The 288,358-nt window shown below is 41.6% G+C and overlaps 5 protein-coding genes across 9 annotated transcripts; 2 read left to right on the forward strand and 3 right to left on the reverse strand.

The window, feature by feature from the left end:
• The first annotated feature begins 487 nt into the window (after positions 1 to 487).
• On the forward strand, positions 488 to 31,750 carry LOC119659573 (transient receptor potential cation channel subfamily A member 1-like). Of its 3 annotated transcripts, none has more exons than XM_038067728.1 (12): positions 488 to 699; positions 776 to 977; positions 9,971 to 10,129; positions 10,283 to 10,465; positions 17,621 to 17,970; positions 24,467 to 24,733; positions 25,081 to 25,245; positions 25,413 to 25,494; positions 30,670 to 30,806; positions 30,860 to 30,950; positions 31,016 to 31,116; positions 31,186 to 31,750. In XM_038067728.1, the coding sequence occupies exons 1-11, from the start codon at positions 571 to 573 to the stop codon at positions 31,093 to 31,095; spliced, it is 1,845 nt and encodes a 614-aa protein (XP_037923656.1). In that variant the 5' UTR covers positions 488 to 570; the 3' UTR covers positions 31,096 to 31,116; positions 31,186 to 31,750. The 3 variants fall into 3 exon arrangements, with proteins under 3 accessions (XP_037923656.1, XP_037923657.1, XP_037923655.1); XM_038067729.1 differs by having other exon boundaries at positions 31,183 to 31,201; XM_038067727.1 differs by having other exon boundaries at positions 31,016 to 31,187.
• A 17,266-nt stretch (positions 31,751 to 49,016) lies between these two features.
• On the reverse strand, positions 49,017 to 60,238 carry LOC119659278 (ATP-binding cassette sub-family G member 5). The gene is made up of 12 exons (XM_038067287.1): positions 60,008 to 60,238; positions 56,256 to 56,364; positions 55,973 to 56,163; positions 55,766 to 55,910; positions 55,353 to 55,650; positions 55,070 to 55,237; positions 54,888 to 55,005; positions 50,077 to 50,170; positions 49,844 to 49,982; positions 49,568 to 49,759; positions 49,314 to 49,497; positions 49,017 to 49,253 (listed from the first exon to the last, which is right to left on the reverse strand). Exons 1-12 carry the CDS (start codon positions 60,059 to 60,061, stop codon positions 49,140 to 49,142), a joined length of 1,806 nt encoding a protein of 601 aa, XP_037923215.1. The 5' UTR covers positions 60,062 to 60,238; the 3' UTR covers positions 49,017 to 49,139.
• A 5,984-nt stretch (positions 60,239 to 66,222) lies between these two features.
• LOC119659740 (ABC transporter G family member 4) lies at positions 66,223 to 166,087 on the forward strand. Of its 2 annotated transcripts, none has more exons than XM_038068001.1 (11): positions 66,223 to 66,732; positions 158,164 to 158,293; positions 158,754 to 158,900; positions 159,017 to 159,244; positions 163,285 to 163,415; positions 163,473 to 163,990; positions 164,053 to 164,440; positions 164,500 to 164,969; positions 165,027 to 165,147; positions 165,205 to 165,485; positions 165,574 to 166,087. In XM_038068001.1, the coding sequence occupies exons 2-11, from the start codon at positions 158,166 to 158,168 to the stop codon at positions 165,799 to 165,801; spliced, it is 2,640 nt and encodes an 879-aa protein (XP_037923929.1). In that variant the 5' UTR covers positions 66,223 to 66,732; positions 158,164 to 158,165; the 3' UTR covers positions 165,802 to 166,087. The 2 variants fall into 2 exon arrangements, with proteins under 2 accessions (XP_037923929.1, XP_037923930.1); XM_038068002.1 differs by having other exon boundaries at positions 66,225 to 66,732; positions 158,769 to 158,900.
• Positions 166,088 to 197,739: 31,652 nt separating this feature from the next.
• LOC119660246 (glutamate receptor ionotropic, kainate 2-like) lies at positions 197,740 to 225,362 on the reverse strand. Of its 2 annotated transcripts, none has more exons than XM_038068699.1 (15): positions 225,161 to 225,362; positions 217,713 to 217,882; positions 217,418 to 217,640; positions 217,042 to 217,232; positions 216,646 to 216,934; positions 216,420 to 216,589; positions 216,140 to 216,361; positions 200,075 to 200,281; positions 199,935 to 200,019; positions 199,596 to 199,872; positions 199,319 to 199,520; positions 199,042 to 199,264; positions 198,848 to 198,963; positions 198,061 to 198,210; positions 197,740 to 198,000 (listed from the first exon to the last, which is right to left on the reverse strand). In XM_038068699.1, exons 1-15 carry the CDS (start codon positions 225,237 to 225,239, stop codon positions 197,806 to 197,808), a joined length of 2,799 nt encoding a protein of 932 aa, XP_037924627.1. In that variant the 5' UTR covers positions 225,240 to 225,362; the 3' UTR covers positions 197,740 to 197,805. The 2 variants fall into 2 exon arrangements, with proteins under 2 accessions (XP_037924627.1, XP_037924628.1); XM_038068700.1 differs by lacking the exon at positions 198,061 to 198,210 and adding an exon at positions 198,610 to 198,759.
• Positions 225,363 to 232,646: 7,284 nt separating this feature from the next.
• LOC119660334 (glutamate receptor ionotropic, kainate 2-like) lies at positions 232,647 to 284,722 on the reverse strand. Its single transcript, XM_038068817.1, has 16 exons — positions 284,496 to 284,722; positions 276,495 to 276,664; positions 258,779 to 259,001; positions 258,487 to 258,677; positions 258,201 to 258,423; positions 257,967 to 258,136; positions 257,676 to 257,909; positions 250,711 to 250,917; positions 241,767 to 241,851; positions 241,396 to 241,672; positions 241,131 to 241,332; positions 234,058 to 234,280; positions 233,782 to 233,897; positions 233,124 to 233,273; positions 232,850 to 233,017; positions 232,647 to 232,765 (listed from the first exon to the last, which is right to left on the reverse strand). The coding sequence occupies exons 1-16, from the start codon at positions 284,581 to 284,583 to the stop codon at positions 232,751 to 232,753; spliced, it is 2,742 nt and encodes a 913-aa protein (XP_037924745.1). The 5' UTR covers positions 284,584 to 284,722; the 3' UTR covers positions 232,647 to 232,750.
• Between the last annotated feature and the right edge of the window lie 3,636 nt (positions 284,723 to 288,358).

Raw genomic sequence — 288,358 nt, forward strand, 5'->3', positions numbered from 1 at the left:
GGCCAGGGCATTCAGATCTTTTTGTATAAAGTGAACTTGTCGTTGGAATGAAGGCGTCATGTATCTTCAACCTTGATTATATAAATTCAGCAAGTGCACCTAAATATCTTAATAGATAGATGCTATGCCCGCTCCGGATCAGGATGCTACCAGGGAGAAAGTAAAAAGAAAGGTCATTTCACTGTAAGTAGCCATAAATAGTCAAAAATGTGTGTTTCTGTAATTTTTCATATTTAATCAATATCAATGTCTTGCGCACACCGTATTTATATATTTGCCAGCTTATCGATAAGTTGTAACGCTTGCGGTTTTACGCCAAAATTTTGGTGTTTTATCGCTCAAAGTACGATTAGTCCGGCCCTAACCACCAAATACTAGTGTGTGTAGAAGGCGATACTAATCGGCATGTAAACATTACAATATCAACCGCAAATTTCATTCCCTTATAAGTTTTAATTAAAATTAAATCAGGCGAGTTTCCACCTAATCGTGAGCGCGTAAACTCCAATTAGCGTTCTCTTCTTTTAATTTTCCTTCCTCTAAAAATTACCTTCCTTTACTCCCAAAAAAATGTCTCATACTAAATTCTACGTGATCGACATAAACGATGAAAAGTGGGAAATTAGTGAACTTAATGAAGATGAAAGTATCTTTTATACAAGCATGTACACAGCCGTTACAAATCGTGATATTAAATTGGTAGGTGGCTGGGTTTTCTCGATAATCTATTTAGTGGGTAACAAGTTTGATTTTGCTTTGAAAATAAAATGTTTAGTTTATGAGCCTGAAAGATTCATTCGATGGATGGGAGAAATTTCTTAACAAAGGCGTTTTAATGAAAGTTGTCGGTCAACATCAAAGTGGAAGTGGACAAAATGTTGCAATGAACCTTTGTCATTTGGCCGCTATCAGTCAGGCACGAGAAATTCTTCGGATTTTAATAAAAGCTGGAGGAGATTTGAGCAAAAGATGCGTTGGTAAGTTTATCTTTACAATTGAAGTTTAGTTGAAAGTTTGTGGTTGAAGCACGTAACATACTCGAGTTTTGAAAATCAAGTGATACCTCAAAGGAATCAATATTGCTTGCCGCTATTATTACTGCTGAAACTGGAAGTGGAGGCATATCGGGGCCTTGTCAGTCACCTTACCTTGTGTTTATTGCTTCAACTCCTATTAGGCATCATGCAGCTCAGCTCATCAGGCTATATCTCGTAAGGAGGATATAGGGGATATGTTTCTATTCTTCCTGGACGAAGTCCCAAAAATCGTCCTTATTTGAAAAATTTGTATACGAAAACTTGCGTTTGGAGACATCCAACAAGTTTTCAATTGGATTCAGGGCTAATGATTGACTGGGTCGTGTGTGTCTGTGGTGGGGGAGAAGCTGAGCTGAGCACCTAGGCCATGCTGGTCTATTGTACTCGCCACCCCCATCTAACGGAATATTCTAGATTGCGTATTGCAGGATTTCCGTTAATGGATGTGATGCTACCCGTCGCCACTGGAGAACATCGATACCAAAGATCTGATGCTTGATGTGTCCATAGGCGGGGCATTCACATAGGAAATGCTCCGTGGATTTCGCTTCCTTATTACAAGAGAGACATTTACCATCTTGAATAATTCCTATTCTGAACATATGCCCAGTTAGTGAATTATGGCCTGTCAGAATGACCACAATACTCCTGTAAGTCCTCCTGCTTTTCGACAGAATAAACTTAGCAGTGCACATGTACGGTACTGGCGGGATAAGTTTGGTGTGTCCAGCAGCATTTAGGCTCTGCCACCTGTCATTGTGGGATGCTTGTTTCCAGTTTTTGAAGACAGCTTTAGCGAATGCTATTGGTACTCCTATTGCCGGTTGCGGTCCTGGCGTGGGGGAGATTGAACCTTCTTTCGCTAAAGCATTCAAGATTTCATTTCCCTCTACGCCACAGTTACCAGGTACCCAGAGTAGTTCGACCGTATTGAATCTAGAGACAGAGTTCAAACGGTTTTTGCATTCCTGAGCGATTTTCGAGATGAGCAAAGGACTACTCAACGCCTTCAATGCAGCTTGGCTATTACTGAAGATTGCGATGCGCCTGCCCTTCAACCACTCGTCAATCACCCAGTTTGCCGGCTTTAGGATCGCATAAATTTCGGCTTGAAAAACAGTTGCATACTGTCCCAAAGGAGAAGCCCACTTCTCGTTTTTAGTCGAGAGGTAGACTCCGGCTCCAGAACCCTTTCCTGGTTCTGAGCCATCGATGTAGAAGACTTCCGTATATACTGCCAGCTTTTTATCTAGAATGACTCCCAAATATTTCGGGGAGTTAAAGCGTAGTACTCCCCACTTCAGGGAGGCAAAGTCCATCCAGTTTTCTCCTTTTTGTGAATAATACCATTGTGGTTATATTTGCATTAACTGAAGGACCATGCCTGAGGCACCAACAGATCAACGGCACGTTGTATATTTCTAGACACCGTTCCAAGATCAACAACGTTCCACGGGCTTATGCTGATTTTCGGAGAGTTTTCCTGTGTTCTTCTCTCTGAGCACTGGACACTCCTCAATACAGAGAATCAGAATGTGTGTCCAAAAGACTGTTCTGCAAGTCATCCATCCCACTTGCCGCTTTTCGGTATTCTGTGTCATTTTCAGGTAGATTCATACTCCTTTTCTCGTGAAGGCAGCGTTTGCAGAATATCTCTCGGGACCATTTTCGCTTGAGCTTATTCTGCAGGCGCTGCACACTTTTAGTGCCATTAACTGTTATGTTTATTCTCTTCCGATTGCTCTCACACTCTAGTGCTGCCGCCCGAACTAGTGCCGCGAATAGTAGTGTAAAGGGAACCACTCCGGCCACACGTAATACATCTACCCTCCACTGTTAGGTATCATCTGCACAGAAGATACGTTGGCATTTTCTGCTTTCTCACAGGCATAGTCCAAGTGTCCCCTGAAATCCATCTTCCCATTAATTATTACCCCCAGATATTTGATAATCGGCTTTAAAGTGAGGATGTGGCCCTCAATACGAATACTAATTGTATTCCTTTTCCTGCGGTTGGTAACGAGGAGCGCCACCGTCTTTTGTTCTGCAAGGTCAAGTTAAAATATCTCCAGGCACGCTTTTATGACAGTAATGATTTCGTTTGCATACACCTCAATGTCTGCGGGTTTGTCGCGACGACTTTACTTGCGAAACTGATTATCGTCGCCGCTTTTGGCACGAGAAAGACAAAAATTCCATTGTACATCACGTTCCATAAGAGAGAACCAAACGTTGAGCCTTGTCGTACTCCTGCTGTGACCGTGTTCTGCTTGGGTCCCTCATCCGTATTGCTTCCGAGAGGTAACTTTCGAGGAGCTCAGTCAGATAATTAGGGATCTTAGATCTCAATAAAAGTACGGAAGTTGCAGGAGTCAGCGGGACGTCTTTTGAGGTAGAAGGTTTCGATTCGGTCTCCGCTGAGTCGCTTTTTCTGTGGTTGCGGTGGTTTTACTGCGTCGACAGGACGTGAGCACACTTTGTTCTTTTATTTTACCCCCTAGGTCACATGTCTCGGAAAGCAAAAACCAGTGGGAGGCGCGATCCCTCCTTCGACAGAGGCTTCAATCAGGGTGCACTCTTTTTGGCGGCGAAATCCGGCGGTGTAATTCCGCTAATTGTAGGTGCAATTTGTGCTCGCGTTTTAATCACGCTCTTATAGGTCTCGATGAGGAGACCATTGGATTAGTGACGTACGTGTTGGAGGACTGCTCTCACATCAGACTGAAAGAAAAGTTCATACACCGGTTTTCTGTAAGTGAGGAAGCGAAGCTGAATCACGAGGTGCACGCACGCCCTGTGGTCGCGGGAGTTTTAGAAACATATGTTCGGAAGTGGAAGACCTGGAGGCGAAACTTACGGCAACGGTAGCTATTTTGGGTTCGGGAGGAAGATCTCTATCGCAGGGACTGCGCTGAACGTTTTCGTTTCGGCGGACATTAGCACCCCAATTTTTGGCGCAGACTTCCTATGTTACTATGGGCTGTTTGTGGCCTTGCAGAACAAGACCTTAATAGACCCCGCAACCCCGTAGCCGGCAAAAATTTCCACTTACGCAAACGTAAACTCTTTCCATTGTCTTTCGGGGACGCGATCATAGTCGAATATATCGTAACATTACTATTGAAAGTAGTTTCTCCCAGCCGATTAAGTAACTGCGTCCCCTATCACCTCAATAGTTAGCTGTTGCAAAGAAGTTTTATGATCTCATGAAATAGGGTATTTGCTGGCCTTCCAATAACTGGTACTGGCCGGGCGGAGTAAGGCCCAATTGCAGCGATAGTTCAGGAGAACATTTTTCAGAAAACCCTATATTTTTTGTTAGCTTCGAGGACCTGGTATTTCGGGAGTTTTCGCTTTTGCAAGCTCCTAAAATCAAGGAAGTGTTGATGGGTATAATGAGGACGAATTCTGGTCATTTCCTAGGCAAAGCCTCACAGCTCTAACTACTCCAACTAGCATCTTTAAGGCATTTTTTTTGGTTTGTTAGGCCACTACTATCCACTACTCCTTTCGTTCAAATTGGTGTCCCACTGGTAGCGTGAAGTGTAAGGATGAAAAATAACGGTTAGAAATTTGAAAAACGCAAGAAGTCTTGTAATTTCGGGAAATAAATCTTATTTTGAAAATCTGCGTGAACTTATTCGTATCTTAAAATTTCTCAACATTTTGCTAGTCATCAATTCATTGAAAATGTTCGCGTGAGAAGATCCATTGGATTTCTTTGACATACATATTTAATTTGAAATGTTCAATCAAAAGTACCAAAGGATGTTGAAATCCATAAATCTATAACATCCACTTATTAATTGAATTGTGAAGACAATTGAAATGTGTGGTTAGTAGATGGATATATTTTTGCCTTAGTGCAAACTTTAGCGCGCGATGTTACAAGTGAGGACGCCATTCAAGTGGTTCAAGTTTTATCTTAATACAGGTCAATGTTTCTTTGCGAAATTGCACTTTACATTTAAAAATCGAGGCTCATACATCACGATAAAAATTGATGTTAAAATGTTCATCTTCTTTGCGAAAGGTTAGATGCCATTAAATTTTATATGATGGGATCTAGGAATAACAAAACGTGGAAAATGAAAATGATGTGAATTTAAATAAGGGTAAATGCATCTGCGGGGCACAGGTGAAATGTTAGTAATGATGGACGTTGATGTGATGGATTAAAAGGTTGGAGGTATGAAGTAAATGCAAACGCACTATGTGAAATTTATGTCATCAACGTTATCTGTTGTATTTGGTATTTTGTAGCCGAAGAAATGTTGAGCATCTAATTTATTCAGAGCAGCTCCAGCAGAAAATTTCAATTGAGTTAAATGTGTCAGCGCTGACTGAATTATATTTCATTCAGGATATTATCCATATTTAAGGTATCACAAACAGCATTTCTATTATTCAATTTAACAAATTGAATAATTCAATTGCTTATATAAGCACCTGCACTTTATGCTACCAATAAGCCGTTTCGTATTTGCTTACCCATACTAAAGGCATTTACCTTTGCGCATAGCCAATATGATTTACCAGCTATCCGTGAAAATGCGTTATTACCTTACGTTACCACTAACGCCCATCATCTGCTCTCGAGTTCGATGTTGAGATATCCCGACTCCACTCTCCGGTCGCTCGCAAGCTTACCAAGGTCAACTTTCGTAAGGCGAGCTTCGAAGGTCTGAACTCAGCCCTGGCGTCAATCAACTGGGTCCCCCTCCCCTCTCCATTTACGTGTGAACAAGCACTCAACACTTTCTATACCATTTTATCTGATCTTCTTCCTTGTTACGTTCCCTCCTCTCCTAAGTGCTTACGCTCTTACCCCGTCTGGCTCACCACTGAAATTCACAAAAAACTACGTCAAAAACAGACTGCGAGAAAGAAGTTCGTGTCTTCTAGAAACGTTGCTGACTTAGTTTTCTTCAAATCTCTTCGTTCCTCGGTCAATACGTAAGTCCAGAAACGAATATTTGTCCAGCGTGGAAGACTCGCTAAAGCGCGGAAACCTGAAAGCTTTCTGGTCCCACATTCGCAACTTACCCTGCCCTATCCAGTTATCTCCTCCATCTATTAAATTCTCTTGCTTCTCAGCTAACTCCCCCCAACAATCTTGTGATTTATTCTGCCGCTACTTTTCGTCAGTCTATGTTCCCTCTCCTTTTTCCGAATCCCTCTCAATAGCGGATGTAGCCTGCCCCGCATCGCCTACCATTCCCCTTCTTACCCCTAACCTTGTCGTTCGTGTTTATTGGCAAACTTGATGGCAATGTCGGACCTGGCTAAGATGGTCTTCAAAAACTCTTTTTGCTCAAAACTGGTAAGTCCATCTGCCTTCCCCTATCTCTTATTTTCAACAAAAGCCTCGGTATTTCCTGTTAGGGGGCCAACATTTAGCGTGCAGACACGTAGTTGTTTTGTTCGGACTAATTTACTTACGTCCTGACGCTGTCCATGCGTCAGTTTTTGTTAACAGCATCGGTCAATGCAACTGACACCCCAATTGCTGGTTCCGGTCCGGGCATGGAGGAAGTTGAACCTTCTTTCGCTAGGGCATACGAGATTTCATTTCCCTTTATACCATAATGACCAGGTACCTAGAGTAATTCCACCCTATTGAATCTAGAAACGGAGTTCAATCGATTTCTATATTTCTGAACGATTCTTGAAGTGATCAAAGTACTACTCAACGCCCTCAATGTAACTTGACTATCGCTACAGATTGCGGTGCATCTGCTTTTCTACCGCTCGTCAATCATCCAGGTTACCGCCTTTAGGATCGCATACACTTCAGCCTTATTGGCCGTTGTGTATTGTCCCCACTACGGATGCGTAAGCGAACTTCGGCCTAATGATACCAACATATATCCCCATTACTACCTGAGGCCTAAGTCCCCATGTTGAGGCAACGGTCCACCTATAGAGCCCATAAGCTGTGAGAGCTCGTTTCATCTCATTTTCATATTTCTACATGTTTGTTCCAAAAAAGCTTCTTGTCTAGAATAACTTCCAGATATTTCACTTCTTCGGAGAGTTGAAGGGTTGTACCCCTCTTCTCTGGAAGGCAAAGACCATTCAGTTTCTCCCTTTGTGCAAATAATACCATTGTGCATTTATTTGGATTTCCTGAAAGTCCATGCCTGAAACACCAACTGTCAATCAAATCAACGGCGCGTTGTGTATTTCTATTCCCCATTCCGAGACCTTGACCTACAGCAAGCATAGCCACGTCATCCGCATAAGGTTGAACGTGTATTGGAAGATTTTGCAGTTCGCATAGTAGTGAGTTGATCAGCATACTCCACAGAAGCGGCGATAGCACACCTCCTTGAGGGCAGCCTTTCGTCGCTTCCGTTGCCAAATAGCGATCAACACCCACTTCAGCACACAACAATCTCTGCGTTAGCATAGCGTAGATTCACTTTATTAGAGTTTCGTCAACACCATGCTCTCTGGCGGCATGACAGAGCTTTTGGAAGGGCGCACCATACCTATACTTACCCTGACCCTATCCAATTGCCATTCTAACCTGTAGGACACAGATTTTAAGGTGGGAGGAGTTAATACATTTAATAATTCATATTAGAGCGATGGGTAGAGTACTTTGATGAGCTACTGAACAACCAGAACATTGGCGAGTTGGAGGTCCCGCCAACTGAAGACGACGGACAAATACTGCTATAAGAGTTCTCAGTCAAATTTAGGAGCTTGTATTTAACCTTTTATTCTTCTATTATTCGAAATAGGTTTTTGACATATTTTTCTTATGTTACAAAGTTCAATACACAATTTCAAGAAATTACTCTTATTATAAATTACTCTTATTATAACTCCGAGATATTAGAAATAATACTGATTTCCCAATGTAACTGTTTTCTTTCTGCACGAAAATCTGATAACTCCGAGATATTAGAAATAATACTGATTTCTGTATGTAACTGCTTTCTTTCTGCACGAAAATCTTTCCTTTCACCGTGACTGCCAACCAACTATTATTTTTCCTATCTCTGACGTTTTTCGTCACCCACTCTGTTCTTCACTCCTGTGGCGAGTTCTGAACTGAGTAGAGCGCCGGTGACGTCATCTGTCCGCTGGTATTCGCGACATTCGAAATAAATTTCAAATGCCGCGAATCCTGCCGCGCCACACTGCCACCACCAAGTTTTGGAGAAACAGTCCGTGCAATTCATCGGCTAAAAAATCATAAGTCGCCAGGAGCCGATGGAATTACAGCCGAATTGGTTAAATATGGAGGTGACCAGTTACACCAAGTGGTTCATCAATTTGTGCTCAAGGTGTGGGACAGCGAATCATGCGAGGCCAGATAAAAGCAGCAGGATCACTCTCAAGACCATTCGACATCAACAACGGTCTACGACAAAGGGATGCCCTATCATGCGTCCTCTTTAACCTGGTCCTCGAGAAAGTGATCCGTGATGCTGAGGTAAATGCAAGAGGTACAATCCTCTTCAAGTCCACCCAACTACTGGCCTATGCTGACGATATCGACATCATGGGAAGAACGACCCGAGATGTACGAGCTGCCTTCATTCAGATCGAGCAGGCGGTAATCGGCGCGAGATCTTGGGCTGCACACCAATGAAGGCAAGACAAAATATATGGTGGCAACGTCAGCACCGAAGACGAATCAACCAACAACATCAAACCGCACTGGTCAAACACGAAGAAGAATAAGGATATTGGAATACAACTTTGAGACCGTTGACAATTTCTCCTATCTAGGGTCGAAAATCACAACCGATAACAACTACGATGATGAAATCCGCGCACGGTTGTTGTCAGCCAACAGAGCCTATTTCAGCTTATAAAGACTGTCCCGCTCGAAACGTCTCACCATACGGTCAAATCTCTTACTGTACAAGACTATGATCTTGCCAGTCCTCATGTATTCCTCGGAAACTTGGGTTCTTAGCAAGAAAAATTGCACACTCTTGGCCGCGTTCGAGAGAAGAATCCTCTGAAGAATTTTTGGCCCCCTACATGAGGATGGACGATTCCGTAGCATACACAATGACGAAATCTATGAGCGATACCATGACCGTCCGGTTGTGGATAAAATCCGGCTAAATAGGTTACGGTGGGCGGGTCATCCCGGATGATCACACCCGGAAAGTCTATAAGGGCAATATCTATGGTAGAAAAAGAAGACGAGGCAGACCCTGCTTAAGATGGAGCGATGACGTAGGTCAGGACGCCAGACAGCTTTTAGGGATTTCGAATTGGTGGACCTCGGCCCAAAACCGGGATGTCTGGAGTTCCTTATTAAGGCAGGCCTAGACCGGATACCGGTTGTTGCGCCGTTGATGATGATGATGAATAATTCAATTGCTTATATAACTAGTTGCACTTTATGTTACCATTTCGATTTTGCTTACCTATACTGAAGGCATTTACCTTTGTTGATTGATGATTGTTGGTTTCATTTATTTTTTTACAATCGAGAACGAAATCTCGATAACTTTCATATAGAACCCTTCAAATGAATAGCTCAGCTGGAAAGAAAGTGCGCTAGGGTCCAAGTTTATCTGAATAAAGTCGAGAGTCGTCAAATTGAAAAGTGAAATCAAATTGCATAACCAAGTGGCTTTCATGTGTAAGCCAGTGAGTGATGTCAATAACCACATGTTGTTATATCTCAACTAATATCTATTAGGCATTATACTAAATCGTACCATATATTATTGAGTTATCGGTGATCACATCACATGAAAAAGGTCTTCAATTGTTGCTTTGATCTTATCCAATCCATCCGCTCCATTCCACACCCATCTTCGATATTGGAGTCCATAATGAAGTTTATTAAAGCATGATTTTGATTAATTGAATTTCTAATGCATACGTAAAAAGGCTGTACTGCAAGTACATGAAAAAAGATTACAATGCGCATTCAAGTGCTTATCTCTTACTAGGTATCAACGACACCAGCAATCGAAAGAAGTTCGTGTTCAAAGAGACTCTTGTCGATTTGATTGTAACGCACTTCCGGGAGCCTGTGCTTTTCATTCGCCATCTAATGGATGACTCTATTAAGTGCCATGACATGGGTAGCAGCTATGAGTACGTGTTAGGTATGTATCCAAGCCCACTCCTACCTCATCATAACCATATATGCATGCAAATAAACTCTGCTTCCAGTCAGTCTGAACATTAAAATAATTAATTAAATAATTTGGAAGTTACGCCATCGAAATCGTCATAAAATCCTTATTTCCTCTTTTTAGATTTCTCCATTCTGCATCCGCAAATGCACAGACAGTTCAAAGACATTATCAACGGCAATGGGAGTCGTAATGTGGCAAACGGAAATTCGTCGAGTCATCAGATGACCGTTCTTAATGCAATTTTGAATTCGACGGATGATATTTATAGCGAACAATACGAATTGCTTAAGCATCCTCTAATAGGTAAGATACGTATGTGTTTAGTCAACTTTAAGAGTGCATAAGTTCCTTGCATGATTCAATCTTTCTGTGACTGAAAAGATAAAAGTCATTAGAGAAGGGTCTGTGTTGGTCTCTGGCAGAATGAAAGTTTCGTCTTCACATTGGTTGTCACGATGCCACTGTAAGTGGTGACTATCACGAATGCCGAGTGATCACGTTAAAGGGAACGATGCTTCCACTCTTGCTTGAATATCTGCAATTAAAAGCTATCATCTTGTAACAAAACTGAAAAAGAGTTTTTAATTGACTGGAGTTTTTGCTTGTTCTTTCTTACGTTATATCACATAAATACAAATGGATTGCATATTAGTAAATTGCTCTCACTAAGCTAAATTTTCACTATCCTGGGTTACTATTCATTGGGATTTTCTTTAGAGAATTCGAAAATGCAATACTGTTTGAATAAAAAAAAAGCGATTATTATAATATAATACTGTGCTGAATACGCTAAGAAAAGATTGAAAGCGTGAAACTTCCGTAGCTTGTACTGTGAAGTTCCAAATCGATTCTAGCCTTTTCCTCAAACTTTTTCTGAAACTCAAGGGGGATTCTAACTCCCCCATTCTACACGATCAATTAACCAATCCTTTCTACGTAGCTTGGAAAAAATCCTTTTTAAGGTTGAAGTCTTAATAGAATCGATTCAGTGTCTGTTTGTCTGTCTGTCTGTCCTTTTTTTGGAGGTGGAAATCTTAAAACAAAACACTGGCCTGGAGATTTGGGATACCCACTAAGACTACTCAGACTCGACCCATGTCCTGCGACACCACCTAAAGGTACTACATCATGGGATGGAGTCAACTCACTGTAGCTTTGTCGCCTTTCTTACGCGTATGTAACCGGCAAAAAGTAAAGCACAGGAAAATGCGTTAAATGCGACGGGTTTACGGTAGAAGGAGTAATCTGGCCAAGACTCATAGACAACAGAGCCCTGATCCGGAGGAATTACCTTTCAAGCAGCTTGGATCAATAATAGTGGAGCGGAGTTCATCAAAGACATAGACAAGCACAACGTTATTAAAAACATGATGAGAGCCATTAGGGTCCTCTATAATAGATCGCAGGAGGAAAAAAGAGTTCCCAAGGAAAAGCCGAAACCTGCTATTCCTATAGTGTTACAGGCGACCCAAGTGACACCGAACCGTAATGTTGGTGACCTGCCAGCAAAGCAAAGAGTTCGGGAGAAAGACGGTGATCTTCTAGGGAATCAACAGATGCCTAAGAGGAAAAAAAAGTACATTAGTACTACACTAAGGGAAATTCGCTGACCTAAAAGATCTGGATGCAAATGTCAGCAAGATCCGAAAGACCCAGAAAGGCGATCTCAGTTTTGAGCTGAAAAAATCCAACTTCGGCAAACCCGAAGGCTTTCGCATCCAAGTGAAGAAGGTGCTTGGGGAGAATGTTAAAGTTCGATACCAAAATCGGGAGATCTACATACAGTGAAAGGATCTTGACGAAGTCACATCCAGAAAAGAAATATGCACTGCGTTGAAAGAACAATTTAATTAAAAGGAATTGAAGGAAAAATCCATCGTGAGCTTGCGAAAAGTTTATGGTCAAACCGCCGCAATGTGGATGCAGCGCAGAAGTTATTGTCGGCCGAAAAGGTTCGAATTGGATGGGTTGTCTGCAGATTTCATTAATGACCTGCTTCAAGTGTCTCATGTTTGAATACTTCGCGAAGTCATGCACCAGCGGCATTGATCGATCCGATCGATGCAGAAGGTTTGCGGAGAAAGGACATATTGACAAGGAGTGCAATAGGGACCCCCAATGCCTATTGTGTGAAGGAAAGGAAGGAAGGTATAACCGGCATATTGCTAAAAGTGGTAAATGCCCGGAATTCAGGAACGCATTGACTGCAATGAAAAAATGAGGTTTATTGATATAAACCAATCATTGCAGGATCGCTTAGGACTTACTTGTGCAAACCACTTAGATGGAAATCGCCATCATAAGAGAGCCCTAAAGAAACCATGACGGTAGTCTATGGGTCACTGCTTCAACTGGTGGTTCGGCGATCGAGGCGTACGGTCGCCAAGGTCTACAATGCTCCATGAGTCAGTCGGCCAGTGGTTTCGTGTGGACGAAAATCAGTAGTGTATACGTATACAGTTCCTGCACCCCACACAGCTTCACATTGTCTGAATTTGAAGACATGTTAGACAACCTTGTTCTCGATGCAAAGCGCGACTACCTCAATCCTAGACTTGATCTTTGTTAGCCCCGCACTGGACCCTGGTATGTCCTGGCACATTAGCGGGGACTATACCAACAGCGGTCACCAGGCAATCATCTTTGAACTGAGGAGGAAGCCACATGCCAGGGAAACAGGATACTAGGCTGATCTGCAAAAGCACTACATGAAGGAAGCTTCTTGGAACTGTGGCTAGACCAACCTACTACAGCTGGCGATCACACGGAGAGAGCTGTCACATAATGCCTCGCCAAGGAATGTGACGTGTTAATGTCTAGGCGGTGTTCATTTTCCTGTAAAATACCCAACTACTGGTGACCTGGGCCGCCTGCGATCAGCCTGCCAACGAGCCAGGCGAATGGGTCAGAGGTGACAGGCCGATCGAAGATTGGCCAATTCAGATGCATGCTTTGCGATGCATTGCGCCAGATGGAAAGCTCCTTCTGTAGAGTCGCCTGCTTTATAAGATTGTTCTAACTTTACTTCTATGAAGGTCTCCTCATCTAAATCTTTTGCAGATCAGCCTGATATTTTTCTCGGTTTCGGGCATGATGGTTTTCTGCCCTGTGACTCTCCCTAGTAGTTCAGAGAGGATTGCCTGGCGATCGCTGTGGTGGTATTCATTGCTAACACATCAGGATATCTTACGTGCCAGTTCAAGGCTAATGAAGATCAACTCTACGATCGAGGCAGACCCTCTTTTCCAAAAGGTTTTTACATCACCCTCGTTGGCTAAGACTATATCCAACTACACAAAAGCCTCTAATAGACTGCGACTCCAGGCATTTGTTTCTTTATTAGCCCACTCAAGTACCTAAGTATTGAAGTCACCGGCAATCACCTTTGGATTACATCCTCTTGCGTCGAGAATAAGATTGTCAAGCATTTCCTCGAATTCAGACAATGTCAGGTTTGGTGGGGCGTAGCAGCTGTGAACATATAAAGCGCCTATTTCCGCCCACACAAAGGCCCTGGTTGCCTGGTTCACTGTACATTGTATGGCTTGTCGGCTGCCGCCTCTGTAACCCAGAGAGACGCTGTATCACATTGCTTTGTTGGCCGTCTGCAGTAGGCGAATGCTCCAAAGCTTCATCAGGGCGGTCAGACCCGAGTCTGCACGGGGACTCATCTGAAGTGACAATAGGTCACGAAACCTTACCAGGGGTATATTGGTACCATGGGAACCGGGATAGCCCCTGAACTCACATGTTTCAGGAGAATTCCTGGTTCATATTCGTTCAGCTCGGTTGTTGCGGTTGGTTCCCTAGTAGGAGCTTCATGGGGGTTGTGGTTACGTTCAAGTGAACAGAGACCTCCGCGCCTCAAGGTGGTATTGTGTTTCAACACGGGTCCCACATTCCATAGTTTGGTAGAGATTGTGAGAGAGGTCTTAGATGGTATGGTTACGTAATTCGCGCTAACAAGAATTCGTTTGAAAAGATTGGTATGAACATCAAAGTCTAAAACTAAAAGGCAACAACGGCAACTTGACAACGAAGATTCTCGAGGGTGGCTCCACGAGAATAAAAGTAGGTGGAATATCCATCTGCAGTTGCTATGCGGCATCAACCCTTCGCGAGGAGTTCCAATCGATGGTGAAGACAAATTACCATAGCCCTAAGATAATAGTTGGCGATTTTAACACATGGGCTGAAGAATGGAGCAGCCGAGGAACGAACGCAAGAGGATATGAAGCTCTTTCTCGTCTGAATCATGTATTTGCGAAGATCGAACACATCAACACTTTCCGAATAGGGCTCGGTGATAGAAGCCACATTTTAGATCTTGAGTGGTACGTTAGTGAAGACTTTACATATTGTGACCAACAACATAAAATTTTTGAAATCATACGGGGTACAAAAATGTGTTGGTTCCACAAGACAGCTGAAAGATGGACAGCCAACACGTTTGACGACCTGACGTGTAATGTAGCTGACACGGACTCCTGGGGTGGCGCTCACAAAACAATAATGTTGAAACTCAAAGGTACATGCTTACCACAAATTTCTTACCCTAACCTATTTCTGCAAAATGTGTGTACCGCTAACTTCCCCACTATCGAGATAGACATCGTCGAAGTTACATGATAAGTGAGAAGGAGGTCCTCGAAGCTCCAAAGAAAATAGTCGCGAAAATTGGATGGGTAGTCGACCGCCTTAGAGAAGAAGAAGAGGCGTTCTAAGTGTTTGCGGTTGATCGGTCCAGCCGTTCCAAATGGTGTGCGGAAAAGTGTCATGTTTCCCGGGAATATGATAAGGAACCCCAAATGCAAGCCGTGCGATGGAAACGAGGGCCTGAAAAGCAAGCATAGTGCCTGAAGCAAAAATGAGGTAGATCCATTTTCAATTACAGTGGGATCGTACAAAACTGGCTGTCGCAGACCATCTAAGAATCGGAGGTGCAAGTGGCTATAATAAGCACACTGAACCTGCAGGAAGGGTGATTTTGTGGCCATGCGGTATCCAAGCCATTCAGGAATGTATGACGCAGTCTACAAAAGAGTTCATACGAGCAAAAGTAGATGGTATTTATGTCTATAATTGCTATTCTTCCTCAAACTTAGCAGTAGCCGAATTCGAGGATATGCTGGATAGATTGTTCGTGGACATAAAAGGACGGCGATTAAAAGTCATTACTAGTGACTTTAATGCATGGGCCATAGAATCGGGAAGTTCATTAGTGAATGGAAGAGGGCCTGTATCTTGGAGGCCTTCGCGCAATATTGGCTAACGATGGTTAGGCAAATACATACCGGAAAGGAGACGCTCAGTTCGGTTGTGGATCTGACTTTCGTTGGTCCTTCACTAACTCGCGATGTTTTCTGGAACGCCAGCGAATATTACACCCACCATGATAGGAAGGCAATTGTTTTTGACCTGAAAAAGAATTCAAACAGTTGAGGAACTATACCTCCAAGAATGACGAAAACATCAAGTTGGTCTGCGAAACCAATTGGCGAGCAAACATTTATAGACGTGTGGTTAGACCAGGCTATTATACTAGGTCCACTTTTGAAGAAATCGTTCCATAACACATAGTGTATCACGAGGGCATTTGACTCATTGATACCGAGACCCTATATTTTCCCCAGTAGAAGGCCTACCTGCTTTTATAACAGTGAACTGCTTGATCTTTGGTCGGCATGCCATCAGCTCAGACGAGCGGCTCAGAGAGTAGCGAGTAGAATTAACCAGGAGATGGAGAAACGTGTCTACAAGGAAGAAAACTCAAGTTAGCTGTACATCGAAGCTTCAGACAATTATTTGCAGAGGCAGATATAAACCCATAGAAAGAGCCTACACGGTTGTAATGAGAACATTCAAAGTTCAGGCAGCCCCATGCCCCGATTTTCTACTTCAGATTATTTCTGGTTTGTTTCCAGATATGGCAGTATTACTCCTAGTAACTGCAAAGGGAGTACTGGAGATTTGTAGCAGGCCGGGAGACAACAGAGCATCATGCCTCGACGGTATATCAAGTTGGCTATTAAGTCGAGTCAGGTCATATTTGTGGAGTTGTTGGAAGAACGCTTGGTGGATGCGATCTTTTCTGAGATATGAAAACGGTAAAGATTAGTGCTGTTGCCTGAAGTTGGTAAACCTTCTGTCGAACGATCTTGCTACATACCTTTATGTCTTTTGGACATTATGGGCAAAGTATTGGAGTGGCTAATGCATAACTTACTACTTCCGGCTATAGCGAGTCTGAGAGGTCAGATCGACAATTCAGCTTCCGTAAGGCCAGATCAGCCATGGATGCCTAAAGCTAGTTACTGGCTTGTCTGAAACTAAGAGGCTTGGAAAGGGTATTACTAGCAAATATTGTGCAGTAATTGATGTGCAAAATGCATTCAACTCGGCCAGTTGGAACCTTATGAGGAAATCTTTGGTGTGCCCACCTAATTAACCGCGCTTATAACACAAACAATGGAACCAAGAAATAAACTGTCTCCACGACTGTTCCGTAGGGCTCTGTGCAGGGAACACTGTTGGGGGACCATATATATCCATATCCGCAACCCTTCCAGTTGCTTGCAAGGCGACAATCGTGGTTTCCGTCCATAATTGCTGTTGCAAAAGATTTCGTGGATGTGGAGTTTTATCCATCGGAAGCATCACTTCAAAACTAGCTATCATACTCCTTGGAGTGATGATAGATGCGAGGTTTAAACGGTATTTACCGTATGCTTGCATTAAGCCGTCCAATGCTAGCATGGTCATGGTAAGGATTAGTAAGTAGTAACAATGGTGCCAACGGGTGGAAAAGGATCGATGAATGTGGAGAAAGAGTGTCGAGGGGGCAGTTGTAGGAGCAGTAGCATCGAAAAGTCTAATTGGGCAAATCTTTACGGGCGAGAGGAACTCCAGTGCAGGTAGAGAGACAGGGGAGGCGGAAATGGTGCCGTTTCGAATGCAATCGATGAGCGAAGGGAGAGGCTAGAGCCTTGCCTAGCCTGCGACATAATACTAAGGTGGCTTAGCGGGAAAGAGGACAGGAGTTAGGGTGTGTTTTTAGTAGGTAAAAATGCCGCGTCCTGTAAGATATGTTCCAGTATCTTTTGAAGATTTTCAATTCCGAAAAAAAAAGAAGCACGAGTCATTATCGACTTGGGAAATGTTATAATACCTCGTTTTGAAAAGTGTGTTTTTCCGAAGGTTACAGGCAAACCTTATTATTTGTACTCATTTCCCATGTAAAGTTTCATGATAACGCGTTGGACGCTAGTGCGGATGCTGAGTCAGCTCTCAACATGGACACTACTCTGAATAATCTCACCAGATAGTAGAATTAGTAGTAAATGCAACTAGCAATTGCTCACATTCTTGGTTTTGTAAATAGAATGCTCTCCACATGCTATGTTAAACCAATAGTTATGCAAAAGATACTATTCAAGACTATTTAAAATTTATTTCCAGAGGCCTTTCTGACTTGCAAATGGAAATACTACCGAAGTTTTTTCTTTCTACTAGTCCTAATTCACTTCACGTTCGTTTTGAGCCTCTCAGCGGCCGCCATCCTTGTGTTAAGATGCCTCCAGAAGTTTGCTAATGAATCTTTTTCCGAGTTTCTTAGTCATCATCTTAAAGATACTTCTGCCAACAGTACAGCCAATGGGACAACAACTAATGGTGGTATCTACAACACCACAAGTGCAGAAATGTTGGAATTGCTCGAGATGTACTACATGTCGATGAAATCCGTTCACGTACTAAATATATTCGCACTTATTGCTGGACTTTTGCTATTCATGCACGCCATCATACAGGTGAGACTTCTTTTTTCGTTGACTTTAACCATTTCAAATTAACCACAAAAGAGCTACTGTGGAAATATCTATTGGGTATCTTTAAGCGTGGCGAATCCGTAATATAGGGGATTTGTAAAAAAATCATTAACTACCTGGCGGCTAGGTGCCTGTGTTTAGGAAAAAAGTAAATCGCGTGGTAAAACACTGCAGGGAGATTGAAAATTTGTAGGATTTCTTAAAAAGATCTTCATCATTTGAAAGAGAGTAGATATTTTTGCAGAAGAGACAATTATATTCAATGAAGATAAACATGAAGAATGCAGCAATTTTTTTAGCTGCGGATACTGTTTTACTCTTAATATGAATTATTTCCGTGCAATTTTTCCAACTTTATCTGAATAAGCGAAATATTTCCGAAGCAGACTGTGAAAAAACCCTTTAGGCAGCAGAACGTAAGCACGCACTCGTACTTAATTCAATCAACTGAATTAATCTGCTTATAGCGGAAGATTGTCATAAATTAAGGTAAGTCTCCGGGGGATAAGCGCTTAGCACAGAGTGCGTGGTGTATGCTTGCCATGTTACTTCCAATTATTTGCAATAACTGCAGGGTAAATGGTGGCTTTACCAAGCTTTACAAAACAGAGTAAACTATGGGTTTTTGCAATTTCGGGGTCATCACTTCTTAAATGGGTATTTGAAGTGATTACAATTTTGAATAAACATTGCAATTAACAATTTGAGGAAATTTTTCTTAGCGTTCCATCCAATCCATTTGATTGCGCGTGGTTACCAATAGTGATTTCGTACAAACTTCGAAGGTATTCCTTCTTTTTCAAAATATTGATTGATTGCAATGACGCTTCTTACGATTTGGAATTTGGCATTCGATTCGATTGAAACTTCAGAAATTAAGATAGTATTTTATGAAATTCAATCGTTAATCTACTCTCTAATAAATATTTCGGGTTTTGGCTACTCACGTGCAAAGTTTTTGGATGTTAAAACATCGTTGCTTTTTTGACTAGTGTTGATGCCCCTCTCCACTCTTCTTATACTGGAGTCTGTCTTTACATAGCCGTACCTTCTTAGGTATTCCTGTGCCGTTTATCTCTATTATGTGCTACGGTTAGAACACTTTCGACTTTTAAATCTTTATTATGGTAGATGTTTCCAGTACGGAGTTTTTAGCGTTCTTCCATATTAGTAGAAGGTTTTTTGCGTACCTTTAACACTATGTCCTTCTGAGTGTGCATTTGAACCTTCTATCATAATAATAGTGATTTAGATATTAATTGATAGCCGCTTAGTTGGTCTGAGGCTTTTTAGTTTAATATGTAGTGGATACAACTCTTATTCCATCACATTCTACCTACTTGTGTGGTTTGAGTGGTTGTTTTTATTAGGACCATTTAATAATAATACTGTCAAGGGAGTTTGCACTTAGTTGGACCTGAGTATCTTGATGGTCGTTTGGCTATCGGACAGCACAACAATATCTTGCCCTCCAAAGTTTTGTGGGGGCGGTGTAATGCGGAGTCACTTAGGGGAAATTCGTTCGAACTCCACACCAAAGTAGCACCGCGACTGGAAACTCACCCACCTGAGTAGCTCGCCTACCTGTTGACCCCAGGTTGACAGATACGAAGCTGGGGAGCAACCTGGTATAAAAGCAGTCTACCTTCAACGAAAAATATAGAGGGTCGTCAATAGGAATAATAGTTTCATGTTTTGGAACTTTTCTGTTTTCTCTGGAAATGTCTCAACGATGTACATTTTAGGAGTATTAAACGAATCAAAATCACGACTATTGGTGACATTGGAAGTTAGTAACAAAGTCTCGTAAATTTATATGAATCGTTTAAATTAGGAGTGACTAAACGTGATTTTGAAATTTTGATAAATTCCCTTCAGTTCGTGTGCATTCTCGACAAAAAGTGGTGAAGTTGCCATTTCGCCCGAATCGAAACCAACCACTCCCAAAGCTGCAGGACATTCAGGGTGTGCGCCAATTGGACGCGGTTCGCCTTGCAGTGACAGTCTTGTTCCCCGGAGGGCTAAACAGTGCTGCAACGATCATAACTAGCGATTCCATGTCAGAAAATCTTCTGAATTACCTGCCTGCCTGCGCCCATATCGTCGAACCCTGCAATCGAGCCGCAGATTTCATATTTATTTTTATTATTCAATTAATTTGAGCGATACCATGGCAGTCAGGTTGTGGATAAAATCCGGCTCAATAGGTTACGGTGGACGGATCACTTAATCCATATGGATGAGGATCATCCAGCCCGGAAGTCTAAAAGGGCAATATCTATGGTAGAAAAGGAAGACGAGGCAGAACCTGCCTGAGATGGAGCGATGGGGTAGATCAGGACACCGGACAGCTTTTAGGGATATCGAATTGTTGGACCTCGGTGCAAAACCGAGATGTCTGCAGTTCCTTAGGCCGGCAGGCCTAGACCGGATACCGGTTGTTGCGCCGTCGATGACGATATATAGTACAACCGAAACCCGTGGTTACATTGTAATACAGAATGGCCTCAGGAACAACTACCACTAGAGCAAGTAGAACCGGTACGTTGCACTGGGAAGATGGGATTGCAAGAATCCGAATCCATCACCCAGGGGCGGGCCTCAAGGGAGCGCGATTACCAGCCCACAGCAGTTAGAGACCGGAACTAGAGGCCCAAACGTCGAGGCAATGCTCCTACTGTCCAGTCTCCAGCTGGCCAGCGGATTCCTCGCAAGAAATTTATGATATGCCTACCGTAGAGCAGTGGTAAGTTTTATTAAAAAGTTGCATAGGGCGGCAGTTGGGGCAGTGAGGTAAGGCGCGAAATGACAACGAACAAGTATAGAGCGAAAAGAGAACATAATAGAATGGGGATAAAATCAAAAGAGCCAGTGAGAGTACCCATGCAGTAGTCTCTCTATCTGCTCAGATTACCGTCTCCCCTGTATATCCAGTGCAGTATTTCCGGTTGCGTCACCATTTTTTTACTACTATTCTAGTACCTCTTGTCTGGTGCTGGTGGTGGCGTGTTTCATACATTATATATTTCTAGTCTAGGGCTAAGGATAAATTCAAGAAGGTACTCATCTCTTTGATTGGTGTCGCTGATTCCTCTGTAGCCCTTCATAAATCTGACGACTAATTCCGATGGGATGCGGGTGTCATCTTCAGTTAGGAACCCTGAAAAACGTATATATTTTAAATTAATAAGGATGTAAGTGCATGGTTCTAGGCAGGAGGAATCTCATATTATCTGCATACTTCCTCCTCGTAGACCACGAATCTGCCCACGAAATACCCAGGGTTCTTGAGCTTGCACTATTCCAATGTTTTCCTTGGAAATTGCCCTTGTAATTAATTAACTTAATTAACTCCTTTTTCATGAAAAAGGACCTTTGATTAAACAGTCATAGCACTTCCCCCAGCGCAGGAAATAGAATACTATTAATTTCTCTGAGTGGTACAATTCGTAGAATCCAAAAGCGTAACAAATTTCGCGTTCCTCTGCCATACGCAGTTCCTTTGAAAACATTGCTACTGCACATAAGTAATCAAGAAATTAAGTAGGAAATAGCATACCTGCAGAGCATGTTATGATTTTGCGGTGGCCTGAACAGGGATTTGGGCACCTGCTTAAAATCTTCATGTCATCATGAGAGATATTGGAGTGGGCATTTGGTTAGCACTTTTTAAATGGGGCTTACAATTGACGTGGGTTAGAGGTGACGGAAAGAGTGGCTTAAAAAGTATAGACCCCAGAGTGCATCAGTCGTGGAGAAGACACGGTGAACCCCGCCTCCACCGCTTCTTCTCGGCTTGATCCAGTTACCACATCTTCTTCCGTATCGCATCTATTTTGACGTATGCCATGCCCCAATTTGTCTCTGACCTTTGCTTCTCATTCAGGAAATTATGGGGTTTAATAAATGAAGGAATCATTAATTCTTTCAACCATGAACCGCAGACAATGGAACATAATGTGCTTCGAATATTCGGGACAGTCGGAAGACTTATCCAATTCTAATTGATGCAAATATTATGTTTTCTATAATCATCATGTCTCGTGAGAAACTGTGGTGATGATATTTTCCTTAATTTTGTCCGATCCATTTCCCAATACATGGGATCAGTGCCTTTTGAGTTGCGTCGTGGAAACTTCTAGTCCGTTCAAATGGATTTACCCTTCTTCTTTGGTAAGGAGGGTAGGTCTCATTCAGTAAAAGATTTAAGGGGATCATTTAGACGACGACAAAGGCTGCCTCAAACGATGCGCGCTGCATACCCTCCATTTCCCAGCGTTGTCCACCATTTCTACCGACACTGAAGCCACGTACAGCAGGATGGATTTCATTCCATTTGCTTCCCTAATATTAGGCATCATCTGTTAAGGAAGCCAACTGTTGGAAGTAGGATAACCTATTTTAAGCGACCACGTAATTGTGTGTGTGTCTCATCTATATCGTTGCTATTGGGCTTTCCCCTAACTCTCTTATAAAGCCTCCTTGTCCGGCAACATGCAGCTCGCAAAGTTGCGGTTTTGTTGTTTGTCTAGTACCTACTGGGAACCAGTCACCTTTTGGGCATGGCAGTATTGGTTAATTTGGATTTCTCTGGCAGTATTATCCAAGCATTTGTCGGCCTTGAGAACCCCAGAAAAAGCCTCCAAAAGTTTTTGTCGTCTACCCAGGCAACCCAACTGATATTTTGCAAGAGCTCTTTTTCGAGTTCAGGTGATCATTGTATGTATGCCAGGTCCAGTATAGTCCTTAGGTTCCTTTCTTTAGAAGTATATGAGTTCCGGGTACTCGCGAATACCACTAGCTTGGGTTTTCCCTGTAGGGTTGTCAGCCATACACAATCTGGAGGACCAGTTGGTACAATTTGTCCCGTTTTTAGGCAGGTGAGACTCGCCTTAAACCTTCTCCGTCTGCAGTTTTTTATTAAGAAAGAACTCCTGGTGATCACCACATGGAGTGGAGATAGGGTTTGGTAATAGAGCTGTTGGTGTTGCTTCAGGAGGCGTTTCCCAGGTTTTATGTTCCATTGTGGGTACCAATCCACGTTTCTCCCTGGGACCTATATTACCCTTTGACCACCGGATGCATGTGTGTGTATACTTATATACATTCACTGAGCGTATATCTGATAGGAACTGATTGCACTTCAACACATTCAACCCATCTAACGTTACCAATTCACCGCACTTATCAAGGGCGTTGGTAAAATACTACCAAGGGTTACCAATTCCTGAACCAGATCCACAACCGTGGCTTGGCGAAAGACTACCTGCTAGCCTGATAAATTGACGTAGTCAGTTGTGTATCTTTTTCTCCGATATTTTCACTGTAGTGTTTAAAAGATAGATAGACGATGTGAAGAGGACATGCCAGGTGATTTTCGAGACTTCGGTAGTAGAATTATTTTCTGCCATATCACTGGCATGCACGACTTCAATTTTCGGGCAAGATCTTATCAGATAACTTGAAAACTTCCCGGAAGATCTCATTTAAGGGCCGACGATAGAGTCTTACCGTCGTATAATTTCATCCATGGCGTTTATGATTTGGCTCCCTCTCCAAGACCCAAGCAATAAAATGTGGTCTCCACCGTCCAACACCAAACTATGGATATGGATATGGATAAAGAGGAGAAATAATCAAGAGGAAATTTCCAAGGTCGTTGAAAGTCTGAGTAAATATAGGCTGCTACTCGATTTGATTCTTAAGCCTATTGTTGCGCTAAGCTTGAGAGGAGATTAGCACCTAAATGATATCTGATGAATGAACGAATCCCACATGACTCAAAGTCAAATTACTTTACGAGTAGGAACATGCGAGTACCACGATGTTATAAATCCAATTATAAACTCGAAGGTTGCATCTCAACCCCCGTAAATATCAATGAATCCGCCTCAGCAATATTGGAGATATCTCATCCGTTATTACAAATAATTACGTTCTTTACATATTTTTTTGATTGAACAACACGAAGTGTATTCAGGTATCATGTACAACCGCTAATTCTACCTCATAACAGAAAGTGCACGGGTCATCGTAACCTTGCTTAGTTATTTTAATTTCACAGCGAACAAAGTCGCCCTTGAAATAAATTAAGTGCAATAATGAGTTCATCTTCGATTAACATGATATGCCAGAATCGAAATCGAATTACTTCGCACTTGTAGACACTTTTGTAGTACATCTTCAGATAGCTATGTGGAAATTTGTAATATTGGAAAAGTAGACCAGGGGCTCGGTGATGAGTTTCCATTTTGCGGATTCGCTGGGGAAATACTAGAAATAGATAGCCACAATCACACGCACATATGAATGTAACATATTTGATTTTGTTGGAGTCATCTAACATCATTTTCTCTGCATTATAATCTCACAAGTTTGCAATGCCATGTTTAAGTCAATTTTGTTGATTTTGTTGTTTTCTTGCTGCAATACTACACAAATTCTGTACATGGATCCGGTGGTTGATTGTTGGCCGCAGGCTCATTTCATTCCGCTGAAGAAGCTGGTCTACGAGTTTGAGATAATCTCGAATCTGCTAACAGCACCGTGTGCAATGCTCAAATGCATAGTCGTGCTCATATCGCCGTACGGATGGTATTTCGACAGTCACCACAAATGGATTTACCACCTGAGCAGTTTCATCATTCTTCCAGCATGGATTAATTTAATGCTAATAATTGGTAGATTTCCTCGTCTGGGATGCTACAGTTTGATGTTCACCACAGTCATGCGAAATTTCCTCAAGGTAAGAAAGTGTATGCACTCGGAATCATTTATCTAATCTGGCGCTGATGGACGGGGCTTGCGAAATTCGTATGAATCAAAATTATTTGCCAATGCAATTAAAAATCAGGTCCCCGAAATATCGACCAAAGTAGTTCACTGATGCCTCTATGAAGTGGAGTAAATGAATTTGTTTTTCACCAAGAACATTCACGATACTAAAAAATGAGTACAAATTTCGCACGCCATCGCGGCCCCAACAGGTGCCTCCATAGTTGAGGGCTCATCACCCACTAATTGCAAAATTGCTATTTCTGCCTGCAGCCGTTAAAACTACTATCATTATCTTTTTATCTTTTGTCGTTGAAGGTCATGATTTCGTTTGTTTTCCTCATAATTGGATTTGCATTGAGCTTCTCACTTATGTTCCCAAATTCTGAACACTTCAACGATTCACCACTGGCCCTGGTTCGCACCGTCGTAATGATGGTCGGTGAATTCGACTATCTTTCCACGTTCACTAACGAGAAAGACGTGAGTATTCAATTTAACTTTGATTTTTCAAGCCTCCAAAATGCTACCCTATTATTTCTTTTCATTTTTTTTGGGTTATTAGATTAAAAGATTAGATTAATATGCATTTTTTATCTACGGATTTTTGGCTTCGTTTATTCCATTTTCTACTTGTTTCTGTTTTTCAGCCGTTCCTGAATGGAACATCACGACTTATTTTTGTACTTTTCATCATTTCTTGCAGCATAATTTTGATGAATTTGACTCAAGGTAAATCAGATATATTAAATTTTCAATGGATTTCAGTTATAGATGGATCATGCTCTCGCGACGGGATCCATGTGAGAATAGAAGTTATCCCATTATCTGAGTTTCTGCTCATTTCGGTCTGTGGAAACTTAGATATCGATTGCATTAATTGAATGAAACTGAAAATTTAAGGTACATGAAAACCGAAACAATCTCTAGGGCTTTCATTTAGGTACTCATGTTGTGTAATAAATTACATACATAAAATCAGTATTATGCACATCTGCGCTTTCCAAAACAGATTCGATCAGTAAAGGTTAGATGTACTTCCATGCACGGAAGCTGGCTCAAATAGAAAGGAAAAACAATGGATGTGTATCTTTGATTCAAGAGAGTTATTCACTTTAATGGTTGGATTTCATTAATGCAATTTGAAATGTGGTCATTTTAGGATAAAATGCTCATGTAAATATTTTTTAATTCAAATCCAATCAATTAAATTTAATTTTATATCTATCACTAAAGTATGTAATGAAATTCTATCAACGGTAATACATACCAAGCATTAAGGTTCCTTAACTCCAATCTGCTAACTATACCCCACAATTCCAACGTATTGAAAAATAGGAAAGTCTGATGGTTTCATGTATGGTTTTGCCTCACATTTTGCTAGAAAGTAGGAGGCAGCCAATGGCTGGCTCGGGGTCTTTACCTCCCAGGATTTGTCATTATTTTTTTAATACACGGAGGTGTAAGAAAATCTTAGAAAGTCGCATCCATTCCAGCTCTCCGATGTGAATGTCAAAGCTGGCGTGGATATAGTATGGGATTCTCCTGAGTTTGCCCTACGGGACCACAATTTAGGCATTACTTCGCGGAGCGGGCTTGCCTTCCGTAAGCCTTCATGTTCCCAAGTCTGCAGTCTTCCACTTCTTTGTTTTCTTCAGCAGCTCCATTTTGATTTTAGGGTACAGCCTCTTCATTTCTTTGTGCTCTTCTCTCGCGGGCTTCTCTCAGGAGTTGGGTTTGTATCCGCACAATTGTGTGGATGACCCGGATTAAGTTTTGGGGGCTCACGTCGACTCGCAGCGCCTTGCTCAGGCTTCTTCTTTCCTCCCGGAATCTCGGGCACTCAAACAGCACATGTTCTGGATTTTCTGGGATCCCACGATAACTGTAACAGTTTGGGGAATCATCCACACCGATAATGCAGATACTTTCGGTGACAACCTTGTCCAGTGAGAAACTGCGTGAGATGATAGTTCGCCTCCCCGTGCCGTTTATCAAGACATTCCCTAATATCAGGAATAAGCTTGTATGCCCACCCTCCCATCGATAACTCGTCCCACCGTCGTTGCTCCTCTCTTACCGTTCACCGGTGATTTGCTTCCGTTCCCGATGGACGCTTGCCTCCGTCCATACAGGCATCGCATCACTATCGCAAATAGGTCAATAGGGACCATCCCTGCGATTATGAATACCGCATCATCCAAACTAGTTCGAAATGCGCTGCAATTAGACGATAAGTAGAATTTATCTTCCTCCAGTTCTGTCTCGGTGGCGTAACCCTCCACATCTTCCGAGAGTTCTGCAACGATCCCTATTTCCAGGTCATCTGCAAAACCGACCAAAGTGGCCTCCTCTGCTACGGAAAGCAAGAGCAGCTCGTTATACATCACGTTCCAGAGCAGAGGGCTCAATACCGAGCCTTGTGGTACCGCTGCGGTGATGATGTAGTCATTGGGTCCGTCGTCCATCCCGCACCAGAGAGCTCTATCCGACAGATAACTAACGATCGGCTTAGCCAAGTCACCAGTTGCATTAATTCTGGCAAATGGCTCCTTAACGCGGTCCTGTTGGCGGAGTTTAATGCATTTCTTACATCCACCGGCACCACAGCACAGCACTTGCCAGAAAGCATTGCCTCACGAGCCAAGTCCACCACTCTTCCGACCGCGGCAAAAGCATAGCGACCTTTCAGGAACCCATATTGTTCATCCGCAAGACCATTGCAATCCTTCCACGATTGGGAGCAGTTTATTGTAGATGATGCGCTCGAACATAGTGTCCGACAAACAGATAGGCTGATAGGATGCTGGGTCCCCCGGTGGCTTGCCGGGTTTAGACAACAAGACCAGTTTTTGCCTTTTCCATTGTGGAGGAGATACCCCTTCCGCCATGCACGCCTCGAAGATATTTATGAACCAATCAGGTTTGGTCCCTACTGTCAACTTCAGCGTTTTATTAGTAATGGTATCCAAACCCGGAGCCTTGCCATCGCCGATCCTTCCACAGATCTCTCGAAGTTCCTCCTCGGTAACACGAAGTAATACATCCACCTCGAATTGGGCCTCTGTTTGATACCTGCTCCCCCTATGGTGAGGAAAGAGCGTGGTTACAATTTTTCGTAGAAGCCGTGGACTGGTTGCCTGGGCCGACCTTTACCCCTGCAATTTCTTCATAAACAGCCTGTAGGCCATGCCCCAGGGGTTTATGTTGGCATTCCCACACAGTCGTCTAAAGCAATCTCTTTTGCTGCTACAAATGGCCTCCTTTGTTCTGCTATGTAACATCCTATAATCCTGTTCGCACTAATCGTGAACGGGTCTTCCCCTGGATCGCTGGAACTGCCTTAGCCTTTACTCCTCGATTTCGCTATTCCGCCAGTAGTTTGGCTGTTTGCCTGCAAACTCTCACCTCCGGGGCATAGCTGCGTCGCATGCCTCGGTTAACCATAGAGTGATTCTCGATACCATTTCGGTCGTCGTGACCCACCAGAGCTCCAGAGAACGTGTCTTGCTCCCTATTCGCTTTCTATTCGCCACGTGGCCCACCAGCGACTTTAATAAAGATCACCTAGTGGTCGCAGTGTGTGTAATGCTCACTGACATACCAAGTGAGTCCCCTCGCCAATACGGCGCTCACGTACGTGAGGTCGACGATAGACATCCAACTTGGCAAATGCCTCGTGGAGGATACGTCCTCTCTCATTTGCCCTTCGATTGCCCCACTCACAGGCCCAGGCATTAAAGTTACCCGGTATCATCTTCGGGGTATGACTCCTTGCGTCTAGCACCAAATGTTGCATCTGCGCACGTTTTGCGTTAGGAGAAGCGTAACAGCTGTAGACATCCCTACCATTTTTGCTTTTACGAAACCAGCTTCCAGAAGTTGCATAAATTCCTGAATGGCCTGCCCGCCGCACGCTCATATCGCTGCTTTACCAGTCTAGCCCCTGGCCCAGACACCACCACCGTAGTTGTGATAGGGTTCACAAATAATGACAACGTCTAATTCCTTTCCCTCGGATGGTCTGTGAGAGGAAGTCTCTTAGCCAATAGTTGACCCAGCCTAGCTTCACTCTGCCCGCCGCTGGTACTTTGAACACTGTCTCTGGTGCCAGGCTGATAACTGCAGTCTGCGTCCCCTCATAAACCTTTTACATCGATCTGACTGCCGACTCCTGTAGTTCCGCAAGTTCGAACAGCTTTTCCAGTTCTGCGCGGACATCCTCCTTCGTGGTAACCTCATCGATATCCTTGCCTTCGATAGTTATCTCTTGCCATCGTTTCTGAAGTCTGGTATAATAATTTCAGATATAATTTTGCTGATCGCTACTTTTTGAGCACGAACCTTCGTTGGTTGCGTTTTTGCAGTAGTCAAATGTTAACCTTCGCTCCACTGCTCAACTTCCTATTTTCCTCTTTTTTGGGTGTAGTCACTTCGTTCTCGGCATTGCGGAGATGTGCCTCCGCTCGGTGCGCCTGTTTATATGCCGTAAGAGGTTCCGTTTTTTTAAGCCCCCCGTAGCTCACTGAGGCGATTAGGTATCAGTGAGGCTTCGTTCGAACACAGTCACTTATCCCCAACTGCAAACTAACCAATGGGCATGGTTCACATAACACCTTGGATTGGGGGAGGTGGTTTTCGACTCCTTACTCTAGATTTGAAGCGTTTTGTTGACAATAGGGTCATTTTGTACACGGTTATCATCATCCATTAACGCTCTTGGTAGATGAGAGGCACGGATCCTCGAGGATCGCATTTCACTCCCAAAGAGAAATAGGTTAGTTCCCACGTAGTTACATTCCGAATTAGTCTATCCTGCAGTCTACTGTTTGACACCTTTATATATATCCCTTTTTCCTATTCCAAAAGTGTTAGAAGGCACAGAAGAAATTGCTTTTCTTCTCGTTTGGGCCTCACTTCATTGTAAAAGAGTCAATCTACTGTGAGCAATTTATTGAAATTCATTAACCTCGCTGAAAATCCATACGAATAAAAGAGCGATGTCTACACAATCTTCACTAACTTCTCCAAATATTTCCAAATTTTTCCCTCAACCGGTCCATGATTTTTTTTTGAAAATAAAACCTTATTAAAATCGATTCACTGTTTGTTTGTCACATCCACTTTTCTCAGAAACGACTGTACCGATTGATAGTAAATTCGCTGAGGATATTCACACATCTGGTGAATTACATTGCTGCACGTTGGACTTAAGGGGTGTCTCCACATACTTAAAAGATGAGTGCAACATTCTTTTTCATCGAATATGGCCATCCGGGGTATCAAATGAAAGATCGCGGTTAGTCAAAGCAAATATTAGTTTTAACAATAGTTACAGAGGCGAGGGTTACGGAGAAATTACCCAACCGAAAAATCTGAAAAAAAATAATGGTAGTCCATGCACTTGGTATCTTGGCGGAAATCCTACTATTATTAGCATATGTCATAGTAGGTCAAATATTTTCTTTATGTCGATGTGTTCCGCCGCGCATCCAGAATGTCCCTTCCCTTCCCTTACCCTTCGTTTATGCTATCAATTCAGAAATATCCATTCCTTATTCATCCTTTATAATTCCTTCGTCCGAAATATTCTTGAGTACAGTTCGATGGTGTCACCCCCTACTATACCTTTCCTATTCTACTTATCCTGACCGTCTGTTTTTCTTAATCTGACACCTTTGCAATCTCGAAGATACTTGACTGACACACATGTCCTTATTAAACTTAGTAAGGGCTTGATGGACAGATTCGTAGCCTCCGAAATTCAATGTCGTGACTAATCGCACAATATTCTTGGAGCTCCATTTGCGGAGCTCCTGTTCTACTTCTATTCCCTCTTGCATAGAAAGTTACGGTTGCATATAACATTGTTGATTTTGAAAATCGGAAATATTTCGTATCTTTAAGGCATTGCTGTGAATGACATAAAGCAACTCCATGAAATAAGCCAAGTCATCCGTTTGGAAAAAGAGTCTCGATTCCTTTATGAATTAGAAAGCGTCTTCACTCACCCTATCATCGTTAATCAACCATTTTTGAGGAAGGTAACGTAAATTTTAAAAGTAAAACTTTACCAACCTTAAGTTCCCAATATTAGGTAAAACATAAACTCTTTGACCGAGGAGTATCCACAGATACGATTAGAGTCACCCGTGATGATCGACAGGGGCTTAATAACACTGTCTACGGTAGGTGAATGCTGAAATGTGATATTTGAAACAATATTAATCGTTTTCTATCGAATTCTCTCTAGAAAAACTGGTGAAGGATTTCAAACCTGAATATAATATCAATCGAAGGCCATCTTGCATTCCATTTTATTCTGGACAATAGAAGTATTTAGTGAAATGCAATGTAATTTATCATTTTGTCTTATTAATTTTGAAATTTAAAATAAATTATGGTAATTCTTCCTTCAAGTAGACAGTAAAGACGTGGATCAATTCATGGAGGACAGGCAGTGAAAAACATAATTAAAGAAGGAGCGTAACCCGAGATGAATTGATCCAATCAAAATCTATTTTACATAAAATTTTCTATTGCAATGACTAAAGGCAGAAGTTAATGGTGAGGATAATTTTGCCACCGGTAAAATTCAAGACAACAAAGATGTAATGTGGATGATTATCAAGTTACCTTGAAGCTCATTACAACCAACAATAACTGACAAACATCATCAGCAGTTCCGTTCCACAATGTCGAAGATGTAAAAATAATGGCTCAGACGACACGGTGTGATGTTACCTGAGAAACTCGACATATCTTTCAAATGGCAGACGAAACATCGTCATCTACTGCATTCCAAATGTGATCAACAAAAGCATGTGATGTACTTAATTAGCATTTAATTACATTCGCGACATTTATTGTGCGATTTCCTTCAATAATATGATCGTAGGGACAAAAAAGTCGTTACAGATTTTTCGGCTCTTGATGGAGTGTTAATTAGAAAATGTAGGTTGTTGTTGCGTTTAGGGCAATTACTCACAATGATTATCTCTTTTGCATTATCCATTCATCCTTCATGTGTTGCTCGTTTTATATCCAACCTTAATTTCTTCGCCCTAATCGCTAAAACATGCAATGAGACTTTTTTGACCATGAATCGGATTATCTTCAAACATTGCAACGACTTTCCGAGCAAAAAGCGTATTGGATTAACAAGACGCATGGAAGCAAGAGATTGCACTCTCAGATACAAAAAAATCTTTTAAATAATTACAGCGACAGATCAAACAGATTGCTCTCGTAGCGCATGTACGTAGCAGATATGTGTACTTTTCTTATGATCGGCTCCTGCAAAAAAAACGACATTGAATTTCATCAACACCAGTATTTCAGTGGAAATGAAAGGTAGATGCACAGAAAAGATTGAGGTTTTAAACTTACCAGTAATGCTATTTGCGGTTTCCTACAATTGTTTAAACAAATGGGAGTGTCATATTCTGCTACCTAAATTTCAAAGTAAAGCTTATATTGGGTAATGAGATGCCGTGTTTAGTTTAAACTGCTGGTAAGATACTTCGTGAAAATTATAACATTGAAATTCAGATGTAAAATATGAGATATAACCGCAACGTTTGCTAAAAGTAAGTGTTGAGTATATTTGATGATATAATAGAAATAATTTCAGCCCCATAGAAATGACTTAATTGTGGCCAAATATTGATAGAATGTGTGTATCATTTGCAATAACAAAAAAACATTATGATTTTCCTTCGATATCAGTTATGAAAATATGTTTAGGGTTCAGTTATCTCTATCCGACAATTTAATATACTATCCTTTCTGTTGGTAGTGCTACATCAATTCACTGATTGATGATTGATTACGTATATATTAAAGCCAACCTCAGTCCCCTCAGGGGTCGTCAGCGACCTTTAACTTACGGTGCGGGTGACATCCCCGAGGTGCCCGAGTAAGTAGTTCTGACCTCCTACCTGGCAGTATACTTGCGTCCTAGGAAGTAGCCTTGAGAAAACGTCTCGATCAAGAGCGAACCGCGAATGATCGATACACGTCAGGACGCACTGGGAGTTCTCGGAGCCGTCGACAGCTCTTTGTCGACGTCAATAGGGTGATATGAGCCTAGCTCTGCCAAGGAGGAGGCTTCATGGCATCTCGACTTATCGAGTACCGTTACTACCTGCGTTCTCGACGATGATCAACTCTTTTTAATCAAGGCCGCGGGAATGAGTTAGTCGGGATTCGATGTTAAGGGATAAGGTTTTTTAGCGTTTACTTCATGTCAAATGAGACGATGTCGGACTTTCGCCGCCGGCTTGATGCTCTGGAGGACACCGTTTCGGGCACGGAGGGCAAATCCTGGCAGGCGGTGATTTTAATGCTAGCGCCCTTGAGGGAAATGGATTCTGGAAATGGCGGCGAGAACCAAGCTGGTAGTTTTAAACACCGGATTCACGCCAACGTTTCGGCGCCAGGCGTCGCAGCTTACACCGTCATAAATTCCGTGATGAACCTGATAACGACAGCGTGTGAGGCCTCCATGCCCCTGAGGGGCCCCAGCCATAACAAGGGTGTCATAAGCTCTGTCGTTTGGCACGAAATTTACACCCCAATGAGGAAGCATGGGCCATAAAGGCAAATATAGATTAACAAAAAGGAGACTCGATCGCACGATAAATAAAAAAATAAAAGCAAAGCTCACGGCTGGCAGAACGTGGTCAACGAGATGAATGAGGACTCTTGAGGACTTGGCTATAAGTTTCTCACCCGGGAAATCGAGGTTCCGCCAACGGGAAGACTTGCTTGTTCAACGCTTGCTTGTAGGAGGACATTTTTCCCAGACATTTTTGGCCAGATTCGCGCTGATCAGCAAGGGAAAAGGGCACTCGTATTTTGAACGTCCAGCGTCCCCACGGCATACCATCTATTTGACAACATTGCGTCTCAAGTCAGCATCAAAACCACGTTTAATGCATCGATCGTTGATTGGGCCTGTCAAAATTTAAATTATCGCTCCGGTAGAACACCTTTATATTCTATGAAAGAGAGTGCATCTTTCGTACCATGACAATAAGGCAAATCGAGCGGTATGATGACGGACGGAGTTTTTGCCACTTCCACCGATCGTGGAATACTCTTTCTACCAATCATGTCTCAAATACGCTGATAAATCAGTCGGGTCTGGTCTTAACAGTGAGTTTAAGGGCTCTATTGGGAATGGAATCAAATCCAGGTGCAGCAAATTTGGACAAGTTCCTCCTCAGTTACCGCAGGTACGGTGTAGACGTCCAACGCTTGCGCTTTTTGCGCTCCCCTGTATCCGTGGGGAAGATCGCCATTACGATATCGAGCAGAATATCCGTGCAGGTCACTTGCGGTGTTCATGCTCTCATCTTCTTCATAATCACCTTATACGTTGTTCCCCTCTAGTCTGCCTCTGCGCAAAGTTCTTTGAAGCATTCTTGCTTGCTGGTCCGTTTAGTCTACTTAAGCCTACCTCGAAGGTTTACATATACTTGTCGTTTTTCATCGAAATCTGGTCTTCCTCTAGATCATTGGAAGATTCTTCTAGCTCGAAAATATGTAGCCCACATCTCTGCGATATCTTCATTCCATCAATAGTTTGACTACCTTTTTGCGAGGACTCGCCACCTCGGAATAGCAGCGTTGCATACTCTCATTATGCGTCCCGTCATTTGCTCTGTCTTTTCTAAAGCCGCACCACTGGGATCGTGCCCTCACCGTAGCATCTCTATGAATGCATCCTTTTCAAACTTTTCACGGATCAGCCTTGGTTTCCAGCTTCGCTGGAATGCACATCGCCGCATGGTCCATATTCGATCTGGAGGAAAATTGCCTGGTTTTTGCTATCAGTATAGTGTTCAATGACAAACCGGGCCTTTTTGGATGGGTTCCACACTCCCATATTGCCGCGTTGTCAGTTACATTTGTATCCCAGGCCTTGTTGTGCTGCTTATGGTAGCTTCGATTATCTTCTCATAGATTGTCTGTAAGAGTAGGCTTTGCGGTGCCTTGCAGTGGTTGAGGTTGATTTGAATCAACTTCGTATCTTTGCTACATCTAAGGCTCTCCTAAACGCTCGGCATTTGTAGCTGCCTGCAACGTGCCGACAGTCGACGCTCCTTTTTCCCTTCCAAAGCACATATTTAGTGTGAGTTTTACATTCCCTTAACATATGACCTTTTCCTCCATATTTTCTGCACCTTTTTAGCCTGCCACAGTCACCGATCCATTTGGCTATTATTTGGCTAAATTCAAGGCATCTAGCAGCAGCGCATGGGGGACACCTGCTGTCTGAGTAGTTTCAACACTGGTTCAGCTGATAAGCTTATAGTTGCCCTTTGTGTGCCTTCCTCAGTTCTCTGATTGCGGAAGCTTGCAAACCGAGGTGCTCGAACTGGGCCTCGCGAATATTCTCCTTGGTCTTGATTTCTTCAATGCCTTTACATTGTATCACAATCTTTTGCTTTTTAGCCCGTACTTGGGCTTTTTCCCCTAAGGACTTCTCCACCTTGCCTAGGAAATTTCCAGCGATTTTGCCAGATTTCTCTAGTTCCAGCATCAAATTTTCTTTTCGGGAGTGTCTGATTCGGTTCACGCTTTCTCCAAGGTCCTTCAGCTCTGGAACGGATTTAACCTTCCTGAGGATATCGGCGTATGTCGTATTACTTTTCTTCGAAATGATAATCCATTCGGGTCGTGATCTTCTTTTATGAGTCACACTTTTCTTTCCCCTGACCTTGGTGCATGATTCTTCGGTTCCTTTTTGGAGCTTTACCTCTCTTGACCACTTTGTTGTCCTTTCCTTTCTCCGGTGAGAGGCATTTTTGCTTTTTTGCGGCCTCCGAGGATCCAAAAGAATAGTTTACTCTCTCTGCTGTCCTTAGATTTTAAGAGGGCGTCACTCGTGTTGCTTGAGTGACGCTTGCTTTCTTCGAGGCACTTTTTTTGTTCTTGGCACAAATAGCTCTGACTACGGTTTTGATAGCCTGGTGAACATTGTCTTTATCCTTTATGAATTCGGACTACTCTATTATTTTCCCTCCGAGTTGGGCGAACAATAATTCGTCCGTATTCTGACACTGTTGTTCTGTATGGCTTCTCTTCTGTGCACTTCAGTATTTATTAGCTTTCCGGGACCTTCCCTGATTTACTTCTTTCAGCAACATTGATTTCGGGGAGATAGCAGAATCGTCGAGTTTCTCCTAAATGGATTAACTACTAGTTCCGCTGACATCTCCAAGGTAATGAACTAATGAATGACTAGTCGGCGGGAGAGATGAATTCCTTTTAAGTGTTTTTTCTCTAGGCTGCCAGTAGTATTCAATAGATCGGTGGCCAAGTAATCCACCACCGAGGCACGCATTCTAGGGATATCAACGGCCTGCTTGCCCACTTTCAAAGTCGCCGGTACTGAAGTTCCGAGCCCTTGCACCTCACATTTTTCTCTCCTTTTTTCCTCCAAATTAGTTTCTTGTTCTCAGTGTCTTCCCATAGCCATTTTGGACCACGGATGGGTGTTTTTCTCCCTCTTTCCCGACTTGCACATGCCTATGCTCTGCTCACCTCCAAAGTTCATGTTCATATGCATCCGAATGCCTTTATCCGTACGAAGGGACTTTCCTGATGGGAGGCAACTCCACGAAGTACCTTTAATGCCAATGAAGCCAAAGAAAGATCCCCGTTAGACAACGCTTCTTATCGTAAAACACCTCAGAACCATCTATTCGGTTTTTTTTCGGGGCTGCTGTACTCTTTCTTGCTAAATCTAGATTCTTGGTAAAACGAGTGTTTAAAAAAAACCAAAATTAGGCTTTTCCTTCATTAAAAAAAACGTTCAAATGAAGACATAAATAAAACATTTGTAAGAAAAGATTGCTTAGATAAATTGGCGTAACTTGTATGTTGGACTTCGTTAAGGGGGGTCGTTTGGAGAAGGTTACGAAGTTTATCTATAGTCCAGGCAGAACAATGAAGCTTAATCACCCATCTCTGTAGATTAGTTTGATTCAAAGCATTAGGACCACGGCTCCAAATTGATAAGCGTGTAATCCAATCACAAGATAATTGTCGAATAATTTATGATTGTATTTTATGGGATTAATCGTATTTACCCACAAATTGACTTAGACATTGTTTTTATTCGGTTTATGTCCGTCCCATCAAGCTTTAATCAAATACATTTGTATTTATTTAAAAGTGCCTTGGGCTAATTTGAACATAAGATACTTTCCAAAAAGATTTTTTCTCGATATCGGAATTCTTTCCCATATTTCGAACATCTTATCCGGACAGAGTGGTAAAGTTCAGGGACTGAATCTTCACATATCATTTACTTAAGCAACTCAAATCAAATTATCAATTTATCTACAATTATCAGAATGGCATTCTACAAACAGTAAATCTTCCGTATTTGGATTATCATTAAAGATTTTTTTTCTTCGTTTCGCTTCTCCTACCAGACTGGTATGCAATAGCAAACATAATGACGGGAGCATTAGTCGAATAATAATTACATATTTCATTGAAGATACACGGCATTAGCAAGGATGGTATGCTTGTACCTGAAACACGGAATTGTCAGTTGTTAGATAATAATTGTTTAATAAAAAGAAGATGCATGGCTTTTTCTGGATCTCACGGTGGCGTTGTCAAATAATTTATGGCAAATAATATCTTGGGTTGTTCGTGTTGCATACAAGAAGCCATGTCGCGGATTGAATCTTCTTCAATGTATCTTGAGTTTGAAATACAAAGTGGCGGCTGTTCATTCGCTTGCCTTTGTTGGATAATCCATAAAGTTGCGAACTGCCGTGGAAGCGTTAAGAAAACGCGACACAATGCTGTAAAGAGAGATGAAGATGATGACGAGGATGACGATTGAAAATTTACTATTGTTTTATTTAACCACTTATTGGTGTTTGGTCATGGGTGCAGAAGATTTGTATATAGAGATGGTGGAGAAAAGGGAAGCAGGTGGTTAGGAAATGGCTTTTGAGGGAAGTGCACGTTGTACAATCCATAAATCATTCTTCTACTAATCCCCAATTCAACCAATCATCAATTATAAAAGTGACTACAAAGTGATCAAATGAGAAATGATGATCAGTCAAAATGAACGTCGTACGTGGTTTTCTCCCACGATTACATGGTGCACGCGGTACCGCCTTTGGATAAGGACGAATTGATTCAAGAGCCCTTTCAAAGTCAGTTCTTCAAAGCTTGAATCGATTGAACCTGTCAAAATCCTTGTTGGACTCGGTGTCTCTTCCACCTCGTTGTTCAATCCCTCTTCTTCAGACGGTTCTTGCTGGTTTCTCGAAGCCGTAGATCAGGTTTCTTCTAATGAATGCACAGCAGGATGGACCGGAGCTGGCTGGTCAGTTACTTCAGAAGGTATGCAGTCAGTGTCGTCAAATATATACTCATTCATGGGCCAAATCCCTGTTGATCTGAAGCCGGACATGATGTTGCTGCATGTCACTCCAGCATTGATAGTTGCAAAAGCAACTCCAGGAATGTCGTATACATGGATCGTCCGAGATTGGCACTAATCCACCCAGCAACAAAATAATTGATAGCCTTCGTGAATGGACCGAAAACTGTTCGATCGAGTGGTTGGTACCAATGGTTGCAGTGAGGCGGTTGCCAATGTAAAATATCAAATTGTCAATGGAAAGTTGTGACCTTGAGGAAATCAGTGTGTTGGTCTAGGATATCTATAGCCAATCAGCCCTGTATTATATGCGCAACTTTCCAGTTTTTCAGATTTAGATGGTAGTAATTACTACATCTTCCAAGAAGAATTTCTTTAGCTTCTCTCCCGCTCAGTAGCGGGGTTCCTTCGTTTCTTTTGTGGGTTTTTTCGGCCACAAATTTGACGCGGGTCGAGACGACAAGTTTTTAAGTACCCTTTTGACCTTTCTTGACAAAGGCTTGGTTCAGGGCAATATGATGTTTGGAATGCGGTTGTCAAGAATGCACTCAAAAATCTTCTTAGTCATTTGAACCTTCGGTCGGACTGTATTTTCTCCGTTTTAGAATGGGAAGGTATGGCGGGAAAAATTATCATCATCATCAACGGCGCAACAACCGGTATCCGGTCTAGTCCTGCCTTAATAAGGAACTCCAGACATCCCGATTTTGCACCGAGGTCCACCAATTCGATATCCCTAAAAGCTGTCTGGCGTCCTGACCTACGCCATCGTTCCATCTTAGGCCTCGTCTTCTTTTTCTACTGTAGATATTGCCCTTATAGACTTTCCGGGCTGGATCATCCTCATACATACGGATTAAGTGACCCGCCCACCGTAACCTATTGAGCCGGATTTTATCCACATCCATCTATGGTACCGCTCATAGATTTCGTCGTTATGTAGGTTACGGAATCGTCCATCCTCATGTAGGGGGCCAAAAATTCTTCGGCGGAAGGCGGGAAAAATAGGTTTACAAATTCACCGTCAGACTTGCTGGGCTTAAATTTGACAGAAAACTCGACAAAAAAAGCACTTTGGAGTGGTAATATAGATCCTAGAATTTAAGTTTCCTTCTGCTTGTTTTTTCTCAGCTCTGTTATCTGCGATCAAGGCTTTTTAAATGAGGCCTTGTACATTTCTTTATAGATTTATGGGAGTTTCTGACTGATAAGTACCGCCTCACCGATTTGGCGCGATTTTCCTAGCATGTCAAGTTTTAACAGACTGTCAGATTCTTGCGCTACACCCAATATGATCTCCATCCTCCTCTGATCCTTTAGCATCTCGTAGAGCAGGGAGCGGTATCCCAGATGATCCTTTAACATTCGTAAGAAATAGCACGGCAGGTGAAATGCATTGTCTAGTGTACCTGGAATGTTTTTGCATGTTACGGAATTAAAGGTTTTTGACAGCCAAACTGCTGTAGGGATAAGTCTCCGGCAACACGTGTTGCGTCAGTGAGTCTACTCCCATTGTGTGTTTTTGTCGCCTTTGCTGATGGCTTCCATCAGGCAGGCATTAAACGCACTAAATAGTAAGTCCGGCCGATGTTGGAACATCAGTTTGTACACCTCTGCTGGGATCCCCTCATTTTTGTTTTTCATAGAGAGAACTGCCTCTTTCAACTATTTTGCAAGGAAGAGTTGGAAATTCTCGGCGCGCTCCCCGTTACAGTCCTCAAGCCTTACGGGTTGTGCAGGGAATAGTGCCCGTACAATTTGATCTATTAACTCGGCTTTAGGTTAACAGGGTTTCCGCAGAGCCCTGATTTTTTTGGGTTATCAATTCATAACCGAGTCCGAGTATCTCGCCGATTAGGTCCTCCCAGGAACGAGTTGTGCTCGTGTTTACTATGCTGCGTAGCTTCCTTTGGATGACCATCTCTTCTCGGTCGTTGAGGCATTGTATTAAGTGGCAGTTTCTGATGCTTCTTCCAGAATTTACAACAGTTTCAGCTACAGCGCAATTAGCTCTAGGATTGCCATCCGGCGTAGCTCCTCCACCTGCTCCAAGAGCTTCGACAAATCTTCCAAGGTTTATTTCCCTCCGGAGTCTGGTTGAGACATGACCCATTCAAGTGACCCCCATCGTGCCTAAGATAGCATCCGCTAGAGTATCAAGCTTGTGTCGCAACTTCTCTCGGCCTTGGGCAATCCTAAGGTAGGTGCCGTCTCGGATCCAGATGGCAGCGTTACCTGCTAAGAAGAGGTGCCATGAAGATGGATCTGTGTTCCTGTACTGTTCTTCCACTTCAGCCTTTTCTGCGAGGCAGTCCAGATCCCCAGAGAGCATTCTCTTGGTGCTCCCCCATTCCGCCCCTTTAACTTTAGGTGGCCAACTTCTTCTAGTTTTGAGCCCTGGAGACTACTTGAGTGAAGTCTCCTTCCGTGCTTTCTTCTTTTGCATTTGCCTCAATTCGCTCCTCAATGGGCTATCTTGGATCTGTAAGGCACTTACGGTGCTCTCAGCGTCCTTTTCGAGCATCTTCTGTTACTATTCGTGTCCGCCTGTAGAAGGAAATGCGATCCAGACATTCTTCCAAACAAATAAGCTCATTTTCCATACCTTTATTGGTGTTTTTTTTTTATAGGAACGTTGCAGACCACATGCACTTCTGTTCAGTTTGGCAGGGTGATGCTCCATTGCTGTTAAGATCTTTTATAATAATTTTAATAATTCGTAACGTACCAAACTGGTGTGGTAGCTTTCGATTGCCCTAGACTAATAACTAGGGATACTCGCTTTAGCCAATTGTAGTGGCCGCGGCTTAGCGATAGGAGCGGTATTTCATTCATATTTCCAGGGGCCAATTCGACCAAATAATGCATTCAATATTTGTAATTTTGTGAAAGTAAATCTGTGAGTCAAAAGAAGGGAAATGTAAATGTTCATATGTAAGCCGGTTAATGCAGAAACCATACTAGAGCCAAATTTTGGGAAATCATCTCAGATGAACATGAAGTAGAATATCAGATGTGATCCGCGGGAGGCCCATTGAAGGAGATTGTGTGCGCTGCGATTTGATGTGTCAGTATTGACTTCTGTTTTCTGATTTTTTGTAACGGAAAGAGCTCCGTGCGCGGAATTTAGCGGAAAGTAACAGCCCCGATCCACAGCGGGAAAAGTTGTGCGTCACCTGCTTGTGTTTGTTGTTCCGTGCCCAGGACACTCCGTCCTCGGCTCCATCCAGGATCAGGACAGTCACAAGTAGTGCAACCTAGATGCCTGCGGATTGGTCGCACTTGGGATTATACCCTTCGTCCGAACAGACACTGAAAATTAGGGTTTTCAACATGTTTCGTGTTAAATTGACATTCTAAAGGAATTACAAAAACTGTATTTAGTGTAATCAACAGAAAAGGATAAAAGTAATCACCATGAAATTCTGAATGCAGTGTTGGTTCCAGTTACCAAAAGGGTGTAATTGCATGACTGCCGTTTGCTTGTCTCCATCCTCTTAAAAACCGATTGGCCCAAATTGGTTTTCCTACGGTTTTTTGAATGTCTTTCTTTGACTCAATATCATCCAAGAATTAATTATTTTTGATATCTCGCCTTTTGGCTCGTACTTGTACTGCTTCCGCTAAAAAAATTCTCTACCTTGTGGACGAAACTTTGGGCCAACCTGCCGGCATACTTCTTAAGCTCCAGCATTAAACCTCCTTTTTGGAAACGTCTAATTCGGTTGAAGTTTTCTCAAAATTTTATCAGTTCCGAGTTGGTTGTTGGCAGTCAGCAAAGGCTATTTCAGATTAAAAGAACTGTTCCGCTCGAATCGTCTCACCACAGGGTCAAAACTCTTACTGTACAAGGCAATGATATTACTAGTCCTTATGCACTCCTCGGAGATCTGGATTCTTAGCAAAAAAATTGCAGACTCTTGGCCTAGGCTTGTTCGTGGATAAAATTCGGTTTAATAGGTTGGGGTGGGCGAGTCACTTAATCCGTATAGGTGATAGTCTATAAGGACAATATCTATGGTAGAAGCAGAAGATTGCCCGACCCTGCTTAAGATAGGGCGACGGCTTACACCAGGACATTAGCCAGCTTTTAGCGATATCGAATTTGTGGACCTCTGCGTAAAACCGAGATGTCTGGAGTATCTTACTAAAGCAGGGCTAGAGCAGACACCGGTTGTTCCCCCGTTGATGATGAAGGTGCAGTTCTGCAACCGTGATCAACCGCAGTCAATCGGAGATGGCCATTTGATCATCGCTAAGTCTTTTGTTCATTACAACATCTGCTTCCTAAAATAGGACAATTTCTAGCTAAAAAGGCAAGAATTTATATATATATTTTGGTATTTAGCTCAGGTTGCAGTGTCAACTTCCTCACCGTCCAAAATGTTAGAATTGCTCCTGTCTGTCGTTATTTATACATCGACCCTGTACTGATGCTACATAGTATCTCCAAATAGCTAAATATTGAGAAAAACCTTCGAAATTTGAAGGAAAATCCGCCGCTACCAACTTGAGCTTAACGCTTCAGAGTTACAACCAGGCTTGTCCGTGCTTCTTGTAAACTCCACAGGTAGTAAATTGTATTGCACGATCCCGAGAGTCTCACAAATGGCATATTATGAATTGAAGACAGCATTTCTGTGGCACGGCACAGCGACAACCATGGCGCGGCTTTAGCCTATTACTTACATAGTTCCCGCTCTTGCCGCAACTAAGTACATATTCCATTACATTAGTCGAAGCTAGAGTCGAATTGTATGATTCGAATGCAAGATATTCGGAGATGGTCTTCTTTCCTCATCTCATGCTTATCGTGATCATTCTCTCATTTCCATTTCGTGTCCATTGTGGGAGAACTTCTTCACTTTTTAAATACTCGTTCAGGTTGCAGCCAGCTGCCTCGTTCGTTGGGCAATTTTCAAACATGTTATATAAAAAAATATAATTTTTATTGGATTGCACAATAACTTTCATTCCTTATGGTATTTTACTTTGATATCTATCAAGCGTCGCGTGCTTATCAACAAGACAAATCTCGCGGAGTAAAAATCACACACAGCGTGAGGTAATCGGTTGGACAGTTTGGGGCTGGGACTCGAACAAGACGCCTTAAATTAAAAGTTGTCTTAACACAGAAATCGTTTTGACCTTTAATTTGAAGTATCTATTATCCATAGCGAGACCGTAGATAAATGCCTGGTCCATGTTTTCATCCAATCCGTCATTTCGATCACCCAATTATGTACCGCTCCGAAGAGCGACCTCAGATCACGCGTGTAAATCATCTTCGATGACCTACAAAGGATGACTTTTGAGACGGTTTCAGTAATGAGATCATGATTTTACCTATTCAGGGCTGCATTCGCAGGTGCACGCATTATGGTATGCTCGGGGCTATTAGAAGTACATCGACCTGTAATTTGGCGAAAAGAAATAGCCAAAATTAAGTGAAGACCATTTAGGATCGTGATATTCTTGCTCTTGGAAATTGGTTTTGTTAACATTGAAAACGAAGTCGTTTGAAAGATGTGGGAACCTTCCCTGAAGGCCATTTGAATTACATCTATCGTTACGACGGGAAGTGATTTTTGAATCTAATTACAATAGTTGTCGATAGATTTCGAGTTCATAGAAGATATCATCGACAGAGTAGGGCTTGTGTTTGACTGAAAAGGGTAATGCCCTCAATAGTCAGTCAGGTCTCAGTAGTCAATCAGGTGAATATCCCGAAATGTGGAGGATGAAGAGGAACACCAGATGAAAAGGCAGCCTTTCCTAGTTCGTACAAATGCAGAGAATTCGGAGGCGCAAGAAAAGACGAATTGCAGAGTGCGACTCGGAGTCAGAACCATAAAGGTTAAAGTGTTTCGCTCCTGGAAACTAGATGACGATTCGAACTCAGTCGTTGCTACCAACGAGCTACTGGAGGATATCAAAATTGATGATCTGATGGGGACTGTCTGGCCTCTTCTTAAGCAGAAGTTGGGAAGCTAACATGTTGATAACCGGCGATGTCACTGGCAAATACACTTTTTGGGGTAGTTCAGATATTTACGAAAAAATCTGTCCCTAATATTGTTAACGCCAACCTATTGGTCTGCAACAAGGCCAGTAGAACAACCTTCCATTTCCCCAACTCGGGAAAATTTCGATAGGTGGGGGGGGGGGGGGGTCTTTGATAGTATCCTATTAACTGGGCTTTCAGGGTAGAGAAATGGAAAATGTTTAATTGTAGATTCTTCTCGGATTACCGCAGGAGGATACTTTCCGATCTGAATCTTGCTTTAGAGATTTTCTAATCTTTTAGTGATCTCAGTAGGATCCACTGGAAGTTAGGTGTGGTTATCAGAAACTGCCAGATGTGCCACATCTGCAACATAGGCCAAGAGTAGGGGGGGGGGGGGGGTGGTCGCAATACTTTGCAAAGATTTTAATGGACGAATTTTCGTAGTTTCCATTTGCTGATAGTTGGAACATTTCCTCCTGTCGGCGCCACAGGTGCTTTGAGGTTGCGGGGAGGAAGACGGGGACCTTGTCCGCTGAACCAAAACCAAGTGGCCGAGGAGACCCTCCACGTGGTGGCACCGGGAAACGCTGTATCGCATTGGCTTGCCGGCCGTGATGCGGTAGGCGAATGCTCCAAGGCCTAATTAGGGCGATCAGACCCGAGTCTGGACGGGGACTCATCTGAAGTGGCTTCGGTCACGAAACCTTACTAGGGATATACTGGTACCATGGGAACCGGGGTAGCCCCTGGACTCTAATACGGGAGAATTCCTGCCGTATATGAATACAGCTCGGTTGTTTGCGGTTGGCCCCCTAGTGGGAGCTTCATGGGGGCTGTTGGTGATGCTCAAGCGAGAAGGGACCTTCGGGCCTCGGCGTGGTGTTGCGTTTCAACACGGGTCTTGCATCTTAAGCCTTGTACTTGCATAGACTGGTACCATTGTTGCTTGTCACAGCGGGGCTCTGATTGTGGTCCCAAAATCAATCCGTGTCTTAAGAAGACCGTAGGATTAAGTCTCCACGACAGGTACCTACGTTAAAACCCGAAGGACTTAACTGTCGGCGCCACGGAAATGGTATAGGTAATCAAACAACGGAACATGGCGACATGGCAACTTAGCTTTTGAAAGCGAAGAATTTGAATCCAGCGGGCTGGCTCAGTGAATTCTGCAATGTGTTATTGAGAAGATTAAAACACCACCAAATTGGCAAATAGGCCAATGTGAAGATCTTTTTTGTTATAAATATGCGAATGCCAAGACCGCTTTTGTTACAAACATGCAGGAGATAGCTCCTAAGTCTGCTGTTGATCACGATATGGTCGACTTGTGGGTGTAGTGGGCGTCGGTCTACAAAAGTGTATCGTTAAAGACGAGACCGTGAAAGTTACAGAAGTCTATAAACCTTTCATTGTTGTCATTATGACCGCAAAAAGCCATGTCTTCCCATTATATGCCTAACCAAGGTGCCGTCAGAGTGGACCTTCACAATGGATGGTGCGCACTTTAACAGGGATATCCCAAGAACCTAAAAATATGGCGAAAGTAATGCTGAAAATCCGGTCACGATATTGAAACTTTACTGAATTGTCTGATTGACATGCGCTTGTATGCCTCTGTGCTTGCCAAGCTCTTGAATGTTGGGAAGGAGGGATTTTTTTGGGCATTGCGGTCTTTCACGTGGCATTCCACAAAATTTCACCTGGCATTTAACTGATTCGTGTGACCGCAATGGAACCTGAAACGCAAAAGGGGGGAGCGCTAATTCAAAAAACACGAAACTAAACAAAAACCAAAAATTTTCAGATTGGCGGCACGCATGGAGACAAAAACTCAAGATCCATGTAACGCGATCGAAAGGGTTAATTCTCGACGAATCACATTCTCAATCGATGATTCCAGTGCCTCATATCTTCAATATGTGCGCCAATTTCGTGCAATTTGGATGGTCTTTCGGCTATCGCCAATCAATTAAGTCATTACGAATGGCACCCAATGTGGGGCTCTGCATACGTTCGGCTCACCAATTTGGGAGACAACGTTAGTCGCTTTAGATGGTCCCAGAAAGGGCGCCTCATTTTGGGGCTCAAAGAATCCAAGGATGCAATCGGGCACAAATTGGACAGGTCGGAGATATATCACCACGACGGTGGTGACAAAGCACTTCTACCTTATCGGATTACATGTATCAAGGGTGAAAAGGCTGAGAAAAGCTTATGGTGGAACACAAATCGCCTCCGTCCTATTAGTGAACGCAAGGGGTTGTAAGAAAAGGCAGGGTTATATGTCGGTTTAGGGTGCAGGTAGCATCGAAGTGGTGCTTTAGATGCTTCTATTTCTGTCAGCTCGACGTAATCCAGGAATGTGGAACGGAAGGCCATATTAGCAAGGGCTTTGCTTACCCAAAGTGGTTACTATGCAAAGAGAAGGAGGGTGTAACCATCGGCACATTACAAGCAGCAGAAGGTGTTCCGATTTCAGGAGAGTTCTCACGTGAAGTTAGTCCAAACCAATCTCAACTACTGTTAGATAACTCAGGATTTACTCTTGCAAATCATCCACGAGAAAGATATCGAAATGATCTTTGTTATTGAGCCATTTCGAAATTAACGTGGTGGTGTTTGGGTCAAAGACCAAACGAGCCAAGCAGGGCTTTGAGTTTCCGAAAAACAAGCCTTGCAGGAAATAGTGGAGGACCTGGAGGATGGATTTATCGGAGGAAAAGTGAAAGGAATTCAAATATGTGGCTGTTATGTTCCATCTAGCGGTACATTCACCGAGTTTGGGCAGGTGTTGAATAGTTTGTTTCAAGGGATGTAGTTTGCAGGGGATTTAGTTTCGGCCAGAGAAAAGGCAATCAAGCATGCGATGTTACTATACCCAGAAGGTGACTGCTTACCAGTAGGAAACCTACTTGCGGGAGGAACAACGAAATTGTAATTTTGCGGGCTACATTGAGGCTTTATCAAATACTAAGGGGAAACTCGGTAGGGACGATCGAGAAGAAGAGTAAAGAAAAATGTTTCAAATGGTTGAGCGATCATGCCGATAAACGGAAGCCCTTGGCGTAGGCCTACATTATAGTAATGAAAAGGCTGCAAAGATCACCTCAGGTGTCCAGCCCGTGCTTTCTGTAAGTGATTATGCCACTTTATTTCTTCACCACCAAAACAGCGGAAGGCAAACGGTGCTGTAGCTCAAAGCGTTCGTGATATCTCTACTAACTGAGAAGGAATTGCGAGAAACATGGCGGGATTGACAATAAGGTCCCCTTTTTGAATGGCATTTCTAACGGATTTTTGGCAGTGAAAATTAGTCTCGACCTTTCCGCAAACACCTTCGTGATGTCCCTAAAAGAAGAAACATTCCCTTCTCTGTGGAAAACGCAAAAGTGGGTGTTGCTTCCCAAGTCTAATAAACCAATTTAATTTCCAGCATCACATCGCTTGATTTGACTTTTGGATACAATAGGCAAGATGATGGGCACCTTTCATCGACAATCGACTTTTACACGGTAGTATGGATTTAGGCACGTCCATTCTATGGTGGATTGATTTGTATGGTGTTTATTTCTGTAAAAGACGCACTGAGTTCTGGAGGCTGCTGTTCAGTGTTGGTGTTGGATGTGGATTTTTTAACTCCTCCATCCGGAACTTGACATAGGTGTTCTTCGATATTTGGCGCATGTTGTCAAGAATTACCTATTACCTACCTCTGGTACGGGATGAATGAGGGCCCCAAAGAGTACATTGCCACAGTCGGAGTAACGCAAAGCTCGGTGGTAGGTACTTGCTGTGGAATGTTCTTGTTCTTTCCGTCCTAGATCAGGGTTGTCATGGTTGTAGTTGGTATAGCAAAGATGTGGAGGTCTATCCGAGGGAGACACTCAGATCGATAAAGCCCTTATTATTAAGAGCCGGGCTAACATTGGCAGATGAGAAAAGAGAAGCGGCCTTAATACCAAACTGTGGAAAGAAGAACACAGCGGAAAAGGAAATCGATTGACAGACAGTAGTTTTGGAGCTGGCTATTAAATAATTGGGGGTGACGATTTATGTACAACTGAGCTCTGGGAAACACTCGGACTATGAATGTCAAAAGGCAGCTAGTGTCGATGCGGCAATCGCAAAAATATTGTTGAATATTGACGCGGAGTTGGAACTGGCTGCTGAGCTGGGGCGGACCTGCCTTTCTAGATTACAAATTATATCTCGCCTCAAATTTCCATCCCACCTTATAGAGGAGAGTTTCCTATCCTTTCCGGATTCCTAGTATATCATGAAAGAAGAGTCAGTTTGTTTGAGGTTAAAGTGTGGTCTTCACAAGGGTCTTCAGGTGTCGTTGGAGACACGTCCAGGTGCTGAAAAGGGTCCTGGGGATTCCCTTTTTGCATTTTTGCTCACGGTGCCGGTTTAGGCATCGGTTAAAGGACACGTGAAATTTTTTGAAATGACACTTACGCGACTGAAGTATTCCCCTCCCCGACAACACCGAGCCTGGTTTACAAAGAAACTTGCAAGCGCATCTCGAAGAGATAGAGCACCAACATTTGTGGACGTATTTTCATTATCATCAACTTTTAAGATTTTTTTGGATAGCTCTGCTCTTTTGGTAGACTCTTTTATTACTGAAATCTCCAGTGTTGCGTAGGACTACCTAGTTGTGATGATTGTTAGCCGGAACCAACATTTTGCAGTTAAGGTCTTGTCAGAAGGGCTATAGGAACAGCAACCCAGGAGCGAATTCGTGTCTACTATCACTTGGCTTTGGAGAGTACGAAAGAACAACTGAATATTGTTTCTTTCAATCATAATTTAATCAATCTATTTTGTTCTCCGTATAGAATGAAACTTTTTATTTTGGTGAAAATGTTAAATTGTTTGATATATCATAAATTAAATTTAAGCGCTTAAAATAAATAAATGTTAACTTAAAGTTACTTTCAGTTATCAGTCAATATATTTTCTACGGATAAATCGAGGCATCGGGAACAGATACAGTAACATGTTGAAGGCGACAAATCCGATAGCGAATGCGCAAGAGGCAGCGACATCAATTGTTTCCTGAAAATTATCAAGGCTTCATAACCATAGTCCACAAGATTACATATTGTCAAATCTTACATCAGGATCCGCTCGACCAAGTCGTTCATGCAGGAAATCCGTTGCTTTTGGACAAATAACAGAAGCAGTTGGTGTGCAATTCGTCTTTTGGGAGAATGCAACGCTGTGCAGCAGGGACGAAACATAGCGAGTATGAGTTCCTTTGGTGTTATCCTGGAGCCAAGGTAGTAGTCCCTTGTATGATCTAAAACAATGTGTCAGTGTATCATTGAAATTTTTGTTTGGTATTGAGGTAGAATGGAAGGTTGGATTACCTAACAGTGCCGCTTGCCAAGGATATGCAAATGACGAGGATGTAAGTTACCGCAATTGCAGCGTTGAATGGTGACTTGACGACCAACAAGAACAAAACGCAAAGTTGTTCTGCAAATGTGAAACTCGACCACAGTGATACCAGGAGATATGTGAATGAAATTCCATCTGGAGTTTGAGGATCTAGCACCAAACTGGAAGGTATAAAGAATATTTACCAAAATTCATAAACTGACCAGAAGATGTTGATGATATCTTCAAGAATACTTTATACTTACGGATAAATCACACAGGCAGCAATAGCTGCCGATATGAATGCGAACGGAATGGAAAGAGCATTGTAAGCGATCAGCATTGTAGCCCCTGAATAGAGTCCTTCGGGGTAATCTTCGAAAAATCGTTTTCTCCAACAAGGATCTGACAACAAAAACGTAAGTAATTATTTATTGCAAGTTTTCTTATGTCTATTTAGATATATTATTTTTACAACAAAAACTATATGTTCACTTACATAATGAAATTGTTGTGAGAATTCCGCATCCATAAGATAAACCGATTATATTCAAAATCATCCCATTTTTACTGAAGAATCCATGAGAATCGTTCTGTAAATGATAAATTAACTTAAAACGATAATATTCTCTTGGTTGATTAGAAGTGCAAATTTATTAGTGGAAACGGAGGCAAGTAAATTAAAATAAAGGTGGATTATAAATTTACGGCATACTTTTCACTTTAAAAATATTTCTTGTATCCAAAGTCATTTATACTGAAGATATTATCATCATCATCAACGGTGCAACAACCGGTATCCGGTCTAGGCCTGCCTTAATAAGGAACTCCAGACATCCCGGTTTTGCGCCGAGGTCCACCAATTCGATATCCCTAAAAATCTGTCTGGCGTCCTGACCTACGCCATCGCTCCATCTTAGGCAGGGTCTGCCTCGTCTTTTTTTTCTACCATAGATGTTGCCCTTATAGACTTTCCGGGTGGGATTATCTTCATCCATACGGATTAAGTGACCCGTCCACCGTAATCTATTGAGCCGGATTTTATCCAGAACCGAACGGTCATGGTATCGTTCATAGATTTCGTCGTTATGTAGGCTACGGAATCGTCCATCCTCATGTGGGGGCCAAAAATTCTTCGGAGGATTCTTCTCTCAAACGCGGCCAAGAGTTCACAATTTTTCTTGTTAAGAACCCAAGTCTCCGAGGAATACATGAGGACTGGCAAGATCATTGTCTTGTACAGTAAGAGCTTTGACCCTATGGTGAGACGTTTCGAGCGGAACAGTCTTTGTAAGCTGAAATAGGCTCTGTTGGTTGGCAACAACCGTGCGCGGATTTCATCGTCGTAGCTGTTATCGGTTGTGATTTTCGACCCTAGATAGGAGAAATTGTCAACGGTCTCAAAGTTGTATTCTCCTATCCTTATTCTTCTTCGTGTTTGACCAGTGCGTTGGTTGGTTGTTGGTTGATTCGTCTTCGGTGCTGACGTTGCCACCATGTATTTTGTTTTGCCTTCATTGATGTGCAGCCCAAGATCTCGTGCCACTAGTCGCCTGCTCGATCTGGATGAAGGCAGTTCGTACATTTCGGGTCGTTCTTCCCATGATGTCGATATCGTCAGCATAGGCCAGTAGTTGGGTGGACTTGAGGAGGATCGTACCTCTTGCATTTACCTCAGCATCACGGATCACTTTCTCGAGGGCCAGGTTAAAGAGGACGCATGATAGGGCATCCCCTTGTTGTAGACCGTTGTTGATGTCGAATGGTCTTGAGAGTGATCCTGCTGCTTTTATCTGGCCTCGCACATTGGTCAGGGTCAGCCTAGTCAGTCTTATTAATTTCGTCGGGATACCGAATGCTCTCATGGCCGTGTACAGTTTTACCCTGGCTATGCTATCATAGGCGGCTTTAAAGTCGATGAACAGACGGTGCAACTGTTGTCCATATTCCAATAGTTTTTCCATCGCTTGCCGCACAGAGAAAATCTGATCTGTTGCTGATTTGCCTGGAATGAAGCCTCTTTGGTATGGGCCAATGATGTACTGGGCGTATGGGGCTATCCAGCCTAGCAAGATAGTGGAGAATATCTTATAGATGGTACTCAGCAACGTGATACCTCTATAATTGCTGCACTGTGTGATATTTCCCTTTTTATGTATGAGACAGTCTTTGCCAATCGTCAGGCATTGATTCGCTGTTCCATACCTTGAGCACAAGTTGATGAACCACTTGGTGTAACGGGTCGCCTCCATATTTAACTAATTCGGCTGTAATTCCATCGGCTCCTGGCCACTTATGATTTTTTAGCCGATGGATTGCACGGACTGTTTCTCCTAAACTTGGTGGTGGCAGTATTTGTCCGTCGTCTTCAGTTGGCGGGACCTCTAACTCGCCAATGTTCTGGTTGTTCTTTGTCTCAGCAGGATGAGCATCGAGGTGTATAAGGCTCCATCCTGCTGACTTGTTGGTAAAACTTGCGCGTCTGGTGCGGTTGCTCCCTGTACTTTTCTAGTTCACAGACTTGTTGGTTCTCCCAGGCTTCCTTTTTCCGTCTGTGAAGTCGCTTCTCCGCTCGCCGGAGTTCGTGATAAGTCTCTGCGCGTGCCCGCGTTCTTTGAGAATGCAACATTACTCGGTATGCGGCATTCTTCCGTTCCGCTGCTAGCTTACATTCATCGTCAAACCAGCCGTTCCGACTCCTTTTGCGGCTGGGGCCAAGTGTGTTTGTGGCCGTATCCATGATAACGTTCTTCAGGTGATTGTGAAGATCATTTGTTGATGCTTCATCTCCAGGTCCTCTGTTGACTTTCCCTCTTATAGGTGTTGCGAAGGGCTGTGTTGTGGATGGCTTCAGTGTTAATTTTTACCTGATTGGTCGGATTCTGGGGGATGTTGTTATTCGAGCTCGAAGCACTATGCCAACGAGATAGTGATCCGAGTCTATATTGACTCCCGTATATGTTCTGACATTCATCAAGGCTGACAGATGACAGCGTTCGATCAACATGTGGTCAATTTGGTTGAACGTAGTCCCGTCTGGAGAGGCCCACGTATGTTTGTGGACCGCTTTCCGCGCAAACCAGGTACTTCCAACAACAATTTCGTGCGATACTGCTAGCTGAATAATGCGCAGTCCGTTGTCATTGCTATCCCTATGTAAGCTATGGGAGCCGACGTATCCCCTGAATACGGGCTTCGTCCCTACTTGGCTGTTGAAATCCCCAAGTATGATTTCGATATCATATCTGGGAGAGGCTTCGAGCGTCCGCTCAACTGCCTCGTTGGAGGTATCCTTCTCCGACTCTGCAGTCTCCTTTGTAGAGGGGTGTGAACGTTTATGAGGCTTATATTCCTAAACTTGCCTCGCAAGCGCAGAGTGCATAGCCGTTCGCTTATGTTTTCAAAGCCAATAGCAGCAGGCTTCAGTTTTTGACTGACTAAGAAACCTACTCCGAGCACATGGTTTACTGGATGGTCACTATAACATATGGTGTAGCGACTCTTCTCCAGGAAACCGGTCCCTGTCCAACGCATTTCCTGTAACGCTGTTACATCAGCCTTATATTGGGACAGGGTGTCGGCCAGCTGCTCAGCAGCTTCATCTCTGTACAGGGAGCGCACGTTCCATGAGAAAATGCGCAAATCGTTATTCCGTTCTCGTTGCCGGGTTAGTCGTTGTATAGTCCGGTCCGAGGCTCCTGTTGTGGCTTCGTAACAAGTTGTTTTCCATGTAGGGTTGTCAGCCCTACCCAACCCCAAAGCTGGAGGACCAGTTGGTACAATTTGTCCCGTTTTTAGGCGCGGAAAACTCGCCTTCATCCTTCTCCGTCTGCAGTTTTTCGTTAAGAAAGAGCTCCCAGCGGTCACAACGTGGAGGTGGAGATAGGGTTTGGTAGTAGAGCTGATGGTATTGTGGGATTGTGGGATTTTATAAATTGCTCGAAGATTTTGGCGGAGGAACATTGGATCAAAATAAGCTATCATGATTGAGAGGGTTGGATGTGGGTCTGGGGAATCGGGGTAATACAAGCAGTCGGCGGGAAGGGGGGCGTTGTAGGGACAGTGGTTGATGATTGAGGATACAATGACAGAAATTATTAAGGCTCATTTTTTTGAAGGAAGGTGAGAATCCACTCTCCCAATATGGCCAAGGCGTGGTTCGCCCCAAGGCCACTTGGCGCAGAACAATAGAGAACGAATGCGATCGTCTCGGGAAGTCAGTGAAGGACAACCATATAATAGAAGCTGAAACCAAATCAAATCTACGCCAACCAATTATGGCTCCGAAGTTTACCTAGGCACGTATGAAGGCTGCTGCTTCTAGATATATTGATGTAGATATAGATAAGAATAAATACCCTCTTTGGAACTTATAGCTTTCTTAAAATATGCGAAACAAGCGAAAGGCAGTCAAATTGAGAATAATTATTAGTATGCATTCAAAAGCTCATAAACTGTAACAGAAATAGGTGTAGAATGGAGGAGTTAATCCAAACAACCCAGAATGTTTGTGGCAAACGGCGTGCCCTCTAATTTATGAGCGTTCGTCGAAAAGAAATACAAAATATCTTTAGATAATCAGAATCGACTATTACAAAAATATTTGTTCTTGGACTCATAATAAATCTGACATACATATTTAGGGATTAAACTTTCTATAGTAATGTCGGGATAGCTGAGTGGTTAGAGCACAAGGCTGTCCTACGGAAGGTCGCGGTTCAAATCTCACTGGTGGCAGTGGGATTTGTATCGTGATTTGACGTTGGATACCAGTCGACTCAGCTGTGTACCTGAGTCAAATCTGGGTAATAATCACGGGCGAGCGAAATGCTAACTATCATACATTGCTTCCTACAGGGTACTGTAATCCTGTAGTGTACCATTGCGGTCTTGAATGCAGTGCTCGAACACACTTCAAGGCCCTGCTCCAATATGGATTGTTGCGCCAACGATTATTATATAGTAATCTTCATATTCTACTCTCATGAATCCAGGGTTATATATATTATCATTTGTCGTAATAAATGTGCACTACTCCTTAGGTATCAACAGCCCACTTTGGCTAAATTGTGTAGAAATCATGCTCATATCGACGACAATTTGCTTCACTATATTCTGCGAAGGAAGATATTATTACAACTGTGGTCTAGGAAAAGGATATACTTAAAACCAACTAAACTAGCTTACAATGGAAAGTGCCAAGTGCATTAAACAATGCAGACCACATCTAGGTAGCAGTGACTACACGAATTTCAGTATTGTTTCCGCTACTTATAATAATAACGTGCAGCTGGTGTATCTACTACTTACCCCTACGTTGCTGTAGAATAACCACATCAAACTCATAGCCAATGGGAGCAAAAATAAACGCAATATTAACGATTTCAAACCAACTACTCCGCAGGAAAATGTTGAAGCTAACAATTTTCTGAAAAAAAAGGAAATATCGCATTAACAGTTGAACACCCATTTGGGAGCCGAAAATTTCTTACAGATAAAGAAGGGCCCAAACTTTAAGCTCACCAGGCTTCCCGTACGCTAAAGGAACCTTACCGGTTCCTAGTGAATTAACAGGAGCTTCTGGCAGTGGTGTTTCCCGTGAGAATCTTTCTACTAGTGCTTCGATTTGTTGGCTTGATTCGAGGAATCTATCGCGGCTCCTAAAAAGAGTAAAAGACATTGAGTATTCTATTTAAAAATCTTTGAGATGTTCTTCTTCAGAGAAAGCATCTACATTTTCATATCCTTAATGAATAGAAAAGCTAATTTGCATACCTTCGATCAACTGTCGATAAACACAAATAATACATCAGTGGATTCTCAAGTTGTGGACATGGAAAACCAATTCCATGGAAATACTCCAACATTGCTCGGGTACTTCCTGAGTAAACAACTCCACCGAGGCAAAGAAACAGGGCACGATCGAGGAAGGGAAATACATCAGATCTGGGCTTCTCTAGAGAAAGCAATATTCCGCACCCCGTCTTTTTGGCGGAATTCGATAAAATCGATATGAGCAGGTATGCGCTGAGGGGATCTAGTCCTTGAGTCGGTTCATCCAGTAAAAGCATAACTGAAATCGGGGAAGAAAATTATTACAGGTGCACTTTTTGTAGGAGTCTTTGACGTAGACTAGTACGGAAGCTAAAGACTAATCAAGCTTTCCAAAAATATTACTGGAGTTTTACCTGGGTCCCGAACCAACTGGATACCAATTGATAATCTTCGTTTTTCACTTAAATTTAAATGTTCAACACGTTTGTGAGCGACTTGAGATAAAGCGAGGTCAGCCAAAACTTGACGTACTTTTGAGCTCTTCAAATATCCTGAAAGCTGAAATTATTCATTCATTAGCAATGCATGAGCTCCTTGAATCGTTATGAATAAGAAGTTACAATTGTGGGAGTGTAATGCAATGTTTGCGAGATGGTCAGTCCAGGGATGAAACTGTTGTTTTGTGTAACATAAGCGCATCTTTGCTGGAATAGTCCTTTGGATAGGGGTGCACCGTTTAACAATACTTGGCCTCGAGTAGAACCTTCCGCTCGTCTCGATATTACATCGAGTAACGCTCTTTTACCGCTTCCTGTAAGGAATTAGTTTTAAGAATGATTAGTAGGATATGCAAATACGTACTTTGGTCTTTTACTATTCGAGATTTTCAGTTTAAACTTTTACCTTTTGATCCCAATATTGCCATTACTTCACCACTGTGAACAATTAGGTTCACTCCTTTCAAGACCAGGGCTGAGTTCCCGGATCCATTGAAGCAGCCTTTTCCGTCGACCTAGAAAGAGGTTTATGATGAAGATTTGAATTAATTGGCTCCAGAGAATTTCAATTAGTTACACGCATGTACCGAAATTTGGGGAACCACTTCTTGCCTTTTTCAGTACTACACGTCTGCCTGAGACGATGTGTATTGAACCAAATAATACTTGTAAATAAGGAAAAACCGTCTAATCAATAATTCAATAGCTAGAAACACCACAGCAACACACTTAAATAACGTCTTTATTTATTGAACTTTTCAAAAAAAGGCTCACAGTTTCATCCAGAGCTAAGGCAACACCTTAGATGTTATTTTACCTTTTCTCTGGCAGTAACTAAAATTGGTTAAGTTTGTGCTGCTCTCAGGACAGATGTGAGGTAGCGTGTGATAAGTTGCCTCTGTCCACGATAAATGCGTCGGTCAATTTTTTTTAAGACGGTATATTGCTCTCAATGCATGGTAAGTGGTCCAAAAAAAAAGAAAAATGGTTGCTCTCCAATTGGTCCAATTCGGGTGGACTCAGAATCTCCCCAATCTGTAAACAAAACTTTTGAAATATTCCTTCATTTTTTCGAAGATTACTTGAGTTGTTATCTTGGTGTTTGGTCATCTGGAATCAAAGTTCCTTCATTAGAAAATCACTTTCCCAAGGTGGGATCTGACAACACCTTGTACGTACACGTGATGCGGAAACATGGTCTTGGCGACCGCAACAGTAATGGTGGGAGGTTCGTGGATTTCTGCCATTTCCACCATCTAGTCAATGGTGGCACATTGTTCGAGTGCAGAGCCTACCATAAGGTCAACAGGGTCTCAACTGATTGACGCCGGACGAGTAATCAGATTCATCACTGCACGATACGCAGTAGATTTAGGAACTATCTCCTGGATGTGAGTAACAAGAGAGGCGCTGACATCGGCCTCGAAAGGGATCACCATCTGATGGTCGCTTATGTTCGCTTGCGTGTTCCGTCTGCGACTTGTCGCAGGGTTGGAGAGCTGCGATCCCGTAAGTTCAACATCGACCGCTTGTTTGACCCAGTTCTTGCTGGACAGTGAGAGAGCTATTTTGCTGATCGGACGGCAGATAAATTGAGTAACACGCCTGAGAATATCGATGAGTATCGAGCTGCCATAAAAAATGCTCTCTTCTCGGATGTTACATAGGTCGTCGGTTATGTCCCGAAGGGTTTTCATAAGATCTAGCTGACTGCGGAGTCGTGAAGGCGGATCGATGAACGGAAGGGGTTGAAGGCTCTACTGACCGCTGCGAGCGATAGATGCAATTTGCTATTGCCTTGGTCAAGGAAGCGGAAGATGCCGTAGATCGCAATGATTTCAGAAGGATATACCGCATCACGAAAGAGCTTGCGGGCTAGTTTCCGCTCTGGATCCTCCTGCGTTGACCTCATCAACACCCAACGGATTATTTTGAAATAGTGTGCGAGATTTAGATCTTCGCTGCACCCTCTCTTCATCGATTTCTAGAAAGCTATCTATAGCGTGAACAGGTAGTGTATCCGGTGTGCCCTATGCAGGAGGGGTATTGCGGGGAAACTGATAGCTATTATGAAGACCAAGTTGAGACTGTTCTGTGCTAGTGTATACCTCTTTTGCAACCTAAATTGCAAGTTTTTTCTTTTTTCATTTTCTTCGAATTACGCCTAATAATAAAGGAAGGAGTTCATCGTCGATGTTTACTAGATATTATTTGGTTTCACAAAAGTAACCATGCTTCACCGATGCGGACTTAGAACGGTCTGACTGATCCATTTTTAATACGGAGCAGTCCGGCGACGCCCCTCTTCCTCCCCGGCGTTACCCTTCAAATCGGCATCCCTCCTTGGTGCTATAGAAACCGTTTGTTCATTGACTAGTAACCAGCAAGTCAAAGAAAAAGAAACAGAGAATATGATCGAAACTATAAAACAGATGCATGCTAGACAATACATCACAGTATTCAGGAAGTTAACGATGGACGCTTAAGAAGTGGATGGAATAAAAATGAAAATCTAGCTCGCAAATGATATTATTCACCCTCCCCATCATAAAGTCGAAATGCTTACACCGGAAGACAACGCTCCATGATCATAAAACATTTACCAGCCCTGAGTTTCCGAAAAAAATGATAAATATCTCTGAAACATTTGCAGTAGATGATGGATGACAATGCAAGAGAGAGTAACACGGTGTGTATGAGATATATGATGAGTAAATCCAAACGGTTCCTTATATCCTTCGATGTTCATTAAGGAAGCACTTTATTCTCTCTTCTTCTTTTCTTTTCAATCCGCACGGTCTGGTCGAAGTATGTTTTCCAGCTCTTTATGAGAAAGCTAAGCCTGTCCAAATTTGGAATTATTACCTCATGCAAAACGGTGGACTGCTTACCTTTGAAAAAAGCAGGGCATTGTATTAAAAGAGGGACGAAGACGGTTATAGTTTCGTTTTAGGGTAGAGGCCTACGCTACCTAGACGTTACTTCACCTCTGTCTGGGAGCAGCGTGACCAAAGCGGCTCGTAGGTGTTATACGCTCCTTTTTATAATTCGCAAAACGCAACAAGGATGCGAATTGCATCCAACGTAAATCCGTCCACAGTTCGAATTGTAAAAAGGGGCGTATAACAGCTGCGAGCCGCTTTGGTCATGCTGCCCCCAGGGCGGAGGTGAGGCAGTATCTGATGAATTGCCTCTGCCCTGGTACGAAACTGTAGCCATCTTCGTCCCTCTTTTAATCTTTTAACTTTGGGTGTTAAACTCAAAAAGAGGAGTTCGTGGACCATAAAGATAGGGAATAACCTGCTATTAATTTGGTCTGGTCCGATGTCCAGTGGATGCAGACTTAGAATGTCTCAACCCTTAAGTAAAAAAAGTACGGGGTGTTCATCATTCTGTTTTGTCAACAACAATGCCGAAAACAGCGTGTAAAACTCGTTCTACTAAAAATTCAATAGTTGTTCTGGAACTTCGACTCCATTCAAATTGCCCTGGTAAAACCTGGAACGGCGAACGGCTGCAACTAAGGATTTTCAATTATATTTGATAAACCTAAAGCATTTCTTCTCTTCGGTATTTTGAATATCCAGGCACATTCCAAACACCCAAACAAAAAGTAAACGACTCTCGTGTAACTATCAGAAATGATGGCAGAGTTGAATCAGAACTGAAAATTAAGAAAAGTGTGGAAACCACATATCCCCCTTAACTTCCTCTTTCAAAATTATAGAACAAAAAGCTAACACTCAAACATCTATTTTATTATTCTAGAATAATAAAAAGTTTCAGAAGAATTAATTAATCAAAACCATAAGCAAACGTAATCGACAAATGACTGAAACGATACCATATTGGAACTAGAGTACACAATTTTTTGTCTATTGAGAGACCGCACTCTTCTTTGCCGAACTATTTATGGTTTAGTCATCATAAATGGAGTCACCTATTAAATTGTCATTCACTGTTAAGCTATTTCGATCATGTGTTAAAAAAATCTCTTCATACAAAAACAAAAGATTTAAGCGACGAACTCTTTTTCTTTCACAAATTTACCCATCGGATACAATACGTGCCAAAGAAAGCACCAAACCGCGCAACCTCTTAGCCATGCTAGAAACTCAAAATGTGGACACAACAAACAGCAAATTATAGTTGGCTTACCTCCGCCGTGTGGTAGATGTTGTGTGCCTCGAGTACATAGTCACTGCCAATCATAGTTGCTTCTCATCAACGCGATTGCGACAGAGCAACTACAGCGAATACAGTAAACAATATTACGGTTTAAGATGTCCGACAAAAAATTATTTAGAATTCTCCCGTACTGTACTGCTGGTTTCGCACAATTCACTTCACCCAACCGCGGTCGCACCGTACTGAACTGACATGCGAACTTGCACTCTAAACATACTGAAAAGTCCAGATGATGCCGAGAAGACTCCAATGGCTTCCAATATTTACTCAGTTGGAACTGGAAAGTGTGACACCGTTCAGAGGTGAATGTAAAGAGAATACTATAGATGCACTCTCTCGGCTTAATAGATATAAGATATTTTTTCAGAGATAATGCGTGGATGTAAAGCATTTTCGTTTACTCCTGGAGAACATCTTTTGTGGGGGTGTCTGACAGAAGCGATGAAAGTGGGTTCATTGTTGTAAACCTTATGATTTATGTCGTAAAGGTAAAATTAAGTTATTTATATTGATTATGTATCTATCAACCGTATACTTTGAATAGAGGTAAAGAGCAAACTCGAAGTATCTTCAAGATATAAATTTGTGAAATAAATTTTTGTTGAAAGTTCAACTTCATGAATTAAAATTTGTAGTGAAGTCTGACGAAAGCCAATCTTCGAATTCTTCCTGCATTTATTTGGTACAATTGAAGCGGAAAACTAAATTGGAAGTAAGGAAGAAAGTTGTGACAATTTGCGTCCTATCTTGCCTTGTGCAAATATAAAGAATCTCGCAGAGCAGGTTAGTTACATCCCTTATTATATCTGGTATCAACTTTATTTCTCTTTGCTAGAGTGCTATCCACTTGGCTCTCAAAAGATGGTCAGATTTCATAATCCGAAATGCCATCTCAGTGGGTTTTTATTATCGATTTGATGTTTAAAGATTGTGTCAGGTTGGAAAGGATAAACCACTAGCAATTAGGGATAAAGAGGCGTTTTCCCATTTTTGGGAAAATCACATATTTCACCATCAAATTAACGAAAATTCGTATTTTGTGTTGCAGCTACCAGCAGCGAGGGAGCTAAGAAGCTAAAATTTCCCGTGAACTGGGTTATCGATCTGGAATCGTCTAGGCATTTTGATGTTTGTAATCGCATTTGGATGTCTCCATTCCCCATTGGATTGGACAAACAGTTGTCTGAAGATCTGCAAATATATTCCTGCAGAAGTTCTTCGAACTCTTTTCACGTAATTACGAGTTTTTGCATTTGTAATGAATCCATCTTAGAAAAGATAGGGGAGCCAGTAGTATTGATGTTTTGCTGAAAATCATGCTTAACTGGCTCAGGAAGACTAGGAATGGTAACTATGTGCGTCTATAATGTCTTTAAAAACGATGGAAAGATAATCAGTTTCTGCCTGATGACCTTAAGGAATTTGTTGGATTGATGACAGATCTGTTGTGTAGATCCACCAGCAATCCATAGTGGCACAGGAAGACGGCGCCTACGGTGGCGGTACTAACATCTGCTATAACGAAGCAAGAAAACGTTCTTCGAAGGTCTAGCCTAATATCTACTTACCTGTAACCATAAGTGCGGTTCGGTGTGGATTTTTTTTGCCAAGAATTTTAACCATTGTGAAGTTAGTTAATGATTTCAGGATGCGGGGAGAACTAATTTTTCAACGAATGTGTCAATTAAGCAGTGGCGTCGCTTCAACGGGTCATCAATTATTAAGCGACGTGGTGCATTGTTTCACGGAGCAGCCGTCTAATTTCCGGCAAACTGAGTTCTTTGGGGAAAAAGTGCAGGGGCTGGTATATTTCGTGGTTTTTTCGGCAAACTTTCGGCGATTCCACCATGCTCCGGTATTGACTTTGTGCTCATTCAACTGATTCATCTTGCCCAGTAGTTTCCTTGACGTAGGGTCACCAAGTGTTAGCTTTGTCAGTAGGTGATTCATCTTAGCCGTTTCAGAGAGGACGGGGCCTATGAGCAGCAAATATTCAGTGAAGATCTTCATAATGATTATCCAATACTCTAGATGTACATACAAAGACTCACTGATGACAAATTATCAAAGATACATAAATATTAGGCGATGACGACTTTACGGTTTCTTACCAGGGTAGAGGCAAATCATCAGACGCTGCCTCACCTCTGCCCTGGCAGCAGCGTCACCGAAGCGGCTCGCAGATATTAAGTGCTCCTTTATATAATTAGCAGAACACAACATGCAACGCAACATATTCAGCGTAAATTCACCAATATTTGACCAAAGCATGGCCAGAGCAAAACGCATTTTTTTGAGATAAACCGCATAATACAGGAGGATAAACCGCTTAATATAGCCCCTCCCCAACACAGGTAGATCTCTAGTACTTTCTGCGAGACAGACCAGAGCATTGTAGATGCAAATGCAGTAGTTTGCCGCCTAGATCCCATGCGCACCCTCGAAATGAGAGATCTCGATTGCCTTGCGAACACGAACACAACAGCCCAGATGTGAGAAGCATCTGCCAACCTCAGAGGATAAAAATTGGCCTTTGTCACTGTCCCTGAGAAGAGAGTGATAGCCAGTATATTTCCTTCAAAATAAAAAAAAACGGCCCCTCACAATGACCTGAGGAAAGTCAAAGTTCAAAAATTTGCCAAAGCTCTTTCGAGAGAGGTAAATGGGCTACAAGATCCGGATAACGTCAGAAGAAGTGCGACTGAATCATTAGTGAATTCACTATAATTTGTAATTCATTGGCACCCAAAGGGAGTCTTCGTCAGGGGATTCACAAGTGCACTGGTGGACGGCTGAAACTGCAAGGGGTACAAGAAGCTTAGGCGATGTATAATCTTTAGATATGCAGAATACAAGAGTGCGAAAAAGGAACTCCACCACGAAATCAAAAGGCAAAAATCACGCTGCTCGTAAGAGCTAATTTGCGATCTTAACATGTATCCATAAGTTAGTTACCAACAAGCTGGGTGACCTTGGATTACCCTGCTCCATGCAAACAGGGTGGGTGGAAGTCCAGTCCTATCATTTCCCGCCCGTTCTTCGAAGTAGTATGATATTCACAAGGCGCTGGAAAATTCTTTCCATATTCCATGTTCTGCTCTTTAAGACCCGGTAATGACTGCGCGAAATGATGGTCACATCGGGGATGATCCTAGGTCCGGATATTTGAAAAACCTCATATGATAGTTCGGTACAACTAGAGAGTCGGATGCGCAGATGATGTTACGGCACTAGTTGCCACAAGCATGGTTGACTAAGCTCAGTGCACATTGTAAATGGTGGTGCGGCCAGTCAATAGATGGCTGACTGAACATAGGTTCACCTCGGCTCTGGAGAAAGTCAAAGTGGTATTTCTGACACGGAGGGGGGGAGTCCTTCTTATTCAGGTTAGTTAGGATCTTGTCGAAAACAGCGGTGGAATGCCTTGCAATCACGATAGAAATGAAGATGATTATCTTCGAGCAGATTTGTATCATCACAGATAAAGCTGATGCTAGAATGTTGCCGATTTGCAGGATGATATCCAAAGTTGGAGGTCTCTTGTCTAGTAGGCGTTGTTTGCTGATGAGTGCCATTTAGTCCATATTTCTTTACGGTTGACTCCCTCATTAAGGAAATATACCACAAGCGTCTAGCGTCGTCCCCATTGAAACCAGCGGGAATGGTGCATCTAGTTCTTCGCCTGGTCTAATTCTTTAGATATTTAGAGACTTTTCGCGCTATTGAGATAAAGTAACAGCATCGTCCTTCGTTTCTAATTAGCTTTGGAAGAGTTAATAATGGAACTGTTTTCGTTTCGAGTGTCCATCAGTTAGCTTCGTAATCAGCTGCAGAAAGAAGAGCAAGTAAAATAGGGTTCCTATTAACCTTAGAAATCTTCGTTGACTTTTTGGAATTTATGGATTATCTCAATCTTGATCTTTTTTCATTTTGGTTTCTTTTGCCTCCTTCTCAAGGCAACTTGGTGCAACTAAGGCGATTGCCATATAATCGACCGAGGCGGCAACTGTGAACTCTGAGATTCAAGACAAAGCGTCAGCAACAACGTTGTCTTTTCCCGGCACGTGTTGTATATCAGAAGTGAACTGGCTGATATAACTCAAGTCTCTAAGTTGGCGAGGGGACGCTTTATCGGGCTTCTGCGTGAAAGTAAGGGGCTTATGGTCTGTGAACACAGTGAACGGCCTGCCCTGAAGGGAGAAACGAAAGTATTTTATAGCGAGGAACGCAGCGTGTAGCTCACGATCGTAGGCGCTGTATTTGCGTTGGTTTGAGCTGTTTTGAATAGGAGCCCAACGGTTGCCAGAATCGATTTACCCGTTGGTGAAGAGCGGCGCCTACTGATGTATCTGAGTTATCGATGATAACAGCTAGGGGCACATCTGGTTGAGGAAATGCCAGTTGTGTTGCATTAAAAAGTTGTTGTTTGACTGTCTCAAACGCATGGACGGCCGCAGCAGACCACTCAACCTTCTCTTTAGTTTTGGGCCCAGACTAGGAGGCGTTCAGGATCGCTTGGTAATGAGCGGTTTTGGGCGAGAAACGACGATAGAAGTTCAACATGTCCAAGAACCTTCGCAGATCCTTTATCGAAGTAGGTAGTGGGAAACTCTTAATCGCCTCAACCTTATCTGGGTCAAGTTGGATACCGTCAAGGGTAACTAAGTGGCCGAGAAATTTTACCTGCTTCTGTAGAAATCCGTATTTTTCAACATTTAAGACAAGTCCGGCCTGAAGGAGACGTTGAAAAATGCAGTCGAGATGCTCTAAGTGCTCAGATTAGGAAGCGGAAGCGACCAAAACATTATCCATGTATACGAAACAAAAGTGTAAGTTTCGTAAAACAGAGTGGAGGAACCTCTGGAAAGTCTGCACAGCGTTGCATAAACCGAAAATCATCCTAGTTAACTCGAAGAGTCCGAAAGATGTGCCAATAGTCGTCTTAGGAATGTCTTCGGGAGCTACAGGGATTTGGTGGTACGCCTTGATCCAAGGACGTAAAAACACAGCAGTTCGTTAGTCTCCGCATAGCCGCCATTCGCCATTTGGCTTAGGGACCAAATGTAGTAGAGAGGACCAACAACTGTTTGACGGTCTGCAGATATCCTGTTTCATCAAATTTTCGAATTCTCTCTTCCCAACAGCAAGCTTCTTGAGTGAAAGGGGACGCACCTTTGAGAAGATTGGAGAGCCGGTGGTATATGGTGATATGGTGCAGCGTCCTCGTCGACCAGAAAGCAACGCCTGCTTAGGGGGTTGAACACTGAAAGGCGATGTGGTACTGCGAATCGCATAGCCGTGGCCGAAGCACCCAGCAAATCTAGTTTTTTGCTAAACCAAATGTACATCTTGTGGTACATTTAGTCGTATTAGCTCCGTATTTCCGATGGTACCAACAAACCGTGCAGACCGATGAGGGTCCCGGCGTGTGACTACCAGCACAAATTGCGCCTCCAATTGACGGAACCATGCTGCCGGATTGCGCCGCCAAAATGGAGGCACCCTGACAGCGACTGCCGTCACTGATGCGAATTTCTCCTTGCGAGACATGTTTCTCCAACTGACTCGTTGGAGGAGAAAGTTGAAATAAAGAAAGACGGGGCGGCAAAACACCACGGCAGAGCCCGGAGAGAGCAAACATCAAATGGCGGCAATCGGCACGGAATTTAAAAGAATATATATATAGAAAAAACGTAATATAAAACAGGCAATAATAAGTAAATAATTCTACTGGATTAAAACGCATCGTGGTGTAGAATTCGCTAGTCAGCTCTCCAGATCAGTGCTGTCTGCTAACTCGATGATTTAAATCTCTGCAACCAGGAAATCATTAATCTTAAAACTATAATAATTTCATAATGATTGCAAGGTACTAGCGAAAGGTAATAGGAAAAGTTTCACCAAGTAACATTTATTAGAGATACAAAAATCAAGTTTCTCGCTTAAATCTTTTGTTTCCTAAGGGCATTTGATTTGATTGGGCAAAAAAGAAAAAAATTGTGAGTTCAGATAGAAATGAATTTTTAAAAAACGTTCCTCAAAACCCCCCCTTATATTTAGGCCAAATATTCTCTTCCACCAGCTCGTCATATTCCATTTATCAAATTGGAAGAGACACTCCACGAGCAACAGGTTCTCAAGTGTTCCGATACAGTTTCACGCATTCACGTATTGCCGACAGGTAAACATACCGCTTGCCATAGATACAAAATGTAATTTTCAATTCACTTCCAGTTTCCAGTTAGACTTTAGATATTTTCAAGTGTTTTGAGTTGAATACATACATGAACGTGCAGTAGAGAGGTGAAAAAATGTAAGATGGCGACGCGGCGTCAGCTCGGTGTCTACAATTTATTTTCAGTTAGTTCTCTTCGAGCGTTTGCGCAGCCACACTGCGCTCCGTGAAACGTCTAGTTTTCTTTGTAGCGAGTATGTCGTGAAGTGCAATAACTTTTATCGAAGACAAAAAGCTGATTTGATGACATTATCGCGTTGAGAAAAAATGTGGTGTTGTGATAAAGATGGTAATTACGGTAACTGACGGTTGAGTTACAGATACAGTGCCCTTCGGAACGGTTAGTTTTCTGTGAAATACTGGTTCATGCTGATATATATGTAACTATATATGGAATACTAGATGCATATGATTATGTGAATAAGCGAGGATACATTGTAGTTGCGTGCAGTAGTTAAAGGTAATACACTCATTCCTGTTTGTTTAGAAACTGTAAGGCACACCATATTTGCAGACCAGCTCGTCGTTAGTTTTATGAAAGCAATTGGAGTACTCTCTGCACTGAAAGTGACTAACATATTTTCCCGATACGGGGTGAATCAACAGATACGATTCTTTCCAATATTTCTTAAAAAAGACCAGTGTGGTATATACCACAACCTTGCATCAAAAGTTGCATGTGTGTGAAGGTATCCAGAGTATCTAGTCTATTTCTACAGTCGGCGATTGGAAAAAGGCCGTGCGAATGCATGGAGCAATTGGATAAATGGCTAGCTTGCTAGCTGCGACTAGATGGATGACTGGGTAAATATGCGAATATAGGACCAAAGGCAACTTGGACGTAGGATGGAGAAAATCTCCGTCTATTCAATCACGAACAATTCAACCTCAACTAACCGATGTCCATTGTGTTTCATGTCGGAAACTTGCCTAACTTGGGTCTTGAGATACTGTTAAGTTTACACGAATGAAGACGAGAGAGGTCAAAGATCTCTTATTAGTCGGTTTAATACCTCAATCTTTTCTCCATTGCTTCACCTCCTTCGGATACGTTTGGTTCTTTAATCCGTTCTTTTCACAGAAGCACTAAGAATACATGCATGCCGTATTGGATATGTTTCAACATCCACATTTATGGCTCGTGTTATATGGAGAAGCTGGTGTTTGAATGTATCTTGTATCGGGCCCACATATGTATGCACGTATCTTTGAATTAATACTATTTGAATTTTTAAAATCTAGTTCATTCGGATTAATGGCATTTCCGACTATTTTTCATTCATCTTCGAAAATTTAGTTCTGTTAGACATATCATTATTAATCTTTTTAATTTTTGATGGATATTTTAATATAACGTATAATTTTACATCTCCATGAGTGCGATTTTTACTGAAAATACAATTTTTATTAACATTACCGATTTCTTTTAATGGTCAGCGTAGAAATTAATAAATAACGTGATCTTCTTGTGGGGGTTTTGGTTTGCGCACGTTGAAAGTATGTCTGGTTTTAGACAAATTAATTATTACTTCTCGAATTTCATGGACTAATAACTGGTTTTCGGGGATTATTTTCACGGCTGCATTGCTCGCGGTTTACTTTTCTCGCTGTCGATTCTTCAAGAGAAAAAAACTGAAGCAAATATCATTCCGCATAAACAATGGTCTACAATGTCCAATTATAATTTTGTACAATTTAAAATTCCACAACTTAAAAATCTGCATATTTTTCTCGTTACTTTCCGGTCAATCGAAAAGTGAAATTTTTTTCGGCGGCACGGTCTTTACGTCGGATTTGATGCGCAGCTTAAATAGACTATGATATTTAATTCTTACACATGTGCGTGGATCGAGCCAGGGGAATGTGATAAAACATGGATGGGCTATTTATATGGTGATGCCGAAATTTTCGGATGCTATTGGCATTATTTATTACCTCGCGCTCATCTTTCGATCCGCTAAATGAGCAGGTGGATGCGTAAACGATTTCGACCAACCAATGTAATTGAAATCATATCTTTTTCGTGGATATATACTCAGCCATTCAGCAAAATCAAGGCTACGGAAAGATAATGATGGCTTTAAAGGTTGAAGTGAAAGGGCATCTGACCAACCTTATTCCCTTGAGCATTTTTTGTCGGCATTCTTGCATAATTGAATTAATTTGACTGACCGTTGTATCTTACGGGCTTCACTGTACGATCTTAATAAGCATAACATTGTTCCAATGATCGATATTACTGAAAAAAACCAGTATGGGAGAGGCAAGTCTAACATACAATCAACTGTACTTATTGAAACAGAAATAAGACCAGTTTCGAGTTCTGAAAATCAGACACAAGAAGCAAAGCTGTATGATCTCGCGAAGTGTGTGGTAGACAACATATTTCCGTTTTCTACTGAAATTGAGCCAAAGATATTGCAATGCGTGAGATTTGAGCATTAAGTCAGAAGTATGTACGCACCCTAATGAATCTCTGAGAACGAAGTGAATGTATTAAGGCCAGGGTCCAGGAAATGTTGGGCGTTTTTTTCGAAGTTACAATGATAAAAAGTCTTGGCAATACGGAGGGTAATACAAGGTACAACCATCACATGGATCAGTGTAATTATCGACAATATTGCAGAAGTGACCTCTTTGGAGGTAGGGTACTTTCGACCTTGGCATCTCTACAACTTAGTTCAGATTCCATTACATATTTTGGGCAATGAAACATCGGATTTTCTGGACCTTCCGGTATGCTGCAACATCCAGAATCATTTGGTGTACATCCAACCCAAAACGGTGCAGATACTGCCAGTAGCAACCACCGTGTCCCGTGAGGAACTGGACAATGCGGTAGTTGGTCCCTCCATGTTTCCGCTCAAGCCACACCATAGTGTTGGAAAGGAACTTGTACATCCACCGACCCTTCATAGACTTGTCCTATCTGCATTGTCAGAAATCATTCAACTCTAATCTTGCCGCATTCTTACGTTCTGTGTGCCCCTCTACGTCTTGCATGGTGCGGAATACTCATTTCTTTCGCTGGAATGCTAATAGGAGTCATGTTTGCGACTACTCGTACTGCCTCATCTGATGTGAATCTGAAAACATTGCAAATCCTCAAAGCAATTAGCTGGTAAACTGAATTTACCAGCTTCTTTCTCTGGGACTTTGTAACCGCCTCTATGCACACAAACTACAAGCAACCTGTGACAATGTTTCAGCCCGCCAGTATTCGGCACCTTTTTTGTCTTTTGACATATATACTTTACGCGCTCTCCAAACTTAAGTTTGACGTCAATTATCACTCCCGGGTATTTGATAGCCGTCTTTGTCCTTACCGTATATCCATCGATTTACACTTTCACAGTGCTTTTCATTCTAGGGTTTCTTATTAAGACCGCTTCCCTTTACCGTTTTCACTATTTCCGTCGCATAGACCTCTACATCCTCTGGGTGCTTTGTTGTAACAATCATAGCTAGATCATTCATAAAACCTATAAGCGTAGTCCGTTTGGAAAAAGCGAGCACCCCATTATAGATGACATTCCACAATGGGGGACCAGTATCAAGCTCTGTGGTTCCCCTATCTATAACAATATACTTTTCGGGACCTCATCTGGCCTGTACCAGACAGTCCTCTCTGAGAGAAAATTTTTGACCCTACTCGGGAACACCTATGCCAGCTAATGCTTCTTCAATACTGTTTGACTTGGCCGAGATGAGTACGTTTTTGATATCCAATGCAACTCGGCACAACAGCCACCAGAAACTAGTAAGCCTTTTGCCAAACTCACGATCATGTGTATTACATCCACCGTAGACTGGGCGTGCCAAAAACCATACTAGCGCTCTGACAAGCTATTGCTGCTTTGGATGATAGTTAGGAGTCTTTTGTAGATGACTGCCTCCATCATCTTTCTTATTGTATCTAACAGGCAAATCGAGCGATATGATACTGGGTGCTCAGGTGGCTTGTTGGGTTTGGAAAGTAACCTCAATTTTTGCCTTTTCCACTGAACGGGTAATATTCTTTCTTTTAGGTGCGTCTCGTAGGTATTAGTGGAACGATTTGGCCTAGTGTTGTCTACCAGCTTCGGAGCTCTGTTAGGAATGCCATTCAATCCTTGGCTTTGTAAGGTGCAACTTATACCTCAGAGAGTTGCGATAAAATTGTTATCCAATTTTTGAAATTACCCAAATTAATTATAATCACATTCACAATCAATCGCAGACAATCTGTATTTTCAGTCCCAAAGATCATCGATAACAGATCGGCTCACTTTTACTCTTGCTTTTCACTCATTTTGTTTCAAGTTCCTCTGGTTTGCTAACATGCCTGTGTGTCTGCCATGCTGTTCTGATCTAGCTTTCCCAGACATGTTTGGCGTCTTCTCATGTTTAGGGGCTCGCAGGTCTCCAGTTTCTTGGTTTGTATCTCAGACCGAATATGATTTCCAGATAATCGTTGTGGGTTTTCGCCGAAGTTCCCAGACATATCTCAAAATATCATGAAACTTGCGAAAGCTAGATCTTGAATTGGACCGGTTCCTACTTTCCAGTCAGTATTCACCTCATCTTTGTTAGTCAATATAATGCCCAACCGGGCCGCAAAAGAACCCCCTCCCCCTTGCACTCGTGAAAAAACTTCCTTATTCTGGTCTCCGCGACATCCGCCTATCCAGCATGTCCACTATTTCGTTAACGTGAGGCTTAGAGAAGCCTAGCTGGAATGGATATTTATACCACCCATTTCGGTGTACAGAATGTTAAATAGGATTTGGATAACTTCCCGTCTCAATCATTGTTCTGAACCAAAATCTCATGAAATCATCTCCAAGCAAATTTTTTGCTTGGCTGAAGATGCTCTTTGTCCAAATGCTATCTCTCCGAGCTTGCGATCCCTTAATTTTTAATGATTTAATGATTTTAAATACCACTCTTGAAGGGTCCCATTTTTAAGGTTTTGTGTAAACACAAAACCTTATTAAAATCGGTTTACCGTCTGTCTGTCTGTCTGTCTGTCCGTCTGTCTGTCTGTCTGTCTGGCTGTCTGTCTGTCTGTCCGTCACACGCATTTTTCTCGGAGACGGTTGCAGCGATTGACACCAAATTTGGTGGAAAGCTGGGAACTGTGAACGCTCACGCATACAGTGAATTACATCCTTTTACAACGAATTTAAGGGGGGTCCCCATACATGCAAAAGGGGGGTGTAAATTTTTTTTCATCAAATATAGTCATGTGGGGTATCAAATTAAAGGTCTCAGTCAGTACTTTTTGAAGCTGGTCTTAGTTTTTACATTTATTGGAAGGGTGGGGAGTGCGGGTGGTTGAAAGTGACCATTCCTTTACGGGGGCCATTCTCAGAAACTACCCAACCGAAAAATCTGAAAAAAATCAGGAGGCTGCCACTATATGGTGCCTGGGCTCCGAAATACCTTCCACACTGATATCTGCATAAATAAAGTTAATAATAGTATATTACTATAATTTTTAGTAATTCGCTGTAGAACCCCCCTTAAATTCATGCTAGGACCACGAAATTTCGCAACAATATAGGGTATAACATAGAGCATGATCTTACCAAGTTTGGTGGAAATCGCACTATTACTAACAAAGTTATAATACGTCAAAGTTGTCGCTTCTTCGCAAATTCAAGACTATAAATGTCAATATCATCCGAAAGTGGATATTCCCACATAATATATGCATATATTACGTGCTACGTACTAAGAAATACACAAAACCTTTCGTACCTGAAGCGTCCAGCTTCCGGTTTCCCGACTTGTTTATATTCAATTAGGAACACTTAAACTCTTATATTGATGCTGGGAGTGCCAGAAGGTTAACCAGTCTTCATTCTTATTGCTTTTACCAGTACGGCTCAAAAGTCGTCTGATTAATTTCCTGAGTTTTTGCATTTCTCGGTTCCAGGAAGGAACCGTTTTACCGGGTTTGTCTCAGGATATAAGACTAGCTTCTTCAAAGTACTCTAGATTTTACAATTGAGTTTTTATCGCCAAAGGAGTCATTAGTTGCTAAGGAAGCTGTACTTTATTGACAAGAAAGCCATCGCATTTTGTCCAGTCCGTTTTCCTAGGATTCCGTATTTGTATTACACACTGTTCGCTTGTAACAGCCAGATTGAATTCTAGGTATCGTTGATTTGATAGTGAGACTTCGTCTAGCACTAGCTAGTCTCCAATCAAATCTAATAGCTTTGGAGTGCAGATTGTTAGGCTAATTACTTCACTTTTTTTAAATTACACGAACGTAGGTATGCACTCTACGTTTGGAGCTGATCTCACGAGCTAAAGTGATGAAATCAAATAGCTTGTCTCCCCTGGGATTACATTTGCTGTTGCCCAACAAAGATGTTGAGCGTTCGCATTGTACCTTATTAAGAGTTTGAGACCACTTGCATGCACTTCTGCATATATTACTAGATCTCTTAGTTCTTGGATCCGCGGAAGACACATTATAAGGCAAACTAGTTATGAGTTTTTCCTTTCGCCATTAATCTGTTATTGTAATCTGATCGTTACTAGCTTTTGGGAACGGAAATGTGTCAGCTATGTATGTCACGGCCGGTGTGTAATCAGGTTTCTCTCACACCCTACCGTCAGAGACTCGATCCTGTCATTTTTGGCTTCTCTGAGAATTGTCGCATTTGGAGGTGCAGCAGTGCTAAATGGTCTCATCTCTTTACGTAATTATTTTAGTGTTTTCTGTTCAATGCCTTCTTTGGTTTGGGAAGTCCAGTTTTGGCCAATGCGATTTCATAAACTGGCATCACGCCACTTCTGTTCACGTGACTAGCTGTAGGAGAAGCTAATAATGGGTGGAATTTCCTATTACTGCATAGTATAACCATAAGTTCTGTCAGTCAATGCGTATAGCGAGAAATGTTAGACTGCCGAAACTTTTAACACTGCGCAAGGAAAGTACCTAACCATACCCCATTTCCGTCAAACTTTCAGGTTCCGAAGGTCAGTAGTCCGTGGACGACAACACGATGAAGTTCGGTAACTATGAAAAATGAATCGCGATTATTGCGAAAAAGATTCACAGCTTGCTAAAAAAGCTGCCGGTAAACAAACGATTCATTTTTAGGACATAAGCTCGATACCGCGAAACAGCTGATGTGGTTGACAGGTCGTAGGAGGGGCGCCCGCGCTCCGTATGTCGCCCGAATATCGTGCATGCTGTGCGTAAGCATGTTTGTCGTAATGGGCGGAAATGGGTGTTTCAACTCGATGATATGAGTCGTATTTCACGAGAAGGTCTCGGTCTCGGTGCGTACCGGCGGTGTGTTGGCCATATGTTAACGCCAAACCGGAAGAAAATATGCCGAACTCGGTGTGCTGCTCTTTTGCAACGATTTCCCGTTAAAAAATATTGTAAAATTCTATTTTCTGATGAAAATTATCATCCGACTTCATGGTATGGTGTGGTATATGGGGGGCGCCTCATATCACGCAGTAACTGATATTCATTTCTGCGAGACTGGCGTCAAAGCCAATGCGAGCGTGTACGAAAAGATGGAAAGCTGGAAAGCCAAGCCAAGCCAAGATAATTCAGGAGTTGTTAGTGGCGCAGGTTCCTGACTTCATAACCGTGGATGAATGGGCTTCAGGCTTCAGATTTGAATCCTCTGCATTACAGCCTTTGAGCTAAATTAGAACAGAATGCCTACGATTGAACTTAAACCGATTTGGTGAGTTTGAAGATCAGTTTCGTGCCTGCAGCTCGAGAAATGCCACTTCATACCGTGCGGGAAGCGATCGATCACAGACTTCGGGCCTGTGTAGCTGCCAGTGATGGCCATTTTGAATATTTTTTTTCGTTTGAAATCTCTATGTTTGCCTTTTCTAATGGTGCACTTTTCGATTGATTTGGTTGAGAAATAAAGATTTGTTTGACTGACAGAATTTTTGGCTATACTATGCACCCATAGAAGTGGAGAAGTACTTCGAAGGTGCTACAATTTGATCTACTTTGTATGAGTCGAAGATCATTGATATTCTTTGCACACAAAATGAAGATGATGCTTTACAGTCTCCTGATATAATAGAATTTCAATCTATTCAGGAAAAAAAGGAGCACCATATTATCCTAGTTCAGTTCGAACATCAAGCTGAAACCCTCGACGATTTGTCCGATATATTCTGCCCTGCACAGCTCGGTATTCACAATGGTGAACTTGGGCCGACCGCCAAATTACCCGCTGAAACCACTTTAAGGTAATTTCAACTGCGCACTCTCCCTAAATGGACGAGCCTGTCGCAAAACCTTTGGCTATTAAATCTTGGTTCCGTTTTAGGCTCCAGCAGTTTGTACTTACGAAATTTTGCCATTCTTGGTGGATACTTACACTTGAGAATTCGTTCCATTCTTTCCCGTGTTCCTGTGAAAGGGACCAGCTTCATTGAGGTCTCTCTCGCTGATTTGATCACATCCCGACAGACCGATTCTAGTACCCGCGGGAAGTGTGGATGTGAGCTCTAGAGCCAAGCACAATAAAGCGTCGCCCATCACACATGTGTTGGCCTTACGCTTCTTGCGCATTACTGCGGATAAATAAGCCTATTGCGCCCAGCGTGGGTTTCATCAGGGTTGCCAGTTTCGTCTCTCCTTCTTGCGTCCTATTTCTTTGTACATTACAGCACCTGGTGGTACAGTTACGCCTATCTCCTTATCCCTAAAGAGCTTCACTTACTTCTGCAGTTCCTCTGCCGTCGGCTGTGGCGGGGGTCTTCCCAGGTTCATGATGCTTGGTTCTATTTTTACATAGCAGCGTTAGACTAGTAGCGCCCACGTCACCGTTGGTGATAAAGGAGAAAGTTCGGGCAGGCAGGATTCCGCTGGTAGTCCCTCTTCCTTTGTGGCTGAAGTTTCTTTCCGCGGAGCCTTCCCCTAGTACTTGCGGGTAAATTTAGGCAATAGTCCCGTGGACGAGCCGTAGTCAGATTTCAACTTTCCCCCAAGTTGACAGTTACCGTAGTCTTTTTTCAAGTTGGCTGCGCCGTAGGCACTAAATACAAGCTTTCCATTGATTTGCAAAGCACGTCTTTCATAGATTTCTTAGTAAGAGGGTATGAATTTGGTGAGGCCTCCAAAATCCGCGACCCGATTGCTCATAATTATGAGTGGATTCGAAGTTTGTGATTTCTTACCCCTCAAATTCAAAGCTTTTATATCTATTCTGTTAAAATCTTTAGTGTGGTGGTAAACTAACATAGGCTCCTCTAACACGACAAGATGGTGTCCTAGGGGGAGCAATTTCATATCGGATCTAAAAGCAAATTTGAATGGAAATCAGCCAAAAAGGATGCCTAAAATTGTTGTAAACGTCAATGAAGTGATATTTCTGTGTCTTCTGCTAATTTTTCAGTAACAACGGCAATATTGTTCGTACTGCAGACACACCTTATTATATATGAAAATTTATGTTTCCAGTATATTTCTATGTGTTTCCTAGAGGCTGGCTATAGTTGGCCCATACATTTCAATACACAGTTCTCATCGAATAGTAATTTTTGCAGAATATCTTAAAACATTGGAATTTTATAAAACGACCTATTCCATGCATGCATTATAAAAAATTAACATTTGTTACTTTATATGGACATGTTTCTCGATAACTGCCTGACTTACAAAGTTGGTAGCTCAAAATAGCGAACTATGCCCTATTGAAAAAGTTCAGAGATCCAACACGAATTTCCTAAAATATTTAAAAATATAACGTGCTACCAATTCATCTTCGATATTTACATACAAACATGAAAGATATTCAAATTTTCAACGGAATTCAAAATGATTTGGTTGCACCGAGCAATGGCCTATCAATTTCGTATGTTCTGAATCCAGTTCATAAATTTCACCATACAAGTGTTTACCGCTTTCCGTAACATTTTCGATCCATAGTAAATATCACTATGCAAACATATACACAGATGTGTACGCGAAACGCCATTCTCCAAATTATATATATCCACTTACCTGTTCATAATGTACATACGAATGTACACATTCGACTTTCGCCATTCGTTAATTATCGTATGACATTGTCAATTCAGGTGTAAATATGTTGGATATAATAACGACAATGATACCGACTCGATAATGAAAATTTGTTAACATCATTTGCTGAGCAGCAACAACTCATCTCGTACGATATCGAGTGAAATTATCCGTAATCACTTCTGAATGGCAGATGAACTCAATTCGTCCATTTATAAGAATTCGCAATATACGTGCATGAAATTCGGGCTAATGGGAGCGTTTGTGATATACTGAGTAGAAAAGATAATTCAAGCTGTATTGCTATCAGTGAAATATTTTCCAATTAAAAAGAAAGAAGGACACAATTACGCCTTTCTATTCGAAGACACTCAACTGTTCAGTACGATCTGAAGACCATCGCACAACTTCCATCTAAACATCACCATAGAAAAAAGATTAAAAAGTTTTTCGAGCTTCGGTCTAAGCATTTTGTATTGCAAGTCACGTAATTCGTTTCATTATTGAATTAACATTGCGCCGATATCTCTGATTTGACCTTAACCATTTTTCTTGCGATCTGAATTTCAATTTGGTAGTCGTAGAACCTTAGACGGAATATCCTAGCTGCAATTGACTTAATTAACCGGTGAAGATTAAAGGCTTAAATTCTTAAGGAAGATTGACAAGTAAATCATTTGAAATCAATTGCCCTATTTACCTGGAGTATTTCAAGTCATCCGTTTTAATTGAGTGACGATTATTTAACAACACAAAATTGGACCAGAAAGAAAAAAATCTTTCGCTACACAATGTCTGCATTTTAACCATTTCCTCTAAGCTGTTAATATCCAAAAAAAGTTAAATTGCCAAGAACAATCACTCAGACCTTGACAACATGGTCTTACGCCTATCCAAAACCATTAAAATTCCGTAAAAATAAGGCTGTTTCCATTTGAACTTTAAATTTGCATCTATTATGCAACAAACGCAATTGGCAAGCCCACACACCAACACTTACAAACGGAAGGTTGTAGGAATTGTAATGATGATTCAACTAATCTTTATGTCTCCAAACGCAGATGCATTTAAATTAATTAAACAATCACTAATGGATGACTTGAAACGCGAAATTGATGACTCCTCTCATAAGAATAGAACTTGCAGTGAAATATCTAAGAATCTAAAGATATTGGGATTCATATGTAAATTATGTCGGAACTATCTGTATGCTTCACTGTCGACTTAGCATACATACATAATGATGTTATCTTGCTTAAATTTATTGCTTAGTAAAACTAGATTTTTTTAAGTCGGTTAAGATTTTCACCTTCAAAAGTTAAATTGTTTGGGACTAAAATGATTGAATTTGAACTCAATTCATCCTTCAAGACACATAATCTTTTTAGTGAAATATTTTGGACATTAACAAATATCTTAGATAGCGCAGAATTACGCTACTCTAGCGGTTTTAGAAAATCAAACAATTTTTTTTGTCTATAAAGTAGGTTTCCAATAATGAAATTGATCAGGTCCTTGCACGGTTCATGCCTGGTTTCAAAATCTATTACTTCGTCCTATCAACATTAAAAATCAGAAGTCTGGATAGCAAAAAGCCAAAGCCAAAAGAAACTGATTCTGTCAATTCGGCACTATGGAAACGAGACCAAGGGGAGCGGTGGGCCCTCAGATGAATTTTAAGTCCAGTGAAAGAGGATGGTTCATGATTAACCAGACGAAACGAAACCCGCCACCTACGTTATCTGTCAGGAGTTTCGGAAGGATTAGAGGAGAATCCAAAGGTACGACAGGAGGAAAATTATCTTCTAGGGAGCTTCGAAATAGCTGGATGGACTGCGTTGGCGGTATAAGTTACACGCCTTCTGAATTGGAGGACATGGTAATTCGACCGAGAAGAGTGGATGTGGGGATTTCAGGAGGCCAAAAACCGATATTAGACTGAAGCACCATAGAAGAAGAAGATCTTTGTACTTAATTAGTTCTGATTAGTGGTGAGAGTTGCACTCAAGCTTTTGTTAGGCCCATTCTACTATCCCCGAAAATCACATGTTCAATGGCCTCCGGCGGCGCAGGCTTTTACGAATCAAAGAACAAAAAAGAAATCATTACTAAGGTATCCTAGTCGGAAATCTAAGGAGAGCCGAACAATTGAATACGAGGTCCATAGTTGTCTCCTCCTTCTTCTTACATTGTCTACATATAGCCGAGACTGCCAACACATTTTTTCCCATGTGATACTATAAGGAGCAGTCGTTCGTTAAAGGCCCTACTAGGCCTTTCATGACCCACATCTTAAGGGGCAACGAAAGTACTGCTCTTTTACAAACATTCTCGCCTATCGGCGGGAATTTATATTTCAAATTTGGGATTGGACGGCCGGATGCCAAATGCTGACTCTGGTCCCACCGTTAAGGATCGAAACTCTTAGTTGTCTGCAAGTTTCCTCATTATCAGAGACGCTCGAGTAGCCTAGCATTCACGTTTCAACAGCTACTGATGGCAACTCCACACTCCAACTAGCTTGATATGTTATTGCTATTTAGTACTAATAACGTTCATCGACTCTCGGAATAATTTCGAATGGTGTCACACTGCAATCTGCAGGATCTCTGATATTGCTTCTGGATATGATGCTTCGACGTTAGTTTGGAGTCGAGATGTACTCCTACTAGCTGTTTAGCCTGTAACTAGACCAGTCTTCCTAGTGATCACCGTGAATCCATTAAGAAGGCATCAGCTGTGGCTGCGTTTCAATGATCAAATACTGTGCTCACAAATTTGTCGGTAATTATTATAGCTAGATCATCAGCGAATGCTTGAACAAAGGCATTTGTATCCTCCGGCGGCCTTATCATGGTGTTTATTAGTGGGAGCCACATCAAGGGATTGAGGACCCCTCTTTGGGGGTAGCCCCTAAATATCCGTCCTCGATATATGTATACCTTCCTCCGTTTGAATATGTGAAGGATCCAACTAATTAACAGTGGGTCGATTTCATGTTGACTCACCGAGTCCCAAGTAGTAATGAATGAAACATAATCAATAGCACCTTCCATGTCCCCCGTATTTTTTTCGGACATCGGTTTCTTAATCTTTTTCCAGGGCCTATGGAGTGCTACCTCCGTGGATTTACCTTGCTAGAAATCGTGTTCGTCTGTATTTGATACAACTTTCATTTGTATTCCCAAATATAAAAATTTGCAGCATAAGCCCAATGAGTTAGTACTAGCCCTGTGAATCGGGGCTTAAGAATACATTTAAAGCCTTTCCTGTTTGTCGTAACAGGCGACTAAAAGGAAGAGTAATTTGTGGGCTAGCAAACTGAAAATTTTGAAACTTTATTGCTACCGAAACGTTAACAACGCCTCAGATAGGGCCCTACTCAGAATGCTCGCTTTCTCCATTTTGAGCGGGAATTCCAGCGATATAAACTGGACATTTTGGGCCTAAACAAAATAAGATGATGGGACTCTGAAGAGTATTCCTCTCCAAAAAGTTGTCTTCTGGATGTGTGTAACATGAAGGTGGTGACGTCCATCTCGAAAGGGATCACCATTTGATAAACGCTTATGTTTGCTTGGATTGGGGAGGTGCGACCTCTAAGTTTAACGTCGACCGCTTGTACGACCCAACTGCCGCTCGACAGTGGAAGAGCTATCTTGCTGCTCGAACGGCAGATATACTGAGAAACCCACCTGAGAATACCGATGAGCAGTCGCCGGCCATCAAAAATGTTTTTTTCTCGTTTGCTACACAAGTGGTCTGTATCTCTGGTTGACTACTGAATCGTGGAACCGGATGGATAAACGAAAATGGTTGAAGACTCTACTGGCTGCTGTAAGTGATGTTGGGCGTAACACCCTCGAACTCCGATGCCGAACGAAATCATGAGAAATTCAGCGTACTGCGCGCGTTTATAAGAGAAAATTTTCTATTACGCTGGTCAGGGAAGCCGAAGATGCCGCAGATCACAATAATTTCACAACTGTATTCCGCATCATAAAAGAACTTGCATGTGGTTTTAAATTTTTCGATGGTCCTGTGAAGGACACAAATGATCTACTTCTCATCCACAATGATAAACAACTGAATAGGTGGAAAGAACACTTCACCATGGTTTTTAACCGTATTACGTCCGCTGAAGTTCAGTTATGGATGAAATGGGTAGTCACTATAACATACGGATACGAACTGTTCCTCCAAGTGGAAGTGAAATTATTTTGGCCTTCAATACACTCTAACGGAGTAAAGCCGCTGAGTTTGATGGTCTCCCCCTAGAGTTATCTATCGCTGCACTTGCAGTTGCTGCAAATCTGATGCTTTCGTTCGTACGGAAATCTTGGGAATGCGAGACCTTTTCCACAGAGTGAAAGAAGGGGATGATTTTGAAGATACCAAAGAAGGGCACCTGTCTTGAGTGTGACTATTGGAGGGCTATCTACGTGCTCCTTGGCGTATCAAAGATAATAGTTAAAATAATCCTGGAGCGCATCAAAGAACATCTCGAAAGCTACATAGACAGAGAACAGACTGGTTTCCGCTCGGGATCCTTTTGCATTGAGCACATCAACATCCTACGGATTATTTTGGAACAGTCCGTGGAATTTAGATGCTCGATACATTTGCTACTCATCGATTTCGAGAAAGCTCTCTATAGCATGAACAGCGAGTGTATCTGGAGTGCTCTATGCAGGAGGGGCATTCCGGAGAAACTAATAGCTACCATAGGGCGACATATGATGACACAAAATGTCACGAGGATTTTGCATCCTGTCACTGATATTATTTCTTCTTGTTATTGGTCACATTCATCATGTCTGCCTTGTTCGGAGGATGTAAAGAAATTCTATTGACGATGACATATTTCTTTAAACACCTCGAATATGCTGATGACAACAGTTTGCCCTCTCACCGGGTCATGGAGCTTGCCCAGTGGAGTGAAGATTGTCTTACCCTCAAAAATGGTCCCGAACTGGATTTAAAACATGCATGTCAGTTAAATGATAAAGATATATTTAGCTGTCTCAGGAAACAGATTCGGGAAGCACTCATGTCATCCATTCTAAAGACTTAAAAATTCAAAATGGTTTAACGGTGGCTACCTTCCTATGATATTCTGGTTACAATGAGGAATAACAGTGCCAATGTGGGTTCAGACAACATTATGCTCGAATATATTATGGAAAACCTAACAATATAGATTTTTGTAGCAGCTATCGCCCAGTGGCCTAAATCAAGTTGCCGATTTTTCACTGATGAAGTCGAGCGTGATGCACTGGAATTCCGAAACGACGTTTCTGCTGGTACTAGTGGTTATCTTCTATTTGAAAGTCAATGCTTACTCCAACCTCTCTTGGGTTCACGCCCCTTTTAACCTATGAACGGGATTGCGTGCTAAAGGAGGCAGCGTTTCAAATCGTTGTCCCGGCTGTTTGGAAGCAGTCTGTTTCCTTTATCTAATTCGTGTTTTTGCCATTAGTTCGTACTTTCCTGAGATAGCCACTGTTTTTCTCTCCAGAACGTTTCCATTATTCATTTTGAATATATAATTTCTTCAAGGTTATTGCATGAGGTCACCAAATGAACTGGCAAGATCATTGTTAAAAATGTTGAAAATATTCATTTTATAAAAATTGCATTCATGTGAGATGAATCACAAACATTAATATGCAGTTGACTTTGGCTTGTTAGCCATAAACATTGTGCGTTCATCAAGTTAACAAACGATTTAAAAAAAAAGATCTCAGAGAACTTGCACTACCACTCAGTGGTAGGCACGGAACTGGCATGCGCTGCTCATAATCTGGGAATTATTATTAACGAAAGTTAAAGAGGTAATTATTCAAATCAGACTATCAGGTCAATCAGCATTAACGGGGATTTGCCTAATCGACACATCGATTATCACCAGGTAGTGGATGCATAATTGTGTTAGCTCATCAATGAACTACTCGTGGAGAGTCGATCCAAAGTTGAAGAATGGAGAAAAATTTAGAGTTGATCTTCAGTTTACGATGTAATAAGCATTCATTAATGAGGCAATAAATTTTTCACTTTCGGAGGGATCAGTTGTGCCTGAGAAGCGCTGCATTGATAGATTAGAGAAATAGTACTAAATCCACTAGTTATAGGACGTGTATGCGTGTATTATAAGACGGGCTCTCGCCAAAGACATACTCTGGCTTGTGTCCCCTAATTCAAGTCATTGAAAATTCTTTGGTACCCGGCTCATGCGGGACACTCATTAAATGAACTTGCCTATGTTGAGGCCGATAAGCCTCTGGGTTCGTATCCCATGAGATTGGTCTTTCCTTCCCCTGCTGATATCCTGAAGGCCGTTCAGGAAAACTCATACAACGAGTGGGAGGAGGACTTTTTGGCAACGTCGCGGGTGACAGGACATTTTTTCGCCAACATTCATCCGGTTTTACCCATAATGAAACCGGAGTGTGTTCCTAGCAACATAGGCTAAGTGCCTGACATCAGTCCTGTCGGTGTTCTTCGTGGGTAGTATCAGGTCTTGTTTGAACTGTTAGCTTGCCGGGTCCCAGGGGACAAACAAAATCGAACAAAAACAACGAAGTTGAATGAATGAAATCCTTCATAGTTGGCTAATACGGTCTCTGGAAAACTGTCCATAAAATTTTGGAAGCAGGGCGTCCCCTCCATGTCCCCAAGTAAGCTTAACTTCTGTCGGTATGCACAGAAGAGAGCAAGAACTCATAATAGTGAAAATTTTCAATAAGTTCATTCATTGTGACACTATTTCCTAGATACAGTTTTCCCATCATTTACATCTCCCTATCTGTAACATATTCAAACTCTATTTTATTTATTTTATCTACTAGATACAAAATAAAATAAAAATTTATTCGATTAACATTTCATCTTAATAACATTCTCTTCATCTCATCCCAACTAGACTCTCGACTAGTCTACTTGTGACATGCAAAGAATACTTAACAGATAAGTCGATAAAAATTCAAATTAATAGAAGAGATATCCGAAGGTTGTACCTAGAATCGATAAATTTTCAAATCACGTAAAGAATTCGAAGACTATCCTCATTTCCATGAATTTATTTTTCGGTAGACACTCAGACGTATACAATGGGTGCAACGGAAATTAATTTCTTCCGATTGTAATCCGATCTATACATATAAAACTGATTTGAATATACAATGAGGAGACAGAAATAAGATAATTTTGAAAATCTAGCGGATTATGGTTTGTCAAAATAATGCAGAAGGAATGCATATGCATTAGTTGCATTAGATGAAGAATATTTAGTTTGCATAGAAAGTTTTTCATTCAATCTTTCCAGAATATGGGAGAATCTTATTGGAAAATAGAATCCTTTTGCACAAAACGTTTGGAAAACAGATTTTCTACTCCCCTCTAGACTATTTTGAATCTTATGGCTTTAGACTTGGATCTTAAAGATCAATGTTTTGCGGTTCAGTAAGTGTCCCATCAAAGCCCTGTTCAGCTCTAAGTATGGGGGGATATAGTGCGTCAACCGCTCTCCTCCTCTTCCCTTTTGTGCCAAGTGTTCTCGAGCCGACTAGTTTGTCGCCCATCTTAGGAGAGTGGATTCTACTGGATGGCGTAGTGTGTGACCTATCCACTGCCACTTCCGCCTTCCGATCACATTATGAAAGGATGCGAAGCCTATGTGTGACTTCTTCTTCTTATCTTTTATCGTTATCTTTTTGGAAAATGTGTTAGATATTCAATAGGTATCTGCGGCGCATAGCGTTCGTCGTCTATGAGAATACCATATTATCTGCAGATATCAGACAGGATTACGTAAAATATTTCTCCTCAATCAATCACTCATCTTGTTTCCAAGCTCCAATAACACCACATTCCAAAATATTTTGCTGGAAAGTTTCCTTAGTAGGCCCACGCCGTAGAGAGATTACACAGGACAACGTACATACTCAAATTGTGTCTTATGATTAATATAAAATAAGCACAAGAATTGTTTGTCTAAAGGATCTTAATTATTGCTAACAATTCCTTTGTCTCTTATCATTCATTATCTAGTTTCCTCCTTTCTTTTGCGGAAGAAATTCAGCAACAATATATGCATGCTCATGAACCGGATAACTGGTCCTAGATATTTTTCACTCCTCAAGCGCATAACTGGTTCAATAAAGCATATTGCAGCTAACTCGGCCTCAATTTGCTCTTTCCTTTCATCACTCCATCCTTTAACGTGTGGGATCATAAGTAGTTGAGTATACTAGCTGACTAGCAACTGAACACCTCCCCGTCATCAGAGAACTAGCCAGGAACCATTTGACATATTACTTCCGGCTAGCCCTTCCGCCTTAGGGAGCCTCTAAGTCAGGGAATTCCTTTCACCCACGGGAATGGAGAGCAGGAGGGTAGCTGTTAGTTCAAGGAATCCATTGCAATCGGATCCCTCTTCCCGTCGAGATCAACCTTCTTCGCAGCACGAAGAACCGGAATGCATCGTTGTCTGGAGGGGGTTCCTCTGTGTATGCGTTAAGTTGCTGACGAAACCCATAACATCTTCCATATGAGAAAAAGGTGTGTTCGGCGTCACCCGCCACTTTATTGTAGAACACAAAATTAGGAGATCATGCCTCCCCAAGCTTGTGTAAATAGTCACTCTCACCATGCACAAATCGTTGTGTCCTCCAGGCTTCACTGTGAATGGGGTTCTTCCACGAGCCCACTGCACTACTCATTATCATAAACAAACGAATGTCGTCGTACAAGATCTAGCTATCGTTTTCAATAGCCCCGGCTTGAAATGAGGCCTCTGTCGTTGGAAGCGGAGCCTTCTTTACTACTACCAATTGGATCCTCGTGGCGACTTTGCTGGCAGGAGGATCCAGCTTTCATTTAGCCGTTGAGAGCTGAGTTCCAATATAAGTATGATTGATTCCCAACACGATCTGTGAAAAATTTAAATCTAAACTTATATTTTCCATTGATGATCATACTTCGAGTTGTGGTCGTATTCTTTGATTCAACAAAAGAAACAAATCGAGGGGTCGTCCGGTAGCCGAAATTTTCCACCTACGACCGGACTTCACTTTCTTTAGATTTCATTATCATTCGATTTCAGGTTTGCCTTAAGCCACCAAGAATCATTCTCACTAGAGCTCCACCACGGTGGAAACGTCGTCATCATCACCTTTAAACATCTAATTAAAATTTGACCCATTATTTGCACCTGGTTTTCCATCGAATGATACATGTTCTTTCTTTGAATGACAATTTTTGTCGATTGTATATTTTGGGAAATTCAATAACTTTAGTTGAGTAAGCGATTGTTTTGGGCTTATCATTGTGTTGAGAGTTTGCCAGTTTGACTTTAAATGGTACGTGGTGATTGCCTCTAATTTTTCATTTGAATATCAGGACTGAACCTTAAGAGGGATGGTCCATCGAAATTTGGAAAGTTTCTTTCAATGGCAATGGTGAGGTAACAACTTTTAACAGATGTAGCCTTGCAAAAAGCTCGACCGCATTACAAACCATAATACTGCCGTTGATTGTTTAAGGCGCTCTGTCAGTTCGGGCTTCAGAATACACTCAAAATCGCTCCGGCTTGTCGTTAAAGGCGAACAAAAAGGAGAGACATTTGTGGGCTAGTAACCATGCGGTAATGTGCTTTTGTACTCTGGAAAGTCAATTGTCCGCGTGAATCTGGTGTCGGGTTGTTTCTGAGGTGTACCGCGAGGCGCGGTTGCTTGATCTGTGAGTTGGTTTCTGAAAGACTTCTGACTGAAATATTCCAGGTTAGTGAGCATCACAATTGTACTGTGCTATGCACCAACGGAGATTCCGATATGGTGGAGAAAGATGCTTTCTACGAGTGTCCACTACTTCTCTCAGGGTTTGTTAATTAGGACCCTTTCAAGTTCAATATGGACCGCCTGTATGATCCACCTGTCGCTCGACAGTGGAAGAGCTATTTATCTGATCGGGCGCCAGATACACTGAATAACCAGGTTGTCGACCACGTACCGGGGAGGTGTCATAAGATCTGACTGACTACTGAATTCTGCACGCGGATCGATAAACGGAAGAGATTGAAAGCTCTATTGACCGCTGCGAGTCTTGGCAGGTGTGACACTCTCGAATTCCGAGACTGTGCGAACTCCTGTGAAATTAAGCGCAAGGTGAGGTGTGACAAAAGAGAATTTGTTATTTTGGTGGGCATACTGCATCATACAAAAACTTGCATGTGGTCGCAAATCTTTCGATGGTCCTGCGAAGGACGTTAACAGTCCCCTTTCTATCCACAATGGCGAGCAATTGAAGAGGGCGGGAAAACACTTCACCACTGTTCTTAACCGTATCACATTCAGTGAACTTTTTTCTATTTTGGATGAAATAGTTAGCCAATGTAACATGCGGGTACGGGCTATTCCACCAAGTAGAAGAGAAATCATTTCCGCCATCAAATGACTCAAACAGAGTAAACAGTAAAGCCGCTGGACTTGACGGTCTCCCTGCAGAGTTATACACTGCTGTACCTGCAGATCTGCTACTTTCACTCGTAGGGAAATCTAGGGAATCTGTGACCATTCCTAGATAGTGGAGGTAGATGATAGTCGTTAAGATTCCAAAGAAGGACACTCGTTATGATTGTTACAATTGGAGGGGTATCGGAGAGCTTCGTGCTGTGGCAAAAATAACAGCTAAAATATTTCTGGAAGGTATCAAAGAACGTTTCGAAAGCTTGATCAAGCGAGAGCAGGTTGGTTTCCGCGCCGGATCCTCCTGCATCAACCACTTCAACACCCTTCGGAGCATTTTGAAACAATGTGCGTTTAGATCTTCACCTCACCTGCTCTTCATCTATTTTAGAAAGGCGCTCAATAACGTGAACAGAGAGAATATAACTGGCGTACTTTACGTAGAAACTAACTGTTTTTATTAGAGCTGGAACAAGATAAAATCTCAGTGGATTTTGTGGTCTAATACGAAGTCTGCCAGGGTTGCATCCTGTCATCGATATTATTTTTTTTGTTATCGATCACGTTTTTCATGTTATCCTATCTGAAAGACGTGGAGGAGTTCAATTTGATAATGATATCTTCCTCCAAACACCAACAACAAATTACGCTAATGCAATCTGTTTACTCTCTCACCGGGTGATGGACATCTGCTAAATTGCCCTGGATTTGGAAAGAGAGGCAAATAGGCTTGGGCTGAAGATAAACACCAACGAATTTGAGGTTGTTAGTCTCTCGGTCATCGTACCCTCTCCATGTTTATTAACGGGCAAAACATCGAAGGCATTGATCAATTTATATGTATATCTAGGAAGCGTGATCTTAGCCGCAGTGACACCGACCTGGATCCTGCGCCACGCATAATTAACGCTAGATCTGCTTTCGCTGCTTTGTCTAAAATCTAGAAACGCAGTTATCTCAACACTAAGTGCAAGCCGAGGCTATTCTGTTCTAGTGTTCTTTCTGTGGTGTCACTCAAAGGCACCAATACTTCGTAAACACCTGCTGCGATATGTGATTGCCTGTCACCTGAACGCGATGTGGTCCAAAAGCGGAACTGGCGGTGGAATTCACTCTAAGTGGGTCGCTCTAAAATCATGGCGCATTGTGCAGAACAGTAGAGGAGGCGCGCGGTCATCTCGGGAAGTCTTGGGGGAGCTGAATAGCTTTACAGCGAATTGGTAGCGATGGCGCATAGGAGTAGTTGAGGCGTTATACATCATCAAGGGGTAACTGGTAACCATACATAGTCAAGAGTCAAATTCGAATCCTACGCCCTCTATGACCTTAGCAAATTCCATAGTGAATTTAAAGGCCTAAAAATCGTTGTCGCTTCTTCTGACCAGCAGAGTCATTTTGGTATTTCATGAGCTGTTCGAAACTATTATATCCCAAATATATGGGGACGCAGTTACAGGTTTTTCAAAGTAGATTTTCCGCTCTCTCTTGATTGTGTGGATTGTGGTAATATCAAACGGTATAGAAAAACCTCTGTAAGGTTTGTGTACTCTAAATATTAAGACAACCTAACACTTGGGGATAACCAAAACGCTGTACTTCCCTTTATTTGTGCTTAACCGCAAAAATGTTAATTCTCTTCCACGACCGATAAAGAGCTGTAGTACGTGACTCGTTGCCATTACTCATTGGTTGTGTTAAGCATTGTTCGAGGGTAACCAAGATACATTAGACATAAAGTTTCATAGTGGAATTCGAGATGTTTTTAAGGTTCCTTTTTTGGTCTGTATGATTTACGGTCCTGCAAAGAATAGGTATACGTGCCACGTACCACTACCCAACGGGCTGAAATTTGCAGTACCTGGGAGGTCTTTCTTATAAATTTGTTAAATTTCCCAGAAATTTAACAAATTAAATCAAACTTAGTAAATCAAAACTGAACCCCCATTTTATTTCAGAATCATTTAGAATGATTGAATTGGATGGAAAATTGTATTTTAATAGCGGACTCCATTACCAACGATTTAACCATCATCTTTAATTGAAATAATCGCCTCACCAGCTCTCGGCCATGGTGATATGCGTGCCCAGACTCAGCCGGCTATTAATACCCACTGAAATAATAATATTGACATTACTTCTGAATTAGAAAACTACATTCCGTGCACATTCCCCACTATCAAATCATCCATGAAAAATCATTTAATATACATTTCATTGGCCGTGCAAGATCTGCAGGCATTTTTATCTGCATCCATCGATACCCTCGTAGGTACAACCGGATCAACATTGAATGATTCATTCGAATCGGATCCAGTTAGTGTTTGCAGAAGGTAAAAAAAAAATCAACAATAACTGTAATGGGCTGACTGACGAAGCTGACTTAGCAATGGCGATGATTTCACACATTCCAGATTTCAGTTGTCCATCGAAATGCTCCAAGTCGAGTCTATTTCCAGATCTTAAATCTTGGCGGTGGCTAACTCTCGAAAGATTAAAGACTTCTGGAAAACCAGTTTTGGAGCTGGATTTCGAGTTCATGTACCAAACGCGTACTTAAGCCTTTTATACTTGACTTGAGTAAAGATATTCAAATAGCTGCAGATACTTTAGAACGGTGTGTACAGTCTGTGCGCTGAACATCAGATAAATGTGAATTACTGCTCTTTGAGTGGAGGAGTGGTCGCAAGAAAATGACGACCTTGAAATTTAATGGTAGTGCTGAGGCAGCCCAAGTGACAAGGCTTTGTTCTGAGACAGAGATTGAAGTAGGAGTCGGCTGTCTTTGAACCGTACAAGAGTAAGATTAATGGATGATAAAATTGCATCAATTGTTCTTCCAGATTGGATAGCCCAACATGGTATGATACGAGTATGTCTGGAGTCTTTGTATGTTCAACGTTTATTTCCTATAAATTCTATCTTGATTGTGTGGCTCAAACTCTTTCGTTTTTGTTTACCAGGTTACGATATGATAACTGTTTGAATAATGGTATGTTCCCAGAATAGCAACGAATCATCTCCGCAAAAATTCACTGCAAGTATCAGTTAAATATCTTAAAACTTCAGCCTATTAACTGAACATACTTTTTGCAACAGCTGAGATATTTTCACGGCACAAAATGTATACGAATCAAACAAACATAACTTCTGACTGTCGACTACAACATAGCAAACAACATTTCACAGAGGCGGATCTATGAAGAATGAAATACGAAAGATACTTCCATGGAATTCCTCATTCATACTGGGCGAATGAAACGCTATAGGCGCTAATCATGACTTTTGAATTTCTTTCACAATCTCAAAGATTTGTTCCCTAAAAAACACAAAGGAACATACCTAGAAAAATATAGAAATCGTAAATACCGTTCCATTGAAATTCGGTTTTAACCCAGTCAAAATGATCTGAATCCACGCTAAAATACGATTAGCTTCAATCTTAATCTGAAATTTTTGGAAGCATCTGAAAACAAGAGCTGTATTTGCTTAATCACAAGTTCCAATTTCTACTGCGGAAAGTTCGTATTAGTCTTGGTCATCTTCGAGCATTTGAGATGCAATAACTGTGCCAATATTTATGTATATCGGCACGTCTGCACGAATGTACGCTGGTTAACGTAATGACTTACGCCCTGCTATCAAAACAACTTTAAGATGTTTTTGTTTTTCTCCGTCGAGGAGTTCAGTGCATTTTCACTTTCCTACATATGCAACATTCATTTTCACCTGGAATGGCGTTTAATGGACCATTTCAAATTATTCAAAAGTAAGATAAGTTGTTTCTGTTATGGTGCAGTAATTTATAACAAACAGTTTGGCTGAGGGACTGAATAAGTGATTAATGGAGTTGTTTGGTATCCAGAATGGGTGGAAAAAAAAACTCTTTAATTGACCACCGTTTCGTTCAGGAAGGATTTTGAAACGTGGTGACGTGAGTCAAGTGACTGGCAGTTATGCAAGGAGAGTTGATAGCGTTTTTCATGCTAGGTGGAATGATAGGCAACAGTTTACGGTGCTAATTTAAAATGTTGAACTGAAGAAAGACAAATAAGAAATGTTAATATCGTTTCAACTATTGCCAATATTTCGTCGAAACTGGATTTTCCTTGAGGACGTAACATTTAAGGAACTGAGTTTAGTTTTATCTCTCCCAACTCTCTGAATATCCACTGCTTTTCCTGTGACATACGTAACCCGTTGTGAATACAGACAAATAACACTTTTATCTTCAATTATGGAGGTTGTGAACCATGGTGTGTCTACCCCTTTCCTGGCTACCGCGTCCGCTGCCTTATTGCCTTTTAATCCAATATGGCTTCGAACCTAGAGTGTCCATAATTTATTGCGCCAGCAAAGCGGCATCCCCATACCATTTTAGAGTTCACCTGGACGGGCCTAACGACTTTGATAGCCACCTGGCTGTCGGTCAGAATCGCACTGTAATTTCTTTGAAAGTTAAAGTAGGCTCATATATCTATGACCCTATATTTTGGGCTGAAATATAATGGTATTCTTACCCATTGGCACGTAGTATGTTGGAAACCGTTGGAAAAGTTCTCATTGCTTCAGTGATCAATCTTTGCCGTTTGTGTTACTCCCTGACCGCTGTGCTTAGCTTGGCTCTTTCTGTTCAGATTACAGTCCCATAGGTTATCACTGACTATTGCAACATATATCCAGCGTAGTGTTTTTAGGTGCACCTCCATTTTTTCCTTACTAAGGATCTGAAAATCAAACATGCCCTTGTAGTTTTCCTACATAAGACATGTGTCTTCCTGAGTCGTGAGTAATTCCTAAATCTTGACTGTAATCTAATGGTTCCCATTTGGTAAAGCTTGTGCTTCCTAGACAATTGCACTGGCTGGCTTGATGCTGCTAAGCCTCGCTCAACTGCACAAGTTAGTCAGTTCTCTACAAATTAATACAACACCTCCGCATAACCCTCGACCTTTATTTCAGTAGCTTTCCCAAGGGATCGCCTACTATTTCGCCCCACAAAAGGAACCCAAAACAATATTACATGTTCCTAGAATGTCGATCAAAGATTGGTTGTTTTTCATAAACCGATATTTTGAGGGACAGTTCTATTCTTGCTAATTGAGTCTTAGACTGACCTGCTTATAACACCGCTTATCTTTAAGGCTAGTACCTCTACTTGCGGGTTTTCTGGCATTTTGCCAATTTATCAGGGTATACCTTCCTTCCTTTGTGGATTAGGATATTTTGTATATTCAAAAACTTACTCAGAAGCTACCGGGTAATTCCGATTAATAGTCGGTGAGAATCTCGGCATGGATTTAACAGATTTTTTTTGGAACCTAAGTTTTAAAATAGTTACCTAAGACCTTTCCCATTGTTTTCAGTATGAAGGATATCAGGCAACTTGGTCTACTATATTTAGAATCAAAATGATCCTTTTTAACCGTTTTCCGAATAAATACTAGTTTTACTTGCCCATACTAGGGGCTATACTGTCCCTTACCAGGAAGCCTAAAATGATTTCTCTGGAATAGATAGCAAATGTACAGATGAAGGGAAAGACGCTCCTGAAATACGGCTTCTACGTAATAATAAGCTGACTGTAGTAGAAGAGCTATTCGTTTTTTCAATAAAAACAGAAAAACAGGACTACAAGAAATGGAGAAACCGAAATCATCATAGTGCTTGGGAGATGTCGTCCACTCCGTCCGATTTCAGTGGTGTCTCAACTCATTCCAGTTTTCCTCTGTAAAATGGAGTTAAAGAAGTATGTCTCTCCGTCGACCTTATTTTCGGTAAATTTTTAAAACAGAAAGGGGACTATGGACTTTGGCTATCAATTTCATTTTTTTTATGAATCATTTCACAGAACTTGTTTAGCTATTTCTCCTTGTCGCTCTGTTTGCATTGCAGTATGACAACAGTGCGTTTCTGCACCTCACCACCCCCTTCTTGATGAACCATGTTATCGATCAGGGGCCTTAAGTGCCTGAAAGTGTCATTCTTTCCTCTATTCTCCACGTCGAATTTAATTAATTCTGTGACCCGACATAGAGGGTTCCTCCGAAACTCTCCACTTCCTGGCTAGATCGTTCACAAAGGTATTCTCTAGATTTCTTGTGTGATTCGTACATTATATGCCCCTTACTTATCGCAAAGAATGGTAGGTAGGTAGGTATTAGTTGCTGCTCCGATGAGTACAATTAGTGCTGTGGATCGTAGGTTGGGGTAAGAACAAGGGGCAGAGTTTAGCTGGCTTAAAACCTCAGAACCAGCAGGCCAAATCTTTCTTGGCTTAGCGCAGTTGGTGAATCATGTCCATATAAGATCCGGGACTGCTAGGTATTATGACTAGCTTCCACCCTCAACAGTCGTCAGCAATATGCAGACTGTACCTCCCGAGGGACTACCAAGAGAAGAGTTCCGCCTGGTTATTGGTCAGGTTATATTACACTTGGGACTTGGTTCCTATCGCAGCCATCGACAAGCTTCTCGTATCGAGAGTACCTTCGCCTGGAGAATCTTGGACGATCGTATCCCCGCACCGACTCCACAGGCAACCTTTGATCCGTCTGTGAAAAATATTATGTTATAGCCTTGCAAACGTAACGGGCCGTCCACTCTACCCTGATTGAAAAGTCAACAGAAAATTCCTCGTGAAGTTCCGTTTACGTGTGGCGTTGCCGATAAGGAATGCCCAGATTTTCTGAGATACTTCGTCTAGGATGTTACTATGGCCTTAGGGATTCGGTGTAAAATATCTGAATTCATGTTGTTTGAAAGCACTGCGAGCTACAGCGTGTTTAATGTGGTGGTGTGCGGGAGGAGGTGTAGGAGTATATTAAGAGAATTTTTCGGGCAAGATTGCACACGTGGTCTTTTGAATCCTATTTAGCTCGGTTTTATTGTGCTTTCTGCTTAGCGTCCGCCACCACACAATAGAATTGAACCCAAGAATGGGACGAAGCACGGCTGTGTACATCGAGAGGACTATCCTTGGTCGGAGACAGCATTTCCTTGCAAAGGTCCTTTTGATGGAGTAGGGGGATATACTGGCTTTCTTAAGTTGTTAAGCTCTTCAGTTCTACATTCAATACCCAGTTGAACCTCAGATCCAGAATTGCACCCAGATACTTTATATTGGAGGAGAAAGCCAATATTTGCTCATTTAGCCGCAGGAGGGCATATGCCACCACCTTCACCCCGCTTTTGTCTAATAGGCCTAGAATTTCGTCCATCACTATCATTTAGAGCACCTGATGGCGTTACCCTGGGGTGTACCTCTGTTTATAGCTTTGATCAAGTGGCTATTTCCCAGATCAGACGAGATTAACCTAGCTCTTAGCATGGATATTATCCAAAGCGCTCCATGTATATAAAGGAAGCTAGGTAAAGTATAATGCTTGCACTGTAGCGCCTCTCAACTGTGCACGGACTTGGAGAAGAGCGTTGTCTCTATAACTGTCCTCAAGTGGATTTCCATGGATGCATTTCTTGGTCTTTAACACGAAAGAGGTAGAGCTAATTGGTCGCTTTCGACACAAAAACTTCGCGTGCGAGTCTCTAAGAGTGTGGTACGTTCCCCAAACAGATACAGCTCTGGTAAATCTCGTTAAGCCACGGACAACCTTTTCTTTCCATATCTATAGCACGACTGCAATTATGCCTTCTGCGGTCGAAGAATTAAATGCCGTGAAGCTATTTATAGTTTAGTCGATTTTATTCTCGTTAATTACCGATTTGATATTCTGACATGGCTAGGGCTGTATACTCTCTAAGCAAGGTTCTGACTCGCGCTGGCAGGGAAGTGCGTCTGAATCACCAGATTCTGGGTTTCATTAGAAGAACCTATGCAAGAGTTTTTCGCGTTTTTAAGAAAGGATTAGTTCCAATGTTTCTTGTTCGTTATTTATTGACTAGTACTTCTTCAGGCACTTCTTCTATGGTGGCTGATGTTTGTACTTGTAGCAGATGTTGAAATCCTCCTTGGTCAGCTTCCTGAGGCTGGACAGATCTTCATTCCACTATGGTGTTTTCTTGTTGCCTCCTTTCTCTGGGTATACGGCTTTTTTCCTCGATTCATTTTTCAGTGTGTTCCATAAACACCTTGTAAATGAAACGTTTCTGAAAGACCCTCCTAAACTTGAAAAGTTTCCAATCATACAATATTTTCCTGACTTTATATGCTGCCTTGCTCCTTTTCTACATTCCCATGAAAATCGATTGACATTCGTAAGACGATCCTCTTGGTAGGATCAAGGATTCTTTACTGGAACACCGGGGAAGAGGTCTTTATATCTAAGGAGATAGTTTCCGAGAAGGCCACTAGTTCACTAATGTTTTCTATGTTTTTTTTTCAGTATTTGCTTTTGTTGGGAATTTAGTGGTTATAGTTTTTCCGAGTTAGTTTCAATGTTTGCGAACGTTTGTTAAGCAGTGGATCCTTGGCAACACCGGGTTTGGTAATCTCATTCCAAATGATTTCTTTTTCATCCTCCGTTCGGTATCTGATCGCGGCCTCCATTGTGATGTCCTCGTTTGGTAGTTGTAATTTGGCTATTGAATATGTTTAAAAATGGACAACAAAAATGACTCTATTCATTAGATGATTAGTGGAAGTATTCTGGGAACAAATGAAGTTATAAAAATAAGGCAAAGTCGTGCTTTACTTTAATTACGTTACTTAATTGCTGAAACTGCAAGAGGACTTAGGAAGATTGAGATAGGGACACCAAGGAGACCAAGATAAGAATTGGTATGTTATTCTATCGAATGTTGAATAACCTGACCTTAAAGTCCGAGGCTTTTTTAGTGATCCTACCGCGATTTGTTACAAGTGAGAACCATTGTTTAAAATAAATTATGACTTTCTTAAGGTATTTTTTTCACTTAATCGTGTTATCTATAGGTGGTAAGGAATTAGCTAGCTCCTTTGACTCGGTTCTGGAGTAGACAGAAAGTTAATACCAGTGTTGTCCTTCATACCGCTTTCCTTGCTCCCAAACGGTCTGCCGCCATTTGAAATAGTTCCACTTCTCAACACCGCAGAAGTTTACGAGGGAATCAAACGAATGAAATTAGGGAAAGCGAAGCTGACAACATTGTAGCTGAGTTCAGGAACGCTCTGGCCCAGTCAGTTTTGAATCGGATTATTGAGGAGGGTAAAACAATGCACGACCGTTCTAATATGGGAAAAGAAAGGCTCTCCAGCAGAGATTTCTGATTACCGTCTGAGCTGGGTATTATCTCATAATAATAATAATAATCGTTGGTGCAACAATCCATATGGGATTAGGGCCTTGAAGTGTGTTAGAGCACTTCATTCAAGACCCTCACGGTACATTATAGTAGACTGTAGGAGGCAATGTAGTCAGCATTGCGCTCGTCCGAGATTATTACCCTGACTTGACTCAGGTACTCATTCACAGCTGATTCGACTGGCATCCGCCTTCAAATCACGATACAAATCCTACTGTCACCAGTGAGATTTGAACTGCAACCTTCTGTACGATAGCCTTGTGCTCTAACCACTCAGCTGTCCGGACACGTGGGTGTTATCTCATACCGAACGAATTTTGGTCACCCGATCCGATCTTAATAACCGTGAACTCAGCGGGGTTAGGCAGGAAGTGCGGAGGTAGTAACCTAATGTACTGCTGCGTGGTTGCTCAATATGAGAAGCATCGCTCTTTCTAGATTTCATTCTTAGATTTAAAGAAATCCTTTGACCACTGTGCCTTAAAAGTCATCTGGTATACATTGCGGTACCTTGCCTTCGACATACATGACGTCGATTGAATTGAATTGCATCCACGCCAGTGATTTTTCTCCTTTCGGGATTCCCCCCCCCCCTCCCTTCGCTTCTCATGTATCTCAACTTGGCTCCAAGGAAAATTTTGTGAAATTTAAATGCTAAATCACGTTTTGATTTTTGCTTAACCCGAAACCGAAAAATTGTTAAGTCTGATGAGTAACTCTGGAGTGCTATGCACGATTCAAGACCGAACCGAACCAAACTCACCTAATTATGATTTATGCCCTTCATTCGCTTCCAGCCCTTAGTCTGTTGGCCGGCAATGGAGGAACCACCATGACTGTAGACCTCCAAAGAAAACCCCGACTTTGGAGGGATACCACTGTCTTTTCTTCCTATTATTTTTTTCTATTTAATTTTAAGTTAGATTATCTTCGAGTCTTATTATAGCCGCACTGAAAGTTGAATAAGTGATAAGCCTATAATCAGCTTTAACTAAATCTTCTTTGGTTTGCCTCGAGACTAAGTGGCAAGAAGCTGCTTCTAACGTACTCTCCAGTATTATTCGTTGAATGTATGGGCAAACAAAGAAAAGTTCGTCCCATTTTAACTATTGATCGTAAAAAACACAATAGCGAATCATCTACGCTACAATCAATGAATGACCACTAGAAAAAGATACAAGTAGCAAATTCAATTATTAACACCAATACGTGAAAATCCAGATAATGCATTCCAGCTGCAAAAAAGTACAATCATCCATCGAAAGGAGATAAAAAAATTAGAACTTAACACTCGAAATCAAGTTGAAAGATGAAATCGTAAACTTTTACTCATGCTCGTACGTATATCAAAATTAAACAAATTGAAAACAATCACAGAAAAAATATGAAATGGAAACTTGCCTAACAAGATACAAAAAAAAACATCGAATGACCTCGATTGTTACTGTGCCGCTGAATTTACCTGAAAATTTAATTAAAATTGAGCAAACAATGGCAGTAATAAAATTGTTAATGGGTTGCGGTAGTTAAGAGAGTCTATAATGTGGGTGAACTCGGTGATATCTAGTTTGCTACTTGGATATCTGCACTAAAAAATGTATATTAGATTACACGTAGGATTTTATGACGCCCTCGATCTTCGTCAAGGCCAAAAGTGGTAGTGGAAGCACTTTCATTCAGGAAAAAAGATGAAAATGAAATTTTTCGGGAGGTAAATGAGGTTAATTTGTTTAGTTTGATAATAAACCTAAAACAATGGTTCATTTTAGTAAAACAGGAGAAAAGATAGTTTAGCTAAAGATTGTACTATTGTTAGTATTACTGTAAAATTTGTAATTGATGACACTCACGTCTCAGACGGACGCCAAAGGAAAAATTCATAAAACGAAGTGAAAAATTCCGAAGAAGTTGGTGAAACCTGTTATTAAGTATGTATATTGACCACTTTGATGACTATTAGACTGTATCTACATACCTAGCTTTTTAACAACTGTCTGCTACCTAGAATTGCTTCCTCGATTATGATGAGATCAACTACTTGCGAATTCTTGGCGGCGTTCGAGAGAAGAAATCTCCGAAGAATTTTTGGCTCATGCATGAAGAGGGACGATTCCGTAGCCTACACTACCGTCTGATTGTTGATAAAATCCGGGTTGCGGTGCGGTTGTGGTGGGCGGGTCACTTAATTCGTATGGATGAGGATGATCCAGCCAGGAGAGTCTATAAGGGCAATATCAATGATAGAAAAAGAAGAGGAGGCAGACCCTGTCTGAGGTGGAACGATGGCGTAGGCCAGGACGCCAGACAGCTTTTAGGGATATCGAATTGGTGGATCTCGGCGCAAAACCGAGATGTCTGGAGTTCCTTCCTAAGGCAGGCCTACACCAGATACCGGTTGTTGTGGCGTTGATGACCATGAGTTACGGGATATGGATCAACTGCTAGATATGGAACAGAATCTGCCTGCGATTTCTATCCTTTTCACATCGGGAATCAGTACCGTTATCCTACAAGTTGCGGTGGAGCAGAAGACAGTGTTTGGTTATGTTGACATTGGGTAGTACAGTAAAGTTCACGTTGTTGGCCAATCTGCATCTTCCTTCGCACAATAGCTTTGTTTCGAACTCTCTGCTTTTGAATTTTTGTAGTCCCATATTCTGGGAGAGAGATTCTGAAGAGTGCTCTGAGAAAGAGTGAGAAAGGGAAAAGCCTTTCTATACCCAGAAAATTTTCCTTTTTCATGGTGTGATCAGCTAGCTTAAGATACTGCTACTTTCTAGATTTCCTAAATATATGGCCATATCGCATTCTGTTGAATACGAACCGTATTTTTTACGTCTTAAGAATACCTTCAGTGTCATCTGGTTCCATTTATCTCCAGTTGTGGTGTCCGTGAATATTTGACTCCCCAGTAAAACAGCATTGGTAAGTATTGTCTATCAACCAGTTTCAGTAAATTCAATCTTGATAGGTGATCTTTCTCACTTTTTCTGAGTTATGTACTATTTGTGCAGCTTCTGTGGTCACTGCCAATCACTTCATATAAAGCTTCAGGCGTTGAACCTGCACTAAGCATTGGCGGCACATCTGCTTACTAACTAGATAAATCGATACTACAGAATAAGGACGTACTACACCCTCCAGTGTACGTCATCTATCGCATAGAGGTCCTCCGAGATTGACTATCAGCGGAGCAATTGCGGCCAGTCATGTTTCGATAAGCTTCTTAGGTAGCTTTTCTGCATGCCCAACATATTGAGGTAGCCGCCAGGACATTGAGACATTGCCAGCTGCTGTGATAAGGCTGCTCGATGAATTCATTAGTGACAGTTCTTTTATTTCGTAAGAGTCCTCCAGCTCCTTTTGGCTTTGCTTCGAAAAAATTGTCTACGCCAACTTCACTGACGTATCTCCTGACAAATATTCGTCATTAATGAGGACATTGAGAGGAACCATTCACTACATCGAATGATCTATGCTAGTCTACCCGTTTAATTTTCCAGTCTTCTCTTCTATATTTCAAACCTCATCCTCCAAGGCGCCTCCTAAAAAAGGTATATGCTCGCTTTGCGTGAAGAAAGTACTGAAAATACGGCAATCTATGTCGTCCTTCAGTGCATAGAAGGCTTGATTACCAGGGTCGGGGCTCCTCCGACAAGAAAGCTCTACAGACTGTCTACTATTGGTCCCAGAGATTTACGTTACGTCAAGGATGCTTCATTCCGCTCTGGAGTCTGGGCGAGACACATTCTATTCAAGGTCCCTGGCGCCTCCTACCAGAATTCGTCCCTCTGTTTGCAAAATGGCGTTCTCCAGAGCATCGAGCTTGTGTCGCAAATCCGGTATCGTCCCACTCAGCGTTAGGTAAACGCTAAAAAGCGTTGACTCTAAACATCGAATGTAGACAATCCTCCGTCTTGGGGAAGAGCCCGAAGTCGAATACAGTTCCAAACGCAAATGGCTGCGGGACTCGATAAGTCGAGATGCGATGAAGCCGGGTCTTTGTTCCGGTATTGCCCACTGATTAGCACTAGATTAACTTTTGCTTTCGAAGCGAATCGCGCTAGCAGTGAGCGGATGACTTCCGGTGCTTGTTAATTTGTAGGATGCGGATCATTCTCGTCGCGTCCTAACCCTTTCTAGAATGGACACTATCTTCAGCCCACAGTGTGTACAACGCTTTCACTGCATGTGCCACGTTTTTGGCAGAGAAAGCAATTCTCAATTTCGTTGCAAGTCTTTACTTGGTGGCCAATTAACTGTTTTTGGGGCATGCTTTCCTCCTGTAGAGTCTCTGGAAAGTTGCCAACATGCACTCATAGTCCGGACACCCATACCACCTCTCGCGTGTTAGCCGGCGACTTCCAGCACAGCGAGTCTTTAACCTCGAGCATTCTCAAAAGTGGTGCCTACCCGGACATTGGTTTCGTCTGGAAATTCATGATTTATGGCCTCCTCTATTTCGATCTTTTCTATGAAGCAGTCAAAATCTCAGATTTTTAGGCAGCATATGGGCTCTAGAATAGAAACGATGGTCTGCTCCCCTAGTAGCCACTTCACTGCTTCGCAGGAAGTATTCATCCTATTTGTCTTCCGATTCAACGAGAACTCTGTCATCCTGCGCTTTCCGTATGGAAGACACTTCTTGTCTTCGGGCTTCATCTTGTAGCGGATTTCACCAAGGACTTCCACAAATATCTTGTCTTCCGTTGGCTTAATGTGGAAAGCAGATGGTCTGGACCTTCTACGTTTCCCTGTTCTTTTCTTAATTTCGTAGTCTCTCTGTCTTTGGGAAGCCAGCGTAGCGTGTTGTTTCGTTTGGCCCTTCTTTGCCTATTTTTTTAGGAAACTGCTTCTGTAAAGTCTAATTCAGGCGAGTTTTCTTCTTTCTGGTTTTTCCCCAGTTCGTTTTACAGTGGGCTGCCTGCGATCCGTTTGGCGCTTAGAATGTATTCAGCGGTTGGAGCATTCGTATACTGCATTACGACCAGCAAGCCATTTTGAATGCTGCTTTTCCCGGTTTCACTACTTGAAGGTTCCCTTTGGCCACTTGGTGGTGATTCAACCGACCTGGTCGGTTCCCCATTTGCCTCCTCGCCGCCTCTGAACATCTGATCTACCTTAAAGATCAGTTTGTATCTGCTGTGCGAAAATGTAGGCCTTTTTTGCAATAGTGACACTACGGAATTGGACTGGAAGCATCATCAGTTTGCTGGGTAGGTGGTAGGACCAAATTAAGGGTAGCTGTCTAAAATCAGTTTTGTATTTGATTTGAACTTATGGGAATATGTTGGTATATTTTGGGACATTCGGGAGACAATACAATATAACTTGTCTATAACATTTCCTATGAAAACTGGACTTTGTGGAAAGCCTTCAAGAAATAGCAGTCTTGCAGATTTGGAAACAGAGCTTAGTGCAGATTCAGCAGAGAATTATATCGATTGTAATCAGTCCCATCATGATTACGAGTACAAGGAACATGTGTCAGAGTATAACAAATTCTGATGTGGGTGCCTCTAACATTTCTAAGTCACAATATTCCAGACAAGAGAAGGTTGAGAATCTTTTCCTAAAAAGGGAAGTGAATCCTGTATGCCTCTATAATGGTTTACATCTATATTTAGTAAGCAACAAGCTAACTTGAAAAACTAAATAAATATTGTGTGGGTCGAAATGTCCTAGGCATTCTTTGATACACAAAGGCAAGGCTTGCTTTGGTGAATGTAAGATTTGCATTTTTCTTTCGTGAAAAACTTGACAACTTTCCTTCTTTGACATAAGTTACTTAATTTCAAAATCAATGCTCGGCTTGGAACACTTTAATTGCTTAGATACTTATTAAAAATTCCCATTTTTTGCTCGTACAACACCTGATTGTTGCTATGTGTATCTGTCTACTTCAAATATCAAGAAATAACATTCTTGAATCTTTTAATATATCTTTGTTATACATTTCTGTTTATACGCACTTACAACTGAAATGTGTTGTAACCATAGGTAGTATCTCAAGTGTTTCGCTGTGTGACCCAATAATGTCTACAACTCGGACATGAGAAAATCAAAAAGACTTGTACAAATTAACAGCGAAAACAAAAGATTCGATGAAAATCATAAAAGATATAAACCTGCAGTTAAATCAAGAATAAATATTTCTAAAGAAAAATATTGCTATGAATTCCTCTTAGATAGCGGCAAGCGCATGCCAACGAAATCGCGTGTCTGCCCAACGAAAACAAAAGACTTAAGCGAACAACCTTAATATTTTTAGATTTTTCAATTAATGGATTTTAAATTAGGTTTTTGTCATGCACCTTAGCATCTTGATTTGAGGTATATGTTAGCGGAAATATACTGTTATATAATGTTCTCGTGAATAGTGAAAGAAAAGGTATTTGAACGTGTTTTGGGCTTTGTGTTATATAAAAAAGTCTGCGGTTTTAGGTAATCTTATTTTGCTGTTTTTTGTTGCGAACAAGATTGGTTTTCTACTTAATCAAAACAAATATTTATGTCTATTTTTATTCTTCTTTTAGCATAATTTGAAAATCTAATGAGAACTCGATAAAATACAAATAACATTATCCTAAAAACTCAATTTCCGGCTTTAGTAAAAGAACGAATCCACGGATAAACATAAACTTTGATTATGCGATTATACGAAATTCCTCGTTTATCATTAGATTTAAATTCAGGTTAAACTAAGCTCTGACACGGATTCATTATCTCATAGTTTCTATGAAATTTTGTAAGTTTCGCTAACCTCATAAGCAATCTCGAAGGAATTACTCTAACCATAACATTTGTTACTCAACAACGAAACCAATCGCAAAATTTTTCAAAAAGTCGATCTAATTTGAAATTTCAAGGTCGCTAGGTAACGAAATTCGTCTTTCCATACTTTACGTACTTTTTTTTCTGACTTTATTATTCCTAACGAAATGTAAATTTCTCAAGAAAGAAAAAAACTCGGTCAACATTTCGAGAGAAAGAAGAATATTGGTGAAGAAGAGAAGGGACCATGGAGATATGAAATTTGTCATGCAGAAAATTTGCATAGTGAACTAAGTTTTGCCGAATTTCAGTGTATCTTTTGCGAAATGTGATAGATTGTGACTAACTGGAGACCGAAAGATAGTGTGTAATTTGCGAGGCTATTAAGAAATGTGGTTGTAAATAATTTATGAAGCGATTTATAGATGCTACAATATAAAAGAGGGAAGGAACGTTAGGCATTTATCATGATCATGTTTGGGGTATTCATATTGAGATGCCAAAGTTCTGATGAAATTCTCATGCATTTTGTGAGAAAATTAAAATTCATTAATTGGAAAAAAATGAAGAATGAAATGTAAAAACGGATCATTAACTCACTAGCACAAAAAGTCTATCACCCTTCTAAAAATTAGACTAAAATTAACCGTAATGGAGGAATATAAGTTAACAGATTACTGCTCATGCCCACGTTTGTTCTAAGTTTCCATCCAAGGTGCTGCACAAGAAGCAATTACCATACAGAACTTCGGCAAGTGTGTAACTGTTTGTTTTTTGATTTCAATGAAAAGTTTAGAATATTCTCATTAGAATATGGTTTGATCTACCAAAATTAAATTTTATATCCACAAAAAAAAGCGAATGACTTGTAGCTATCAACTTTTTCTTTCTCACCGTCTATAAGATTTGGATTAACTGAACCTCTCCATCCATAGAACTTTAAGAAGTTATGTACATATATACTCCTCATTAAATCAAAACTGGATGTAATTCGCCAGATTGTAACTTATCTTTTATCGCCGACATTCACCAGAAATTAGATTGGTCATCTTTGGCAATATCAAGTTCATCGACTCTAACATGTTATTTAATTTATTTATGGTCACGAATTGAATATGCACAGATTTTTTGTTGTAACGGAGAGGAACGCTGCATATGATTTATTTATTTATGTTAATTATCTAATGCAGCCACATTAGCGACTTGTGCTAATATTAAATGCATGAGATACATAGAAAAGGTTTAGTAAAAAATGCAAACCGGCATGATATCAACTTATTTTTTTTTCATAAATGCAAATTTTAATGAATGCAAAGTTTTATTTCCATCATGAAAGCAAGGACAAAATTGTATCATGAAATTACACAAATTTAGTTAGCTTGAAAAAACATGATACTGCTCTTAAAATCTAATTAAAAAAAGTTAAATAAATGTAATTTCAACTTTGGACTTTACTATTTATTTCCTTCAGAGAGTTACGAACTTGGTTTTATCCTTATAGGCATTCACGTTGAATAAATTTGACCATGTCGTTCTTAACTTGATTTAATATTCATCTTTAACTTTCAGAATTTTAGCCGATCTTAACTTTTTGTTTCCACTTGCCTCAAGATTTTTTTCGGCAATAATTCGTCTCTTAGTTTTTAGTTTATCTTTTTATCAAGATATTTATTTATTCATTAATTGGACAATAAACAGAAAAAAAATTACATATTGCCCTCAGAAACAGGAAAAAGCAAGGATCGTAGTTTACACCTAAAACTGAAGTGTAAAAAGGAGTCCACGGGACCAAGCACTATAACTCCGACATAGTCTCGAGGTCGGGAAATACAAAAAGGCTACGAGCTCCGCGAAGGCCACACTGAAAAAGTCAGCGTGTTCTAGGTCGCATTACGAAGAACAGGAGCGGAACAGTCCATTAGGACGGTAGAGAGTTTGAAGAGGGAGCAAAAATCGAGGAAGATTCTACGTTGTTGAAGGTAAGGAAGACGAAAGGTACGGAGGCGAACGGGATAGTCAACATAGGGAGGTTCATCTTGAAGAAGCCCGAAGGAGGACCAAATCACGGAACAATACTCACGGATATTTTTCCCGAGGGAATTAAAAAGCATGATGGAGTGTTGGACCGAGGTGAAATCAGTACAGGGGCGCAGCATGAAACCTAACACTTTGTAGAAGTGCAACCATCAAACGCAACGCTACAGCATCGGAAGGAGAGGTATAAGGCAAGTTATGTAATAAGTGATGGGGGAATGTTGAGAGAGGCGAGTTTGTACGATAGTATATCGGGTTATCGAAATCAAAGGCGTCTAAATGACGTGGACTTCAAGCCGAGAGTTGAGCTATTTGGTCACAAAGTTGGTGAGGTCCAGAAGATTGGTAGCAGTGTATCCACGTTTTGTAAAGCCATGCTACTCCTTAGCTATAAGGTGGTCGAAGTGGGTGGTTAACCAGCCATTGACGTATCTCTTAAGGATCTTGGTGCAGGATGATAGGAGCGAAATAGGGGGGCAATTCTCAGCAAGAGTATGGTCACCGCGTTTGCGTACGAAAAAAACAAGAGCTTCTTTCGACAGGTTGGGAAAATAACACTCTTCGAGGCTTTTATTAAAAATAATGCAGGGAGTAAGGAGGGGATTAGCAGGAGGTTCGGAGGAAGCTCAGAAGGCGGAGAGAGAAGGAAGAAGGAGAGGAGTTATGCCCCGAGAAGAAGTAACTGTAAAGTAAATCACAAGATAGCTGAGGAGAGGCAACAGTGGAACCAGAGAATTGGATGAAAGTGGGAGGGGACTGAAGGGCATTGCGAGCGTTACGGATGTGAGACCAGAAATCCTTCAAGTTACCACGTGTCAATTCAATTTCAACACTCTCCAGATAATCCTTCATAGACTTAACTGAAAATCGTGGAGCGCCGAAATTGTCAAAATCTCTTTGCAGCTTGCTTGCAGATTTGTGGAAGAAAGGAACGTAACTAGGAAGGAGGTCAGACAGAAAAGAATAAAATGAGAAGTGGGCTTAGTCGCGAGTTAATGGTGAGAGAATGGCAATCCAGTTAATTGACACCAGAGCTAAGTTTAAAGTCTCAAAGTTGCCCTTACGAAAGTTGAGCTTAGAAGGCTTGCGCATAGTATGGGAGTTTAGGTGTGGCAGTAGTACCTCGAACTCAAAAGTAGGATGATGGGCACCAGGAGCAATATAGGGAATAGCAAGGGAAGATTGAGAAAGGAGCCGTTCAGGCATGTTGGAGAGGACTAGATTGAGAGTGCGATTTAGGTGATTTGTGGTACGGTTGAACTGAATAACTGAACAGCAGCATAGGTGTTCATGATAGTGAATAAAGGGAGAGACGGATGGGAGGAACAGATTGGAAGTTGTGGCGGGCCGGGAGAGCAAAGCAAGACTAAAGTCATCACAGACAATGAAGGGAAGAGAGGGGAAAGTTACAATAAAGACTTCTGAAATATTGTCGAAGAATTCATCGTACGGATATGACCGGCTGAGGTAAGGGAAGTATACACAACACATAATAAAAGGACCGGCGTTGGGAGGGATAACATTATACAATTATAGGGAATAGAAGATGAAGAAAAGATGGATTCTGCTGGCAGGCGGAATTTAACCGCGATTAAGGTAGCTCCATCAGCTGACTTACCTGAAGCTACGCAATCTCTGTCGTAGCGAAAGACAGAGAACAGAGGCAGAGGAAAACATACGCTTGGAGTGACTTTAATCGTGGATAGGGCATACACCGTGGGGCACACTCTCTATGAGATACCAAAATGATAACGGCCAACACCTCATTAACTTTGCAAGTAGCAAAAATTTAATTAATTTGCAAGTAGCAAAAATTTACAAGTTTCCCGCACATTGGCATTTCCGATACGATATGGACGTCCCCCAGATGACAGTACCTTCAGCCAGACAGGTAAAAAGGGTCTACAGGTATCGAATTTTAAAGATCCACAGAGTAAAAACGAATACGTTTCAAAAGTTTGACATGGGAAAGCTACAAAATGATTTAATAGCGGAAGAGTACAAGGCGAAACTGAATGAACGGTTAGGACCTAATCTCCAGAATCTCAGGGAAGCCTATAGATGACACCCGGAATATCGTGAAACGCACTATCAAAAATGAGGAAATTGATAGGTATGACGATGAATGCCAGCAAGTGCTTGACAAGAAAAACGCGGACAGCATATAGGACATGGTCGAAGGACGAAGAATGAAAATTACGAAAATCTCCTGCGAGTACCTAATAAAATATTAAGGCAAAAGTAACGAAAATAGTTTGACGAGGTATTAAAGAAAATTGATCATTGCGAGAAACAACATTAGATAAGCCTAAAAAATAGTGAAGAACTTGAGACGTAGGTATAAATCCTAAATCACCTTTTGTAAAAGTAAAAATGGGCCAATGCTTAGTAGTGAAAATAAAGCACTTAAGAAATGGGTTGTGAGGACTTAACTCTTCGCATATAACTCAATAACCAGAACCTACAGTTAGCTTTCTGTGGATTTACTTGAGTATCTGTCCCGTGGACTTAATCCCATGGTCTTCTTAACACACGCATTGATTTTTTTATCGCAATCAGAGCTCTCAACGGTACCAGTCTATGCTTTGAATACAAATACTGGTGGATGCGAGACTTACCTAAATCTCTACGATATTCGTGTTGAAGCACAACACAATGTTGAGGCCCGAGGGCCTCCGTTTACTTGAACGTAACCACAACCCCCATGAAACTTCAAACGCAACAACCGAGCTGAACGCATATGAACCAGGAATCCTTCCTATGGTACCAGTATACCCCAGGTAAGGTTTTGTAATCTACTGCCATTACAGATGAGTCCCCATACAGGCTCGCGTCTAATCGCCCTAATTAGGCCTTCGGAGCATTCGCGTACAGCATCGCGGCCAGGAAACTGAACGGCCTGAAAGGGTGTACGAAAGGAGAGTGGACGGTAGAACCGGTAGAAAAACTCCGCAGGCACTGGGCAGATTCCGTTGACGAAGATAGCGCATCAATGTTGGGAATTCGAAATTGGTGCACGCGATCGAGATGGGTGGAGGAAGAACATCCTGAACGCCAAACTCCGAATTGGGCTGTAGAACCTCGATGACGACAATACCATAATTTCTTTTATCACATTTTCAATTCTAATCAATTTATTCACGGGTGACAAGTCAAGGTAGTTGGTGGGACTATTTTGGGGTTCTGGGCACAACACGTCGGCCTGAGGATATTAAGTTATACGGTGAATACTATTCATCGTGCATTCATTACCACTAAACAAACAAAGAGTGAAAATTAGCCCGAAACATTTTAATGTTCGTTATTCGGCCAAAGTCTACAACTCGGTGAGAGGAGTCTTCGGTTCAGTGGAGGTTTTGGAGGAAATATTTAGTCGTTCACTGAACAGTTTTAAGTCCTTCAGCCGAAGCAGCTATATCACCTATGACGAGAAGGGGTACTATCGTAGCTATAATGCAAACCGTGATTTTCTCTCAATGTAGCATATGTCCTAGACAACTCCCTTCCTTCGCAGCGGTTATCGCAGTTCTCACCTTCATACGTTGGTTCATCTGCCAGAATATCTTCCTAGTTAGCCAGGTTTTATGATTTCCTTTTTGTTCGATGATGGTAACTGGATTTACAACAGAGATAAAAGTAGTAGTAATGGCATCCCTGTTCCCATAAACTTCTTTGCCAAACAAGAAAGGAATTCCCAGTGCTGAAGGATAGCCAGATTGTACTACTAATCTATTTCTGAAAGCAGAGCGGAGTGTGACCCTTAAATGAAGTTATGGGACATCACATTATATAGATCCGAAGACAATCCCGAAACTACTGCTGACCATGGGATGGTGTACCTTATTAGATACTTCTTTCCGGTCGGTGGAAATCTATCTGCTCTTGCGCTTGTATAATGTGCCGTCCATGTCGAGGTGATGAAACTTGCGGAAGTCTATTACCATTACCATTATTGATATTGTCACTCGCCTACCATTGATTAAGTGCAAGGAAACTACAATGGCTCAGCTGGCCGTGCCGTGATAGCAGCTGTGGATTTGTGGTGTTGTTACAGATGAATTGTTGGTGGGTTACAAAATGATGGGACTCCTATCCGGCAACAATTAGCAAATCTAACCTGTCCGCTTATTTTTGTAGCTCTGTTAATTTGATTTGCGGAACGGGACAATGATAAATTGTGATTGTTTTTCATGACCCATGAAAGTGCTCTTTCGAGAATTTTCTCGTTTTCTGCTCTTCACTGGCATACAATCTTTACTACTTTACTACTTATTTAGATCTTCACGTAAGCAGTTGTATGTGCTAAGAAGGAAATGGTTAATACTAACCACCGAATAGAAGAAAGTAGGGGGAATCCGTACTTCCTAATGTTAGGCGTGTGTATGAGTTGTTATTATATAACAACTCATACACACGCGTAACACTTCATCAGACACTGTCTTACCTCCATCCTGAGAGCAACATGACTGAAGCTATTCGGAGATGCTAAACGCTCCCTCAAATACAATCGGAAACAAAATGTAAGTGCGAATTATAATGAACGTAAAATCGCCATAGTTCTGTCCTATGACTAGCTGGATGGGGCGGAGGGGGGGAGTCTACGTCCTAATTTACTCAATGTCTAGCCTAACCAATTGGAGAGCAGCTTCGTGGTAATCCGTCCGTAGATCAAAAGTATTTGAAAGTAGCAATTTCCCAGATATTGATCCCATCATCCCTTAAGGAATAGAAAAGAGTTGTTATTTTTCACGGAATATAATCATTATTTTTGTCAGAAAATTAATAAGCAATGACATCTGAGAAAGTGCCTTTTCGGGAATGAGAATCTAAAAATTAATGGTTCCTAAAAATGTTTTGGCTTGAATTCTTACATAGCACACTTGGTGCAAGTACAGACTTTGAAGACGGAAACAAAAGACTTAAGCGGGTAACTTTCTGTAGTAGAACAGAAAGTCTGCACGTGTACGAGGCTCTGTCGGAAGCATTCAACACGGTTTGCAGAAGAAGGGAAGCATAACTAAATATATTTATTACCAACAACGAACCATGGGTCTATTTGAGTTCTAAACGGATGGTTTGGTGTATGCGGCAGGTTACGAAAAAATCAAAACTTGACTGTCAGCTTGCATTGATAGGGGCATACCTATTGATGTGTAAATATTTGTTCATGCACTTTTCTTTTCTGACTGTGCATGGACTAGTGCTTACTCATCTTTGGTGCGTGGACCAAAATGGCTATGGGAAGGACCCCCAGAAAATAAAACCAACATGGACAAATTCAGAAGGAGTAAAATTACGGTGCAGGGGCTCGGAACCCCACTACCGGCGGCTTTTAGGAGTGAGCAAGCGGGCTCCCGCCCGTCGATATCCCTCGGCCGCAGTGCCTCGGTACAACTTGGCTACCGTTGCATCTAATACTACTACTACTAAGTGTTTTAGATTTGGAGAAGGAGGTATTCAAACGAAACACAACTCTGCCAAAAACACCAATTACAAAGGCAAAAAATGATGGGCTAAAAGGAGATGGCTAGTCAAAAAAGGCGATTTCGACATCCAACGGATTTTATCAAGAAGTAGTCCAGCAGCAGCAAATAGATCCATTCAGGAGAAGCTCATCAATTTTACGATTTCCTCCAATACCAAAGCCGGCAAAAGAGAAAGCTCATTTGAGAAAATGGAGAATGTCTCTAGCAGGGTGGGAAGCCTAACCACCGGGTCTCATAAACGTCTAAGACTGCAGAAGTATTGGTTGAGGAAGTGATCTGTTGGGGACTCGCTCAAGCCTCGAGTTTTACGCCACTATGATCGCAGTCGAGCTCACTTTATTTTCATTCTCATTTTCCAGCGCGTGTTTTCGTCCGCTAATTTTGCACCATACCCGGTTTGTTCAGTCTTGCAGGTTCCGATGTGGACCCACGCATCGGTTCAAGGACGCGTAAAGTTTTGTACAATTACACGTGAAGGAATCAAGTGCTGAAAAGGACCTTCTCACATAGTTGAGTCTGGATGGCATATAGAAATGCACACTTGTGTGGACAGAACACTTCAGTGGTGCTTTCGTATTTATAAGTGGACCTTCAAGGTCATTTCCCCATTTTTTTGGGTTTCTGGGATAGCATTCTTCTCGTAGGATGGTATTTTGATCATCGCTATTTAGAAAAGGGACAGAGAATTAAATTCAAGATCAAACAGATAAGAAATAAAAGGAATTCGTAATACTGATCAAAGGATAGAAATCAAATGAAGCTCGAGGGCTCCTCTCGTTTCCTAATTTTCAACTCGGAAATTTCCGCAAAACTTATTGATAGCAAAAATGTGATTCCAACTAGAAAATTTATTCACATTATGCGCGCAGGACGCGCAGAGAACATTGTTGAACGGAAAATCACCGAGTTCCTCCCCATCGCAGTGTATTCGATAACCAAATCAAATCAAAACGGGAACCGTGAGAATTAAATCATCTTTGTTGGAAGCAGAAGGGACGAAAATATTATGCTTTTGGTGACTGCCTCCGTATACTAGCAAAGCAAAGTTGGGAGAATAGGGAATAGGTTATCTTCCACCTTACCAACGTTGGTCCTCGACTTGGGGCCATTTGTAATGACTCAACTGAAGGTTTCAGGGATAGCTTTCCTCTCTAGGTCGATTCTAACGTCAACGGTTTTAGATCAAACCCATTTTGTTACTAAAAAAATTTCAAAACAGATGCGGCAGAAAGTCAAAAAGTCTTCTTACGTAAATGCTATTTTGGTGGCCGGACCAGAGGAAATAAAATACATTTAAGTTAGAACTATAAGGTGAAAGTGCTGCTGTTGCGTTATCAAACTTATCCAAGAACTGGAGCATCAATTTTGTCGTGTTCGATTTGGCGTCATAGTGTATGTTTGGCGTCATAGTGTATTTGGGCCCCTTTTCTCCGAAGATTTCAATCATTTTCAGGTGTTGCTCCACATAAATATTAACGTTGGTAACGCGCTTGTCACCAAAAATTCTAAAATACGAGGTCTTTCGGTTGACTTGGCGGTTTTTCCACAGGAGGAATTAAGCTTATTATCTGCAGTTCCAAACGGGCAATCCCTAGCGGATGCAGGTGCAAATATTCATAGATGTTGACACCAATTACATAGTGGACGGGCGTAAGAGCAAGTGTTAAGAATTACCCATGGAGTGTTCGGTGCGTTAGTTATTGAATTTCGGATAAAGCTAAAGCTCACGATGCAGTGGTGAACTGCACTGTAGGTGGGCAATATCTTAATGTGTGAGTGTTGTATTATACTTGAAGTATCAACAAAATTTAATTTTAGTCCCGGATTACTTTTCAGAGTAAATATATTTTGAGAAATGAACGCTAGGTTGCTATACTACCTGATACCGCTTGAGCATATTCGCTGGGGAAATGCTACAAAGGACGCCTTGTGTAGTCTTAACTACACCTTTAATCAAGAAAGCAAATTGCATAAGTTGCAGGAAGATAACCTATAAGATTTTATACGTGTACAAAATACCGAATAGTTCGTTATACAAATTTTAAGCCACAGCGAACGCTGGACTCATGAGTAACCTTAGTAATCTTAGTGAACTATTTCATGTATTGAAGCTTTGAAGTTAACTTAACAAAGTCTAGGGGCATTCACCTCTATTTATCTCGTTCTCCTTGCTAATATATTATAGATAGTTTAAAGTTTTCCCGTCAATTGACGTTTAGTTAACCCTGGACTCCTTTTAAAACGGAGTTCTTGACCTTCTTTGGCTAAATTTGACTTATAATTAGATTTTTGTATCTGGTCAGGAATATACAATTATGTTTATATCTAATTTCGTTGCTCTTTTACACAGTCTTCAAAAAACTTTATAAACTTCTGGCCATAATTATATCAATTACACGCATTTTAGTTTTCTAGGTTACACATTTGAAACTGCAAACTCTAAATTAAGCTTCTCAAGCACGATGCGTCGCTAATTTTATAACACATAATAAAAAAGATTGCTAGGCCGTCCATCAAGTCTAATGAGCTATTGTTCTCATGGGATTCAACCTATTTTTAAACTTTTTCCAGAAATTCTTGAAAACCAACCAGAAATATGCAAATTTTTCGCGAATATTCTGAAATATTTTGAATATGAAAATCACTCGTCATATTTTCCCTGAATTTTTTATGACGCAACCTTGATTTTTTTTTCTTCATTTATTATCACCATAACACGTTCCAGCGCTTGCACTTTCTAAAGTCCCAATAACTCTTGTTCTATTTCGTCAATTGAAAGAGTTCAAGATGGTTCAATTTATCGTTCAAAACAACTTTCACTATTTTCCCAAGAAGTAGCCTTAATTTTTCGACAATTCAACGCTTTTAGGTAGATGCAAATGTGTGCCAATTTCACATGAGATATTTAATTGAATGGAATCTTGTATCTTTTTCAAACGAAAGTAATGACGTGATATATGAGGGCGAAAATTTAGTTTAGAGACTACCGGGAGTGGTAATGAAATAGTTTGGAATGATAAGAAATTCAATGAAAAAATGAAACAAAGAACTAAATGAATAAAGATGACAATAAAGAAGATTGGTATGTCCAAACTTTATGTTAATAGAAACAGAAAATTCCAAAAAATGTTACACTCGTGTTATAGATTTCCGAAAATTACCTATAAATCGCAGACAGTATATCTGCAAAGAATAAAATATCTAACACGTATCTGACTGGTAGGTTATACCCCGTCATAATATCATACTATAATAACTACATTCCTATCGACTTTCCTACTTTTTACTATACCGTTGTATGAAAGGAGAAATTTTATGAGCGGAACAGAACTTAATTTCTCACGCCTATCAAGAAACAGAATTGATTTTTTATTGATATTTATAATGAATGTCCTTCATTGAATATCTGGATCATTTGCATATCTGATGACGTCTTTCGATATATTTAAATAGCGAAGTCTGGTTGATGATTCTCACTATTCAAATTTAGTTGCAAAATAATCGAAAATAGAAAAGAACTGGGTACTAGGGTTGGTCAGTTCTTGTAGCACTGAACGATATAATATCGGAAAAACCTCGAATGAACGATATAATATCGCATTGACGATGGGCGATGACAATTTTTTTTTAAATACCTGGACAGCGTTGACGTCCTCTGCTGACACCTAAGGGTTTGCAGAAAGAGGGAAGGGAGCTGGATTGAAGACAATGATCAAAACCACAGTTTTCACCTTCATGTGCCATTGAACTTTTTCTATTCGCATTATTGAGTAAGGGTCGAAAAAAATACATTTTTGACTTATCTTGTTTATACCAACGGTGGTGTTAGGTTTTCTGTCACGCGAACCATAAATGGTGCTTCACAACCTGGCAATTTGGTTATCACAACACCGACCTGGAGTTTGGATGGCTGCGCATCAATATTCTTTCTGTGATACTATGTGAGAGCATCACATGAAAAGCACCGCTGATATATAAGAGCTCAGAACTTTCATCAAGCTGTGCTTGTTTCTTCGTATCATCGCAGACTATTGCCAGACAGAATGTCAAACAAAAAACCGCGTCTGGGTATTAGATCAGAAAGGTCGACAGTTTTATTGCGCACTTTGCCTATACAATGCAATCCAAGTTCCTGAGTTTTTTTTTCTCCGTTTGTTTGTTTTTCAACACACCTTTGTTTTTATTGTGCTATTCGTGTCACTAGAAACAACCAGATGGGCGGTGATGACATTAGATGGACTGATTGGGAGCTGACGAGGAAAAACAGAAGTGCCATGTGGGTGGTGTTCCTCTTTTTTATTGTTGGTAGAAAGTTTAAAGTTAACAACAATATTCAATTTTTGTGTGTACATATGACCACTAACAGCAGGTTCAGTGGCCAACGAAACTACCGCCACCTAAAATTTAGAAGAGCGCACATTGATGAAATACGGTATATAATATGTGAATTTAAATAAAAATTGCAAAGAACAGTCTGGGTCTTAAAGTAGAAAATTTTGCAATAAGAAACCCTAGAGAAGTCAGCAAAAGACTCAAAGAGGTCAACGGCAGGTGCAAGATGGCTAGCATTTGATGTGAAAGTGTTGTTTGCCAGCGTGCCTGTGAAGGAAGCCCTTTATGTATCTGAGAGGTGGGTTAAGAGCTATGCAGATTCAGCTTAAAGTTGATTCCGGAGCCTGTTTCAATATTTTATTTGAAGCGAAATTTGATCCAAATTAGTTCAGTATCTGTGTGACTGCCTGTCCATTGCCCTTCACCTGTCTTTTCGGTAAAGAAGGTAAAGTCTTCAAGAAGTAGTGGTCGAAATATCTACAACCAACATAAGATATTATTAACAGTGGTACTTAGCTTACCTTTAACGATTGCCATTCCCTATTTGCGGTACTCATTGCCCCTCAACGAGAATTCACTTGCCAAGATTGGTCTGAACATCGAAGTCGATGGTAAACGACCGAAAGGCAGACCTAAACAACGGTGGCTTGATACGCTAGATGGGGATTTGAAAGCCTCGAGATTGCACCCAGATCACGCATTCAATAGAGCCAAATGGCGAAGTCGATGATGACTAGCCGACCTCGCTTGTGAACGGGACAAAGGTTGAAGAAAAAGGAGAAGATTGCCCCTCTTCTTTATGGTCCAATCCGCTTTTCATGTATTTCCTGGCATTCGAGTATTTTCCGGTAGCAACCATTCACTGAGAGTTTTCCTTAATTATCTTTATTTTTCTATTATCTCGTTCAATCTAAAAGTATGTGTTCTAGCGTTATATAGCACAAGGTTGATTTCACCCGCGAGATACCCTTGAACTATATCCTGGCCTTCCAATATTCTGTTTTACTCTTCTCAGAATTATACTCGTTCTGAATGCTTCATTGAGAGCTTTACAATTTGACGGTGATGATGTGATTCCCAATTCTAATGAGAGCCCAATATTTCTTATAGCAGCTAGAGCAAGCGCTACGTAGTCAGCGCTATCACCATTGCGATTTTTCCTGAAGCTGGAACAGTAATTACATAATTGTACATGAAGTTCCACAATAATGGGCCCAGTGCAGAGTCGACGGGGCGGTGCTTGTGAAGGTTAAGCGCCATCCTCTCAATCTCGTTACCCAAGATTCGAATCCCAGTTGCTTTGGACAATTGTGGGTATGTTCGTGTTATCCTACTGTAAGCTTATCACTTGTACAGCTTTAAGTGTGATGATAATCTAACTAGATACCCTTAACACCACAAAGAAGTGATCAAAAGAAATACAATACTAGGAACGTTCTTATTACATACCAGGCCCATCACGTGGTTTGGTGGTTGCTCCCAGGCACATATTTTTTCGAACAGCTTAGCAAACATGACATATGATGAAGTTTAAGGAATGCGTATATCTTTGACAGTGGTGGGTAATTCTCAGAGACCACCCAACCACCCAGGCCTCGAAAAGTCATCTACACCGATATCTGCTCAAATGAAGTTAATAATTTGAGGAGCAAAATTTTAAAACCATCCATTATTGTATGAAGCAAAACCTTATTAGATCCGATTCAATGTCTGCCCGGCCGTTTGTCTGTTTTTTTTTTGAAGAGTTGGAAATTTTGAATAGGTATAGGCTGAAACACGCCTTTGTGTGGGATTTTCAGCCGCTAAAATATCTCCGTTTACTTTGGCTAGGTCTCCTTTCTTTTATCTTCATCTCTTGTGCCTTTTGCAGTTTAATTTGAATCATAGTGATTATGGAGTTGATTGCATCACAATCCACCTGGCATTGCACCGTTTTTCGGTGATAGAATTTCATCTAGTGTCTCCTCTAATTTTCTTCTATTTTCCATGGCGCAAAATACGTGCGCCGGGTCCTCCGGGTCTCGTTTGTAGTTTGCACAATTAGGCGTGGTGTTCAATTTGAACCTGCATTGGTATTGACGGTATTTACCACGGGAGATGAGAAACTGGGTGAGAGTATTGTTGACCTCCTCATGTTTTCTCTTCAGCCACTGTCTGATGGTTGGGATTAACTTGTGTGTCCAACAACCCTTTTTCGAGTGATCGTTGTTTGCATTTAGTTATATATTTTTCCTGTCGGCTTTTTTCTACTTAAGGAGAGATGGACTTGATGTTTCGTCTGCCAAAATGTCAACTGGCACCATTCCCATGATGACAAACGCCGCATCATCTGAAGCGGCTTAGGAGGCAACACGCTCCTTTAAGGCAGTTCTTCGGTAGACCGCACTCAGTTTATGTGCGTTTTATAAAAAATATGCACCACTTTTCTCAAAATTGGGACTGTATACAGCAAGATTAAACTCACCACCCTGACTACAAGCAGCCTTACATTGCATTTTTTACGTCTAAAGTTACTACTACGCACTATTTGCTGGTACTATCTTTACATGGCCAAGCTATACTAGTAACCAATTTTTATTGCATCAATGGCTATTCTGAATTTACGGAATCTAAACTATCGATCTGAAAGACCTTCTTGTCTCTCAACTATCGGGAGCAATCTATTATAGGTTTTCCGCTGCAGCGTTTTCCACATAGTGCCTATATGGGTTTATAGAAGGATGGCTCACCCGGGGATTTCCAGCCTTAGGCGACAGTACCAATTTCTGCCGCTCCCATGTTGTATGGAATATCCCTTCGGACGTGCATACTTAGAATGACTTTGCGAACATGTCTGGTCTGGATTTCATGGTGAACTTAAGGGCCCTATTCGCCATTCTGACCCTGCCCGGAGCTTTGTTGTCAAATGTCTGAGAGGCGTCGCAGCCACTCTCTTGCTAGGGAAATAACTTCTGGATGATTTTCAATAAGAGGATGAGGCACATGATCTTCGGGGGTGATCGACCTTTTCTCACACAAGATGAACACTAAACTTTTATACCCAAAACGAGTGTTTCATAGAACAGGAGCAGTTCCTCAAATAGACCCTCAATATCCGTTAGAAATAGTTCGGTTCGTGGAAAGTATTATTTAGTGTGCCTAGAATGTCTTTTCATCCGTTTCTGAAGTCAAGCGTTTCGTTCGACGAACAACATTCAGGACTTGTGTGACAGTATCAACTTTAGGGATCGCACTACTTTAAAACCGAACTGCCGTGGAAATAAGTCTCCGGCAGCGCGAATCGTTTCAGCGATTCTACTTCTGATGAGCTTTTTGATCACATTGCCAACAGTGTCAAGCATTCAAAGTGGGCGGTATACAGACGGCAACTCAGGGTCGCCTTTCCCTTTGCTGATCAGCGCAAACCTCGCCACCTTTCAACCAGACGGGAGAATTCCCTCTTCCAAGCAAGTGTTGAATGCACCGAGCGATAGGTCTAGCCGATGTTGTAATACCAGTTTGTATACCTCTCCTGGAATACAATCGGGTCCTGGAGCATCCTTGCTTTTTATAGCGAGGACTGTCTGTTCCAACTCTTTTATGGAGAAAAGTGAACAGTCCTCGACGTCATCAGCCTGTATAGGGTGCGCAGGGAATAGTGCCCTTACAATATGGTCCGTCTGCTCGTGAAGTGAACAACAGAGCCTCGATTTTGCGGGTTACCAGTTTGTAACCTAATCCCCACCGTCCCTATTCACCTCATCCACCAGATCGTGCCACCAGCGAGCTTTGCTTGTATTCTGGAGCTTTGCTTGTATTTGGAGCTCTGTAATTTACACTGTTCACTAATATATAGAAGGTTTTCCTCGTCTTGGCGCCCTCTTGGGCATGGAAACTCCGCGGGCCGTCGTTATCAGGTTCATAACTAAATTTACGACAGTGTCAACTGTAGCGCAACCCCCTGGAGACCCTGAAGGCGGCCCCACCTGTTCAAAGAGTTTCTGCAAACCTCCCGGTGTTCATCTTCGTAAAATTCTATGCACAGGAAGAGCGCCGGAGTGGGGCACAACGAGAATTTGTATCAACCACTTCGAAGGCAATGTACTAATGATCGCTTACCGAGAAGTCTTTCAGAACTCGCCACCTGTCTACCAGTAACACGGATGCGAAGGTTACTTCTGGAATGCTTTCCTCACAGCCGGGGCGCCGGGACATTAGGGTAGATCTGGTGTTTAAAACCCGTCATGTTCAAGCCGCCACGTCGTAAATTCGTTTCCCTCTGGGGTCTGGGTGAGGCGTGCCTTATTCAAGTGCCCTGACATTGAAGTCACTTCTGACCAAGTTCTCCCTGTACCAAAGTCCGGCATCGTCTTATTCGGTGTAAGATAGACACTGAAAAACGTTATTCCAAAACACCGAATCCAGACAGAGCCGTCTCCTCGGCTTCGAGGAAGAACCCTAAAGAGGGTGCGGTCCGGATTCTTATCCTACATACTATCCAACCAATTCTGATTTTCCCGCTATTTAGTAGCTTCTTCGCGAATAACTTCGCAACTTCTACCACAGCGAGTTTTGGCCTCGGGCGTTCGCAGAGGTGATCCTTCGTCTCCTCACCTTTTTTTGGCGCTCTGTCCTTCGTGTCCGTCTTAATTTTAAGCAGAGGCTTTTCTGATGGGGTAGCGTGTTGTTGCGTCTTGTCCCTCTTTGCCTTCTTCTTTTGAGCACTGGAAAGTACTTGAGCGAAGTTTCCTTCAGATGCCTCTTCCTCCTTTCGTTTTTTCCCCAGTTCGTTTACAACGGGCTGTCTGCGATTCGTTTGGCGCTCGCAGTATTCTCATCTTGAGGCGTGGTTGCTTCTGCTTTTCGCGGATTTTCTCTTACTCTCCATGTCCGCGTATAATACGAAATTTTGTCCAGGTGCTCCTCCAGCTCCATCAGCCCGTTTTTCACCCATTTGCTGACGTTTTTCAGGCGGAATGTCGCAGATTGCATGCGTTTCACAACTGCCGCACATTTTTTAATAAGCCTAAGTCGACTGCGCTCCTACTTGGCTTATATTCGAACTGGCTAGTTTCGGCAGTTTCCACTGTGCTTCTTTCCGCATCTACAGCACTGCGTGGTACTGTTTGGGTCACCGTCTCTGTGGCAAGTACCTCATCACTTTGCGAGTCTTCTTCTCTCTTTGCGCATCCCGATGTCTCGTCGGGTATTTGAGCCCTTCCTGCGTCCTTTGCTGCTTGGGCGAGCTGGGAATTTTCGCAAGCTCACTCTCCATTCCCTTCTTCCTTCCTATCTCCTCATTCGTATTGTTTGTGTTCGCAATTTAAGTTTTTACCACCGTATCGGGTGCAAGGGAGCGGGCTACAATAGTCAGGAACGAGTATACTCTCGGGGACAAAGTCCCCCCCCCCCCAAGTTTCCTTAGGCCTGACCTACGATTAACTGATCCGAGAATTCACCGACGGATCAGCGCTCGCCCGGGGCAACGCATTCTACTATGGTTCAATGCACACTACCCGACTAGGGTCCCAAAAGGGCTGGCTCCTGATATAAGTCACAACTACCACGTTGGCAGAGTTAGGCTCACATAACCCAATTGACGTCGACAAGGAGTTGTATTACTCAAGTTTTTGTTGAGAATTTTAGTGTCGAGCCTTGGGACACATACCACTTTTAATCCCCCTATACTAGCAGGCGCCCTTGAAAACTTCTCGATATATTCAAACTACTTTGGGGTTACTTTGAATGCAACAGTGCAGCTCATCCAAGAAAACCTAATATTTTTTAGAATTTTAATAGTTAGAGAGTATTTATAATGACGTAAGCGTTTCTTATATCTCCTGAGTTAAATATAGACTATTTCATCACGGACAATATGACAAATATGATGCATTAGGTTACCAATTTGAAATACTTTGAAATAATTAAAACCCTTTCTATTTTTTACAGGTATATACCGGAGCTTGATTTGATTTTTGGAGTTTTATAACACTCATGTAAGTTATAATGTTACATGAATCCATATTCTTTTTTCAAAAGAAGGTCTTTAATTTAAAGTATCTTTTTCGACATCTCGAAATTATTTAATTTTGTAGGCATGCAAATAAAAGATTCCAAGCATTCCGATTAAAGAAATTCGTTTAAAATATTATGTATTAAAATAGAAATTAGGGTCTGAGGTCTAAAGCACCTACATTTTTCGCAAATAGCTTCAGATAAATTCCACACTAATTTATATATAAAAATTCAATAATGCAACTCAGAATAGTGGAGTATTATAAATTTAATTTGCCTCATTTTAATCTTTTCAATTCTGTACGATATTTTATACTCATGATGAATGAGAATACAATGGATATGCAAAATAATTTGACACACAGGTGGCACAAAATTAGAGTAACAACAATGCAAGTTTAATAGACCAACTCATCTATATTCCTATAAATAAAAAATAGAGTTCATTACCGTTTCTAAAGGTATAAATTTCCACTTTCTCATATTGCCAATTTCAACATATGTTGACTTTTATCTTCTGTTTACATCTGGGGGTTCCATTGAATATCGCAGGCAGTATTCTTCGGAAGACGCTTAATGTGAAAATTATAAAGAACGTGCGTCACTACAACCTGAAAAAACCTAATATATTCAGCCAGAAGTTCCCATTTTATCTTAAGAACCATTCATAAGTCAGTTTCACTTTCTTACTCCGTCATCACAGTTTCAAGGGTATCCATTTCAATTGCTGCCGCGTTGCATTATTCATGAATTGAAAAAAGATTCCACTACCTACCACTCGGTGTATTAATCGAGATCAAAGCTATTACACATTATTAATTGCAATCAGCGATTACCTAACAATAATTCCGAAAAAGTATCACAACCATTAAAGCTGAATGAATTAAACTCTGGAGCCACCTTCGTTTCAAATTGATGATTACATGCCAGCTTTTGGTTTTCTATCTTTTTTCAAGTCATTTAGCAAATGCAAGAATGCTGGAACGAATTTTGCTCGTATTTGCATCATTATGGTTTTCCATCGTTATTAACTAATTTCACGAAAGTAGTTTCCCACACAGATACCGCGACTACGTGAAAATCTTGCAGAGGAGGGAGGGCGCATTCGTTTTTAGTGCTCCAGTAAATACATGCAAAGAGTAAAAAGTGATTGTGATAGATTGTTTTCTTCTATTGCATAAGGTAGCATTTTGCTGGCTTAACTGGCGATTTGAAAGATAAGAAAATTTCAAAAGGAAATCAAATTGGCCAAGTTCAGCAATTATACTAAGTACCAGAGAATTTAATGTTGCCCGTAGTGAATATGTAATTTGTAAATTTGCCTACATACTCGCCATTAGCATAAATCGCTTGGATGCAATCACATCTGGGTGTGGAGATATATGATTTGGATTTCAAGATACTTTCATTTTCATTTCATTTTCTTTTCATAATTGAAATCTTCAAAACTATTTAGAAAGGCGTGGTGCTGAGTTCACCTTACCATTGGGATGGAATTCACTCCAAAAACATAGTTCAATTAAGATACTATAGCGTACATTGAAGATAAGAAGTGAGTTCGGTGTTCCTGTCGTTTTTCACAAAGACAGAGGATAGCCCATCAAATCGTTGATGAGTACAACCTACCAATTATAAACAGCAACAATCAATTGGTCTTGACTAATGTCGAGTGAAAAGACTTTCACTGAAACGAAGGTATGAGAAGGCAATTACAAGGCCGTTGCGAATTTTTCTTAAACGGTTATTATCATCGAGTATTTCAATGTCTGATAGATCAAGTCATAAAATGGGCAATTCTTCACACGTCCGCACATCTTTCGATATTGTTGAAGCGCGTTACCAATTTTGAAAATATGTAATTTTGCTGCAAATGATGTAGACGTGAAGATTGCTCCATCCACTAAGTTACAGATTTGTAAATAACTCCCTTGATCTCTTTTTGAACACTTCAGGTCATCTAATTGAATTTCGTTAAATCCAGGAGTAGAGTTACACCTCTCAGTTGGGAAAGTGATGAAAAGTAAAGTGCAGTAATTAAATTATTACAATTCTTCAGAAAGGATTATCAGGGCTTGCCCATGCTGGCAAGTTGGGTATAGTTTCTATCCCCTTTTCACGTCAGGCAAGAAAACTGACAGATTTTATCTATTCCCTCCGAAAATTGCAGCAGATTGAATCGAAAAAAATTTCGTAGCGTCTCAGAGATATGTTATTCCACGAAACCTAAAAACGATGCGGATAACTTCAAGATGATCAGGAGTGGCATTTCTGTTTCTGGAATTGATATATCCCTGGTTGGCTGTTTTTAATACTTGTTTTTTACATCCGCTCAAATTTCGCCGCTTAAACTTCGGAGCTACAGTGGGCGCGTGTGGTATTCGTACCTACCTATCTCTAGCCCCAGCTTCGTGGGATCACCATTTAGGTATTACTTCTCGGGGTGGGGTTACTTTTAGGCACTCGCAATTCTCGTCTTTTGAGCTTTTTCCCTCCTTTCCTTCTTCAGCAGCTCATTTTGTATTATACTTTTATAATGGGCAGTGAAACATGACATGCTCTGCATCCTCCAGTGTGCCACAAAATGCAGAACAATTCGGCGAATCATCCAGCCCAAAGCGGTATATGTACTGCCTGTAGCAACCACGGTGTCTCGTGAGGAACTGGGAAACATGGTAGTTGGTTTCTCCGTGTTGTTGCCCAAAGCATAGCCTAATGTTACGAACAAGCCTTTGCGTCCACCGGCCTTTCAAAGACTCATCCCATCTGCATTGCCACAGATCAAACGATTCCGACCTTGAGGCATTCCTACGATCCTTGGGACCCTCCATACCTCTTGCACAGTATAGCACTCTCATTTAATTCGCCAGAATATCGACTAGAATTATATCCGCCACCACCAATGCTGCCTCATTTGATGTAGTTCACTACAAACCCTCAATGTTATCAGTCGGTAAGCCGAATTCACCTACTTCCGTCTTTGAGAGTTTGCAAGCGCCTCCGCACACACAGGTGACGTGAAGAGTAGAATGGATCGCAACACTCCGGCTAAAAGCAATCTTCTTTAGTGTTTCGGCCCACTGACATTTGGCTACATTCTTGCAAGTGCCGTTACGGCGCCAGCTGTTTTCGACATGAATACTCTAGGTGCTCCCTGAAGCTCAGTGTCAGACTTCAAGACTTCTACCTTCACGGTGTTTTTTTTCGTACTATTCATTATTAAGACCGCTCGTTTTCTCATCCGCCAGGGTCAATTCAGCAATGTATTCGCTGCTCTCACCATCTCCGTCGCGTAAACTTCCATAACCTCTGGGTGCTTCGCTACAACAACTACAGCCAGGTTATCGGCAAAGCCTACAATCGTAGCCTCCTCTGGGGCGGGAAGCACAAGCATTCCATTATACATGACTTTCCACAGCAAGGGATCAAGTACCAAGCCCTGTGGTACCCCTTGCGACGATGTATTCTTTGGGACCCAGTTGGGTCAATTGAATTCGTTTTTGACATTCAGCGCCATCATGGTTCAGCAACCGCCAGCATTCGGTGCGTCTTTTGCCAGGGTCACCACCATGCTTATTGGATCCACGATAGAGTGGTGAGAGTCGAAACCCGTACTGACGTTGCGACATGCGATTACCGTTTTCGATGATAGGTAAGAGTCGGTTATATATGACTATCTCCATCATCTTCCCCATTGTATCCAACAGGCAGATTGGACGATATAATGCTGGACCTCCAGGTGGCTTACCGTGTTTGGGAAACAACACCAACTTTTGCTTCTTACACTTTTAGGCACGCCTCGAAGGAGTTGGGGAAAAGGTCGGGTCCGATCATCACTGCTAGCTTCAAAGTTCTTTTAGGGATGCCTTCCATATCTGGAGCCCTATTGTCACCGATCCAACAACACATTTCCCGTAGCTCCTTCTGGGTAACTGAAGATATCAGCCAGGCAGTTGTTTGTGTATCTTCTCTCGATCTTCGCTGCGGGGTTTTCCACTGACCATCTGATAGAGTCTCCTTACTTGAAACTTGCTATTTAGTTATTCCGCCTGAACTTGGGCTGTATACTGGCGAACAGTCTTCTGGGCATCGTAGTATTGTATGCTTTCGTCACCCATTGAATGCTCTGGGTGGCTTTTTCTATGGCCGTTCTAATCAGAGATAGATCAGACTCAAGTGCCACAAAGCATGTCCCCTCGAAAGCTTTTACCAGCCCGGCAATCTCCTTCGACCTAGATTCGCCCTTAATCTTTATGTGGATTGCCTGATGGTCATTATGAATGTAGTCCTCATTAATTTGGTGACTAAAGCGGCGCTCACCAATGCCAGGTCTACTATAGACCTCAGGTTCCTTCGCCAGAAAGTGTATGAGGTCCTACCATTCGCGAGTGCCACGTCTAGCTCCGCGAATGGCTCGAACAAAACACGTCCTCTCACATTCGTTGTCCGTCAGCGGCACTGCAGTCGTTGGATACCGACGATATATTTGAAGGTGATGACGACCAACGGAGCTATGGCTTGGGAACTTGTAAAGTTAAACCAATTTCTAGAGTTGCTGGCTTAAATCTTTTGTTTACACCGAAGTGGAGATTAGATATCGACCTAAATGTTAGATATTGCAAAATTTCTACCGGATTAATCCTTTGTTTAGGAATCTGGTTGAAATAGTGAATCTGATCCAGAATACATTTAAACGAAATCCCATGTTATTCTAAAAGGTTTACTGATGATGATGTTCAGTTTGTTTGTTGCTGTGCATTTGATGTCGGGATAAACTGTGAATAATATCGTGCACTGATCTAGTGAAAGGATGAGAGAAAAGGTGATTACGCGGGGTTTTTCGGTACAATACAAGGGACCTCATTCCAAATGCCCAGAATAAGTGGTATCTGAAACGGAAAAATTAAATTAAGTCATGATGATGATGATTAAATAATAGAGGCTCTGGATATCTCATCCCATGCCAAATCGACGAATTGTGAGTTCGACTTACTTTCGAGCGACCATCGAATCTACTGACCAATTGACCGCCTTAAAATAATAACATTAATAATCGTTGACGTTACAATCCAATGAGATCTGGGCCTTGAAGCAGTTTGGGACATGTCAACCACACCTATACTTTATCGTTCGTGGTTACCTGAAATGCGCTCCAGCTCCCCCAGAACTCTCCGAGACGCCGGTACTCCTTCTCCACCATTCTGCGCCAAGTGCTCTTGGGCGACCCTCTCGTCATCCGTCTTGGTAGAGTAGATTCTATTGTATAGCGTAGCCAGCAATGCAATTGTCGCACCTCCTTAATATATGACCTATCCACTACCACCTTCGCCTTCCAATCATATCACGTGCTGGTAGCAGGCACGTGCCTAGACCAAGTTCTTCGTTTGTAATAGTATCAGGTCAAGGTACCTCGACAAAACATGGCTGACATGTATTCACGAAGGCTTGGAGGTTTTAAATAACATTTTTCATATGCTACTTTCATATAGCAACACAGCGGGAGTTATAACTTGATTTTGGGGTTGATATACATTTCCAAATTTTAGATCAGACACTGAAAGCGCTTCTAGCGCTGTTGATATATCGAGCGATATTCAGTTCGGTGCCATTGTCGGCGGAAGATATATAGATGTAAAAAAACGTCTTCCATGCTTTAGCCATTAATGCAGATAGGGACAGTGTGATGATCCGTTAGATTGAGAACCTTGGCTTTGTGGGCCTTTATTTGCAGTCGAAAACTACTTGATTCTCTTTCCAAATTTCTATTTGGCCAAGGTCCATAACCCGGCGGGATAGCTACCAGATATCATCATCCCAGTCGAGGTGGTCCATTGAACTCTTCTACGTCTTCCAGACAAGGCAGTATAAGAACATTGATAAAAAGAAGAAATAATGTCGCTGACAATATGCAACTCTAACAAACTCACCTTTTAAATTGAAATTTTTCTTGGATTTTACCTCGGTGAAACATATCAAGCTGTGCTCTATCATTTATTGCTCTGGTAATAACTATCATTTTCTCTGAAATGCAAGACCTCCGTAGAGCACTCCAGATCACGTTGTGGAAACCCATTCCGAAGCCGAAAAAGAGCGAAGCAGATCTAAATCCAAACTCCACACATTGCTTCTAAATAATCCGTAGGGTATTGACGTGGTCGATGCACGAGGAGATCGAAAACCAGCCTGCTCCTTGCCGGTCAAGTATACAAGTTATTCCACGATCCTCTCCAGGATTAATTCAGTTATAACGTTTGCGATCACAGGGAGTTCGCGGATATCTCTCCAATTGATACACTGAAGATGGATGCCCCTTTTCTCCCATTCTCTTGGAAAGGCCTCGGATACCCACGATTTCCATGTGAGTAGAAGTAGAGATGAATAACTCGATTGGGATGACGTCAAGCTAGGCACTACTCCGTTCGTGTACATTGATGACCGAAATTATTTTTCTTCTGTTTTCGGGGAGCAGTATTCGCCGCAAGAGGCGGTACCGGATGCGATACGATTGAGACCCATGGTAAAATGTCTCTTCCCCCTCTTTGGTTGCTCGCCACCGTTGATGAGAAGTCGGCAATTAATCTCCTTCACAGCACCACGGAAAGCTTTTCTCCTTTTGCTGCGCTCACAGTGCTCCGAATTTCTCGAGGTTTTGGATGGTATCGGGGTTCCAGCCCATTACGTTCGCTATCACTCGCAGCGGTCAATTAAGCATTCAACCCCTTCCGGTCTGCTACCACAATTCCCCAGTTCGCTAGAACTTCGGCCTTTCGGGACGTGGTCACCAGTCTACGTAGAGGTATCTAGCTGGACCTGAACTTTCTCAGTTGTTTTGCTGCTTTTATCGCACTTATTTAGAAGAAGGTATGCTCTAGTATGAAAATAATGACGAAACTAAGAAGTGCTCTGTTGGAAAATGGAGAATGGAGAAAAACCTAGTTAGAGTCAACTAAATCTAATGATGTGTGAAACACAAATAGGAAGTCGACCCTCTCTTAGAAGTGTAAGCTTCTTAACTTGTCTCTGGTGCATATTTTACACCGCTGGACTCTTTGGATAAAACGATGTAACTTGTTGCTTTTCCATGATTATCAACGTGTTCAGCTTTGCATAAGTGGATGGTTTACTACAGTTTGTATGGTATTTATGTTTGTTTTCTGTGACTAAGGTTTGGATAATGTTCAAGCGCAAAGCAAAGGTTAATTCCGAGTCGGCTAAAATGGATGTACGTTGTTGCTGAAAGAATTAAATGAAATTTTCCTAAAATACGTTGAAGTTAGAAAAGTATCAAATTGAATCTAGTACAGCCAGCAAGAAAGATTCCCGCTCGAGATACAATATCTCTTAGGGCAAACAGAGTCGACCTATTTTTGCCAATGGTTCATAAATTATTCCAGCCAAGCGCATGTACGAAGTAACGTCTTCGAAGTTGACATACTAGCTGACGGGTAATGAAAATGTTTCTAGATTGGACTCGGTGAAAGTGTTTTATTCTCGCTAAATAAACCTGATATTGAATTGAATATTAAAAGTTGTTATAAACTCTTTCGTTCGCATGATATGTTAGTGAATAGTGTAAGATGTTCTGTACTAAAGAAAGTCCGGAAGGATTGAAAATTAGTATCTCGAATATGTTCTAAAAACAATTGAAACTTACCTATCTTTGTCATTGCTCCGAAAAATGTTTCAATTTTATGTTACACGGAATTCGCTTATTTACAAACTTATCTAATTATACGTTAACGATTTTATCGAACACAATTGATCTCTATACCAGACTCTTAGGAATCTTATGCTTTTCGATTATATGATATGCGTGCCTTCTTCTTCTTCAATGACACGACAGGCTAAATTCTCTCTAGCCTCTAGGATAGACTTCCTCCAGTCAGCTCGATCAGTTTGAAAATGTCGGCAGCTTTTTACTGGCTTCGTCCGTTGAGTCCTCTCACCGTTTGCGTGGCTTTCACACTGAGCGGCGTCCTTCGGGTGGCATTCACTTGTCGTCCATCTGTCCTATGAGACTAGTCCAGTGAAATTTTCGTAGTTTTACCGCCACCGATGCTGCTGAGTCGTCATAGAGCTGGTGCAACTCATGGTTGTATCTAATTCGCCTGTCACCTCCACATTTTACCAGTCCAAGTATTCATCGTAGAACTTTAGTTTCGAATTTATGGATGGACTTCTCTAACGCCTACGTTATAATCCTCGCTTCACAACCGTACAGTAGCACAAGTCATATTATTGTCATGGTGTTTTATTAAAAAAACTACAATGCATGAAAGTTGGTGCTTTGCGGCAATGCAAAGTTGCTTTTCTGCAGCATGAAAGATGTTTCGTAGTTGTAGCACTTGCACCAACTTCTTCTTGTTGAGCCTATGTCTTGTTTACGAGTGGGGTCGGTTTGCTTTAATCGGTTCGCCATTCTGCTCTATCAAAAGCCTGATTTGTATGTAGTCGCGGGACTTTAAATCACCATCCAGCGTATCAAGCCACCGTTGCTTCGACTGACCTTTCGGTCTTTTCCCTTCCACGTCGATGTTCAGACCAATCCTGGAAAGTGAATTCTCTTTGGCGCAACAATTTTTGTAAATATTTACTATGACAGACAACCGGCCGTCTATCCCTCTGGGGCTTCAGAGAAACGAAAAACAAGTTTACCAGAAAAATCTGCAGACTTCTTGTTGAACATTAGAATTAAAATCGAATATAATTTATCGAGTCGAATATAATGTACAATTTTTAGAGTTACTCGCTTAAATCTTTCGTTTCCTCGGAAGAGGGCTCACGTCAACTTGAATGTAAAGAATTGCGAATTTTGACTGGTTTATCTTTTGTTTGAGTAGAAATAGTAAATCTGGAAGTCTTAACCAGAAAATATGTTCAACAAAGGTTCCATGTTATGCCGAAATGTTCAATTCGTGTGTCAATTTATGATCTCAGAATCATTACCAATATTTGACTCCCCTTGTATATCTTAAAGCAGAATAGAATATAACCCTCCTTCAATCCACCAATTTTCCTTTCAATAACAAAGAACGCATACTTCAATGAATACATAATAATTTTAACAAAGGCAACTTCTTCCAATATTCCTACATTCTTACCATCAACAGTTTGTTTACAATAGACCGTAGGCTAGTCACGTCTCTATTTTCTTAGACGGTTCTAATTAATTTTATAATTTATTCAATTCCTTTTTGGAAAATCTTCAATTAGCATGCGATGCAAGCTGCGATAATAGGAAGTTTATAGCTATCTATATTGAATATTACTTTATGGCCAATGAATATTTCGTATATGGTTCCATGAGTGCAGTATCCATGAAATTGAAAAAGTGCAGAATAAAATATAAAATGAAGACCTTGTCTTTCATAATAACATTCTTCTTGTTCAGTAAGCGTTACACGAACTTACTTGTAGTTGATTTATCAGAGGCATTGCTGTCGAAGGATTCTGCAAGACTTTGGGTGTAAACAGTTTAGTTTATTATTCTTCTGATATTTTCAGTTAAATTTGGGTCAGGTGATTTCTGTCGATATATTATGTGTAATGCAATTAGCTTACAAAACCCTATATCAAATGCAGATAACTTTAGTTTATTTAATTTAATTTGGCTAAACCTCAGCCAATTTTGAAATAAGGACAAGGACCAGAATATCATCAAATTGAAATTTCTTGCTAATTAATTCCAGTGAAACCATTGGGAAATACTATGGCTATGTGTTCAAAAAGGCCAATAGGCTTGAGTCAGCAAAGACTTATTCAAAATATTTCTCGTTACCTCCCTACCAAGAGGCACCTCCATATTATGTGGCTAGAAGATGTCGAATTTTGTTAAAGTGACCTTTTCATTTCGCGAGCCTGATTGATGGAGGCATGCAAGCCTGTCTTGACGCGACTCTTCATTGAAACTATGCTTATCTGTTGGCGAGTCTAATGGCTAATAAAAACCAATCCGAGATGATCTTTTGGATAGTTCTATGCATTATGAGACCGTTATACTACTTTATGTTGTTGTTCAGTTTCGAGGCAATTTTTGAACCGAGTTGCAGGCCGTAGAACTTAAGTGGTTATATATAACATTCCGTTCATCTCCTTAAGGTAGATTGAGAAGCGCATGAAAGACCTTTCGGGGTATGGTGGCTTTGCAGGTGACACTGTGGTAAATTTAGTGATGAACGTGATAACTACAGCTAGCAGAGCTTCCATGCCTCGAAGTGCGCCCAACCGTGATAAGCTTTCTGTTTATTGGTGGCCACGGTGGTAAAACATATAAATGCCAGGAAGAAGACATGCACCACAATGGCAGAGCCCTGATCAGCTAAAGGGAGACTCTGCAGCACGATAGAAAAAAGCAAAGTTTATTATTGGCAGGACCTAGTCGACAAGTTAAATGGAGATTCATGGGGACTTGGTTATAAATTGACTGCCCTGAAAATCGTTGTTTTACTGAAACCCTAAATAGTTGATACCGACCAGATGGACTGCATTGTGCGGGTATTTTTCCCTGACCATCCCATGTGGGTTGGTGGCAGCAGTAGGGAATGCGTCGCCGTTCACCATGAAAGAGCTTGAAGTGACAGTTGTTATCCCAGCGGAAGTATAGAAACTAGTGTTCCACCATTGACCAGACCTATTCCTTGGCAAGGTCAAAGCTTGCCAGAAGGAGAGCAATCTTCCTCGCTGTTAAAAATAAACTGCACAACTCATCGGCAATCTAGATTCACGGCGAAAGGATGCTGAGATTAATTATTTTCTTACCCAACTGCTAAGTGAGTATGAAAGTCTTCAGACTTACTTGCATAATATTGGGAAAGTTCGATTCCCTGACTGTGTGTTCTGCAATGAAGTAGTAACTTACTTCGACCACGTCGGGGTGGGATGGGATTCGGCAGCAGTTTTGTTGCAAAGAAGATTGTGCTCGACCTGTCGCGGTACCGAATGGCATGGGTTTCCTTGAATTAACAACTCCCATCGTCCTCTTTTCTCCCATTAATAAAGTGAAAGAATTTCTCAACTCGAATGGAGCGGCCATTGAAGCTTTCAATTCATTTGACGAGATTGCCATCAAGACCAAATGCGCGAAGTTTGGCTAGGAGGGCAGGGTGCCATACTCTACTAAAAGCTTTCGAATTACAAGGGTAACAACTTTGGCCTTGATTGGCCGTGATTATGAAGAAAATGATTCCATTTTTCCGTGAGAAGTTTCATCAAGTCACCGGTCGAGTGCATAGGACCAAATCCGTATTACTTGTCGTTGTCAAGTTTTTGTCGTACTTGTCATTAATTTAGAATTGATAAGTTTTTCAAAAACTTTTGACAGAATTGAAGTTAATACTATTGCTGATGATGAGCATTTTCACCTGGTTTATTAGGGATGATTGTTGGACAATCCACTAGTTGCCGTAAGTTATGAGACTGCTGCCATATAAGAAACAGAGGAATATGATGTGCTTCGAGAGATTAATTCTACTCCAGGCGTAGGTGAACTCTGGATTAGCGGAATTTAAATTAGGGACATTGGAGAAGGGCACATCATTACAAACATAAGTAGAAATCCCTCTTTGGAGAGAGAAAAGAGGCACTAAGTGGTAACCAGGAACGTAGTACTGGTTAATGTCAGCATATGAGCTGACCTTAGTTTCAAGTAGTCAAATCAACATATTCAGATCTATAAGCGATAGCACGCGATTGGGATAGCTAAGTTAACGAGCTATGTAATTAAAAAAATAGTCGATTCTGAAATCCTCCTAATGTGGTTTCTCCCTTAATTTCTTTACTCCAAGCGTTTTATTAAGATGATCGTCTGATTTGTGTTCTTGTTTAGCTATGACCTATTGAGTTAGTTGGTAGCATTTTCTGGATTCCTGATAAGCAGCGGCGGAAAGGGGGGCACTTCACCGGAATTATTAGAATCTTAATAAAATATAATTGATTCTTTCCTGAAACGAGATATATTGTTTATTTGTATATACGTATTTTGGGCACAAGTGGTGCTCAGTGTTCAGTACCTGACCAATTAAGATATTAATTTCTATTCTCCTCATGCCGTACTGTCGTACTTTAATCTGTTCCCTTCTGGGTTCTCTAGGATCGTCAAGCTCTCCTGCGCGTTCAACTTCCTTCTGCTTCCGAATTCCTTGATGACTTCTACGTTGTCCCATGTTATGCTATGACTCTCTTCAATCATGCGACGTGCTATCATTGTTGGCAGTCCAGCGTTGTGCTCTACTTGTTCTTTCTCTTCGCCGTTTGCGCTTGTCTATCGTGCTCTCCCCATCCTACTGAAACCCGTCTTTTAGTTTGTCGTATGTAGCACTTCTCACATTCTGGACATGTCACTTTATAGATCTCCCTCGATTCCTGTTTTAATTTGCGGTCTTTGGGGGTCCCAGCAGGCTTTTGAGTTGGTAAACCCTATTCGATGGTACCATGTCGATGTTTAGCCCTTTCACTATTTTTATAATTTTCGACAACCCCTATTCTTCTTTTCCCTTCCACGTTATGAGCGGGAATGCCATTGTCCTTATTTCTTGCCATTTCGTCTTTTTCCACATGGGTCTGCCAATAATCGGTGGATCATGACATGACAAGGGGGCATTTTATGTGAATGGGAGTGGCTCGAATTATCTGGTATCGTTCCCTGCGTATGTGTTTTCCCATTTTTCTCTCTAATGATCCCTAAATCATGGAACGGTAGTTCTCCATTCTCCTTTATCTTGATTGTGAATCTAAAGTTCCAATATACCTTAGTCAGGACCTCCAGCTTTTCTTTCACTTTGTCTTCATGGATAATGGTGAAAATGTCATCTATATAGCTTGACCAGATCTTTGGGAGTAGGTCTTTGGAATGTAAATCATTGTAAGCAGCCCATGAATATGACACTCAAAAAGGGTGAAAGGGGGTTCCCCATTGCCATCCCTCTGATTCCTTTTTAGAACTTCCTTGTGAATGTCATATCCACGCAAATTTACAAGCATCCCTATTTCTCTCTTCCACGCCAAGGATGCGAGATTTTTACTTAGAGCCTCTCCTTCAGATACATTATAGAAGCGCCGCCTTCACAACATACAAGAATGCTCTATTTTATCTTTGTCAAATTTTAATTGTGTTCGTAAATTTGGACCATTTTCCCAGTTTGCAAATGTTTCAAAATGCGATACGAAAGCAAATTTTGTGAACAAAATATGTATTCCGGCCTTTTCAGCGAATAAATCAGGTCTATGACCGGAAAAAATAGTACAATAGGTCGAGACGAGTTGACCCCCGCTACTGTACCAGATAAAAGCTAGGCTTCCTCAATTCAATGCGCTCCTTTTAAAAATTTGGTCTATATATTGTCAATCTTGCCTGAAATTACAATTTCCGTAAATATTCTGAATTTTTAAGAAGTGATTTGAAATTCCAATCTAAATATTCCAAATTGGCGAAAGAATCTTATGAATAACTAAGAGATCTCAAGATAATTTATTCACGCAACGCCGTCTATTTAGGAAACAAACATTATCTCACAAGAAATGTATGCGCTGAAAGTTGTAATTAGAAGCTAACTTGCAACCAAAGAAAATTACGCCAAAATAAAAGCAGAAACATAATTCGAACCATCTTCATCTCAAATTAGCAAAGATTCTGCACTTCTCATGTAAAAATTGATCCAAAGCAGATACACACTCCTGAACCTATTTCTACGCCAAGTCGGCTGTTCGACTGACCCATTTCCACCTATTTACTGTATCTCGCATTAGACAGTAACATAATAATTGCAATAAGAGGTCTCCGAGTCGAGACCCTATCTTATGTACTGTACACTAAATTGCAAAGAAGAAAAAATTGTAATAATAGCGCATAAATTACCATTCAATTTCTAATGTACGGTTATTTCTCATCATTAGCATTAACTTTTCATGTACAATAGTTGTATCCGTGGTGTATTCATGGCATTCAGATATGCATTCATAGATAAGTTTCGAATAGATAGCAAAATGAACAGGTAACCTCTTCGTTTCTAGTAAATTCCCAAACAATTTCACGTCAATTACCAATTAGGAAGGCAATATGAGGGCGAATTCCATTGGAACGTTACAAAATCATGTGCATGAACACATAAGTAGGGAAATGTGAGTATGTTGATTGGAAATTTCGGTAGAAAGCGCATTTCTTGTTGTTTCCTTGTCATGGTCATTACTCGCTTCATTGATTAGCTTCCAGAAGATTAATCGATGAATTAGATTTCCGGTGAGAGGTTAGTAATGAACTGCATTTATTAACCAACATATTCTTCAAACTTTTCGAGTAAACTCCCGATTTTATGATCTAAAGAACAAAACGAAAATATACGTTCGAAAAATAAACCAGATCAATCATTCCCGAATCAAAATTCCAACCAAAATGATAATTTATTGAGAATGCCATTTATTTCCGTGGCCTACCTGAAAATTCCAAAGCTACCGGCTCAAATTTAGGAAGCAATAAAAGCTTCAAAATAGTTCGAAGCAAATTAAGGCCACGAGTGTTAGGTGTTGCTTATAATTTGCAACGGATTAATAGCCTTCATCTGATTAAGTGAAATAGAGCACGCTGGCAGGCATCTAAAATCTAAAAGCTCACGATAACAACCATATGAATCTTGGGAATGGTCTCGTTTAGAATAATTTATATTGACGAGAACAAGCATCATGTGGACTATGCAAATGAGGTTGAGGATATAACAGAAGATTCGGAATATATTGGCGAAAGGAAATTCATGATTATAATTTGAATTTATAGTCCCGCGGAGCATTAAATGTTTAGAAAATAATCAATAGTAATCCGACATCAAACAAAGTGTGCCTAAGGAAGTTAACTGATACGGTAGTTGGTAAAACAGGTGAGGTGCTTAGCTAGTTAATGGGATTATATACGACAGGTGTTGTCCGCTTAGGCGCTCCATTTTAGAAACTGATTTACATTTCCAGCTCCTTACTGTTTATGCGATTTTTTAGAAATATTTTCTCGTCTCTAATTGATGAACCTGAAGTTACCATAAATATATTCTCACTAGGTTTCATATTCCCTAATTTATTCTCGCTCTTTTTAACATAGCATTCGACACCATACTCTATTTTCAATGAATTCGAAGCAGCAATGAAAAGCAGATATTAAAAGTAGTTCTCAATCATCGCACTCTACAGCCTTTGTCCTATTCAAAAGTGGGGCCGGCTAGAAATACGTCAAGATAAATAGTAACTCAATTTCAATTCAAGTTACAATATCATTGTGGAATTTATCAGGTTACTGGCTTAAATCTTTTGTTTTCAACGCTTTGTGTAAAACAAAACATTATTAAAATTGGTTCATTGATTGTCTGCCCGTTCTTTGCTTCCGGTGATGAAAATCTTCTAAAGACACTACCACATATGTTTCAGATGGATTTTTGGCCACTAAAATCACCCGTTAACACCTGCTCTCTTCCCTGCAGAACCACCATTGCTGAGTAGACTTGGCTCTAGCCTGTCCTTTCGCCCACCGATTGCATTCGCAACCGCATGTTTCACCTTCTCTGGCGGTATCTGTCATATCTTGCGAGTCCAATGCGGGAGATTATAATACCATGCCTTCTTTACGTCAACACTCTGATGTTGGGAATTAATTTATAAGTTCACTGAGTTTTTTCCGCCTATTCTCATCTTCATTATCACCTTCTTAACGATTCTTCCCTTCTGCGTTTTTCAGGAGCCACCGGTATGATGCGCTTAACCTTATCAGCCAAAATGATGAGCGGCATCATTCCAGATAACACATGGGTGGTTTGGTCTGGGGAAGTTCTAAAGTTATAGCACACTTTTTAGGCGGCCCTTCTATAAACGGACTCATCCTTTGAGCAGTGCAGTTTTCAAAACTATGTAGTTCATCACTTTGGCTGTAGGGAGTTTACGTATGCATCAGGGACCCGCATATTCTTCGCCGAGTCATTTGGTTCCTCATTCTCATGTGAGCAACCGTTTCGTGACAAAAACTGCTTCTGTTTGTCTTCTGCAAGAACAAAGTCTGCATCTTATAGCCTTATATTTATAGTAAGGATTGCTTCGGATGAATACAACTCCACATCCGCGAGATATTTTACAACAAAAAACAACGATATGTCATCGGCGTATCTTACTACCGCGACTTCCCTAAGAACAGGAATAATGCATTGTTATACACATTCCACAATAGTGGTGTCAGCACACAGCCTGATGAAACACACGCGAAGGTTATATATTTTCTAGGTTCATTGTCTGTGTCGTACCAAAACCTTTTTCCTGGTAGATAGCTATCGACAAGTCCAGTTAAGTAACTGGGTACACCAGTCGTCATCAAAGACCATCTTATAAGGTTAAATTTGGCCGAAGTGTTGCATTTTGCTCATCGAGGATAATCACTGGGGATGCTACTACTCTTTCCGTGCCTTGCATTTTCAGCTAAGTCAATTGCCACTCTGGTAGCGTCGCTCATAAATCTGGCCATACGGACGCCAAATTGTCAATCTGATAAGCTACACAGCTTTTGGCGTTTTCATACCTAATGAAAAATTCCGTCCACTAAGTATGTTTGTAACAACTTAAGAGCTCTCTTTTTTTACACCGTCAAGGCTTCGTGTTTTGCCTACTCCAAATCCGCAGTACTTTTTTCGTTATTACTGGGGATATTACAACCACATTTAAAAGCTGTCGAACCACATATTTTTAAATGCTTGTTCGTCAATTGCTTTCCTCGACCAACCTGGTGTTCTCTTCACTGTTAGACATGCAAGTTCCCTACCTGCTCTGGTAAGGCGTTGCAGATTTCTGCTTTAGAAGTGACGCCGCCTAAGTTCTTGCACTTTAAAACGAAATCATGTTTTTAACCACAAGCCGCAGTCTCCAAAATGAGATCCTGCTTTGGATTCCTTCGGATTCGCATTGTCTTTTTTTGCTTCTCACCATTTTTGGCTTAAACTTGGCTCAAAAGTCAAATACTTTTTGATTTCCTATTGGTTTTTGGGGCGATACGGAACCAGTTGATTACGTGGGTGCTCTTCATATTTTTTACGCAACCTTTTGTTTCATCGCCGGCTCGTTGGAGCAGAACGCCTATCTTGACAAGTCCCTTTTATTGTCCGTATCTTCGTCCGTATTCCTGGGTAAATCATGAGTTAAGGACTAATAGAAGTCAGATCCACAACCGAACCGGACCTTCCTTTCCATTATATATTAGCCTGACCGTCGTTAGCCAATATGATATCTAATTACGCGCAATCCTGAAGGAGATGATCCCGCTTGCAGTCGTCAGGGAATTTCCTTATTCCATGGCTCATGCAATAAAGTTATTCAACTTTTGGTTTTTGCCCTTTCGCGGCTAAAAACAATCTGTCCAAAATATCCTCGCACTGAACGAATATCAGAGTTGAAGGAGCATAGCAAACGTAAAACGCCAGTCCTAATCCAGTTTTAGGCGGCCTCATGCATGGCTTGGTCATCGTATGTCCATAAAGACGACCCACTAGAAGATATACTTTTGGTGGCAGTTATATGGGATTTGCTTATTATAGCTACTTTTACCTCCAATTCGTTGGTAGTTTACGAAAGCAGATCTCTTGCGGCCCTACAGTGATTGAAGATCGAATCAACTTCATTTTTCCGCAGTAGTTAACGAACTTTTGGGCTCAGGACACTTCCCGATTTCAGCAGTATTTTTTTTTTTTTTGGGAGTAGGGTAGGTGAATGCGTTTACACACAGTTGGACTCCCGCAACAGCACGCTGGCGGACTACCAACTAAACACCTCCTTGTCATCAGAGAACTAGCCTGGAACCGTTTGACACATTACTTCGGGCTAGCCCTCCCGCTCTCCCGGCTTTGGGAGCCTTCAAGTCAGGGAATTCCTTTCACCAACGGGAGGGAAGGGAAGGAAGGGGGTTGTTAGTTCAGGGAACCCCTTACCATCCGATCCCTCTGCCGGTCGAGTTCAATCTTCTTCGTAGTAAGAAGAGCCCGAACATAATGCGCAATACGATTCCAGCTGCCAGCGCTCTTCAGCATCTCTCTGACAATGTTGTCTGGAGAGAGCTCCCCTGTGTCTGCATAAAGCTGCTGGCGGAGACCGTGCCACCTCTCGCAAGAGAAAAAGATGTGTTCAGCGTCATCCGCCACTCTATTGCAGAACACACAATCAGGAGATCGCGCCTTCCCAACCCTGTGCAAGTAAGACTGAAAACCTCCATGCCCACTTAGAAGTTGGGTAATGAAGTAACCAATCTCATCGTGGTTTCTGTTCAACCATGGGTCTAATTTGTCGATGAGCCGCGCAGTCCACTTGCCTCTTGGCTCATTTTGCCAAGAAAGTTGCCACTCGTTAAGGGTGCGTTGACGTTCTTCACGGGCAACCACTTCTCTTAAGTTTTCGCCCATACGGCGATAGATAGCTTTGCGCTCCTTGGCAAGGAGGGCAACGGGGATCACTCCCGCAATCACCATCACAGCCGGTTCGGAGACGGTGCGATAAGCAGATGTCACTCGCAAAGCTCTCCGCTTCTGCACTTGAGCGAGGCGTTTACGATGCACCTCCTTGTCAAGGGCATCAGCCCATACCTCCGCACCACAGAGGAGGACGGACTGCGTTGCTCCCATGAGGAGACGTCTCCTAGTTGATATAGGGCCGCCGACATTCGCCATTAGTCGATTTCAGCAGTATGCTTGCTATCTATTGTACAGCATAACTTCTCATATTCGCGTGCAATATAACCCTTTCACCTACACCCTCTGCATCGGTTAGACTAATCAACCGCATTTGTACGTACCCGCGCCAGATGTCCATATAGAAAACACTTGAAGTACCTCTTTAAAAATTTCTGTCCTTTAAAATCCAATACGGACCTCCCAACTTCCAGAAGCTTGTGTGCTGCCTCCTCTGATAGTTGGATGGTCGCCGTCTGTGTGTCTCCATAAGTCTTTCTGAGAATTAAAACGGATGCCTCGTGTACGTCATACAGCTTGAGCTAGTCTGCTAGAGCGTTGCAGCAGTTTCAGCGTCTAGTTTCTTTCACTAAAAGCGCATTCGTGGTTTTGACCATAAGCCGCTACACCGTTACTAAGTAGAATTTTGACCTAGCTGTTGGAAGTCCTCACCCTTCCGTTCGTGGGATCTCTTCAGCTCCATCATGATCTGCATTTTTTTTCTTTGCAATTCCAATTTTTAATAAAATGAAAGGGCAGACTTGCGTTTAATAGCCTCCAGAGTGACTTCCATTCGTGTTTACGCACATTTCGGAATGTTTGGAGTGCTCTTTTGGTCCAAGTTTCGCACCACCCTGGATATTGGAGGTCATATTGATGAGCTTTTCCTGGACAGATCCGACTGTCGATTCTGAAAAGTCTCTTGTGACCCTCTGCGCTCGGATATGGTTGTTGCCATTACTACTTGTGACACGCTCCGTTCTCCTCTGGACGCGTCTTTCTATAATTTTGTTGCGGGTGTTCTAGAGAAACGAACTACGCATGCAATGAGTAACATTGAGTTTACATGCAACAGGAAAGTGCAATTTGTTTTCACCAAATGTGGGCTTGTGAGGTATCAATTGAAGGGTTCAGTTAGCACTATCTAAAGAAGGTCTTTGCTTTGATATTAGTTGTAAAGGCAGGGAATGCTGGGGCTATAAAGTTATCACTTATATCACAAACTGACTCGCAGAAGCATAAGAAGTTTGACTAGGTTTACATTTTGGAGCCAGACATGGGCGTCTATGAAAAAAATCAGCCCTATTTGCCTATTATTGCCTATTATTATTTCTTAGAGATCGCCAAGGATGATTTATCTAGTGCCAATTGCCTGATTTAAGTTTGACGATTGGGAGGAAAACATATGATGGTCTCACCTTCTTCTGCGTTCCTTCAGCAATGTGTATTATAGAGTATACCGAGCCCGCGGAAACATCCTTGATTGACCTGTGGAAAAGGACTGTGATTTTGTACACATTGTATTTGTCGGGCTGAAAAGCTACGCTACTCAGGTTTTGCTAAGAGAGAACGGAAGAGCAGAACGCCTACTTCGACTAGCCCTTTTTATTTTCAGTATCTCCTGTGCCAGAGAGTGCCTTGTTCATGGAGGGCCAGAAGTATTTCTCGGTGACTAACCGATTTGACGTCCGGATGCCTGGGTGCGCTACATCGTGAACCGCGTGGAACACTTCCTTGCGAAAGGTGGCCGGAATGTATGGCCAGGGTCCCTTTTCCGAGTATTCGCAGCAGAGAGAGAGGTTCGAGCCGAAGTTGAGCAACTCCCGAAATTTATATTTGGGGATGAATTTGAGATTCTGAAGTACTGCGTTATCTACCTGCGCCGTGGCGATAGCCGAGAAGTCGAGTGAGGTGGGGAGGTTAACTTCAGAGACACGTGACGAAGCGTCAGCAACTATGTTGTCCTTGCCGGACACGTGCTGTATGTCGGACGTGAACGGGCCTATAAAGCTCAGGTGTCGAAGCTGACGAGAGGACACTTTGTTGGGCTTTTGTTTCAAAGCATATGGAAGAGGCTTATGGTCCGTGAACACTGTGAACGGCCTGCCTTCGAATGTTGTTAACCCCGCTGCGCCACAATCACACTAGGCTGACATCTTTTAATTAAATGCTGCATAAAATGTTTATTTCATGTTCAGAAAATGCAGCATTCTGGAAGGGGAACTTCTCACTTTCCTCGATCTCCATCTTCCGACTGATTGCTGATGCCCATGCGGGCATGGTCGTCTACTTTTCCTATTTTCTACGCTTTCGATTCTAACTCTGACCAGTAGAAAGTTGGAGCATTGGTTTGGGGCTTGTAATCATGACCATTTATTTATCTCTGATTTTAGAGTAAGGGTCTCCGCTCTTCCTGCTTAGTTGAGTGTATTTATTCTTTTAAAACGTCAAAAATGTGTGTATAACCTATTACTTTACCGGTGATGATTTTTTATTGATTCTAATAAATATTATAAGCTCTCTAACATTTTCGTAAATGATAAAATAGTAAAAAGCTCTGAATAATTTTTAAAAGAAGATATGAGTTATGAAGTGAGCCTATTGACTGAGCAGCAAGCACAGTTAGCCAGATGGTTTAAACGAATACATAATAATAATCATTGACGCGACGACCCTATTGGTCCAGGACCTTGAAGTGTGTAAGAGCACTTTATTCAAGACCGTAACGTAACCGTAAAGGTCGTTTTACATGGTTCCATGCGGAGCCGAATGAAACACAGTCAGACATACAGAGTTTTTACATGGTTCCTTTTCGGTAAACTGCTCATTTTTGTCCAAATTAAGCTGGACAACTTTTAGATACTTATCATTAAAATCCGCTCACTGTGAGGTTGTCCAAAAACCTTGATAGCTTTTCTCCCCTGCATATGAATTCGAACCGTATTGAAACCTGATGAAACCTATTCCTGCCGTGGGAGTATTGGGTTCTGGACGGTTTTAATTAGTTACCGAATAGGCACTAAACCGAAGCGAGTCTTTTCACAGATGTCGGTAGCGACCTATACTGAACCGAAAACGAACCGAACCGAATGGAACCGGATAAGAGTGAAACGGGCCTAATCGTCTAACTTCAGGTCTACAGTGGTCAGGAATGCTCTCCCTCATGATTATTACCTTGATTTGACTCAGCTCAAAATTGAGTTGCCTGATATCCGACATTCAGTTACGATACCAATACATCTTCCACCAGTGCGATTTGAAGCGCGGATTTCCGCTACAACAACCTAATGCTTTAACGGCTGAGTCATTCGGATATCAGGGAATAAATACCACAAGGATAATGATAAGAATCGATCCATTGAATCGCAATTGTAATATCATGAACTTTTCCCCTTATTCCAAAAAAAATATTGAATCTTAAATTCTCAATATCACATTTGTTCCACTACTTTTCTAAATATTAACATGAATCGTCTGAACAGTAATTTGGAACTTGACTATGGGTAAAATGCATCAGTGCCTCGACAATGCACTAATGCACCAGTTTGTGAATGTTTATCAAATATTTCACTCACATTGGGCGCCATTGGAAAGTCACATATCGGAACAAATATTGGTTTCCAAAGGAAAGTAGGTTGTTACTAGATTTAAAAAACCAAAAAATAGTAAAAGAAAAAAAGAAGATCAGGTTATTTAGGGTAAATTTAGTACTATATATCTTTAACCGCCGTTAAATTGATTTCTTGAAACAAAGCCCTAAAAACCAAATTACCAGTAAATATCTTTTAGAAATGTACTAAAATTTGACAAAGAAATTGCCAAAAAGAGTTGGTAGAATCACCAAATTATTTGGATATTCTTTTTGGATACAATAACTTTTTTCCTTAAAGAAACAGCGTCAATAACATATGTAAATAACCCAAATGACAAATCCACACTAAACTAAGCAATGCACATATGATTGCATTTCGCCCACATTGGGCGCTATCCGAGAGAATGGAATGAATTTATTTTTATGCATGAACTAAGGAAGACATGTAATAAATTTAGGGGAAACGTGTTATATCTATTGTCCGTTGCCTTGGGAATTAGGACATTTTGGTAATATATTGAAAGATCTCATTTTATAGCGCATGAGACAGTGTCTTCTGACCTTCGATTATCATAGGAAAACTTGAATATATTTGCCAATAAGAAATATCTTAAATTCTGATTGACTTTTCCCCATTAATTCAAACATATTTGAAAACGTTACAGTTCCATACCTGTTCCTACCTCTACCTGAAAGGTTTTATAGAAAAAATTCCGACCAAAATTTAAACTGTTAAAAGTAGAAAATAAGTATCTTTCCACCGCCTGATCAAATGTCCATTTGCCATTTAACCTGAGCAATTTATTAGCAAACATTTCAAAGGTAAAGATTTCACTTTCTTTTCCACTACCCGAAAAGCCAAATCACCTTTTATTGATCCCAATTACAATAAAAAAACACACATATGTATCCCATTGTCCCCATAAAAATAGTTTAAGTATCTCCACTTTAAAGCCTCACAATAGTCAATCTAGTTTGGTACCAGCACACCATCACCATTCAAGAATGTCTCTGTCTTTTGTAGTGACCACTCCAAAAACTATCTCAATGACCTTCTTTGAGCCGCGAGTAATTTCACATCATTTATACGTTCGTGCGTTAAACTTAAACTCATTTCGATGGAAAGAATGTCAACCGTCAAAAGACGAATAATTATTGTCTTGTCCGCGAAAAATATCTTTGCGTCGAGTAAGCGTCACGTCTTGGGCACAATTTCACCTCTTTCACATTCGACGGCATCAATTTAAATTTTATGTTCATTTGCCCGATACCAGTACGTATTCTTTCCGTACATTATTTTGGGTTTCTCTCGATCGGTAGTGGTGGATTCACGGACATGTATGAAATTAAAAATGTATCTTTTTTTCCATTGGGGGCCTAGCCTGCAGCTTTTAATCAGGGGCCGCTTTTTTTCTTGTTCTCTTCCGTACATATCTCCATGTAATTCGGAAAATCCACTTGTTGCAGGTCGCACTCCCAGGTTGTAATGCAAACTGAATGTATAAGAGACGATACTAAATGGAATCGCGACTGTTGGTGTTGCTGGGCTGGAGTGAAATAGTTATGATAACGGTACACCGACCACGTCCGCGACAAGATGGCCAACTGATGTCGCGATCACTGACGCGCCTATTCTGTCCCAAAGCAAGCTTCCCAGCAATACTAGCATTAATGTACCCAGTAGAGTTGGATTAATCAAAGGAGATCGGATGTTTTTTGGTACCCGCCGAACCTGAAGAGCTTTAGCCGTGACGTATTGCATTTGAATTAACAATCAACAGATACAGATATGTAAAAAATGCGAGTTATGCCCATTCAGCTTTCATTCAAAAAGTTTTCCGTTATCAAAAAATATTGTACTTTCTTTGTTCATTACCACAATAGAAAAAAATAGGAAATTTGCTATGGAAGCCAATCGCAGATCAACATTCGGAATAGGAGGGTAAGCTGGCATTTGCGAAATCAACATAATTCCAATACTTTTATTTCACGTAGATAATAACGAAGCATCTTAATCTCGTAGTAAAGTATCTGCTTTGTGAACGATAATGTGAGAAAATTAATCGGATGAATGTTTTAAGGTAGTACGGAATTACCAAGAAATTCAGAATCGGACTAAATAAAAATTAAATCTTTTTCTCGGATGCGGTAAATTGCAATTATCAAGGACAAATCTCTACAAAAAGCTACATTTAACTAATGCAAATAGACAGGGTATAATACCAGTCTTGCGATAAGTTAGTAACTTCCATTTTCATTTTAAAAGTTTGATTAAAATTTGGAGAAAAGATTTTTATTTATTTATAAATTTAATTCCCGTAATAGACACATTGAAAGCATGTTCAGTTTGCGAAAAAAAGGGCCTGGCTGGCATCCTCACTTTACGAGTTCTTAACTTATGAATAAAAAATTATTCCTTTTCTCCTTTGCTAGCAGATGGAAGCCTCCTAGCTCAATGCTAATATGTATCCCTAATTTTGTTTGGAATCCTGTTTCCTGATGCGCTTACAGCTATCGCAAAGGGAGGTTTACTTTTCACTACCTCTCCTCTCGTCGATTGATTGTGTTCTTGGCCCTAGCCATGTTGCTCGGTTTATACTGACTGCCGTATATTGCGTGGTTAACTGTGTTCTAGTTTTCTTAGAACGCAAGAATTCCCACAACTAGATTTTTTCGCCCAAAGTTTTACTCAAGGTTTCTTTCAAACTCTTTTATCCATGAATCTGTGGCAGAGGAGACGCAAACCTGGGGCACTATTGTGAATTCGCCCCCGTCGTTGTATAAATGGAATGTCATACCTGACATTTGTCCAGGAAAGCAATTGTTAAAATCAAAGTCCGTCGATTCTCGTTCGCCGACCAAAGTAGAAGCCAAGCGCTACATGTGATATAGCTCCCCAAAGTGCTGATTCCGACGTGATATATATAGACGTCTGAACGTTGAGACAGTTTCAAACCAATGTCCCATACTACTCATCCATGATTTTGCTCTTAAACGTTGAAAAATGCAGCATCTTACAGAAGCAGGTGGAATTTCTTGACCACTTAGTTACCCCTGATGGTACCTAATCTGACCTAGACAAGGGTGAGGCGATTAAGAGTTTTGCACTACCAACCACGGTGAAGAATCTGCGAAGGTTGTTCTCTGGGTTCTGTGTTAACCCACAACTATCATGAGATTTACTCTTGCGTTATATTTCCTCAGATTATGTTCCCTCTCTTCCCTTTTCTTATCTCCCGCCTGTGGATGCAGCTACCATATTGTCGAGTACCTCATTTGGAAGCTGGACGGCATTTTTGGCCCTGGTCACGAGCGTCTTCTTAACCTCTTTTCGATTAAAACTGGTCATTCCATTTCCCTTCCCTCCATTGCTTCCAACAAGTGGCTCAAAGAGAACAACTTTCCCAGCCTGTGGAATGAAGCTCTCATCATCCCCATTCACAAAAGTGGTGACTGTACTCTTGCCAAGAAGTACCTCTGATGTTGTCTTGATCCAACCGTTCTGAACTCTCTTCAATTCCGTCGTGAAAAGTATATCGAGTACTGCTCCTTGATCTGGTCATCGGTAGTTTAGGTAGGTAGGTATCAGTAGCCGAGGAGCACAATTACCGTCGTGTGCGCCGTGTTGTGACACAAACTCATAAGAATGTGATTGCTGCTATGAGAGTAGGGAGAGTCCAACTTAGATCTTCATAGCTAGCCTGTAGCATTCATAAAGCAGTTCTCATGCCCTGCAGCTAGAAATTTCTCTGTGTTCCCCAAAGAACGGTCTACCCAGTAAACAGACCGCCGTAATCTTCTGTACATTTGCGCGCCTGGCACAGGAGCTCCCGCGATCGGGTTTTGTTATAAGCTGGCCAAATCCTCTTTGAGTTGGCACCGGTGATGAGCCTTTGCCACCTGAGGTCCGCGGCTGCTCAAAAGATTTCGCCTTTGACAGTCGCCATGGAGACCTCGACTGTACCCACCGAAGGACTACCAAGAGCAGAGCCCCGCCTAGTTAATCCGTCAGCTCACTCATTCCTCTCTATCTTCCTATGACCGGCAACCTAGAGAAGGGTGACTTTGAGCGTGGTGCCCAGACTGTTCAGCGCGCACCGCTCATCAGCCTGGAGGAGGTTGTTGCTGACTAACGACCACTTGGCTGTCGGTCGGAATAGCTATGTTACGCTTAGGGCTCATATCATACTTCAGCCATTGACAGGCTTCTAGTATCGTCAGTACTTCCGCTTGGAATACACTACCGAAACACTGTATGTATTCGAGAAAACCCCCGCACCGACTTTGCAGATCATCTTTGATCCGTCGGTGAAGAATACTGTGTGATAGTCTTACACAGTCGGTCATACACTCCGCTCTGGCTGAAAAGTTCACAGCAAAGTTTCTCGTAAAGTTCAGCTTGCGTGTAGCATAGTCCGTGGGGAATGCCAAGATTTCCCGAGGTACTTTGTCTTGGATGTTACTATGGCCGTTGGGCATCGCTGTCCAGCATCAGAACTCACGTAGTCTGACGGCACTACGCGTATATTTAATGTGAAGGTGTAAGGGAAGGAGACGTAGGAGTATATTGGGAGCATCTGCGGGGCAGGACTGCTGAGCCCTGAGCCCCAGAAGCACCTCCACACGCGGTTCTTTGAATCCTATTCAGCTTCTATTGTACTTTTCGAATTTTCCTTTGAGGTAGGCATGCTGCAACTTAGAGAAAGGCGTTCTTACTATAATCGCCCTTAAGTGGATGTCCAGGACGCGCTCTAGGATCTTCAATACGAAAGAGGTGAGGCTGTATGGTTGAAAGTACTTCGCGGACTCATTGCCGCGCATGCCCGCTCTTGGTATGAATACCAGTCGTGTGCGTCTCTAAGACTGTGGTACGTATCCTAAACAGATATAGATCCGGTAAATTTGAACAAGCTACGGCACAACCCGTTCAATGTTCTGGCAATAGTCTAACCAAGACCGTCTCTTAGCGGTCTTGATCGTCTGCTTGGACTTCTTCAGGCAGTCCTTGTATGGCTGCCAGTATTTATGTATAAAGCAGATGTTGAAAATTTCCCTGGTCAGCTTCCTGAGGTTAGAGGGATCTTAATTATCTTCTTGCTATATATGGCAGGGCACAAGGCTTTAAAGACGGTATCGAATGCCTTCATCAGAGCCCCGACCCTTGAGTCTAGTTAGTCTTTCGCGCCAATTTTGCCCATTGGCGTACCGGAGAGTTTGTTCTTGATTACTTGACCTTGCTCCAGTCGATCCTTCTGGGGTCTCTGAAGGGTTTGCATACCTCTGCGATGAGATCTATACTGCTATGGTCTAAGAAGGATCTCCGGTCAGACACTCTCCGGTTCTCCACCCTAAGAATCCCACTGTCCCACTGTCAACCGTCACAGTTCTCCGAGCTGGGGAAATGGAAGGTTGGTGTACTGCCCCTATTACATACCGATTGATTTGTATTAACAATAAAATCGAAAAATAACTCACGTCTCTCGTTGATTTCTGAACTGCCACAAAGCGTATACCTTGCATTGGCGTCGCAGCCAATCAACAGGTTGGCTTTGGTGGGTTGGTAGGTAGTCTTTCTGGCGGCTCTGATCGGTCTGGATCCATGTGAGCCGGAGAAAATATACATGTTCCCTGCCCCGCCTGCTCCAGTTTGACCACGACTAAGTCGTTGGAACTCAGGACCGAACATAGAAAAGGTTGCAGGCTCTTATTGGAAAGATACATGCTCTAGGCCTGTTTTGATTAGCGTCTCCTGTGCTGTGGAATATATTGTAATGTGTGCTTTGAAGGGCTTTGATAGGTCGGTCGTCTCCGTCCCAAAACTCCCGTATTAGTGCGATGTCTACCTCTTCTTTTAGAAGGAAGACAAGCAAATTAGCCGAGGCACACTTCAAGTGCTGCAGATTTGTTTGCGTTACATTAAGTATGATCTGCTTGCGTGGGGGGTTCGTCAGTCCTCTTCGGACCGTCGATCCTCATCTTCTCCACTAGCGTGGCGTTGGTGGCGTGGATTGGATTCAGGTCATCGTCCGGCTTTGCAGAGCGGATAACTTTCACCTTTGCATTCCTGGCTCCGAATTGTACTTTATAGTCTACCTTTTCCAGTGCTTCCAGGCACTCTCCGTTTATACGGAGCTGAAAAGGTTGGTTGGGAGTTTGAAGGTACAGAGATTGGATTAGTTTGCCCTTATCCATGTAGATCTTCAGCAAGGTCATGGTAACTGTAATTGTTTCGCCTTGGAGAAGGTTCAACAAATATTACTCCGTTCCCTTTTGTTTGAAAGAAAAAACTCTCCTCGTATGGACTAGCTATCTCACTGAACCTCACCTCACTGCAATTGTGTAGAATCTATCTGGATTTATGCATATTTTTCAGACTTTCTCCCAGTCTAAAGGACTGCTTCGAATCTAACGAGATCACCTGTCGTCCTCGGCCCTATAATTTACACAGTGCAGATATTTTAAGCGTACTCTTCGCGGAGCTAGAAATCTATTTCCATTCTCTGATCCCAAGACTTTGTTAAATAAATAAAGGATCATGTTCACATTTTCGAGCCTGGCTAGTGCAGAGGCAAACGAGCGCATGCCAACCGGACACTTGAGTCGTCGTTAAGTAAGGGTTGAATTTTAAATTTATATTTTTTTGAGATAGATCCTTCCTCCCTATCGTCAATAGTCGTTCCGTACATCCCCAATCCACAAAGCATTGCGTCCTCCTTGATATTTTCAAAATTTCAAAAGTCTTAGCATTTAGATTACGTGCTTTCTACTTCTTCTACTACTACTTTCCTTGCAGCTGACAAAACATAGATTGATCAAAGAGAGTTGAAGGGAGTTAGCTTGAACTGCTTGCAACTTGTTGCTTGATATGACCCTCTTTTGAGTTTGCGTCGCAAGTGATTGCCTCCTTCAAGCCAAGGAACAGTATCCTCCCCTGTTAAAATTATAAGTGGCATTACTTCCTACATTCCAGTATTATTCTTTTCTCAAATTTACTGTTTCTGTTGTTGCTATTTGGTTTAAAGATAAATAAATGCATTCTCTTCAAGTTTTCAAATATCTCAAAACATCAACATGAATAGTCTTTTCAATCAATCAACTTTAATCGTGGATGTTTCTTTAATTTCGCAAATTTCCCCAGGCAATTGTACTCTTTACTATGTATACTATATATCACCACTGTGGTGCGTTGAACCCGTTTGTCGCCTCTGGGAATACGCATCTTACTTTGCAATTTTTCTGTTTTTTGGGAGTATAAGTAAAATTTTTCAAAAATGACAGCTTAATAGCAAAGAACAATAGGCTGGGGTAGCATTTTTAATGGGAAAACTTTTAGAGGAAAATTAACTCCATTAATTCCCAATCAGTTGAAATGATAAAAAATTACACATTCTCTTAGTTGCCAAATTAAATTTTTAGATAAATGCATTTAAGAAAAGGTAAGTCCATCCATTAAGTGCGAAGATAACTGATTATAACGCAAATCACCCAAAAGGCTATTCACCCTCAATTTGAGGGTGGTCACGTTTCTGATTCACATCGGGCTACAATAAGTTAGATACTTCCCATACAATTAACACAACATCTCTAAGCCCATTCATCTAGCTCTGATCTGAAATGACTCAATAAATCTGCAAAATAGAAAATGTCGAAGAAAAGATGGTCCAAATCTGTAACAATAGATATCTAATTGATTAGATTTTCATCTCTGCCTATGTAGCACGCTTACGGTGTATTAACCCGAAGGCGATGTTGCACGTTGTTGCTTCCATCAGCACCTCAAAGCCAACTAACAAATTGGTCTATTTTTTGCCATTTCTTATTTTGAAGCCTATTTTACTTCTACCTCGAACCATGGCTAAGGTTGCGCATTTCACTGAATTTCAGCACGAGTTGGATCAGAATAAATGCACAACATATGCAGCCTTGCTTGCTGGATAGATACTGGATACGCGAATGAGAGTAACTTTTCCACTTTCACTCTTTTAACTGTGATACTCCAAATCAATCAATCAACGATTTTTATGTACGATAATCATTGTATCAGGTGAACAACAGATTGAGAGTTCAGAATATAATTAAAGCAGTAATTTCTTCTTGTTCAGGAGATACGAGTCGTACACGTGTGCATTCACCGTGCAATTGGTGATTCTTCAATTTGATTGTATCCAAACTGCTGAATTCGCCTACACAGCACACGCTCGAGATGGATAGGTATCTTCTCAAAATTTGGCCCCCTTTTGAAATCGCATGAACTCAATCATACACTCCGCCTGGACGATTAATCGTTGCGGATTTTAATTTCATGTTCTGTTTACTTTTTAAGGCGTTTTTTTATCGAATTTAGCGGATTATCAGCGGGTTATTGGTCAGATACAGTACGATCTGTTTCAAGTGAGTATACGTTGAAGGCATGCGGTATTGGAGAAATCTAAAAGAAATGAAAGTGATGAACATTTATAAGTAAGGGTGTCTAATCGATAACCTGAATCGGAAAAGGGATCATTTTTGGTTTCCCGATTGCTTGTAGCTCAGTTTCAACAAAAAAGCAGTAGCAGTTGCACTGAGGAAGGGAATTGCAGTATGAGCGTTACTGTTTTTTTGTTGTTATGAAGGTCAACTGGACAATTTTTAAAAGAATAGAACCCATTCCAAGTTATGGTAAAGATAGATATCTAAGATGGACACAAACTCATAAATAATAATAGATTCTAAAGTCTTGTGGTGTTCTATGCATTTTCGCCTTCGCACCTCATCAATAATTAACTTCCTTTATGTACTGAGTCTGTTGAGACTGCCCTGTGGCAGTGTTATTTCTGCGTTACTGTTACTGAAAGTGACCACCACTGTCACTACAAACTTCCAGCCCTTCCACATGCCACTCTCCCCTGTGGCATTGTGACCGGAAAGCAGAAGTGGCATTGGATACGTCACTCATTAATTAGTGGCGACGATTCCATTGCTGGCTACACCATGGAGGAATCTTGGGAAGAGTTACGAAGCAAGATTTAGAAATTCTCACTCAGTTATAGCTGCTTTCTTTGAGCGCTCTCTTTGTTAGTCTTCAGGTACTTGTCATCTGTCACGTTTCCAGCGCAGATACCTCACTTGGTCAGAATCTAAAATAACGCAAAATGGTCCTAAAAGATATTGCCGTCGTTATTGTGTTGACCGCCTCGACTTGGCGCATTGATTGGAAAAGCCAGAACTGGTTTTTGTTTTCCTACCTCACATACGATTATGCCAACTTTCCTCTTGGTTTGGTTTTATGGATAGCCACGCCCTCGAGCTTAACCATAGTCGACATCGACGTTTATTAAATAATCCTATAGCGATAGGCATATTGCACAGGGGACGGGGCAGTTGTTCAGGATTTAGCTTTTTCCTTGTGCACCTCAGGACTTGTTTGAATAAGCGCTGAGGAAGCAGTTAGTTCCCGAAATATCCGACATATGCATAAATATGCCGGGTCTGCCCCCACTGTAAAGATGATCTCTCTTTTCCTTTATATACTTGAGGCAACCAATAAGTTCAACACCAAAATCATTGTTTTCAGAAACCATTCTAGAGTCAAATTTTTGACTATGATGACTGAGAAGCTATATAAAAAACAATGGCGTTCGTAAAGTCGGCACAGTGATCAGCATTGACATTGGAAGCGAAGGAAGCGACAGCCGAAGGCGCACTAATAGTAGTAAAAGGCCGAGATAGTTGAGGTGTCTATTTCACTATCTTTGCAGCCTTTGAAGAAGGGCCCGAAATGAACAGCAATGAAAATGGTGGGTCAAATGTGTCAGCGTATAATGAAAGTGCTAAAATGTTTCGACGGTGGTTGTATCGCAACAGAAGTGGTGGAACCAGGAAACCTCACTGTTCAAATCATCGCGTTTGCGAGCAAGGAGGTTTTGCCGAAGAGCAAGAAGGAAGCCGAAAGCTATATGAAGTAGCAAATGGAATTACTAAAAATATAAATAAATAATGCTAATTCAAACCGCCTACCGAATTTGGTAAGAATCGCCGCAACTGACCTACCTCACGGCTCTCATCGAAAATAATTATAATCCATTTTTCTAAAAAGAAAAATAGGGGATCTCAGCAAATCGGTTCAATAGGTTGTCAGTGACAGAGCGTCTTATAGGTTCCTGCCGAGTGCTTCTGAGGATTAATTTAAAGAATCTGCAGACGGGACTGGATGGGATTGCTAAAAAGACTCTTAATTTGGCTATTAGTAGGTGGAAGTGATTCAGAAGCATATTTAAATCATCCATTGGAAACACTCCCTTCCTGCTCCGTGCAATACCACCTAGCGGTCCTTCTTCAAATTGCCCTATCTAGCATCATAAGGAAAACCACTCCAATAAAAGGGGATGATATACAATTAATGATTAATCGTGCTTGAAAATAGTTTGTCAGAGCATCAATATGGACTTCGGTGAGCTAATTTTATGGTTGGGCTCAGTACTCAGGAGCCGATGTCCGTTGGTAAATGCTGCGAGGTGGTAACGCTGGATGCCAAAATTGCCTTGAATTCGACTAAATGCTCTGTTAATCGAAAGTTATTTCTCCGTAGAGAAAGTAAGGACAACGGGTCGAGAAGTTGTGACAAAGGGGAGGTGGATATGGAACGTCATGTGCTTGGTGTTCGCATGCCAAAAGGGACAAAGTTGATTGGTTTTGCAGAGAACGTAGTGGTGGTTGTATGCAACCGCAAAACCTCCGAGGACGTGAAACTATGTTCAGGTGAAATCGTCCATGCTATCAAGTGATGATTATGAATGGTGAAGCTAGACCTGGCGGTCGAAAAGACGGAAGCGTTTTCATTGCCAATCGCAAGGAGAAACAGGACTGGTATCATCTATGATGGTGAACATCTAGACGTTTCAAAGTCTCTGAATGTCTGGGGTAATGATCGATACTGACTTTCAATGGGTACTCGGCATATGCTAGGATGATGATTAATATCGGAGAATAAAGTACAGTACCTCCCCCCCCCTTATTAGAGAGGTGCTATATGTGAGTACTGTTAAAGGGATGGTTAATTCAGCATATGAGCCAATCTCGTTAAGAGTATGAAGTACATATAGAAGCATAGGGTGAGGAATTTAGGGTCATTGCCCACTGTCTCTCACAAGGAAGCAAATTCAGGGCCCAGGTGACTACGGATTTGTAAGGTAGCGCTAAGAGAGTAGGATGATTCTGAAATGTGTTGTTGGATTCATATCCTGATCCTAAATACTACGAATTATCAACTAACAGAACTCCCTGCAGGACGCAGTAATTGCAGGAAGTGCTTGCATCGGATTGGACCAATTTTCCGACCTAAGGTCCCGAAACGTATTATGTTCTATTTTCTGAGGTTCATGGAAGGAAGAAAAATGTTTACCAACGGCTTCAATGTAGAAGTCAAGGTCAATTGACTTCAATGTCGAAGTCAAGGCAAATTGGATTACGGCAAATGCCGTGATAGCCGAAAGGAACTCCAAAATTGTGCTGGTCCTGATCAGAGTCCTCTCATAAATTAATACTTCATGTTGGCCGGACAAGAATAAGAGCGGAATAAGGTGGTTTCAGTGAGTGCGAATTCTATCTTTTTAAGATTTCCTGCTGTAGCCTTACAAACAAAAATATTGCCCAAGAGTTATTTGTGGTTGACATTATCCTTAAAAGGGACCATAGAACATAGACAACTATGCGCCGTCGTTGTCAGCTTTTCGGAATCTGTTTCACCACCCTTCAAATTTTCTCGAGAAGCGCACACTGTTTTTCGATTGTATTTCTACGCCCTTCCATTCGTCGGAATTCTTCGTTCGAAATTGAGTCAGATCAGAGTACTTAAATGACGTGGGAGAAAAAGGTGCTATAGAAAGCTTGGAACTTTCAGTCGTGGCTACTTTCCATGTGGCGCCATATAATAACGCAGGCAGAACATGGGCGTCTGCAGCCCCACCTTGAAATTGGTGTCGAGTTATCTCTATTTCTAGATTTTAGACAAAATCGCAAAGGCAAGTATAGCGCTTTTAATGTGTCGGGAAACATGCTTGGTGACACGTTCGGTAGAAACAACGTCACCAAGGTAATTAAAAGATCTATGTCTTCGGTTTTCTGCAAGTTAATGCAGATAACAAGAGTGCAAAGGCCCATGAGACTGAGAATCTTGCTTTTGTCGATGTTTATCAGTCCGACTCTAGTTGCCTCCTTTCCCAAATCCAGAGCCATTTGGCAAAGATCAGTGACTCAGTAAAAGAACAAATCTGTGCGCAGTCGTCAAATTTAAGCGTAGGCGAGGCATTTAAGGAAATGACATGGTCCATTGAAGTCCTCCTCGTCCTCCGGACAAACCAGTGTGAAGAACGTTGCTGATAATAAGAAAGGAAAATACGTTTCATGAGCACAAGGTCTAAAGTCTTCTCAAAATTAGTGGGGATTAGGTGAAGCGGAGATTTACACTTCGCATAGCGCTCCAAGGTGACCTAAGAGGCATTGATGTGGTCAATGTGGGAGGACCCAGAGCGTAGACCAGCCTGCTCTTTATAGAACAAGTTTTCGAGACGTTCCCTTGATACACTATAAGATAATTTCAGTGATTATCTTCACCGTGCTCCCGAGAATGTACTTCAAACTGTCGAGAATGAAGGCTTTTTTCCAATTCGTTTCGGTGTTCAATTAATTGTGAAACATCCGAGAATTTACAGGCGAGAAGAAATCACAGCGTTCCAGAGATGCAGGAGCTACACGGCTTCTTTCGGCAAGACCGCCCTGCCCAGCTGTAGTGTGTTAATAGTTAAGTAGATTTTATTTTGTTTAGGGGATCATACTATATCCGCATGTTATAGTAACTAGTCATTTTATCAACCAGATTTTGTACGGTTGAGAATTGGGGTGGAATATTCCCTCCGCCTCTTAATCAAGTCCTTGCATATTCTTTTATGGTGTCGTATAAGGTAATGAAATTATTATTATTTAAAGTACCTTCTGTCTCTCTGACCAGCAAGATAATACATTTCATTTTTCACGACGTGGAGTACACTACAATATAGAACCTTCGGTTTCATAAACCCCTTGTTCCACCTCCATGTTCCGGCTGCCGCCCAGATCTTATGGCGTCCCTTTGAAACTTAACTACCAACCTCTCTCTCTCTCTCTTTGATGGTATCCCGAGGCGTTTAAGTTATCCTCCATCCGCTCAGCAAGATAGTTTTCCTCATTTCAAACCACAGCTGGGTTACAAAAGTGGTACATGTTTAGCTTGAAGAGTTAAAGTTCCCGCTTCTGCAAAAAGAGACGGATGCAATATGTAAGCGATCATCAAGTGAAGAGGTCGGTGCTAGAGTTTTTTTTGTATCACACTTTCAGAAGATAACTCTTAAGTCTACTGCTGATCATAATGTGGTAGACCTGGTTAAAAAAAACCAGATAACCTTATGACGGACTCTGTGCTCGAAGGTGTGCGGCCGATTACGATAAGTTGAAAATCTCTCACCATTTTCAATACGATGCCAATGACTGTGTTTCCCCATTACATGTCCGAGAAAAGTATTTATTAAAACCCACTTTGGTGTTTCCTATTCACTCCTTGGTGGAGTGTAGAGCATCATCACCGTCAGATTGTTCTTGAGTTTAATTATCATCACGCTTAACGCTGTGCAAGTGATAAGTTCCCAGCAGCAAGACAAACATAAGACGAACACAGACACGCATGACGAGTGGAATTCAAACCCAGAGCAACGAGATTGATAGGCTCACGTTGCACCCCCCCACCCTGTACCTACAATCGCGCCGTCGTGGAAGCCTCTCCTGGACTGCTTTGGGTTGTCTTTCGCCTTTGCATCAAAATTCTCCGTTGGTTTGGAATAATAAACTATTGCAATGTTCTTCTTTTTGTATCGTAATCTCACCCGCGAGGTATTACACGGCCATTCGGACTGTAGTGACTGGTCTCTCTTCCTTTCTCAAACAGGCTTCAGACCGTTTATGGTGGAGTTCAGTACAGTTGCCACCCAGAAGATGGTAATGCGAACACCACATGGGTTACCAAAGTACAGGTGTTTATAGCCACTTTTACGCATTCGCCTTCTGTGCCGCAGCTCTTACCATCACGTCTTCTTGGTTTGTTCGAAGAGTGCTGGTATCGGTGGCCCTCTTTCGAAAGCCTCTTTCAACCTCCCAGGCTCCTTCGAGTTGCAGTGAGGATACTAATATTTAGTGTGCAGACTTGGAGCGATGGCGTAGGCCAGGATGCCAGACAGTTTTTAGGGATATCGAATTGGAGGATCTCGACGCAAAAGCAGGATGTCTGGAGTTCCTTATTAAGGTAGGCCTAGACCGGATACCGGTTGTTGCGCCTTTGATGATGATGAGTTTTGTCTGGGTCAGGATAATTTGTTAACGTATTGATACCATCCATGTTTGGAGAATCTTTACTGGTATCTCTACAGAGTCCACCGTACTCGTCGACCGATGTTCGAAGAAGTTCGCAGTTTCCATGGTCAATATAAATAATCTGCTCTATTGATATCGAATAACGTTTCCATTATTAAATTAATTAAGAAATTGTCCCAATTATTATCTTCCCAAAAGTGCCTTAACGTCAATTTCAGCTATAATAATTACGAAAAATAGTCAGCATTCCAAAAAACAAGTTTCGCATGTAACACATTTGAATATTTTCGAGAGTTCATAGTGACGAAACCTGAAAAACAGGATTAGAACATTAAAATAAATTTACATGAATCTTTTCAAAATAAAATCAACGAAAGTAATTCATCATATTGACCTTACTCGTTGCTTCCAAACCAGAATTTTCAGATTCTCGTTTAAAATAATTTAAATTATCACTCAATTTTGCAATAGCGGAACAATAAAATGGAAGTTAATTATAATTAAAAATTTATCTATTAGATACTCTTTTCAAAAGATTTGAAATGCCTGGACTTCTTCATTGGTAACAAGTGTTCACTTCCGAATGGGGTTCACCTACATTTGGAGAGATGACTAGAATAGATAAAATTTATTTATTACAAAATAAAGTAATCTGCACTTTTATTATACAAGATGATATCTGCTTTCTGATTTTTTGAATAAATTACGATTTTTTTACCGGAATCGGCACTATTGATTGAGCAGTCTATCAACTTTGACTAAGCATAAAGACAATGATCCCGTCATTTGTCTGTGTAAAATTTACTGTTTCATGGAGAATTTTTAATTTTAATCTAAAAAGATGGAGTATCTAGTCGAATTCATGTTGCATTAATTTCTGTGCTATTAAATTTATTGCAATTCCAGAATTCATTTGATGGAAAAGCAGATACTTTTTTCTTTTGGGACCGAGGGGCATCCGGCGGTTTCATTTCCTGGTCACGCTGCTCCCTGAGCAGAGGTGAGACAGCGCCAAAAGAGTTGCCTCTGCTGGATGCCCCGTTCCACTTTTCTGCAGACACTATAATTAGATTTTTCATATAAAAGTATTTATACTTGAGAATTTTTCACACTTCACTTACTTTAATTTGTAAATTTTATGTTTGCAGTTATGGAACTGAATCACCTCTCATCACGAAAAATGTCACGCGAAGAACGAAGATACTCAATTCCACATGGTCCCAATACACCAATTCCACCAGCCGCATCTGAAGACCTTCACGCGTGGTCTATTTACAGGTAAGCCCCACAAAAATAACATTTCATAAATGCATGCCAAGTAACTCACATACCCACATACATACCCCTATAATACGCATAAATAAAGTATCTGAACATGCACACAAAAATCAAATTCACCTAGTTCAGTTCCGGTAATCGTAATTCCGGTTGATTGCATACCAAACAATACGCCACAAACTTTACATTGTAATGGAACGCGTACTCAGTCTAGTGTGAAATTTTCTCATTCCTAAAATGTGTAAAAGAAAATACCCAACAAAGAGGAAAATTGTTGATGGAAATGCATTCATGCAGTCATACTCAATCAATTTGATTGGGCTCGATTTGTGGTTCGAGTTGATTTGGTCTGAGCATATTACAGTCTCTTTTTTTTCCATTTTACATACGCATTCATACCATCACATACTCCCCTGCACCAGCACACTACACTTGATACTTACAAAACCTATGGCTATTGATCCACACATTTCAGACAAAACCTCAATTCTGATTTCACCGATTCGGCGCTTGGATCATCCGACAAATCACCGTTGCCATATGGAAATTTTCAATTGCGAGATACAACAGTTCAGTCGATACTGAATCATCCACGATATGGACCAAAGTAAGTACCACAAAAAAAACGGTAACGACTCTGTTGCACCTATGTCTGCCATGACAAAGGGAAGCTGATTAAAATTCAAATCTCAAATCTCTGTTCAACGTATGTTTGTTTTTAAGGTCACCGTTAGGTTCTAACATGTATGCCTACCTTAAATTCGGTCTGCCACGAGTGTTTCCACCAAATGCTGGGTCACAACGATCTCACAGACCCGGTCCAGGACCTGGCGGACCAGGACGAGGTAGGATTAATCGAGGATTTCGAGATAGTACTGGACATGGAGCAGGTTCATCGGGTTATGACAGCAGCGATAATGAGACACCAAGTAGAGCACCACAACATTTAAGGTAGGTTTTTACCAGTGTTTTAATTTGTATTTTTTAGATTTAAAATAGTCAGAAGGATCTTAGTTGTCAGTGAACGTGTTTGTGTTGGGGCTGTTTTTTGAAGGAGGATGTTGATTTTAGTGCTTGAGGTTTTCCCGAAAACTCTGCTCATGTAACCGGATGTGTTTCGCTAGATCAGTTACTGGTTGAAGTGATTGGTAAATAGCCTTTCGTCAAATGTCACTAAGTATTGTATAACCAAAAGGTATATCTGGGGATATTGAATCTCATTTAGTTTGGATGTTATCTCCACTCCTGTGCGGTGTATAGATTAAGTGCTGTTCATTTACAGGATATACCAGCTGAATGCAGACGAATTAAAGGTTTCTTCCTTAATCAACGTCAGCGTATGCTAATCCTGCGATGGTCTTTAATGACACCAAAGATTTAGTTGTGTCCTTTTCAAACGCGCTCGAAAGGTAGTAATCCATTAAGGTTACAAACCCTCGTCAGGACAGCATAAAGGGTATATACCCTAGTAACCAATTTTGGTCAAAATTTTTTATTCCCTCATTCAGTGCAAGGAATAACCTTATAGCAGCGAGACAAACTTAAGCAAACATAGACATCCATGATGACTGGGATTCGAAACCAGATCAGCGAGATACCTACCCCCTCAACAATCGCATCAGAATCTAATCACCCTCATCTACCTTCCTCTGTTGCACTATAGTTCAAAAAGTCATTCCTTGGTCTCCTGAATTTATTACCTTCATTCTTCTCCGTCGAGCAAGCGTATCATTCGATTTGTGAAATAAATCAGCATGTGGCCTGCGCAGTCCACGGAGCTCACCTACACGTCTGTTGTGGAGTTTTCTAGATGGCCATCAGGGTCGGAATTTTGCTGTCATCCATGTACTATATATGGCATGCTCCCTGAAGGTTCCGAATCTTAATTTGCGCGATGGCTACTAGTTCACTCTGTAAGAGATATACGTCTCTTTTTCTTTCATCATATATTGCCCTTCTTCCTTGGACCCTTTCCCTGATTCTGGTTAATTGTGCATGCCTTACTGCCATAAAAGATCGGCCGTATAAATGTTTTCTATATTGTTAACTTTCTTTTCCTATGTCCATTTTTAAGGCTTTATGTAAAACATTACATCGAGGGCTTGGTTAAAGCCCTATCGGCTTACTCCTACGGTGAGAATTGTTCGCTCCCTGCTGTTTTTTCGTAAGCACTCTAACCTTCGAAGATCCTCCCGAATACAGCTTATGGTGACACTAATTGCATTCCACATTTCCTGGGATTAGAGCATTTGCGGAATGATCGCTTCCACTTGTAAAAGAAGTTGAAGCTGTTCCCTATAATTTGCAAATCTCGGACGTATGAGGAGTATGTGCTCCGGATCCTCGTATTCGTTTATGCACCCAGAACATAAGGGAGAATCGTCATGTCCAAAACAATGAATATATCTGCCGTATCTATTATATCCACTTAGAAATTGGGTCAAGTGATAGTGGACATCTTCATGTCTGTGCGTAATCCACCACTAAATATTTGGAATTAGCCTGTACGGCCCCTTATGAGAATTATCGAAATGTTCTCTTTTTTCTTGTCGTCGATCTTCGGCATTGTGGTCACTACGTGGTTTACAATTATATAGTGTTCGGATCTCCTCAGCGAAAATATAAATGGGCACTATTCCCGCGACTACAAAAAGTGCTTCGTCTGAAGTTGTTCGGAATGGGTTAGCGACCCTTAACGCGCTCAGACGATATACTGAAGATAATTTTCTCCTATATGCCTGAACATTAAGGGCTTTTGTCCAAACGAGTGCTGTATGCAGAAAACTGGATGACCACACCCTGGCTAGTAGCAGCCTTATCGGTGGTTTGAATCCTCCAATATTGGGCATCATGCTAGTTAACGCAGTTACAGCTTTTCCTGCTTTCTCGCCCGCATAGTTCAATTGTTTCTCCAAGGTTAATCGATGATCCAGCATAACGCCGAGGTATTTGATGAAAGGCTTGAACTCAATCATATGCTGCCCCACACGAAACAGTGGAGTTTCTTTCAGTTTACGGCTGCTGATCAGTACAGCCTCTCTAATCCATGTGATACCAACCAATCCTTGATCAGCCAACCAACCGATGTTTCACATGCCCAGATAACATCCTCCAGGTGTTTGTCTGCTACAAAAATTGCAATGTCGTCTGCATAGCCGATAGAGGTAGCTTATCACGGAAGTCTAATGCTCATGACTGGGAATTGTAGAGGAGCTTTCTATCCACGAAATATTTCCTGATGATTAGTTGAATATATGAGGGGACATTCAGCTGGCTTAAGGATTTTATTATATGCTGTCATTGCAGCGTCGAGGGTGATGATGGCATAGCATTTATTAGTACCACCCTGCAACCTTGTATCGCAGTTGATTTCTCTGCCGGATTGACTACTGCGTTTATAGTATCCATTGTAGGTCGGCCGGCGCGAAAACCATATTGTTGTGTGAACATGTCTCCTGTTTCTTCTACAAATGGAGAGCAGCCTGTTGCCTATAATAAGCTTCAGCAACTTTCTTATACTGTCCAGCAAACAAATGGGACGATGGCTCTCCAGGTTGTTTACCACTCTTTGGTTACAGCATCAGCATTTGCCTTTTCCACTGAGTCGGGAAGGTGCCCTCTTTCAAGCAGGAATTAAAAGTATAAACGAACCACTCCGGTCTTGCTTTTATCGCCGTCTTTAAAGTCATATTCGGTATTCCATCCAGTCCGGGGCCTTTTTTGCATTTATATTTTCGCAGGCAATGCGGTAAGCCAAGCTCATCCTCTATTATACTTGGGATATCCTTTGTGGGATGCTCTCTTTCGACGGCAATAGTGCATTTGCTTTGCTGTGGGAATAGAGTGGTCACTATTCTTCCCAATAAAAATGGGCAATTTATCTGCGGGGCCCTGCCTACTTTCAACTTACCCATTACCGCTCTATAGGCTCCTCCTCACGGGTTAATGTCGGCCTCTTCGCAGAGTTTCCTCTGCAATTTCCTGCTCATCCTTTGTGCGTTGGTAATGTCTACTCACTTGCAAGCATATGGTACCTAGTCGTTTGATTTCGTCCTAATAACTATTCCTAATAACTTAGTGAACATTTCCACGTCAAACATCTTTGAACTCCACTGCTTCGTCCGGTATGACTTTATGTCTTTTGGATGCTCCGTTCTCCTGTTCTCCACCACACTAAACAGTATAGCTTGATGGTCTTTAGGCATGTAGTGTTCACTAGCTCGCTAGGTAAGGTCCCTCATTAATTCACTCCTTACGAAGGTAATATCTACCACTGAACATATCCTGTCTTTTCGAAAGGTATAGGTACTTCCGATATTAGCCATAATTATGTCCACTGAAGAAAAAGCTTCCAGAAATATGAGCCGGAGATATTTTCTCCCGAGTTCTACAGACCTTCGCTTTGCCAGCATCTAGCAACTTGTTAACCCAGGCAGCTGGCAAGCTAATGATTGCCGTTTGCGTGCCACCGTATGCTTTCCGTAAATTTTTTATTGCGTCAATATTGTAACTTCCTCACCTAAGGATCTATCAACCCGTAGGGTTGCAGAGGCAGCTCTTTGGATCATGTAGTTAATTTGGTTCCACGATTCTTCTACATTCGTAATAGTTGGTAATCGTGTGGATCTCGGCAGAGCCCCGTTTTCGTAGTTGAAACTGGGGGTCATCTGGTACCCAGAGTTCACCGTTTTTGGCCACACCTTTACCATTTTGACTATTCAGCCCTCGGCACGGTAGTCACATCTCGATTTGGGGTTTTGACTACCGCTTGGCTTCAGGTGTTACCTCTCGTTTCCTAGAGGATTCTCCTTACTGAGCTTCCTCACCACGACAAGGTAGGTAATCATCGAGGGAGTTGTACCCCCTTTCCGCCACCATACATTTTTTCTATTTTTCGCTGCATATTGCCACGACCAAGGCTAACAGTTAAAGTTTAGATTAAGTATTTTTCTATTATTATGGCTTCATAAAAATTATACTCTACCTTTCAGAAAATACCGAAGCGAATCCGATTTTCGAGCCATTGTAGGAATTGGTGGATCTCGACCAAGTTCGAGAGCAGCGCATGGAAACATTCCACTTTCTGCATTACGACAAGCTAACAGTCGAGCAAGCATAGCAGGTTTTACCCCAACCCCCAACCTTTCACTTTGCACCTTTACCAAATTCTTTCTTCCAGGAACTCATGTAAATCATCATCATGTGCCAAATGGAAAACACTACGGTCATCGATCACACAGTGAAGCTGATCTCCTTGGTACCGACATTGGTTACGACTATGAATCACGTATTTATGCCAGCTCGCGTGGTCGGGCAGAAACAGAATTAACCGCAAATCGACGTCAATCGAGTGGTGGTTTAATTTATCCAAATATTCAAGTGCATTGTTTAGATGTGAGTCCAACCCTTAGGGGTGTATCACTTCAAGCGAAAGCAGGAGATTTGTTCGCCATTATGGCTACATCACATAGAGAAGGAACAGCTCTAACTGAATGCCTGGCCGGCTTGACTAACAGAATTGGCGGCGAGATATTAGTCAATGGCCAGCAGATCAACAAATTTGGTCTGAAGGAGCTGTGCGGATTCGTCCCGGCGCTAGAAAATTCATCCTTAGATCTGCGAATGAGCGTGCAAAGTACTCTCAATTTCCATGCATCCTTACGTGGGCCGTACGACACTAGCGATTTAAAGGAGAGGGTAAGGTCCTTTTTCAACTGACATCCCCAATTAATCTTAGTGCCACCAATTCCCCTTCACAGATAAACATGTTAATAGAAGACCTGGGCTTAACAGCCGTAAGAACTGCAAACGTTTCGCGTTTGACCTACTCAGAGAAACAAAGACTTAGCGTAGCATGTCAGCTACTGACTCAAGCCACAATCTTGATACTCGATCAAGTCACAAGTAAAATGGATATTTTCGATACATTTTTCTTAGTCGAATACTTAAGGCAATGGGCGAGCAGTGGACGAATAGTCATCATGACCTTACAGCCACCCACTTTCGAAATCTTATCCATGTGCACATCCGTGCTATTGCTTTCAGGCGGCAGAACAGTATTTTCAGGAAGTAGAGCAGACCTGCCGCGACATATGGGCTCTTTGGGATATCCATGTCCGCCATTCAAAAATCCAGCAGATTATTACCGTAAGTAGATAAAATCCTTCCTCTTCGAAGTGAGTCAATTGATCATGATCCTCCTTTAGTGGATCTTGTTACTTTGGATGATCTTTCGGCGGCCGCTATGCTGGAATCCTCGGCTCGAATTGAATCATTGGCAACATCGTGGGACCAAATAAGCTCCGAACCACCTATGGCCGCACCGCCAGCCAACTTACCGGCGTTCACAATGCGGGCTGGATTCTTCGGCCAAATTGGTGCTTTGTTCAAGAGGTTCATAGTGTACAAGCAGCCGGGATCGTTGCTGTCGTGGATCAGTAAGCTAATCGCAGCAGCTGTGCTTTCGTTATTTATTGGATGTATATTTTGGGATGTGCCGGCGTCAGATCCACAACTTAATTTTAACGATAGGTTAGGCTATCACCATTGCATCATGGCGATTGCATACTGGCCACTTCTAATGTTGACAATTCGTGATGTCTATGAAGATAGGAAGTATGCGGAACGAGATATTCGGCTGGGGTTGTATTCGCGATATCTGTACATTTGCATTCAGGTGAGGAATATTTGGTTGCATATTTTTAGCACATTATCTAATATCATTCTTTTATAGTGTTTGTTGGGACTGTTCCCTAGCCTGTGTATATGGTTGGCGTACTTACTTCCTGCACATAGTATGGCTGGCCTTTATTCTTACACAAAAAGCAGCGACACGGGCATATACCTGTATATGGGTGAGTTGACTTCAACGGAAACTTGGAGAGAGAAATTCTAATTAAATTTCATCCCAGGGTACATGCTCCTCTACCTAACTGTCATACAGACCTTGACTTTGTTCAGCACGAATTTCATGCCGACGAAGATATCATCAACAGTATTCGCAACATTAGCATCAATTGGTCTACTGACGGTCGGAGGTTACACAGTGCATCCGCGTGATTTGTCCAGATACTGGTCATGGTCACAAATCATATCACCGGAGAAATGGCTACTACCGGTTCTTGTTGCAGATGAGTTCAGCAACGAAACTCTAGCCAAGGCTGCATCAATTCAACCGTGCAGAAATAAGCAGGTATTCATTGGTCTTTGTTTCGAATATGAAAATTAAAATTAGCGCAATTCAAAATGCATCAAATTCACGCTCATTAATTGAATTGCAGATACAGCGCTATGAGATCATTGTTCAGCAACCATGCCCCGTTCCGAATGGGACCCTGGTACTGGCCGACTTTAAGCTTCTTCCACAAGATCACATTCTCGATACGCATGATATGGTCGAGAGTTCAGTAATAGCTTTAGTTTTAGGAGCAGTTATCCTCTTCATGTTAACATTCATTGTCTTCGTATTTAACTGTCGGAGGATCTTCAAGAAGGAGAAGAAATCTTAAGTAACTCAACAATCTATATATTCCCTCATGATGGCGCTATTACATTAGTATATCCACACGACATCGTTAGGTAGCTGTTTTTAAATAATTCACATTCATTGTAAAATAAAATCGTAATTAATAGATATACGTACGTACAAAGTATAGATTTACATATTAAACCCGTAATGAAATGGTAGCTATTATTTTTATATCGTGCTCTAATCAAACGTGCATTATTTTGTTAAACATATTATTAAGATGTAAATGAAAAATAAAGGAACTAACTGTTGCAGCAATACAAACACATACTTTGTTTCCATTTCGCGCTGTTCGACAGCAACCCTTTACATGGGATAAAGCCTTAATCATCCCTTGAGAGCTGGAAGAAACTACCTTTCCACTTCAACTGCTTGAAAAATTCAGCTCCGTCTATGTATCTACATTTAATTATCTCCCTATCAAAAATCTTGACCAAATGCCTAACCATCCCTCTAATTCTGTTCTCTTCAGTGGTGGATTTATTGTGAGGAGCAAAATTCGAGACCACTACTATCGGGGCAGGGTCTGCCTGCAAAACGGTATATACGGGGTTTGGGCACAGGAAAATTGTTGAAATTTCGGGGAATCTTGGCAAACCCTTTAAACGCTTATATCTAACTTAATATTCAGAATTTCGCAAACAGGACTTTAATTTGTGATCACTTCCATTAGTGGAGGGTCTGAGCTATAAAGAGGTTTATGGACTGTTCCGTCTGGGGGCCAAGAAAATTCCTGAAATTTCAAGGAATGTTGGGACAAGCTTCAAACGCGTATATCTTCTTTAATATTGAGAATTTCGCAAAAAGGAGCTGAATTTGCGATCTTTTCCATTAGTGGAGGGTCTGAGCTTCAAAGCGGTATATAGGCTGTATGACCTGGGTGCCAGGGAAATTTTTAAAATTTCAAGGAATCCTGGGAAAAACTTTTAACGCTTTTCCCCATTTTCGTCGCCTTCATTCCACAGGCTATACACTTACCCCCTGACGCTGATAACCTCAGATCTCATGATCACGAATCGGGTTTATTTTCATTTGGTTCTATGTACTAAGCGAGAAATTAACATTTAAATCCCCGAAAATTGATTTTTCAGCTTTTCCCCCATTTTCGTCGCCTTCAAAGCAAAGGCTATACACTTACCCCCAGACGCTGATACCCTCAGATCTCATGATCACGAATCGGGTTTATTTTCATTTGGTTCTATGTACTAAGCGAGAAATAAACATTTAAATCCTCGAAAATTGATTTTTCAGCTTTTCCCCCATTTTCGTCGCCTTCAAAGCAAAGGCTATACACTTACCCCCAGACGCTGATACCCTCAGATCTCATGATCACGAATCGGGTTTCTTTTCATTTAGTTGTATGTACTAAGCGAGAAATTAACATTTAAATCCTCGAAAATTGATTTTTCAGCTTTTCCCCATTTTCGTCGCCTTCAAAGCAAAGGCTATACACTTACCCCCAGACGCTGATACCCTTAGATCTCATGATCACGAATCGGGTTTCTTTTCATTTAGTTCTATGTACTAAGCGAGAAATTAACATTTAAATCCCCGAAAATTGATTTTTCAGCTTTTCCACCATTTTCGTCGCCTTCAAGCCAAAGGCTATACACTTACCCCCAGACGCTGATACCCTCAGATCTCATGATCGCGAATCAGGTTCCTTTTCATCTAGTTGTTTGTACTAAGCGAGAAATTGACATTTAAATCCTCGAAAATTGATTTTTCAGCTTTCCCCCATTTTCGTCGCCTTCAAAGCAAAGGCTATACACTTACCCCCAGACGCTGATACCCTCAGATTTCATGATCGCGAATCAGGGTCCTTTTCATTTAGTTGTATGTACTAAGCGAGAAATTGACATTTAAATCCTCGAAAAATGAGTTTTCAGTTTTCCCCCATTTTCGTCGCCTTCAAACCAAAGGCTATACACTTACCCCCAGACGCTGCTACCCGCAGATCTCATGATTACGAATCAGGTTTCTTTTCATTTAGTTGTATGTACTAAGCGAGAAATTGACATTTAAATCCTCGAAAAATGAGTTTTCAGCTTCTCCCCCATTTTCGTCGCCTTCAAACCAAAGGCTATACACTTACCCCCAGACGCTGATACCCGCAGATCTCATGATTACGAATCAGGTTTCTTTTCATTTAGTTGTATGTACTAAGCGAGAAATTAACATTTAATTCCTCGAAAATTGATTTTACAGCTTTTCCCCCATTTTCGTCGCCTTCAAACCAAAGGCTATACACTAACCCCCAGACGCTGATACCCGCAGATCTCATGATCATGAATCAGGTTAATTTTCATTTAGTTGTATGTACTAAGCGAGAAATAAACATTTACATCCTCGAGAATTGATTTTTCAGCTTTTCCTCCATTTTCGTCGCCTCCAAAGCAAAGGCTATACACTTACCCCCAGACGCTGATACCCGCAGATCTCATGATCATGAATCACGTTAATTTTCATTTAGTTGTATCTACTAAGCGAGAAATCAACATTTAATTCCTCGAAAATTGATTTTACAGCATTTCCCCCATTTTCGTCGCCTTCAAAGCAAAGGCTATACACTTACCCCCGGGCGCTGATAACCTCAGATCTCATGATCACGAATCAGGTTTATTTTCATTTAGTTCTATGTACTAAGCGAGAAATTAACATTTAAATCCTCGAAAATTGATTTTTCAGCTTTTCCCCCATTTTCATCGCCTTCAAGCCAAAGGCTATACACTTACCCCCAGACGCTGATACCCTCAGATCTCATGATCACGAATCAGGTTTATTTTCATTTAGTTCTATGCACTAAGCGAGAAATTAACATTTAATTGCTCGAAAATTGATTTTACAGCTTTTCCCCCATTTTCGTCGCCTTCAAAGCAAAGGCTATACACTTACCCCCAGGCGCTGATACCCTCAGATCTCATGATCACGAATCAGGTTTATTTTCATTTAGTTCTATGTACTAAGCGAGAAATTAATATTTAAATCCTCGAAAATTGATTTTTCAGCTTTTCCTCCATTTTCGTCGCCTTCAAACCAAAGGCTATACACTTACCCCCAGACGCTGATAGCCTCAGATCTCATGATCACGAATCGGGGTTCTCTTCATTTAGTTCTATGTACTAAGCGAGAAATTAACATTTAAATCCTCGAAAACCGATTTTTCAGCTTTTCTCCCATTTTCGTCGCCTTCAAAGCAAAGGCTATACACTTACCCCCAGACGCTGATAGCCTCAGATCTCATGATCACGAATCGGGTTTCTCTTCATTTAGTTCTATGTACTAAGCGAGAAATTAACATTTAAATCCTCGAAAACCGATTTTTCAGCTTTTCTCCCATTTTCGTCGCCTTCAAACCAAAGGCTATACACTTACCCCCAGACGCTGATAGCCTCAGATCTCATGATTACGAATCAGGTTTATTTTCATTTAGTTGTATCTACTAAGCGAGAAATTAACATTTAAATCCTCGAAAATTGATTTTTCAGCTTTTCCCCCATTTTCGTCGCCTTCAAGCCAAAGGCTATACACTTACCCCCAGACAATGATACCCTCAGATCTCATGATCGCGAATCAGGTTTATTTTCATTTAGTTCTATGTACTAAGCGAGAAATTAACATTTATATCCTCGAAAATTGATTTTTCAGCTTTTCCCCCATTTTCGTCGCCTTCAAAGCAAAGGCTATACACTTACCCCCAGACGCTGATACCCTCAGATCTCATGATCACGAATCGGGTTTCTTTTCATTTAGTTGTATGTACTAAGCGAGAAATTAACATTTAAATCCTCGAAAATTGATTTTTCAGCTTTTCCCCATTTTCGTCGCCTTCAAAGCAAAGGCTATACACTTACCCCCAGACGCTGATACCCTCAGATCTCATGATCACGAATCGGGTTTCTTTTCATTTAGTTCTATGTACTAAGCGAGAAATTAACATTTAAATCCTCGAAAATTGATTTTTCAGCTTTTCCACCATTTTCGTCGCCTTCAAAGCAAAGGCTATACACTTACCCCCAGACGCTGATACCCTCAGATCTCATGATCACGAATCAGGTTCCTTTTCATCTAGTTGTATGTACTAAGCGAGAAATTAACATTTATAATCCTCGAAAATTGATTTTTCAGCTTTCCCCCATTTTCGTCGCCTTCAAAGCAAAGGCTATACACTTACCCCCAGACGCTGATACCCTCAGATTTCATGATCGCGAATCAGGGTCCTTTTCATTTAGTTGTATGTACTAAGCGAGAAATTGAACATTTAAATCCTCGAAAATGAGTTTTCAGTTTTCCCCCATTTTCGTCGCCTTCAAACCAAAGGCTATACACTTACCCCCAGACGCTGATACCCGCAGATCTCATGATTACGAATCAGGTTTCTTTTCATTTAGTTGTATGTACTAAGCGAGAAATTAACATTTAATTCCTCGAAAATTGATTTTATAGCTTTTCCCTCATTTTCGTCGCCTTCAAACCAAAGGCTATACACTACCCCCAGGCGCTGATACCCTCAGATCTCATGATCACGAATCAGGTTTATTTTCATTTAGTTCTATGTACTAAGCGAGAAATTAACATTTAAATCCTCGAAAATTGATTTTTCAGCTTTTCCCCCATTTTCAGTCGCCTTCAAAGCAAAGGCTATACACTTACCCCCAGACGCTGATACCCTCAGATCTCATGATCACGAATCAGGTTTATTTTCATTTAGTTCTATGTACTAAGCGAGAAATAACTATTTAAATCCTCGAAAATTGATTTTTCAGCTTTTCCTCCATTTTCGTCGCCTTCAAAGCAAAGGCTATACACTTACCCCCAGACGCTGATAGCCCTCAGATCTCATGATCACGAATCGGGTTTCTTTTCATTTAGTTCTATGTACTAAGCGAGAAATTAACATTTATATCCTCGAAAATTGATTTTACAGCTTTTCCCCCATTTTCGTCGCCTTCAAAGCAAAGGCTATACACTTACCCCCAGACGCTGATACCCTCAGATCTCATGATCACTGAATCAGGTTATTTTCATTTAGTTGTATGTACTAAGCGAGAAATAAACATTTATATCCTCGAGAATTGATTTTTCAGCTTTTCCTCCATTTTCGTCGCCTTCAAAGCAAAGGCTATACACTTACCCCCAGACGCTGATACCCGCAGATCTCATGATCATGAATCACGTTAATTTTCATTTAGTTGTATCTACTAAGCGAGAAATCAACATTTAATTCCTCGAAAATTGATTTTACAGCATTTCCCCCATTTTCGTCGCCTTCAAAGCAAAGGCTATACACTTACCCCCGGCGCTGATACCCTCAGATCTCATGATCACGAATCAGGTTTATTTTCATTTAGTTCTATGTACTAAGCGAGAAATTAACATTTAAATCCTCGAAAATTGATTTTTCAGCTTTTCCCCCATTTTCAGTCGCCTTCAAGCCAAAGGCTATACACTTACCCCCAGACGCTGATACCCTCAGATCTCATGATCACGAATCAGGTTTATTTTCATTTAGTTCTATGCACTAAGCGAGAAATTAACATTTAATTGCTCGAAAATTGATTTTACAGCTTTTCCCCCATTTTCGTCGCCTTCAAAGCAAAGGCTATACACTTACCCCCAGACGCTGATACCCTCAGATCTCATGATCACGAATCAGGTTTATTTTCATTTAGTTCTATGTACTAAGCGAGAAATTAATATTTAAATCCTCGAAAATTGATTTTTCAGCTTTTCCTCCATTTTCGTCGCCTTCAAAGCAAAGGCTATACACTTACCCCCAGACGCTGATAGCCCTCAGATCTCATGATCACGAATCGGGTTCTCTTTCATTTAGTTCTATGTACTAAGCGAGAAATTAACATTTAAATCCTCGAAAACTGATTTTTCAGCTTTTCTCCCATTTTCGTCGCCTTCAAAGCAAAGGCTATACACTTACCCCCAGACGCTGATAGCCTCAGATCTCATGATCACGAATCAGGGTTTCTCTTCATTTAGTTCTATGTACTAAGCGAGAAATTAACATTTAAATCCTCGAAAACTGATTTTTCAGCTTTTCTCCCATTTTCGTCGCCTTCAAAGCAAAGGCTATACACTTACCCCCAGACGCTGATAGCCTCAGATCTCATGATCACGAATCAGGTTTATTTTCATTTAGTTGTATGTACTAAGCGAGAAATAACATTTAAATCCTCGAAAATTGATTTTTCAGCTTTTCCCCCATTTTCGTCGCCTTCAAAGCCAAAGGCTATACACTTACCCCCAGACACTGATACCCTCAGATCTCATGATCACGAATCAGGTTTATTTTCATTTAGTTGTATGTACTAAGCGAGAAATTAACATTTATATCCTCGAAAATTGATTTTTCAGCTTTTCCCCCATTTTCGTCGCCTTCAAAGCAAAGGCTATACACTTACCCCCAGACGCTGATACCCTCAGATCTCATGATCACGAATCAGGGTTTCTTTTCATTTAGTTGTATGTACTAAGCGAGAAATAACATTTAATCCTCGAAAATTGATTTTTCAGCTTTTCCCCATTTTCGTCGCCTTCAAAGCAAAGGCTATACACTTACCCCCAGACGCTGATACCCTCAGATCTCATGATCACGAATCGGGTTTCTTTTCATTTAGTTGTATGTACTAAGCGAGAAATAACATTTATATCCTCGAAAATTGATTTTTCAGCTTTTCCCCATTTTCGTCGCCTTCAAGCAAAGGCTATACACTTACCCCCAGACGCTGATACCCTCAGATCTCATGATCACGAATCAGGTTTCTTTTCATCTAGTTGTATGTACTAAGCGAGAAATAACATTTATAATCCTCGAAAATTGATTTTTCAGCTTTTCCCCCATTTTCGTCGCCTTCAAAGCAAAGGCTATACACTTACCCCCAGACGCTGATACCCTCAGATCTCATGATCACGAATCAGGTTTCTTTTCATTTAGTTGTATGTACTAAGCGAGAAATTAACATTTAAATCCTCGAAAATTGATTTTTCAGCTTTTCCCCCATTTTCGTCGCCTTCAAAGCAAAGGCTATACACTTACCCCCAGACGCTGATACCCTCAGATCTCATGATCACGAATCAGGTTTCTTTTCATTTAGTTGTATGTACTAAGCGAGAAATAACATTTAATTCCTCGAAAATTGATTTTTACAGCTTTTCCCTCATTTTCGTCGCCTTCAAAGCAAAGGCTATACACTTACCCCCAGACGCTGATACCCGCAGATCTCATGATCACGAATCAGGTTATTTTCATTTAGTTGTATGTACTAAGCGAGAAATAAACATTTACATCCTCGAGAATTGATTTTTCAGCTTTTCCTCCATTTTCGTCGCCTTCAAAGCAAAGGCTATACACTTACCCCCAGACGCTGATACCCTCAGATCTCATGATCACGAATCATGTTATTTTCATTTAGTTGTATGTACTAAGCGAGAAATAAACATTTAATTCCTCGAAAATTGATTTTTACAGCTTTTCCCCCATTTTCGTCGCCTTCAAAGCAAAGGCTATACACTTACCCCCAGGACGCTGATACCCTCAGATCTCATGATCACGAATCAGGTTTATTTTCATTTAGTTGCTATGTACTAAGCGAGAAATAACATTTAATATCCTCGAAAATTGATTTTTCAGCTTTTCCCCCATTTTCAGTCGCCTTCAAGCAAAGGCTATACACTTACCCCCAGACGCTGATACCCTCAGATCTCATGATCACGAATCAGGTTTATTTTCATTTAGTTGTATGTACTAAGCGAGAAATAACATTTATATCCTCGAAAATTGATTTTTCAGCTTTTCCTCCATTTTCGTCGCCTTCAAAGCAAAGGCTATACACTTACCCCCAGACGCTGATAGCCCTCAGATCTCATGATCACGAATCAGGGTTTCTCTTTCATTTAGTTCTATGTACTAAGCGAGAAATCAACATTTATATCCTCGAAAATTGATTTTTACAGCTTTTCCCCCATTTTCGTCGCCTTCAAAGCAAAGGCTATACACTTACCCCCAGACGCTGATACCCTCAGATCTCATGATCACGAATCAGGTTTATTTTCATTTAGTTGTATGTACTAAGCGAGAAATTAACATTTAAATCCTCGAAAATTGATTTTTCAGCTTTTCCCCCATTTTCGTCGCCTTCAAAGCAAAGGCTATACACTTACCCCCAGACGCTGATACCCTCAGATCTCATGATCACGAATCAGGTTTATTTTCATTTAGTTGTATGTACTAAGCGAGAAATAAACATTTATATCCTCGAAAATTGATTTTTCAGCTTTTCCCCCATTTTCGTCGCCTTCAAAGCAAAGGCTATACACTTACCCCCAGACGCTGATACCCTCAGATCTCATGATCACGAATCAGGTTTCTTTTCATTTAGTTGTATGTACTAAGCGAGAAATAAACATTTATATCCTCGAAAATTGATTTTTCAGCTTTTCCCCCATTTTCGTCGCCTTCAAAGCAAAGGCTATACACTTACCCCCAGACGCTGATACCCTCAGATCTCATGATCACGAATCAGGGTTTCTTTTCATTTAGTTGTATGTACTAAGCGAGAAATAAACATTTATATCCTCGAAAATTGATTTTTCAGCTTTTCCCCCATTTTCGTCGCCTTCAAAGCAAAGGCTATACACTTACCCCCAGACGCTGATACCCTCAGATCTCATGATCACGAATCAGGTTTCTTTTCATTAGTTGTATGTACTAAGCGAGAAATAAACATTTATATCCTCGAAAATTGATTTTTCAAGCTTTTCCCCCATTTTCGTCGCCTTCAAAGCAAAGGCTATACACTTACCCCCAGACGCTGATACCCTCAGATCTCATGATCACGAATCAGGTTTATTTTCATTTAGTTGTATGTACTAAGCGAGAAATAAACATTTATATCCTCGAAAATTGATTTTTCAGCTTTTCCCCCATTTTCGTCGCCTTCAAAGCAAAGGCTATACACTTACCCCCAGACGCTGATACCCTCAGATCTCATGATCACGAATCAGGTTTATTTTCATTTAGTTGTATGTACTAAGCGAGAAATAAACATTTATATCCTCGAAAATTGATTTTTCAGCTTTTCCCCCATTTTCGTCGCCTTCAAAGCAAAGGCTATACACTTACCCCCAGACGCTGATACCCTCAGATCTCATGATCACGAATCAGGTTTATTTTCATTTAGTTGTATGTACTAAGCGAGAAATAAACATTTATATCCTCGAAAATTGATTTTTCAGCTTTTCCCCCATTTTCGTCGCCTTCAAAGCAAAGGCTATACACTTACCCCCAGACGCTGATACCCTCAGATCTCATGATCACGAATCAGGTTTATTTTCATTTAGTTCTATGTACTAAGCGAGAAATAAACATTTATATCCTCGAAAATTGATTTTTCAGCTTTTCCCCCATTTTCGTCGCCTTCAAAGCAAAGGCTATACACTTACCCCCAGACGCTGATACCCTCAGATCTCATGATCACGAATCAGGTTTATTTTCATTTAGTTGTATGTACTAAGCGAGAAATAAACATTTATATCCTCGAAAATTGATTTTTCAGCTTTTCCCCCATTTTCGTCGCCTTCAAAGCAAAGGCTATACACTTACCCCCAGACGCTGATACCCTCAGATCTCATGATCACGAATCAGGTTTATTTTCATTTAGTTGTATGTACTAAGCGAGAAATAAACATTTATATCCTCGAAAATTGATTTTTCAAGCTTTTCCCCCATTTTCGTCGCCTTCAAAGCAAAGGCTATACACTTACCCCCAGACGCTGATACCCTCAGATCTCATGATCACGAATCAGGTTTATTTTCATTTAGTTGTATGTACTAAGCGAGAAATAAACATTTATATCCTCGAAAATTGATTTTTCAAGCTTTTCCCCCATTTTCGTCGCCTTCAAAGCAAAGGCTATACACTTACCCCCAGACGCTGATACCCTCAGATCTCATGATCACGAATCAGGTTTATTTTCATTTAGTTGTATGTACTAAGCGAGAAATAAACATTTATATCCTCGAAAATTGATTTTTCAGCTTTTCCCCCATTTTCGTCGCCTTCAAAGCAAAGGCTATACACTTACCCCCAGACGCTGATACCCTCAGATCTCATGATCACGAATCAGGTTTATTTTCATTTAGTTGTATGTACTAAGCGAGAAATAAACATTTATATCCTCGAAAATTGATTTTTCAAGCTTTTCCCCCATTTTCGTCGCCTTCAAAGCAAAGGCTATACACTTACCCCCAGACGCTGATACCCTCAGATCTCATGATCACGAATCAGGTTTATTTTCATTTAGTTGTATGTACTAAGCGAGAAATAAACATTTATATCCTCGAAAATTGATTTTTCAGCTTTTCCCCCATTTTCGTCGCCTTCAAAGCAAAGGCTATACACTTACCCCCAGACGCTGATACCCTCAGATCTCATGATCACGAATCAGGTTTATTTTCATTTAGTTGTATGTACTAAGCGAGAAATAACATTTATATCCTCGAAAATTGATTTTTCAAGCTTTTCCCCCATTTTCGTCGCCTTCAAAGCAAAGGCTATACACTTACCCCCAGACGCTGATACCCTCAGATCTCATGATCACGAATCAGGTTTATTTTCATTTAGTTGTATGTACTAAGCGAGAAATAACATTTATATCCTCGAAAATTGATTTTTCAAGCTTTTCCCCCATTTTCGTCGCCTTCAAAGCAAAGGCTATACACTTACCCCCAGACGCTGATACCCTCAGATCTCATGATCACGAATCAGGTTTATTTTCATTTAGTTGTATGTACTAAGCGAGAAATAAACATTTATATCCTCGAAAATTGATTTTTCAGCTTTTCCCCCATTTTCGTCGCCTTCAAAGCAAAGGCTATACACTTACCCCCAGACGCTGATACCCTCAGATCTCATGATCACGAATCAGGTTTATTTTCATTTAGTTGTATGTACTAAGCGAGAAATAACATTTATATCCTCGAAAATTGATTTTTCAGCTTTTCCCCCATTTTCGTCGCCTTCAAAGCAAAGGCTATACACTTACCCCCAGACGCTGATACCCTCAGATCTCATGATCACGAATCAGGTTTATTTTCATTTAGTTGTATGTACTAAGCGAGAAATAAACATTTATATCCTCGAAAATTGATTTTTCAGCTTTTCCCCCATTTTCGTCGCCTTCAAAGCAAAGGCTATACACTTACCCCCAGACGCTGATACCCTCAGATCTCATGATCACGAATCAGGTTTCTTTTCATTTAGTTGTATGTACTAAGCGAGAAATAAACATTTATATCCTCGAAAATTGATTTTTCAAGCTTTTCCCCCATTTTCGTCGCCTTCAAAGCAAAGGCTATACACTTACCCCCAGACGCTGATACCCTCAGATCTCATGATCACGAATCAGGTTTATTTTCATTTAGTTGTATGTACTAAGCGAGAAATAAACATTTATATCCTCGAAAATTGATTTTTCAGCTTTTCCCCCATTTTCGTCGCCTTCAAAGCAAAGGCTATACACTTACCCCCAGACGCTGATACCCTCAGATCTCATGATCACGAATCAGGTTTATTTTCATTTAGTTGTATGTACTAAGCGAGAAATAAACATTTATATCCTCGAAAATTGATTTTTCAGCTTTTCCCCCATTTTCGTCGCCTTCAAAGCAAAGGCTATACACTTACCCCCAGACGCTGATACCCTCAGATCTCATGATCACGAATCAGGTTTATTTTCATTTAGTTGTATGTACTAAGCGAGAAATAAACATTTATATCCTCGAAAATTGATTTTTCAAGCTTTTCCCCCATTTTCGTCGCCTTCAAAGCAAAGGCTATACACTTACCCCCAGACGCTGATACCCTCAGATCTCATGATCACGAATCAGGTTTCTTTTCATTTAGTTGTATGTACTAAGCGAGAAATAAACATTTATATCCTCGAAAATTGATTTTTCAAGCTTTTCCCCCATTTTCGTCGCCTTCAAAGCAAAGGCTATACACTTACCCCCAGACGCTGATACCCTCAGATCTCATGATCACGAATCAGGTTTCTTTTCATTTAGTTGTATGTACTAAGCGAGAAATAAACAATATCCTCGAAAATTGATTTTTCAAGCTTTTCCCCCATTTTCGTCGCCTTCAAAGCAAAGGCTATACACTTACCCCCAGACGCTGATACCCTCAGATCTCATGATCACGAATCAGGTTTATTTTCATTTAGTTGTATGTACTAAGCGAGAAATAAACATTTATATCCTCGAAAATTGATTTTTCAAGCTTTTCCCCCATTTTCGTCGCCTTCAAAGCAAAGGCTATACACTTACCCCCAGACGCTGATACCCTCAGATCTCATGATCACGAATCAGGTTTATTTTCATTTAGTTGTATGTACTAAGCGAGAAATAAACATTTATATCCTCGAAAATTGATTTTTCAACTTTTCCCCCATTTTCGTCGCCTTCAAAGCAAAGGCTATACACTTACCCCCAGACGCTGATACCCTCAGATCTCATGATCACGAATCAGGTTTATTTTCATTTAGTTGTATGTACTAAGCGAGAAATAAACATTTATATCCTCGAAAATTGATTTTTCAAGCTTTTCCCCCATTTTCGTCGCCTTCAAAGCAAAGGCTATACACTTACCCCCAGACGCTGATACCCTCAGATCTCATGATCACGAATCAGGTTTATTTTCATTTAGTTGTATGTACTAAGCGAGAAATAAACATTTATATCCTCGAAAATTGATTTTTCAACTTTTCCCCCATTTTCGTCGCCTTCAAAGCAAAGGCTATACACTTACCCCCAGACGCTGATACCCTCAGATCTCATGATCACGAATCAGGTTTATTTTCATTTAGTTGTATGTACTAAGCGAGAAATAAACATTTATATCCTCGAAAATTGATTTTTCAACTTTTCCCCCATTTTCGTCGCCTTCAAAGCAAAGGCTATACACTTACCCCCAGACGCTGATACCCTCAGATCTCATGATCACGAATCAGGTTTATTTTCATTTAGTTGTATGTACTAAGCGAGAAATAAACATTTATATCCTCGAAAATTGATTTTTCAACTTTTCCCCCATTTTCGTCGCCTTCAAAGCAAAGGCTATACACTTACCCCCAGACGCTGATACCCTCAGATCTCATGATCACGAATCAGGTTTATTTTCATTTAGTTGTATGTACTAAGCGAGAAATAAACATTTATATCCTCGAAAATTGATTTTTCAACTTTTCCCCCATTTTCGTCGCCTTCAAAGCAAAGGCTATACACTTACCCCCAGACGCTGATACCCTCAGATCTCATGATCACGAATCAGGTTTATTTTCATTTAGTTGTATGTACTAAGCGAGAAATAAACATTTATATCCTCGAAAATTGATTTTTCAACTTTTCCCCCATTTTCGTCGCCTTCAAAGCAAAGGCTATACACTTACCCCCAGACGCTGATACCCTCAGATCTCATGATCACGAATCAGGTTTATTTTCATTTAGTTGTATGTACTAAGCGAGAAATAAACATTTATATCCTCGAAAATTGATTTTTCAACTTTTCCCCCATTTTCGTCGCCTTCAAAGCAAAGGCTATACACTTACCCCCAGACGCTGATACCCTCAGATCTCATGATCACGAATCAGGTTTATTTTCATTTAGTTGTATGTACTAAGCGAGAAATAAACATTTATATCCTCGAAAATTGATTTTTCAACTTTTCCCCCATTTTCGTCGCCTTCAAAGCAAAGGCTATACACTTACCCCCAGACGCTGATACCCTCAGATCTCATGATCACGAATCAGGTTTATTTTCATTTAGTTGTATGTACTAAGCGAGAAATAAACATTTATATCCTCGAAAATTGATTTTTCAACTTTTCCCCCATTTTCGTCGCCTTCAAAGCAAAGGCTATACACTTACCCCCAGACGCTGATACCCTCAGATCTCATGATCACGAATCAGGTTTATTTTCATTTAGTTGTATGTACTAAGCGAGAAATAAACATTTATATCCTCGAAAATTGATTTTTCAACTTTTCCCCCATTTTCGTCGCCTTCAAAGCAAAGGCTATACACTTACCCCCAGACGCTGATACCCTCAGATCTCATGATCACGAATCAGGTTTATTTTCATTTAGTTGTATGTACTAAGCGAGAAATAAACATTTATATCCTCGAAAATTGATTTTTCAACTTTTCCCCCATTTTCGTCGCCTTCAAAGCAAAGGCTATACACTTACCCCCAGACGCTGATACCCTCAGATCTCATGATCACGAATCAGGTTTATTTTCATTTAGTTGTATGTACTAAGCGAGAAATAAACATTTATATCCTCGAAAATTGATTTTTCAACTTTTCCCCCATTTTCGTCGCCTTCAAAGCAAAGGCTATACACTTACCCCCAGACGCTGATACCCTCAGATCTCATGATCACGAATCAGGTTTATTTTCATTTAGTTGTATGTACTAAGCGAGAAATAAACATTTATATCCTCGAAAATTGATTTTTCAACTTTTCCCCCATTTTCGTCGCCTTCAAAGCAAAGGCTATACACTTACCCCCAGACGCTGATACCCTCAGATCTCATGATCACGAATCAGGTTTATTTTCATTTAGTTGTATGTACTAAGCGAGAAATAAACATTTATATCCTCGAAAATTGATTTTTCAACTTTTCCCCCATTTTCGTCGCCTTCAAAGCAAAGGCTATACACTTACCCCCAGACGCTGATACCCTCAGATCTCATGATCACGAATCAGGTTTATTTTCATTTAGTTGTATGTACTAAGCGAGAAATAAACATTTATATCCTCGAAAATTGATTTTTCAACTTTTCCCCCATTTTCGTCGCCTTCAAAGCAAAGGCTATACACTTACCCCCAGACGCTGATACCCTCAGATCTCATGATCACGAATCAGGTTTATTTTCATTTAGTTGTATGTACTAAGCGAGAAATAAACATTTATATCCTCGAAAATTGATTTTTCAACTTTTCCCCCATTTTCGTCGCCTTCAAAGCAAAGGCTATACACTTACCCCCAGACGCTGATACCCTCAGATCTCATGATCACGAATCAGGTTTATTTTCATTTAGTTGTATGTACTAAGCGAGAAATAAACATTTATATCCTCGAAAATTGATTTTTCAAGCTTTTCCCCCATTTTCGTCGCCTTCAAAGCAAAGGCTATACACTTACCCCCAGACGCTGATACCCTCAGATCTCATGATCACGAATCAGGTTTATTTTCATTTAGTTGTATGTACTAAGCGAGAAATAAACATTTATATCCTCGAAAATTGATTTTTCAGCTTTTCCCCCATTTTCGTCGCCTTCAAAGCAAAGGCTATACACTTACCCCCAGACGCTGATACCCTCAGATCTCATGATCACGAATCAGGTTTATTTTCATTTAGTTGTATGTACTAAGCGAGAAATAAACATTTATATCCTCGAAAATTGATTTTTCAACTTTTCCCCCATTTTCGTCGCCTTCAAAGCAAAGGCTATACACTTACCCCCAGACGCTGATACCCTCAGATCTCATGATCACGAATCAGGTTTATTTTCATTTAGTTGTATGTACTAAGCGAGAAATAAACATTTATATCCTCGAAAATTGATTTTTCAACTTTTCCCCCATTTTCGTCGCCTTCAAAGCAAAGGCTATACACTTACCCCCAGACGCTGATACCCTCAGATCTCATGATCACGAATCAGGTTTATTTTCATTTAGTTGTATGTACTAAGCGAGAAATAAACATTTATATCCTCGAAAATTGATTTTTCAACTTTTCCCCCATTTTCGTCGCCTTCAAAGCAAAGGCTATACACTTACCCCCAGACGCTGATACCCTCAGATCTCATGATCACGAATCAGGTTTATTTTCATTTAGTTGTATGTACTAAGCGAGAAATAAACATTTATATCCTCGAAAATTGATTTTTCAACTTTTCCCCCATTTTCGTCGCCTTCAAAGCAAAGGCTATACACTTACCCCCAGACGCTGATACCCTCAGATCTCATGATCACGAATCAGGTTTATTTTCATTTAGTTGTATGTACTAAGCGAGAAATAAACATTTATATCCTCGAAAATTGATTTTTCAACTTTTCCCCCATTTTCGTCGCCTTCAAAGCAAAGGCTATACACTTACCCCCAGACGCTGATACCCTCAGATCTCATGATCACGAATCAGGTTTATTTTCATTTAGTTGTATGTACTAAGCGAGAAATAAACATTTATATCCTCGAAAATTGATTTTTCAACTTTTCCCCCATTTTCGTCGCCTTCAAAGCAAAGGCTATACACTTACCCCCAGACGCTGATACCCTCAGATCTCATGATCACGAATCAGGTTTATTTTCATTTAGTTGTATGTACTAAGCGAGAAATAAACATTTATATCCTCGAAAATTGATTTTTCAACTTTTCCCCCATTTTCGTCGCCTTCAAAGCAAAGGCTATACACTTACCCCCAGACGCTGATACCCTCAGATCTCATGATCACGAATCAGGTTTATTTTCATTTAGTTGTATGTACTAAGCGAGAAATAAACATTTATATCCTCGAAAATTGATTTTTCAACTTTTCCCCCATTTTCGTCGCCTTCAAAGCAAAGGCTATACACTTACCCCCAGACGCTGATACCCTCAGATCTCATGATCACGAATCAGGTTTATTTTCATTTAGTTGTATGTACTAAGCGAGAAATAAACATTTATATCCTCGAAAATTGATTTTTCAACTTTTCCCCCATTTTCGTCGCCTTCAAAGCAAAGGCTATACACTTACCCCCAGACGCTGATACCCTCAGATCTCATGATCACGAATCAGGTTTATTTTCATTTAGTTGTATGTACTAAGCGAGAAATAAACATTTATATCCTCGAAAATTGATTTTTCAACTTTTCCCCCATTTTCGTCGCCTTCAAAGCAAAGGCTATACACTTACCCCCAGACGCTGATACCCTCAGATCTCATGATCACGAATCAGGTTTATTTTCATTTAGTTGTATGTACTAAGCGAGAAATAAACATTTATATCCTCGAAAATTGATTTTTCAACTTTTCCCCCATTTTCGTCGCCTTCAAAGCAAAGGCTATACACTTACCCCCAGACGCTGATACCCTCAGATCTCATGATCACGAATCAGGTTTATTTTCATTTAGTTGTATGTACTAAGCGAGAAATAAACATTTATATCCTCGAAAATTGATTTTTCAACTTTTCCCCCATTTTCGTCGCCTTCAAAGCAAAGGCTATACACTTACCCCCAGACGCTGATACCCTCAGATCTCATGATCACGAATCAGGTTTATTTTCATTTAGTTGTATGTACTAAGCGAGAAATAAACATTTATATCCTCGAAAATTGATTTTTCAGCTTTTCCCCCATTTTCGTCGCCTTCAAAGCAAAGGCTATACACTTACCCCCAGACGCTGATACCCTCAGATCTCATGATCACGAATCAGGTTTATTTTCATTTAGTTGTATGTACTAAGCGAGAAATAAACATTTATATCCTCGAAAATTGATTTTTCAGCTTTTCCCCCATTTTCGTCGCCTTCAAAGCAAAGGCTATACACTTACCCCCAGACGCTGATACCCTCAGATCTCATGATCACGAATCAGGTTTATTTTCATTTAGTTGTATGTACTAAGCGAGAAATAAACATTTATATCCTCGAAAATTGATTTTTCAACTTTTCCCCCATTTTCGTCGCCTTCAAAGCAAAGGCTATACACTTACCCCCAGACGCTGATACCCTCAGATCTCATGATCACGAATCAGGTTTATTTTCATTTAGTTGTATGTACTAAGCGAGAAATAAACATTTATATCCTCGAAAATTGATTTTTCAACTTTTCCCCCATTTTCGTCGCCTTCAAAGCAAAGGCTATACACTTACCCCCAGACGCTGATACCCTCAGATCTCATGATCACGAATCAGGTTTATTTTCATTTAGTTGTATGTACTAAGCGAGAAATAAACATTTATATCCTCGAAAATTGATTTTTCAACTTTTCCCCCATTTTCGTCGCCTTCAAAGCAAAGGCTATACACTTACCCCCAGACGCTGATACCCTCAGATCTCATGATCACGAATCAGGTTTATTTTCATTTAGTTGTATGTACTAAGCGAGAAATAAACATTTATATCCTCGAAAATTGATTTTTCAACTTTTCCCCCATTTTCGTCGCCTTCAAAGCAAAGGCTATACACTTACCCCCAGACGCTGATACCCTCAGATCTCATGATCACGAATCAGGTTTATTTTCATTTAGTTGTATGTACTAAGCGAGAAATAAACATTTATATCCTCGAAAATTGATTTTTCAACTTTTCCCCCATTTTCGTCGCCTTCAAAGCAAAGGCTATACACTTACCCCCAGACGCTGATACCCTCAGATCTCATGATCACGAATCAGGTTTATTTTCATTTAGTTGTATGTACTAAGCGAGAAATAAACATTTATATCCTCGAAAATTGATTTTTCAACTTTTCCCCCATTTTCGTCGCCTTCAAAGCAAAGGCTATACACTTACCCCCAGACGCTGATACCCTCAGATCTCATGATCACGAATCAGGTTTATTTTCATTTAGTTGTATGTACTAAGCGAGAAATAAACATTTATATCCTCGAAAATTGATTTTTCAACTTTTCCCCCATTTTCGTCGCCTTCAAAGCAAAGGCTATACACTTACCCCCAGACGCTGATACCCTCAGATCTCATGATCACGAATCAGGTTTATTTTCATTTAGTTGTATGTACTAAGCGAGAAATAAACATTTATATCCTCGAAAATTGATTTTTCAACTTTTCCCCCATTTTCGTCGCCTTCAAAGCAAAGGCTATACACTTACCCCCAGACGCTGATACCCTCAGATCTCATGATCACGAATCAGGTTTATTTTCATTTAGTTGTATGTACTAAGCGAGAAATAAACATTTATATCCTCGAAAATTGATTTTTCAACTTTTCCCCCATTTTCGTCGCCTTCAAAGCAAAGGCTATACACTTACCCCCAGACGCTGATACCCTCAGATCTCATGATCACGAATCAGGTTTATTTTCATTTAGTTGTATGTACTAAGCGAGAAATAAACATTTATATCCTCGAAAATTGATTTTTCAACTTTTCCCCCATTTTCGTCGCCTTCAAAGCAAAGGCTATACACTTACCCCCAGACGCTGATACCCTCAGATCTCATGATCACGAATCAGGTTTATTTTCATTTAGTTGTATGTACTAAGCGAGAAATAAACATTTATATCCTCGAAAATTGATTTTTCAACTTTTCCCCCATTTTCGTCGCCTTCAAAGCAAAGGCTATACACTTACCCCCAGACGCTGATACCCTCAGATCTCATGATCACGAATCAGGTTTATTTTCATTTAGTTGTATGTACTAAGCGAGAAATAAACATTTATATCCTCGAAAATTGATTTTTCAACTTTTCCCCCATTTTCGTCGCCTTCAAAGCAAAGGCTATACACTTACCCCCAGACGCTGATACCCTCAGATCTCATGATCACGAATCAGGTTTATTTTCATTTAGTTGTATGTACTAAGCGAGAAATAAACATTTATATCCTCGAAAATTGATTTTTCAACTTTTCCCCCATTTTCGTCGCCTTCAAAGCAAAGGCTATACACTTACCCCCAGACGCTGATACCCTCAGATCTCATGATCACGAATCAGGTTTATTTTCATTTAGTTGTATGTACTAAGCGAGAAATAAACATTTATATCCTCGAAAATTGATTTTTCAACTTTTCCCCCATTTTCGTCGCCTTCAAAGCAAAGGCTATACACTTACCCCCAGACGCTGATACCCTCAGATCTCATGATCACGAATCAGGTTTATTTTCATTTAGTTGTATGTACTAAGCGAGAAATAAACATTTATATCCTCGAAAATTGATTTTTCAAGCTTTTCCCCCATTTTCGTCGCCTTCAAAGCAAAGGCTATACACTTACCCCCAGACGCTGATACCCTCAGATCTCATGATCACGAATCAGGTTTATTTTCATTTAGTTGTATGTACTAAGCGAGAAATAAACATTTATATCCTCGAAAATTGATTTTTCAAGCTTTTCCCCCATTTTCGTCGCCTTCAAAGCAAAGGCTATACACTTACCCCCAGACGCTGATACCCTCAGATCTCATGATCACGAATCAGGTTTATTTTCATTTAGTTGTATGTACTAAGCGAGAAATAAACATTTATATCCTCGAAAATTGATTTTTCAACTTTTCCCCCATTTTCGTCGCCTTCAAAGCAAAGGCTATACACTTACCCCCAGACGCTGATACCCTCAGATCTCATGATCACGAATCAGGTTTATTTTCATTTAGTTGTATGTACTAAGCGAGAAATAAACATTTATATCCTCGAAAATTGATTTTTCAAGCTTTTCCCCCATTTTCGTCGCCTTCAAAGCAAAGGCTATACACTTACCCCCAGACGCTGATACCCTCAGATCTCATGATCACGAATCAGGTTTATTTTCATTTAGTTGTATGTACTAAGCGAGAAATAAACATTTATATCCTCGAAAATTGATTTTTCAACTTTTCCCCCATTTTCGTCGCCTTCAAAGCAAAGGCTATACACTTACCCCCAGACGCTGATACCCTCAGATCTCATGATCACGAATCAGGTTTATTTTCATTTAGTTGTATGTACTAAGCGAGAAATAAACATTTATATCCTCGAAAATTGATTTTTCAACTTTTCCCCCATTTTCGTCGCCTTCAAAGCAAAGGCTATACACTTACCCCCAGACGCTGATACCCTCAGATCTCATGATCACGAATCAGGTTTATTTTCATTTAGTTGTATGTACTAAGCGAGAAATAAACATTTATATCCTCGAAAATTGATTTTTCAACTTTTCCCCCATTTTCGTCGCCTTCAAAGCAAAGGCTATACACTTACCCCCAGACGCTGATACCCTCAGATCTCATGATCACGAATCAGGTTTATTTTCATTTAGTTGTATGTACTAAGCGAGAAATAAACATTTATATCCTCGAAAATTGATTTTTCAACTTTTCCCCCATTTTCGTCGCCTTCAAAGCAAAGGCTATACACTTACCCCCAGACGCTGATACCCTCAGATCTCATGATCACGAATCAGGTTTATTTTCATTTAGTTGTATGTACTAAGCGAGAAATAAACATTTATATCCTCGAAAATTGATTTTTCAGCTTTTCCCCCATTTTCGTCGCCTTCAAAGCAAAGGCTATACACTTACCCCCAGACGCTGATACCCTCAGATCTCATGATCACGAATCAGGTTTATTTTCATTTAGTTGTATGTACTAAGCGAGAAATAAACATTTATATCCTCGAAAATTGATTTTTCAACTTTTCCCCCATTTTCGTCGCCTTCAAAGCAAAGGCTATACACTTACCCCCAGACGCTGATACCCTCAGATCTCATGATCACGAATCAGGTTTATTTTCATTTAGTTGTATGTACTAAGCGAGAAATAAACATTTATATCCTCGAAAATTGATTTTTCAACTTTTCCCCCATTTTCGTCGCCTTCAAAGCAAAGGCTATACACTTACCCCCAGACGCTGATACCCTCAGATCTCATGATCACGAATCAGGTTTATTTTCATTTAGTTGTATGTACTAAGCGAGAAATAAACATTTATATCCTCGAAAATTGATTTTTCAACTTTTCCCCCATTTTCGTCGCCTTCAAAGCAAAGGCTATACACTTACCCCCAGACGCTGATACCCTCAGATCTCATGATCACGAATCAGGTTTATTTTCATTTAGTTGTATGTACTAAGCGAGAAATAAACATTTATATCCTCGAAAATTGATTTTTCAACTTTTCCCCCATTTTCGTCGCCTTCAAAGCAAAGGCTATACACTTACCCCCAGACGCTGATACCCTCAGATCTCATGATCACGAATCAGGTTTATTTTCATTTAGTTGTATGTACTAAGCGAGAAATAAACATTTATATCCTCGAAAATTGATTTTTCAACTTTTCCCCCATTTTCGTCGCCTTCAAAGCAAAGGCTATACACTTACCCCCAGACGCTGATACCCTCAGATCTCATGATCACGAATCAGGTTTATTTTCATTTAGTTGTATGTACTAAGCGAGAAATAAACATTTATATCCTCGAAAATTGATTTTTCAAGCTTTTCCCCCATTTTCGTCGCCTTCAAAGCAAAGGCTATACACTTACCCCCAGACGCTGATACCCTCAGATCTCATGATCACGAATCAGGTTTATTTTCATTTAGTTGTATGTACTAAGCGAGAAATAAACATTTATATCCTCGAAAATTGATTTTTCAACTTTTCCCCCATTTTCGTCGCCTTCAAAGCAAAGGCTATACACTTACCCCCAGACGCTGATACCCTCAGATCTCATGATCACGAATCAGGTTTATTTTCATTTAGTTGTATGTACTAAGCGAGAAATAAACATTTATATCCTCGAAAATTGATTTTTCAACTTTTCCCCCATTTTCGTCGCCTTCAAAGCAAAGGCTATACACTTACCCCCAGACGCTGATACCCTCAGATCTCATGATCACGAATCAGGTTTATTTTCATTTAGTTGTATGTACTAAGCGAGAAATAAACATTTATATCCTCGAAAATTGATTTTTCAACTTTTCCCCCATTTTCGTCGCCTTCAAAGCAAAGGCTATACACTTACCCCCAGACGCTGATACCCTCAGATCTCATGATCACGAATCAGGTTTATTTTCATTTAGTTGTATGTACTAAGCGAGAAATAAACATTTATATCCTCGAAAATTGATTTTTCAACTTTTCCCCCATTTTCGTCGCCTTCAAAGCAAAGGCTATACACTTACCCCCAGACGCTGATACCCTCAGATCTCATGATCACGAATCAGGTTTATTTTCATTTAGTTGTATGTACTAAGCGAGAAATAAACATTTATATCCTCGAAAATTGATTTTTCAACTTTTCCCCCATTTTCGTCGCCTTCAAAGCAAAGGCTATACACTTACCCCCAGACGCTGATACCCTCAGATCTCATGATCACGAATCAGGTTTATTTTCATTTAGTTGTATGTACTAAGCGAGAAATAAACATTTATATCCTCGAAAATTGATTTTTCAACTTTTCCCCCATTTTCGTCGCCTTCAAAGCAAAGGCTATACACTTACCCCCAGACGCTGATACCCTCAGATCTCATGATCACGAATCAGGTTTATTTTCATTTAGTTGTATGTACTAAGCGAGAAATAAACATTTATATCCTCGAAAATTGATTTTTCAACTTTTCCCCCATTTTCGTCGCCTTCAAAGCAAAGGCTATACACTTACCCCCAGACGCTGATACCCTCAGATCTCATGATCACGAATCAGGTTTATTTTCATTTAGTTGTATGTACTAAGCGAGAAATAAACATTTATATCCTCGAAAATTGATTTTTCAACTTTTCCCCCATTTTCGTCGCCTTCAAAGCAAAGGCTATACACTTACCCCCAGACGCTGATACCCTCAGATCTCATGATCACGAATCAGGTTTATTTTCATTTAGTTGTATGTACTAAGCGAGAAATAAACATTTATATCCTCGAAAATTGATTTTTCAACTTTTCCCCCATTTTCGTCGCCTTCAAAGCAAAGGCTATACACTTACCCCCAGACGCTGATACCCTCAGATCTCATGATCACGAATCAGGTTTATTTTCATTTAGTTGTATGTACTAAGCGAGAAATAAACATTTATATCCTCGAAAATTGATTTTTCAACTTTTCCCCCATTTTCGTCGCCTTCAAAGCAAAGGCTATACACTTACCCCCAGACGCTGATACCCTCAGATCTCATGATCACGAATCAGGTTTATTTTCATTTAGTTGTATGTACTAAGCGAGAAATAAACATTTATATCCTCGAAAATTGATTTTTCAAGCTTTTCCCCCATTTTCGTCGCCTTCAAAGCAAAGGCTATACACTTACCCCCAGACGCTGATACCCTCAGATCTCATGATCACGAATCAGGTTTATTTTCATTTAGTTGTATGTACTAAGCGAGAAATAAACATTTATATCCTCGAAAATTGATTTTTCAACTTTTCCCCCATTTTCGTCGCCTTCAAAGCAAAGGCTATACACTTACCCCCAGACGCTGATACCCTCAGATCTCATGATCACGAATCAGGTTTATTTTCATTTAGTTGTATGTACTAAGCGAGAAATAAACATTTATATCCTCGAAAATTGATTTTTCAACTTTTCCCCCATTTTCGTCGCCTTCAAAGCAAAGGCTATACACTTACCCCCAGACGCTGATACCCTCAGATCTCATGATCACGAATCAGGTTTATTTTCATTTAGTTGTATGTACTAAGCGAGAAATAAACATTTATATCCTCGAAAATTGATTTTTCAACTTTTCCCCCATTTTCGTCGCCTTCAAAGCAAAGGCTATACACTTACCCCCAGACGCTGATACCCTCAGATCTCATGATCACGAATCAGGTTTATTTTCATTTAGTTGTATGTACTAAGCGAGAAATAAACATTTATATCCTCGAAAATTGATTTTTCAACTTTTCCCCCATTTTCGTCGCCTTCAAAGCAAAGGCTATACACTTACCCCCAGACGCTGATACCCTCAGATCTCATGATCACGAATCAGGTTTATTTTCATTTAGTTGTATGTACTAAGCGAGAAATAAACATTTATATCCTCGAAAATTGATTTTTCAAGCTTTTCCCCCATTTTCGTCGCCTTCAAAGCAAAGGCTATACACTTACCCCCAGACGCTGATACCCTCAGATCTCATGATCACGAATCAGGTTTATTTTCATTTAGTTGTATGTACTAAGCGAGAAATAAACATTTATATCCTCGAAAATTGATTTTTCAGCTTTTCCCCCATTTTCGTCGCCTTCAAAGCAAAGGCTATACACTTACCCCCAGACGCTGATACCCTCAGATCTCATGATCACGAATCAGGTTTATTTTCATTTAGTTGTATGTACTAAGCGAGAAATAAACATTTATATCCTCGAAAATTGATTTTTCAACTTTTCCCCCATTTTCGTCGCCTTCAAAGCAAAGGCTATACACTTACCCCCAGACGCTGATACCCTCAGATCTCATGATCACGAATCAGGTTTATTTTCATTTAGTTGTATGTACTAAGCGAGAAATAAACATTTATATCCTCGAAAATTGATTTTTCAACTTTTCCCCCATTTTCGTCGCCTTCAAAGCAAAGGCTATACACTTACCCCCAGACGCTGATACCCTCAGATCTCATGATCACGAATCAGGTTTATTTTCATTTAGTTGTATGTACTAAGCGAGAAATAAACATTTATATCCTCGAAAATTGATTTTTCAACTTTTCCCCCATTTTCGTCGCCTTCAAAGCAAAGGCTATACACTTACCCCCAGACGCTGATACCCTCAGATCTCATGATCACGAATCAGGTTTATTTTCATTTAGTTGTATGTACTAAGCGAGAAATAAACATTTATATCCTCGAAAATTGATTTTTCAACTTTTCCCCCATTTTCGTCGCCTTCAAAGCAAAGGCTATACACTTACCCCCAGACGCTGATACCCTCAGATCTCATGATCACGAATCAGGTTTATTTTCATTTAGTTGTATGTACTAAGCGAGAAATAAACATTTATATCCTCGAAAATTGATTTTTCAGCTTTTCCCCCATTTTCGTCGCCTTCAAAGCAAAGGCTATACACTTACCCCCAGACGCTGATACCCTCAGATCTCATGATCACGAATCAGGTTTATTTTCATTTAGTTGTATGTACTAAGCGAGAAATAAACATTTATATCCTCGAAAATTGATTTTTCAGCTTTTCCCCCATTTTCGTCGCCTTCAAAGCAAAGGCTATACACTTACCCCCAGACGCTGATACCCTCAGATCTCATGATCACGAATCAGGTTTATTTTCATTTAGTTGTATGTACTAAGCGAGAAATAAACATTTATATCCTCGAAATTGATTTTTCAAGCTTTTCCCCCATTTTCGTCGCCTTCAAAGCAAAGGCTATACACTTACCCCCAGACGCTGATACCCTCAGATCTCATGATCACGAATCAGGTTTATTTTCATTTAGTTGTATGTACTAAGCGAGAAATAAACATTTATATCCTCGAAAATTGATTTTTCAACTTTTCCCCCATTTTCGTCGCCTTCAAAGCAAAGGCTATACACTTACCCCCAGACGCTGATACCCTCAGATCTCATGATCACGAATCAGGTTTATTTTCATTTAGTTGTATGTACTAAGCGAGAAATAAACATTTATATCCTCGAAAATTGATTTTTCAACTTTTCCCCCATTTTCGTCGCCTTCAAAGCAAAGGCTATACACTTACCCCCAGACGCTGATACCCTCAGATCTCATGATCACGAATCAGGTTTATTTTCATTTAGTTGTATGTACTAAGCGAGAAATAAACATTTATATCCTCGAAAATTGATTTTTCAACTTTTCCCCCATTTTCGTCGCCTTCAAAGCAAAGGCTATACACTTACCCCCAGACGCTGATACCCTCAGATCTCATGATCACGAATCAGGTTTATTTTCATTTAGTTGTATGTACTAAGCGAGAAATAAACATTTATATCCTCGAAAATTGATTTTTCAACTTTTCCCCCATTTTCGTCGCCTTCAAAGCAAAGGCTATACACTTACCCCCAGACGCTGATACCCTCAGATCTCATGATCACGAATCAGGTTTATTTTCATTTAGTTGTATGTACTAAGCGAGAAATAAACATTTATATCCTCGAAAATTGATTTTTCAACTTTTCCCCCATTTTCGTCGCCTTCAAAGCAAAGGCTATACACTTACCCCCAGACGCTGATACCCTCAGATCTCATGATCACGAATCAGGTTTATTTTCATTTAGTTGTATGTACTAAGCGAGAAATAAACATTTATATCCTCGAAAATTGATTTTTCAACTTTTCCCCCATTTTCGTCGCCTTCAAAGCAAAGGCTATACACTTACCCCCAGACGCTGATACCCTCAGATCTCATGATCACGAATCAGGTTTATTTTCATTTAGTTGTATGTACTAAGCGAGAAATAAACATTTATATCCTCGAAAATTGATTTTTTCAACTTTTCCCCCATTTTCGTCGCCTTCAAAGCAAAGGCTATACACTTACCCCCAGACGCTGATACCCTCAGATCTCATGATCACGAATCAGGTTTATTTTCATTTAGTTGTATGTACTAAGCGAGAAATAAACATTTATATCCTCGAAAATTGATTTTTCAACTTTTCCCCCATTTTCGTCGCCTTCAAAGCAAAGGCTATACACTTACCCCCAGACGCTGATACCCTCAGATCTCATGATCACGAATCAGGTTTATTTTCATTTAGTTGTATGTACTAAGCGAGAAATAAACATTTATATCCTCGAAAATTGATTTTTCAACTTTTCCCCCATTTTCGTCGCCTTCAAAGCAAAGGCTATACACTTACCCCCAGACGCTGATACCCTCAGATCTCATGATCACGAATCAGGTTTATTTTCATTTAGTTGTATGTACTAAGCGAGAAATAAACATTTATATCCTCGAAAATTGATTTTTCAACTTTTCCCCCATTTTCGTCGCCTTCAAAGCAAAGGCTATACACTTACCCCCAGACGCTGATACCCTCAGATCTCATGATCACGAATCAGGTTTATTTTCATTTAGTTGTATGTACTAAGCGAGAAATAAACATTTATATCCTCGAAAATTGATTTTTCAACTTTTCCCCCATTTTCGTCGCCTTCAAAGCAAAGGCTATACACTTACCCCCAGACGCTGATACCCTCAGATCTCATGATCACGAATCAGGTTTATTTTCATTTAGTTGTATGTACTAAGCGAGAAATAAACATTTATATCCTCGAAAATTGATTTTTCAACTTTTCCCCCATTTTCGTCGCCTTCAAAGCAAAGGCTATACACTTACCCCCAGACGCTGATACCCTCAGATCTCATGATCACGAATCAGGTTTATTTTCATTTAGTTGTATGTACTAAGCGAGAAATAAACATTTATATCCTCGAAAATTGATTTTTCAACTTTTCCCCCATTTTCGTCGCCTTCAAAGCAAAGGCTATACACTTACCCCCAGACGCTGATACCCTCAGATCTCATGATCACGAATCAGGTTTATTTTCATTTAGTTGTATGTACTAAGCGAGAAATAAACATTTATATCCTCGAAAATTGATTTTTCAACTTTTCCCCCATTTTCGTCGCCTTCAAAGCAAAGGCTATACACTTACCCCCAGACGCTGATACCCTCAGATCTCATGATCACGAATCAGGTTTATTTTCATTTAGTTGTATGTACTAAGCGAGAAATAAACATTTATATCCTCGAAAATTGATTTTTCAACTTTTCCCCCATTTTCGTCGCCTTCAAAGCAAAGGCTATACACTTACCCCCAGACGCTGATACCCTCAGATCTCATGATCACGAATCAGGTTTATTTTCATTTAGTTGTATGTACTAAGCGAGAAATAAACATTTATATCCTCGAAAATTGATTTTTCAACTTTTCCCCCATTTTCGTCGCCTTCAAAGCAAAGGCTATACACTTACCCCCAGACGCTGATACCCTCAGATCTCATGATCACGAATCAGGTTTATTTTCATTTAGTTGTATGTACTAAGCGAGAAATAAACATTTATATCCTCGAAAATTGATTTTTCAGCTTTTCCCCCATTTTCGTCGCCTTCAAAGCAAAGGCTATACACTTACCCCCAGACGCTGATACCCTCAGATCTCATGATCACGAATCAGGTTTATTTTCATTTAGTTGTATGTACTAAGCGAGAAATAAACATTTATATCCTCGAAAATTGATTTTTCAAGCTTTTCCCCCATTTTCGTCGCCTTCAAAGCAAAGGCTATACACTTACCCCCAGACGCTGATACCCTCAGATCTCATGATCACGAATCAGGTTTATTTTCATTTAGTTGTATGTACTAAGCGAGAAATAAACATTTATATCCTCGAAAATTGATTTTTCAGCTTTTCCCCCATTTTCGTCGCCTTCAAAGCAAAGGCTATACACTTACCCCCAGACGCTGATACCCTCAGATCTCATGATCACGAATCAGGTTTATTTTCATTTAGTTGTATGTACTAAGCGAGAAATAAACATTTATATCCTCGAAAATTGATTTTTCAACTTTTCCCCCATTTTCGTCGCCTTCAAAGCAAAGGCTATACACTTACCCCCAGACGCTGATACCCTCAGATCTCATGATCACGAATCAGGTTTATTTTCATTTAGTTGTATGTACTAAGCGAGAAATAAACATTTATATCCTCGAAAATTGATTTTTCAACTTTTCCCCCATTTTCGTCGCCTTCAAAGCAAAGGCTATACACTTACCCCCAGACGCTGATACCCTCAGATCTCATGATCACGAATCAGGTTTATTTTCATTTAGTTGTATGTACTAAGCGAGAAATAAACATTTATATCCTCGAAAATTGATTTTTCAACTTTTCCCCCATTTTCGTCGCCTTCAAAGCAAAGGCTATACACTTACCCCCAGACGCTGATACCCTCAGATCTCATGATCACGAATCAGGTTTATTTTCATTTAGTTGTATGTACTAAGCGAGAAATAAACATTTATATCCTCGAAAATTGATTTTTCAAGCTTTTCCCCCATTTTCGTCGCCTTCAAAGCAAAGGCTATACACTTACCCCCAGACGCTGATACCCTCAGATCTCATGATCACGAATCAGGTTTCTTTTCATTTAGTTGTATGTACTAAGCGAGAAATAAACATTTATATCCTCGAAAATTGATTTTTCAACTTTTCCCCCATTTTCGTCGCCTTCAAAGCAAAGGCTATACACTTACCCCCAGACGCTGATACCCTCAGATCTCATGATCACGAATCAGGTTTATTTTCATTTAGTTGTATGTACTAAGCGAGAAATAAACATTTATATCCTCGAAAATTGATTTTTCAACTTTTCCCCCATTTTCGTCGCCTTCAAAGCAAAGGCTATACACTTACCCCCAGACGCTGATACCCTCAGATCTCATGATCACGAATCAGGTTTATTTTCATTTAGTTGTATGTACTAAGCGAGAAATAAACATTTATATCCTCGAAAATTGATTTTTCAGCTTTTCCCCCATTTTCGTCGCCTTCAAAGCAAAGGCTATACACTTACCCCCAGACGCTGATACCCTCAGATCTCATGATCACGAATCAGGTTTATTTTCATTTAGTTGTATGTACTAAGCGAGAAATAAACATTTATATCCTCGAAAATTGATTTTTCAGCTTTTCCCCCATTTTCGTCGCCTTCAAAGCAAAGGCTATACACTTACCCCCAGACGCTGATACCCTCAGATCTCATGATCACGAATCAGGTTTATTTTCATTTAGTTGTATGTACTAAGCGAGAAATAAACATTTATATCCTCGAAAATTGATTTTTCAACTTTTCCCCCATTTTCGTCGCCTTCAAAGCAAAGGCTATACACTTACCCCCAGACGCTGATACCCTCAGATCTCATGATCACGAATCAGGTTTATTTTCATTTAGTTGTATGTACTAAGCGAGAAATAAACATTTATATCCTCGAAAATTGATTTTTCAACTTTTCCCCCATTTTCGTCGCCTTCAAAGCAAAGGCTATACACTTACCCCCAGACGCTGATACCCTCAGATCTCATGATCACGAATCAGGTTTATTTTCATTTAGTTGTATGTACTAAGCGAGAAATAAACATTTATATCCTCGAAAATTGATTTTTCAGCTTTTCCCCCATTTTCGTCGCCTTCAAAGCAAAGGCTATACACTTACCCCCAGACGCTGATACCCTCAGATCTCATGATCACGAATCAGGTTTATTTTCATTTAGTTGTATGTACTAAGCGAGAAATAAACATTTATATCCTCGAAAATTGATTTTTCAACTTTTCCCCCATTTTCGTCGCCTTCAAAGCAAAGGCTATACACTTACCCCCAGACGCTGATACCCTCAGATCTCATGATCACGAATCAGGTTTATTTTCATTTAGTTGTATGTACTAAGCGAGAAATAAACATTTATATCCTCGAAAATTGATTTTTCAGCTTTTCCCCCATTTTCGTCGCCTTCAAAGCAAAGGGTATACACTTGCCCCCAGACGCTGATACCCTCAGATCTCATGATCACGAATCGGGTTTCTTTTCATTTAGTTCAATGTACTAAGCGAGAAATAAACATTTATATCCTCAAAAATTGATTTTTCAGCTTTTCCCCCATTTTCGTCGCCTTCAAAGCAAAGGCTATACACTTACCCCCAGACGCTGATACCCTCAGATCTCATGATCACGAATCGGGTTTCTTTTCATTTAGTTCAATGTACTAAGCGAGAAATAAACATTTATATCCTCGAAAATTGATTTTTCAGCTTTTCCCCCATTTTCGTCGCCTTCAAAGCAAAGGCTATACACTTACCCCCAGACGCTGATACCCTCAGATCTCATGATCACGAATCAGGTTTCTTTTCATTTAGTTGTATGTAATAAGCGAGAAATTAACATTTCAACCCTTGAAGAGGGATTTTTCAGCTTTTCCTCAATTTTTGTCTTATATCTCCCTTAATATTGAAAATTTCGCAAACAGGAGCTTAATTTGAGATCACTTCCATTAGTGGAGGTTCTGAGTTTGAAAGAGGTGTATAGGCTGTTGGGTCTGGGTGCTAGGAAAATTTCTGAAATTTCGAGGAATCTTGGGAAAAACTTTAAACGCTTATATCTCCGTTAATATTGAGAATTTAGAGAAGAGACTGGTAATCGATTTGGTTAGGACTAAAAGCATGAGAGAAAATTGGAACAAAAATAATTTATTTCGAATAATTTTAAAAACGCGCAAACAATTTTTAGAAAAGTCAAGCATCATTCTTGGTTTCCTTTCCCTTGTGGAGATTCGTTTTCTCACTATTATCCAGCTCCATTGATTCAAGAGTCATGGATGAGTTGCGTGATCCAGTTGATGAGCTTTTCCGGTGTTTTACTTCCTTTGTATTGCCGGAACATTTCAATACAAATTTAAGTTCGTCCATTAGCTCTTCTTTGAATGGTACCTATTAATGGGATGCATGAAAATTGAGACATTTCCCAACGTAAATTCAAAAAATATTTACCGAATAAGCTCTTGATCTTCTAAATATAATATAAATCCATTCAATAACACCATAAACGCTTGCCAGGACACTACCTACTATAAGGACAAAGTACACACCTCCTAGATTAGCCATTCCAAGTTCTGCAGCACTGTCACTTTGCGCTTTTTGCTAATTTTCGCCAAAAAAGGAATAGACGTTGGTTTTCATAATGGTATTCATGCAAATGTGTTGGAAAGTGTTTTCTTAAGGATAATGTGGGTCAGGATTGTGTTGTCATTCTATTTAATCATAATTTCTAGGTCCAGAACACAACGGAACCCTGACCACAAGCAGAACTTAGCTTAAACTTAAAGTATCATTCCAAGGATTAAACATCATCTTGTCAAATATTTACAAGGAATTGGAAAGCCTTGAGAAATGTTTACTAATCATAAGGGTGCAAAGTGTAGGCTGAGGTGGGTAGCAGCCGCTGCGAAGTAAAGCGTGATTGGAACTCTTGTGTTGGGAAATCAGAAAACCTCAAAATATGTGGTTTTTCAATTGGATCCCTTTCTAGTAAAAACTAACCTTATTCTCACTAGCTCGACTTCTTACATCCAAAACCATTTCCAATACACTAATTAGACAAGCGAATAATGTTCCCAGGAAAAGGATCAGAAATACACCACCCAAATTTGCCACTTCCAAGGGAAGAGCACCACTATCTTCAGTTGTGTCCTTTTTTGATATTCATTTTTGAAGAAACATTCGATAAATGAGAGAATAAATGTGAAGAGAAGTTGATCCTAGACAAAGAGATACTTACAGAACAGGCTCCACCTCCACGTTTCTCCTTCCACCATTTAGTCTTCATCTTCGATAGTTTACCTTGTTCTTGTAGATTCAGGATAGCTTGGCTTAGTTCGTTGCGATAGGGGGAATCTGGGAATATTAAAAGAAGAGACGACCAAATTAGAAGAGTAACACCCTCTGACTAGAGGTTTGTCTGGCTCTACTTACTTTTAATCATAGCAATACCATAGCCTTTCTCGTCGAGCAGTCCACCAACCTGGGTTAAGTTGCACTTTCTCTCAATGGTGTACTCAATAGATGTAGACTCCATTAGGAAAGCATAGTTCTCATTTTCAGCTTTGGCAACACCCTCGTCATTTGAGCTTGGCAGCAGCTCTGGATGGTTTTCCATATACTCATGCATACGCTGGTAGGTCTCATACTTGGCATCCTTCAATTTTTTAACATTAAGAACCCTAATTTAAACTACATCAACCTTTCATACCTTGAAGAAATTATATGTACTGCCATCCTTTTTCGCACCATATTTCACGCCACCAGCTCCATTTGCTAAATCCTCTGCACTATTTATAGGTGATGACAACGATTCAACCGTCAAGAACGCAGCTAAATTAGCCGTGTAGGATGATACCATGATTAGAGTGAAGAACCACCAAATGGAAGCCACTGTCCGCGTGGATGGAGCCCTTGAACAAAGAAACAGAATTCATTTTACCAAAGTTCCACTCTGTGTACAAATGGTTGCCTGGAAGTCAACTCACTTTGGTGCGATTTCAGAACCCTGTTGCAACAAGGCACCAATGGTAAACCACAATGCATTGCTGAAGCTGAATTGATTCTCCAGTACGGTTGGTTCTTCGATGCAAGGATACGGATTATCCCATTCAGCAGGTGATAGTCTGCCGAGTATAAACAGACTTAAGGATACACTGAGATATGCTCCCCCTAAATACAGCCAAACTTCTTTCGAGAACGGCGACATGAAGGAGAATAGCTCTGGAGGCTCTTTGATTGGTTTTCGATAGAGAATTGAAATTCCTGAAATTGAGAGAATTAATTTGTTGACATCTTGCTTTGCTGTCCTGCTGAAACTATATTACCCAAGTTCATGAATGGCATCGTGAAATCCACTCCCATTTCTCTGTCTGAAGTCATAGTTAGATCCGTGATAGCTAGATCAGCTCTCTGTAATTAAACCCTCAGTGATCATCCTTATTTCCATTATTCCAGTTTTTCATACCCCTTCGATTATCTCCTTAATCATTCCACTCCACTGCTTGGTCTCCTTATTATACGATCCATACACTTTGTCTTCCTGTATGAGGAACGTATAATTGAAACCTAGCATAAGTGAAAGCTCATGAATGAGTTCGATCCCAAATCCTTCGTATTGATCGTTTCCAGTGAGTTTCTGCGAAGTTTCTTTCAGCATTCCATAAGGAGGAGTCTGGAATAAAACATGAGGTCAATATAGTTGACATATAGGATTTTAGATGGTTAATGTGATCTTAGGTGGGTTGACTAAGTTTTCTTTTGAAAAGGATAATCCTCGTGGTGTTGTTGTTGATTTTAGTTGTCCCACGACGTTCCGGGAAGGGAGATCTAAGTTCATTGGTCCCAGGATAATCGTACGTCCGGGCAAAAATTGGCCAGGCTTCGGTCTATGTGTGCTAGCTGTCAATCGGTTTGCAGGAGACATGGTTTGGTCCGGCCCAGGATGATCATACTTGGGGACGAGACTTGGCCAGGCCTTCGGTCTATGTATGCCAGCTGTCACTCGGTTTGCAGTACAGATGGTTTAAATAAAGTCTATTGAAAATTTTTACAATTGCTACACTATTTCTTGAGATGAAAGCTTAACATCGACGTTGCCTGGTACTCATCTTGCCTGGCCTTCTTGATTTTATAGTACAGCTGCAAAGGGTGAAACCATGATGCTTCCGCTGATTAGGGCTGCGTTTGTTGCTGAGTGCGCCATCTTGTTCAACATAATTTCACTTTTATCTAGGTACCATAACATTCTTATCTCCACGAAGTTAGAATTCACGTCAATTATTTCCCAAACAATGGAACAATGCAGGTTTTTTGGGAGTCTGTGATTATTGCTATCTTCTTTTTTTATATTTTCTTTGCCATTTGCGTGGCCATCTTTATCCCATTCAGTTCAGCAGAAAGGACCGTTATTGCTTGCATCCTGTAGCCAGCTTTGACTCGTGATCTCATAGCTGAAGGCAACTGCCGATGTTGCAGCAGTTTCAAATAGGGCAAAGCTCCTGTTCCTGAGTTCTATTATTTCATTTTGGGTTTTAACTACCCCACCGTTTCTGTTCCATTTCGTCCCTGCCCTGGCCCACCCCAGACCAGCAGGTTCCCCACTTTTCTCCCCTCAATATAGATCTTAAAGCTATTAAAGGATTACTGGAAATTCTTATTAGTTAGAAACCTGTGTCAAAGTTTGCTACCCTCCAAGCCTGTTTCGCCTTTATGATTAACGTGATCTTTCAGGGATAGGTATTTCGTAATTTTCCTACGCAGAAATGTTATTTCCGGTACCGGTTTTAGAGAGGACTGATGTACCAAAATTTTACATGATTTTCCCATTATTTATTTTAAAGGCAATTTTGCCTGACTTATCCCTGTTCACTGGGAGCTTTAAGGTGTTGCATTTATTCACAAAAAAGTCAACCTGCTTTTGTTGTAGCCTATCCACCTGATCATCTACTGTCCCCATAGCAAGGAAGATAAAGTCATCCGCGTATTGGGAGATATCAGCTGAGTCACTCAGTTTGGAGTGAAGCGATCATCTCCTGTCCCCATATCCAGGATGATAAAGTCATCTGTCTATTGGTAGATGTCAGTTGAGTCCTTGAGTTTGGAGTGAAGCAAGGTTGTGTACAGATTGAAAAGTACCAGGCTTTAAACACTTCCTTGGAGTAGGCCACTGTTTAGTAAACACGACCACTCCGACCACATCTCATTAGTCCATATAAGGCTTGATGCAATAGCACCAACCGGGGAACTCTATTATCTAATATACTAAAACTATACCAGGAGGACCAATATTCTAGTAATTTTTGACACCGACACAAGGTATCCTCTATAAGGGCGCGACCAAAGCAACAGTAAACAAGTTGGGCCTCTCTTTAATTTTCTTATCACAGCTAACATTCTAGTCTGTAATAGATGTGGAACCCTCAATTTTACCTTCCCAAGTTTAGTGTTTCCTGTTCACTCCTTGGAGGAGTACAGGTAATCCCCACAGCCAAATTGTGTTTCAATTTCACTATCAGCCCACTTAACGCTGCGCAAGTGATAAGCTTACAGCAGCGTGACTTGAGATTGGGAGACTGGCGCTCTATCCTCTCAACCATAGCGAGGCCTTCCCAAGTTTGGCTAGATGTGATCTTTGGAACGAAATTGTAGGTGTTACTTTTGTAATAGACAATGGAGTTTTTAGTACATATTATATAACTGAGGATTGTTCAGTAAAAGATTTTTTCGTATCACAGTAGTTACTCTTCAATATACGGTGATTTTGAAACTTTCCAGGATTCCCAAGATAATTCATTGTTGACATGATTTGTCGGCCCAGGAAGTACAGTAAGAGGACCTTACTAATATGGTGAACCAAAAACTTCAGAAACTTCCTTGGAGAGGTCCTCATTATTTGATAAAAATAGAAATTCTATCAGCCCTTAAAACTACCTTAAAATTGATGACAAAACTATTGGCACTACCAAGAAGAAGTCTTGATGAACTTCAGTCAGTTCCATTGAAAATATCAGCGACGAATAAAGGTTGAGTTAGACTCTGTCCAAGGAAGATAAAGTATTTCATTTATGACGAAGTTAGACAGGGCCTGAACCGAATAGCCTGGCGAGATACTAGAGCTCTTAATGAACAAGCACCCCCTCCCCCTTAGGGAAATACATGTTATTGAGAGGAGTTGAGTGGTACGGCAAAAATTATTACATCAATTCTAGCTGTAAAGAGATTAACTTAAATCTTGAATAACTTCTCCACATTCAAACCCAACCAAGTTGCAGAAATAAGTAAGGACAAAAGTCCTGCGGCTGTAGGAGATCTTTATAAGCTTTATTTGGTTCAATTGTATGGAAACCGCGGACGTATTTGAACCCTTAAGTCTTGAACCCTCCATTTTAGATTTATTTTTTTAAAAGAGTCCTAATAGTCGTAATCGCGCTAGTGCTAATCGAAGCATGATTATCTTAAAAGAAAATCCACAAGCACCGCGCTCGAAAGGATGAAGTAGGCAATTGAACGGACAACCCATTAGAAATACTACATACAAGCCGCCTGTCCTTGCGTAGAAGGAGTTGTTAACTATGTTAACAACGCACTTATCTTAAAAGGCCTCAATGACATTGGCTTGGAAGATACCATATTTGCATAATGTATATGCTAAAAACTAGGTTGATTTTGGCAACGTTTGGAATGAAGCGACTAGCTAAACAGCTCAGCAAAGGAATTCCCTAAAGTGGCACAAATTTCCCTACCTTCTGGCTATTAGCCATTAATGAGATCTTGGTGAAGCTTGATAAAACCAAGTTTCGATTAGTGACTTAATTGGAGGCATCAGTGAGATAATAAGGGGTAGCATTTGCTTCCAGCACACTTTTCTCATCGCAAGATCCTCTGTTACAATGGACTATGCTGACTGAAAGGTCGGCCTCCTCGCTGATAAGAACAATGGTTAAACGCCTCTCAGAGCCCAAAACTTTTTACTTTGGCCACCTCATCCGGCGGTCTTCCCTAAACATTTTGCACCACTCAAAAACTCTTGAGCAGGTTAAATGATCATCCCCATAAGGTTGTTTTAATAAGTTCAAGAGTTTCAAATACTGATTTCCCGAGTTCAAAGCAAAACTTTACAGGGCAGCGTTGCTCGGCGGTGCGCTCCATGCTGGTGCGACGGCATCACAAAAAATCACGCATCACAAAAATCCTCATCCAGTCTCAATAGATGCCCGCAGGTGACTGAACTAATGTGCGCCTGAGTGGTGAGGGACTTCTCTATCGAGCCAACCGGTTAGACCCCTATACAAAGCTCCATTGAGGCTACATCGAAACAGTCCCGCTACCTATTGAAGGGACCCTGTATAATAAGAAGAATGTGCTGCAATTGACAAAATTTAAGAACATGTTTAATTGGCTACCATGGCTGCAGCGCATATGGGAGGACCCTTAAAATGATGACGTAACAATGGGTGGGGGTAGCTTATTAGAAGCTACTGGAAAATGAAGGTTAACGATTACGTATTGTTCAACTCAGTTATGGATTGCACATTGCATAATATGAGAAAAGTAATGTTTTGGTTATCAAATTTCCAGAAGGATCCTAGGCTCAATGAGTAAGAACTAAGTACAACAGGCAGTTGCATCTCAAAAAAGCCCAACCAAAATCACAACCTATATAACGATTTGCGAGCTCCAAACAAGTTGAAAAACGCTCGATCACCTACAAAGTCAGTGGACAGAGGTTCAGTTCCACTTTACGAACTGGAAGACGCGATTGCTTGACAGATAAGAATAGAAAGGAAAACTCGAGGAAGTCAAAAGCCGACATTGACTGCAGGATCATAGAAGAAGTGGATCACATGAACAAAGGCTAAACTAACAAAGTTTATGGGTATGCCTAACGAGAAGGGGTGGAGAGGGGAGGATTTCCGCCGAGTGCGTAATTCCCCCGGGGGCCCGGAACAGAAATTTCATCGAAAATAAGGGATAATTAGGGCCTTCATAATTTTCACTCCAGACACGGATAATATTCACAGACCCGCTTTCCTCCCCCAGGGACCGGATTTTCAACAGCCCTGCTCATCGGAGAATCATAGTCAAACTAAAAAACAAGACGCAGGGCCAAAAACCTGTGTTGTTCACTAAACTTGGTAAATTAGCAAAGCTCCATAGATCTGAAGGTAGCCGTAGAAGGGCTAAGTACCTATGTGTCTTCATAGGTAGAACTTCCCACATAATAGAAAGCATCTCGATGGCGAGTTATTCACCAATGGCGAAAGGAAGCCCATTCTTCGGCAAAAATATAATTAACCAAGAAGTAGTAGACTGTCTACACTTCCCTCGGCTTACCAACCACGAAGATGAGCAACTGAAAAATCGGAAGGTATAGTAAATATGTAGGAAAAAAATGTGCCTACCAAGAAACTTCAAAATTGCAAGCTAGCTGTCAAATTTGCTGAATATAGGACGACGGGGTGAGGTCTTTCAGGATTGTGGTACTTAGAATCTCTCCAGCTCCATTCATTGCGTACTATAATCTTCTGCTGAAAATTTCGGAAGAGATATTCTGTCGTCAAGGAAGCTATGGTGACAGTTCCAAAAGTTTTCCTTCCACCAACAATAACCAAAGAAGGTTCTGGATCGAATATCTGATCTGGGTCTTAATCTAAAGTTGGGAAATCTCCCGGTAATCTATCTTATTATAGTCCAATTCGTCTATACAGCAAATTAGCAGATCTACAAGAAATAACAAATTAACGCTACTTCCGTGGCACAATAGCAGGAGAAAGGAGCGGGTAAGTTTTTGGTGGTAGAGGGTTCCGTATGCAACTGTGCTCTAATGCAGTCGTATCTTTTTTTTTTTTTAATTTTCCCAACCCCATATAATGGAGAAGAATCTAACACAATAGCAAGAATATCGGAACACATATACATATATTAAGAATATATACGCTCTAAGGGAAGAATATAATAGATTGTCGTTTCGACGATTGATGTTGCTAGTTATCTAGCTATCTTAATGCTATACTGCGACTATGTGTAGGGGAGAAAGTTCTGGAATTAGAGGATGAAATCAAGGAATGCCTTGTATCCACATGTATTTCAGAGATCTCTCCATTAGGGCGAACTATTAAGAAACATTTAATCTCCCGGTGTCGGATGAAGGAGTGAGAATGATTTATGCCGACACTCTGACATTATTTCTAGTTGCAAAACATCTTGGGAGTGTTGAGCTACGCTCGTGTAAGTCATTATTTTACATATTATCTCCTCCAAGTTGGCCAACAACTAACATATTAAATATACAACAAACATACACGTCCGATGTCTCTTTACCGACTTTTTATAACTAGTGCGGTGAGATAATATTTAATTCTATGTAACACCACTTCAGTGAGAGATACAATGTAGTTTATACAATGCTGGAAGACAGAATGCGTACTGCACAGGGTCGTGTTTCTATGGATGCAAATGGAAATCTTGTAAAGAGACTACTGCACCAGATTGCCACAGTGTGAGGGATTCTTACCCAATAAACCACCCCAACATCTTAGCCCATGTCTCCGCGGGACCAACGTGAAGTGTAACTTCACAGGAAGGGCTCTGGTCCATGCCAACACGATTAAATTATGCATCCTTCGCATTTTCAGGGCCCCATCCAGTTCCTGGAGCTTTCCTTGTATCGTAGTTATTGTGATAGTTGTCGCGCTCCATTCTGCTTCCGACTTCAGTATCTCCTTCACGAAATTATGGACTCATTACTCAACCTCCCTTTCACGTCATGTTCTAGATGTATTCTTCATCAATCTATTTCGCAATAGACGAGATTAGCGTATTTTCCGGAATTGTCCCACCGTTACTACCATCTGCAGCCATATCCAGCGTATTCACTCTCCTTCTCTAGTAGAGGCAGTGGGTCTCATTTGCAAAAAGATTCAGAAAAATCATTTCTGCGATGAGAGACGCTAGCTCACCTGATATTGTTCGAAGCCCTCACCAAGATTAGCAGGAATGCGACCTTACGTCATACATTATGTTCCACGCAGGGTTCCCAATACGGAGCCTAGGGGAACACCTGCTCTCAGAACATATCCTTTCGGCCTGCTTCTTGTACCAGAGAAGTCTCCCCAAAAATTAACTCCCGATTTTCAGAACTAAGTAACCAGGGATAACCAGTTTAGTCAAGGTGCTCTTAATATAATTCTAGTTAGTCAAATTAAAGGCATTTCTGACATCTCGCGTCACCACCGGCCGACGCCTTTCAAGCCAGATCTACTAGCATTACTATTGTGTCAATCGTAGTACGGGCTCGGCTAAATCTATACTGCGGCTCCAATAGACCGCCCGGTAGCTCAAATGAAAGTAGCCTATTGAATACCACACTGTTCAATACCTCTCCTAAGGAGTCTAAAAGATAGATAGGGCGACATAAAGAGGGTGCACCAGGTGGGTTTTGGGGCTTCGATAGCAGAACCAACTTTTAGCTCTTCCACTAGCCGGGAAATACTTCTTCCGCCGGGTACAATTAAAATATGCTTATGAAATACGTGTGCCTAATTCTAGCGGCCAATTCCAGGGCTTTATTCGGAATTCCATCCATATTATGCCCAATTTGTCAACCGATTTCTTCTGTTTCCTCCTCGGTAACCTCGGGGATCGGGAAGATGCCTTCTTCGCTAGACTCTGCTTTCCTTTCCGTCGTGTTTTGGGTAAAGAAATTATTCTAAACAAGAGTAGCAGGCACGTAATTTGGGAACATTTTTGCCAACGAATTTTGATCATGACAACCTTGTAAGCAACGCCTACGGAACAGCTACATGTAACAATTCCGCTTGCTTTCCCATTGAGGCCACTACCAAGATCGCTGTATCCTTCCTCCAGCTCTCCATGTTCTGGCTTCCCCGTATCCTTGTAAAAATCTCCCACTCACAGGCATATCGTTTCCTTCTGGTTGTGACATCCTCCCAAAGCCGCCTTCACCTAGAAAGCTGGTGCTAAACTAGCCTGCTATCCTAGTTTTTGTTTTTGTTTTCACCAAAATCTTACTAAAATCTCTCTGTCCACTGCCTATCTGTCCCTCTGACTGTCTGCCTGTCTGCCAATTACACCCGTTTCTTCGGAAATGGTTACTCCCATTGGTATACAATCTGGTGGAAAGGTGGGAACTGTGAATCCCCTTGTATGCAGTGAGTGGCATCGCTCTACATTGAGTTCAACACGGTCCCCATACATGTAAAAGGGGAGCGTAAATTTTGTCTTCACCGAATATAGTCATGTGGGGTAAGAAACGAAAGACCTCTATTAGCACTTTTCCAAGCAGATATTAGTTTTGCCATTGGTTCCAAACGGGAAGGATCTGTTTTCAGAAACTACCCCGACCCAAAAAAAGTCATGGTCATCCGTAGATAGGGTATGTGGGCCTCAAAATACTCCACGTTACGATATCTAAATAAAGTTAACAATGGGATATTATTATATTTTGAAAATTTACTGCGAACCCTCTTAAGTTCATCCTAGGACCGCCAAATTTCTACAGTAAGATAGGGTTTAATAGAAGGCAACATACGGGCAAATTTGGTGGAAATCCTACTACCACCGACAAAGATATAGTAGGTCAAAGTTGTACCACAGTCTATACCACATCGAATTGAATATCCGGTATATTCGACGTATATAAACTACGCGCTATATATAAGGAAACAATCTTATAACCAAAAATTCTCACATAATGAATCAACAACACCTTTCATTTAAGAAGCATGCAGCTTCGTCGCCTCCTTCATTTTTATTGCTGAGAAAAATGACCTGATTGTTATTGTGGGCATAGGGTTCACTCACCCGCCAAACCATCTCGTTAACGAGGTACTGAGATATGTGAGATCGCCGGTCTAGCTTAATCCTCCGCTTTGGAAGGTGAGCAGCCATTAAGCATTAGCTAGTACAATTTCCGGCTCCGCGAAGGTTTCAAGTAGTATTGGTAGTGGTTCGTTACTCGTCCTACCCACTCCAAGACCCACGCACTCAAATCGCCTTTTAGGGCTGCATTCTCTTGCGTCCAACACTAAACTATCTAACTTCGCCTCATATTGCGCTATTGATTTACTAGGGAGACGAAATAGGTGTAGACATGGACGAATATTTTACGGCAGCGGGATGAAGATTGTGGGGATATTAGTGTCAGGGATGTTTCCGTCCATTATAAGCGACATCATGGAAGGAGCATTGGGGAGGTGTACCTGTAGGCCGTAAAATGCGGATTCGCCATAAACCCAACCAAAACGGAACTGATGCTATTTACCACCAAGACAAGGATACCTGAATTCTACCTACCACGGCTCAATGAACAAAAATTAGTTCGTTCCTCCTGCCTGCAACAGAACATTTGCGAAGAAATGGGGTCTCTGACCGAGGATAGTTCTCTGGATATTCACTGCTGTGTTACGTCCAACGTACGGCCCTATTGTACGGTGGAAGGCTTTCAGCTAAAAGGATAATAGGATTCAAAGAACCACGTGTGCTGACGCGGCTGAGGCTCTGCAGTCCTGCCCGGCAGGCAATACATTCCTGCACCTCCTACCCCTAGACCTCTGCATTAAATACGTTGTAGCGTTCAATGCTGTCATGCCGAACAATGAATGCTGAACAATGAAGCCCAACGGCTACAGTAATATCCTAGACGAAGTACCTCGGGAAATCTGGGCATTCCCCACACACAAGCTGAACTTCACGAGAAACTTTGCGGTGGACTTTCCAACTAGGGCAGAGTGAAACACCGACAGCGTGTTGCAATGTTATGACACTGTATTCTTCACCGATGAATCAAAGATGGTCTTTGGACGCAGTGCGGGGGTTTTCTCAAATATACATAGTGTATCCAAGTCGTATGGACTCCCAGGTTTCACTACTGTATTCCAAGCAAAAATACTGGCGATACTGAAATTCTGTCGGTAGCTGGAGCATGATCCGGGACCCAAGCGTACTTGTACTCAACGACAACATCCTCCAGGCTGCTGGGGCAGTACAGAAACGCACTGGACAGCCTGGGCAGCAGGCTCAAGGTTAGCCTTCTCTGGTCTGGCGGGGCTCTGCTCTTTACAGTCCTTCGGCGTACAGTCGGTGTCTCGCTGGAGACCATCAAGCGTAGAATCTACTCGCACTACTTAGCAGCCGGCTACCTCAGGTGGCGAAGGCTAACCACATGTGTCAAGTCAAGAAGGATTTGGCCCGATTATAACAAAACCCGACCGCGAGAGCTCTTGTGCCAAACGGGTACAAATGCATGCAAGATTACGGTGGTCTGCACGGGGCATTGGCATGGGGAACCATGCTGCCAAGCTCGGCATACCTGACACTTCGCATTCCTGAAGCTGTGGAGAAAAGGGGAAACGCTCAGGCACTTTTTCTGCGATTGCCCAGCTCTACTTAGAGTTAGACTACGGACACTGTAAACCATTCTTTGGAGACCTCAAGGAGATTTCCAGTCGCAGGGTGGAAGGGCTGCTTTTGTTTCATGAATGCTATGGGCTGGCTCTGAAGATCTGAGCCGGCTGGACTCTGCCTCTCTGCTTCTCATTACAGCAGTCACGGTTTTAGAAGTTTGTGGCATCAAAACTGCGCACCACAGCGCTAATTGGACTTCACGAAGCGGCCGCTGATACCTACCCACCTAGGTAGGTAGGTATCCTGACAAAGAATGGAATAGAATTTGACAAAATTAAATGACCAATTTTGCACGCAAACAGAGCCGAAAGCTCTGAGTATACAAAGCGATAATTAGACCTGTACTCTGTTATGGATATGAAACATGAACCCTAACTTAAACTTCCGAAAAACTGGTCTATACCTTTAAGAGGATGGTCGTGGGGGGAATAGTAGCAGCTAAATGAGAGGAGAACCAATAACGAATATTTGACGAAGTTATTATGAATTCATATTCAACGTGTAGACGACATTCGGATACCTGACGAATTGCAGAATGTGATCCATGAATCGAGATGGTTGGAGGAAGAATATCCTGAAGGCCTAGCCCGAAATGGAGTGTAGAGCCTCGAGGACGACGACGACTATCTGAGAAAGCCAACGAAGACCAAGAATGCTATTTGCGATCGCGAAAGACCCACATAGAAACACTGGAGAAGGAAAGAATTCAATGAACTAGATTCGCTCCTACATAAACGAAGGACTAGAAGGAGTACTGACAGAAAGTTTTTACACCCAAAAGGATTCTACAGGAAATCACTCCTAAGATATATTTCAAGTTTTTCAGTGTTAGGCCAACCAGAGGATGGGGCACCCCTGAGTTCCACAATGACATCAAGTGATCCAGCAGCTTTTGATAGAGTACCTTCGCTTGTGAATTCTCAATTTACAATGTCAGACAAAGAAGGAGTTTCCATAGTTTTCAAGCATAACTTGAAAAATATTCACAGCCAAATAAACAGGAAAACAACCAATACTTTTTGCCGTACCTGACCATTTTGTTATATTCATTACCTTCTTTAAATTTCATCAAAGAAGCGAGGGAAGTAATATTATATTCGATTCATAAATAAGTAGATGCTCGAATAATGTCAAGATATAAGAGGAAGCCACACTCTCTACGAAGGCACTATATAGAAGGCTATAAAATGATAGATCGTTTGGATTCATTATTTCCCAGGATATTGTGCAATTTCTCCCGGAGACAATACTCCATTATTTGACTCACAGGTAGAACGTACACTTTAGCAACAGATATTACCTACAGCTACACAATGACCGAAATATCTCAAAACATTATGGGTTTCATGTCTTATTTTCAATCCCATGTACCAAACAACTGTTCTTTAGAAATTCTGGTCATCAACTATCACGCATTCCGAGAATCTGAAAACGTTTACCCGCAAGATTGTAATCCAATTTCCATCAAGATGTATCTTTATTGCAAGCAACGAGGGAGTATTAAACCTCTGGACAGTCCTCCAAGAATTCAATTTAGTAATATCATTATTTTATGTTCATTTCCAACTCCTTTAGCACGTGCTAAACATCAATGATATTACGAACATAATTGAGGATATCTATTAAGGATTGCTTTCTAGCTTTCAACTAATTTTCCTGGTTTTTAATTGGATAATATTGTGCAGATGAAAAGCTTCAATAGATTTAGGCCTCTCATTGACACCAGCCAAGAGTGAAAATTAAACGAACTGAGCATCTTGAATTTGACCTTTCCGAATCAATGGATCCTTAGAGGTTGGCAAGAGATTCACTCCCAATTTGAGATGAATGCCCCAAGTGGATGGCTCTTGTATGAAGTATTCAGGAACATTTTGATTGACTTAAAAGAGCCTCTTAGCGCTTGAAATCGTTTAGGTTGGCGTATGAGGCGCTTGAGTGTGCATACCTTTTCGATAATGCTTTTAAATAATTTTCGAAATTCGCAGTTTGAACGATACTCAAGGACGTTTTCGGCAGGCATCTTCTATAAGGCAGAATTTGAAGGATAATGAGCAGAGTAAATGGCTTGTGATATACTTGCCAATACAATTTCAAAGGTGATCTAGATTTTCTTTGTGCTATTGGGATAATTGGAGTGGTGACACCATTAAATGATGTTGAGGGATCCAGTGTTTCATTTTTGTTCTCACTTCGTATTAACGTTGACCATTGACTAGAATCGTAGCCTACACAATGACGAAATCTATGAGCGATACCATGACCGTCTGGTTGTGGATAAAATCCGGCTCAATAGGTTACGGTGGGCGGGTCACTTAATCCGTATGGATGAAGATGATCCCACCCGGAGAGCCTATAACGGCAATATCTATAGTAGAAAAAGAAGACGAGGCAGACCCTGCCTAAGATGGAGCAATGGCGTGGGCCAGGACGCCAGACAGCTTTTAGGGATACCGAATTGGTGGACCCCGGCGCAAAACTGGGATGTCTGGAGTTCCTTATTAAGGCAGGCCTAGACCGGATACCGTTTGTTGCGCCGAAGACGAAGTACATTGTGGCAACGTTACCCCCAAAAACTGATCAAACGAGAACAATAAAGATAGGAGACTACAACTTTTAGGCCGCTGATAACTAGGAACGAAAATCACAACCAATAACAGCTGTAACAATGAAATTAGAGCCTATTTCAGCTTACAAACACTGTTCCGCTCCTCATGTAAAATTACGAAAATAAACCACGTCTGACAGAAGAATCCCCGAAAAATGTTTGGCCCCCTTCATGAGGATGAACGATTCTGGAGCCTCTATAACGATGAAATTGATGAGCGATATGACGACCGTGTGGTTGTGGATGAAATTCGGCCCAATAGGTTACGGTAGCGGGTGACTTAATCCGTATGGGTGAAAATCCAGCTCGGAGAGTCTAGGAAGGCAATATCTATGGTAGAAAAAGAAAACACGTCAGAGTGAGGGCATGGAGGAGGACGCCAGCTAGCTTTTAAGGATATTAAATTTGTGGACCTTGGCGCAAAACCGGGGTGTCTGGAGGTCCTTATCAAGGCAGGCCAAGAGCGGATACCGATTGTTGCGCCCTTAATGATGATCGTAAAGGCCTTCTTAGGATTGTTTTTTTCTGGGCCCACAGTTTTATTTCCACATATCCTTCTGCAAATTTCGCCGTTACTACTTCTATCCCCCCAAGTTTGTCATGACGGTCACAATTCCCTCCCTTGCTGAATGAATAATCATCCTAGATACATGCGATTGATAGGCTTCTAAATGAAGCAATCATAACTTTTTAGAGGTTTACAAACTTCACAACTCACTTTGCCGCACAAGCAACTTTCTTCTTTCAATAGTTAGATTTTCTCCTTCTTTTCTGGATTTTTGCAGCTCATCAGGAATCACGGGCCTAGTAAAACAAACCGAAACATATATATATATAAACAAACCGGAGCTTTTTCCCACCAAGACAAGTGTTAGAATGGCACTGTCCGCCTTTTCTCATTTTGGTGCGATCCTAGATCCAAAGTAAAAGTGGATATTGAAAATGAAACTAAGGGCCAAGAAAACTTGTATAGCCTACGCCTGCAAGAGGGTCTTTGTAAGGATATGAAGTCTTCAACTGAGTGCCGTTCTCTGGATGTACGCAGCTGTGATTCGTCCCACCCTAACGTACGGCTCTATTGGCTGGTGGCATGCACTAAGCAAGAAATGTAATACAACCATGCTTAAAAGGATTCGAGAAACCGCAGAAGCAGGTGCAATTGAGACCCTGCAGTCTTGCCCGGCATATTCCCTCAATCTACTCTTACACCCTCTTACCCCTGAACTTCCACGCACTTTACAGTGCTGTCAGACTACTTGAAACCGGATGTTGGACAGTTGCGATTCACGGCCATAGTAACATGCAAACCCAACCCAAAAATTTGCTGCGAGCTTCCCAACTAGGGCATAGTGGAAGACCAGCGACATGTTAGATGATTATAGCACAGTATTCTTCAAGGATGGATCGCAAATGGTCTGTAGATCAGAAACAGCTACAGGCGGTACTGTAAACCTGCTGATGGCAGAAAAGCAATTTAAGCCCCAAATGTAACAGCCATTCTGACCAACAGCCAAGTGGTCATTAGCGCTTCATACTCAGTCGGTCATTACCGCTTCATACTCACTGCAGTGCAGGGATGAGCTGAACAGTCTGGCACCTTGGAAGCAGCGCTCTCTGAATTGTCGGTCATAAAAACCTAGAAGGGAATAAGCAGGCGAATGAACTGGCCAGGAGGGGCTCAATTCTTGGCAGTCTCTCGGTGGACGCAATCGATGTTTTGCTAACGGGTTGGGCTAGGGTTGGAATTTACTCGCGCCAAGTTAAGAAATATGCCATCCTGGTGAAAGGTGACAGAAGTGAACGGGAGAGGGTTGGCAGTTCATACATACCCTTTAACTCGAAAGTGTTGCAAAGAGAATTGAAGCACTGCGACAGCGGGTGTTACCAATTAAAAAGTGTGAATTGCCATACTGTCCATTGATCACGTCAAAGCGCCTGGCATGAATGGCTAACGGAAGGTATAGAGCACTTAGAATGACTCCCCAGAAATATTTTTCATGCATGTCTCGCTCTTGGCTATGTGTCTACCTCTTGACAGAAGGTTAAGGTAGTCTTCATACCGAAGCCTTGGAAAGATGGCTATTCATACTCTTAAAGGGTGATAGAAAACCAAAATCTCAATTTTTTACATTTTATCAATTCAACTGGCAAAGCTTACTTCATACGAAAACGATTACATCGTGTGAAGTAGTCCCGCTCTTTCAAATCGGCCGCGTGGAAGGTTGCGCCCTCTCTCAGTGTACTCCGTATGGCTCCGGCATTAGTGCACTTTAGTGAAAGCAGCTCATATCATATTCGATTAGATCTATGGAGAAACAACGGAAGTGGGAAGCACAGGCAAGAGTTATTGGCAGAACTATGCACAATCCCTTCTGATTCCCGGGTTCCCATGCATCTATTGGGTAAAAGGCAGAAAACTGAGAAGTCCCAGAAGAATGTACAGCGGGATATATGGAAGTCTTCTACATTAACGGCTCAAAACCGAACAGGGGTCTGGAGCAGTAGTCTACCTCTCGAGTAGAAACGAGAAGTAGACTTTACACTTTGGGCAATATGCAACGGTTTTGCAGGCTGAAGCGTATGCAATCCCAAAAACAGCAACCTGAGGGATTGACTTGCGGTTGAAGGGCAGGCGTATTGTAATCTGCAACGATAGCCAAACTTTTTTGAGGGTATCGAGTACTCCTTTGATCAGCTCAAAAATCATTCGAGAATGAAGAAAGCGATTGAACTGCAGGGAGACTTGTAGAACTATTCTGAACATTCTGTCTGGCCATCATTCATTAGCTGGGCATACGTTCAGAATAGAAATTGAGCAGAACTTCTATTCTGAACATCGTATCCACCCTTCAATGAGAAAGCGGAATCCACAGAGCATTTTCTATGTGAATGTGTCTCGCCTATGAACCCATCAGACATCAGATCTTTGGTGTTGCTGCATTTGCAGCAGGTATCATTACATCCACTGGCGGAAATCCTGCGATATATAAACGTATGTGGGATATTTCGTTAGAAGGGGAGTCAGCTATAATGGGCCACTATTCTTCTCCCCCACCAAGGGAATTTGGCCCTCCTATAACAAGACCTGTTCGCGCTAGCTCTTAGACCAAACCCGTCGGTCTGCATGGGGTACTGGCCTATAGGGTACCATTCGGGCGAATTCAGCACGATTTGCATTGCTGAAGTCGGGGAGAGGAAGGAGCAATCCTTAGGCACGTACCCAGCTCAAGCTAGGGTCAGGTTTCGGACACTGGCTAAACAAATTTTCGGGGTCGTCAAAAAGATCTCTAGTTGCATAGTGGGGGAGCACCACTCCTTCGTAGATGCTACGGGAAAGCTTCGAAGATCTGAACCGGCTGTATTCTGCTCCCCTTACTCTTAGCAGTTGCAATATCAGAATGGCACGCCATAGTACGAACTAGGCTCCTCTGAGCGGCCACTGGCACCTACATAACTACTTACCCACTTGATACTTTTTCCGAATTTTATATATGTACTTACTATAGCAGTTATCACTCTAAAGGTCTTATTTGCAAATTTCCTTCCACCATTTTCCAGCACAAACTTTTGGGGCTGACGTTCAATATGCAGTCCTACATCGGAACTCCATTGGCCCGTTTTTACGATCCCGGCTGCAGTAAGTTCAATAATGTCCATTACAAAATCAGTTCTAAGACCTTGATGATCAAATTTTATCTCTCCTGTGATGCCTTGGAAGGTTGTCTGAAAGTAAATATACTGATCAGTATTCCTAGTCCTGGGTCATCCTAAAAAGACATACAGATTTCATAAAGTTAACCAATGTGAATCCCGTCTCCCAAGTACTCGAATCGTGGCAGTTTAAGTTAATAGGCTCGAATAGCTCCAAGCTTCCAACGTGACGTAGAGTTTCCGCTAATAAATGGACTCCATCATAGATAAGAGCCATTTGGATCGTGATGTCGGTTTTACCTGCATCGATTAAAAGTAAGTTAATGCAGATACATTAAGTTCAGAATCAAGATTACCTCCATGATTATTTTCTTCGTTTGGTTTCTCTTCTTCCGCACCTTCACCAAGAGCTTCTTCGACTTCGACTCCCACTTCAGGTTCTTCTGGAGGTGTTTCCTCCCCTTCTTCCTCCGCTTGGCTTAGATGCTCCGATAATAGTTTGACTCGAAAATCATTTGGATCGAATAAGCGAATCCCGGTTATGTTTGATTCACTATATTGGTAAGGCTCCAAATCGATAGTGTGAAGGTCCAAGTTGGCTATGATATATTGGAACCGTTCGTTCATAAGACCAACTTGCTGTATCTAGAAATGAGGTGACAAAAGAAAATGATTATTAGGAAGTCCAAGCAGCTTGGAAACGACCCTTTCGGATTAGTAAAATTTCCTTTCTGATGGGGGGTAATTCGAACCTGTTGTAATAAATCGGGAAGGGTCTCTATGGAACCAATGATCACAATTTTTCGGTCATGACCTCGCTTTATTTTCCTTAAAATATTCCGGTAGTTTCCCTGCAGATGCAAGTCATAACGACGAACAGTAATCGTGTGACTGTTTTTCCCGTACATCTGTAGGAGCTCATCAAGCGCTGGTAGATAGGGCCCTGCGGATAAAAACAAAATCATGGCGAAATCAAAGTCTCAAAATCCATACAAAACATCACATCAGAAACTCCGGCCATCTATTATTCAGGCACAATGTCCTGGCTTTGATTGAGACAAATCACACGTACGCGCATTTGCCCCCTTTCATTCGAACAAAACCAAAACCTCCATCACGTCTACCAACCCGATTCATAAAGTATCGTAAATCCTTTCCATTCATATGAATTAACTAAATCCCTTATAGCCAAAATTATATTTGCAGGATGTGGGTGGATATTTATTGTAGGCAATTTGGTTTCGGCATCCCAGCGTGTATCGATGTAGGGAACTTCTTTGGCATCACATATGCTCATAGCGTGTGTCGATGAAGCTGTTGTTCCCGGCCCGAATATGGCCGCCACGCCACCCTGTTGAAATTGAGTGGAATGAATTTCATATTAGAAACCTGATTGCATTTTAAATTTTTAATTGGAAAATACTCGCAACATTTTACATAGTTTTCTGGATGAGTCGTAGGAGTTCCCGAAGGAGATTTCAGCCGTCCGACCGACTAGGGGGTGCGCTTCTTCCATTAATGCCGTATTGGCTAATTCGATCGCTTTGTGGAAAACTTTTTCGATTTGGGCATTGTTGCTTTCATACAGCAGACCTGAAAGGATAAGGGTTGGTAATATACATTCCATAAAAGATACCACATATGCGGTTTTTTCCTTTTTTGTTATTCCTCAGGGGCAATTATAATAATCACATATTCCCTTCCATTTTCTGGAAACCCGACTTTGAATAAACTTATTAAATTCAATTTTTATCGAAATTATTCCATTTCCTTTCAAACGAGTAAATATTTCATGAGGAAAGTTGATGTGTAAGGCGCATAAGGACCCTTCCGCATTTACATAGTTTTTCAATGAGGAATTTATGGGAACGTCCTGCTACTCACTCTTTTAATATTTCAGCACTTGTCAAAGTTTTATGTCCTCAATGTTCCTTCAAAATAATAACGCTGAACACATGATACCGGATATGAATACACAATATTTGCCCATCAGTTTTTTTGGATATCAGAACCGCATTTATACAAAGGATACAGAATGGGCCAATATTGCCGCAAGTGCTAAGGGGCTAACGTCGTTAAAATGCGAATTAAATATACTGAAGAAAACACTTTGATTCCTGGAAAGGAGCAAGTAATTTACACTAGAGGAGACACTTTCCTTGAAGAAGAAAGAAAGTAACAGAACAGTAATGACCACAGGCGGTTGCGAAGGAAGAATCCAACTCTAAGAAGTGAAGCAGGAAGTGGTTCACGTAATTCCAATCTAGAAGCTATGGTCTTCAAGGACAATAACTAGCTAATCCTAATCTTCTCAGTTTATCACTGTAAACTATCTCAAATCATTAAAACCTGCTGTATCAGTCTCTACCGTCCCATATTCAAACTTGGACTGAAACGGTAGCCAAAATAACCAACACTCACCAGAGTATTTTTGGATAGACTTCTACAACTTCTGGGTAGGCAAAACCGCAGTAGATGACAAAAAAGAAGTCAGAAAGAATTTCTCCACAAATCCTACACTAAACGGTCTTGCTATAACTTCCTCCAGGTCTTCCCAAAAAGCTAACACTCCTCCCTTAGTGTTCAGCGTCATGAATTCCTAAGACGACCCACTCGTCGACTATCCTGAGATCATATTGCATAGCAAACCAGCAACGGAGTTGTCGTATTTTCTTGAAATGTAACCAATCCACCCCCACTTCCGCCTTTTAATAAGCATGTCTACTGGTAACTAGCCCTAATAGGAACGTAGTTCTTCGATCAAATTATGTCAACCAGCGTATCCCTTTAACAAGGGCCAGGCAGGAACTGGCGAACGCTTGGTGGTGTCCACGTTCTATATATCTATCAAGTAAGGAGTCTTGTACCACCATCGACAGAGAGGACTTTATCAAGGTAGACAGATTAGTCAACGCCTCCATGAAGAGAAGAGTGCGATGGAGCGTTAGATTGGAAAACTTGGTTGTGTTACCTGCATCAATACAGAGGAGGTGTAAGATGAAAGACGTTAAGAGCTATTGCCGTACTTCGTGGCATCCGCGCAAGACAACATGAAGGACATCATCCTTACCAAGGAGTAACAACATCGTTAGCAAAATACCTCCTCTCCTCTATCTTCTCAAGATATACCCCCTGCTCACGCTATCCAAGAAAGCCTTTCCAAATTCGATGAAGAATAAGTGAAATGAAGATGTGAACTCCGCACACTTGGATTCTTTTGCATTCAAGGGCTTCAAGGTCTGCTGGAAGAACATTAATAATAATAATCACTCCATAACTCCGCCATAGCCGATCCCAAGTCCGATTGTGAAAGGAGGAGGGATAAATAGCTTCAGTCTGAATAGTTGTACGCCACCATAACGTCTCAGGGGTAGGTGAGGCAAGTGCAGCAATTTCGCAGTCATGCAGATTACTCACTTAGAAAGCTATTACCACACCTGACAGTTAGGTATAAAATGCACTACCATAAATGCGGGGAAGGAGAATTTTAAGGTCCGGTACGGATCACTGGCAGAAGTGGTCTGACTTGGTGACTGGGTCAGGCTCCCGTAATGGACAACACGGCGTCGAAACCGCTAATCATGGGAGCTGTTTGATGTCTTGGCTCCACGATGACCAGGGGCATTGCTCCATCTACTGCAGCTGTTTCGCCACAATCTGTGGCGACCACTTTAGAGATACACAATAAACTAAAGATAAAGGCATAAAGGTCGCACCAAGCTGGCACGTTTCAAGATTTATACGCGTGGATCTTAATTTTTGGATAATATGATAGGAGGAGAACTGCAAAATCGAAATTCAAGACTCCTTTCATCATTGCGAGTAAGTTATCAATATTCTAGTGCTGTCCACTGGTAAAGAATCTCTCGTCGAGAAATGTTGGATATCAAATGATACCATACTCTCCGATTAAAAGCACATAGATTGTATGTACTTTTACATCCTTACTGAAAGCAGCTAGGTAGGTGCACAAAGGTGCAGTTTTTGTACAGGTTTTGGACATCAGCATTTGCAACTCACGATGGAAATAGGAGACTGAAGAGAACTTCCACTTGTGGATTCATCTATAGGAAACTCTCCCCAAAAAGCGAAAAAGATTCCGGAACCCTCAAACCACCCATCCCTTTCATGCAATAAGGCATAGATTAGTCACGGTGCACCTCATATCATCGACACCGGGATTAAAAATAGCTTCCAACCCTCTACGCCTCATTGAGAAAAGGTAAAACGTCAAGCAAAGCGGGCTTTGATATTCCTCGTAAACAATGACAAAATGAAAAGGCAAAAAGGGTTACGCACTCAGCGACGTAGGAAGTAAAAACAATGTTGAAATCCTTAAAAATTGGCATGTTGCCATCAAATAGGATACACAAGAACAAGGTCGAACTAAAATCCCCCAAAAGATAGTACGATCGTGATCGACTTGCATGTGTGCGCCTGTCAAACAAGGGCATACCAGTATGAAATCACCGACCCAAACCCCAGAAAAAAATTATTGGCTTTATAACCGAAAATGAAGAAGGGTTCAAATGAATAGCGGAGCACAAAGGTATGGATGACAATAAAGGGATCTCAAAACACTATCTATAAATTTTAGGATTAAAAAAGTCTTAAATCTGTATCCAATTGATGGTGGGCAAGATCAATTATATCGAAGCCTTTAAATTTAGTACCGAATCTTTTTGAAAAGTTAGGCACTTATCCCAAAAATAGAAGCCCGTGGAGCAGAAAACGTTCCACTCAACGGAAGGTAGATTGGCCGACACCCAAAATAGAACTGAATGCTTAAGTTATGATCACTGGCAGGCATATCAAATCCTTGGCTTGAATTGGGAAAATAACTCAAATGATCGCAACTTCCATAAGAGAAACTTGCAAATAACTTAAATATGTCCACCTGAACCTAAAGTGCAAGCATTATACGAAGGAATAATATCAGAAATCCTGCAAATTGCTCTGCTATTATAGGACTGCATTATGCAAGACCCATGGACTTTCATCAAAACGAATTGATTGAATGCACATATCCATATTGAAGGTCACTTTGATGTGTACATTCATCGTCTGGTGACTGAAATGAACTTTGCAGCAAGAGCATACACGGAGCATGCACTTTTAATGTAGAAATCAGGGGCTTAAATTTGTTGACCTGTTGTATGCCAATGGAAGTGATAGACCCCACTCCTGGATGGTGGTATCAAAAGACCTCCGGGCTAATTTCGTTAATGACCTATAAGATTTTTAGTGCTCTGCATATTTCCCCTACAACGTAGACGAAGTTCCCAGTGGAACATTCAGCAGAGCTATCCAATATGCCAATAATGAAGACATGGGGATAATAGCAGGATGTGATGTGAGCACCAACATATATGCTGGGGAAGTTTCAACACCAACCCAAGAGGATTAAGACTATAAAAGTATCTGGTAGGAGCCGATTTTCTGATCCTCAATTTGGATAATGAACCCACTTTCTTCAATGTGGTCAGGTGAGAGGTTATCGACATCACGGTGGCATCCCCTGATATTGCGGCTTTTGTCAGAGAGTGAAGAGTACCAAACGATATCACACTCTCGGATCACAGACTCATTCATTCCGTGATGGGTGTGGGTCAACCTGCAACAAATCGGGCCCCGTATAAAATGGAACGAACTACAATCCCTTGGAGGCGCCTCAAATCCATTGCTGGCGTTAAGAAAATAAGCCGGATTATCACAACTCACATGAGAGAAGCTTTCAAAGAAGGGCAACTCTTAATATACCAAAGAAGGGTAAAACACCATTGTGGAAAGCAGATTTAGCAAAACAGAAAAAAACAGCAAGGGTGCTCCTCAATCGAATTCTAAATTCTGGTTCAGCTTAAATTCCTTTCGACTAAAAGACTTGGAAAACTAAATCGGTTCAGAAGTGATTCGTAGATTCCTAAATGGAAACCTGACTGTAGGTGACACGCATACCAAAATCGCAAATCCACGCAATCAGCACTCCAGAGCTCGCGGCAAAAATTGAAAAAATTATGTCCGTAAAGGAATATGCCTTAGGCACATTATTGGGCATCGTATGAACCTCCAATCATGCCTCATTCACAACAACTGGGAAAATGTAATCGATCTACTGTTAATGAGCTGAACTCTTGAGATACAAGAGTCAAGAACGATCCACATATTGATCGGAAGAAAGTCTATTGAGGCGGCATAGCGGCTGCCCATAGGAAGTCGTTTTCTCTGTTATGTTATGGCTCCTGGTAATGAACACCTTGCTATGGCTCCTGGACGTTATAAAGGTCTTTGATCCAGCTGTAATAATTCTCCGTAAGTTGGAGGAAACAAAATGTGACCGCTTGAAAAGAACTCTGCAGTAGTGTGCAATGTCTGGATCCACAGTCAGTGTCTCCTTATCATACTTACTGTGGGCACCAAGAAGACTGCAATCAGAATGTTCACTAATAACGTTAGGTGGTGTAGCAACACGTCACCTCTTTATCAGGGGTGGAAGTCTAGCTTGTTCAAACAGTCATGAATTTAGGAGTACATATAAGAACAATATAAGAAATCGTGCAGATTTCTCTGGTGCTGTACGACTGCGATAGGCTTGAGGACTTTCCTCACAAGTGTTTCACTGAATGAGCCATAATAAAGCCCCCCCCCCCCCCTACGACAAGGTGATCATATTTCAAGCTTATATATAAGCCATTTTGTTGGCAGGCGAAGAATAATTCCGACAAAAATGGCGGGGTCGCAACATTCAAATCAAAACATTTGTGAAGTGGGTGCCAGGGCACTTGAGCATCGCTGGTAATTAGCAGACTGACAGACTAACCAGCCAAGGGGGGTTGAGATTTAAACTGTTAGACTGGAACCTCTATAGTGGTTTTTCAACCCAGCACATGAAAAAATGGAATAGTGTTCTCGGCTATATATAGTTCATGTGAGAAAAAGTATATGCAGTTGTCCGAGCTACTCAACCCTCGAATGAAGATACTGGGCATTCTCTGCCCTTAAAAGATATTCTCAAGTTCGCAAAAGCCTGCGAGGCAGGAGGTTATTGGATTGGCGATTTTAGTGTATAGTACAATGGGCCTAATAAGGCTGAATGTTTGGAGCTACGGCAAGAAGAGCGTAAAACAACCTCCCACTTTATATTAGACTGTCTGCTATGAAAATATATTACCTGCGGTATTAATCAGGTGTTCAAGTACCCAAAATTTTCTCGCCAGCATAGCGGCTAGAATGCGACTTTATATAAAAGGTTTTGTGTTTCCCTATGTAAGGAGAGATGAGCGCATGACAGTTCCGCGTGTACATAGTTAAAAATTCTATTGGCCTCTAATTTTTAGAAAGCTGCGCGACATTGTTCACTTTTAATTGTTATAACTTTACTTTTAATGGCTCTCTTAACTTGGGAGCCGATTTCCATAAAATTTTGGGATGTGTATGTGAAATATTGTCCTTAATGCTGGTCCGAAATTTGGTTGTCGTAGGATGAATTTAAGGGTATTTTTCGGTCAATTGGTAGTTGGATTTGGTAATATACTATTAGTCAGTTTATTTGAGCAGATATCGAGATATCGGAATGGGACAAATTTTGAGGCCTAGATTTCATATAAGCGCACCTTGCCGATTTTTTCGGATTTTTGAATTGGGTAGTTTCCGAAAATGAGTCCGGTCTCACTTTAAGTCTGTACATTTTGACTCCTTACTCGCGTACTTTGTAATTCACGTCAAAACTAATATCAGATTTGAAAAGTACTAATTGATACCTTTCATTTGATGTCCCAAATGACTATATTCGATCGAAAAAAATTTTACATCCCCTTTACATGTTTGGGGAGCCCCCCTTGAAACTGCTAACTAAATTTATGTCACTCACTGTATATGTAGGATTTCAAATTTCGTTCGGATCGGTTTAACCGTTTTGGAGAAAAATGCGTATGATAGACAGACAGGCAGATAGCAAATCGTTTTAATAAGGTTTTGTTTTACACAAAACCTTAAAAAGGTGCATTGACCTCTCCTCGCAATAACGAAATTGTGGAGGAACCCCTTATTTTCCAAACTCTCCTCTAGAAATGTTCAAATACTATATATTTTTATATTTTCCAAAACTTTTCTTTAGATTCAAATCCTTTTGGAAGGAATTTAAATAATCCAACAAGAAGAATATTTTTCCCAAATCGCTCTTTGAATATCCTTCCATTATCAGAAACCAAGTTAGTTCCGGACTCGTTTTAATCTTTTATTAGTAAAAAGTGAATATCTCACGTAGTAAATGTCCGTAAAACCAAACTAAAGTTTGCAAAACTCAACCATATTCTCGGCTTATTCAAACCAACTTTTGAGATATCAAAAGTTTGCCAAAACTTTAAAACTTCCTTTAATTTCCTTCCATATTTTCATAGCACCTAATATAAATGCAACTACTCACAGCTTCCATCTTCAATCTTCCCATGCTCTTTTAATCCAAAAATAATCTTTATGTACGAAGACCATAATCTATCCTGCGAGAGGAGATTCATGCATTTCCGAAAGGAATTTTCATTCATTCAGCTTTGTACCACTCCCACGGAGTAAATGGGTCAGAGAATGGAAGCAGCGCCAAACATTCATGGGTGCATTCACGTGTTTCTTGCAGATATTTACGGGGGCTATTTTTACGCACACAGTTCATTAGCTTTTGCTTCTGGCACAGCTTTACATATCCGAATTTAATTCGAGAAGTGCGCATATCACTCTTGACTTCAATATGTTGTGAAATTAGAATCCTTTTTTCAACACTCGAACTTTTTAACTTATTTAGCCTTTGAAAGGGGTTATTTGGATATACCCATCAAATCCACATCCCCTTCAATTTCACGATGCACTTCACATATTTACCTATATTTATATCGAAGCACTTCACAGCCCCGAAAGATATAACAAAAATCGCGAATAACCAGTTTTTGTATTTAACCATTTTGCAACGCAGTAACTACCACCTTTAGGGGAGGAAAATTGTGCAGAAAATGGGGTGAAAATCGCAGCAAATATGGACACTTTCTAACTAAATTAACTGCAAAATATTTGTCGCGTATCTTGCCGAGGTATTCATTGGACTGAGCATAAAAATCTATTTTTAAGAAGAACAACTTGATCTTGATGTATGTATCTTGCCAGACTAAAGAATATTTGGATTTTATTCAGAGATAAATTTAAATTTAAGAGTCATTTTGCCTAGAATCACAGGAAATTTGTGGATCCCCCTCACTGTAGGGTCGTTAAAAGAACAGACATAAATAAGATACGACATTAGGCGTTCCATCAATTCTCGCATTTCGTAGGAGGGTTGACGAGGAAAAAATGAGATAGAACATCAATACGTATTTGTAAAAGGCAATAATAAACATTTCGTCTTATAAGAAATAGGCAATTACTTTGAGCCATAAGTGGCTTCCGTTTTACAACTGTAGAGAAAAACGCTTCTTTCGAGTTTTAAAGGGTTGTAAATCGATAGGCCCATATAAAATTGAAATGCTACCTCACTAAACTTGGCAGTATCATGCATTACATCACATCTTATATCGGCATGGCGACTATTTTGATCCTTGGGCCGCATACACGCAGCTTCGTGATGTTTCCTAATTTTTTTCAAGCACCAGTTCTACCATCATTTATAGCTAATGCCAAAACTAGCGTCGATTTCGGAAAGTGCTAATCGAGACCTCTCATTTGATACCCCACATTGCTGCATTCAGTGAAAAAGAAGACGGGAAGCCGGAAGCTGGGTACTTCAGGTATGAAAGGTTTTGTGTATTTATTTTATAAAGACGTTTGAGTGCGCATTTGTCCCGTTAGTACCTAACATGTAACACATGCACATATTATGTGAAAATATCCACTTTCGCGTGACAGTCTTAAACAGTCTTAAATTTGCAAAAAAGCGACAAATTTGACCTATTATACTTTGTTAGCAATAGCACGATTTTCACCAAACTTGGTAGACGAAATCAGACCACTGTGTATCATATGCGAGCAAGCAACAAGAAATTACCAACGCGCAAATGATGAGCAGGAAGTTGCACAGAGAAATGTGAGCTACAAAACTAGTCGAAGAGAGCTGCGGAAGACTATCCGTGAAAATAAGCGGAATTCCTTTAAAGAACTCTGCGAAGAAGCCGACATTATTCCGTAGGGAGGATCCTATAGAGCGATAATGGCTAGCTTGAACAAAAGCATGATCTCTATTCTCACAGCAAACCTAATGTCGCAGTCGAAAGAGAGCATCCCACAAATGACATCCCAAGTATAACAGAGGATGAGGTAGGGGCTAAAAAAGCACTCGGGCTGAACGGAATACCGAAAGTGGCTTTGAAAGCGGCGATAAAAGCAAGACCGGAGTAGTTCATTTCCACTTTTAATACCTAGTTCGAAGAGGACACCTTTGCGATTCAGTGGAAAAGTCAAATGCTGGTGATGCTACAAAGGGGTGGTGAACCACCTGAAGTGTCATCATCGTATTGTCCCATTTGTTTACTGAACAATATGGGAAAGTTGTTGGAGCGCATTATATGCAACAGACTGCTCCCAATTTTAGAGGAAGCAAGAGGCACGTCCATACAACAATACTGTTTTCGCGCCGGCCGATCAACGGTGGGTGCTATCAGCGTCAATAGTCAATCTGGCAGAGGAAATAATTGTAGATCTTATATCTGCAATTGTTTCTTCTGCCAGATAGGTAGGTAGGACGGTACCAAAAAATACTGTGCCATCATCCCCTTCGACGTGAGGAATGCTGCAACGGCACTACGTAATAAGATCCTTAAGCCAGCTGAATGTGCCCAACTATATTCAGCTAATCATCAGGAATTATTTCGTTGAATATATGATACCCGAGTGCCTCAAGGATCAGTGCAGGGCCCAATGTTCTGGAACGTAATGTATGACCATGTGCTGCGCATAAAACTCCCGCGGGAAGCCTTATCGGCTATGCAGTCGACATCGCAACTGTTGTAATAGACAAACACCTGGAGGATGTTATCTGGGCATGTGAAACATGGGTTAGGCTGATCAAGGACTGGTTGGTATCACATGGATTAGAGTTGGGGGAACGCAAAATTTATCTTTAAGGGACACTTGAGCTACGCGAGTGGGAAAGTAACGAAAGTTGTAGCTACGTTAACTGGCATGGTGCCCAATATTGGAGGACCAAAACTACCGAGGAGGCTGTTGTTAGCCAGAGTTTGTTCATCCATTTCACTGTATGCAGCCTTAATGTTCAGGTGTACAGGAGAAAATTATCTTGAGTATATCCCCTCAATGCGTTAAAAGTCGCTAGCGCATTCCGAACAACGTCAGACGAAGCAACTTTCGTAGTCGCGGGAATGGTGCCCATTGATATTTTGGCCGAGGAGAGATGCAAACACTATACTATTAGAAAGGACACAGTGACCATAATGCCGAAGATCGACGACGAGAAAAAAGAGCGCGCAGAATCCGGGTGTGGCAGGAACGTTGAGCTAATTCACACAAGCGATTAATTACGCTCAGCCATGGAGCTGTCCCATATCACTTGACCCAATTTCTAATTGAGCATGGTGGATACAGCAAGTATTTACATCGTTGTGAATTTAACGATTCTCCTTTCTGTCCTGAGTGTATAAACGAATACGAGGACCCGGAGTATATACTCTTTGTATGTCCGTGATTTGCAAATGAGAAGGAACATCTTCAACTTCTCTTGACACGACCCTTACAAGTGGAGACGATCATTCCGCAAGCGCTCGAATCCCAAGAAGTGTGGAATGCAGCTAGTGGCACAATAAAATGTATTCAGGAGGAGCTTCGAAAGTTATAGCACTTACGAAAAAGCGGCAGAAAGGGAACAATTCTCACCGCAGAAATAAGCCAATAGTGCTTTAACCCGCCCCACAATATAATATCTCTAAATAACTCCGTGGGGCATAGCGGGTGAGCCAAGATGGTTTTAGTTGGTTAAAGTCCCACACATTGTCTTTCGATGATTTCCACCTCTATAAAAAAAATAGGAAAAAAAGTAGACAAACAGACAGTAAATCGATTTTGACAAGGTTTTGTTTTACAAAAAAACGTTAAAAACGTTGAATGTAAAAATGTAAATTCAACGGAAAACGGTGTCACCCACTGCGTACATGGGCGTTCACAGTTTCCACCTTCACACCAAATTCCCATATCAATATCAGTAACCGTTTCTGAAAAAAATGCGTGCAACAGACAAACGGAGGGGCAGACACTCTGCGAGGAATTCCTAGATCACCCATCAGGCGCGACTCCAGGTGGCAAATAAGACTATTATATCTATATTTTTTTTGTCCAAGCGAGGATGTAGGATCTTCCAAAGACATCAGCAGAAAAAGCTGACGTTTACGATTCGCAGGTGTAAATCCGCGTCTACGTACTAAACCACACCCGTGCATCCTTCAGCCACTCACCCAGCGGAACTGTCGTTAGATATTACTTCACAAGGCCAGTTAGCAGCAATGCTGTCATTCCTGCTGTTCGCTCGCCTTTTCCTTTCCGCTAAACGGAGCTCTTTTTGCAGATTAGTTACGAATTGCACTAATTCCTGCCATTAGTCTACCGACTGAAGCTTGCGCTCCACCAGAAGATGCACGCTCGAAATGTTGGTACTCCACTTCGCGAAGGTACTGCAATATAATATTGCATGCTTTACGTCTTCTCCTCGCCTGGGCAGTTTGGGCATACTCGCGAGTCATCATGCTCAACTCTGTGTAGAGATTTGCGGTACCCACAGTGACCGGATAGAAACTGCGTTAACTGGTAACTGAAAACTCCGGAATCAGCTTATGCTTATCGGCGTTTCGTTGAGCTATCTCATCGGGTCCACCATCTGACCATTGATGATCCCTTTTAGAGGGATTCGTAACTTCTTTTCAGCTAAGATGTCTACGGGCAGCAGCTCGGCTATAACTAACTCCGTGTCGTCTGTACGAGCACAATGGACTTCTTCTGATTTCCTTAGCGCGCCCATACAGGAGCGGCATAAAGCAAGACTGATCTAATGACTCGAGGTATTGACACTCTATTGACGTATTTGGATCCGCCAATATTTGGCTGCATTCACGAAACTGCTGCATGCAACAGTGCTGCCTTATTTTCGAGGTACTCTACATGCACTTTGAATTTGAGCCTATTGTTGAGCATCACACCTAAATATTCTACTGCCTCCTTCCTTCTTATAGTCTGGCTTCCAACTCGAATTTTTAAGTATCCCAGGATCTTTCGGCTTGTATTGTTTTGTGATCTGCGAGCACTAGTCCGGCAGTTTCCAGCCAAGTCTTGTTCTTCCAGATCGCTTCATTGGATGCTGCCTCAATTTCGTGAATGTGCTTTGCAACTACAACTATAGCAATATCGTCGGCGAAACCTACTACTTTTAACCCTTCTAGTAAATCCAGGCGGATGATTCAATCATACATGATGTTCCATAAGAGTGAACCCAGTACCGACCCCTAAAGGACTCTAGTTGAGACACGGTAGTAATTTACGCCTTGGTCGCTCTTGTACTTCTCTTCTTCCCCATCCGTTTCTTGGTAGCTTTTGCCGAAACTACTTCTCTATCGTCCACCGGTTTCAGGTTTGTACCATTTGCATTCTTCATTCGCGCCTTCTGTGTCATTTCTTAGTTGCGTCTCGAGTTCGAGGAGTCTCCAGTCTTTACCACGGGAGTGTTTGATCCTTCTGCGAAGAGTTAACCTTCCGAAACGCTACTTTAACCTTTTCGTCACGCCATTCAATCTCGGTCAATTTGTAGAGAGTTCTAATAGTCTCAATTGCATCCCTCATTGGTTGATGAATGGAATGTCTTTTTCCGGCCTCCTTCATCTCGACCAATTTCCTAATTTGCTTACCAAGCTTATGGAAATTGGTTCCATCCGTTTGGGGTTCGCATTCGCTGGCGCTCCGTTGTGGGCTTGCCCTTGGTAATCTTAGAATTTTAAAACTTCTTTCGAAGGGATTTTTACGGTCGTCAATTCCATCTGAACCTATACCGCAAATCTAATAATAACGAAACATTGAGTCTCTGAGGCGTGCCAGAGTTTTAACGGAACGGAGGCATTCAAAACTTAGCCTAGATGCCATTTCGGTAAAATTTCACCTTAAGTACTCAGGTAACAGAATGTTGTAAACGTCAGCCAAAAGTCAACAATCCAAATTGCATTCCAATTCCGTGTGCTGCGAAAGTTTCCCCCCTTTAGGTTTATTTTCAATGTGACCTTCCCATAGCTTTTATATCTGGCTTAAGACCTTGTTTTCCGGCGCAAGAAACCCGCCGTACCCTCTCTCGTTAGCTGCAGATGCAGATGGCATATAAAGGTACACCGGTGCGTGGTCGAAAATGGCCATGGGACGGATACCCAAAAAATAAAACCAACATGGAAGATGAGAAAAGAAGTGAAGTTGCGGCATGGGCGCTCGGAACCCCAGTCGATATCCCCCTTCCGCAGTACCTCGGTGTTGGATAACTTGGCTAGTAATTTAGAATTACATAAAGAAATGTTCAAATAAAGCAAGACCTTACCAAGTACATCAAAAATAAAAGCGAAAGATGATGGGCTGAAACGAAATTGCTGTTCGACAAAGGCGGTTTTGGCACTCACCGCATCTGTCCAAGTTTAAGGGATTGACCCATTCAGAGAAAGCTCATCAATTCTTCGATCTCTATCAATGCCGAAGATGGCGACAAATGAAAGCCTGGAAAGCACATTAAATGGTAAGGATGACGGAGTATTTAAAGGATAATCTGATCAAGGCTCATAGAGCACAGAACCCCGATATGGAAGAACTACCCTTCATACAGCTTGGAGTAAAGATAGTTGCGCTCTCCGGGTTTATCAAGGACAAGTTATACGTCCTCCAAGCTATCAAAATCATAGTAAGAGCCACTGGGTATGATAGGTATAATAGGAATAATAGATTGCAGGATGGAGAAAGAGGACAAAACGTAAAGCTGAACCTCCCACAAATGTGCATGGCTCAGCTACAAAAAAAGTCGAAATAACTGGCTCGATGATGAATGGAAGCTAGCATTTGGACGGAACAACAGTACTTACTATAGCTCCATACCCCCAAAACATAATTGGCCCATAGAGACCCAAACAAGCTTCACTCCAGGTAAATTAGCAACAGATCAGATTTCCTCCCAGCGCCAAGCAATGGGAAAACTGTTGGAATATGACCGTCAGTTGTATCATCTTTTCATCGACTTTGAAGCCGCCTATGATAGCATAGCCAGGGTAAAACTGTAAACAGCCATGAGAGAATTCGGTATCCCGGCAAAATTAAGAAGACTGACTAGGCTGACCCTGACCAATGTGCGAGGTCAGATAAAAGCAGCAGGATCACTCGCGCCACCATTCAACATCAACAACGGCCTAAGACAAAGCGTCGCCCTGCGATGCACCTCTTTAACCTGGATCTGAAAAAAGCAAGTCCACTCAACTACTGGCCTATGCTGGCGATATTGATATTATTGGCCGATAAACCCGAGATGTGAAGTCTACCTTCATCCAGATGGAGCAAGCGACACATGACGTGAAATTTTGGGCTGCACATTAATGAAAATCTCTAAGGACAATATTTATGTTAGGAAAAGCAAGCGTAGCAGACGCTACCTAAAATGGTGACAGCTTTTAGGGATATCGATTTGGTGGACATTGGTGCAAAACCGGGGGGTTGGAATTGGAGTTCCTTACTAATGCAGACCAAGAGCGGATACCGGTTGTTGTATCGTTGATGATGATTTTTTTTTTTCGGAGGAAGGGTATAGTGTGAACATTCCGCCTTATTCTACACAAGGAATTACTTCCTCGCCATGCAGCCGCTTCCTGATTTCTTAAGCAGGACAACCTTAGTGATGGTATTGGAAAAATCCAAAAAATCATGAATTTGAGGGACCTGTAATTTATTTTCTGCAGATCCCATGAGGTTTCAGGAATCAGGATTCCGAATTTTCCTTACTACGTAAGCATTTATAATTTACTTTTCAAAACAGTAGACGAAAAATTTAATGAGAATGTGAACCGTCCTTAGCAACTACAAAGCCAAACAACGAAATAAAGGAGCTGTCTTATGTCGCACTGGGAGCTATCAGATGGGACTTGCAGTACAAATACCCAACATTCAAGTGGGCTGACTCCGCATTTGCAACTCAAATTTGAGAAAATGGGTGATTACTTCAGGACCTTCATTAAAATTTTTCCCATTAAAGAATGTTTTTGTTTTTTACGTTCGTCTAGGGACTGACATCTTACCTACGGAGCTTCTATTCTCAATTGAATGTGACCCCATTTTCCACTTCTGCCAAATTAAATCATCAACCAACCAATCACTTTTGAATTTTTTATTATCTGAATAAACATAAAGTGCTGAAAAATCTTCTGAATTCATTGCTTGACTAATGCAAAACGTCCAATCCCAAAATGCCGTGAATCAGGAGTCGTCGTCCTAAAAGCCCAACAGAGAATTTTTCACAGTCAAATCCTCAGCAATATAAAAGCATTATTTTTTCATCCTCCATTTCATACTTACATTATGCAAATTAGCCCCTTCACTATTTTCCGTCCCAATCGATTCCAGAGTAAGCGATGAATTTCGAGAGCTCCGCATTGAACTTTTCCGGTGTTTTACTTCTTTTGTGTTGCCGGAACATCGCATCACGAACTTGAGTTCTTCCAAAAGTTCCTCTTTAAGTGGTACCTAAAAAAAATATAGGCAGAGAAAAAGAGAGAGAGCGGATGTTGATAAAGTGGTAACAGAATGATGATAACTTTTGCTTTTAAGCTAATCCACTTTAGATAATTACTCGGAAGCGACGTGCTCGACGGTAAATCACGCAGAACCATTCAACGATTCCATAAATGCTCCCAAGAAAACTGCCAACAATAAGGACACAATAGATACCGCCCAAGTTGGGCATACCAAGCTCCTCGGCACTGTCGCTCTCTGTTTTTTGCTAGAAAAAAAGATAAATTAAGAAGTATGGCCATTATTAACCTTGGATTAATTGCAGCTTAAAAATTAAATAAATAATGTAGCCTAACAGATTGGCTGCTATCTTTCGTTCCCGTCTAAATGGGGTTTTGTGGGAAACCGGAGGATGTGCTTCTCTGCAAAAATTGAGATGAGCATCACTATCAGCATTAAAAGACTGTAATTTGCAAGGCTGCCAGATGAGCCCATAAAAAGGAACCTTCGCAAAACGTAGAAATTACTATCATGAAAATAATCCCAACGGACGAACCTAATTCTGGGTACGTGTCCATGCATGGGTACAAAGTATCTAAGATGTGTGTGGCTGTGTACATGCAAATGAGATTAGACGAATAAAGGTGAAAAGCATGGCAAAATGTTATGTTGAAGGTTTTCGCCTGAATGGGGGGTGTATGGATGCTCCTATTCATCGGCCTGGCTTTTAGATAAAAATATCTTTGAATAGATTATTCGTAATTATATTCACCCACCGAGCAGGCTCCGCCGCCTCGCTTCTCCTTCCACCACTTGGTCTTCATTTTAGATAGCACGCCTTGCTCCTGCAAATTCAGGATGGCCTGACTCAATTCATTCCGGTACGGAGAATCTGCAGATATAATTAGAGAAATTGTTCATTACCGAGAAAGTGAAAGATGTTCTTGGAAAAAAGATATCTGTAATCTCACAGAGAACATGGGTATGTACTTAAGCTGAATAGATGCTGACCCAAAGAAATGATAGTCGGGGCCGAAAAAACAAGTACTCACTCTTCCGCATAGCAATTCCGTAGCCTTTTTCATCGAGCAGGTTTCCAATTTGTGTGAGCTTACATTTTCGCTCGACATTGTACTCAATCGAAGTGGATTCCATCAAAAAAGCGTAATTTTCATTTTCAGCCTTGTCTACTCCTTCCTCATTGGAACTTGTCATCATGCCAGGATGTGCTGCCATGTATTCATACATTTTTTTATAGACTTCATGTTGGGAGCCCTGCGGTTGAATGGAAATGTCTCGTTAAGTTTGGTTGGTCTCTATGTATCAAGGATATTGAATAAATATGCAAATATATTTGAGTTTGAAAATTAAAATTTCAGAAAATGTCTCCTTATACTTCAAGGCAACGAAACTTAAGCAGTGGCATACCCGCCCTTCATAACTTCTTTCAGACTCTCTTGGACTGATTTAAAGGACTATCCGATTAGCTATTTCGCAAAAAAGGAAGAGAAACCATGCCCCGTTGAATTTCTTTGATTATATTGCAAAATTTTAATTTAATTTATTTGATTAAATTCCGAAATCTAAGGGAACCATACCAAGAAATAAGGTCTAGACATCCAAACAGATAAAGAACACTTCAGTAGATTTGGTCCGACAAAGGGTTTGAATCTCATCAAGGATCCCATCATATTCTCCACAAGAAGTTAATCCGTACTGCATTAAGGATATTGAAATTTTGCGGCCCTTATCGCTGTTTATTTCAATCTCAATTTGATTCGTGATCGATTTAAAGTATCTGCACCACTTTAATATCTTTAATGCATCTTGTAAGTGAACAAGTTTATGAGGTATAATTTCTCAAGGAAGATACTCGGGAGAAAGTAAACTTTAGAAAGCAAATACCGGCAGTCCTTCACTATACACTGTATAATAATAATGAAATATGATAGCAACTTCAGGATTGGGCTCAGCAGCAGGAGCTGGAATAAAAATAGAATGCTTTTAAAGGAGCTGAGCATTATTGATATTAAAATTTTTAAAAATGTCGTCCTTGATGGAAAAATTTGAGATACAAGCGACCAAAATAGCATCACAATGGATGATAATGAAATTGTTCTGGTACAAGACGGAAACCAAACCAAAAGTCTAGAAGGACATGCTTTACTTTTAGCAAAAAGCCATAGAATATTTTGCTTTTGCGAAAGTTGGTTAACAGAAATTAACATAACGCCTATAATCAGTTTTAGGGTCAAGCACTGGACTGCCGGAGAAACTGGCACGAAGTATAGATCCCTGGGAGCCAACCTGCCTCTCTCTTAGGATAATATGTGGATGGGAGCCAACCTATCCCTCTCCGAGGGTTACTGAGTATTGGACTCCACAAAAGCCAAGCCTGTCATCTATCAAGGCCTTTAGTGGGAGGTGGCAGTTCTGCACGAGACGACCTTACTGCTAACGTAACGCTACGGATCCAGACTGGGAAGTCGAAAAAGACCTCCCCATTCCAGAGTATCATGCGAACCGTGCTCATTGGATAGTTTGCAATCAGGGAAACTGATTGTACTCGAGCGGAGCCTTACTGATACCTGGTCGCCACAATGAGAAAGTTTTACTTTGAGCGGAGCGAGTACGGGCGACTATGGCACGGTGAGCCTCCCAACCCTCATACTCGTGGGAACTAAATAAGTACACCAGAGAAAAATACTACAAAAATTAACAACAAACAATCGGAATCCCGTACAGCACACAGGCTGGTCAACCAGGCGGAGACACATCTCTAAAACACTGAGAAATAGGTAATTACACCCAAAAAGAGAGAACACGGGGCTTTAAACACCGGAGCCAAAGTAAACACTAGCCTGCTACAAAAAAGGTCACTGTTCAAAAGTCAGGGACAAGCAAAAGCACGTTCGAAGTCCGTATATCAGGGATTACAAAGGAGACTGGTCTCGGTGGCACAGGCGCTTAATAATACCTGCGTTATCTGAAAGAAGAGCTGAAGCTGGAGGAGGCTCTTAAGAAGGACGAACCTAAGTCATCACTGTCGGAGCCAAAAAAAACGGAGAGCAGTGGAGATTTGCCTGGAATGCTCTCAAAAAACTCGAACCTGAACCCAAGAGGGAGGAAATCCCTGGTAGGTAGCAAAGCTAGTACGGTCAAGAGCATTCGACTAGCAATATTGGTAAAAACATTTCCGCGCAATTTGAGAGAGCGTGGTTGTGACACACGACATAAACCAGCAACTGTTTACATAGTACACTGATGAACCTCTCACAGCAGAGGGACTGGCAGCGAGGTCATTGGTCCAAGGAAAACATCCTTTGAAGCAATGGGTAAGCTTACAAGCATATGTTATTGCAGCCGGAAATATACGCCATAGGTAGATGTATCGCCTTCAACTTCTAAAGGGTATATAGGGGACAGAACATTGCTATTCTGACCAACAGCCAAGCGGCGATCAAGATACTTAAGTCCAACAGGAAAGGAGCGCCAAGGACCAGAATCCTTCTGCGAAATCGGAAACTGGTTCGTGACTATGACATTCGAAAATGAAGAGGAGCGGCTGAAGAAACTATACTGGGCATCCACCCTGATGAGAACCTGGTCGCACGTCTCGAGATCCCTGAGAGTGTTGACCTCCAATGTCGCGTGTCTGGATGGTGGAGTCGGCAGCATCTTCGAAATCGCATCCCTAAGCAGACGCAGCATTCCCGCGAACGCCTCTCGTTGGCCTGTACGGATACCGAGGAGGAGAAAAGGCAATGACAGCGACCACGACGGATCATCGCGAACCATTAGAGCGGCCTTAAATGTCCGGTGCCAATGTTCCAGCATACCATTGAACTGTGGGTGGTATGTATTAGTCCTATGCCGTTTGGTCCAACGAGAAAATACGTCTTCCTTTCTTACGTGCTTGTTGATTGTGCACTTACACGCGATGCACTGCTGGCCCAAGAGTTTACGTCCATCTTCATGGACGGCCAGAAGTATTTTCTAGTCACTAACTGCTTCTTCATCCTGATACCTCGGCGCGCATGATCGTGTATTACGTAAAATACTTCTGAATGGCCTAGGTCCCTTGTCTGAAGTTTCGCAGACTAAATAGGAATTTAAACCAGACTAGGGAACTCTTTGAACTTGTATTTGGAGTTTGCCTTCGGGCTCTGAAATTCTGCGTCGTCTTTCTGCGCCTCGGCGATTACCGTATAATAAAATGCGGCGGGGACTCTGACCTCCAAGATTCGAAACAAAGCGTCTGCAAACGACGTTGTCTTCTGCAGACACGTGTTGGACGTCAGAAGTAAAGTGGCTGATGAAACTCAGTTGCCGACGCTTTGCCGAGCTTTTGTATAAGCGCGAAAGTAAAGGGCTTGTAGTCCGTTAACACTGTAAATGATCTGCCCTCGAGGGAGAAACGGAAGTATTTGATGGGAAGGTTCGCAGCGAATAGCGCACGAATGTAGGCACTGGTGGCGACTGCTAACTGTGTATTTTGCAATGGGGTTGTGGACGGCATCGATCACACCTTGCTTTCCTGTGGAATGTAGGATGCGTAGTTCTCTGTAGACATAATTGTCAGAGAGATGCTGAGGAGTCTTGACAGGTGTTGGGTTGGTTAAGTTCTGAGATCGGCCTGTTACACTTTTCGATTCATACATGTTGAGCACTCACTGCCCTATGTTTCACCCAATATAAAAAAACCTGTTTCGAAAAGTGCTAATCGAGCCCTCTCATTTGATACCATTTGCGACCATATTCCGGAAAAAAATGTCTACCCCATTCCCCCCTATATACATTTTTGGCCTAAGCGAGGTAAGATGGTGGGACTCTGGAGAGTATCCCTCTCCCTCTTGCGAAAACGTGCTCTTATGCCAAGGTGGGATCTGACAACACCTTGCTCGGGCGTGTGATGGGGAAATATGGTCTTGGCGACGAGAACAGTGGTGGTGAGAGGTTCGTGCATTTCTGCGACTTCCAGTGCCATAAGGTCATTTGGGTTTCACCGGACCGACGCCATATAAGCAATCATATCGACAACTTCGCGATCAGCAGTAAATTTAGGAATTGTCTCCTCTTCTCCTTTTCTAGAATACTACGCAGCTTGCTCCGAAGGGGCGCCATAATATCTGGCTCACTGCAGAGTCATGGAAACGTTTCGATGAACGGAAGGGGTTGAAGGCTCTACTAACCGCAGCAAGTGATGGCAGGCGTGACACGCTCCAACTCCGATGCCGAACGAAGTCCCAAGAAGTTCAGTATCACACGCCGTGACAAGAGAGAATTTGCTATTGCGCTGGCCAAGTCGAAGATGCCGCCATGCGCAACCCTTTCAGAAGTATGTAACGCATCATAAAAGAGCTTGCATTTAATCGTATATCTTTCTGTGATCGTGTAAAGGACATCGCTTCTCATCCACAATCACGAGATATTAAAGAGGTGACGAGATCGCTTCATCGTGGTTCTTACCCATGTCACATCCGGTGAGGTTTTTCCCACTGTGGATGAAATGGCTAGCCGCCGTAACATGCGAATACGGCCGTTAATGCACTCAAGCAAAGTAAAGCTGCTGGGCTTGATGGTCCCCTCGCAGAATTATTTATTATTTTACCTGCAATAACTGCAAATCTGCTGCTTTCAGTAGCAAGGAAATCTTGAGAATCCCAGACCATTCTCAAAGAGTGGAAGAAGAAGATGATCGTTAAGATTCGAAAGAAAGACACGAGTCTTAGCTGTAACAATTGGAGGGGTATAAGCCTTCTACATACCGTCGCCAAAATATTAACTAAAATAATACCGGAATGCATCAACGAAAACCTCAAAAACTTGGTCGACAGGGAGTAAGCTAATTTCCGCTCCGGATCCTCCTGCATTTACCACATCAACACCCTACACCCTACGAATCATTTTGAAACATTTTGAAACATTTTTAGATCTCCGCGCTCTCCACGGATTTCTAGAAAACTTTCGAAGAAACTAATAACCATTATCTAAGTCACATTGGATGGGACAAAATGTCAATGTGCTGTATCAACGTAAAATCTATGAGGAATTTAAGGTCAAAAACAGAGTCCGCCAACGTCGCATCCTGAAACCAACCGATATTATTTCTTCTTGTTATTAGTCACGTTCTTTATGCTGGCCTGAAGACGTGGAGGGGTTCAATGGACGATGACATCTTTTTGCTCTTTCACCCAGTCATACCATACCAAATAGTTGTGTATTTGGAAAAAGAGGCAAGTAGAGTCTGATTGCAGATAAGCACCAACGAAACCAAAGAACTCAGTCTGACGGGTCATCGGGCTCTCCCTATCTATATCAACGGGCAGAGTTTCGAACTGTCGATTCTGCCGTCTTTGGAATCAACCGCTTTAGTTACCTTGTCTAAAATCTGGAAATGCAGTCACCTCAAGGCCAAGATCAAGAAACTGTTCTGTGTTGCTATATGGGGGCAGCTTACGGAAAGTGACCGCAAACATTACACAAAATTTTCCATGCACACCTGTACGGGCCTGTCTCCGATGGTTGATATGATTGGAAGGTGGAAGTGGCAGTGGAAAGGTCACATACTAAAAATGGGCGACAATTGCATTGCTGACTATGTTGTTCGCTTGCGCTCGTGCTTGTATCTCGGTTAATATTGAAAATTTCAAGAAAACGAGCGAAATTCACGATCACTGGTGTTGGGGAAGGGTCTGAACTTCAAAATAGCAGATAGTTTATGGGGTCTGGGTGCCACGAAAATTGCTGAAATTTGAAGGAATCTGCGCTCCTCCCCTCTCCAATTTTTTCGGCTCATCCCACAAAACCTTTATTACTTTAGAAAGGTCAGATATCTGCTCGCCAAGTGAGAGAACGTGGTTGCTGCCTTGTTCGTTTTCTCGCTATCTACGTTATATATCCCCTTCCAATTCTTATGACGGGAGGAAATGCTCTCATTTGTAGTGACGTTATTAGCGCAGAACTGCTTTCAAATGGATCTGATCTAGAAACTAGCCTTGGGCATCCATAAGCTGAGAATTGATCCTCATTCGCAATATAGTCCAGTAGCAGAACTTTAAAATTTGGAAGTATTTATACAATATCTTCCAACAAAAGAAAAGAAGCCTCAGATAAGCGGAATTCGACTGTGATCCATTACAAGGCATCAACTAATGATGGGGGGATGACAGATATGCAACATTCTGTGGAGTCAATTTTAAAACACATTCAGACCTTTCAAACACGAATTTAGCAAGACTGGCTATGTAGATGAGTAGAGATTGGGATCGTCACGGATAAAATCTTGTATCCTTTTAACAATCTTGATATTAACAATTTGTGTTTACAGGTTGAGGAGTCGCAAGTCTGCATCTACTTAATGTCGAACCGGACCAAATGGAGAGCAACTTGCCTCCACTCTTTATGGTCACAGACTCCTCTTTTTGGGTTTAACATCCAAAGTTCAAAAATGAAAAGAGGGACGAAGACGACTACGATTTCGTACCAGTACCAGTGAACCAGGAACCCAAAAAGAGAAATCCATGGACCATATAGGGTAGGGCAAGCTGCTCTCCATTTCAATCCCTAAACAAAAATTGTCTAGCTCCGGTCAAGCTTTGATCCGAACTGTGGGCGGATTAACGTTAGATATAATTCGCACCCCTTGCCATGTTTTGCGAATTAAAAAAGGGAGCGTATAACACCTGCGTAGCCGTCTTCGTCTTCATGTCCTTATCTTCTCGTCTTATCACCTCCTCGCTCTATTTTCTCCCCCCTTATCTTTTCGTCCCCCCAATCCTTCTTCGCCTTCTGATCTCTTCGTCTTTCAGCGATTCCATTTCCTCGTCTCCTACTTCCTTATTTTCTCACCTCTCTTTATCTCTACGTTTATTTGTTCTTGTGTCTTCTGGTGATTTCCTCCCCTTATCTATATCTATCTATCTACCCTATTCTTATCGCAAACGACCCACAGTGACGTGACTCTATCAGCATCTGATAAAAATTATAATTCTCGGTCAAAACTTAAGGAAAATAGGGGGAAGGATAGTTTCCGACCCCTCATTGCATTTTTGCAATTTTTCTGCCTAACTCTGTTTTTTAAACCGAAAGAAAAATAAAAATATTTAAAAACATAAGACCCTACCTTGAAAAAATTAAATGTACTTCCACCACTCTTTGCACCATAAGTAACACCGCCAACATTATTGGCCAGGTCTTCGGCACTATTAATAGGACTTGATAGCGATTCGATAGTCAAAAAGGCAGCCAAATTAGCAGTGTACGAGGAGACCATAATCAGGGTAAAGAACCACCAAATGGACGCCACAGTCCTTGTAGAAGGTGCCCTGCAAATGACAAAAACAAATGTAATTTCCAGAAAATAAGGACAAAAGTACGCCCACACTCACTTTGGAGCAATTTCCGAGCCCTGCTGAAGTACCGCACCAATTGTAAACCACATGGCATTGTTCAAGCTGAATTGATTTTCCAATACTGTCGGTTCCTCCACGCAAGGATAGGGATTATCCCATTCGGCAGGCGATAAGCGTCCTAGTATGAATAAACTTAATGACACCGTCAGATAAGCTAACCCCAAATAAATCCAAACTTCCGTCGAGAGTGGTGACATGAAGGAGAAAAAGTCCGGCGCTTCCTTGGTGGGCTTCCGATAGAGAATGGAAATTCCTGAAAGTTAAATGCAATATATATTTTATAATATTATATTATATAAGAGCATCTGGAAATTATAGCTGTGAAATCTATTTCAGCGGTACCGTACCTAAGTTCATGAATGGCATTGTGAAATCCACCCCGGGCTCGCGATCGGAGGTCATAGTTAAATCCGTGATGGCAAGATCTGCTCTCTGAAACGATAATTCGCATAATAAAATTTATTTAATAGAATGTATCTAGATTAGAGTATCTTAAATTGCAGCTTTGGTAACGACTTTTTCAGAAAGGCACAAAGAGTGGGTTTGTCCTGAAAAAGACATACACAAGAGCCCCTTCCCGTGGAGCTGAAATTAACGCCAGTAAACGGATCGTTCTTCATTAAACGCTTAATCCTGCAAAGGGTAGATTCACAAAGACGTGAAACAATTGTCTGACACTCTTGCTGAGACCTTTTAATCTCGCCTGAATCATGTGAAAAACTCCCCAAAGCCAACATCTTCCATAAAAACGGGTGCCACACAGAGAACTTTCGGTTAAAAGCTACCAAATCAGATTTTATGCCAGCAAAACCCATTCACCCGGAGCAGCTAAGTGCGCACATGTACCAAAAAAAAATTTTCAACTACTTTAAATGTGCTCCCACATGTCCCCATTAGCCGGCATTTGACTAAAGTTCTTTTCATGGAGTAGTCAAATGGACGGGGCAGCTCGTAGACTACTCTCAACCAACAATGGCTGGCGTAAATGAGCCTCACCACTCCCTCGAAGAGACCAAAAGTAAATTCCAAAGTTTCCGCTGACATAAAAATAATTTTCATTTAGTATCTAGATATCAGGACAAGCTGTTGTGAATTCCGGGCAAGGAATGACGGAGGAGGTGAATAGAATTCGGCGAAGACTGGGCGGGCGGATAAATTGAGAGTAATAAAGGATGTACTCGGGAGAACACATCCTGGATCTAGGTTGGGAACTTGGCATGTTTAAAGTGAAAACCGCCAAATATTCGGCAAAAACGAGGGGAATGGGGAGGCGTGAAAGGACATTAAAGCGGATAGTGGAGGGTTGTTTTTGCACTGAAACGTTTGAGTTTGGTTTTAAGGGATAAGTTTTCAGGAGAAATGTTATTTTATTTCTCGGGAAGATTTGAGCGACGTTGGTTTGGTTTGTGTTTGGTTTTGGGGTGGTTTTTGCAGGGGTGGGATTTTGAAGCATAATATTCAGGTATCCACATATTTTATGGAAATATGCCATGGAAGACGTTTTAACTTTGATGAATTATGGAACAGGAGGAGATATCATCTTTTCCTGCTTTTTATTAGAGCGATGTTAAGAGGAAATAATAGTAGCAGACACAAGTATGAAGTTTGGAATGTTAGCTATAAACACTTATGTTTATTTATATGAGCTTTTTGAACGCTAGAACTGACGGTTCCCTGGTCGATTGAAAGAAGATTAGGGAGACTTAATGGAGTCTGAATTATTAAGAAATAGCTAATCGTCTTGGAGTTTAGGTGGGGCTCAAAACCAAATACAGAAAATAGTTGACATAATTTCCGTCAATAGCTTTAGCAATCCACTGCTTTCCACACAAACGATACTCAATCTTATAGAATGAAGTTAGGGTAAGAAGGCAGTCTGTGTCTCTACAAATTTATATCTGGTGTGAGATATTTCATCATCATCAACGCCGCAACAACCGGTATCCGATCTAGGCCCGCCTTATTAAGGAACTCCAGACATCCTGGTTTTGCGCTGAGGTCCATCAATTCGATATCGCTAAAAGTTGCCTGGTCTCCTGACCCAATTGGATCAGTAGCTTGAAGTGAATTAGAGCACCTCATTCAAAACCGTAATGGTACACTGCAATATTACGGTACCCTATAAGAGGCAATGTGGTCAGTATTGCGCCATCCCAAGATTATTACCGTGATTTGACTCACGTATTCATTCACAGCTGAGTCGACTGTTCCCAGTAAGATTTGAACCGCGACCTTCCATACCATAGCCTTGTGTTCTAACCTCTCAGGTATCCGGACAAGTGCAGTTTCAAAGCAAACGGTTAAGTACCTTGGATTGTATCGCAAGCGCCTTGTACAAGAAAAGAGAGGGGGGACTTTGAGAAAGGCGTCTGCCTACAGTCCAATACGTTTATGACGGAAATGGCGGTTTTTAGTTGGTATTCTGCCGGCTTACTATTGTGGAATTCCACGACTCAGTGTGTAGACGTTTTTACTCACCCTTGTAACAGAAATAGACACCAAAACAAAGAAAGACCCGCTCCTCAGAATAAATCTCTATTGTCGCATCTTAGAAGACCATTTTTCTCAAATTCGGCCTAATTGTAATTTGACGCAAAGTACTCATTAAATCCTCTTTAAATCCGGTGGAGTTGCTCCTGTATACTGTCCCTTCGGAGAAAACCACATTATTAATCGGAGTCTAAGTCCCACTTTTTCTACGCAGGGAATTGCTGAAAGTCTGAAAGAACAGGGCGTCTCCTGCGTGTTGTCTGTCACATCGAAGGCGAAACAAGCTGTGAATATATATTACTGTATCGAATGTATCCCCTACTAGGGGTAGCTGAGTGTCTGAAAATGCCAGATAAAATTTCTAGTTGCATAAACTGCAAGGCACGCGACCACGCCCCCAAATACTTCAAGCGTGTAAACTTCAGAAAAGTGATCGCAGGAGGAAACACCAGAAAGCGCGTCTTTCCACTTCCAACCAAACCGATCTTATGTGTTAAATCGCTATTAATTTAAGTGTTCTCTTTCACTCAGACATCCTTTTCTTCCGCTGATGCATCACGCGATAACAACCTTCGGCGACAAAACCAAGCCATCTCGGAGACCGTTAACAATTATTTTCAACACATACATATTGTGGTTTTTGAGTTGAATATCAACTCAATAGTCGGTCAGACCAGTAGGCACGAGTTCGAATTATTCCTCCGAAAATTGTCCTCCCGTTTGAAGTCAGGTTAGACTAACGGGATGAATTTACTTCTCCTAAGTTCAACTTTTCATCTGCAAAACTTATCTTCGAGAAATTCTTCGCAAAACAATTCATCCTTCTCATCAATGCTCTCATCTGCCTCCAAACACATTCCCTTCTATTGGTTCAACCAATGCTTTCATTCCAATGACCTACCTACCATCGAATTCTTCTGCTGGGACTAATTGTAGCAGTGCAACTGATCGTCAGTTCTGCCAATTGCTCTACTTGTCCTCTGGGCAGCCAGTCGGAAGAAGTTTGCTGCAAGCTCCGCAGAGTCGGCATATGGGGAGAACCTAACACCATCGGATTGTTCTGTTTGCTCAAGGCCGCAGTGTGGAAGCCCCCCGCCAGCTGCGCGAAAAACGGAACCCGTGTTTGCAGAGAGACCTACTCTAATTAGGACTGGCGCTTCCCGGTGGTCCAGAGGCCCCTTCGAGGTCCCCGTGCGAGGTCCAAACAATTTTAACTATGAGATCGAAGGAAAACCGAAGAGGGTCTCCATGGGCCGGCTAAAAGTTTTCTTTACGGAAGAAAGCGCAGTCAGGGACAGCGACACGTCCATTTAAACTTAGGGTAACTGGGCTAAGGGAACCATGCATTTGGTTCCTCGCTGAAAACCCTTTGATTTCAACGAGGGGTCGAGTTCTGTGACGAAGTGAGTAATTTGCGGAGCGACAAACGTACTCAGTTGTGAATGTTCCAAAAAGAGTCTGCAATTACTTTGTAAAACAATGTTTTTGGCAGTTAGTCATGAAAAAAATTTTCTAAAAATACAAAATATTAATAAAGTACTGCAATAGTTTACATATTGAAAAAACTACAACATGAGCCGAACTGGCACGATGTTAGTTTATGGATTCAGGTCTGCGCGAACCGAAAAAGGTGTTGAATCAGAAACAAAAAAATGACTTACGTGAAAAGCCGAACCCCTTCGTAGTTGCATCACCGCATGCGCTAATTCAGATGGTAGAGTGCGAAATGGATCGTGGCTTATGCTCACTGTATTTCATTTTATATAAGACTAAGCTTTTATTGAAAAATATGGAGGTTGATCAAGTCAACCTGCAGCACAGTAAAGCCTCTTCATTCTGCTTCTGGACTCCAGATCTGATCAATACAGACCCTCTTGAAATTACTTCATTATGGAAAACTGGCGGGGGGAGTAGAAGGGAGAGAGTTGGGAGTTCCTGCAGCCCTTTCAACACGTAAGTAATGCAAGGTCCAGCAATGCTAAAAGAGGGTGAAGAGCACTTAGAGGGACTGCTATGAAATATTTTTCTAGCATGTCTAGCTCTGGGCTACCTCTTAGCTCTTACCTAAAACTGGGAAAGATAGAAATGTAAATCCATAGAACTTCAGAGAGATCAACTTGTCATCACTCTTGCTGAGAGGTTTGGAAAGATTGGTTGCGCTTCGCATTCTTGGAAAGGCGCTTAGGTCGCACCCACTAAATGAAAATCAACATTCTAACCAACGTAGAAAATCCTGTGCAGCTGCTCTTCATTCTTTGGTTTCAGAGATAGAGGCTGAAACTCTAAAGGGTGAGTAAGTATGGCGTCGATGTTACTTTAATTAAGTGGATCTGTGCTATACTAACGCGGAGACTGTTATTTGTTGAGGTAGGTGTCAATCGTTACCTAACAGCAGAAGCAACAACTGGTGGAGTATGCTGATCGTCAACTGCAAAATTTGCCAGTACATGCTCTAATTTATGCTGATGACATGCCTATGTTTCCTGTTGATCGGGATTTCAAAATGGTGTGTTGAAATATACGATTCAGTTCTTAGAATGCATTCTGATTTCCAGGTCCCCATACATGTGTTTGGTAAAAGATATGAAGTTTCCCTGAAACGTAGGCAGAACTGGGAAGTCCCAGAGGAATGCATGGTGAGCGGTTGGAGGGCAGGCACATCGCAATCTGCAGCGATTGTCAGGGCTAGACTGGGGACGTTGAGTAGTCTTTTGATCACCACGAAAGTCGTTTAGGAGCGTAGAAACCGTTTGAACTCTATTTCCAGATTCAATACAGTGGAACTACTCCGGATACCTGGTCACTGTGGTGAAGAGGGAAATGAAACGCTTTAGTAAAAGGGGGTTCAATCCCCCCCAAAGCGGAAGTTGACTGCTACTCCATCTTCTTCTGAACAGTAGATGAGGTGCCAGATCTCTCAGATAAATTTGCAACATTGTAAAACGGAGACTACACTTATTAGTCGTTCGATCAATAGCTGCAAGGCATATGTATACCTTATACATGATCCATGGATTGTTGTTCTGGAAATTAGGGCCTTAAACTTCCGATATGGTAACGTGCTGTATGCTATTGAAATTCGTAGTCCTTGCTCCTGCATGATGGTTGCAAAAGACCTCCGAGCTATCTTGGATAACGACGTATGACGTATGACCATAAAAAGCCAACAGGGAGACAAGGAGATCCAATGGTGCTCTGCTTATTTACTTTATGACGTAGACGAAGCTCCCAATGGAATATTCATCAGAGCTAACCAATATGCCAAAAGTAAAGGCATGGGAATGATAGTAGGATGTGATGTTAAAGCCCACAATATATGCTGAGAAAGCTCCAACATCAGTGCCAGAGGATCGAGACAACTGGAGTTTCTGATAGGAACCGATTTGCAGATCCTCAATTTGGGAAATGAACCCACTTTTTTCAACGTGGTCAGGAAAGAGGTAAATCAAGAAGGTTAAAACACCATGATGAAACTCGGATTTGGCGAAATAGAGGAAAATCACAAGTGCGCTCCTCAACCGACCTCTAAAGTCTGATTCAGCCGTTTGCTAGATTCGGTACAAAGAGGCTCAAATAGCTCTAAGGAAAAGCATAAGGTCGGCCAAACGATCACCATGGAAATGCTTTTGGGAAGCGACCAACTCTTTTGAGGCAACCTCAAAGCTGAAGCGGATCTTTGTTAAAGAACGTAGCCAGAAACTGGGTTATTTACATTTACGGAACGGGAGGTAGACAGAAAGCGATTAGGAAACGACAAACCATTTGCTTGAAGTGCACTTTCCAGACAGCATCCAAAATCTCATCTCGGAGCCGATAGACTTCAACCTCTGGCATACCAAGTCATTTCACGAGAAGGAGTGAAATGACATTTTACTCGTTCCACAGATACAAGTCTGCAGGTCCGGGTGGCATTATTCCTACTCTAGTAATAGAGGAAATGGATGCCCTGGGCCTACATATTCGGAATATATACCGCGGTTGCGTAACACACGCTTATATTGAAATCAGGTAACGTGATGTGATGGGAATATTTTTCCCAAAACCAGGAAAACCCACCTACACAGATGCAAAAAGGTTCCTACCGATCAGTCTAACTTCCTTTCTGCTAAAAGGACTAAAAAGATTAGTAGATCAGTTCATAAGGGATGCATACATCACTGTAGGCAACATTCCTACCAAAAGGTAAATCCACCGAGACACCACTCATTAATTAATGGCAAAAATTGAAAAGGCAATGTCCGATAAAGTATACGCCTTGAGCGAATTTATAGAAACCAAGGGCGCCTTCAATTGTAGCTCTTTCGCGGCGATTTGTAACGCGCAAGACAGCATGGAATCAATCCGCTGTTAATCAGTTGGATCCTTCACATGCTAGAGTGGGGAAAAATCCGCATATTGATCAGAAAGAAGTCTATTGAGGCCGGCTGTCTTAGGGGTTGCACACAAAAAGGGTTTCTCTTTCCTTTATTATGGCTCCTGGTAATGGGCACCTTGCTATGGTTCCTGGAGGACACAAAGGTATTCGCACAAGCATTTTTGGACAATCTAGCTGTAATAATTATCGGTAAGTTTGCGGTCACAGTAATCCACAGTTGGTGCCTCCGTAATGGAATCACGGTGAACGCTAGAAACACTGGACTAGTTATGTTCATTAGGAATCTCAGGTGGGGCAACTACACGCTACCCACCATAACAGGAACGGAAATCCAGCTGATATAAACGGTCAAACCTTTAGGGAAACATCTCGACGTCAAGTTAACGTGGAAGCACCATATCCAGGAACAATACCAAAAATCCTGCAGATTGCTGTGGTGCTGTATGACAATAGGTAAGACCTGGGGACTGTCACCAAAATTCATTGGAGGTAGACATCCAAAATAAAGCCCATTTTGATGTATGCATGCATCGTCTGGTGGCCGAGACTGAACGTTTCGAACAGCAGGAACCTGCTAGCGCAGATTCACAGGTTCGGTTACCTAAGTATTACTGGAGCAATGAGTAGTACGTCGACCGTGGCACTCGAAGCTATCCTAAATTTACCCCCAATCTAATTGGAGGTAAAACGGCAAGCAGCTAACGACGCATGTAGGCTTGATATTATTGGCACATGGAAAGGCGACCAATCATCTGAAAATTTCTTGGCAAACATCAGGTGGCTCTGACTCCCGTCGATCATATCGTTTTTAGATTCGCCTTCAAAGAGATTTACTCTTCGTAATCACCAAAAGAAAAGAGTGGTCGATAACTGGTCACCAGTCTTTTGGAATTAGAGACTTAATAATCTTTACCAACGGGTCAGTCATGGAAAATGGATCGGGCGCAGGTGTGTTCTCGGGAAATGTGATTATGGAACTGGCTCGACCTCTCGGAAAAATGACGACCATATTCCAGGTGAAGATATATGAAATTTTATTGGCAGCGGAAGAATGTTTACAGCAAAAGTGAAGGGTCGAACCCTTCGAATCTGTTCCGACAGTCGGGCAGTATTACCAGCACTAAGGAGCAACAATATATTAAGCCGATTGGTGTAGAGTTGTCATCAGGTGCTGCTGAAACTTGGCCGACTGACAGACTCGCTTGGCAAGGTTCTGAAGCCGCAGTGTGGGGGAGGAGAGGTAGAACCAGCTTTTGGTACCCGGCCATCTACTGTCAAGTCTGCACTGAAGGAAGAATGGCAAGGATTCACGCAGCTGAATGGAGGAATTTGAACTTCTGCCGGCAGGCGAAAATCTTTGTGGAGAAACTGAAGACGACATTTTTATTGTGTCTTAAAAAGTGGAACATGAAAACATGGCTTTTAACAGAACACTGCCCCTTAAACCCCCACATGGAAAAAATCGGAGTGGTGGTCTGCGGCAGGCCTAGACCGGATACCGGATAATGATCTCCGGCATATGTAGCCAGCAGGAGGAGACGAGGCAGCCTTGCACTTCGTATGCAACTGCCCGGCCTCCTCAGACCTCTGACGAAGACACCTTGGTAAGGTTTTCTTCAGCGAAGAATTTGCGCATTCTCTGTCTCAGGAGAATGTTGTCAGATTCGCGAAAGCCTGCACACGCCGTCGGCGAGAGGCCGATGAATAGGCGATCTGCGAAGGTAGCAACGGTCTGAATGCTTGAAGCTGCGGCTTCCCCCACTAAACTAAACTAACTAAACAACTAGACCACAAGACTGTCGTACGAAAGGTCGCGGTTCAAATCTCACTGATGGCAGTAATAAGCAAACTTTTGATACGCTTATGAGCAAATTAGGATTAATAAGGCAACATCGCCCCTAAGAAGCAATGCCAAGGATTCCATCGAAGAAGCTGGAAACAAATAGGGAGCGATTCAACGGAATCAGTCAACTGGAAGATCTGGTAAACTTTGCTTTTCTTGATTCCTTCCCCATACTCAGGCAAAATCCTCAAATCCGTTCACAAATATTGAAATAAATCTTTGATCATTTTCGACGTTAATTAAGTGGAAATGGCTTACACGGCCGCAATTTCCTTTCGTTACCATATTCGGTGAAATTAATTACGCATTTCTCACTGAGCAACATCATAAATTCAGTCAAGCGCTCGTAGATGATGCGATGCCAGCATAAATCTAAATCCTTGAACTTGATACAACGGCTCAGCATCCAATGAAAAAGCTTTCCATATCATCATCTCATGTGTATGCATATATTACCAGCAAGTTGCGTTGCTGCCTGCACTGTCGTCTCAGGGACGTTACCAGTGGCACGGTGGAAGGTGTCCTACGAAAATTCTCCCCGTTCTACATATAATTACGTAAACCTGCTTACGCTCGTACTTACCCCGGCCGTCACGTCCCCCAGCATCCCCGTGCACATTTTCGTTATGTTATCACAAGTACCGTAATTTTTATCTTCTCTCATCTTGAAGGTGTAATTGAATCCTAACATCACGGATAACTCATGAATAAGGTCTATCCCGAATCCTTCGTATTGATCATTCCCACTGAGAGGTACATCCGTTTCCTTCAGCATACCGTACGGCGCGCTCTGTAAAATAATAAATTGTTATTGTCAGACGTGTTATGTGCAGTGTTATTGGGTTTTTATTAGTATTCGGGGGTTGGGAAGGATGTCCCAAGGAAATATGCAAGATTTGATTGATTTCCATTTTCTGTGATAACGACATCCACACAAGCGAACGGAGCACAGGCCCACGGACACAAGGACGAATGGCGTTGGTCTTTAAAACGAAAATAAGGACGTAATAAAAAGCATATTGACACCAGTATTCAAAGTTTTCGTCACCGGGGCAAGCTCTGCGGAGGCTGACGGGGTTATTGATTTTTTTCACGTCTTCTTGGAATACACTTTTCCTGTTCCTTAAGTTGGGAGGAATTATGAAGTTGTGTGTTCGTTATTCTTTGTCCTGAACTTCCTACTTTGGCGAGAGTCAGGGAAGATCAGGTGTTCGTCATTATTAAATTGGAGTTTCGCAACAAATTCGGTCGGCAAGTTCATATTGAGGAAGGCAATCATTCCCTCTCTTCGGGGAAAGTTTTTCCGCCATTTCGGTTTCACCCTGCTCGCAAAAAGATGTACTATATGCGGAGAGTCATCTTTGCAGGATGATTTTTGCAAGGTTACTTTTCAGTGGGAGCTGCAGAAGGCAATACTCACGACCCAACTTCAAAGAGAAAATGTAATTTGAAAATAAATTAAAATAACTTTCCTCATGGCCGGGGGGGAGGTCGAATGTTGCTCCTTATTGCTAGTTGTAATTATTTCTTTTGGAAGTACTTTTGTATCTTATCGAAGTAACTAAATAATTCCAAGAAAGTTCCAAGACCGTTTCAGTAGTTAGGAAACTTCACGAATAAAATTGATTTCCTTTGATCTGACCTTCAGGGACGAAGGAAGGCTGTGTCAATTTAGGGACCGTGTATGTGTGAGGATGGTCCCTTTTTTTGGTAAGAAAAACATGAGGAAATACTAATTTTGTTCTCAAGGAGCTATAAAAGTTGAGAGCCATCTGAGTGTTGGCGGAACACGTGTTATGAACAAACAGCTAAAAAATTGGAAGCAGATTGGTCTAGGCGTGATCATGGGGAGGAAGTGAGGTAGCAGATTTTATATTTATGGAAATATTCCATAGCAAGGACGTAGGAATAACATCAATATTGGAAATAGTTACTTCTCTTGAGTGCTGGAATAAATCAAATTGCGGTTGTTTGCCAGTCGTCCCACACTGGGCGCCATTTAAGAATTTATTAGGACCTTTCAGCCTGATGTGAATATATACCAAAGTTATTTATTAATTTATTAGGCGATATGGCGATATTAAAACTTGAGAATATCATTTATAGGTAGCTCTATAAATAAGTATTAGAAGTTAATTGAGAGAGCCTGTGGAAACCATACCACTAAAAGCACATGACAGCCTGAGTGAGAGATTGAGTAATGAATTCAGTGTAATCGGTAAATGTAGAACTTTGGGGGATATAACAAATAGGTCCCTATTCAGGATATGAATTAATCTAAAAACCAAACAAACTTATCCTTCACATGATAAGGATTGGGTGTTGATAACGTAATATAGGAGCCGACCCCGCTTGTGAACGGGACAAAGGCTGAAGAAAAAAGAAAAAAAAAAAAAAAAAGGGGAGTTTGTCCGATTAATAATGGAAAAAGATTTTGGAGAGAACCTTAAATCTGTAAAAAAAATGAATATAGTAATTGAAAACTTCAAATTTAGGTTCGACTGTTTATCCGCAATAGATAATGCTGATGTTTAAGTCTTAACACCCTCTGTGTGAAATTGTCAAATCTCCCATCAGATGCGTCCCTTCGTGCGGATAAGGGAACCCTCAGTGGATGCGTTGTTCCCATGTACGCATCACGAGATGTGCCTGCATGGGCATGCTTAAGCGCAGGCCAGGTAGGTGGGAAATAATCGCCAACCGTGAATAAAAATTGGCTACGAGAACAACCCTCAGAAATCAAACCGAATATAGAGGACGAGAAAAGAAGTTTTTTACGAAGCAGGGCTTCGGAAACCCAGAACCGCCGGTTTTTGGGAGTGGGCAAGCGGGTTCCTGGTCGTCGATATCTAGCGACTGCAGTGCCTCAGTAGTCGGAAACTTGGCTCCTTTGGCATCTAATACTACAAGAGATCTTATTGAAGTGGAAAAGAGCTCTACCCCGGTTCAAATCTCACTGGTGGCAGTGGGATTCGTAACGTGATTTGACGTCGGATACCAGTCGACTCAGCTGTGAATGAGTACCTGAGTCAAATCAGGGTAGTAATCTCGGCGAGCGCAATGCTGACCACATTGCCTCTTATAGGGTATCCTGTAGTGTACCGTTACGATTTTAAATAAAGTGCTCTAATACACTTCAAGGCCCTGATCCAATATGGATTGTTGCGCCAACGATTATTATTATTATTTTAAGGCGGTGGAGGAGAAAAACCCCCAAGCGCCCCCTCAGCATAAGGTAGGGTAAACGGAGTAGGAATGGAATAACTGATTTCCTTGATGCCCAACAAGCGGCCAAGAAATAAAAAGCCTTTTTGCCGAAGAAAGCTGAGCCGGCAAAAGTTCCGAGTAGTTCTTCGATTACGACTCCAACTTTGACAAAAGGTAAAGAACCTACAGCTCGTAAACCCGAAAAAAGATGGACGTCAAAGAAGAGCAAAAGGAAGAAGAGAAGATCCTTCTGACAATAATCATTATTTCCAAGATATGTACTATGCCGATACCTTTCGGAAAGTCAATGCCGGAATTGGCAGACCTTGTCATTCGTATCAGGTGTATGCAAAAGGGGGGATCTGATGCTGGAGCTAAACAAATCTAGCAAGAGGATAGTAGATAGCTTTCGCGGTCAGGTGGAAAAGATGCTAAGTGCGCAAGCAAACCTGAAAGTCCGAAAGCAAGAGCTAATAATCGAATGCACAGATTGAGACGACGTCACATCACGAGAGGATATCTGTGCTGCGCTAAGGGAGGCATCCAATCTAAGCGGAATAGATGAAAGTACGATCAAAACGATGGAGAAAACAAATGGAGGTACATAGACCGCTATTATTGGCTTGCCGGTGAAATCAAGGATTAAACTGATTACCGCGGGCAAGGTAAGAATAGGTTGGGCATGTGTCGACTAAGGGAGCAAGTATCTCTCAAGAAATGCTTCAGATGCCTCCATTTCGATCACTTTGCAGCAGCATGTACTAGGGAGTACCATAGGACGAGAAGGTGCAGGAAGTTTAGAGAAGAGGGCCACCTTATCAAAGACTGCCCGGAAGATCCACGATGCATGTTGCGCAAAGGGAAAATAGGAGTGAACGATGCCGGTCGTTCAGGTAGTGGCAGGTGCCCGGCATATAAAGTAAAAATGAGGTTGATACAAATCAACTATTGCGAGGCAGCTCAAGACTTGCTCTCGCAAACATCATCAGGAAACGCGGCGATATGGGCATATAGACGGCAAGCCATTCAAGAAATAATGGCATTCCCAAGAGTCGGCTTTGTAAGGGTAAAATCCAACGGCGTCCATATCTACAGCTGTTATGGAGTGCAATTTTAGCTCAATATGAAGAGATGCTAGATGGCTTGGTGTTGGACGCTAGAGACCACAGCCCCAAAATCATTGCTGCGGATTTCAACGTGTGGGCCTTACACTGGCGAATTCTTCTAAGAATCACAGGAGAAAAAATCCTGCTTGAAATCTTCGTTGAGCGGGACATCATACTAGCCAATGTTGGATGCATGCCCACCTTCCGAAGCAGAGGATTAGGCTCAATCGTTGATCAGACTCACCTCAGTACCTCATTGGCCAGAGGGATGGTCTGGCAGGCGAGTGAACACTGCATCCACAGTGGCCACCAGGCCATCTTTCCCGACATAAGGAACAGAAGAGGCGACATTCGAGTAAGCAATAGAAGCGGAAACCTGGATAACTGGCAGGTCCATTGGAGCTTTTGAGGGAGAGATATTCCTGGCGGCTTTAGAAAGAAGTCACCCCCAAAGGGAATGTCGTTGGAAAAAGCGAGCCAGTTATGTCAACGGGTAACTAAAGCATGTAACTCCAAAATACCGTGACCCAAGCTCCATCACAGTAGGAAACCAAACTACTGGTGGCACTATGAAATCTTGCTGTTGAGAGCATCGTGTCCGCGAGCGAAGAGGCTAAGCCGAAGGACCAGAGGAAAGCTAGAATATTGGAAATCGGAGAAGAAATACCGCGATCTTCGAAGTAGCCTTAAGAAGGCTATACGGCAAAGAAAGCGGAATTGCTACAAGCAGTTGTGCCTTGGGGAAAATAGGAACTCGTAGCGCTTGCAAGGTTTTAATGAACAAGATTCGTGAACAAAAATCAACCCAAGTGATGTGCCCGCGAGTATTGTTCAAAACAATCGCAATTATTTTCCCATAACAAGAAGAAAATAAACCTCAACCAACGAGTCTTCACAATCCTCGGGGTGACCAAAGAGGAACTACTGGAGATCTATGGACGAATCGGGGATAATAAGGCTCCGAAATTGCAAGGGATTCCGAACAAAGCCCTGAATTTGCCAGCTAAAATCCGGCCCGCATGGTTAATAAGCACATTTGAATCGTGCATGGTGGAAAGAGTGTTTCCCGCCCTGTGGAAAAGGCAGAGGTTAGTTCTACTACTGAATCCCCAAAAACCACCTGGTGCACCCTCTTGATATCGCCCTATCTGTTGTTTAGACACTGTGGGGGAAATTTTAGAGAGGCTGCTTCTGTTCGTCGAGCTGGCGGGTAGTCTTTCGGATTGGATTTCCCAGAGACCGTAGACCTGATCCGAGAGGATTCGGCCCCTGGTAAGTGCTGCCCGGTTGTGACCCCGAATGTCAGGAATGCCTTCAACTCGGCCAACTGGGATTGGATTAAAGCCACCTTGGCTAAACTGGAATATGTTATATATACTAAATACTAATTAGGCATTCTGGGTGTCCCTCGTTACTTAGCTCGGATAATCAAGAATTACCTTTCGAAGGGACGAGACGGACGATGGATCGAAGGAGTATGTTGTGACTGCAGGTATTCCCCAAGGCCACTGGGACCCCTGTTATGTAACATAATGTATAACGAAGTACTCGGTCTTCGCGTGCCAAAGGAGACAATATTGATTAGTTTTGCAGACGACCTGGCAGTGGTAGTAGCTGCAAAACACCACCAGGATGCGGTGAAATTTGACCCGGCGGATGCCAGGACGGAGGCAGTCCTTATTACCAATTGCTGGAAAAACGACACTGTCAAAATCCGGGTTGATTATCACGAGGTCTTTTCAAAATCTATCATTAGATAGCTGAAGGTAATGAAGCGAACGAGGCACAATCTCTCTACCGGAGAAGGAGGGCGAATCCGCCCGAAAGGCTACTAGGAACAAGCTTCACAGGAGATGGCAGCAACGGTGGGATAATTCCGAAAAAGGCCGCTGGACACATACACTGATCCCGTGTATTGAGAAATGGGTCAACTGCAATCATGGAGAATTGAATTACCATCTAACTCAGTTCCTTGCGGAGCACGGTGGATGCAGCATGTACTCCAACCTGGTGCAGCAGCATCTTTTTAAGATTTTGACCTCCACCCATAAAAAAGAAAGAAAGCCTTAACACCCCACATATACCTACCCCACCTGCCCCATCGACAAAATATGCCATAAACAAATATGCATTCTTCAACCATGGAAAGAACTATGAGAGGGGGGCAAAATATTGCTATTATAGCCGACAGCCAACCGGTTATTAAGGCACTTAAGTCCTATAAAGTAAATTCCAAACTGATATAAGAATGCCTTAACAAACTGAACACGCTCGGCTCGTTCAATAAGGTCTACATACTCTAGGTTCCAAGCCTAATTGGGTTAGAAGGTAATGAAGCAACGAACGAGCTTCCCCGGAGAGAGGTAGGGACGCCACTATATGGGCCAGAAGCATTATGTGGAGTGGGAGATGGAATTATGGCTACGACATTGAAAATTGCAGAGGAAAGGCTGAGGAAACTTTACTGGGCGAACTTACCGAGAATGGAACAGGCCAGGGTACTCATGAGGAAATACGAACTCAAGCGCTCAAAAGGTTGTTTAAATTTTACCAAGAACATAGTAAGAATAATCACTGACCAGTGTACCACATCACATCACCTGCGAAAGGTAGGGATATATACAAACACTGTCTGTAGATTCTGTGCGGAAAATTATGAAACTTCCACATATGTTCTAAGACAGTGAATACTCAATACCAGATGCCAGGTTGAAACATTTGAAAGTAGGGAACACGTTTCTAGCGGTTATAGGTTTATAGGTACATTACAGCCAGGAAAGGGGCACAATAGTTCTTTTAGGACGCAGTGTGACATCCCTTGCCAATATAATTAGTATCATCCTTGAACTAATCACCCCGAGCCCTTCCCTTCGCTGTGAGGGACCCGACAGTATACCAGTTCCTGGTTTGAGATATAGGTAACTCCCACGCCTTTCTAGTCGGCCTGGAGTGAAACTTCTTTATACTGCTATTGGTATCAATGATTGCACCTTGATCATGTCCCTGGACATTCGAAAGATTGTCCTCCTTGCCTGTATCTCTATGCAAACAGAAGTCAGTCCAACGGCATCCCTGGAGGTTCCTAAAGGATACTTCCGTTGGACATGCTCTCGTCGCCTTGGTGTTACATATACAGGCCTGTACCATAAGCGTATAAAATACAGGGTGCCGTGAGCTGCCTAATAATATCGAGGAGGAGATATATTACAAATTACAGTAAAGAAACCAAACTTACTATTGCGGTGACCACAACAAATGTTTTGTTTGCGAACAACAAGTCAACATTTTCCGGTATGAATGTGTGATGCTCCCGTTCAAAGTGAAGGCTATTATTTCCATTCGGATTCCAATTCCACGTGCCAGTCTTCACAACGCCAGCTGTAGTCAGCTCAATAATATCCAACGTGAAGTCAGTCCGCAATCCATGATGATCGAATTTGATTTCACCAGTGATACCTCTATAAGTGGTCTGCAAACAACAATTTCTTAATTATACTATCTCGAAGAAAACCGGAGACTAACAAACAGTTTTCATATAATTGAATAACGTCAGCCCCGACGCCCAAGTACTTGAATCCTCACAGGCCAAGGATTCGGGTTGAAAAAGTTCTAAATTTCCGACGTGACGAAATGTCTCCGCCAAGAGATAGACTGCATCGTACATCAGAGCCATCGCCGTTGTAACTTGGGATTTCACTGTAATCGTTCCGAGAACAAATAAAGTCGGAAATTACAAATCATGAGAGGGAAATGCTAATACCAGCTTCCATTTCGGTGTCCTCTTCCTCAGCATAGGCGAAGACATCGTCTTCCTCTGTTATTTGTGCCGACAGTTGTTGTACACGAACGTCTTCCGGATTAAAGATGCGAATTCCTGTGATGTTACTCTCACTGTATTGGTATGGCTCCAGGTCAAGGGTATGGAAGTCCAGGTTCACAATTATGTATTGGTACTGATGGGTGATGAGACCAACTTGTTGTGCCTGGAAGCGACGATAAACTATTTATTCTTGAAGCTGTCAAGAATGACTCTGATTCGCAATTACCTGTTTCAGTAGCTCCGGAAGAGTCTCAACGGATCCAACGATTATAATCCTATAATCAGGCGACTGTCTAATTTTCCGCAGCACATTTCGATAATTTCCACTTAAATTCAAGTCATAACGTCGCACCGTGATTGGATGACCGAATTTCTCGAAAATGATCAACAAATCATCCAGAACCGGTAAATAAGGACCTAACCAGACGGTGCCCACGTTGACGAAGATAAATGGTTAATTCATTATTAACGTGATGATGGCAATAATTAATGCTTCCACTCGGGGTTTTTTTTCTTACCAGACTCATAAAGTATTGTGAATTCCTCCCATTCGTACGCTTCGACCAAGTCACGTAGCACCAAGACAAGTGTTTTAGGATCAGGATGAAGATTTATGGTGGTTTGTCTCACGTTATCATCCCATTGTGTATCGATGAATAGAATCTCCTTCTCGTCCGTCAAGCTCATCGCGTGTGTCGACGGGCCACGGGATATGGGGCCAAAGATTGCAGCCACCCCCTCCTGCAAGAGAGTGAACGTATTTCAATTAAGTTTAGCTTCCACTAAAAGAAAAATGGCCACGATAAATATTGAATTGCGGGCAGTTTGGAGTCCGCAGCAAATTAAAGCTTTATGGATTGTCTGGCTGCCCTTTTTATTGGAATTAGCCGAAAATCTACATTATTTTTCGGAGCTATGAGTAATAGAGCGTGAATTGTCACAAGGGGACAAGGGGTTGGTATAAATTCCAGAAATCGCTCCTCGGAAGCTTGGGAAAAAATTAGACCCGGAAGATGGTATCAGTGAAATATGCCTAACAACGTGGAACTACACAACTCGGCAACTTACGCACTACTCTAACGACAGAGTATCCTTCTTGACACGTTCTTAAATTATACAATCGACCCTTATCTCACGCCATAAATGAGTTAGAGACTAGTGCTCTCCCAATTTAGTGAATCTGATATATGGGAATAGAGGAATTCTTATATGAGGGTCAAACCAGGGATGTTACGAGCCATAAAACTTGACTTGTAATAATTGAGGTCAGAACCATTTTGTTTTTGACAAAGGTAACTCATGATAAGGGGATGATATCACTAAGGATTCCTGACGTGAACTATTTCCAAGAAAGCCCAAAATACCTATTTGTGTCACTTAATAATCCGGGAAAATTTCAGAGGTTGAAACCTCAATTTATTCAGATTAAAAGCGTGAAATGGTTAGCATTGAATTTGTGTGAATTTAATAAATTCAGGAATAACCTTTTGCGAGATAGTCCCAAAAACATAGCTGCAACAAGCACAGAAAATGCCTCTACAGCCTGAGAGACTGAGATATATATATCTAAGCCTCCCAGAAAGGAACTGAGGAGGGAGGGTCAGTCATTTGCCGAGTAAGCAGTTCTGATCCCCAAGCTGGCAGTATAACTATCTAGGTGGAATCTTGGCTATTGTGGCATCTAATTTTGCAAGCAGGCTGGAGGAACTACAACTAACCCCAACTTCGGACACGTTCAGGAGCAGCATATTCTTCGTAGTATACGATGAGGAAGAAATCCTTCACACCAAACTACCCGCGCGATGTTGGAGCCAGCAACCATTCGGGAGGAGAAAGCATCGAATGAAAAAGGAAACCAGGCGAGGAAAAATAAGACCGGAGGTTATCGTCATCTCCAAACGAGTTGAAGGTCATACGCTCATATTCTGAGGAAAGTGAAGGCCAAACCCAAAACTGAGGGGGGGGGGGGAGACTATGTCAGCCGCATTAGACGGTCACAGAAAGAAGACCTTATGTTGGAGCTCAAGAAATCCGACAGTGTAACCATGGACAAATTCGCGGATGCCCATATTAGCAAGAACTGTGAACCTCACCCAAACTGCTTACTGTGCAAAGAGAGAGAGGGTGCGGACCGTCGGCACATTGGAGGCACCAGCAGATGCCCGGAATTCAGGAAAACCCTCAGCACAAACCGCAAATGAGATGAATACAAATCGGCCTCAACCACTACCAGACGCGCGGAACCTACTCTCGTAAACCTCGATAAAGGATGATAATGAAAAGGCTGACCACTTTAAGTGATCTGCCCGTGCCTCCTGGAAGAGATTGTTGTCACTCTGTTTCCTCGCCATATAAACAGCGAAAGCATAGGGTTGCTCGGCTCATAGTACCTCCGGTAACTGTAGAGAGACTGCGACAAACAAATAGAACACATAGACGAAGCCAAGGTCCCAGGGTTGAATGGCATCGCTAACAGAGCTTTGCAACTAACAACCTCAAGGCGTGACTAAAAGAGGGAATATTCCCTGCTCAATGGGAGCAGGCTTTGGGATGATCTGGCTGCAGTGGTTACAGCAAAACAGTCAGAGAATGTGGAGGGCAATGCGACGAAAACAGTGAGAGCAGCAAACTCTTAATAATAAACCCTCGAATGAAGAATACTGAAAGTTGAAGTCAATGGATGTATGATCATGTCAAAGGCGACTATCAAATACCTGGGTATGCATACCAATAGGCAGCTATTGCCAACACGGCACTTGCAAAAATGTTTCCGAATACTGGTGGAATCAACGTCGAAGTTGCTTTTAGCGCAGGAGGTACCATTCATTTTGTATGACTCGTCCCGTGTATCGGCAGATGCGCTTACAAACCCTCAAAGATGATATCATTTGAATTCGACTTATCGACTGTTGAGTTTGAAGATTGACAGTGCTTTTAAAAGCACACCAGATGATGCAGTACTGGTGGTGGCAGACGTAATCCCTGTCGACATTCTGACGAAGGAAATGAATGTGTTGTACCATGTAAAATGTATGGAGGGGCATACAGAACGCAGAAATGCGGTAAGCTCTCGCAAAGCCGATAGGAGGAGTCTACGAAGGGTCGGTCGAGGCATCGGTTCATCCCCAAAATTAAGATGCGGAAACATGGGGAGACCAACTACCATATTATCCAGTTCCTCGCAGGACACGGTGGTTGTTTCAGGCAAGAATAGAATAGTAGCGAAAATGCTGAGGTCGAAAGAGAATCCGCTTACAGTTTCTTTCGCAATCGTAAAAATACAGGAGCTGCTGGAGAAGGAGGGGAGAAATGAGCAGAAGGACAAGTGCATAAAGGCAAATCCACCCCGCGAAGTATATTAGGAGGTGGTTTTTAGTGGGTGGGAACCCCAACGCGCCCACACTACCTCCGACATTTATGCGGCGGGGGTGGAGTGGAAAATTTTCCATCTCCATATACGAACAAAACAAGTAGTTGTGTCCTAGGTAGTAACCTTGAGAAATCCTCTTTAGGCAAGAAAGACGGTAAAAGTTTAACATGCCCAAAAACCTTCGCAGATCATTGACCGTTTTAGGTTGTGGGATGATTGCCTGAACCTTGTCCGGATTGAATTCCCTCAAGGGAAATCATGTGGCCTAAAAACTTCACCTGCTGTTCAAGGAATTTGCAAGGGGACGTTGAAAAATGCCTTCGAGATACTCTAAATGCTCAGACTCTGAAGAAAAGGTTTCGTGTACTTGGGTGATCCCAAGTACACCAAACAAAACCTCTGAAAAGTTCGCGCCCCATTGCACAGATCAAAAGGCACCCGTGTGAACTCCAAGAGTCCGAAGTATATGCATATTCTCCTTTTCGAAATATCTTCTGCAGCTACGGGAATCCAAGGTCATAAAACATGGCAGTTAGCGAGGTTGTGCCCAAAGTCGTGGATGAATGGTATGGGATAGCGGCCAGACCGCTGACCATTCAGACATCTCTAATCGCCACATTGGTACATGTTGCATGGTGCATGGTGCTGTACATCATGCTTACCTGACTGCGGGAGCCTACTTTCGGTAGTTATGCTGCTGTATTTTTGAAGAAACGCGTGAATGCGAAGGTTCTTCAAAAGTGATTGAAAGACTGACAGTAGAGCAAGCGACAAATTTACCTGAAGTCCTGAGCGAAGTTACGGAATCTATAAGAGACGTAGCTTGCAGATATACTAGTAATCCATAGTGACCTAGAAAGTCTGCGCCTAATATGGGACTATTGATATTCGCTACAACGAAACGCCATGAGAATGTTCGTCGAAGTCTCAGACTGACGTCCACTTGCCTGTAACCGTAAATGTATGGTTGAAGAATTTGCCGCCGCTAGTTTGAGTTGTTGGGAAATCAGTTTGTGGTTTCGCAAAACCGGGAGAACTGAAACGTCTACGCCTGTATCGATCAGGTAATGGCGCTTATTTAAGGGATCGAATATTATTATGCGGCGTGGACTGCTTTCTGGTTAGCCGCCGCCGGAGCTCCCAACGAGTTGACTTTTTTGAAGCGGTGAAGGTGCACGGGTTGATACATTTCTTTGCTTTGTTGGCAAAGATGCGGCGGCATCAGCAAATAGCAGGACTCGTTGAGGTCCGCGACGCACGACTATATGATCGCCCATTTTGGATAGCATTTCGAGGCCTACCATTCAAATGCAAAGCTCCCACCGTTGCCGCTAGTTTGGAGACGGTAGGCGGGAGGGTTGTCACCGTCTGCTGAAACTCAGCAATTTGGCCGGTGGTTTCTCGCAACACTTCACTGACCAAGGTGCGCGCATGCACCTCGGACAGCAGTATTTGCTAAAACCTCCAATGATCCGTAGTCCGCACCTGCCATGATAGCCTGGGTGCTTTACGGAAGTCACTGCTACTTCCGCGCTCAAACCCGACCTTATCACCGCCCAACGGCTTCATCTGACACATTAAGGGGTCGGGAAGCGTTCGCCTAAGGTGAGTTCCATCGGCAAGTGATTCAGCTTTGCTGACTCACTTACCAATCGCTTGATGGGGGCGCCCTTAATTCCAGTAGGAACACTCATCCAGAACGTCGGCGACGACCCCTATTGGCGCCTCATCCAGGCCGACAAGCGCGTAGATAAATCGTGTGGCATCGGCAGTCATGTCAGTTGGCAACGGTGGCAATCGTACCGCCACTGCGGTCACAAGGGGTTCGGAGGCGCCAGAGTCCAAAGCGGAACTCACAACTGGAGCGGAAGCACTCGAGCCCCACTGTTGATAGCAGAATAAGAATCAGAAGAGCCCCACGGAGCAACAGGAGCACAGGCTGGCCAACTATGTTTTAATATTTTAAAAAATTAATTAAAAAATTTTATATTAGAAGGTATTAAAGTATTTTACGATCTGATCGTTGCAGTACTGTTTAGCCCATGACGAGCAAGCTTACCACTGAAAGGCGAACCGCGTCAAACTGTTGGATGCCCTGAACATCCTGCAGCTTCGGATGAGCTTAGGTTCGATTCGGGGAAGTGTCGCGGTTGTGGAGAGGCTGCGTTGCGCAGTTGCGCAGACTGCGATTTTATTGATGGCAGTGGTGATGTACCTATGCAGTTTGGTGGAATTTTAGCAGCTGTTGGCATTGGCTTCACCAAATTCCAGTTGCGATGCAGCTTGTTGATTGAACCCGTTTGGAAGCGACTAGTTAGTGAAAGTGACTCGCCTGGCGCTGCGGAGCATTGTCCTTTTTGTCGAGTTTTTGAGGCTGCAGGTTCTGGGAATTCGGGACCTGTGCTGTTGATCCTAAGCTCGTAACTGAACAGGGGGGAAATGGAATCACGGAAGCGCTGCACGTTATTCGGTCGATTCCGCTTTTTTCTTCCGCTGCTAAAGGATCCATGACGCTTCCCAGTAAATTCCGTAAGGTGGATGATCGGCTCGAACCTTAACAGCGGTGTCAGTAATATATGTTCCATATTGAAACCGTATTCCGAAAGCGGATATGTGATCAGTCGGTAAATCATGCAATTATAGGCTGCCAGTTTTTGGGAAAATGTATTGTGTGAAGTTGCTGGTATCGTTTTTGGCATTGCTGTAGGAGTCCAAAAATAGACTCTTTCACTGGTGTGTTGGTAAACAATGCCTTCACGTCGAACGACACCATCACCTCATCCTCACCCATCCACCCCCTGCGTTACAGCTTCTGTATTAGTTCATGGGAGTTAACCACTGAATACATACTATTCGTCGCCCCAAGAACCTGGCACTCATTGATCAACCACTAAGCGATGTTGTATGTCGATGTTCGAGTCCGCAATGATATCTCGCATCTCCTCCCCCTCCTTGTGGATTTTCGGTTGACATCTGATTCTTGGAAGCGCAGGATTAGGCATTCGGAGTCACCCAGTGTTCGGGAATACCGCACTAGCTTCCTTCAATGCTCGATTAGCCCTTTTGATAGATTCGGAAAGCGGGTTATTCCGCAATTCGAAAAAGTTTCCACTCTCCAATTTTCGAAAAACAGCCTGGTCATACTTATCTTTTTCCATAACATTGTTCTGGTGCGGAACTTAAGCAGAATCCTCGTTAATTAGCTCGCATCTCCACAATTGGACGATTTTTTTTTCCTTTATCGATCGCGTCCAAATTTCGTATCTGGCAGGACCACGATGCTTCATAACTCGACTCTATTAGGCTCTTTGTCATGAACGCGCAAAGTCCTTTTGGCAAACAAATTTAGGTCGACAAATATAGCTGCTTAAGACAGTATTTCTTTAGGCTACAGTTGATTTTCAGCTTCCACTACAAGCTGCGAAATCCAATTATAAACAAAGCTACCGTGAAAAAGTACTAGGTGTTTCGGTATGAAAATCAATAGGAACAAGCATGTAGCTTAACCCAAAGAAAGGGTAGTACCCTTGGCTTATCTTTTCACAGAAGAATGAGTTCATGCCTATCCTCGTGAAATGGAAACAGGGGTGATGATATAACGAAGTTACACACATCCAACAAACCGAGATATGAAGAAAGGATGTGAAATGATACCAGCTTCCTCGTCTCAAGAGCTAATACATTCCAGAGATCAGCCGTCTCAAACTTGAGAAGGATTCAAATTTAAATTTAATATTTTTTCCAATTGCCTGCTCTTTCAGATGCTGTCTATTTTCCGTATACCTCTCCTTCGTAATACACTGAAGACATTCACATCCTTTAATGCAAATTTTGATGTCCTTTAATTTCCAGTTTTTCCGCCTTCATGCCCTTACTTGCGGCTTACTATTTTCAGTTTTTTGCCTGCCACTTAACTTGAATTTTTCACCTAACTCTCCCCCTTAGGACTCTTCAGTGAAGTATTTCAGTTTTCTCTTCAGGCGTAGCATAGCAAAAGTGGGGTTGAAGTTATTTGAACTTTTCCTGCGTTCAGCAAAATACCTGCTGCATTTTTAACTCCCCAATTTATTTTCTCGTTTCAAGAATGAATGGACTTTTGTTTCCACATTAGAGCATTTATTTCCACATAAGCTGGAGCTTGTTTTGCACCTGGCGCAAAAGGAAGCTCGTCAAGGAGCGGAATGTTTTGTATTTGCCTTTTACTGGGCATTGTTGGATACCTTCGGAATTTCTCGTTGCTAAACCAAAAATGTAGTATTATTTTCATTAATGGCTATTACAAGGCAATTCAAATGCCTTGAAACAAAAAATCATAAACAGAAGACAGCCTTGGTTAGGAATTTGTTCAGGTTCCTTGACTATGCTATTAACGGAAAAGTGATGAAATGTAGAAAAACGATTTTTTTAGAATTTTTAGAAAATTGCAAGTACGTTTAGTATTTTTTAAAGAATAATGAAAGGAAATTGTAATTCAAGTGGCAGTGGCTATTTTTAGCTATTAAGTGCAGCCGTCTCTGCAGGGATCGTGGCTCGTCTGGTGAGAACGTCGCACACACTGGGGGCTCGGGACGGTGTCCAATCTCCCGAGCGGAATTGGATAGGGCTAAGATGCGAACGGCATGATCCGCATTTTACAAATTAACATGCACCGGAGTGCAACCGCTCACCAGTTGCTAGCACATTTCGCTGCGGAAGTAGATGCTGATCTAGTGCTAATTATCGAGCAATACCGAAACAAGGACCCGTCCTCATGGTATATCGATTTATTCGGGATTTTAATGCCAGAGCCCTTGAATTGGGCATGCCTCAGTCGACTCCAGAGGAAAACGGATTTTGGAAATGGCGGCGAGAACCGTGCTCGCCAACGTTTCGGCGGCCAGGCTGTGAAGGAAGCATTCCTGATATCACTCTGGCATCATCGGTGGACGGGTGGCGAGTCCTAGAAGACTTCTCGGCAAGTGATCACCAGTACATCGCGTTCGAAGTGGTTGACGCTACTTGCCGGCGAACACCAACGCGACACTCCCCCTGCCTGTAGAATGAACATCGGGAAATTCGTCGAAGCTGTTGGAGCAGGCAGGGTCGCGCTGGAAGGTACTCCGGGGGTAAATTCACTGATGAACCTGATAACGACGGCGTGTGAGGCTTCCATGCCCAGGAGGGGCCCAAGGTGCGACAACCTTTGTATGTACTGGTGGGTAGCAGAAATTATCGACCTACGGAGGAGTGTCATAAACTCCCCCGTTTGGCACAACGTATGCACGCTAACGAGGAGGCATGTACATAGAGATAGAGACTCCACAACGCTATAAATAAAAGCAAAGCTAGCGGCTGGCAGAACCCTGTTAACCAGGTGAATGAGGACCCGTGGGGACTTGGCTATAAGCTTGTCCCCTGAAAAACCGGGGCTCTGCGGAGGCTCTGCATACTAAGTACCGACCAGATTGACCGCATTGTGCGGGCATTGTTCCCCAGACATCCTGTACGGGTTGATGTCAATAGCCCGGAAAGAGTCGAGGATTGCCCCCTTTTCACAATGGGAGAGCTCGAAGAAGCGGTTGTAATTATGAAAAACAAAAAGGCGCCAGGTCCTGATGTCATCCCGGTGGAAGTTTACAAACTGGTGTTCCGCCAACGGCCAGAATTGCTGCTTGAGGCGTTCAACGCTTTCTTGAAGGAGGGCATTTTCCCTTGTGGCCAGACTCGCGGTGATCAGCAAGGGTAAAGGAGACCCGGGCGCTCATCAGGAGTAGACTCGCTGAAGCGATTCGCGCTGCCGGGGACTTACCCCCAAGGCAGTTCGGGTTCAGAACAGGGAGATCCGCAGTAGATCCTATTATGGAGGTCGTGGATGCAGTTCATCGAGCCAAGGCACTTAGCCGCCGATCACGACGGATAGTGCTCCTCATAACGCTTGATGTCAGAAATACCTTGCACATTAGAAAACTCATTTCACGTGCGAAGCTACCTCTTGCGGATATTGAGGGATTATCTGAAAGACCGCTCCCTGCTCTATAAGACACTAGAGGGCCAAAGGAGGATGGAAATAACGTCAGGAGTATAACAGGGATCCATCCTAGGCCCGGACCTTTGGAACGCTTCCTGTGATAGTCTGCTGAGACTCGATATGCCCGAAGAGTCGCGCCTGGTCGGTTACGCAGACGACGTTGCGGCACTTGTTGCCGGGCGCACTGTTGAACAGGCGCAAAGGAGACTTGGCATATTAACGCGACGGGTAAGTGGATGGATAACTGCTCACGGTTTCAGCCTTGCGCTGAAAAAAACCGAAGTAGTCGTCTTGTCGATCGGCGAGTTGACTATAGAGTAAAAACCAGGAAGGTATTCACCTTTGTTTAATGCTCGACTCGAAAATGACCTTTTTCCAGCAAATCAAAGCAGCAGCGAACAGGCCTGCATCTGGAGTAGCGGCCTTGAGTAGGCTAATGGCGAATGTTGGGGGCCCTATATCTACTAGGAGACGTCTCGATATGGGAGCAACGCAGTCGGTTTTGCTATATGGCGCAGGGGTATGGGCTGCTTATCGCACCGTCTCCGAACCGGCTATGATAGTAATCACGGCAATGATCCCCGTTGTCCTCCTTGCTAAGAAACGGAATGCTATCTACCGCCGTAAAGAACGTCAACGCACCCTTACCGAATGGTAACTTTCTTAACAAAATGAGTCAAGGCGCAGATGGACTGCGTGGCTCATCGACAATTTAGACCCATGGTTGAACCGAACGCACCGTGAGATTGATTACTTCCCAACTTTTAACCGCGCATGGAGGTTTTGAGTCTTACCTCTTAGTGAAGCAGAACCAGTTGTAATCTTCGAAAATAACCCTCTGTTAAGGTGCTTCGGGGTGACGAAAAGATAACTATGTTTCAAGTTACCTGTGTTCAATCACGAAGACTTCAATATTCGCATGCCTTACCTTGGGAAAATCGGCCATAATAGTGATTGTCAAAAAGAAAAAAAAATTTCAAGTCGCGTTTGTCAAATTTTGTCAATTTCATTTAGTCACCTTAACTCGTTAAGCATATATGGCACTTTTACACGGCAATGATAGTTCGAACGTCAACCCTCATTAATGACGAGATGAGTACCGGGTTAGATTTCACCGCCCTCATGACTATATTTAGACCCCCAATATAAGACACGGTGCTTGATCGAGGTGGACTAGTCTTTAATGCCTTTCGTTGCGCATAGTCAAAGTATCCGTCAAAACTCAGCCTAGAAACAGCCAGACCCCTAGAAATTCAATGAATGATGATGAGAAGATCTGGAAGATCGGTGGATTCAAGTTGATCATTCGTAGCCAGGTTTCGAACTGGGCCAACCCCGTTTGGCCGAATCTACACACTTTCAGACGAAGGAGGGATGTTGTGTTGTTGAGGTGAAACATCTAACCCAATCTCTTTATTTTGTTTCCAACAGAATACGGTCGTCGTCGTTGTCAACCTTAGTAACTATTCTGTCTCTTTCACCTCGAGATTTTTTGAAATTAGAAGTGTAAAATTCCCCATAAACCCTTTTCTTTAACGAGGCGCTCGATATGCTTAACACTAACATAACGATCCCATAACGTAGTTTGCTTCTAATGCTTCCTTACAGATACATTTCAATCTATAACTTTCAGACTCTCTTTCAGTAACCTCATTTCTTTGAAAAAAGCGAGAACTTATTCAATGTCTTAACATTTTCTCAGGAAATATTATATTATCTCTTTAAATTTGCTACTGAAGCCAACTATGTAAACTCTCTGGAAATGAAGCTATTGTATGTCATCAGTAACTTCAACACAGCTATTTGGGGGTATCTTTGATACTAAATGCCATCACCAGCTCCAGCATTTTATTTTCAGTTGGCTGCAAACCAACTTTCCTGTGAAGAACAGATTGCTTCCTACTCCCTCATTCCTTGCCGTTAATTTTATTACACGAAATTATCTTCCTAGAAGCAAATTAAACATTTCTGAAATCGTTGCGGAAAAATCAAGAATATTAAAAAAGAACATAAATTTGACTACACCAGTCCCAAAATGGCGCTTATTAACATTACAAAAGAAATTTATCTCGCTGGTCTTCCCTATCCTTGCCTTGTTAAAACTGAGCAGAAAGACTAATATGAAATATCGTAGATCCAGCTAAAAACTACAGAAACGAAAAGAAGGAAAACGCATAAAGTAATGTTGAGGGAAGTTTACTATCAATTTTGTGGCTCCGAGGATTCTTCCACTTTTATTTCACAGCGTTAACTATTGTTGGTGTAAAGGATTGGATGAAGCTACCCTAAACTGGGGGAAGAAGCACAGGACCATAAATTTATCTGTATCATATTTATGGGAATGAAACCACTAAGGGCCATGAAAATCTGCAAATTTACTTTGGAACAAGAACAATGTGGTCCCCTAATAGTCTCTCCTAGAGTCCCAGGACATTTGGAATTTGCTTCAACTTAATTGGATTTTGAGTTGATTGATTAAATAAGTTGCAAATTGTCGGAATGTGCTTAAAAATAGCTTTGAATAAGATTAGCCTAATAAAAAAGAAAAAGAATAGTAATTGTATCTAATATTGTGCTGAGAGTGTGCAAGCTCAATCTTAACCTCGGGTTGAACAAACACCAGTTATTTATCATTCCCTATCCAATTGACTACTGCAAACCTGGTACAGCACTCTAAAGACTGCGATTGTCATAGCAAACCGCCCCACCTAAATTAATTCAACGCAATAGGTTCGCTGCGAGTATCACGAAAGTGTTGTTAGGTGGAACCGAAGCCGTGTTCGAAGGTATTACGAAGAAGTGATGCTTCAAGGTTACTTCTGCAGCCGTGCTTTCTTACAGCGCCATTCACACAGGAGAACATTTTCAACCCCTAAAGTCAATGAGAAAAAAGTTAAATGAGATCGGAGCGGTGTTGTAAAGACCATCCTGGTTGACTGAAATCGACCTAAAAAGAAGAGCTATCTCAAAAACCTAAAAAGTACGCGAAATTAGCCGTTAACGTCCTCTCGCAAATATTGAAGCTTCACTGAAATGTTCCGTCTACAGGCGCTTGCACGCTTCAGCCAGGCTCGGGAATGTGGTGAGTCCTTTGAAAACTTCAGTCCCTCACGCCTCATTGTACGAAATTTCGCGTATCCTTAAGCCAGTGTGTAGGACCGTACCTGGAAAACAAACACAAACACACGGGCTAACGCTGGAAAAAATAAGAATTCGACCGAGTGCGTGGATTGTAAAACTCGAGACCTCCAGCGTCGTGATGGACAGGAACGATCCACGACAGATCACATCCCTATTCGATGCTTCTCCTGCCTCAGATATTCAGGATATGCAGACTTCGGGGTTCCTTTCTTGATTTTTTTAAGATTTTTCGGTAGGGTAGTTTCTAAGAATGGGTTCGAAAAAGAAATGATCACTTTCGACCCCCTGCAGTCCCCACCTTTCCAGCAAATATCAAAACTAAAACCGATTTCGGAAAGCACTAACCGAGAAGTAGAAAAAAATTACACTCTGCTTTTGTAATTCGACGTAGATCTAACTCACTGTATCCGTGAGCGTTCTATGACTATAGCCATTTCCAAGAAAAATACAAGTGACAGACAGACAGACGGACTCAATCCTGATTGAGTAGAAGCCCTTAGGTTAGATGTGCGAGGCTTTAATGACCCAACTTGGGCTAGATTTGATCCTTGGATCCAATGTGATCAGCCTATGTAATACATATGGTGTTTGTTGCTATTGAAAAATTCACTTTGGCTAGATCAGCTGTCGACTACAGGACAAGATATCGTCAAAAACGTGTTTCAAACACCTTGAATTTGGACACCTTTCGAGTAACTGTAAAAGCAAGTACGATAGGTCTAAGCTGTGCCGAAGATGCGTAAAACCAAAGTTTTAGAGCCACAAAAGGAGCCTCGGACTAGATTGACAACACAACGACAAACCCGACAGCGAAAACCGATTAACGATTTCCGCATCTTCTCAAGGAATGTGCGCTCTCTGTACAGAAAAGGAGCTGCCAAGCACCTGGCCGACCCCCTGTCCCAATATAGCGCTGACGTAACAGCGTTTCAAAGGCAGGAAACAATTTCTTGAAGAAAACCCACTACAACATATATAATAGTGGTTGTCCGGTAAACCATGTGCTCGAAGTAGGTTTCCTCATCATCGTCATCGTGACTAGTTGGTCAATGTCCGTATCTATTGGGCACTCCCATCATGCTCTCGATCTTCCTCGTAGTCTCGCTCCGTCGACACGTTGTCCCTTCATAGTCTTTTTAGGCATTTGATTTTCGCTGATTCGTTGCATGTGCTGCCCACGGAAGGCGGTTTAATGAATTTCGAGACTTCTAGCTCATGGCACAGTTCACAGATGTCATGGTTGTACCAGATTTCATTATGGGAAGGTCCGTGAATAAAGTCTTATTCCCTAACTGTATCCGTCGCTTGACCTCGTCAGTCTCATTGGCGTCCTTTGACAGCCTGCTACCCAGATATATAAAGCTGTTTATGAATTCGGTGTTGAGGTCCCCTACGTTGATGCTCGAATCAGCTGGCCTCCTACTTCTTGATTGTATCATTATTTTCCTTTTGTCCTAATTGGTGAGTAGTCCAACTTCAACTCTGCGTCGGTCAGTTTTCTGGACATGATGTTGATGTCACCTGCATACGTTAACAATTGTTTCGACTTAATTAGTAGCGACCCACTGGTGTTGGTATCCATTGCTCGAATAGTGTATTTGAGTGCTAGGTTGAAGAGCGTCGGCTTCAGTCCGTCGCTATGCTTCAAAGCAGTACATTAACCTGTTCTGGATCCTGACCTGTGAGATAGAGTTGATCATAGTTGGTCCATCAGTCGTACTAGTTTCGCTGGTATACCAAATTTCAGCATTATGTTGTACAGTGCCCCACGATCTATGCTGTCGTATGCCCACTTGAAAAATTGGTGCACGTAAACGTTTTATTCCCAGCACTTTTGCAGGATTGGTTTAGTAGTAAAAACTGATCGGTTTTGGAGCGTTCCGCCCTGAAACTTCCTTGGTACTCGCCAATGAGCCATTTGGCGTATGGTCTTATTCTATTCTCCAGAATTTTCGTTAGTAATTTATAGGACGAACAGGATAGTGAAATGCCTTTGTAGTTCTCACAACGCAATCTATCCCTCATTTTGTGGATAGGACAGATGATGCTCCTGCGCCACTTGTCTGGGATTTTTTCGTTATCCCAGATTCGCAACAGTAGTTGGTGTATTACATTTAGTGTGCCCATTCCACCGAATTTTAACAGCTCGGGTGGAACCACGTCCGCGCCCAGTGTTTTATTTGATTGAGCGAAACTAACTTCTTCTCCGTAGTGGGGCCAGGATCACCAATACCGTCATCGATTTGGGCTACTTACATCGGGGCGCGAGGTGTCGAATTCAGAAGCTCTTCAAAATAGGACGACATGGCTGCTGATGTTTCCATCTTTGTCCTTGCAGAGACTGATCCTGAGTTGATAGCCGTTCTTAATTGTATTCATTAGCCTATATGCTTGTCTGGTGTTTCTATTAGCTAGGTTTTCATTAATGTTAGCAATTGCTCGTCAAAATATTTACGTTTCTCAGTCTAATTATTCTATTAGAAGTTCGCCGTAGCTCGTCATTCCTTTCTGGCTCTGGTTGCACGTTGGAGATATTGTCTGTAGGTTTCGTTCCTTACGTCGAGTGATATTTTGCATCGCTAAACCAGTATCCCACGATCTTCTCTGCGTCTTCTTAATGGCACCTTTAAGTTCACCCCAAAACCCGTGTACCTCCGTGTTGCTGATGTCGTATAGCATAAGCGATTGTTTTTCCTCCAGGGCGGCTGTATATACCTGCGCCGTTGCATCGCTCAAGAATTTATCAGCCGTGAAGATTTTGGTTGGACTGATTCCCGATTGATGGACAGAGGTGATTCTATAGCGATATGTTGCCTTTACCAAGTGGTCTGGATCGCAGTTTACACCTCGATAGAATCATACATCCAATACACTGGACGCTCATCTGTTACCAATGAGGACGTTGTTAATTTGGTTGACGATATATGCGTATGGTGATTTCCAGGTCTTGGAAGCATATGGAACTCACGAAGTTTCTCCTGCTGCCGAAGTCGATTAATCGTGGTCCGTTATGATTGCATTCCTCATCGAGGCTTTGTCCTCCAGCGGTTCCCCGATGCCAGATTTCGTCTCCAGGGATGCATAAAACTCGTATTTGACTGCATTTTCTTTGACTTCAGTGGGGGCGTTTACGTTGATGAGCCAGAGGTTGAAAAAACGAGTCCTAATGCAAATCAGACACATCCTTTCGTTGATAGGTTTGAAATCGGTGACTTGCAGCTTGAGCTGTTTGCTCACTATAAATGCAACTCCAAATTTCTTGTGACCCGCGATAGTTTACCACTTTTGAAAATGGTGTACGAATTCATATCGCTTATTTCGCTATCAATCCAATTTGTTATTTGGACTGCACTCATGCTCAATTGGTAAATCTCGACCTGCTGAAAGAGGGCCTTAACAGCAGCTGATTTGTTCAAGGAGCGTACATTCCAGGATCCCTGGATCCCTTGCCCAGTCGTCCTCGTTTATCCATCCAATTCGCGGCAAATATTTCACGTTTGTTAACAGGGAGAAGTTTTTACTAGGAAAAGTTGTCGGTCTATCGCAGAACCCTATCCTGGGATGGCCTCGGTGACAGCTGCTTTAGGTGGTTCAAAACCTGCCAGAGTTTATACAACTATGTTGCATGTCTGGCTATGTAGATCGCGATGTCGCCTATGATAGCATAGCCAAGGTAAAACTTTAAACGGCTATGAGAGAATTCGGTACCCCGAAGAAATTGATAAGATTGACTAGGTTGACTAGGTTAACTAGGTACGGGGCCAGATAAATATATATAAATATATATAGATATAGTGGTAACGTCAGTGCTAAAAACCAAAGAACCAACAACATCAAATCGCACTGGTCAAACAAGTACAATAAAGATAGGAAACTACGGTTTTAAGACCGTTCGTAATTTCTCCCATCTACGGTCGAAAATTACAACCTAAAACAGCTACGACGATGAAATCTGCACGTGATTAGAACCAATAGAGCCTATTTCAGCTTTCGAAAACTATTTCGCTCAAACCGTCTCACCATAGGATCAAAGCTCTTACTGTACGGAACAATGATCTTGCCAATCCTCCGAAGAATTTTCGGTCGCCTGCATGAGGATGGACGATTCGGTAGCCTCTATAACGGTGAAATTTATAAACGATACTATAACCGTCTGGTTGTGAACAAAATCCGGCTCAACAGGTTGCGGTAGGCGGGTTACCTAATCCGTATCGGTGAAGATGATCCAGCACGGAGGGTCTATAAGGCCAATACCAATGATAGAAGAAAAACACGTGGCAGACTCTGGTTCAAATGAAGCGATAACGTAGATCAGGACGCCAGACAGCTTTTAGGATCATCGAATTGGTGGACCTCGGCGCAATACCGGGATGTCTGGAGTTCGCCACTAAAGCAAACCTAGACCGGATACCGATCGTTGCGCCGTTGGCGAAGATAAAGTGTTGAGGTGGCGTGGAACCCTATAGGCGGCGATTCATCGACACGTGTTTCATCAAATAAGAATACAATACATCGTTGATTTTCCCTGTTCGATTATCGCGATCTAGCTTCGAATTTGGGCTGCACGCTTCGGCTTCGAACCCATAAGTTTTTTATTTGCATTATAACTTCCCGTCTATGTTCGTCAGTTTCCACGCTCTCCCCTAAATTTTTGGACTTCTGATCCTAGTATAAAACAAGACGTGAAGAGGACCGAAATTTATACAAAAACCTTCCACGTTCCTGAAACCTGACTAGCAGAAAGGCATTCAAGTTTGTATCGACTCATGAAGCTAATGAAGGTTGCACTTAGGTACTGGCGTCTGTACATGGTCACCTTTCGTCATTTCGCTTTTTTTAGGGTAGCTCTCTCCTCGTGATAGACTGTAGTCAATTATTTTAACTATTCCCAAGGATCTGTGTTCATTATATATCGTTGGTGGGCCCGATCAAGGGGGTGCTAGCTCGAGGTGCTACCTGTAGTGCTGCAAATGCCCGTAACATTTAAAGACTTTAACCTGCATCCCAGAAGGTAATAATACTCGCCGCTTATAATGAAAGAATATCCACCTAAAGTAACTAACTATAGATTCAGGATCACATTGTGTCCTGGTTCGTTTTTCTTCAGAACACTTGCGTGTTTGCAGAGAAGACTGTCATCCTCAGCAATACAATCTTTGGTATCTCGCCAATTATCGCGGGTTCATTTCGGAAATAAGGAATGCTAAATGGTCGTAGTTACAGTTCTCTAATGGTGTCACATGTATTTTGCCAAAAATTCCTTTGTGCTTCTCTGTGCTGAAGCGTGGGGTTTGCATAGGAATATACAATCTTGCATGCTAATCCGTTGGAGCTTCCTCTTGAACTATCGCCAGCCACATCCTTGAAAGCCCTTCATAGTAGGTACAATCATCGAAATCTTAGCGGGTTTCACAAAGGACTCCGCACTGGGTGGGTATGACGTCTTCCAAAGGACCGAGGACTGAGGACTGAGTTTCAATTACTTTAATGAGATTGCATAACTAGTCAATACTCCAAGCATCCACTCCTCTCTAATCTCCAAAGACAAACAGTTTGCACAATAGTTGTTTGCATGCAAAAACTACCTCATTATCCTGACTAGTTGAGAATAATTGGCAAATATGCAAAGCTCATCATTCCATCTTAAATTCATACTCGAGCAAACATTTCATTCTCATTCGTCTAAATTTCAATTTCACTCTCCTCGAATACTTACCGACATCATTTTGCACAGCTTCCTCGACGCATCGAATGCATTCCCGTAGGTAATTTCAGCCGTTCTGCCAACCAAACGATTCGTATTCTGAAGCAATTCTGAATTTGCTGACTCAATTGCTTGATCAAATATTTTCGCTATTAAAGGATTATTATCCTCATAGAGCAGTCCTGAAAAGAAAACTCACTTGTAATTCCATTCAATTCTCAGTTGAACGTTGGCAATGCATAGACACACAGTAGCAGGACCTCCACAAATGTGCTCAGTCCCATGCACCACACTGGTAGGTATGTATGTACGTCAGTTGCGATTACGTCTAGGTTACGAAAAACGGAAGGACGATGCCAGACTTGGACTTTCTTCAATTACTTCCATAGTACAGTCACGAAGTAATAAAGAAATTTCTAAAGTAACCGCCGTCCCAGCCCCATATTCCTGGTGTCTTGGTCCTTTTCAGGCTCCTTTTAAATTCCACCCAACCTCTCCTGTGTGAGGAAGGTTATTGAAATGGACATTCTGCGTTTTGTGCATGCATGAATGGAATTTTAATCTTTGAGCAAATTAAATTCCTAATCCTTTGTGGCAATAGTGAAATTAAATTTTAATACTTTTTCGGTCATGACATCTACATAGTTGCGTATTGGGGTTTCCTGATAAAATTGCTGGTTCGTCGGAGTCCATTCCGCCTTCATAAAACCGGACAAATTAAAGGATTACTGACTAAAGTCGTTTGAAATGGAGTTTCAGGTCATAAAATTGTATCATAAAAGAGTCTGCAGCCTTTCAACTCAATGACCATTCAGACGGTCCTGGTAAGGGGGTCTAGGGGGGTGGAAAGTAGCTCAAAAGGTGGGTACCTCGTTATATGATTTCGGTCGTACGCTTTTCAGTCAGCTGAAGCCTGAATATAGTCAGACAACCACATATCCCCCGAGTCAGGGCCTAGGAGCTAGGGAGTTTCAAGAAGTCGATTAGCTCGGAGAAAGTTCACAAAAGCTCCTTAAATAATAATTCCTACGAATACTGAACTCCTTTAGTTTGTGGAAAACTTCAAAATGGGAAAGTTTCAGGCAACATCTCAAGAAGTATTGCATAATCAGCAAAATCCCATAAGACGCCCAAAGTAAGGTAAAGATGAAAATACCTAAAAATGAAAATGAACCTTTCTATTGTGATCCTAGCCCCCACCCTCCTGGTGCTACACCATGCATCCTTATATGTAAGTATACACGAGGACTATATGTTTCATATGTAGACGACGTTATAAATTTTCTTACACTTTATTAGACATAAAAGAAAATTTTCCTTGTATTTGGAGGATCTAGCGCTTGTGAAGTTGAGTTCAAGTGCTCAGGGAGGAAGGAGGCAGGCCAGAAATAGGTTAACTCGTCCCATTTAAAACAAAAGGCGAAGAAGGGATTTGGCTTTACTTTATTCCCATCTAACAACAAACTGGTAACAGCTTGGGATACACATACATGGATGCCTGTAGAGGGTATGTACACGTTGTTAAGGTGTGCTTTCATTCTTATCAGGTTCCAACAAGCCAGGGAGAAAGTGGGCTTTCTAATTTATTCCCTCAATATGTCTATTTTATGTGGCAACATAATTAGTAGGATGAAGTTAGGAACTTGGAAATACACCTTGGTTCCTATTCAAATGTCAGAAGATTATGCTCCTTTAGAGAAGGGATTTTGCCAGGAAAATTTACCAGAAGAAGTGAAGTAACTTCTTCGTGTTAATTTGTCACTTTCTGGTTTAGATTGCTTGCAATAAACAGGAAATTTTCCGTTAATAGATTATCCTTAATTTGTATTCTCGGCAAAAGAATGACTGCCACATTCTTTACAGTGGTAACAACTTATACTACCATTTGTCCTTTTACGTTTGTACCATAAATAATTTTTCCTTATTGAAATACAAAGTGTTTATCCCACACATTTTTGCGGTATTCATAGAGCGAGAAGGAACTTGCAATGGAGAAGAGTTTAGTTGGGTGTGATATGAGTGTTTTTATCAGCGAAACCAAAAACGAAGTTTGGTGCTGGAATAGTCTATCAAGCCCAATAAAACCTAGCGAGTATTTCTCCCCACGTTGGGCGCCATTTATAATAGGCTTCAGCAGGAAGGCAGAGCTACCCCAAAAACAAGGACAAGCTTCATCACTGAAGTGTTCTGCTACGGTAACCTTGTTTTATAACTCTGAGATAACTAGGTTGGAACTCCGTAGGCTCCAACACCAAAACAAAAGCATTACCTGCCTGGATCAGGAGATGCCGGTATGTAGTACTTGAATGCGAGGGAGCTGTAAAAATTGTGGAATGAGACGACAAATTTTAAGCGCCATCGCCCCACCCCATGCGGTTAAACGGAACAGCGAATATGAGGAGAAGGGGAAGGGGAAGGAAAGGAAGTCCATGATTACTGACTCCATTGAAAGGGAGGAGCTGGCTGGGATGAGTAGCGGGTTGGGCTCGAGATCATATCACATATTTAATGAAGGTTAATATTTACTCTGTCCCGGCAGAGTAGGCCAAGAGGGCAGTACCAGCAGAATCCAAGAAAACTAGGTTTTTTTCTATTATACATGAGAAAAACCAAATGGTAGTTCTTTGGCTGAAAATTCCTTGCTGTAATTGGAAAGGGACTTATCATTAAAAGACTTAAGGAGAAGAGCACCAAGCTTCCGGTTTCCAACTTACTTCGTTGTGCAATCTAGAGCTCAACAGGTTCAATAGTACTATGAACTAAAACACGTCTACATTACATAAGGGAGCCCAAAGTGTCCGAAAGAATCCCTTCCTCCATATTCCCGAGTCTGACAAGAAGCCAGAGGCAACTCATCAGACGTTGCCTCACATTTGCCCTGGTAGCAGCGTGACTGAAACTGGTAACAGGGGGTAGTCGCCGCTGTCCCGAGGACTACAAGAGGTCAGACTAATATGCTGTCCATTTAATCCGGTCCGGCATCAAGTATATGCGGGCTTAGGATTCCCCCCCCCCCCCCCCCCCAAAAACAAACTCCCGTATCCCGTTCCAGACTATCGTAAGATCAAATGTATAGCTCGAAAATATTGAAAATGCACCCACTTTCCGAGGGGCAACCCCAGCTCCGATAGCTAACCTAATGTATGTGAGTACCACATTAAATAAAGGGGTCCCTGCTGTACTGGATATAACTATATTCATAGCGATCAATAAGCACTGTCCTTCACTGTAGGTCATGCCGAAGACGTTATTGTGGAGGTAGGGTTGGAATGCCGGGTTGGCCAGTAAAATCTAGGAGATCTGACAGTAAAAAAGGCAGAACAAATAGAAAACGCACAATGGCAGCATTCAATGCTATTCGACGCTGAGTTCTTACAATTTAAATATTGGATGGGCTATCAAATTATAGAATTGCAAACTGCATGCTTTTGATAGAGAAATTAGAAACATATACAAATCTGGTTAAATAGGAAGCGGGAAGTGATCGATTTAAATTTCACCTGTCTCTCTCTTCGTTCTATGTACCCCCGAGTACCTTTGCAATCTTAAATTGGACACCTTACCAGACTAAACAGTGATGGTATCCCAAAAGGGACCAAGGAAACAGGAAACAGGAGTCCAAACTAAACAGAACCCAATGATATTGCTGAACATACTGAACCTCTAAATTTCAGGTAAAATAGCGGTAGATTATTAAGTGCTATTAGCGCGAAATCGACCCTCTTTCTCAATGAGCAGATATATTGGCCCAAAATTAATGGCTCAGTAAGTAATCCTATTTTACGTAGTCAAGGCATATATTTGAATAATAACAGTTCGCTAGGTGATAATTTAGTAGTCATTTTGCCAGTCCGTGATTACTATCCTAGTCCTGTTTTTATTCTTAACTAAGTTAGCCGATGCCCAACATCCAATTCATAACACAAAGAAGCAAAAGCTTACCTGCCTAACTACTAAACCGTTTGGATATATGCGGGATTATGTTGTTGTCCATCAAACCTGCACTTTTTGTCAACCCACAAAAACAATAACTGGCACCTCCAAAAAGCAGGAACTCGAAAATCTTTCAACCCTTTATGGCTAGAGGCAGACATCTTAAAAAGGCATTGCTGTGCCAGGTTGCGGCAATGTATGCAGTTCTCTCCGACTGAAATCACCCCATCCGTCTCCTTCTTCCTTCGCCGCGGAATCGCCGGAAAGCATTTCCTCGCTAGAAGTAGTTTTAAACCACCAAGCCTCAAACTCTTCACGTCATGTATTTGCGGGCTCTGGTTTGCCAAATTCCGCAAGCACACGACGATATTTTGTGGGCTTAGAATGACTTCCAGAGAGTCTTCTAAGCTCCTTCTTTCTGAACAAAGAACCATAGGCACTAAAACATGCATACTCAGGATTCCTCAGGACAAAAGGGGCAATCATACAATCTGCATCTCTCGTCAATATGGGGATTCATCGTGTGTACCCAGTGAACCCCTTCACGGGATGACTAGAGTTGCTGTTACCTTTTTAGTGACTTGACGCTCTTCGACACTCTGTATCCTTTTCAGATGGATTTATTCTGCTTTTCTCGAATAGTCAGTGCACCTCACTTGACACACATTCACCTAAGATTATCGTTAGCGTCACTAAGGTAGAATTGGCTCAATAACCTCGGCCTTTTCACCACCTGCTAGCATACACATTTGTTTCAGACAAGGAACCCCTCGCATTGTTCCACGATAATCCATTAAACGTGGATGTGGTCTGGGCGAGAAGATCTAATGAGAAAGATCTCCTCATTAAGCATTCAAAGTTACTGAGATTGTATGTATTTTGAACTTAGCAATTAGATCCTTCTTTCTAAGGAAATTCTCAGTCTTCCGGGATCTCTGTGGATGTATAATATTATAGCAGAAACGTGTAAGATATGGAATTAGAGGATAATGATGTAAGGGGATGGTCAAGAAATTGAGACCGTTAAAGCGATTCCGCTGCAGATGGCGGCAGGTAACTGACAGAAATACGCCGCCGGATTAAATAAAAGACGTTCACCGACTTACAGAAAACGGTTTGTTTTTAAAGTATTAATTAGGCAATGAATAACGGTTGAATTTTCAACCCTATCCCTGGAGGGAGTGCAGAGTTGGGACGGGGGACCCCGTCTTCAGTGTTGATATAGACTTATGGCGATCACCACTCTAAAAAGTTATAGGCACGCAAAGCACGGCTTTCTAAATGTTATTCAGGTGAAGTTTGAACTTCTACCCCGTAGAAAAGAGAAAATGTCTAGGCTACGTAGAAAGAAGAGGAAACCGTTCCTCCTTTGTGGTCGGGTCAAAGAATTGCGTCATCATCTTCCAAACTCACGGTGTTTCAAATGGAAGGTATTTTGATGTTATCATGGTAAAGTTTGGTTTGCCAATCACACCCGGACGGGGCAAGGGAGCTCGTAAGAGGAAGAAGGAGATTTTTTCTACTGCCGCTAAAAACCCACAAATCCTTAAACGGGTACGAAACGGCCCCAAAATGAGTTACTTTTACATCACTAATATGCTTATTGGTGAGGCAATCGTCGTCAAAGGGGATTACGGAGGGGACCGCCCCCATGCTCCTCACTCTATCACGCGCACGGCTCTAGAGGAGATGAAGGGGCAAGGGCAAAGGATATGCCCGTCCCCCTATTTACACATTACGATGATTAATACACTACCAATGAGCTTGTACGAGGGTGAACTGAAAAGATTCCGACTTCAAAGTGAAGATGGCAACACTCGCCAATAAAAACCAAGGAACATGGTTGCGCATCTTTTGGCAGATACTCACCAAAATTTCAGCCATTTTGGATGCGCGGTTGCTATTTGACAATCGTTTGGGTGAGTCAATGTGAGTGTTTTTGTGAAAATGCAACAGATCGACTATCACACTATCCTTAAATATTTGTTTTTGAAAGGTAATACACCTCCGCAAATTAAACATGAGTTGGACGCTGTCTACGGGAATACTGCATCATCATTTACCACTGTCAAATTTTTTGGCAGCTGAATTCAGGCGAGGCCGTACAAGCTTCAGAGACGATGAACGTAGGGGACGTCCAAAAACCGCAACCACTGACGATAACATCGGTAAAATTCACCAAATGGTGCTAAACGACTGCCGAATTGAAGTGAGAGAGATAGCATAGGCCATGAATATGTCAAAAGAACGTGTTTGTCACATATTGAATGAAAATTTAGGCATGAGAAATCTGTCCGCGCGTTGCGCACGCGTTTGCTCACCTTGAACCAAAAACGTGTTCGAATGAACGTTTCCAACATTGGCATATTGGCGAAGTTTAGGCGCAATAAATCTGAGTTTTGGCAAAGGTTAATTACTGTAGATGAAGCTTGGGTACACCATTATTCGCCCGAAGATACAGTCAAAACAGTGAACTGCAAAGGGAGAATCGGCTCCAAAAAATGCAAAAACTGTGTCTTCCGCTGGGAAAGTGATGGTGACTATTTTTTGGGATAGTCATGGAGTTATCTTAATCGATTATCTTCAAACAGGAAAATCCAGGAGCATACTTCACATCATTACTCGAAAAGCTAAAGGTAGAAATTGCGGAAAAACCGCCAAAACAGTGTGCCGTCTCACACCTCTGTGGTTGCCATTGTGAAAATCCAGAAATTACGGTTTGAACTGCTTGCCTACACTCCTTATTGACCAGATTTAGCCCCAACCGAACTTTCTGTGTTCCCTAATATAAAAATTGCCCTCCAAGAAAAAAGATTTTCATCAAATGAGGAGAACATCCACTTCGTGTCATTGTTAGATCGGAAGCTTTTCAGAGTACCCTCGTATATGATACGAAAATAGCCCCATTTTGGGCGGCAAAAACTTTCAATAGGGATGGCGGCCAAAATTTGCCATGATGGCATCAAAATACTCCTCATTTAAAGGAACCAAACTTTTTCAAGGGGGTGAGCGTTACGACAGGAAAACAGCCCCACTTTAGAGTGTCATAGCTGATTAAGGGAAGACGACCGCCGGAGTCTTCGCCTTCCGCCTACATACCCTCCCCAACCTTTCTCCCTCATGAGGCAAGGTTGGAAATTTAAATTTTACCATGACGATGCGGGGTCGTGACATTTCACGGGGTAACCATGACGAGTTCTCACCGGAGTTCATAACCTCCTGACCCCCTCCAGGGATGAAGTTGAGAATTCCACCTTAATCATGACTTGTTACACAGTTGGTGTAAACAAGCCAAGCAACGCCTAGTATACCCAAAAGGATCTTTCTACTCTGAAATGGTCGCAGTTTTTCCATAATCAAGTGTATTATAAACACCTCGATTTTTGGATGTTTTTGCTCGGAATTATTAACACAGTCACGATACCTTTGTAAAATATTAGCATAAAAACAAAACTAATTGAAAATAAGGTGTTTTCGTCAGTAAATCAAGACACCACAAGGATTTGGTTCACAGGATTATGCAGCAGACTGGGAAGAGTGCAACCAGGACAAATCAGGACGAATATCCCGGCTCCCTTGTAAACATAAAATCAATGTGCCCCCGAGACTGCGTTATGGTCACGATTGGAATAAGTAAATTTATCCCTTTTTTGTAGACTGAAAGCAAGGACCTTCGCTGTTGTGGTGGAGCTATCTTTTCATAAATCACGTATATCTGAACGCTATATGGTTTCATAAATATTCATTTAATATTGGATTGTCCCTTGAAATACAAAATGTACACAAACTAAAAGCTTTCACATAAACAAACAAAATATAACCGACTCTCACACACGTCAAATTTGAATTGAAACCACACATGCTTCGCCACCCACGAACCGCTCCACAAAGATTATTTATAAATATTGCATTCCGTGGAACACGTGATACCAAAAGTTCACACCATTCACCCATTATTCCTGCTTCCATTGCAAACCACAACCCCCTATCAGCTGGCATCATGCATGCATTTATGAAATTTAGTGAAATTAGTCTGGGAATTTCCAAAACATTGAATCACCACCAAACACCGGAATTCACCTATATTTATATCATATTGACCGCTTGCAACTTTGACCAAAGGCGCCACAGAACAAATCAAAAGTAAACACAATTCCCGTACTTTCATCTTACTCGCGACTTCAATTATCCGAATTTAATGAGATTAAACGCTAGACACAATCCAAACAATATCAATTTCCTATTTGTTTCCAAATTTTTCACTCTATCAGAAAGAAAATTTCGGAAGCCGCTCCATTCAGTAACGAAATTTTGACTAAACAAAAGTATCTATTTTTACGTGGAAGACGAGAAGATTTGCCAGACGAAAAAGATATTTCTCGACTTTGGCAGATGTGTTTCTAGCACGTCTGCATGTGTTTTCGTTAAGTCGGTATTTTTCGTGGAAATTTTAATTGAAAAACACAATTGAAATTGGGAGGGATAGAACGTCTGGAAAGTTAGAGAGGCATTTGTGATGAAGCTATAAAAAGACGCTTTTTTTCAAATGTTATAAACAAAGTCTACCATTGTTTTTCGAAGATTTAGATTTATTATATGTAAACTTTCTAATTGCATATACATATAGGTACATATGAACGTATATGTACGGAAAATAATTTAATCTAAATAACTAACAAAGATGCTCAGCAGTAAAAGCGAAGTTTGAAACCCAGAATTTCAACAATTTGTAGAGAGCCCCCAACTGTTTTAGACTCAACTGCATCTTTTTAAAGATATTCCTTTGTGCCATCCCGGCATAGAGCACAATTACTTTTGTAATTAAAAGGAAGATTAGCTAATTGTCGAGAGGTGTTACTTCTTGAGTCAGAATTTTTCAACCCTCTACCTCTATGATCTTTGTTCTTCCATAGATAATCAAGCTTAATATCCCTCAACAGGAAGGAAAGGAAATGATATAATAATGAAATGATGAAACAGTTTCCAGTCTCAACCCAATTCTTTTCGTCGCCGGTTCAGATGGTAATTTCGGTGGTCCCAGTGGTTGGCCAGATAAAGTTTTTCTACTACCACTACTACTACTACCAGTGCAGTAATTTCATAAGCAACAGCTAATATCTCTGAGACACAGCTAACCTCACTGAATAGTTACAAGCCACCATCGAGAGTATCCGCTGTTCACCTAGTTGCCTATAATGCCAGCAATAGCATCAATACAAATTTATCAGCGTTCTCTTTAGATACGGGGTACAAAAACTAGAAACTTGAAGTAAAATAAATTCAGTGAGATTCTGTGTTACAGATACAATGGAAAAAGAAGTTGATGAGAAAAACTAGGTATACTTTCCAGGTAACATCAAAGTAGGCCGAACCAAGGACGGCCTTTTTGCCCATTATAGTCCGGTCCAACTATCTTAATGTGTTCATGACCTTATGAACTTCTAATACAGCTCACCATTATAGTGCTTTAGTACGCTGCTTTAACAGAAGCTGTTTATACACAATATGCCCTACTAGAAACAAAAATTCAAAAAAACTCAATATCACCAATTTTGTCCCTGCCCCTCCCTTGCCTGCATAAAATGCCCGAATATGGAGCCCGGATTTGTCATCAGAAAACCGCATCGAGCATCACCAATGGCAATGACAATCTTTTCCATATGTGCTATGAACTATTGCTGTTGTGCGATCTTCAACGTCAATCTGGTCAATCCACCATCTATTTCAATTCAGTGATATCATAGTCTCGCTGAGATTGAGTAAGCTTTTTCGACACATAGGTTGCAGGAGCTTCATGCTTTCCTCTATTTTTCACATCAACACCATTATACCGCAACGAGAAATTGCGATGAAATTGTTGAAAAATCGGATGATACCACCCGAAATTTGTCAACTGTTGAAATGACCTAACCTTACCGTTGGTGATCGTAATATATATATGTAGTCTACAACCCAGAAACTGGTGAAGTAGTTAAACAGCGATGAGTAGCAACTTATCAGATGCATTAAGGAAGACAAGAGATGCACAGTAAGCATCGTAACAATACTTTTTCTTAACATCTTGCTGAAGGAGTAATATAATTCGCCCGAATAAAAGAAGTAAGAGCAAGTTACTCTACAATTGATTCGGTCTGTCAACAAGTGAAGGCGATCTAAGGGCCCCTTAATGCTTAAGCAAAAAAAGTTTAGCACTGGTGGTGGTCCACTGAACACTGACCCTAAAATATTGTGTATTGGGAAACTAAGTCTGACACATATATAAAGAGGGATTGAGCAGTGGCCTACAATATAGACTGATGTTGGAAGACTACAACAGAGTTGTCATCAACGCATATGAGGCCAGTTTTCCGCCTAGGCAGTCAAGTCATCAACGTACCCTGGTGGAGTGAGAATCTAGCCAGAAAAGGAACGGCGGTGTGGAAACTCTTTAACCGTGCGAAACCGGAGAGTGGCAGAAATAAAAAAGAGTACCAATGACGCGAAGCAAAGATCAACTTCGAGGAATTCTGTGAAGGGATAAAACTAATCACAGAAGGATCCAGGCTATACAAAGGCCATATCTCCTAAGGAAGACCGGGTACATCTGCTTCTCAGAACTTATTTCTCGGGGCCCTACTCCACAGCGGAAGACAATTGCATTCTGCCTGACATCCCAACGACGGAGAAAAGGGGGAAAAAAGTGAATTGGAAATTACCAAAGGAGACATGCTCGGAAGCTTACGTAATATGGGCAGTGGAAACCTTACTGAAATCACCTGGAGCAGATGGCTTTTTCTCAACACTACTCGAGGGAGGCCATTTTAGGATTTCTCTTAAGAGTAGTAGGGGCAGTTGAGCTTTCGAAGGAGGGCAAGGGTGGTTTTTGACTCGAAAGCGGGTAAAATGAATCCTATCCATATACCCTGGCCAGCAAAGAAGTGGGAAACACTCTAGTTTTCCCGATGGGCAAAATGCTAGAGAGTAGGCAGGTATGAGTTCTATTGTCATGAGCATTAACGAAGGTTGAAGGTAGGGTATGTCACCGTTAATTTAGAGTGTGGTAGTTAACTCCTACTCTTGTAGGACTGGACTGGACACTGGAATACTGGCACAGACTTACGCTAAGTTTAATCCATAGAAGCAAATACGAAGAATCCCTATGTGTCAGAATCCAAACTACGCTTCAATTCACTAGCAACTGGTGAAGGAAGGATATAGTTCCATTCACTAGGAAGCGGAAGCTTGCTCACCTGAGAACCATTAGATTACAGAGGTCAAATATTTGTGAATCACACAAGACCAACAACTACTCTGGAAGACAGATGTTGAAAACATATGCCGAAAAGCCACGAAGGCTGTGATAACCGAAAATGTTGCAGGCGAATGATTACCTATGGCGTGATAATCTAGGTAAACAGAACTGAACTCACCTCAACAACCAGGAAATTACGTAACTTTAAAACTGGCTTGCGTCTCTATGAGTGAGCAAGTGCGCTGCCTAAATCGAAGGAAAGTTGATATTATTTGTAGGCGGTATCCCGAATTATTCGGTTCCACTTCGATAAGAAGTCTGACTCACATTGAAGCGACAGGGGTAAAGTGGGAGAGCGTGGTATTGACATACGGCTTTGCACGTCGCAGGAATTTGGATAGCAGAGCATCTAGAACATCACCAACTTGAGCATGGCTTCCTTCCAGATGGGTTCCTTCGATGTGTGCGGCATGTGGCTGATGACGACCTTTGCGGTTAGCTTGGATTCGACATTTGTCTAATCCAAATTCGATCCGAATATCAGGGGTAAACATATCTACTAGTCCAGTACCGTGTTCTTTTTAGTGATAAGGTAAGTAATCCCTGCAGTGAGGAAGGGTGGAAATTCATCCGACCCACTCATGACCTGATTTATACTGTGAGCCAACCGACCATGTATACTGGTGAACGTTATTTACCAGAAGTTCTACAC

The sequence above is a fragment of the Hermetia illucens genome, chromosome 6 (genome assembly GCF_905115235.1).
Source record: "Hermetia illucens chromosome 6, iHerIll2.2.curated.20191125, whole genome shotgun sequence".
NCBI lineage: Eukaryota > Metazoa > Arthropoda > Insecta > Diptera > Stratiomyidae > Hermetia > Hermetia illucens.

Excerpts from the sequence above, each read along its gene's own strand:
- LOC119659740 (XM_038068001.1), top strand. The coding sequence starts at position 158,166 with ATGGAACTGAATCACCTCTCATCACGAAAAATGTCACGCGAAGAACGA. Across the intron at positions 158,294-158,753 it reads CACGCGTGGTCTATTTACAG|ATCCACACATTTCAGACAAA; the intron begins GTAAGCCCCACA and ends CTATGGCTATTG. Across the intron at positions 163,991-164,052 it reads CTAGCGATTTAAAGGAGAGG|ATAAACATGTTAATAGAAGA; the intron begins GTAAGGTCCTTT and ends TCCCCTTCACAG.
- LOC119659573 (XM_038067728.1), top strand. The coding sequence starts at position 571 with ATGTCTCATACTAAATTCTACGTGATCGACATAAACGATGAAAAGTGG. Across the intron at positions 10,130-10,282 it reads CAGCTATGAGTACGTGTTAG|ATTTCTCCATTCTGCATCCG; the intron begins GTATGTATCCAA and ends TCCTCTTTTTAG. Across the intron at positions 30,807-30,859 it reads ATCAACCATTTTTGAGGAAG|GTAAAACATAAACTCTTTGA; the intron begins GTAACGTAAATT and ends TCCCAATATTAG.
- LOC119660246 (XM_038068699.1), bottom strand. The coding sequence starts at position 225,239 with ATGGTTAAATACAAAAACTGGTTATTCGCGATTTTTGTTATATCTTTC. Across the intron at positions 216,590-216,645 it reads CGAAGAAAATAATCATGGAG|GTAAAACCGACATCACGATC; the intron begins GTAATCTTGATT and ends TAATCGATGCAG. Across the intron at positions 199,873-199,934 it reads GATGCCATTCATGAACTTGG|GAATTTCAATTCTCTATCGA; the intron begins GTAATATAGTTT and ends TCTCAATTTCAG.
- LOC119660334 (XM_038068817.1), bottom strand. The coding sequence starts at position 284,583 with ATGAAAGTACGGGAATTGTGTTTACTTTTGATTTGTTCTGTGGCGCCT. Across the intron at positions 250,918-257,675 it reads TTGTTGTGGTCACCGCAATA|AGCGCGCCGTACGGTATGCT; the intron begins GTAAGTTTGGTT and ends ATTATTTTACAG. Across the intron at positions 233,274-233,781 it reads GAGGCGGCGGAGCCTGCTCG|CAAAAAACAGAGAGCGACAG; the intron begins GTGGGTGAATAT and ends CTTTTTTTCTAG.
- LOC119659278 (XM_038067287.1), bottom strand. The coding sequence starts at position 60,061 with ATGATTGGCAGTGACTATGTACTCGAGGCACACAACATCTACCACACG. Across the intron at positions 55,651-55,765 it reads CCAGTTGGTTCGGGACCCAG|TTATGCTTTTACTGGATGAA; the intron begins GTAAAACTCCAG and ends CCCCGATTTCAG. Across the intron at positions 55,238-55,352 it reads TTATCGACAGTTGATCGAAG|GAGCCGCGATAGATTCCTCG; the intron begins GTATGCAAATTA and ends TACTCTTTTTAG.